This window comes from Canis lupus, chromosome 13, assembly GCF_011100685.1.
Source record: "Canis lupus familiaris isolate Mischka breed German Shepherd chromosome 13, alternate assembly UU_Cfam_GSD_1.0, whole genome shotgun sequence".
NCBI lineage: Eukaryota > Metazoa > Chordata > Mammalia > Carnivora > Canidae > Canis > Canis lupus.
The window spans coordinates 25,677,331-25,962,848 of NC_049234.1; the positions used below are offsets into that span (position 1 = coordinate 25,677,331).

The 285,518-nt window shown below is 50.6% G+C and overlaps 1 protein-coding gene and 3 long non-coding RNA genes across 42 annotated transcripts; 1 reads left to right on the forward strand and 3 right to left on the reverse strand.

The window, feature by feature from the left end:
• Positions 1-2,163: 2,163 nt before the first annotated feature.
• On the forward strand, positions 2,164-240,114 carry LOC102151812. Of its 39 annotated transcripts, XR_005368668.1 has the most exons (9): positions 2,164-2,285; positions 73,524-73,871; positions 89,963-90,107; positions 118,413-118,554; positions 129,713-129,964; positions 154,351-154,478; positions 162,297-162,418; positions 176,480-176,622; positions 180,537-182,987. It is a non-coding gene; the product is annotated as an uncharacterized LOC102151812 (long non-coding RNA). The 39 variants fall into 39 exon arrangements; XR_005368676.1 differs by lacking the exons at positions 89,963-90,107; positions 118,413-118,554; positions 129,713-129,964; positions 176,480-176,622; positions 180,537-182,987 and adding exons at positions 190,826-191,127; positions 210,817-210,966; positions 227,891-227,995; positions 238,841-240,114; XR_005368671.1 differs by lacking the exon at positions 129,713-129,964.
• On the reverse strand, positions 83,722-84,101 carry LOC100856037 (60S acidic ribosomal protein P1-like). Its single transcript, XM_038555516.1, is given in 1 exon segment — positions 83,722-84,101. A coding segment is annotated over 1 exon segment (345 nt). The 3' UTR covers positions 83,722-83,756.
• LOC119874434 lies at positions 164,444-168,160 on the reverse strand. Its single transcript, XR_005368694.1, has 3 exons — positions 168,003-168,160; positions 167,490-167,586; positions 164,444-166,811 (listed from the first exon to the last, which is right to left on the reverse strand). It is a non-coding gene; the product is annotated as an uncharacterized LOC119874434 (long non-coding RNA).
• LOC119876927 lies at positions 211,731-215,697 on the reverse strand. Its single transcript, XR_005368695.1, has 3 exons — positions 215,620-215,697; positions 212,318-212,431; positions 211,731-212,088 (listed from the first exon to the last, which is right to left on the reverse strand). It is a non-coding gene; the product is annotated as an uncharacterized LOC119876927 (long non-coding RNA).
• Positions 240,115-285,518: the final 45,404 nt, after the last annotated feature.

The window sequence follows — 285,518 nt, forward strand, 5'->3', positions numbered from 1 at the left end:
TGGGGTAAAGAAACATTTAAAATTTACCAATCAGCTTCATGTCAGCTTCCCTTTCTTCTATTATAAGAGAAAGTAAAATACCATAAATTTGAAAACAGCGACTTTAAGGTGTTAATATTTCAAAATACATTTATTGTTTGTCTATTCTGTCAGTCCCGCTTTTATCCATGTACACGGATATAAACATACAAAAGATGAATGTCTGGGATTTATCTAATATTCATGAAAGTTATTTCTAGCTGAAAAAACTTTGGTTTCTTTTTATTTTCTGTATTTTTCTGCATTACTTTAAAATTTTTACAGTGTACATGTTTTGTATCACTTTTGCAAAAAAAAACAAATGATTTGTTTTTTAAAAAAACAATTGGGAGCAAATATACCAAAATGTAAAAGACAGCTAATTTTGTGGGTGTGATATGCAACTGATGAATCACTAAATTCTACCTCTGAAGCTAATAATACAGAATATGTGAATTCAATTTAATTTACATATATATTTTTTAAAAAGATAGTTGATTTTGCAAGGTAAAGGCCGTTAAGATATTTTATATTTTTCAGGGAATTTTTTTTTTTTAATTTTAAAAAAGGAAAATTGTGAATCTAAGATCAGCGCAGTAGGGATCCAGAGAGGGCAAGCAGAGTCAAGGTCAAGGTTGAAGGAGTCCTAGGGCAGAGTGTCTTTTCAGCCAGGAAAGGCCCCAGTACAGGCAGCTAACAGGAAGCATCTGGTAGCCAGGGTCACGACCCTGGAGAGGGAGTTGAGGTTGGATTTGGAAGCAGGGCCTCCAGTGGCCTGGGGGCACCCCGCAGGCAGATACCGGCTTTCCCCCAGGTGATAACCTCGGTTCCTGGGAGCACGTTTGAGCAACCAGATCGCACACCTCCTACAGCCGGCTGGATGGGCTGGATGGATGCAGGCGGTTGGCTACCAAAGCGCAGACGCGTCCAGCCCCGCCAAGGAGCCAGGCACCGAATAACCGTTCTGGAATTATGAAAAAAGCATCAGTTGAAGATTTTTTTTTTTCTTTTTCAAGAGAGGGGAACGATTCACCTCGGGAAGAGGCTGTGGCAATGGGAGAAGCTGAATATGACCCAAGAGGGAGGGAGGAGTGGGAGAGTAGAAATGATAGGGCGGGTGTAGGCATTGGGTGGGGGAGACGGGGGATGGGGGGAAGCCTCTGCTTCCATAATACTGAAATCATCCATTTGCGTGTCCATCTTTTCACCAAACTGTGCCCTCCTTCCATGGTCTGTGCCCAGCTCGTCCTTGAGACCCTCCCCATCGCCTCGCAGGGCATCGGCTCCCCGTCGGTGCTCAAAAAATGCTCAAGTGCGTCGGTCGAGTGCAGGGCTTACGAGGAGAAAGCAAGGAGGCCGGCGCTCCGGAGTTGCTTCGGAGGGGCTCTCGGGCATTCAAGGAGGGGGTGCGGTGGGGGTGGGGGGACAGCCCTACTTTACAGCGGAGGGAGCGGTGCAGACAGCCGGCTGTCTACACGGGGCTTGCCGTCCTCAGCCCTCGGGGACGGACAGGGATGTCAGAGGAGGTGGGGAGCTGCGTGCGCCCTTGTCATCAGGCCCGCGGGTGCTGGGTGGTACCCACGGAGGCGCTCGGGTCACTAGGGACGGAGCTAAGCCTGGGGTCTTCCCTGCCATCTCGGGGCATCTGGCTCCTTCGGTTTCACCGACCTCGCCTTCCCCATCGGGCCGGTGCGAAGGCTCCCTGCCTCCAGGGCGCCGGGATGGGGGGAGGGCTGGGCTGGGAGAGGCAGCGCGCACAGCCCGGCGCTCGGCGTGCGGGCATCCCCGCAGGGTTCGCGGCGGCGGCACGCGGTGGGGCTGAGCTCCCGCCCGGTGCGCAGCGCTCCCCTCCCCTCCCCCCACCCCTGCTCCAACGGGGCCTCCCGGCCGCGGCGCCCCAGGCCCGCCCCGCCTCCCCCTGCAGCCCTGGGCGCCCCGCGCTGCCCCCGGCGGCGGGCGGAGGGGCGCGCGGTGCCCGAGGACGCACGCGTCCGCGGGGCGGCTCCTCGCTCCCCCCTCCCCTCCCCTCCCTCCCTCCCCTCCCCCCCCCCTCCGTCCACTGTCCTCCCTCCTCCCCCGGCTCGGTTGCTTCATCTTCTTTGTCCGTCCTATGCACATGTTCCCGCGGGCCGGCGCCTCGTGGTCGGTCGGGGGGCCGCGTCGCAGCCTCGGCCCCCGCGCCCCCCGCGCCCCCGGGCGCATTTCCACGCCGAGAGCGCGTCGGCAGCCCCGGCGACCTGCACACGCACGGCGGGACCCACCTTCCAGTAAGTTATAGGATTTTGCCCTCCGCGTTTCTGGGAACTCGCGAGCCCCGGCCTGGCGGGCTGGGCTGGGATGCGCCTGGAGCGGGGGGGACCTGGGCGCCGGGGGGGACCCGGGGGCGGGGGGGGGTCGGATCCCCGCGTGTGCGCCTTCACCGTGCACCGGCCTCATCCCCAGATTCGAGACTGGCAGTGAGTTTGGACGTCGGTGGGGGGGCGGAGGGGGGAGGCATCCCATGGCCCGTGCATGCCTAGAGAGAATTCGGGGTCCGTGCACTTGATGGAAGGCATGTTGTGACCCAGCAGAGCTAAAAATAGCCCCTCCTCCAATCAGTACCGACTTGGGGTCGCAGCTGCGGTTGGGAGGACCCTCGGTAAGAAGCGAGAGGTCCGTGCACCCCTGTGATGCTGCCTCCATCCTCTGACCACCGGGTGATTTTCACAAGCCCACCAACTTGTTTTTGGAAACTTTCTCTGCCTTTGCATTGCATTTACAGATTGCTGGTTGCCCCCCACACCCCACCCCTTTTCATGGCAGTCCTTTCTGGATGGCTTGTTGGCTCAACTGTTTCACCCTCCCTGGACTGCCGTGCTCTTAGTTTTGCCAGTGTTGGGGGTGGGTATTGACTTTCAGGAAGGGCAGCCATGAGGCTGCATGTGTCCGGTGCCCGGATACACTGTGAATTTTTCCTGATACTTTGTAAGCGTGGAATAGTCTTCTGCTCCCTGGAGCCCCTGACTTCAGGCTCTTCAAGGAGATGAGAGGCGAGGTTGGGAGGGGGGGAGGGCGCGGGAAATCACTCGTGGGGGTTTTTAGGGAGAGGAGGGTGAAGTTTTGGTTTTCCTTTCTGGTCTTGTGTTTTCCAAAGAGAGGCTGGCAACCCCCTCTGGCCCACTTCACCACCGTGAGTCCTGCCTCCTGGAGCTGTTTAGCTGCCCGGAGGAAGCAAACCCTGGAGAAACGTGTGTTTGTGTGTGGTGGGTGGGCGGGGGCCCCAGGACGTAGGGGCTGTATCTGCTCTGCTCTTAGTCATAGGATGTTGCAGACCTATTTTGCATACTGGCGTTGACAAGTTGAGGCTTGTTCATTTGACACAGTCCTGTGGTCACAGCAAATCTCTCTAAAACTCTAGCCAGTGGAAAAGGTGGTTATGTGGATCCTCTGAACCCTGAGCGTGGAACTTCCTGAAGGATTTATTAGGAGAAAAACCTTCCTGGAGGCAGCAAAAGGACAAACAGAACGGCTGGCCGGGCCGAGCCTCGTGGCCTGGTCTCCACGACTTGAGGGGACTTACATCTGAGAGGTGAGGACGGCCTCGTGGCCTCAGCCGTGGGCAGAGAGCCCGGCCGGAATTCCTCGTGTGGGTCTGGCGATGGAAAGGCTGGGTAGGTCCGGTGCCCACCCTAATGCTGTACCCGCTGAACTCCCAGAGGGGATTTATTGTGTGGTCACGTTGCTGTTCGGCCTGCTGAAGTGTGCTGTTTATTGTTGTTGCTGCTTCACCTACTTTGTGGGCAGAGTGCTGCATAAACCGGGCTTCTCTTGAAAAGTAGACGGAATCAGCTTCTTTTTCGGATTTTCCTCTCTCTTCCTGCCCTTCCCATGCTGTCCGGTGTGCTTTTTCTGTCCATGGCTGGAGCATTTTTTAGGCCTGGAAGGAGGGAGTTCTTTTTTCTCACTTCTGAGCTATCTGACCCGCACTGGTGGTGTCTGTGATTGCTGGTCTGAAAACCCGGATGAATTCTCACCGGCCACATCCAGTCTGTCCCCTGTGCCTCAGCTTTTTTCTTTTCTTTTTTTTCTTTCTTGGATGGCAGGCAGGCAGGCTGGCCGGGCTCGGGGCCTTCTGCCGGCTTGCGATGGACACTTTTCTGGGACAGCTCAGCTCAAGAGGCTCCTGGAGGATGAGACACCCCTACTTTCGTCTTCTTTGTGTCCCTGGATTTGGTCAGCTCAATGACAAATCAGCCCTCTCCTGAAGAAGCCATGGACCCTGGATGGTTGCCCCGTCCGTATTGCCTGGCGAGGTGGCCATGGGCCTGCTGCAGGCTGCTTCCACGGTGCTTGTGTGAAGTCACATGCCCTCCTGGATGGATGCTTGGGCTTTTTATTTTGTGTTCCTTTTCACCATTGGCCGTAGACACATCACTCTCCTTGTTTTTGTTTTTCTCCTTCCCTCCTATCGCTGGTTTATAATGTCTTTAAGAGACTAGGACTCCCTCGTTCTACATCTCGCCTTTGTAGGGAGACCGGGGTCCAAGGTGGGAACAGAGCATCATTTGATGAGCCCTGTTGATGGCGTGGCTTCCGTACTCTGCTTAGGAAACCTCAGAAATTCTGGGTTTTACTGGAGGATGCTGCTCAAGATGGTCCTTTGGTAGGTGCCTCCTTGATCTCTTCTGTTTTTCTAAGTAATCTAAGCAACTAATAACTGTAGTAATAATAATTGTAATAATAAAATGATAGTGGTTCCTGTAATAACAGGAAGTTGTATATCATGCCAAGTATGTTCTTTGCATTTTTATGCCCCTTACAACCTCACCAGGCAATTATTATAAAATGTCTAGCAATGATGAGGTTCTTACCATGGGCCAGTGTCAGTTTTAAATGCTTTAAATGTATCATCTTATTTAACCTCCCAATAATCATATAAAATAGAATTATTATTATTATTACTAATATTATCTTATTTAACCTCCCAATAATCATATAAAATAGGATTATTATTATTATTACTACCAGTATTTTGCAGATGAAGAACCCACAGCTCAGAGGGTTTGAAAATATCCCCTCAGGTCACACAGTTGGGGAGCAACACAACCATCACGATTTGGCCCAGGGCCTGCTCTCAGAAGTCAGAGAGCAGTGAAATTAAAAATAAGCAAGGGATGCTTGTTGGCCTGGAACAGGAGGACTCAGGCAGGATAGAAACCCTAACATCATGTACAAAGGCACCACTTGCTCGGGCTGCCTGCCTCTTCCGCCCTGGGGAAGCAGGCTGTACCTAGTGGGGCCAAGGAGTCTCAGAAAGACCTTCAGTGTCTGGAAAGCTCCGGGGAACAAAGCCCCTGGGGTCCGGGCAGGAGCCTCAGACATGGTTCAGAAACTCTCAGGATTTGTTAAGTGCCACATCCAGGCACCCTGCCTGACTTTGTGACCAGCATTTAATTACTATCAACTCCACAGCAGATGGGAGATGGAGCTCTTTTAGCAAATGATCACATCTTCCCTTCCCTCACATTCTTGCAACTACTCAGAGTCCCTGCCTTTATCCTGAGTGCGTGTAGCTCCTGTAGCTACTGAACCTACCCATAGAAGATTGTGGTGGCCCCTCTCTCAACCCCACCAGTAAAAACAGTAACAGTATGGGTCATAAAACACAAGCCTTACTTATATTCACGAGGCCAAAATGGTCTCAGTCATTTTTATTGGACGAATTCTGAGTTGTCTTTCCCTTGTTTTCTCTTCCTCTTTTTGGGGAGTAAAGGTAGAGTGTGTTGTTTTGCTGGTGTCTGGCGGGTCATCTGAGCCCCAGGATTACTTGTTCACCTGCCTCTTTTTCCCTTGCTGACCATGGGCTGCTTGAGAGCAGTGGAGGGCGGGGTGGGGAGGGGCAGGTGGGCATCTTCACCTGTCTGCTGGCTAACACAGCCCTGGTGCTTAGTTGAATTAGGCGGCTATTCAAGGAAACAAGCAGCCCCCAGTCTACAGTCGCTGTCTTAGAGATGATACACTCCAACGTGGTGGGAAGTGGAGGGTTTGCCCTGCTGGACACTGAAGAAAGAGAAGGAAACCAGCTAGCAGCAGGAGGCATCTGGGGACGGTTAAGACGTAGTAGTACAGATCAGGGTTATTTTGGGGCAAGTTACTTCACCTCTGTAAGCCTCAGTTTTGTTATCTATAAAATGGGGATGATACAACACCAGCTTCACAAGTTGCTGTGAGGAGGAAGTAGGGGATGAAGAGCAGGCATTCAGCAGAGTGCCTGGGCTCATAGTAAACCCTCAAAAAAAGTTAGCTAATATTACTGCTACAATTACTGGGTTTTATTACTTCCTGTGGCTGCTTGGAGTAGTGGTTTCTGAATACATTTTAATGTATTTAATGTTACAAAGAGATCAGCCATCAGGGAAGCTGCAGGGCAGTCTGTGAAAGGACAGGGATGGGAGGTGCCCCTCAGGCCTCAGCCTGTATTTGCAGGTTACTTAACCTCTCAGCTTGCTATGCAGGGAGAATGGTTTTTCCCTCTCAGGGATGGTGCAGAGCACTTAGCACAGAGGAAGTAAGCTCTCGAAGAAGACAGAAGAGCAGTTGTCATTATTTATTATTCTTTAGGACACCCTTTTCCTGGTAGCTTTGCTACTCTGCGCAAGATTGATTGATCCCATCCATTCATTCATTTGCTGAGCAGTGTGCCAGGCACTGTTCTAGCTGCCAGAGATCCAGCAGGGAAAGAAAGAGACAAAAATCTCTGCCTTTCTATAGTGTCCTTTCTAGTCCAAGCCATGCAGCGGGGGCAGGGTGGTCCTCAGAGGGCGATGTGGAATGGATGGAGGCAGTGCAGGCCGACACTGCACCCCCTCTGTGTGGAGTGGTCCTGGCCCCGCCGTGCCATTGGGCACAAGGTGCTTAGCACCAGGCCTGGCATGTGGTAGTTGTTATATAAGTTGTAGTTGCTATATTTGTATTATCCCATTTACCCTCCTGAGATTTTTCTCCGTGGCACTGGTTATGGGCTGAATGTGTCCTTCCAAAATTCATATGTTGAGATTCTGACCCCCAGTGTCATGGTGCTTGGAGGTAGGGCCTTTTGGAGGTGATTAGGGATAGATGAGGTAGGGTAGAGGGCCGGTCCTCATGATGGGGTTACTACATTCATAAGAAGCTACGCCAGAGAACTTTCTTCCTCTCTCTGTGTGAGGACACAGCGAGAGGGTGACTTTGTAAGCCAAGAAAAGAGCTCTCAGCAGAAGCCAGTTGTGTCAGAACCACGATCTTGGACTTCCTAGCTTCCAGAACTGTGAGAAATGAATTTCTATTGTTTAAGCTGCTCAGTCCATAGTGTTTTGTTATGGCAGACCAAGCAAACAAAGACAGTACCTCTCCTTGCCGAATATACCCTATAGGTGTCCTCTCTCAATAAATCATAAATTCTGTAAGGTTGAGGGCTTGTAGCCATTCATTTTCGTTAATCGAGCAAATAGTGACTGCATGCCTACTCTGTGCCAAGCAACTAGGTGGCAGAGATGCAGAAAGGGACAAAAAGAGGATTTCTGTGCATATATGGTGCTTGCATTACAGCTGAGAGAGACAGAGAAAGAACAATAGGTAGACGTAAGAACTAAGGATGTGGGATCCCTGGGTGGCGCAGCGGTTTGGCGCCTGCCTTTGGCCCAGGGCGCGATCCTGGAGACCCGGGATCGAATCCCACATCGGGCTTCCGGTGCATGGAGCCTGCTTCTCCCTCTGCTTATGTCTCTGCCTCTCTCTCTTTCTCTCTCTGTGACTATCATAAATAAATAAAATTAAAAAAAAAAAAGAACTAAGGATGTTACTAGTGTTTTAGAGGGTAACACGTTCTATAGGAGCTGGTCGAGCAGGTGAGTGTCTGGAGGGCTGGGGTGGGCTGCAGGGTTAAGTTGGCTGGTCAGGGCTGCTTCTGTTGAGAGGCAGACATTGGAGCAGCCTTGAAGGAAGTGAAGGAGGTTAGTCTAGAGGAGGCTGTTCCTGGCTTTGGGGAGAGCCGGGATAGAGGCTGGGAGCAGTGGTGAGTCTGTGAGATGGAGGAGCAGCACGAAGAATGAACTGGAGCAGTGGTGTGAGCAAGGCGGACAGAGGCAGGAGATGCCAGGGCAGCCTGCAGTGGATGTTCACATTCACAGGCCTTTCCTAAGATTGTGTGGGTTTTTTTTTTTTAATTATTATTTATTTATTTTTTAATTTAGGGGTAATTGACCTACAGCGTCCTTAGTTTCAGGTGTATATCACCCTGGGTTCTGTATTTGTAGGCACAGTGAGCTGAGCCCTGCAGCAAGTCGAGTTCACCTCTGTCACCTTACATAGTGATTTGTCTTCTATTCTGTAAAATGCGGAACTATTCTTTTTTTTTTTTTTTTTTTAAAGATTTTATTTATTTATTCATGAGATACACAGAGAGAAAGAGAGGCGGAGACAGAGGCAGAGGGAGAAGCAGGCTCTATGCGGGGAGCCCGATGTGGAACTTGATCCTGAGTGTCCAGGATCAGGCCCTGGGCTGAAGGCGGTGCTAAACCGCGGAGCCACCTACCTATTTGGGGTTTTATCGAAAACTGATTGGGTGTGATTTAGTGTTTGAAATGATCCGTCTGTCTGCTGTGGTGAAAAGGGCCTAAATCAGAGTCAGAAGCCAGGGCACCAGGTGCAAATGAGCAAGTATCACAGGCCCTTGGTCCAGGCTGTTGGTGATGGACATGCGTACAAGTGATGAGCTTCTGGACTGTTCACTGCTCTGTCCCAAGCACCTAAAACTGTACTGGCTCATGTCGTGGCCACCAGCCCTTACTTATATGGCCACTGAACACTTGAAAGTGGGGAGTCTGAATGGAGATGTCATGCATGTGGAAAATACACATCAATTTTAAAGACTTAGTACAAAAAAAGAATGTAAAGTATCTCACTAAAGAATTCTTGAAAGTTGACTGTATATTGAAATGATATTTTGGATATATTGGCTTAAATACATTATCGAAATTAATTTCTTCTGTTTCTTTAAACTTTTTAAAAACGTGGCTACTAGAAAATCTGAAAGTACACGTGGCTTGTGTTCTGTTCTGTTTGTGTGCAACAAGGCAGCTCTAAAACGGTGCCTGGGACGTGGTAGGCATTCAGGAATGGAATGAGCGAGTGGGTGAGTGAGCGAGCGCAGGCACAGGGGGTAGTGAATAAGAAACCACCCAGTCTGGAAGAAGTTCTCCATGTAGGAGAGAGGCAGATCTCTGATGATACCTGCTAGGAGGTTGAGGGCGACGTATTGAAATGGAGGCAGCTGGGTATGTGGCAGCTGAATCTTCCAGTCCCTACCTGAGCGGGAAGAGGGGTGAGGGGTCTCTGGTCTCAGCAAGGGCCTGGAAGACAGGGACCTGAGAGGGTAGGCTCCTGTGTGTCAGGAGGAATGATGGCAAGAAGCTGGGGCACTCTCAAAAGCCTTAAATGACCAGGCACAAGTGGATGTAAATGGGTCCTGCAAACTCTGGTTACTTTCCAAGGATTGCAACCGAGGAGTAGTTTTCCAGACTCCACATTTAAAGTGGTGACAAATGCACTTGGAGGGGGCGGTTTTAGAACAGAAGTACCTGAGTTGGAGATTACAGGCCCTTGGTGGACGGAACTGATGGAAAATTTAGCTTTCTTCATGTGAAAGGAATGGGAGCTTATCTTTGAAAATCTGGGAAAAAATCCATAAAAGTTAAATATGGTTTCTTGAGTTACATATGGTCACTGTTTTGTCTTTATTGCTGAGGTTGTCATTCGGTGTCTGTGGTCGCATCCTGACTTGTCTTGGTTACCATTAGGTAGTGGGCATTCCTGAATGTTCTTGTGTACTTTATTTTTATTGCATAGATAACATTTCTATTCAGTGACTGTTTCAATGCTCACTGAATCATTTGTCTCATTTGGATGCGCAGCTCCACAATAGACTGTTTTTTGTATATATCAAGTTTTTTATTTTTCAGTTAAAACTTTTTTTTTTGTAAATCCTCGGATTTAGGATTGTTACTTCATAGTGTCTCAATATTTAAAAATTTTTGAGTAACTTTCAGGGCTCATGAGATTGGCCCTGAAGCCACATTTGCCGTTTTCTGGTGAGAGGTGTGATGTGTGTTGCTGTCAGTGGTGCAGTGATACCTGATAGGTCATTAACATTTATGCATAATGTGTATTACATGCTAGACGCATGTTTATATGCATCATAGACACTTTTAAAAAAAAGATTTTATTTATTTATTCATGAGAGACAGACAGAGATGCAGAGACACAGGCAGAGGGAGAAGCAGGCTCCCTGTAGGGAGCCCAATTCGGGACTCGATCCCAGGACTCCATCTCAGGATCATGACCTGAGCCAAAGGCAGACGCTCAACCACTGAGCCACCCAGATGCCCTTGCATCATAGGCACTTGTATTAGATTTTTCTTTACTTTCATTTATTCAGCAGATGTTTGTGGAATGCCTTTTGTGTAGTGAGCATTGTTCTAGGCCTTGGGTATTCAGTAGTGATCAACAGATACGGTACCAGTTTTCACAGAGTTTATTATGTCATGGGGGACACACAGAAAGAAGCAAACGTACAAAAAAAGCCCATTATTGTAAGGAATATGAAAGACTATGAATAGAATAATGGGAGAGGATAGTTTATGCAGGATGAAAGGGTCAATACTGAAATCCCGCGTTGCAGTGAGACATGAAGACCCAGGACAAGTTCACCAGAGAAGGAGCAGAGCACACGTGAAAAGGGAAGAATTGACAAATGTGACTAGATATTAAAGAAGAAAGCACATCTGAGCACAAGAAGCTGTTATAATGAGGATAGAGAGTTCCCCCAAGTCAATAGCTAAAAGCCAAACAACCTCATAGTAAAGTAGGTAAAGGATAGGAACAAGCAGCTCTCAAAGGAAGAAAGAGTGAAGAGTATGAGTCCTGAAGCTCCCTGATAAGGTCGAGCCCTCCTCTCACTCAGGTCTGACGTCTATACAGCAGATCCCCTCTTTTTTCAGTGTACAACCCGAGGCATTTTCATCAACACACAACAGCTATGTAACACTGCTGTGTAAGCCTCACCATCAAGATACAGACCATTGCCATCGCCCCCAGACTTCCCTCCTGTCCCTTGTAGTCGGCCAGCTTCCCCAGGCCCCAGCTGCTGACAACCAGTCATTTGTTCCCTGACCTTACAGTTTTGCCTTTTTCATGTAAACGGCATTATCTAGCATGTAGCACCCGAGTCTGGTTTTTTTCTCACTTAGCCGAATGCATGGGAGATTGGTTCCCGATGCTTCGCTTCGTGGATCAGCGGTTCGGTTGAGGTTGCTGTTCTGTTCCATGGATATGCCACTGGTTCAGTTCACATCCTCCGGTTGAAGCGCATTTGTGTTGTGTCCAGGGGGTACATTTTTCATGTTTTAAAATGTGCCCAAGATAGGAAGTCTGACTCAGATCTTGGCGGGACAGTGTGGCACAGGATCCCCTGACTCGGCTAGCGACCGTGTGAAGTCACCTGCGAGACCTGTTGGCAGCGTGCGGTAAAATCGAAAAAGTGTGCAGCCCCACTCCTCCATCAGTCTGAGAATTCACAGCTCATGCTCTCTGTTACTCAAGGATACTTTAATTTAATTTTATTTTTTTAAGATTTTTATTTATTCACGAGACAGAGAGAGAGAGAGAGAGAGAGAGAGAGGCGTAGAGACACAGGCAGAGGGAGAGGGAGAAGCAGGCCTCATGCAGGGAGCCTGACATGGGACTCGATCCCGGGTCTCCAGGATCAGGCCCTGGGCTGAAGGCAGCACTAAACTGCTGAGCCACCTGGGCTGCTCTCAAGGATACTTTTAGAGATGGATGCTGAGTGTCTAAAGAATGGGTTAGAAGGATTTAGATCAAAGTCACTATTGTCATCTTAGGAGGAAGGAGGGGAGGGGGCTTTTGGTGAGGGTCAAAAGGCTACTTTAACTTTATTTTTAGTGCTTTCTGAAAGCATAAATAATATAGACTTGCAAAATGCTTCCTGGAGGAGGTGACCCTTAAAGCTGAGTCATAAAGCGTAAGTAGGAGTTAGTTCGGAGAGGAAGTGGGGAAAGGGAGCGACACCCGTCCCATGTCCCCAGCTGGCTGCTTCTCTCCCTGTTTGTGAGCCGTGACTGTTAGAAATGAATCTGCAGACGCCAATCCTCTGGAAGAATCCAATCATCGCTAACCCTTCAGGGATCTCTCAAGCCCCGTATCTACTAGCTGCCTCTGACCGGACAAGCCATGCTTCTGACCCATGCCCCTGGCGTCCTATGGAACAGACAGCATCAGCCTGTAGACTGGGGTTGGTGGGGGCTGCGTTCTTGCCCGGCCCCACCGTTCACATCCTCTGGGCTGTTCAGCGGCTACTCACTGCAGGCCTTTTATGCAGCAGGTACTCCAACCAAAAATGAGAAGGCGTTATGAACTTTCAGTCTTGGAGTTTCAGGATCTGGTTTGCCCGCTGAAATGCACGCTCTGGCCAGGGCAGGAGGAAGCACCCAGACAGGTAGGACAGGCTGCAGGAGGTGGGAGCTCCCAGGAGGCCGTTCTGGCGTTGTGATGTCAGCTGTTAGCGCTGGACCAGAGGCGAGATGGTTGCATAACCAGGGTCAAGGATTCAGGAATCCTTCGGGTATAAAACCTCATTGTACCGTCTGAGTTGTGTCTGCCCAGACACTCTCCGTGTGCTAGTTACTGAAGGAGTGATTTCCCCTTTCCTTCGTCATCCCTTGCTTGTTTAAAAACCCTTTGCTTTTCCTTTTCAACAAATGACTATGCAGGGAATGCCCTTCTGATTGAGAAAGCATGTATGGAATGTCCAGAGAGATGATAGGGAGAGGATAGTGCCTTTGGCTCTGGAAGGATGGAGGAGGCTCAGGCCAGGGGGCAGCCTCCAAGCTGCTCCTCCCAGGTGCTCTGGGGGAGAAGGTGGCCCTGTAATGGGGCAGGGGTGGCGGGGACAACGGGAAACACAGCCTGTGGGGGTGAGGCCCCAGGTCCCCACGCTGCTGTCCTCTGAGACAAATCTGGCCAGGACAGACTGGCCTTTGCCTCGTGGGTTTTTTATGGACCAGATGCACTGATGTGTTTTATAAGAAGCGATGCTCCACAAGGATAGGAGATCTCTTTGTCTCTAAGTGGGAAGATCCGCTGAAGTGATCCCAAGACTGCCTCCAGCCCTGGTTGGATGAATCATTACTTAAGTGTGACTATGGAATCACCCCCGTCAGAGTGAATGCCGCAAGGGGCCTCCATCTGCTCCAGCTGCTGTCCCATAAATTACTGGGGACTTTGCACACAGAGGACCTTTTGTTTTTTTCCTATTACCTTTTGAAAAATGGGAAAAGCCAATCATCCTGCAAGAGGGCACAGTCTCAGCTACATTAGCTGGAACGTTCTTCAGAGACTCCGCGCCCAGGACACCACGTGTGGACAGATCCCTCCGAAATGGCACGCTGATCTCATCCCTGCCCCTGTTCGAGACCGTCCATAGCTCCTTATCGCTGCGTGATAAAGTCCAAGTGCCTCAGCTTGTTTGGAAGGCCGCTGGCTGCCTCTTCAGTCCCACATGGAACCCTTCCAGCTCTGCTCTCCATGCAGAAGTCCTTTCTGTCTCCAAAATAAACACACACGTGGGGCAGATGTGGCCGGCAGTTTGCATTGGCCGCGGTGGCTCTCCCGTCGCACCAGCAGACGTGCTGTGCTTTCCTGTGCCCCTAGCGCCCAACGGGGACCTGGACGTGCCACTGTGGGTGCTCCCTGCTTAAATCCTTATGGACTCAAATGCCATAAGTGGGCCAGCCCTTTCCTGAAGATAAGGGATTCCCATTTCTTCCCATCGAACAGTTTGCCCGGGGTGTTCTGAATTGCTTCTTCAGACCCTTACGTACTTTTGTGATGGGCTGCGTGTGCCTGGAAAAGTAATTGCTCCTTAGATTCTAGACTGTGCCTTCCCTTTTCCTGTTCCCTCTCTGCCTCAACACATGTTGGCTTTGCTTCCCACCCCCCGAGGAAGCCAGTCCTTTTGTATCCTGCTGGATGGGAACTTGCGGTGGTGTTGTTGGGCTGTTCCTGGGCAGAGGTGTTGATGGGTTCCCGGCAGCTCCCGTGGGTGAGTCACCGCTGGTGGCCATCAGGGGAACACGCGTGGTTTTGGGATTCCTCTGCATTTGCAGTGAGCGATCATAGCAGAGTTGCTCAGAGAAACAAACAGCCACCACGGAGAGAAAAGCCCCACCCCACTTTGTACAGCTTTCCCTGTCTTATCTTCATGAGCTCGGTGCAGGAAAAATTCATTAAGGACCTGGTTGGAAACTACGCACACCTCCAGGAGGGGTCACAGAGGAAGAACCATGGATTTTACAGTGTGAAAGAGCCAGTCCTTGTCTTTGAGAGATCTCGACAGAGTGAGAGCAAAAGCGCTGTCACTATGATGCAGCATTAATTCCTTACGATGCAGCATCATGGTATTTATTTAGTATTATCCATCGCTCTATGGAAATGCCACGCAGCACGTAGCTCCTAAGCCCTGACTGAGTACCAGTGTTAACTTTTCAGGGCACCTGGGTGGCTCAGTTGGTTAAGCGTCTGACTTTGGCTCAGGTCATGATCCCAGTGTCCTGGGATCGAGCCCCGTGTCCGGCTGGGCTCCCTGCTCAGCAGGCAGTCTGCTTGTCCCTCCCCCTCTGCCTCTGCCTTCTGCTCATTCGCTCTCGCTCACTCACTCTCTCTTGCTCACTCTCTGAAATAAATAATTGAAATCTTAAAAAAAAAAAAAAAAGCACTTTTCCCACATGAATTCGTGGGAATTCATGTAGTAAGTGTAGTAAGTGTGAACTAATTCCGCGTGTAAATTGCACTTGAACAGCTGCACTCAGGCCCCCAGCGTTTGCCATGTCTCAGGTGCAGGTGCTGTGCTGGGTTTGCAGCTCTGCCATTGAAAAGGGCTTGGGGATCCCTCTGAGACCCTCCCCACGGAGTGAGTCCAGTGCAGGAAGACACACACATAGGATTTCGCACGTCGACAGCACCGTGGTGAGATAGTGGTTCTCAGGGGTGAAAATGAGGATGCTGGAGTCCAGGAAGCCAGGCACCTGAGCACAAAAGAAGGCTTAGGAGAGCAGGTGATGTAGGTGGGTCTCCAGGGATAGGATGGCTGAGATCTGGTTGGTTGGGAAGGCTGGGGTCAGGGACAGGGCTGGTGGGGTGGAGCGGAGTAGGTGGAGATGGGTTTGCCTGTGATAGGAGGGCCATGAAGAAAGAGTCTTTGTTTCTTATCTCTGAGTGGGAACATGAATTCCTTCCTCTGGCTGATGGTGAGGATCTGTAGTAATCATAGTATGTTACCCACAAGAGCTGGGCCCACTGTGTGAAGGGCACAGCGCCACCTACTTCACTTGCATGACCCCATGTATTATTCAGCATTACCTTGTATATGGCAACCATTATCAACCCCATTTTCCGGATGGGACAAACTGAGGCTCAGAGGAGTTAGCTGACTTGCCCAGGTTCACACAACTCTTAAAAGGTGGATTGGAATCCAGGTCAGAGTGTGGACGCTGGGTTTGGAATCAACCCGTTAACTCCAGATTCCCAGGAAATTAAAAAAAAAATGAATCTTTTTTCCCTAGATGGAAGTTTCTCGTTATTCCCATCCTTGTTTTCTGATCCCCTGTCTTCTGCAGTATTGCAAAAGGGCAGGATAGTTTTGGTTTCGGCTACATATTTTAGTTATCAGGACCCCAGGTCTCTGGTTCTGAATGAGACAATCTCTAGATAAAGATTGAGAGAGAAAAGGGAAGAATTGAAGTTGTAGCTGTCCTAGGTGATGTGGATTGCAGGCACAGGGCTTCCAGGTATTGTTTTTTCTGTGTCATAAACCTGTTTTAATTATAAATAAGACTTGGTGGCAGTGAGGGAGGGGGCTTGATGGGCACATTGATAAAGCACCAACGGAGAGGAAACTCTTGGGTGTCTGGCTCAGCCCTCTCCTCCCTCACTCTCCCTCTGATTTCTGAGCAAGAAAACAGGGTGCAACCTCCCATTGCCCTTCTGGTGACACTTGTAAGTGCCGCTCCATACCCAGCTCAGCTTCGGGCAGCATGGGGCAGCAGTGACAACATCCAGTGGGCCTTCCCTTTATGTTCCTGGCCTCGTGTCTGTCTCTGTTTCCCCAGATCCTAACTCTAGACTGTCTGGTTTGAACCTCAGCTCTGCCTCGAAGTAGCTGCGTGACCTTCACATCTCTGGGCTGAGTTTCTTTCTCTGTAAAAGGTGACACAGGAGGAAACTGAGTTCTGTTGAACAGATTTAGGGCGTGCCTCTTACCTTCCAGGCACCACATCTGAAGCTCTGGGAACTCACAGGCTCTCCCAGAGGTGGTGGGGGACCTGCCCTCCAGCTGGCACATCTGGGGGGTGGAGTGGGGAGGCAGAGAGGAAGTGGATGCAGGCCTGCTGCATATCTTACTTCTCACTCCTTAAACCCAATGTGAACAGGATGGGGAACGGACAGCAGGATTCTGAGCCCTGCAAAGAGGAAATGATTTTTGCACTGTCTCTTCTGCGTTGCTAGTTTTCCTGGTGGGAAGGGGACCTGGTAGTTGAGGGGAAGCTCTCTTGCTGATAAGACCTCCATGCCACCCTCTCCCCCCCCCAAAAAAAAAAGAGTTTCTGGTGTTTGATTGAGGGGGAGTCGGGGCTGAGCAGGTGAGGATGCCTGGGCCACCTCTGCACCTGTCTGGAATCCAAGAGTCTGCCCAGTTGTGTCAGTGGTGGTGGCGGTGGCTGTGGTGGTGGTGGGGTGTCGGGGTCACAGTGAGTGAGCTGTTCTTGTCTCCCGTCTCTGTTTCTTCCCCTTTTTGTGAGGGGCTGGATTGAGTCTTGAACATCTTTTGCAATGTGCTGGGCCCTCACTCTTCTGTTTTGAGCTCCTGCTGCATGATGTACTCTGCTCCACCCGTGAGCTTGGAGTTACTCAATCTTTGTAAGCAGACCCTCCGGTGAAGCTGAGGTGATCATCATCCTTGCTGACAAATGTGGGGGGATTGAGGCGTAGTTTAGTTTTAGGCTTTTAATTATTATTATTTTTTTAAATTTTTATTTACTTATGATAGTCACACAGAGAATGAGAGAGAGGCAGAGACATAGGCAGAGGGAGAAGCAGGCTCCATGCACCGGGAGCCTGACGTGGGATTTGATCCCGGGTATCCAGGATCGCGCCCTGGGCCAAAGGCAGGCCCTAAACCGCTGCGCCACCCAGGGATCCCTAGGCTTTTAATTATTAAATTAAAAAATTTTTTTATTGAGGTGAAATACTCATGATGAAATTTACCATTTTAATCATTTTTAAGAGTCCAATTCGGTGGCATTAGCACTTTTGCTTTGTTTTGCAGCCGTAAATCTCCGGAGCTGCTTCATCTTCCCAAACTGAAGCTCTGTCCCCATTAAACACTAACTCCTGATTGCTCCTCCCTCCAGCCCCTGGCAACCACTTTCTATCTCTGCAAATTTGACTAGTCCAGGTACCTCCCATCAGTGGAATCAGACAGTAGTTGCCCTTCGGTGACTGGCTTATCTCACTTGTCCTCCGTGTCCATCCCTGTTGGAGCACTGTTGGAATTCCCTTCTTTCTGAAGGCTGAATGATTTTCTGTTGTACGTGTACACCATGTTTTGTTTATCTGTTCGTCTGTTGATGGACATTTGGGTTGCTTCCACTGTTTGGCTATTGTGAATTATGCTTCTGTGGACGTGGATGTAGAGGTATTGCTGGGTCATGTGATGATTTCTGTGTTTAATTTACGGGGGAGACTGCTATGCTGTTTTCCATAGCTGCTCCATATCCTCACCAACAGATATTATATAAATACATATATATATACATACATGTATATACCATGTATATGTATACATAGTAGCCATCCTAGTCAGTATGAAATGATAGCTCACAGTGAGTTTGATTTGCATTTCACTAAATGACTGGTGGTGTTGAGCATCTTCTCATGTGCTTATTGACCACTTCTAGATCTGAGGAGAAATGTTTGTTGTTGCTGTTGAATTGTAGGAGTTCTTTTTTTTTAAAAAGTATTTGATTTATTTATTCATGAGAGACAGAGAGAGAGAGAGAGAGAGAGAGAGAGAGGCAGAGACACAGGCAGAGGGAGAAGCAGGCTCCACGCAGGGAGCCCGATGTGGGACTCGATCCTGGGACTCCAGGATCATGCCCTCAGCTGAAGGCAGACGCTAAACCGCTGAGCCACCCAGGTGTCCTGAATTGTAGGAGTTCTTTATATATTCTGGATATTAATCCCTTTTCAGGCATACAATTTACAAATACTTTCTCCCATTCTGTGAGTTGTTTCTTCACTCCCTTGAAAGCATCCTTGGATGCATAAGGGTTTTTAATTTTGACAAAGTCCAACTTAGCTGTTTTTTTTTTTTTTTTTCTTTTGTTGCCTATGGTTTTGGCATGAAATACAGAAATTGTACAAAATTCAGCCATGGTCATCCAGCCAGAAATGACAGAGTGCACATTTGCAGGTCAGGTCTTGTGCAGACAGGTCTTGCATATTTGCAGCACTGCCCTGAGTCTTCATCCTTTGGATTCCAGTGGTCAGTGTTTACCTCGTCGGTGTCTCAGTTCAGCCTTCTTGTGCGTTATCTTGGTCATGCCCTCAGAGTTCTAGCAGGTGGATGTTCTTACTGAACATCCCTCCAGAGTTGAGGGAAGCACCCAGGTTTCTGGTGAAGATTGGGTGAGGGCAGGTACTTGCTAATGTAGCAGTAATGGCCTAGCAGCAGTCATGGTTCATCTACCCTGGACCTATCAAAGTCCTGTCCAAGAGTTGTTTTTCTTGCAGAATAAATGACTAGCAAATGTTTTTGGTAACAAACATTTTTGGTGACAGAATGGATGAGCAGATTTCATGTAGCTTCTATAGTCTGTTATACTCTTTTGGTGTCTCCAAAAGAAATGGGGGTCATTTATAGGCCAGTCATGGGACATGGTAGTAACTGGACACCTGTGAACCGGCCCCTTGCTTAGGAGCAGAATATGACCAATGAGCACTGACTCTACCGGTGTCTTTTTTCTGGTCTCTTCTACCCCTACTCCTCAGTGCTCTCCTCTAGAAAGAACCATGATCTTGGATTTGGGAGTTTGTTATACCTTTGCTTAAACTGTTTTCACCGTATACAGGAGTATGCCTAAATACTATTTTCTTTCTTTTGAATTTAAATTCATTTAGCCAACATATAGTATATCCTTAGTTTCAGATGTAGAGTTGGGTGATTCATCAGTTGCATATATCACACCCAGTGCTCATCACATCATGTGCCCTCCTTGATGCCCATCACCCAGTTAACCCATCTCCCACCTCCTCCCCTCCAGCAACTCTCAGTTCGTTTCCTATGACTAAGAGTCCTCGTGGTTTATTCTCCCTCTCTGATGACTTCCTACACTATTTTCTTTTCTTCCTTTTGAGCTTTACAGAAGTTCCATGCTCTAGGCAGTGTACTTGGCCACCCAGTTTCACAGTGATAAGTCCATGTTGGTGCATATCATCATCGTGGTCTATTTCTCACCGTGGTAATCTCCTCCACTCTGTGAACAGACCACAGTTTATTTATTCATTCTCCAAGGGCATGTGAATTGTTGGCATTTGTTTTGTTTTGTTGTTGCTTTTTCCCCCACACACAAACTGTGCTGCTGGGCATCCTCTTGTATGCCTGCTTACGTAAGGCACAGGGTCAGAGTTTGTGTTTAGGGTGCTGGGACCCAGAGCTGCTTTGGGATTGTCCCAGGATCATACACTCTCAAAGTTGGAAGGGACTTCTTTGGCCAAGTAGTTCACCTTCACTGGTAATCTAAAAGTAAGTGTTCTTGGTGTGGTGGTTAAAGAGCTCAGTTCCTGGAATTGGGTGGCCACCGCTCCTCCCCTGCCTTTGCCTCGTTCTGTTACTTCATCCATTGTGCAGTGGCCTTAACTTTTCCCTGCCTCAGTTTCCTCCGCTGTGAACCGAGGGTCAAAGTCTGGGTCATGGCGAGGTTGAAATGTGATCATGCACGACGAACTCAGGGCTAGAGCGATAATAAGCACCGAGCAAGTGCGCCCACGGTTGCCGTTGGCTTTCGTTGGTGCTTAAAGATCCCTTGCAGCTGTCCCAGACTGATGTTGAGGCAGAAGCGGATGCCCAGAGAGAGGCGGTGACTCAGACAAGGTCACACAGTGGCAGCGGTGGGATTGGCATTCTGGAAACAGCCTCTGACCTGTATAATTTTCCTTCATCGTGGGTATGGGACTCCAGGCCCGTCCACAGTGCTGCTGGACCGCTGCTCTCTGCCGGGTTATCTTGACCTGCCCACGTGGGACTTACCCTCTTTCCAGACTTCCTGCGACCTCTGTGCTTGGAATGCAGAAATGCAGCAATGCAGCGTGACTCCTGCAGTGGAGCTGTGGTTCTGATGGCCCCAGGGGCTTCCATACCCCCAGCCAGGATAAGCCTTTCAGAAACTGATACACTGATTGCAGTCTAATAGAATGGGCTCCCCAGAGGCCCCACCCCACCCTGCTGGATGCCTCCCTGAAGAACAAATAGCCTCCTAATTCCTCTGCTCCTCCCTGCCTCACATTCCAGCCTTGAGGCCCAAATCCTGGGTGGAGGGCAGGAAGATCCCTCTTCTAGGAGAAGGAACCCGGTTGATCGACAAGATTGATTCATTCATTTATCCTGTCAGGCCCAGAGCCTGGGCTTCTTACTACTGGGGATTGGCCTGGCATTTTGAATTATTCTGTTACCTGGTGGCAGAAAAGGAAAAGCCATAATTGTTTCTATGTATTAGGAACATGGAAAAGCGTACAAAGCATAATGGATCAGAATGAGGACTTCTATTGGCTCAGTGGAGGTTTGAGCCCTGCCTCTGCCTTGGGAGGTCTCGGATCTCCTGGGGGAGGTTACCCTCTTGAGTCTATTTTTTCATCTGTAAAATCGGAAAGTAAATAGTACCTACTAGATACATTGTTGTGAAGATTGAATGAGATTTTGTGCTTGAAGAGCTTCCCCCAGAGCCAGCATGTAGTAGGTGCTCAATATGCGCTGGTTATTACTATCCAGCCAGCCTGCGAGCCCCACATATGCTGGAAGGGGGGGTGGCTGTCTGGCATATGGGCTGGGGTGGTCAGTAAACACATGATGAATGAATGAGGGTGTTCAGTACTTCCATTTTGAAAAACCTTTCTAAGTGGTGTTTCATTTTTTAAATTCCTAGTTTTGGAGTCTTGGGATCCATGCTTAAGCCCCGTCTCTGCAAAATGACATTAATTGCTGCCCTCGTTTTGGGCCTTGATTTTTCTCAGCTGTGGGCTCATGTTAGTGAACATGTTAGTCCCTCCGACTGTACACCAGCCTCCTTTCTGAGCACTCTGCGTTTACATTTAATCTATCTGTGCAGGCCTCACAAGAGTCTCTGTGGTCTGTCTTAATTTCAGGTTCACCATTGGGAAAACTGAGACAGTAAGTGACATTTCAAGGTCACCGTGAATAAGTCGTAGGGCCAGAGCTAAGACTTGAAGCCAAGCAGCTTAATTTTAGGATCTTTGTGTCTTAACTGATATGCTTTCCTGCCTTGAACTTATCTCTACTTCAAGGGGTGCAGGTAGTTGGTTGATGTTCAATGTGGAAGAACTTAGGGGCACTTGAGAGAAGTTTATATCAGTGGCACCCACTGCCCAGCTCTCAGGAGCACAGGGTGGGCCGGGGCAGCTGACATGGGGGCAGGGGTGGGATCAGAACCCAAATGTCCCTTTGTCCTTGTACCACAGATCATCTTTCCCATCTGGCAGCTCCAAGGATCACCCACATTCTTTTGTTCTTTGGGAATGTCAGTGGATGGAGTTTGGTTCTAAGGGTTTGGCCAAGCATTGGGAGCTTAGAACCCTTTGCCTTTTTCAGAGATGATTGTGGGTGGTAGTTCCCTTGGATTTTGCCCCAGTGCTCCCAGTTCAACCTGTTTGGGGATGAATCCCAGTGTAGACAATAAATGCAGGTTTGAGGCCAGTTACCCACCCCCCCTGCAGACCTGATTCACGCTGGGACTTAATCAGTGAGAGTGGATTAGTGGCAGGCCGGCTCCTTCCATTTGTTCTAGTAGCTCATGGGGCTCAGGGCACACACCTCCCTCCTGGCAAGAAACTGAGAGCTGCCACGTTGTTCCCCCTTCCCCCCAAATCGACAATGTGGTTTTCATTGTGGGAGTAACAAATGATGCTTTTTAAGGATATCTCCCAGCTGTTGAGTGGTTTAAACTTCCAGATAATCCTTTGCAGAGGAAGCAGAGAAGGGTGCATGATTGGATCTCTTTAAAAGTTGATGCAAAAATTTCAGTACACACCCCCCCCCCCCCCCCAGGGGCAGTGTAGTATTTCCTTCTAGGGAAAGGGGCACCCATTTGCTCGATTGGCCTGGGTGAAGCATTTAACAAGTTGTAAGTGAAGACAAATGACCTGGATTTGTAGGCAGGAGGCCTGAGGCATGGTTCATACTGGCTGTGTGACTCTGGCCTGGAACAGATGACCTCTCTAACCCACAGTTTCTGAAGCTTTCAGCTGGGGACACTTTTTAAGAACTACAGGAAGCATTGTCGGGTATAAGACAAAAAATTCTGTGCAAATGTTAGCTCTTACAATCAAAGGTTGTATTGTACCTGACAGAAAGGAGACAAAGTCTGTCCCGACCTTTGGGGGTGGGGTGAGGTGGGGGGCCCCTGAGAGGCCCAGAGAAGTTGGGCTTTTTAAGCTATAGCTGGATCTGTGCTGTCCGGTGTGGTGGTTAGTATGGGGCTGTTGAGAACTTGAAAGGTAGAAAAAGTCTGGGTTGAAATGTGCTAGAAGTATAAAATGTCCACTGGATTTCTAAGTCTTAGTACAAAAAAAGAGAATGTAAAATATCTTTAATAGTTATTCGTGTTGATGATGCGTTGAAATGATAAGATTTAGATAGTAATTTAAATAAAATACATATGGGAATGAATTTCACTTGTTTCTTATTATTTTTAATGTGGCTGCTAGAAAATTTTATTTTAGTTTTTTTAGAAAGATTTTATTTATTTATTCATGATAGAGAGAGAGAGAGAGAGAGGCAGAGACACAGGCAGAGGGTTCTCCCTCAGGCTGCATGCAGGGAACCCCACGTGGGACTCTATCCTGGGACTCCAGCATCACGCCCTGGGCCAAAGGCAGGCGCTAAACCGCTGAGCCACCCAGGAATCCCTAGAAAAATTTAAATCATATATGTGTCTGGCATCGTATTTTTGTTGGACACTGCCGAGCTAGACTGTGATAAGAACAGTGGGCTTCAGAGTTGTGTAGTGTGGCCTGGGCCAACTGCGGTGTGGTACCTAGCAAAGAGACCAGCTCCTGGAGATTCTCCAGGAAGAGCCAAGGTAGAATTTGGGGCCAAAGAGCGACTTGATGGGACTTGGGCATTAGACTGCTCCAGCTGCTCAGAGGAGGTGATATTGGACAGTGGGCATGGAGCCTGTGGGCAGAGACCAAGAGAAGGAAGTGTACTATCTCGAAAGCCCACATAGTGTGCCTTTTTTGTTAAGTGTCTTTACATTCCAGGTGGCATTTATAATATGATCCCATGTGTGTCATCCCTTCCCAGTTCATCTGCAAGAGAGAGATATTTGGGGCGGTTTGCATCTAAAAATGCCTTCAGCTTGTGGGGATTTGGGTTATTGTGCCAGGTAGTTGGGGGAGCTCATTATCAGGCTATTGGCCTGCCCCAGGAATAGCTGCTTCATACAGATGCAGAGCTCTTTGACCACATGCAAGCAGGAAAGAGGGATGGGAGCATTTAGGCAGGAAGCTCCTGCTCATAGTATGTTTGAACTCAGAGTTAAACACCTTTTTAAAATAATTTTTTTAAAAAGATTTTATTTGAGGGAGACAGTATGCATGAGTGGGGAGGTAGGGGCAGAGGGAGAGGGAGAGGTGAACTCCTAACTGAGCAGGGATCCCAGGACTCTGGGATCATGACCTGGGCTGAAGGCAGACACTTAACTGACTGAGCCACCCAGGCACCCCAAGAGTTTTTTTTTTTTTTTTTTTTTTAAGATTTATTTATTCATGAGAGACAGAGAGAGAGAGGCAGAGACACAGGCAGAGGGAGAAGCAAGCTCCATGCAGGGAGCCCGACGTGGGACTCCATCCTGGGTCTCCAGGATTACACCCTGGGCCGAAGGCAGGCGCCAAACCGCTGAGCCACCCAGTGATGCCCAAGAGTTGGGTTTTTAATCAAAATATTACATGCATGTATTTAAAGTCAAGTGGGAAAGGCTGATGTGGAAAAGGACAGAATCCCTGTTCTCCTGTCTTCTTGTCTGCCCTTAGTCCTTTTCCTAAGTGAATGGAGTGAATGGGGGTGGGGGGGTGGGTCAGTATCTCTAAATAATAAGGTTAAATTGCCTATCTCCACCACCTCCCACCCTCCCCACCCCCTACTTAGACCTTCTTTCCTCAGCCTCCCTGCTATCCCATGACTCACACGTGCTGAGCCTGTGATATCAGCAGGCCTTGCCCTTCCTTCTTCCACCTTCCTTCTTCTGACCTCTCTATTTCTTGTTAGCGAGGCAAGTAACATTCATATTCTCTCCCACATCCATAATTAAGACTTCTGTGTGTTATCCACAGGATTAATTCTAAAAGTTGAAACATTGGTAAACAGCGTTTATGAGATTATGCTCTAAATGATGTTCCCTGCACGTCCAAGCTGTGGATGCTGATCACGTGTCCTTTCTGGACGGCTCTCTGTTTGTCCTGGGATTTCTAGTCGCCCCTTCCTCTTTGAACTATGTAGCTTTTTATCCTGAAAGTAGCTGCTTTTTGGACTCCGCTCCATCAGACCCTAGTTCTTAGATCACTCACCTGGGGACGCCCCTGTTCCCCAGTGGACCTGCTATGGTGTAGATTGTTCTTGGGGCTTCCCTTCTCTGGTCTCCATGGTCCTGGGCCTGAGCCACTTTTTACTCAGTCTCTTTCTAAATCCATTGCCTTATTTTGCAGGATCGTGTAGCTTGTTGGAAGCATACTCTGGAAACGAATTAAATTCTTCTCGGTCTCATATTACACCTGTTGCTCACTTGATCCAGGAACATGGATCATAATTTCTTTCAAATAATGCTTATTTTTATTGTCCCTGTGGAAACTTGGGAAACGTTCAGAGCATAAACGAAGAAAATAGTGTTAACGTCTTTCTCGGCATATCCTTTCTTTTTTCTTTGCTTATCATTATTATTTTTTAATTTGAGTCACCTAATATCAATAATCTCATTGGATTTTGCTCTGAATGTAGTGGAAGTATTTCCACATGGAGTTAAAAGCTGGCTTTTAAGTATGATTTTTAATGCAACATAATGTTGTAATATCCCATCAATGATAATTTTGTCATTTTCCCAATTTTGTCTGTGATTTTGAGTATTAAGAATATATTTTATGTTTGTCTCTCATAACTCGTGCTGAGATGACTGTCTGTGCATGCATATGCAGACTGATAAACCTGTTTCTATCTTTCAGATTAGCCTTAGGTAAATTTTTGGTTGTAGAATGACCAAGTCAAAGGTTCTAGAGTTTTTTAAGGCTCTTGATGCATTTTGTAAAGTGTCTTCCCCATTTGGTTTTGCCAGATTTGCAGCCACAAGATTCTGTCACACATTTGCCCTGCATGGAGTTGCTTTCATGTTCAGTTGAGTTTCTGAGGCCAGGTTGATGTGGGTCTTTGGTGTTTGTCCCTGTTTCTCACGATGACTTGGGATTTCATTTATACACCACACTGGGGATAAATATCTGTGTCATATGGCTTGCAGTTCTTCCCTGTTACATTGTGTCACCCAATATGATGAACATCAGAGAAATGCATTTGCATCCTAGTGACCTTCCACTTACCAGCTATGTGACCTCAGGCAGGTTGCTTGCTTCTGGGACCTTGGTTTCCTTTCCTATAAAATGGGGAGAATGAGACCAGGCCTTAGCTCCTTAGGTGTTTAGGAAGGTTGGACGAGTAGGTGCCTATGACTTGCTTGGCCAGGAGCCTGGTCCTGGGGAGCGCTCAGCAAAGGTCAGCTGTTTAGCACTAGTACGCTCCAGCAGACCCGACACGTCCCCAGAGTGGAGTCAAATCAATGTGCAGGATAGCTTCTCAAGCTGCTTGCCTCTGGATTTTGGCAGGTAGGTCCATACTTTGGACTCTTCAAAGTCAGAAGGGACCTATCAGAGCTTGTCATTTGACAGATGACAAAATCAGGCTCCAGATGGTGAGTAGTTCTTTCGGAATTCTCTCATTGTTCGCATTTGCGTGTCAAGGAAATAACACACGTGTGCACGTGTGCGTGCACGCACGCGCACACACACACACACGCACACGACTAGCTCTGGAAGGGTGCACAAACAAGACTGTATTAGTGGCTGCTGCACAGGGGGCCCACAGGGCCTTCTGGAAGCAGGAGGGAAGCTCAGCATTGATTCTGGGACTCTATTCTATTGGAAATCTTTACCATCTGGATGTAGTTGTTCTTCAATCAATCAATAAAAAGCAAGTTCTTAAAAATCCACCAGGTAGTAAAGGGCCTTTGAATGCCATCATGCTTGCCTCCTGTTGCTCTAGGAGTATTCAGAAATCTGTTTGTTTCATAGCTGTTCACCTGAACCCACGTACCCGAGCCCCAGACTGGAGGGCTTTCTTCTAGTCCCGCAGACTGCTACCCCCTCGCTGGCCTTCCTTCCTGCCTTCCAGAGTCTGCCAAGCCGCGTCCTGAGCCTTAGACACCCATCCTTGTGTGCCATCCTCTGGGGTGGTCTGTGTGGGGGAGCCCTGGGCCTGGGGTTGGAGGCCTTGGCCTCCTCCCACCCAGCCCCCTTCCAGCCCAGGTGCCTCCCAGCTGCTGAAAGAAGAATCACTGCAGCCTGTTCCCTATCCTCCTGTGAACCAAGCCTCGTTCCAAGAATTTCAGGGCCGCTCTGCTTGTATGGCAAGGCTGAGCTTCTCCCCCAGGCCCCATGTGTGGAGTTGGCAGCTCCCCGGAAAAATTTCTGCTCCCCCCCTTTTTTATTTTGGCACGAAGGGTGGATTTCCTGCCTCACCCCAGACTGTGCATCTCAGGGGTCATTTGAGTTGAGTCCTGAAGGAGCATCTTGCTCTGTAGTCTCGGGGCGTGGGGGGTGGGGGAAGGAGCAGAGGCCTGAAACCCCTCTTCCACCCTCCCAGACACCTTTGATCTTCACCCTGCCCTGAAGCCCCCCATCTCCCCCAGGACATTGTCATGGCTCCCGGATGTTAGTGCTGAGTTAGCCCTCTTTGGAGGTCTCTTTCAACGGTGAACGATTTTTTTTCTACCCAGTGACCAATTTAGGACACCTGAAGGTGTTCATAGGCCCGCTTTTTGCGTACCCGTGCAAAATGAAAATAGCCATAGTGATCCCACGGTGGGGGTTGGTGTATCTTCTCACTGCTGGGACTGGGTGTTAAGAGGAGCCCGTGCTTTCTGGCCATTAAACCCCTGGGCACATTTCAGGAGAGCAGAGCCAACTTTCTCCCCTTTTCATTCGGAAAGTAGACCTCGGGCCGGAGAGGCGTCTTACCGTTTCTAGTTCCTTCTTGTACACATGAGGGAAACTGAGTCCCAGAGCGGCTGTGCCATTTCCGAGGGAGAGACCGTAAGGTTCTGGGCAGGTGAGACGTTATTTTTGGTGACAGGAGCAACCACCACAACAACCATAAGGATAACCAGAGTAAGGAGTGGCAACAGCAGCCCCAGAGTGTGGGCCTTTGATTTTAGGCCCGGATGATGAAGCCTGGTGGCTTCTCTCCTGAGCGCAGGCAGCACCAGCCCTGTGGTGTTTGTATTGCTCCTTGGCCAAGGATGGGTTTTGAAATTTAAATGATAAAGCAAACAAGCCCTGTTTTCATTGAAGCTTTAGAAAACTTGCGGGAAACCTCGCCTGGGTCTTGGGAGCCAAGATAGGCCAAGTTTCCCTTTCAACGTGGGCAGAGAGGGACATTGAGGACGGTCCATCCGTAGAGAGTGAATGACCGCATTCATCTTGATTAAGCCCAGCGAATTAACGAAAGGATGATGTATGTTCTAGCAAACTCACCCTTTTATGTATGTGCTTGTGGCCAATTTGTCTTTGCTGGAAATGGAAAGCTGACAAGATGGGCTATTTTTTCCTGTTAAAAATAATTACACGCCAGATGCCGTTCCAAGTTCTGCGCCTCAACCAGTTAAAGATTTTTGAATCTTTTGCCCAGAATGCCTCTTCAGAAGGTAAGCTTGTTAGCATCTGAGCCAAGTATAATAATAATGATTCAGGTCAGGAACTACAAAGGAATCTGTGATGAGCAAAAAAAAAAAAAAAAAAAAAAAAAAAAAAAAAAATTATTGCATATAATGGAATCTTTTAAATATATACAGAGAGGAGATGGGGTGGTCTTTGCAACAAAAATTTGTGTTATAGTCGTGGGGTTAAGCCTCCACCCGCCTTGGAGTTTGTTCTTAGAAGCAGTTCATAGCCAGTTCCTCACTCCCTGGTAACCAGAGCTTCCCAGAAACCCTGATAGAACAGCTGCCAGAGGGCTTTAAAGGAGCAGGTCTTCAGGTATTGCTTCCAAGGCTCTTTTTTTCCCCCCTTTGCCTGCATTGCCAAAAGAGGTTGGCTCTCAGCTCCGTGTGAAGAACCTGTTTTCTGGAGTCTAAGTTTGGATCTCAGCTCTGCCACTTACTTACTAGCTGTGTGAACCTCAGCAAGGGTCATCTCTTTTCCCACCTGTAGAGTGAGAACCAGAATTCTATCTTGGCAGGGTTGGGGCACGGACTGGAGAAAATATTTGTGAGGTGCTGCATTGGTCTCCTAGGGCTGCTGTAACCAGTTAACCACAAACAAGGTGGGTTATGACAGCAGATATTTATCCTCCCATGGTTTTGGAGGCTAGAAATCCAAAATCAAGGTGCCAGCAGGCCACGCTCTCATGAAAGGCTCTGAGGAAGAACCTTTTCTTGTCCCTTTTCTAGCATCTGGACTGGTGGGTGCTGGAAATTCATGGCATTCCCTGCCTTGTGTGGTACCATGATTCCAGTTCTGGCTTTCATGGTCCTGTGGCCTGCCCCTGCCCACCCCCCCACCCCGTGTGTGTGTGTGTGTGTGTGTGTGTGTGTGTGTGTGTATGTGTGTGTGTGTGTTTCTGCATGCCTCTTTATAAGGACACCAGTTAGTGGAGGAGGTAAGGCCAATCCCAACCTGGTGTGACATCATCTTAGCAAATGACTCTACAAAGACCCTATTTCCAAATAAGATCATGTTCTGAGGTCCTGGGGACACATGAATCTTGGGGAGACATTTTCAGCCCAGGAGACACGCCTAACATATTACTGCAGATATATCCAGGCAGATGACAGCATTTGGTATTTTTATGATTGTCACATATCAGAGGTAAGGATAGATATTTCTCAAATAAGAGGGGAGCAAGCCTGGTTATTTGAGGAACAGAAGGAGGGCCAGATGGCAGAAGCTGAGTGAGGGGGGTGGCTGGACCGACGGGTGGAGGGGTGGCCGTGGAGCTGGGGAAGCCGTATTGCTTTATTCCACACAAGAGCACTGGTCAGCTGGTCGGTTGGTGGCCAAGCAAGTGGACAGAAGAGGGTGCCTTCTAGATTCTGATCCCTTGTTTGTTCTCTTGCCACTGTGGGCTTTGGTCTCTGCCTTGCTGTGTCAACCCTGGGTGACGAGTGTCACTTGGGTTGAGAGGAATGAGAAGGTAAAATGCTTCCGAGTCTGAGAGCAAGTCTGAGCCCAAGGCCTGTGGAGTGAATTGTTTTTATGGCCTCTGTGCGTGTGAGTCTTGGCTCTTGTTACCTGCTGGTCGCACCAAATCCCCTGGGCCCTGCTGAGCCCCAGGGAGTCCTGGGGCCGGTACTGCAAGGGTTGTTGAGGGATTCGGGTCAGATTCCATAGGGCAGTTTTGGTCAATAAGCAGGCATTCCATAATCCTCTCTGCTTTCGGACAATCCTGCCTGCCCGAGGACTCAGAGGGATTGCCTGCATTCTTGTCCTGAAACTGGAATGCAGTGCAGTGACAGTGGCCCCAGGGGAGTGTGAGCCTCTGGCCATCCTGCTCCCTGCTGCAGCCCCACCCACCGGGAACTGCCAGTGCCCTTCTGCTTGCTGGGCCTGGTCCCCTCTCACAGTCTCTAGCCTTGGCCTGGGCTGGCCCCAGCTGGGGTAACTGGATGTCAGTGCCACCCATGGATGGAGCATATTCTAGAAGCTGTCTTGGATCCGGGATCACGTAGTTGCTAGGGCAGCAAGGGTTAGGGTTCAATCCACCCAGCCCCGGAGGGATACAAAGACACTCCCTGGGGGGCTGCACCCGTGTGTTGTCAATATTATTGGTCATTTAGTCCAGTGCTTCTCAGACACGAGTGGCCTTCAGAACCGTGTGGCGGGCTTGTTAAACTCCAGATGGCTGGGCCCCACACCTGGGGGATCAGAGTGAGGCTTGAGAATTGGGTCTCTAACAAGCTCACAGGTGGCACCCAGGTGGAAGGAACCTCTGTCTCATTCTGAGTACCAGAGTCTAGTCCAGTCTCCCTCCAGTGTCCCCTCCTCTCTGCTTCTGTGTCCATGTCGCCCTTACCTTTCACTGCCCGTAGGCAGTATCTGCCTCCCTGGGGCCCTGCTTCCACTGTGACCCTTACCCAGAACCAGAAGAGCCCTCCCCAGACTCCTCAGACCAACTCCCCACTCCTACGAGGGCCTGCCTGCCTCCCAGCCTCTTCTGGGTGCCCCCCAACCCAGCACACTGGGCTTTGTTAGTTCCCTTTCACCCTACTCTGCGTGCCACAGGACCTTTGTGTGCTTGCTGGTCCCTCCTCCTCCTAGAACATTCCTCCCCCAGCTCTTTGCAGGGCTGGCTTCTGCTCATCCCAACTCTGGTCACCTCCTCAGACCGCCCCTTCTGATAGACCTGTGCTCTCCAACCTCTGTTATTCTCAGCCACGGAGTGCTGCTGACTTCTGCTGTGGTGTCGATCATAGTCTGGAAAAAAATATTTCTTTTTTTTTTTTTTTTTAGCTCTTGAGTCTTTTTTTTTTTTTTTTGCACCCCAATTATGTATTAGTTTTTATTTTTTATTTTTTTTAATAAATTTATTTTTTATTGGTGTTCAATTTACCAACATACAGAATAACACGCAGTGGAAAAAAATATTTCTTTGATGTATTTCACTTCTGGGTTTTGGTATGGCTCCTCCACGAGAGAATGGGAGCTGTGACTTTGTCCTTGTTCTCTGGGCTGTTGGACACTTTGTGAATGAAAAGTGAGTGAGTCTGAGCAAGGCCGAACCACATAGATGGGACTTCTGACTGATTTCATTGTGGAGGAAAGTGGAATATCCCTGTTGGAGCTGACCAGAGCTCCGTAGTTCCGGAGGCTGGATATGATGGTAATATTGCTAACTGCCAGTAATGAAATAATAACTTATGGAGCTCTTGCTTTATGTGCATTAAGTCTCCATCTTACAGAGGAGGTGACCTCTTACTCCAGAGAGGTTAAGAGACTGCAAACAATGATCAGGGTCTGGATTTGAACCCGGGCCCCCACATCATCAAGCTGAACTCCTGCACTACGTTGAGGGAGGAGGCATTGTGGGGAAGGTCCCCTCACTTGCTCCCTTTCACAGAGTCCTCCATGTGGATGGGCAGTGGTCTTGGGTGGTTCTAGTTAGGATTAGTCTTCATTGGCCCGTCTCACACCAGAGAATGTGGACTCAAGTCCATGGGCCAGAAGCCAGGCCTCCTGAGGTGAGTTATTTGACCAGAGCTCGTTGGAGTCTTGTTCCATTTCACAGCTGACAGAGGCGGCCATCTGGTGCTCACAGAAGGGCCATGGATGGACAGGCTATGAGGATGGGCACTTGGTGGCTGGTTGGGGCCACCAGGTGGGGACAGAAGAGGCTGGAGGCCCGAGCCTTGCTGGCAAAGGACCATGGGCTTTGAGCAACACCTCTCCACCTTGGAAGAATAAAAAAACGGTTTGAGTGGACCTCAGCTGCCACATTCTGTCATTGAAACATAGATTATTTTGAATACTGGAGATTAAGGGGACATTGAGAAACTTCCACGTGGCTTCGTGAACCGTGGCTCTTGGAAAACAGACTTTTGAAAAATTCTTTTGATGTATTGTTTTTAGGAGGCTGTGAATAACTTTAATGCATGTTATTTCTGCATAATTTCCTTGGGGTTTCTGTGTCATTTGTTGTGTTTTATTGAAGAGGAAAAGAGAGCTGATACTGATTGAGCCCCTCCCGAGTGTGGACAGAATCCTGTTCCTTTAACTTTCGTCAGTCTGTGACCCAGTGATCCTACGGAGGCGGGGCAGGGGTGGTGGTGGAGGGGGTGTCCCTTCTTTACATGTGCCGGAGGCCTCGGGGAGGGGCCTGCTTGCCCACAGCCGGGACTGAGACGTCCCAGCATTCAAAACCTCCGGGCTGCCAGATGTGATGGGTCTGCGGACTGCTTCCTTGACTTCATTTGCTCTTTGGGTGGAGTCACGGAGATCAGATGTAATTCGAAAGGGGTGCGACCGTTCGTGAATGTAAAAAATATGTACGTGCATACGACCCGTATATAATTACATACACTGTCACAGTTTGCATGGAGAGTAAGGGTGGTCGTCTGCAAAGCAGTTGTCCTGGGAGGCGGTAGACGGATGCCAACTATGTGGCCTGTGCTCAGCAAGTGTTGGGAACAATGTAGCCTGAAGACGTGTCAACTGGAAGACTGTTGAGGAATTAAGGCAAGTGATGCAGGTCACACCACAGGGAGTCAGACCTTGTTTCTGCCTCTGCTTCTGTTAGTGAGCACTCATTACCTACCAGGCACTGTTCTAGGCACTTTCTTCCGCCGATTAGCTGATTTCATCTTCCTAACAGCTCAATGTTCCAAATGCTGTTAGCACTATTCCCGTTTTTCAGACAAAAAAGCTGAGGCACAGAGAGGTTGATTAACCTGGCCCACAGTCACCCAGGTCACAAAAGGCGGAGCTGGGATTTGAACCCAAGCAATGAGGCTCCACCAGCAAGGGGCTTACCTGCTTAGTTAATAGACCAAAGATGGGCCTGTTTTTCTTGAAGGTCTTATAAACAGGCTCTGAAGGTCAAGTGCAAAGAAGGGTTTGTTCATTTATTTAAGGAACATTCCTGAGTGTCTTGATGGTTTGTCCGACACTGTGCTGGGTGAGGGGGTTAGAAAGAAAAGAAAAAGAGATCATGGGCAGCATCTCTGTGCAATATCCCCTCCCCTCCCGTGCAAGGGGATGCTTTCCTCCTCCTTGAGGTGGGGCCAGACCATGTGATGTGCTCCAGCCAATGACATGTGAGCAGAAGTGTGTGGCTTCCAGGTGGCAGCATTAAGAGCCATGCATCCGGCAGGCAGGGGGTTGCAGATGTCCGCTGCTCTGGCGTCCTGGCCTCAGGATGAGGAGAACCTTACTGAGCGGAGCCCCCAGTGGCCCTGGGATGGACGAGCGTGTAGTGCAAGTCAGACCTTACCCTGGAACCTTGAGGCCACTGTGACCTTGGCTTGACGCAGTCCATTTCCTCTCTCAGAAATCACAGTCAAGTGAGGCGCTCCTTGCATGTTTTTATAGTGGGACCACAATTGGGACAAATGTTTAACTTCCTGAAGTGATGGCATTTATTTAAAACCACATGCACGTGCACACGCCTCGCTCGCCACCTTCACGTCCTACTCAGATTCCCTCCATCGTCATGCCCCCTCTGGACATAGTTGGGTGACACCTCCCAGTAGGGAAAAGTCATCTTTCCCTTAAAAGGCCAGTTTCTCAAACTCGTGAACTATCTGCCCAAAAGATTACAGAAATAGGTCCTTGGGAGTGACTAAATATATTTAGTGTTTTTCTAGCTTGGAACTTGATTCCCCCACTCCACCCCACATATGCATGCCATTAAAAATAATGCATTGGAAACTCACCCCAGCATTTACCCTTCAGAGACATAATGACAGCTTCCATTTTTTTCTGTGTCTTTTTGCTTTGTGCCAGGCCTTCCGCAGGCAGAGTATTGAATTTTCAAGGTAATCCTGGGAAAATTAAAGATGGTTCTCCCCGTTTTAAGGGTGAGGAAACTGAGTCCTCAGAGATGGGAAGTACCTTGCCTAAAGGTCATGCAGCTGGTGAGTGGCTTAGCAGGGATTTGAAACCATCATGCCTGATTCTAGTCCTCCTGTCAGGGCTCTGGTAGTCATTCAAAACCAGCACAAGGCCCAGAGGATTCTAAGCACCCACTTCAAATCAGATGGACACCCAGGCTCCCTGCAAGTCCTGCTGAGGTTGGCAGACATCTGAATTCCATTGGCTGGTGCTGATGGTCTGTGGGAGTAGTTTTGCGTATTCAGACCCCAGGAGGGATTTTACAGTCAGGCAGGCTGGAGTAGTTGTGGACAGCTAGCTGATTTACAAGGACATTCAGGGTCCTGAGTCCAAAGGCAGGGTCTAGGGTCTGTCTGAGCAGGCCAAAAGTGGAAGGTGCATTTTTTTTTTAAGATTTGTTTATTTATTTGACAGAGATAGGTAGATAGATTGTAGATAGATGATAGATAGAGAGCATCAAGTAGGTAGAGCTGCAGGCAGAGGGAGAGATAGCAGAGCAGACTCCCCACTGAGTAGAGAGCCCGATGCAGGGCTCAATCCCAGGACCCTGAGATCATGGCCCGGGCCGAAGGCAGACGCTCAACTGACTGAGCCACCCGGGTGCCCCAGACGATGTATTTTTGCGTGTGGGGACTGGTGTGTTGTTGTGTTGGCCAGCATCTAGAGCCCCAGCACCTAGGGCTGAACCTGGCATGCAGCACACACCCTGTAAATACGTGTTGATCCTCCGAAGGTCGTAGCTAATGAGCTTTGCCTTATACTTGTCTGTTAACAAATTCATTCAGCAGGTATTCAACACTCCTGTGGCTCTGCTATAGGCGCTGGGGAACATAAGAGCAAGCAAGACCAAGCTCCTGCTCTGAATGGAGCTTACATCTAGAGGGGGAAGGAATTAGAGTATATTAGGAAGTAATCTGCTAGGAGAAAAATAAAGCCAAGAGAGAGGGCTTATGGGGGCAGGTGTTCAGAGACATGGATGCAGATGACCTGGGAAAGCGGCTGCAGGGAGAGAGCAGATAGAGAGCGCTGGAAACACCCAGATCAGTCTTGAGGTGGTTGGATAAGTCAAGGTCCCAGTGGCTCCACCAAGGAGGGTTTAATGAGGGGGCTGTAGACAGGGCTATAGGAGGCATCACGCAGGTCCAGCCCTGGACGGTGGGGAGAGATTAGTATTGCCAGAGCTAAGTTGGAGGGACCGACCTCTCAGCAGACCACAGGCTGCAGTGTGGAGGGTTCCAGCCCCTGCTGCATGAAGGGTGTCCCACAGTGCCCAAACTTTCTCTTCTTCCGCCCTCTGACCCCTTGCTCGTGCCTCCCCTTGACTGAACTCAGCTAATAGCCACGTGCATCTGGGTGTTGTTGATGGCCCTGGGCATTCACTCCTTGGGTGCAGGGTTGAGTGCACAAGGGCAGACCCTGGATTGGAGTCGGGGGAGAGGACCACAGGACAGTAACCCGGGGGGTGAGGAGGTTCTGTGGCTGGAGGGGAGCGAGCAGATGAGGGGAGGATAGGGCGGAGGTCAGGGAGGCAAGGAGTCCACGCCGCATGGGGCTTTGGGGCTGTATTTGCAGAGAGGTGGGAAGGCAGCAGGGGGTTGGAGCAGATGCATTTAGTATCACTGATGCTGCCATGAGGATAACATTCTCTCTACCGTGCGTGTGGACAGGGGCCCCTTAGGATGAGAGCCAGGACCCCAGAACCAAACCCTGGGGGAGGAAAAGCTTCCCCCCCACCTCCCCTGGATGAGGCATTTGCCTGGTCTACGTGCTGCGTGCCTGCCAGCCCATAAACCACAGGAAAGACAAAGGAGCAGTGAGTCTCAAAAGAGGATATTCTGGAACTCTTGATAATCAGATCCCATTGTAAAGTCACGCTTTGAGTTACAGCGTTGTAATCTTTGTTCCAGTGGAAAACTTTTACAGACTGTCCCCGGCGAGCCCTGAATCCTGTTTGGTTCTCAGAAGGCCTTAAAATAGTGTGGAATGCTGGGAGACGGGCCCTGAGGGGGCAGAGGTCATGCTCACTGCGCTGGCCACACCTTGCGGGGGACAGCCCTGGCCGCGGGGCCTTTCTCCTAGTGGGGCGTTGCAGGGCAGGGCAGGGCACACGAAGGATTTTTGGTGTGCTTGAGTTCCCCCAAAGAGGCTTGTGTGGCGGGAGGCATCAACTGGCACTTCAGGCCACACTGCGCTGGGTCCCCCATGCTGAGCTGGTTCTCGAAGGATGCCCGGGGGCGGGAGGGCGCTCCCGGGGGTCCTGGGTCCATCTCAGGTGGGATCATGAGTAAGTAGAGAGGCCTAGGGCTCCAACTGCTTCTGGTTCTGTCCCCTTCTACCCCTGCCACCGAGCAGACCAGGACCCCTCTGCTGCCTGGAACTCTTCCCCAGAGCTTGCTCTGGAAATGGATGGTTTGGGGCAATATGTTTGAGCCTTAGTCTCCATCCCAGGAAAATGGGGACAATAAACATCAGAGGGCTGTTGGGAACATTCCTGGCACATAGTGCAGGCTCCGTAAATTCCCTTCCAGGTCAGAATTCAATCTTTATCTGACTCTCATTGCCTAGGAGGAGAGGAAGGCCCATACTACCGGCCCCATTTGATAGGCTTTCAGGTGTCTGATGTGGGATCTACTTGGAATCCTGGGTTTGGCCTCTCACCCTGTGTCACTCTGTATAATTTCATGCCCTATCATCTTTTTTCTTCTTTTCTTTTTTTTTTTTTTTAAGATTTTATTGATTTATTTGAGAGATAGCAAGAGAAAGCACAAGGTGGTGGGATGGGGGAGTGTATGGAGAGGGAGAAGTAGACCCCCCACCAAGCAGGGAGCCCGATTTGGGGCTCAATTCCAGCACCCCAGGATCATAACCTGAGCCGAAGATAGACGCTCAACCGACTGAGTCACCCAGGTGCCCCTTTCCATTTTAGATGTTTAAGACAAAGACTGGAATATGGTTTTGCCTTTTTATGGGACTCTGCACTGTATTTGTTAATGCTCCACTCTGGGGCAGCAATTCTGGAGTCTTTATGAACAGGCTTTGTCTCTCAGGCACAGAGTGTTGCTTCCGGGCCCAGCCCCAGCCCCTCTGAAGGTCATCTGTTCCCTCCTTTCAGAGAGGGCCAGACTTGGCATGTAGGCACGGGTGTGCACGAGCCATCTCTTTTGCTTTGGAAACGACCTGGTTTGTTCCCTAAGCTAAAAATCTTAGAACACGGACATCTTGATCCAGCCTGGTCACTATAGAAGGTCACGGAACTCCCCCAATCTTCTCTGGATACCAGGAGAAGTTGGAGGAGGTGGCATCCAGTGATCTGCCCAGTTCCAGACCTTCTAGGACTCACATGGCGGAGAGCAGGTGTCCCAGGGCGAGAGGACCATGTCGGAATCCTCTCTCTGGAACCTTCTGTGATAGGCCCCAGCAGGTCCCCTCTCCTCAGGGTGAGAGCCCAGCTTCCTGTGCAGAAGCAACAGATGGGACCCTGTGAGGACAGAAGAGGTGGGGAAATTGGAAGGAGTTTGTCACGGGCCAGATGTTTATAAATCAAACACTTTGTGAGCAGCACTTGCTTTTTTATAAGAAGTTGGAATCCCTTGTCTTCTTGGGCAGACTAGATGTGCTCACATGGTACTTGGTACAGATTCCCTGAGAGAAGCCCCTTTCTTTCCAAAGCATGGCCTCAAAGGACTCTGCTTCTGAAGCTGCTAAATCCTGGGCAGGGGATTCTTGATACGCCTCATCGTTCCTTTGGGGAGCCTCCTGGTTTCTGAATTATTGATGCACGTCTACATTATTAAAAGGCTCTATTTGCATTAGTTAGCTGAATTTGGTGCCCTTGTGAGTGGGAAAGCTGCTTGGGGAGGGCAGTCCTGATGCAGCCTCATGAAAAGTCTGAAATAGTAAGTGTGAAGCCCTCGGCAGAGCTGAGGCTATCATTATTCAAGTGTACTTTTTGGTACCCATGCTGCACACACAGCTCATTTCTCCCCCTTTCCCTTGCCTATGAGGCCTTCCGAACACAGCTCTCTTCCTCCCATGTTTCTACAAGCCACACAACACTCCTGCAACCTGTAATCCTCTTCGGTTCTTAGAGGTGTTACTCAGGTGCCACTTCCCCCAGGAAGTCCTCCCTGACTTCCAGGTTTAGGACAGGCTGCCTATGTTATTAACCCATGAACAGAGCTCTTCTCATGCATTAGCATCAGCATGTCTGTCTCATCCACTAGACTGAACTTCTCAGGGATGAACCTCTGTGCATGGGACAGTGCCTGCAACCTACCTAGCACGTACTCAGTGCGGGAGAAGGTTTCTTAAAGGAGATGGAATTGGAGTTGAGCCCTTTGGAGGGATGATGAGAGCAGGGGAGACAGTGTGTGTGTTGCAAGTAAGGTCTCTGGAGGCTGAAGCAAAGGTGCTTCATTATGGATCCTGATCTGGTTCCTTCCTTAGAGCTGATGGTCAGAGGGAGGGCTGGTGGACCTTACCTAAGCTTGGAGAGGGTGTTAGGCTGGCTTGCTGATGCACTCATAGCCTGAGTGGGGAGTGGTTTTGGGTCATCAGGGAGGAGGACTCCCAGGGCTTTTGAGCTGGTATTCATTCCCCAAAAATACTAAGATTGTGTCTTTGCTGCTATGGCTGGGTTGGAGGGGAGAGAATGAAGACGGGATGGGAGGAGGCTTAGAAGCCCTTGAGCGCCCAAGCCAGGTGCCAGGTGCATGCTGGAGGGAGAAGAAACGGATGGACAAAGATCTTATGGAGTATAGAAATTTAAGAGCACCAGCCCTTGACCCTAAGCATATATATATATATATATATATATATATATATATATATTTATATAGCTGACTCAACACCCTTTCTACTCACAGGATGAGGTTATGCAAGTGATATGACCCAGTGCACTCTAGAAGCTGCCAGGGACATAAATAATTCATAACATATGCAAATGAGCTGCCCAGGGTATCTCTGGTCTTGGGGAGAATTCTTAGCCGACCTGAGATATTTACAGAACAGAGTGTTCGTTTCCCAATCCGCAGCCTCCAGGCCTGGCGCAGATTTATGCGTGAGAGCAATTTCCAAAGTGGATGTTTCTCTGGCACCCGTGGTTTTCTCCCTTGAACAAAACTCGTAGAAAGGTCACTCCTGTTTATTGAAACTTCACCTCTCTACTCAACTTGAGTTTCTGAGAGCCTTGCTGCCCCCAGGGGCCCAGGCAGGGCTGCTCTGGTGCCTGTGGACCTTGGGGCCCCAGGGGTGGTCCTTTATCAGAGATGCCCAGGAGACTCACCCAGCGGGGAGCTCTTTCCAAGTGCACACCCCGGACTCCACTCAGGACTGGGGAACGTGCATTGTTAAGGTTCTTCAGGTGATGATGGTGTTAAGCTACTGAGCTAAATGGTCTAAAAACAGAGTACCTGGTCTCGAAAGGCCAGCAGAATGTAAAGAAAGAAAACGAGGTTGGGCCGTTCACCTCCACTTGCACTCTAAGAGCCAGCTCTGTGGCTTGGTTGGCGTTCATGCTGCCTTTGGTCCTGCCCACAGGTTCTTCAGGTCTCCTAGAGTCTCCTCTTGCATAAGGCTTCTTCCTGGCAAGGTCCTTCTTTCCTTTCTGCACGCCTCTGCAAGTAACACGTACATAATTCTTGGAGGTCTCGGCTGAGCCCCACCTTCCCTCCGGCCCTCGCCACAACCGAGCCCTGGTTCTTACCCCAGCATGCGTGCTGCTGGCTCCCTGGTCACAGCTGGAGCCCAGGCCATGTGTGTCCACGTAGCACCCACGAGTGCTGGTCACAGTTAAGGGGACAGTTGGTATGTGTGAGACACATAGCTCTTCGGGATGAAGACAGTTTCTGGAGGAGGGAGTCTTGAATGGCACTTACCCAGAAGATCTCCTCAATCATAGAAAGCAAAATGGATACCCAAAATACCACTTTCCCCTCTTAAAATCCTATAACACACAAGGCGATGATGTGCTCTGTTGTTGACAGAACCAGGAAGAAATGCACATTACTCGAGAGAATGCAAGATCTCGCATTGAGATACAGTGGTCCCCGCTTATCTGCTGGGGACACATTCTAAGATCCCCAGTGGATGCCTGAAACCTTAGTGCCAAACCTTTGTAGACTTTTTTTTTTTTTTTCTCCTACACATACTTACCTGTGATACAGTTTAACTTATAAATTAGGTACAGCTTGAGATTAACAGCAGTAAGTAGTAACACAGTGGAACGGTTATGGTAATAATACTGTAATAAGAGCCATGTGAATGGGATCTCTCTCTCTCTCAGAACATCGCGTTGCCCAGAACTCATCATTCTCCTTGCGACGATGTGGGATGATAAGACGCCTGTGTGTTGAGATGGAGTGAGGGCAACAGTGCAGGCATTCTGACATAGTGTGAGGCTACTTGACCTTGCGACGGTCCGTCAGCAGCAGGATCCTCTGCTTCTGGACCTCGGTTGACAGTGGGTCCCTGAAGCCCTGGGAGGCGAGGCCGTGAATAGGAGGACGACCGTATTTGCCCAGGAGATCCACCTAGAGATGTTGATGTGAAAGGAGCCATGCTCAGGAGTCTTCGTGTTTCTTCTGTAACAGCTTTAGAGTAGCAAGAGATAGAGCAGCTCAGATATGCATGAATTGGAGGCCGTTGCAGTAAATGATGGCTGGTCGTACAGTGGACTGGATGTGGGAAAGAGTAAAGAATGGCTTTGGACAGGACGTGGGCAGATCTTCGGGTATGTTGTTGCAAAAAAAACCCCCCAAAAAACCAAAAAAAAAACAACCAAAGTGCAGAATAGTGAGGACAGCTAGCCACCTTTTGTGGAAGAAGTGTATGTGTGCAGAAGGGATGTGTAAGGATTTATATGTGCCCAAATTCTGTAAGGATACAGAAACCAGCCTGCAGGTGGCAGGCAGTCTGGGCGTGTGGAGGAAGGGGTATGGGGTCGGGGGGACTTTCGATTATGTATCTTTGGGTGTTATTTGGATTTTGAACCATGTCGAATGTATTACCTATTTTTTTTAATTTTTATTTATTTATGATAGTTACATAGAGAGAGAGAGAGAGAGAGAGAGAGGCAGAGACACAGGCAGAGGGAGAAGCAGGCTCCATGCACCGGGAGCCCGGACGTGGGATTCGATCCCGGGTCTCCAGGATCACACCCTGGGCCAAAGGCAGGCGCCAAACCGCTGCGCCACCCAGGGATCCCTGTATTACCTATTATACATTTAATTAAAAAAATCCATGACCTTCTGGTGGTTAGGCTGGGATTGTCGGTTTGGGGGAGGAGAACCACAATGGCAGAGTGCCATTTCTTATCACATCGTTAGCATCAACAAGCCTTCTACCAATCCCAGTGGAGGGACATTTACAAAATACTTTGATCAGTAAGTACTCCTCAAAACTGGCAAGATCACCGAGAACAAGGAAAATCTGAGAAACTGCCACAGGCCAAGGAGAGCCTAAGGAGACATGAGGACTCAGTGTAATGTGAGATCCTGGGTGAGCTCCTGGAACAGAAGGGGGACATTAGGAAAAGACTCCGAAAATCTGAATCGTGTTAGACTTCAGCTCATAATAATATGTCAATATTGGTTTCTTATTTGGTAAGAAATCCTCATATTAAAGGATAAGAGTAGGGGAAACGGGGAGCAGAATATACGGGAACTTTCTGTACTAACAATTTCTCTGTAAAATCTTAAACTATTCTAAAAATTTGTTTGTTTAAAAGTAAGTGGTGGAGGAGCACCTGGGTGGCTCAGTCAGTTAAGCAAGCGTCTGCCTTCAGCTCAGGTCATGATCCCAGGGTCCTGGGATTAAGCCCCATGTGTTGGGCTCCCTGCGCAGGGAGGAGTCTGCTTCTCCCTCTGCTCCTCTCCTTGCTCATGCTCTCTCTCTCTCAAATGTATAAATAAAATCTTAAAAGTAAGTCACTGGCTGGCTCAGTTGGTAGAGCATGTGACTGGTGATCTCAGGGTCTCGAGCCCCACATTGGGCATAGAGATTATTTAATAAAAAATTAAAAGAAGTGGGAAAAAATTTATGGCCTCATTTGATTGTCTCAATAGCCTATGAGTTACTTCTGTCTACAGATGAGAGGCCTGAGGGTCAGAGAGGTTAGAGCTGTGCCCAGGTGCCCGCAGCTGGTACATGGTAGGACCCCACATGTGGCACAGCCCACAGGCAGGGGTGGTGCTGCACAGGCGTGGGAAGGATCTCTGGGATGTTGCTGGGCGCAAGAAATGGAGTGAAGTCCTAGCTCCATTTGTGTGGACGTGGGCTTTGAGGCGCTGGGATTGGAGACACAGCTGGAGGACAGAAGCCAGGGCACACCCCCCCCCCCCCCCCCCCCCCCCCCCGCAGATTCTGAGTTGCCAAGAAAGGGATGGCAAATGGTCTCATTCCTGGGCCGATCCTGATTGGCTGCGGAGAGCTGCCCTGGCTCAGCAGGAAGCATGTGTGATCTTTTATGAGGTTGTCAAGGACAAGGGAAGGGGGATGGAGAACAGACATCGGTAACTGCTGAGCCCGGGGCGGGGGGTGTGGTGGGGGGGTGGGACACCCTGGAGGGGTTCCTCCTGGCCCAGTAGGGCCAGTGCTGCAGCCAGACTACTTTCTGTTCCTTTCCTTAGACCTCCTCAGGGTCTCTGTGTGGTGCGGTCAGGGTGGTTTGAGGATGGAGCCGGGCTAAGCCAGGGGTGGGAAATCTTCTGGGTTCCTCCTAGGCTTGAATCCTTTGAGTCTCTGAGGGTAAAAGAACCTGCAGCCTGGCCACCTTTCGGAACAAGGTGTTCCCCAGGAGGTGGAAAGACTGGTTTTCAATCAGATTAAAGGTAGGATCCTGTGGAAGTTCTTGGGGCCCTATCCCAGGGCTCCGTTGTCATCATCCCCAAGAGGTATCTGTTGTCACACTCCTGGCTGGCTGGCAAGGTAAAAGGGGGTGGAAGAAGAACCAGGGACACTGGAAAATAAGAAAGGAGTAAGACTCTGTGTGCTTGTGTGTGCCTTCGCGTGGGTGCTTGTGTGTGTGTGCGCACGCGTGTATGTGGGAGTGTGGGCAAGAGGCTCGCGTGGCTGTGCGCAGGCTGTTGGGGACTAGAAACTTCTTTAAGGGGCAGTGAGGCAAAGGTGAGCCTCTCTTGTAGGCAGCTGCTGGTCAGACATCCAGTTTACAAAATAGGTCATTGAGGAGCAGCTCTTTGGCATTCACAAGGAACCTTTACTTTGTAAAAGATTTTTGTAAAAGATTTTGTAAGATTGTAAAAGATTTTTGATCTCTGGTTTCCCTGATACAGTGTTTGAGGCTTGACCTGGAACGCAGGCAGGCCACACGTACCTGTTGGGGCACACCTCTGTGCTTTTGTTGATGATGTCTTATTCCTGGCCAGGGACCCTAGAAAAGATATCTAGGGGTGCCTGGGCGGGCTTAGTCAGGAGAGCATACGACTCTTGATTTTGCGATTGTAAGTTTGAGCCCCGCAGTGGGTACAGAGATTACGTAAAAATAAAACCCCAAAAGAAAAAGAAAAAGAAAAAAAAGGATACCTGGTAATAAAAATAGCCGATTCATATAGATTACCAAGCACTGTGACTTGGCTCATAACCCGCGCAGCAATCATGGGGACCGGTGCAGAGTAGCCTTTGCAGATGTTAAGAATGGTCACTTTGCTTGATCTTTGCTGGAGCCCACGGCAGTTTTCAGAGGAGTGTCTGCACATGGGATTGAGCAGTGTAGGACTGGTATATGAATGTTTGTCCTTTAGTTCTTGGGCAGACTCAGTGATGGGTCAGAGTCCCTTTGTCTTAAGAAAACACTGTTACAGAAAAAATTCTAAACATTTTATTTTGAAACAAGACTACAGAAGGAATAAAAAAACAAAACAAAACTGAGGTAGGTGAGTGGAGAATCTCTCCTAAATTTTATTTTTATTTTTATTTATTTATTTATTTTAAATAAAGGGAATTTTTTTTAAAAGATTTTATTTATTTATTCATGAGAAACACAGAGGAGAGAGAGAGAGAGAGGCAGAGACACAGGCAGAGGGAGAAGCAAGCTCCTCGCAGGGAGCCCGATGCGGGACTCGATCCTGGATCCCGGGACCACAACCTGAGCTGAAGGCAGATAATCAACTGCTGAGCCACCCAGGCATCCCTCTCTCCTAAATTTTAAATATAAAACTTTTACTGGGGGGGTGAATAGGGTGTCGCGAATAACTTACTAACTTTTTAGGAGATTTTATTTGGCGGGGGGAGAGCATGTCTGTGAGCATGGGGAGGGGGTAGGCAGAGGGAGAAAGAGAAACTCCAGCAGACTCCTGGCTGAGCGTGTGGTCCCGATGCAGGGTTTGATCTCAAGACCCTGAGCTGAAACCTCAGGTCGGATGCCCAACCTGGGCCTTCCAGGCGCCCCTGACTTATTTTTCCATAGTAACCTCTTCTGTAAAGTGTTGGTCTAGGAGATACATTTGGGGGTGAATCTCCTTTCCTGGTGGTTTTTTTCTTTGGGACTCACTGTAGTTTTGTGGGAAGACAGGGCCATGTCTTTCGGCTACTCCTGAGTTCCTAATCTGAAATCCGTCCCACGCCGAGAGACCTGGTTACTTAACCTGAGAGGACATCCTCGTGGTCCTCATCTGCCCTCATCTGCCCGCTGCCGGTGATAGTATGCACCTTGCAGGCTTCTGGTCAGAAGGAAGATCCTTGGCCCAGGCACGTGATTGGTGTGCAGTCCCTGGGGCTCTAATCAGGAGCAGAGGGATTTCCTGGATGTGGCACTTTCGCCTCCAGTGGAGGGACGCAGGCCAGGTGTGGGGTGAGAGTCTCGGGACTCAGTAGCAGGAGTTGCTCAGTCTCAGCCTTTTGGCGAGTGAATTTGGAGCAAGGGTCTGGAGTCACAGGCGAGACTTGATTCACTAGGAGGGAGGTTAGGAGGCTCCCACCAGGTAAGCAGACCCTGGTTCTCCATGCAGAGGTGAGACTGGGATGAGGGGTCCCGTGAGCTCCTCATGTTCTGCCCCTGTTTTTCAGTGCGACTGGCTTCAGGGGAGGGACTGATTGTTTCTCTGGCCCAGTCTCTCAGGCTGTGACATGGTCTCTGCTCCTGCACTGAGGTTGGTGAAGTCACTTAGGTGAAGGCTCCTCCAGATTTCCTGGTGCTTAGAGCTCACTCTGCGCCTGACAAGGACGACCCGGAACCAGGCTGCCTGTGGGCCAACTCTTTGTGATTTGGGGTAACTGTACCTCCCAGGCTCAGAGGCACTGGGGAAGCTGCCTTGATCTCTGGTTTTAGGCTTCTTGGGGCTGAGTCGTAGCCGCAGGAATTGCCTTGATGAATTGTGTTGACTTTGTGTAGAGTCCCAAGTGAAGCAGCAGTATCTGCAGCTGGAACTGAGCAGGTCTGCAGGAACTAGGCAACTGGGAGGAGTCATGGAACCACGTGGTGCTGACTCTGTGGTCCGCTGCAAGGGGCTGTGAGCCCAGTGGGATGTTTGTGTGACACCTGGGCACTTGGGTGGGTCATCTAAATTAGGCTCAGCACATTCCCCCCTGCTTGGAAGCTTTGGAGCAAGAGGCAGTGAGGTGTATGATGGTTAGTGCACGGACCCTGGCGCTAGCCTGCCTCGGTTCGTATCTTGCTGTGTGATCTTCAGTATGACATTAATCTCTCTGGTCCTCAGCTTTCTCATCTGTGACATAACAGGATGTCTCCTAAAAGGGTTGGGGTTTTAAATGAATTAACAAAGGTAAAGTAGACAGTATGGTGCCTGAGGGTTAAGGGAGATAAAGCCCTTGGCACAAACTAAGGGCTCAATAAGTGTGAGCTGCTGTTGTCGGACCTTTATTCCTATTAGTGGAGCCTTGCCCTTCCCTTCTTTCTTCCCATCCCCATAGCAGGCTGGTGCCAGCCCTGTTCACAGCTCTTCCCACAGGGAACCTGGCTGCTCCCCTGTGGCAGTGGGGCCTCCTGAGGGCAGAGCCCCTGGGTCTGGTCCTTTCTGTTTCCATAGCGTCTAGTGCAGTGTCCAGCTAGCTGCGTGGAAGAGGTGCGTAGTAGACAGCAACTGAGTGTGACTTTGGCAGCTTAGGGTTGCTGGGAAAACACAGGGTTCTCTCTCATGCTGTCTAGACTTCAGATTAGAAAGAGTGGGTGGCACAAGGTTATGAGCATCGACCGTGCACAAGACCTTACGTAGGTCAGAGCCGAGAAGTGGATGTGGTGCATGGGCAGCAGGTCCTCCAGAACCTGGGCTCTGGGTGAGGAGGCAAGATACAATCTCTGGCAGCATCAATAGCAATAGAAACCCAGAGCAAGAGTGAAAGTGTGAGTAGGTGAGTCAGTGCCCCAGAAGGAGGCCAGGCAGGGGAAAGTGAAGGGCTGCCCTCAGGGTTCCTGGAGGGCTTCTTGGAAGAGGTGGCTGGTGAGTGACAGGAATTTTGAGAGGGGAAGTGGAGCAAGGGGTGGGGGTGGAGTGGGGGTGTTGGTTGGGGTGGAGGCGGAGTTGTGCTGGTAGAGGCTCAGGTTTTCTTAAGGGTGCTGCCTGCTGCTAGGGGCAGAGGCTTTCTGTAGGCGCGCTGTGTGACCTCAAATGCTGGGGAAGCAGTTGTGGCTGAACTCTGTAAAAGTGCATTGGGGCGGGGGAAGGGAAGAAGGGAGGGAGAGATTGTGGAGGAGGAGGAGGGGAGGAGGAAGAGAGGGATCCAGGGAGGGAGGGAGGGCGCCCGATGCTATTCAAACCTCTGAATGCTACCTAGAATCATCTACCCCACTGATTGTCACCGTCTCTCAGGGGCATGCTCCAGTGCTGCCCTTCATGGTCCTGCAAGCCTGTCATTTCTCTGCCTGGCTCTTGTCTGCCCAGCCCCACAGCCAGTGTGCCGGCATCCTGGCATCCCAGCCATTTCCTGCCCCGCGCTGCCCACCCTCCATCCTGGTCACCCTGTGCAGGCATGACCTCACCCCGCGGCCAGGAAGCCGGGCTCCTGTGCCCGCCTGTTTACCCTGGCATTGGGACAGGTGGATCACGTGCCGCCCCGGGATGCCAGCCTCGTGAGTCGACAGCAGTGGGCACAGGCGGGTGGGAGGAGAGGGCATTCCTCTGGGCTGACTCGCACCCCGCTGGGCTGGCACGGGACCCCTGCTTTGGAGGCAGCTCCGGGGCGCTGGGCCGGCCCAGCTCTGCACTGGGGTGCTGAGTCACTGCCCGGCAGTGTGGCCTCTGAGTCACGGGGGCAGCAACCCTGTCCGCAACAGCAAGTCCTTTGTGGGACCCTCCTGGGCCAAATGGGTGTTTGACCCTCTCTGCCTTTGGCCACCCTCAAGGTCTCTTGCATCCTGATCCCTTTACAGACCCCGCCCCCGTCAGCTGTGCTCCTTTGAGATCCAGAATCCAAGAGCTTGACTCAAGTCAGCAGCTGAGTTACGGGAAAGGGCAAGCCGTGGGCAGATGAAGCAAGCTCGGGCGGGAGCAGACCGGCGAGATCCGGCGAGATCGGGGCGATCGATGGGTGGCGGGTCTCACGCCCTGGCAGGCTCGGGAGGTGCACACAGGTCTCCCGTGTCTTGTGTATTTTGTGGGCCTCTTGGCAGTGACCTTGAAAACCCACCCCACTCTGTGGGAGCAGATACAATAATAACATCTGTGTGTTGACAACCTGCTGCCCTTTATTAATTCTGCTCTTGACCCATAGACGTCAGACACTGGCCTTCTACCTGTTTCATGGTTGATGAAACTGAGGGTTTAGGGGAGCAGACACTGGCTCAGAGTCACAGATCCACGGGCTGGCGTGTTAGGGTAGGGATTGGAGCCCAGACCTCCGTTCACTGTGAGACTGTCTGAGTTTGTTCTCTCTCTCTCTCTCTCTCTCTCTCTCTCTCTCTCCCTCTCCCTCCTTCCCTCTTTTTTCTTTGCCTCTTTGCCTCTTTGCCTCTTGGCTGCTGGGATCTTTCCTGAGGAAGGCAGCTGTCAACCTTGTAGGTAGCCCACTATTAAAAGGAAACAAAAGTGGGATCCCTGGGTGGCGCAGCGGTTTGGCGCCTGCCTTTGGCCCAGGGCGCGATCCTGGAGACCCGGGATCGAATCCCACATCGGGCTTCCGGTGCATGGAGCCTGCTTCTCCCTCTGCCTGTGTCTCTGCCTCTCTATCTCTCTGTGTGACTATCATAAATAAATAAATAAAATCTTTAAAAAAAAAAAAAGGAAACAAAAGTGTCATTGGGAGCCCTGCTGTCACTGTGGATTGAGCGGGCATGCTGAGCCCTGAGGGCAGACTGGGGAGGAGGATGGACCTCATCCATGGACTGAGAAAGCAGCAACCGAGACCCTGACCAAGGCCCTGACTGGGAGGGCCTCCCAGGGTGCCTCTGAGGGTGCCGGCTGGGAGCTGGGGTGGGGATGGGGCTTGCTCAGGAGAAACTGGGCAGCTCTCTGACCCAGAGGGGAAGTCTGTGTTGAGGCTGTAGGGTGCTGGGGAGGTATCTTGGGCCTAAGCTTCAGGTTTCAGAGGTACCCTCCTCTAGTCGGTGACTTTGGTGGGGGAGGGGGACACTTACTTTCTGCTGGTCTCAGCTGTCTCTTACAGAAGGGGAGAGGTGGTTGTCCTGGATCAGGGTTTCTAAAGCACAGCCCCCATGTCTCCTGGGGGCAGGGACACCCGCTGGGGGCTGAAGGCTTAGAACCTGCATTTGGAGTGAGCTTCCCAGGTGAGGCTGCAGAACCCCTTTGAGGTCAGACCCTGACTCTGTGGGTAAGGCCTCCAGGTGTTCCCACCCTCTGCCTCTGTGCTCTGAGCTGAGACCCTTACAGCTGCTGGCCTCAGCCTGAAATGTGGCTTAGGGCCAAATGGGCTCCACAGATAGGGTTTTGGTGGGCCTGCGGGTGAAATCCCTAAGGATACTCTCCATCCACTTTATGTAGAGAGTGGGATTTCTGGCCTGACTTGGGATGGGGAGGGATCCCATTGGCACGGCCGCCACCCTGGCTGCAGCTGAACAAGCTGCCTCTGACGATCGCCTCTGTCCAGCCCCCACCATCCGGCCCTTTCCCCGGCCTCCCCCATGGGAGCCACATGCCAGTTGTCACTTATAACCTTGCTCATCCTGTGAAATATTTTTTTTTCTTTCTGTGAAATATTTCTTAGGCCCACCTCTCTATCCAACGTAGTAGAGGCGAACAATGACTTCATGTTTCTAGAAAGATGAGAGTAGACACCTCTCTTCATGGAGGAATTTCTTGTATCTGCTGTCCACTCTGGACACAGGCCGGAGGACCAGGGAGGGCGTTGGTGGAGAAGGGGAGTGTGCAGGTCCCTGCTGGCGTGTCAGATTGACTTGGAAACACGGCAGCTGTCCTATAGTAGCCATCAATCGGGGTTTTCTGTGTGCCGGGCCTATGCCAAAGTACCTTTCTTTATTAACCTATCTAATTCTTAACAAAAAGCTAACGGGGAAGTGTACTGTCCTCATCTCTTTCGGAGATGAAGCAGCTCGTAAGCAGCTCGTAAGGGGCAGGGCCAGCCTGCAGTTAGGCCTGGAGGGTGGAGCCCAGGCCTGGTGCTCCTCACTGTGCCTTGGCCCCATGTCATAGGCCTCAGATAATCCACCAAGCTCTTGCTAAGAAGTGCTTACATGCACTGCCCCGTATTTCATTTCATGCAGACCTCCCGCCCTCGTGTTACCCCATTCAGTTGAGCACACACGGGGTTAGTGCTGAACTTCGATCCGGGAATCACTGCAAAGTCACACCTGGGGTTGATCTTGGGCAGGGTGTTAATCTATCCTGCCCTAGCCTCAGTTTCCTTATCCGTAAAATGGGTGTGATACCAACCAGGTCAAAGGTTGTCAAATGAGACTCTCATGTATGAAGTGCCTGGTACACAGGAGGCCCTCAGCAATGATCTGTTTCTTTGTCCCTACAAGTAGAGAAGCTGAGTCACGAGTCCTGAGGGGAGATCCCTTTTTCTTCTCTCCTTGAATGTGTCATCTCCCCATTCCTTAAGCTTGCGTTCCCTGGGTGTGGTGAGCCCCAGGCATGATGGCTGGTGACATACAAGCCGGTGGACACCTCCTTTCACGTGGGGCCCCGTGGGTGCAACAGTGCCCCAGGGACTGTGGCGAGTGGTCTGCGGGGAATCCGGGCGGGTGACCTCCCAGAGCCCCCAGCAGCTGGTTGCCCGGCGACCAGGAGAGGAGCAGGTTTTGGTGGTGGCTGGTGGTGCTGCGGGAAGTAGGGCTCCTGGCAACACGGGTTCCCAGTTGTGGGCGCTGGGGTGCGGTATGGGGCCAGGAACGGGCTGCTCCCCAAGGTGCCTTCTGAAGCCAGGGAGAGGGCGGGGAGGTGGGAACATTTAGAGAAAGGATTCCGGGGAGCTTAGGAGCTAGAGGAGCACCAGGGGGGACCCCCCGGGGAGACTGCCTGCCGGCAGGTAGTCTGCTCAACAAGAGGAATTGAGAGCCAGGTTCTAGCTCTGGAGCACTCGCCCTCCTGTGGGGTTGATCACTTTGCCATGTGGCTGTTTCTCCCCCTCCTGCTGCGTGACCTTCCGAAGGGCAGGGAAGCCTCCTTGCCCAGTGCCCTCCGCACGGAAACGTCAAGACATGAACTCTGGGATGTCACTGTGGACCTGTCACCAGCCTGCCTTCTCCTTGGTTTGCTGCTGTCATGTTGGTGAGGCACCCCCTCCTCACCTCTTCCCTAGGGATTTCACCTAGCGATTCCTTTCTTCTCCATGCTTCCATCCGTACTTCTCTGCTTCCTTCCACCCTTCTGTGTGCTTTTTCTTCCAGCCATCCCTCTCTATTTCATCCCACACAACTACCCTTTGACCCCGCTGAGCTGCCCCTCCGCCCAGCTGCCCTTCCACCCATATGACAGCCATCGACTCCCTACTGGGTACCAGCCCTGAGCCTGGCTCTGGAGGTGCACGGATGGGTAAGAGCCAGTAAGGTCGCTGCTCCGCATGCTAGTTCATATTCTGGGAGGAAGCTCAGCGCGTCATTAAGTCCTTTTCGTACACAGAGCATAGGAGGCACTAATGGAAGTATTAACTGGAGCACACTGGACCATGGAGGGGAGAGCGGGTTCAGCTTGGGGGGCCTCAGGCAGGTTCCACTGGAGAACTGTTTGAATTGACTCTTGGAGGGTGAATGACTTCTTGAGGCTGGCGGGAGCCTTCAGATCCACCATCACTCAGGCCTCTGCCACAGAAGTGGGGGGAACTTAACAGCCACCCCCCCCCCCAGCATGCTTATGTGTAAATACAGGCAGACGATAAAAACAGAAAAAAAAATAAAGCCAAAAGGCAGATCACCTATATTCCTCCTGATGCTGGGCAGTAGCCACTCCTGGCATCTTGCTTCCTGTTTCCATATGGTTCCGTGTTTTGACTTGGCTCACTTAACATTCTCTCATGACCATTTCCCCATGCCTTTCAAAGTTTTAAAAACTTGTTTTGAGCAGCTTTCCCCTCTGTGATCATGCACCTGTGCAAGAAAGATCTTCTAAGTTGTGCGTCCTTTCTCGTGGGGTCGAGCTTTCTCTGTGAGGGTGAAGTGAGGACTGTCTGTCAAGATGCCTCCCACCCCCTAGGGGCGCCTGGGTGGCTCAGTTGCTTAAGCAGCTGCCTTCTGCTTAGGTCATGATCTCCAGGTCCTGGGATCGAGCCCCATGAGCCCCATGAGCCCCATGTAGGGCTCCTTGCCCAGCAGGGAACCTGCTTCTCCCTCTCCCTTTCCCTCCTGCTCATGCACACTCTCTCTCAAATAAAATAAATACAATCTTAAAAAAAAAGTGCCTTGCCCACGATGACAGCGCAGAGCCCATGTGCGCGGGCTGTGGGGACATGACTGACGTCATGCTCACTAGCCAGGTCAGCACTGCCAGGCACTCACGTTTTCCTCTGTTTACTTGTTACAACACACACACCTTTTCATGCATCTCTGGCTGTTTCCTTGGCACAGCCGCCTGCCCCCTGCAAGGTATGAGGAGTTTTATGGAGTCTTCTTTTTTTAAGGTTTATTATTTTTAAAAAATATTTTATTTGACAGAGAGAGAGAGAGAGAGAGAGAGAGCAAGCGCACAAGCAAGGGGTGCGAGAGGGAGAGGGAGAAGCCGGCTCCCCACTGAGCAGGGAGCCCGATATGGGGCTTGATCCCAAAAACCTGGGATCCTCACCTGAGCTGGGGGCAGATGCTTAATCCACTGAGCCACCCAGGCGCCCCCATGGAGTCTTGATGTATTGTGTCAGTTTTCCTTTGAGGAATATTTCACTGGCCATCACTCCACAGACAGTGCTCAGAAGGGCTAGCGAGACTGTGCCCTAGGATTGGAACATTTCTGATGAATGCGACAAACCCTACCGTGGGAGTGAAGGGTGAAGGCCTGCGACGGGCACAAGCCTCCAAACAAAGAAAACGATGTCCTTGTAGATTTTCTTTGACCTCCCGGTGTGACTGACCAGCTTTTCATGTGTATTACCTGTTTGTGTTTGGTCAACTGGTCATTTCCTTTGGGGTGTTAGCAGTTTTTTTCTCATTGATTTGTAAGATCTGTTTTGAATAACCCGTGAATTTTGCAGATGGGAATGGGGAGCCCCACTAGACTCTTTGTTAGGCATGCCCTTCCAGGAAGGGGCTCCTCCATTTCCATGGGGTGCATTTCTTTACAAATCTGCATCTGATTGTGGTAGCAAAATCATGTTTTGCAAGTGAATGCAGGACCTATCTCATTAATCTGGGCAGTTGCCAATTTTAAAAGTTCTCAGGTAAGTGGTATTTCCCAAGGCAGCTTCTCTCTTCTCTCTTCCTTTCTTCATAAACAAATTATAAACCCTGCTAATTTCCCGGGTCCGTGTGTCACCTCTTCAGGACCTCCACCTGGAACCCACAGATTAACTACCCATGGGGGGTGGGCGGACTTCTCCAATCACAGCGTCTGCAGCAGTTTTTATTTTTAACTCCATGGATATTTGTGCCAACATTTGTTTGCTGTCTGCTTCTCAGTTCTTCTCAAGGGATGTGGATCTTCTTGAGGGCAGGAACCGAGCATCATAGGTGTTACCTAAGTCCCTTTGTAGTGCTTGGAAATGAATACCCAGAGTTGTAAAGTGACTTGCCTAAGGCCACCTAGTGTGGACGTGGTGTGGGTGCGGCTGGTTTGATTCTCCAGGAGGCTTTGCACCTATAGTCAGGGTTTGCTTTGGTACCTGGGTGAGCAGAGCAAAGGTTGGCTGGCCTGACAGGCCTTGTCCCCATGCCCCACTGGCATCGGTCATTCTGGGTTACTCTGGCTCAGTGAGGACAGAGTGAGATCTAGGGGAAAGGTTGGGACTGGTTTCTAGGTGAGTGCCAAGTGACAGCCAGCTGTGACCTCTGCTTGGCGGTACCCGTGCTGCACCCAGAATGGTGTCCCCCAGGACTGCTGTAGAAGGAAAAAGAAGCTTTCTTTGTCACAAGCTGGGGCATGAAACTCTCTGGGAATTCTGGTTGCATCATTCCAATGCGCATCCTGCTGGCAGCAGAAGCCACAGGTGGAGTGTGGGTTTGCACTGGGGGTGGGGAGAGAGAGAAAGTCTCTTCATGGTGGTCAGGTAACTTCCGTGTGGGTTGAGATGCTTGGTTCCTGGGTGGGCAGGGATGGGGGAGGCCTCATAGGGGAGAGGAGAGAGCCCACCTGCTGGAATTGGGTGTTCCCATTCCCTCTTGCGTGGGGGATGGATGGGTGGTTGGGACCATCCCAGAGCCTCTGGGATCAGATCAGGTTCAGACAGGCTTTTTCAGGGGGGTGGAGTGGTAGGTACTAATCTGGGGGTCTTCCTTCCTGGGGGCTTTGTGGGTCTTGAGCAGCAAGCACCCTGGGCTTTGGCACCAACATATGGGTGTGGCCAGCGGGATAACACCCACCTACCCCGCCCCCAGATGTTTGCATACTAATCCCTGCACCTGTGAATATGTGGTCAAGGGGAATTCAGGTTGTAGGTGGAATGAAGGCTGACCTTATATTAGGGAGATTATCTTGGCTTTTTGGATGGGTCTGAAGTCATCACAAGAGTCCCTAAAAGTGGAAGAGGAAGGCAGAAGAGGTCAGAGCGATATAAGAAGTAACACTGCTAGCGCTCTCTCTCTAGATGGCTCATTGCTGGCCATGAGCCAGGGTATACGAGCAGACTCTAGAAATTGAAAAGGCAAGGAATCCGGAATCCCCTCCAGAGCCTCCAGAAAGGAAATGTAGCTCTGCTGACCCTCAGCGAGACCCCCTTGGAACGTTTTCCCTCCAGAACTGTAAGATAGTCAATTTGTGTGCATTGAAGGCATGAGCTTGTGGTGGTTTGTTCTGGCAACCCGGGGAAGCTAATGCAGTGGGCACAGCATTTGATGGCCGCACTTGGTGTCCTGCACCATGAGGGAGTGGCAGCTGGAGACTGTCAGAAGGAAGTGTCCTTTCCGGTGTGGCACTGGCTGGCAACCTTGTATTTGTGTGTGATCGCCGTTGACTGAGACCAAAGCCTCCCTGGTGGCCTGGCAGGGACGGCTTGAGTAACCAGGTGGTCTGAGGTCCGTATGACAAAAGATATTGTGTAAATGCCAAACGCCCATTACCTCTCCCTCTGAAAGCCCAACCTTTGGCTCAGGGCAGCTTAAAGGTGCATTAGATGTTGGGACCTCTTCCTCTCTCACTCTGCTCTTTTAAGTTTTAATTTTTGGTCTGTTGGAGTTTGGTATTTCTTTAAGGTGCTTGGAAGCCATGGCTCTGCACCTGCTCAGGGCCCAGCACCTTCTCAGTCTTTCCTGGACGCACGTCCAAGGTCTGCTGATAAGGCCCTTGGAAGCTGCATGTGCAGGGAAACCCCCATTCTCTTTTGTGCTCCTGCCCCAGGGATAAGATATCAGCCAGGGGGCTGGATAGAGGTGACCCCGGTCCCAACCTGAGGCCCACTGCTTACCTGCTCAGGTCTTGGCCAGGCTGATCCACGCTTGGAAAGCAGGCACTGCCCACCCCTGCAGCCTGCTAGGAGCCTGCTAGGAGCCTAGGAGATGAACAGGGGCGTGAAGTAGGTGGCTGCCTGGAGGAGGAGGCTGGCCTAATACAGAGAGGGTGGACCAGGAGAACCCTGTAGCGTCTGGGCGAACTTGCACTGAGAGCATGGAGCTAGGAGTCCTGCTGTTGCTGAGGGGCTGGGGTGCAGTGTCAGAAGCCCCCTCAGAGACCTTAGCTTGTGCCGGAAGCTTGGCTATCTGCTTGTGAGCACAGGCATTTATGGAGGGCATTGGCATTGTTATATTCTATATGGACAGCCTCCTGTACTGTCACCAGCAAGGAAACCCAGGCCCAAAGAGGCAAGCGTCTTGCCTCCTGTCTGGAGTCCTGTACAGGTATTTCACACTGTTCGAGGGACATGGGGAGCCTTGAAGTTTATCTTTTAGAAGTCTGGGCCATTTTAGCAGAAGGTACACTGTGTCTGTAAGGGTGTGTGTGTGTGAGTGTGTGTGTGTGAGGTTTGAGTTCACTGTGTAGGATGACTTGCCTCCTTAAACCCAACCTTGGACAGCTCCCGTCTTCTTCATCACCTGGGCCGAGTGTGGGCTGCTCACCTGGATGGTGAGGCTCCGAGCAATAACTTGTGTGCAGGGCCTGGCTCCTCTGGCCTCAGATGCCCTGCGCCGTCCTCCTCGGGCTCCATCACACAAAATGTGAGGAATGGCTGGGGACGCTGCCTGGGCTTGCGTTTGGCCTCTGTCGGGGTGTCGTTGTCAGAAAGGATGCAGAGGCAGAGGGAGAAGCAGGCTCCATGCAGGGAGCCTGACGTGGGACTCGATCCCGGGTCTCCAGGATCAGGCCCTGGGCCGAAGGCAGACGCTAAACCGCTGAGCCACCCGGGGATTCCCCCTGCCAGCCCTTTTATGTGCAAACCCGACCATCCACTCCTACACCTGGAACACCCCCAAGCACTCCCTCCTCCAGCGAGAGGGGTGAGAGGTGAGGAATTTCGTGGGGAGCATTATCTGATCGTGAGGTGCACATTCCACCGAACTGTCCTGGGGTCCAGGCTGGAATAACAATGAGGGATGCTGGCAGATGTCTGCCTCCTAGTGCTCCTGGAGGATGCTCTGTTCTGGAAGGGCTCTGCTGAACCAGCTCTTGTTTTCCTGCATTTCCGCTGCCCTCCTTCTTCCTCTGACAAAGGAGAGCCATTGGGATGGTAATGCTCTTCCTGCTGGCCTTGGATCCAGGTGAAAAATGGATTTGGAGGACAGGGGGAGGCTGTGCAGTCTCGCTTTTTGTGGAGGTGTGCTGGGGGCCCGCAGGCTGATGGGGGTGATGAGATGGGACCTGATAGAAACCCAAGTCTTCTGAGTCGTCACCCCTTAAGGGGCATCTCTTTTAATATAGATATGCCAGAGGCTCTAGGTCACCCATCCCCTAATAAAATGTGCTGCTCCTGGTGAATCTAAACTGCATCTTCACGGAGGGTGGGAAGCCCCCCAGAAATCATTATGAAAGGAACAGATAAGAAAAGGGAACCACTTAGCCATGGGGGCATTATAACTGGACTTTGTGATCTTCCTTCTGTCCTCATCCACTAGTAGTTTTAACTTGACTTTCTCAATAATTTGTTTTTTCTTACTATAAAATAAATATTTTGTTTTGCAAAAAATTACGGCGCACTTCTTATGAACTAGGCAGCTGTTCTAAGTCCTTTGCAAATAGTTATTCATTTAATTTGATCCGATAGCCGTCCTATGAGGTGGTGCTAGGGCAGAGGTTAGGTGCCGGGGACAGAGTGTGGGTTGTAAGGTAAAGACCTGGCAGTGTGGCCCGAGGGCCTGAGGCCTTCTCCACTCTGAGAAGGAGAAAATGAAAAATGTTAGTTGCACCACCCAGAAATAAACACCCTGAAGTACATCTCTAACATGGGGCATAGTTCTGGGGTTTTATAGAACACTTCATTGTATAGAAGCATCAAAAAGTTCGTTGAACCAGTTTCCCATCATTTGAATTAGTAACATGTTTTTTAATGGTCCTGCATATGTACTTCTGCACTCTGAGCCTCTATCCTCTACACATATTTCTTATTTTTAGTGTCATCTCTTTACTTTTGAAAAGTTTATGAGGCCTTAAGAATGACTTAAAATTCCCCTAGACGCACCCACGGGCACCGCTCTGCCCTCAGTGCCTACTTCGGGGTTAGGGAGTTGCTTCTGGTGGGCTGAGGTCAGTAATTAGCAGCTTAGGGCAGTGTTGGTGGCAGAGATGCCAGTGACCAGAGGTCTAGGGGCCAGGTTCAGGATGGGGTCCAGGGAAGGATCCAACAGTGTGCCTATTACGTATTACAATCAATTATTTAAGCTGTCATTAGTAAGTCATGAAGCTGACATTATTCTTTATTATTAAACACCAGAATGATGCTAATGCTACCATGTATTAATTATTTAAGTTTCATTACTTAGTATTAAGCTTTGTAGTGCTTGACTAACATCGAAAGTCAGAGGACCAAAGATGTTAGACCGTGCCAACCGTTTTCCATCACGATTTTCTTCTTCCTGTTTTCCTGAGAGCTTGAGGATCTGTTTGTGGGTACCATTCCCTGCAACTCTGTAACCTGACGTTTGAGAATGTCTGTCAAGCTTTCCTTTGTAATAGAAGGCCACAGTGGACAGCCGTGGTGGGTGGAATAACCTCTCCTCCTCCCCCATTCTGTGTTGCTGGGACCTCAGAATGTGGCTTTGTTTGGACATAGGGTCTTTGCAGATGCAGTTGGTTCTCCTGAGTGGGATGTGCTTAGAGGAGAGGCAGGAGCACAGAGGGAAATGCTCTGGAGAGACACGGAGAGGAGGCCGTGTGACATGGGGGCAGAGGCTCCAGAGGTGCAGCTGCGAGCCAAGGAAGGCCAGGCGTGGCGGGGAGCCTCTGGGGCCAGGGTGATGCAAAGTAGGATTCCTGAGATGGTCACCCATGCAGAGCCATCCTCCCTCGGAGGGGAAAAGGTGGGCAGAAGAAGGAGCCCCCTCCCTCGCCCTTTACGAAGTGCCAGGTGAAGGAAGATGACGTGTGCTGTGAACCCGGCCCAGGCAAGCATCCTCCTCAGCCAGAGGAACCTCTCTCCCTTATGAGCAGTGCAACCTTGAGAAAGAAGCGTAAAAGTCCCTGGACCTCAGTGATGTCCTTACTTGGAACAGGTGAACCTGTCTTGGGGTGGTGGCCAGGATTAAAGGTGATAGTGCGTCCAGAACCCCAGTGCGTGTTGCTGCCCCAGAATGTTAGCAACTTACTGTGTGCAGAAGAGAGAACTAGGGTTGCTGAATATTTGCCATTTCTGTTAACACATGTCACCTCCATCCAGTGACAGGGAAGGGCGAGAACCCCACAGGGTGAAGCTGAATCCATTCCTGTCCTCTTGGACTCTCTCCACATCCCCATGTAGGTGGGTTGAGTAACCAGGCTTGGTCTACCCCCCTCTACAGGGGAAAAAAGGTCAGGGAGAGAATGGAGAAATATGACATGCTGAGGAGTGGTGGTGGTTGCTGGATGGGGGCTTGTCCAGGCCACACCAGGAGGTGTGTGTTGGAGATTGACACTTGGAGCAGGTGACACACATCTACATTGCGGCCTAGTGTTAATGGCTAATCCGATGCCCAGGAACGTTCCCGAAGATGGAAGACCTCAGGAGGAGCCTGGGGTTCGTTCATGGGGGGTGGGAGCAGCGATATGAAAACCTGTATGATGAAATAAACATCAAGGCGGAACGGGAACCCCACTCCCAGTGTCACACCACCCCCTGGGTTTGGTCATGCAGATCATGGGAGTGGAAGGGTTTTGAGGAAGCATTGAATTTTAGCCTTTGCCATCTGCACATCTGTTTTCACAGCTTAGGAAATTTGGTGTCAGAGAGGTTATTTGGGTTCCATGGCCCTTTCCCAGAACTGGGGAAGAGTGTGCATTTTCCCGTGTCCCTTTGTGTGTGTCACCTCCCAGCCCTGGCTCTTGAGTTCACAGGGGCAGGGGCAGGGCCAGGGCCAGGTACATTGGGGTGAGCAGTGCCCAGGCTGCCTACCGCTTTGCTCCATAGGTTGGGGTTTTGCAAGTCCTGTTGCAGCAGCCGGATGTGCGGGACTCCTGGTGCCCAGGGTCCCCGACCTTATCTGGCCCTAGGCAGGAGTCCGTTAGAAACAGGTGCCGTGTGTGACTGCAGTGTGGGCAGGATATCTTTCATGCAAAGAGATGATTAGGATATAGCTCTTTGGTGCTTTTGGACCTACAGCCAGGAACTGTTCTGGCACCCGGAGAAGAATATCCACAAATTCTAGTGCCAGATGCGGATTCAAAACCAAGCAAAATACCTGTATTTTTTTTCCTGCTAATATGCTTATTGGGGGAAAAAAAAAAAAAGCCTCAACCACAGCAGAAATGTAAAAGTAGGAAGTGACCTTTTCGTAGAATGTCATCACTGTCCTTTGGCAGTGAATGTGAATGCACGGAGTCAGAAAACCCTGGCTTGGAATCCCAGCTTGACTCTTGCAGTTTCTAAAGGTCTCCCGTGAGGGAACAGTCCTGCCACCCCTGAGCGCCATCGGAGGAGCTTGCGGAGATGTTTGATGAAATTACGTCCGGGGCTGTCCCTGGTCCTACGTGGCTTGTTACATTCTTTGTCGCCATTCCCACCCCTTTGCTTCTGATCTTCTAGTAATCCGGACCCGGGAGAGCAAGAGTGGCTAGGAAAGCCCTGTGCATTCTCCGTTCTGTTGCTGGCTGCACGGGCGAGCTGCTGTCTCCGCCCCAGCTCTGCTCTCTTCTTCCCTTGCTGGTGTTGGGCCAGCTCCAGGCTCTCCTGGCCAGGCTGGGCAAGCACATGGAGCAGCAGGCACCCAGCTGGAAGCATCTGTCCCGCGACCTGGGCCTGCCTCTGGCCTTGGGAGTGTCCTCCCAGGGGTCCTAGAGAAAGGCAGGCGAGTTGAGACAGAGTTCATGTTCCTCCTTGCAGACTCTCGAAATGCCCGTGACACGTGTCGTCTTTCCCCTTCCATTCATTTTCCTGCACTACCTGGGTGTGCTTGGCGCACTGAACTACATGAAGAACGACACTGTCTCATCCTTAACTAATTTGGAAAATGAATAGAAAAGGAGACCCCTTTTAATTTCTGGAAGCATAGGGACCATGTTCATCATTCCGGAACATTCTTGGCTGCTAAGAAATGACGGTGGTTAATGTTCACGCACTGAGCTGCCGGGGAGGCATTTGGGGGGTGGGGTGGGGGAGTAGTAATATTGGCTAATATTTGTTGAGTGAGGGACCGCCGTGCACTTTGCACGGATTATCTCATTTTATCCTCCCCAGCAGTCCTGAGAAGTAAGGGCAAGTTGTTAATTTCTGAGGAGGAAGACAGACCATCCGAATGCTAACTACGCCTCCTGGGGTACACAGTGAATAGTGGAAGCCGAATGCAAACCGAGCCTGGGTCTCCAGAGGGGATATTTCCCTCCCAGAATCTTCGTGCAACTCTCTGCTCCGCTGCCTCTGGGATGCGGTGGTTCGGCATCGTCCACTTTTCTTTTGGAATCTTTTTGCCGTCTCTCCATTAGAAACAGATGCATTCTGGCCAAGCACTGTCACTAACACAGTGACTGATTAGCCAGTGTGAACGTTAGTTGAGCATCTGCAGTGTTAGGTTCTGGGAGACACAGAATTTAAGGATGGTTACAGTTGCTGTCCTCGGGCTGCTTACTTGCAGGTTGTAATGGAGGAAGCTCAGGCTGCATATAAATGTTGGCAGTTCAATGTGGGGCCAGGGATATGGAGAGAGTAAGGCCTACGTGCTTTTCGAACATACTAGTGTCGATTATTGGGTTGCCAGGTAGAGCCATTGGAGCAGAGGAGATGACAGGTCTGGAATTTAAAATCCCTGTGGTGTCTGTCACTATGCTGTGGGAGCTCTGGGGGAGGGACAGTGGCAGATCCAGCTGTGAGTCACAAAGGGATGATGAGAGAATTGAGAAGGCTGCACAGAGGAGGGCTTTGCAGGATGAGTAGGAGTTCACCTAGAGGGCTGACCAGTTGGAGGCACAGCAGGAGCAGAGGCCCAGAGGAAGGTCAGCAAGGGGCATGTCCAGTGTGGCCCGAGTGCAGAGGTGGCTGTAGCTGAGGCTGAAAGTTTAAGAGCTCGGACCATGGGATCTTAGACCCAGTTCATCTTATTACCCCTTTGTTACTGGTACCGTGGTTCTGTCACCCTCATGCCAGCATGGGACTGGTACCTGTAGGGGCCCCAAGCCATTGAGGTGCATGCTGCCTCTGACCTAGAAGGCGCTCCTACTGTTAGCTGTGGGCATCAAGTCAGGCCTGATTGTGAGGCTGTTGACTAATCTGCAGATCTGAGAGAGGGAAGTGAGGTGATTTGATATGTCAGGTGACCCCCTTCCTCCCAAAAGCAAGGCTGTTGTCGTCGTCGTCTTCTTCTTCTTCTTCTTCTTCTTCTTCTTCTTCTTCTTCAAAGATTTTATTTATTTATTTGACAGAAAGAGAGTGAGAGAGCACAAGCAAGGGAGCAAGGAGGTAGAGGGAGAAGCAGACCCCCCTCTGAGCAGGGAGCCTAATGCAGGAGCTCGATCCCAGGACCCTGAGGTCATAACCTGGGCCTAAGGCAGATGCTTATTAACTGACTGAGCCACCCAGGCGCCCCTGGAAAGGAAGGGCTTCTGCTCCCAGTATGTGCCCAGATGCTGGGGTGCCCTCACTGCGAGGGTCTCTTTGGATATGAACCCCCTAGTGCCTGTGTCCCTGCAGGAGAGGGAGCGGGAGCATGGAGCTGTGCCAAGTCCGCCGAGTGCCCTGTGGTGACAGTGAAGTCAGAGTAGTGGGTTCCGGTCAAGTCTTTCATCAGTTGCCATGCGACTGTGGATAGTCCTTGTGGTTCCCTCGTTTGCATCTGAATCTGTTTCTCCTCCAGGGGTATATTCATGGCAGCCGAGGCTGCGTGCTCCCTGGAGCTGGTCTGAAGGGGTACAAGAAGTGTGGCCAAGAGTGGCAAGGCATGAGTGCTCAGGACTCTGTTCCTTTCTGGTCTCCTCTTCCATTTCCTTTTTTTTTTTTTAAAGATTTTATTTATTCATGAGACACACACACCCACACACACACAGAGGCCGAGGCACAGGCAGAGGGGGAAGCAGGCTCCATGCAATACTCAGTCCCGGGACCCCAGGATCATGCCCTGGGCCGAAGGCAGGCGCTAAACTGCTGAGCCACCCAGGCGTCCCCTTTTCCTTCCTGTCCTTTAAACCTCCCTATATTCTCAGGATTTAGAATGCATGTTTTCCTCTTCTTTTTTCTTCTTCTCTGAGAAAAAGGAAGTTCAGGATTTTGCTGGTCTTAGTTTAGTGACCTTGGACGAGCCCCCCTGGTGGGCCCTAACTGCTCATCTGCAAAATACACCCTGGAACATCTTCTGAGGGCTGGGTGGGGACAGCCTGAGACCCTGGGCGTCAGGAGCCCTGCACGGGCTGGGCTGGCACAGAGGGTGTCAGTGAGGATGGGTCCCCGCCCCCCACCCAGCAGCAGGTGCACACACCCTCACTCATCTCTGGCTGCAGGCTCACTCCCGGACTTCTCCAGTGAGTTCTGCGGTCCCCCTGTGTCCCTACTACCCAGGGGACCTGTGGAGTGGACCCCAGCCCAGGCCTCCTGACCAGCATTGCTGTGCGTGGATCCTGGGGGTCTGTACTGGAACAAACCCCCAGGTGATCATTAGGGCCACTCAGGTGTGAGGCCCAAGGCCCAGAGGAGCCTTTGGTGTGCCTGCTGCCCTGAAGGCACTTAGTAGGTATGAGTGATTCACATGCTCACACACACACCACCATGAATGCTGTAATGCCACCCAGTTCCCACGGAGCTCTGGACACCTGTGCTCCCTGACAGTTTTCTTTTCTGGACTACTATTCCAACATGTTTTTTTTTTTTTTTTTAAAGATTTTATTTATTTATTCATGAGAGATACACACAGAGAGAGGCAGACACGGGCAGAGGGAGGAGCAGGCTCCACGCAGGGAGCCCGACATGGGACTCGATCCCAGGTCTCCAGGATCAATCCTTGGGCCAAAGGCAGCACGCTAAACCGCTGAGCCACCTGGGCTGCCCTCCAACATGTTTTTGGTGAATTTTTATTTCTGCTGCTTATTTATTGCATTTGTTCCCTTTCTTCCCTACCCTTCCTCTTCTCCTGTTTTTCCTTAGTGTTTCCTGGACACTCTTGGCAGCTCCTGTCCCCCTAATGCTGGTGAGATGGGACCTAGTGGGGCACATGTTCTGCGTCAGGGGCGGGAAGAGGGGGCGAGAGTGTGAACCCCTAAGGTTCCCCACAGGGCTCGCTGGCGGACAGGACACAGCTCCCTTCCTGCCTGGCACCCTAGGGTGACAGCACGGCAGCCTGGACTTCCTCTGCCTCGCGCCCAGCCTGTGGGATTTATGGGATTTCTGGGATTTCAGTTCTGTTGTCTCTTCCTCTTGCCCTCCTCTTTGGGTTTCATCCACGTCCTGGGGGCGAAGTAGATGGCCCGAGTTTACTTAGTGACATGTGCCTGTGTGGCTTGAAGGAAGACTGGTTTCCGTGAAAGTCAGAAGTGCATTCCAGAGGCACAGCGTGACCTCCGGAAGCCCAGCTAATCCAGGTTTAAAGAGGAGTTGGAACAAAGGTGGTGATTATGAGATGTGTGAGCTTTGGGGTGTGGGAAAGGGCAGGTGGAGCAGGGGCGCCCGGTGGGAAGCTCTGTGTCGAGGAATCGAGGAATCGAGAGTATGGCCCCAGAATGTGATCCAGATGCTGAAGGGAGGCGGGGGCTTGGTGCAAGTGAAGGCCCCAGGGGGACGCGTGTGGCAGATGGTGCCGGGCTCCATTCCACCCCTGGCCAGCTGTGTGACATTGGGCCAGGGCCTGCTCTCCCCACGCTGCCATTTCTGTGATTTTGAGAAAGGAGTCTTGTCCCTTGGCTTGTGATCATTACTGGGGGTTAAGTGGGGGAATTAAAAAGGATTGCCTTTTTTTTTTTTTTTTTTTAAGATTTTTATGTATTCATGAGAGACACACAGAGAGGCAGAGACACAGGCAGAGGGAGAAGCAGGCTCCCTGCAGGGAGCCTGATGCGGGACTCGATCCTGGAACTCCAGGATCACGACCTGAGCCAAAGGCAGATGCTCAATCGCTGAGCCACCCAGGCGTCCCATGGGATTGCTTTTGTGATTGGCAATTAGTAAGTGCTCTTTCTCATTTCCTCGTGTTTTTGAGCATTACCCCCTTGGTCCTACCTGAGCATCTTTTTTCTTCTTCCCAACTGACAGGCCTCTCAGGGCCCATGTGCTCGGCCATGCAAACAGCAGCAGTCCCGTGTGGAGCTCCCTGAGGTTCCAGGGCACGTGGACGACCATATGTTGGTGTAGTCCTTAAGTGGATGGGTCCTCATTGACCTGTTTCTTTAATGAGATGTGAAGCTCTTTGTAGGCAGGGGCCCACGTGAGATCTTGAGCCTCCTTCGAAGTTACTTTCGTGGAGAACCTGCACGCTCTAGAACTTCTGTGCTCTGAGTCTTCAAGGGTCGGTCCTGCTGTTCTGTGAAGCGCTGCCTCCTTGAGTCATTGTTTTTGAGTCATGTTTGGTGGCTGTGTGCCAGGGTACTTCACCCCCTTTGTTCAAGGGGATCTGATGAACATTTAGGTCTTTTTAAAAAAATATTTATTTATTCATTCATTCATTTATTTATTATAGTCACACACACACACACACACACACACACACACACACACATGGGCGGGGGGGTGCAGAGACACAGGCAGAGGGAGAAGCAGGCTCCATGCCCGGAGCCTGACGTGGGACTCAATCCCGGGACTCCAGGATCACGCCCTGGGCCAAAGGCAGGTGCCAAACCGCTGCGCCACCCAGGGATCCCGAACATTTAGGTCTTTGCTGATCTTTCCCAAAGGGATTTTGTGGGTAAAGGCAAACAAAAGGAAGTGGGGAAAAAAAATACTACTAAATCTTGAAGGTTTGTCATTTGTTAAAGGAAAGCATTCATGACTATTCACAGCCCATTTCAGTATCTGAATCATCTTCAAGCTCTAGAGGAGATGGAGGGGAGCTGAGTAGGCTCAGCTTTCTTTTACTGAGGACCTACTATGTGAAAGGGCTTTGCACAGGACAACTCCGATTCTCGCCCCCCACCCCCCAACTCTGGGAGGCAGGATCCATTCTGCAGATACGGATGCGGGTTCATGAAGGGAAGCTCCAGGTTTCACAGCTGCATAGTGAGCATTAGGTCTGTGTGTCCAGAGAGCGTTGGCCCTCGCTTGGCATAGCCTCCCTTCCCTGCCACCTGCCTGTCAGCCTGTCTCCCTGTCTGCTTGTCTGCCTCTTTCTCTCTTAAAGTTGCTGTTGTTACTCGTCTCTGGTCTGTTCTAGCTAATGATGCAGATGTTACTGTGAGGGAACCCAGGCACCTGTTACCAGGATTAGGACAGTGCGTATCCTGAACCTGTTGGGGGCTTCAGACCTCGTGGGTATGTAGGACAATTCGTGAGAAGTGCCACGTCACCCTGGTGGCCCCGCTCACAGGTTGCAGGAGTGTTTTCCTCTCACCTGCAGGTGGGGAGAGGCAGGCAGTCAGGGCTCAGCTGATTTTCGGGGAGACTACCTCCCCATTGCTGTCACAGCAACCCTGAGGTTGGTGGGGACGGTGTCATGACTCCAGGCCACAGCTGGACCCTGCACCACTCGGACGAGGAGCCACCAGGGGAGGTGTGTCGTAGGTGATGTGAGGCACTTCCTGCCAGAAAAATAGCAAGAACTGGAACCTACTGACAGGTCACGGGCTTGGGATCTTGCTGGTCAGACTCTGGCCGTGAATGTTGTTGATGCCTGGGGCGTCTCTGTTCATTGACCTTCCAAGCGTCTAGCTCTTGCTTCCCCATCTCTGTCTTCTGGAACCTTCTTATCCTGTCACCCTGCCCCCAAGTCTTTTCCGGCACATAACCCTTCTGTGGCAGGACAGCCTAGTGGTTAAGCAAAAAGGCTCTGGAGGCAGAGTGTGTGGGCTCATATCTCAGCCTTATCTCTGACACTCGTCCTCATTTGAAAATGGGTTCATACCTCACAGCGTTGCTGAGGTTACGTGACTTACAACAGCCAGTGCTCTTGAACGAGCACTCGGGAGCTGTGGTTCTTACCTGCTCTGCCAAGCCTCTGGTCCTGCTGCCTTCTGCTGACAGCACCCTGCATCTGCCCAGTTCAGGAGGGACTCCTGTCCCCGGCACTGTGTGTCCAGCCCATCTTCTCACTTGAGATTTGCTTCCCATTTTGCATCCCACAGATCCCGGCTGGGTGGCCCTGGGCAAATCCTGTCACCTCTCTGAGCCTCATGTCGCAGCCGCTCAGTGGGGGACTTGAACCAGATTATTCCAAGGTTACTTGTGCTCTGACGTGCGGGGACCTCTCACATTCAGTATGTTGCAGCCTCTTCTCCCCTGCCCTGGGTGGCTCCTGCCACGCCACCATCACAGCCTGGACACTGCCTGGTGCTTTCAATTATGGACATGCATTGTCCGCATGTTCACGTCCCTGCATCTCTTGGTATAGCCTGGAAGCTCCCTGAAGGCAGGGGTCCTGTCAGTCTTGATTGACTTGATTTCCAGCTCCCAGCATGATTCCAGCCAACACTTCCTTGAGCATGTATTGAGTTCCCAAGTGCTATACAAGACTTCTGGAGCCTGGCTGAACCCGAATGCCAGTATTTTTAAAGACTGGCTCCAACCAGTGTCCGTCAGAGCTGTGAGCAGAGGTCTCCCTTACATAATGCAGGTGACGTTACCTGGCCATAGAAGGGCTCATGCTGTGCGGGCTCCCTTGGCCCTCCTGTGTAAGCCCACGGTGTCGGCAGAGCCCAGAGGACCATCCTCAGACTCTTACTGACATTAGTGAGTGGGACTGGGTTCACTTTGCATCTCTTAAGCCTAAGTGGTGGGGGATAGCAGTAATACTGGTGGATCGAGCCATCAAGGGTAGAGCTGATGCTCCATGTGAGTTGTGAGCCCACTTCGGGCAGGTGTATTTGCTGAGTGCCTCGTAGAACAATCTCTCATCCATGTATGAACCCCAGAGGACATGCATTTTAATTATTTATTTTTTAGAGGATTTTAATTTATTCATGAGAGACACACAGAGAGAGGCAGAGACACAGGCAGGGGGAGAAGCAGGGATGATGCGGAGACCCCATCCCAGGACTACAGGATCACGCCCTGAGCCAAAGGCAGACGCTCAACCGCTGAGCCACCCAGGTGTCCCTAATTCTTTATTTTTATTAAATAGATGAGCAAACACTTTCACAGAGCTTAAGGGGTGTGCCCACGGCTAGTGACTGACCTGGGCATTGCCATTCACGCCAGGTTTATTTTGCCTCCAAGCCCTACCTCATCCCCTCCCCCACCCATCCCCTGATTGATGAATCAGGTGAGTGCAAGGGGGAGCGTGAGTGCAAGGGGGGAGCAAGGGGGGAGCGTGTGCTGGAAGGCTTGGGAATTCCAGGGCAGCTGATCCGTGTCTTCCCAGCACACGTTGGGGAGAAACTGAAATGAAGCAAAAATAGAGTCTGTCAGCGGGAGGACAGCTGCCGCTTTCTCTGGGAACAAATCTCCTTGATTTATCTTCCCAGGTTAGACAGGCCCCGGCTCTCGGGGTACCACAGAGAAATAATGTGAATACGGCCAGAGGAACCGCTGCTGCCTCTCCCTTCATCAGAAAAAGATAAAGCAGACACCTCTTCTGTGGCATCAGCGTCGAGGGAATCCTGAGATTCCTCACAGACCCAGGGGGAGCAAGCGGGGCACGCACAGAGCGGGAGGGCCTTCTCGCCTGGGCCCCCGCACCCGAGAACAGCTCTGTCCGCCTCGATGGCCCAGGCCGTGCCCCGCGTCCAGCGTCCAGGGGCGCTGTGCTCACCATGTGCTGACGCTTGTCCACAGTGAAATTAACAGTGGGACTGATCGCTGTGGCAAGAGCAGAAAGGCTGGGGGGGTGGGGAGAGCACCCCCGCAGAGTCCAGGACACCTAGCAGCAGAGAAGGGACCGCACACAGCCAGGCACACCGGGGAGATGCTCACCCTGGCTCCCGCTGCGAACCGTGCTTTTCTCACACGTGGGTGCCAGGGCCTACCTGACCCGGCTCTGCGCAGTACGTGCCCTGTACCCCCGTTCACCACTCTGGGCCATCCCAGGACACCTGGAATCTTCCGGTTACCAGAGCATCCCTCCGTGCATCCCGTATTTAAGGGTTACTGCTGTACCAACGTGCTGTCTCAGTGTTGGGTAGGAATTAGAGGCTGGCCTGTGTTCTGTTTTTCTTCAAAATGCCCACTGCAGGGGGCCAGCTGGTGGACCTAGGGAGGGTCAAGAAGGAAATGACCTATTTGGGCCAGACATCCTGGGAGGCCGAGAAGGGAGAGAGACTCAGCCAAGAGAATGGGGCTGGGGACTGGATTTTCTTGCAAGGCAATTCCAAGCGGGATTCCTCGCCACCAGGCCAGAACACGTTTATTTGCAGAGTGTTTCCCTCTGTGCCCTCTGGGGGCAGGGTCAGCTGGGAGGCGGCAGGCCGTGAAGGTACGGAGGAGAAGGGAAAGCTGGCAGGTGCCGATTCCCAGGCCTTGAGGGGTGTTCCCGAGGCAGCAGCGTGCCAGCGGCATACTTTCACAGGAGTGATTAAAAAAGGTTAACCAACCTTCCATTGAGGTGTGACAGGCACTAGAAAATCCGTATATATTTTTTTTAAGATTTTATTTATTTATTAGAGACAGAGAGAGAGAGAGAGGGAGGGAGGGAGGGAGGGAGGGAGAAGCAGGCTCCATGCAGGGAGCCCGACGTGGGACTCGATCCTGGGTCTCCAGGATCACGCCCTGAACTGATGGCGGCGCTAAACTGCTGAGCCACCTGGGCTGCCCGAAAATCTGTATATTCTACGTACATGGACAGCTTGGTAAGACTTCACAAACAGCACATGGGTGTGTAGCCAGCACCTGGATGAACGGAAGGTCACGCACATCTCAGGGGCCGCACCTGATGCCTTCCGGTCACTAACTGTCCCTTCCCCCTCACTCAGGATCACCTTGTCCTGATTCCTCACAGCATAGTTTAACCTTCTTATGTGTTTACTTTTTTTTAAAAGATTTTATTTTATTTATTCATGAGAGACAGAGGGACAGAGAGAGAGAGAGAGAGGCAGAGAGACAGAGAGAGAGAGAGAGAGAGGCAGAGCCACAGGCAGAGGGAGAAGCAGGCCTCATGCAGGGACCCCGATGTGGGACTCGATCCCGGGTCTCCAGGATCAGGCCCTGAGCCAAAAGCGGTGCTAAACTACTGAGCCACCCGGGCTGCCCCTACTTTTTATTTTTTTAAGATTTATTTATTTATTTGAGGGAGAAAGTGCAAGCAGAGGGAGAGGGGGAGAGACACAAATTCCCTGCTGAGTGGGGCTCCATCCCAGAGCCCCGAGATCATGACCTGAGCCTAAGTCAGGAGTCAGATGCCCAACTGACTGAGCCACCAGACGCCCCTTTATGTGTTTAATATAAATAACACCATCATGTGCTCCCTTGTGTCTGGCTTCTTTCACTCAAACTTATGATCATGAGTCGTGTTCCTGTGTTGTGCGTGGTTGTGGCTTGTTTTCATCCCTCTGTATTGTTCTGCTGCATGTGTGTGTGCTTTAAGGTTTCCTTCCTTCCTTCCTTCCTTCCTTCCTTCCTTCCTCCTAAGGATTCTTGTCGGCGGGAGGGGTGGAGGGCGGGAGGAAGGGAGGGAGGCGGTGGAGGGGGGGAGAGGGCTGGAGGGAGGATTTGGGTGCTTTCTTTCGTCTCTCTTTCTTGATTTAGTCTGCTATTTCTTTCTTCTATTTCTTTACTGTTATTCTTTCGGTCTTCTTTCTTTACTTCTTCCGTAATTCCTTCCTTCCTTCCTTCCTTCCTTCCTTCCTTCCTTCCTTCCTTCTTTTTCTTTTCCTTCCTTCCTTCCTTCCTTCCTTCCTTCCTTCCTTCCTTCCTTCCTTCCTTCCTTCCGAGCACAGGTGTGGGCAGAGGCAGAGGGAGAGGGAGAGAATCTCCAGCAGACACTTTGCTGAGCACAGAGCCCGACGCGGGGCTCCATCCCAGGATCCAGAGATCATGACCTGGGCTGAAACCAAGAGTCGGGTGCTCAACTGACTGAACCACGTAGGCGCCTCTGCACGTGTGTTTTTAAAGTCCCTTCTACTGTTGATGGGCATTTCAGTCGTTTGCAGGTGCTGGGTTGTTATGGATAGGGCTGCCGTGCACATCCCAAGACCTACCTTTTGGTGAACAGGTAACACATTTTTGGGGAGCTTATATGTAGGCGTGGAACCACTGGGTCCCAGGGTGCATATCTATTCAGTGTTAGTGGATAACGCCAAACCATTTCTCAGAGTGGTTGCCGGTGTTTCTTCAGATCGTCCATCCACCAGCTTGGAGGAGAATTCTGGTGCCACTGGATGGTATTGACCATCTTTTTCATTTTGGCCAATTTGTTAGGAGAAGCACATGCCTAGAAAGGGAATCACATAGCAGAGAAAGTAAAGATGCTCCCCAAGAGAGAGTGTTACTGTGGGATGACAGGACAGATGTGCCGTGCTGCTCCTGGAGTTCTTTTCTTTTCTTTCTTTTTTTTTTTTAAGATTTTATTTATTTATTCATGTGAGACGGAGAGGCAGAGACACAGGCAGAGGGAGAAGCAGGCTCTCTGTAGGGAGTCCAATGCAGAACTCGATCCCAGGACCCTGGCATCATGCCCCGAGCCAAACCATACCTTGAGTTCTTGCAGGTGAAGCCCACGGTGGGGCTGTTGCCTTGGGGCGGGTCTGCGGCTCGGCTGCAGTGACACCCAGCAGACCGAGGAATAATTCTTCCTCGGGTGACAGAGCTTTAATGTACCTGACCCCAACAAAACAGACTTGGCTTCAGCCTTGCCCGTGGGCCTCTGTGAATATTTAACAGACCGCGGCCCTCCTCCTCTCCCCTACCATCGAGTGGGGCTGGCACCCCAAGTCCCCACCCCCTCCTGCTGCTGGAAGCAGCCCCTCTCAGTGCCTGGGACTCGGGGCCTGGCCTCCTGGTGCCCTGCCGCTCCTGGCTGCTGCCCTGGGCCATCAGCTCTCCGTGGCGATTGCTGTCAGAGCTGAGGAGCGTGAGGAACCCCAGGATGGGCTGTGCTTGACTGACGAGGGGCCTCCTCCATTTGCTGCATGAAATACTGGCTTCCTGAGCTCTGAATAGGTGCCCAGTGACATGCGGAGGGCTTTTTCTGGTGATCACTTCACACCAGCCTCCTAGTTCTAAGAAGTAGGTGGGAGTGATTCACCCCCATTTTATAGATGAGAAAAGCAAGGGTGAAAATCATTTTTTCCCGAGTAACATAGTGAATTTGTTTGTTTGACTTTATTTCATTTTTAAAAAATATTTATTTATTCTTGAGAGACAGAGAGAAAGAGAGACAGGCAGAGACATAGGCAGAGGGAGAAGCAGGCTCCATGCCCGGAGCCTGATGTGGGACTCAGTCCCGGGTCTCCAGGATCACGCCCTAGGCCAAAGGCAGGTGCTAAACCTCTGAGCCATCCAGGCATCCCTGTTAGTTTGACTTTAAACATTGATGCTTTCACCACTATCTTGCCTTTCTCTCTCAGGGGCTGATATTTAGATACTTAAATTTCCTTTTTAATCCACCTTTCTCTTGGACCTAAAAGCTATGTCAAGTGGGTTTAAATGAGACAAGGGAAGCTCACCCTGTGACCCGTGGCCACTGAAGGATGCTCACAGCAGAGGATGGATGCCTGTTGGCGTGGTTGCTCTGAATAATGGCCCTCCAAAAGATGTCCATGCCCTGCTTCCCAGGACCTGTGAATATGTTACCTTACATGTCAAGAGGGACTTTGTAGATAGGATTGAAGTTCAGGACCATTATTGGAACATAAGATGATGGATTTGTGTTGTTTTACGTCACTAAGTATTTGAAAATTTGTTCCTGCAGGAGCAGAACACTTGATGTTGATGGCCGTTGCTATAATGGTCAAGCTCACAGGCTTCGGAGCCAAGCTATCTAATTTCAAATTTCTGTGGTGTGGTTTTCCAGCTGTGTGACCATGGGCAAGTTGCTTAACCTTTCTGGGCCTCAGATTTCTCATCTCTCAAATTGGATAAGAATAGTCTATAACGTGTAAGGTCGTTAGAGGATTAAATGGGGAATTTATGCCCATGAAATGCCCGGTAGTAAGTTTTAGGTACAGTCACTCCAGGTCTTCATCCTCGCTGGTCACACAGAGCAGAGCAGTGGATCAGGGCACAGAATTGGGAGACACACTGGCTGCAGATTCAGGCTCTACTCTCATTGGTTTGGAGCAAGGTAGTTGTCTGTGCCTCGTTTCCTTATCTGGAAAATAGAGGCAGGAGTCCCAAAGTGGTTGGGGGCCTGTATCCGGTGGTGGGCCAGAGGTTTCAGCAGGGTGAGCGATAGGCACTCCATACGGGGCCGTCCTTGTTATCTTTGGGTGGGTGGTGACTGTTGGGCCTCAGGCCCTCCGCACCGCATTCTCTGTTATCTGGAGAACAATTGAAGAACGCTTTGCTGGGGAGGCCGAAGGATCCCCATCTAGCTAGAACAGTACTGGGTACCTAGCAGGTGCTCCGCAACCCCTGCATGCATGAATCCGAAAAGGAAAGAGCCCCAGGCCCTGCCCTGAAGAAGCTCGCTGTGCAGGATGGGCCCTGGAGTGATGCCAGAGCTTTGTGGTTGTCTTTAAAAAGAAACAAAAAAACCCCAAAGAACTACTTCCTACCAGCTGACCCCAAACCCCCTCAGCTCACTGCAGGGGAACTCAGGGCTGTGTGCCAGGCCTGGCCCAGCTACAGACTCCCGAAGCTAGCCACCTACCCCTTCTTGAACCTTTCCCCCTCCTCTTTATGACAGATATCGCTCTCAGGGGTAGTTGTAAGAACCCCCAAGGAGTAGAAAGTTCGCAATCGGAGAGGTCTTTGGTGCCTGTGCGAGGTGACACTCCCCTGAAGGCCTCCTGACCTCCTACCTCACCTCTGTTTGGGTTATCAGAGCTACAGGGCATTATTTTTAGTGAGTTCCTCAAGAAGTGTATTGGGGTCCAATATAAGGAAGGAATAATAACGTGATTACTCCTCTAGGTCCATGGTTCTAACAAGATTGATTTTATTTTTCTTCTTTCCATCCTCAGGCCTGATCTTTTGACCAGAAAGGGATTAAAAAGTTGCCCATCCTGATGGCTGTGCCTGCCGGTTGCATGGAGCCTCATTCAGGATTTCCTGAGCCTCTTGGATTTACAGTGATACTCAGCTGCGGGGAGTGGAGGAAGCATTCTCTGGAATCACAGACGGCACACGTCTGGATGCTAATGATGGTTTTACGGATGGCCCCGGCTGAGTGCTTGGCAGATCCCTGCAGCCTGGATGCCTGTGGGGTCAGAGGACCGCGGCTTCCTGGGACGGCGGAGGTCTCTGCCCTTATCTTCATGCAAATGTTCAGTTGGGTTGCTGCTAGCCTCACTGAGGGCGCCCCGTGAAACGTAAGGCCCGTCCCTTTCGTGTGCATGCAGCTCCCGCATGTTCTGTTGGGTGCTCGCTTGGGCTTTCGGGGACCCTGGCCCGGCCGGTGGGAGAGAAGTCACTGTGACGGAGCCGGGTCTCAATGGGAAGAGGCATTTACTGAGCTCACTCTGTGTGTCTGCTTGGGTGCTGGGCACGTGGAGATTTCAGGTGGCATTTGGAAGTTGCTCCCCAGGAGCCACCACGGTCCCCTGTGCTGATGCGTGTCGTCATGCCCGTCCGGTGTCTTTGATTCCCTGGTTGGCGTGCCTGTCTCCGTCCACTAGACCCCAAGTGCCCTGAAGGCCGGCGCCTCTTCCTCGTGGAGTGTGCTGTGAGGACATAGCACAGTGCCTGACACACAATGTCTCCTGCTGCAGAAAGGGCTTTAAGGCCTGCGAATGAATGAAGATATCCAGAGTAAATAGGGAAAGTACGTGTGACTCTGTGCTTAGAGCCATTGTTGCAAGTCCGCAGGATGCCTGTGGAGCCGGAAGGGCCTGGGTTGGCGTCTCTGACCAGTACCTGCTGGGTGACTCAGGCCAAGTGATAGCTGGATGGATGGATGCCTTTCCCTTTCTGTGTTCAACAGAGGGGATGTGTCATCATCCTTCGCAGGGTCGGTGCCAAGGATCAAGGAATAAATGCTCATGCTTGGTCACTGGGTTGGGGGAAGGCTTCTGGGGAGGGTGCGTGTGGTTTGGGCTTTGAACCCGAGCCAGGTGGGCTGTGCTGGGCTTCAAACCCGGTACTGCTTGGTTGGCATGGACAGTTGATCGGGGATCACAGTCCCCGGGGTCTGTGGGAAGGCCGAGTGGCAAAGAGCTAGCAGGCAAGGGAAAGGAGCCTTGTGTCTGCGTGAGGGAGGGAACAGCCAGACTTGGACTTGGCACGAAGGCCGGTGGCACTTCTGTGGTTGACAAGCAGAAGGACTGGCCTCCCCACGTCCTGATAGGCAGCTCTGACGTTGGTGACTCTGGGAGGGGAATGTTGCCTTGGTGTTCGGTTCCTGGTTGCAGGTCACCTGGGGCCACTTGGCTCTTGGACACCAAGACTGCAGTGAGGTAGGGCCTGGGGTTTGATTTTGATTGAGTCCCCGGTTCCACTCAGGCCCAGTGGCATCTCTCAGCGAGGCTTTCCCGACCTTCTAATGGAAACGATGCCCCTCTGGTCATCCCCCACAGTCCTGAGTCAGAGTGCCTAGATGGTTGTAATTCGGTGTTCACTTACACAGGTCCTCCCGCCTTGGAAAGCGTTTTCTCTGAGGTCAGGAGACAGGTTTGTCTTGCACTGTAGGCATCTTATTTATTCTGTCTCACCTCATCAGATCACATGGTGACTCTTGGTGGTTGTATTTCGGTGTTCCCGGAAAGGACAGACAAAAGGGAAGCGCTCTCTTTCTGAGCATCTATATAATGTAAGCAGCCCACGGTCCCACGAGGTGGGCAGCGGCGTGCCCATTGTACAGCTGAGAACTGCGAGGTTTCACGGGGTCACATGACTCACCTGAGGTTCCTTATCCGAGAGGACACTAAGCGGGAAGCCAGGAGCTGCCTGGTGTTTTATGCTGAATCAAGCCAATTCAAGCTGAAGGGTAAAGGTTTCCCTTGAGGTCTTTAGAAGAGTGTGTGTGTGTGTGTGTGTGTGTGTGTGTGTGTGTAAAACACTGCCTGCTGTGGAATGCTCTTGGGCTCCTCAGAACTGGGTGCCCTCTTTGTCCTCTGGGAGAGACAGGCTTTCATAAGAACTCCCTCCCGTGTGGAGGAAGCAGGTGCCACGCTGGGTCCCAGGATGAAGTGAGGCTAGGATCGCGGTCCAGCTCCTGGAGGCTCACGGCCTGCAGGGAACCTGTGCCCTTGGGTAAGTGGGGATTTGCAGCCCCGTGATGGGCGTTGTGCTTCCGAACCTCCCAGGCAGGGCAGGGAGAGGAGTCATCCGGGGAGGAGGCTTTTGTGCTTCTGGGAGGACTCTGAGGACGGGAAAGTTTGGCTGGGCTGGCAGTGGTCAGCAGAACTGTCCTGGGGGCCCGAGGGCCTCAGCTAGAACAGCGAGTTGGGAAGGCCAAGGCGCAGCACTGCCCCCAGGCCTCCTGCACCTCTTCTTGCTATTTTTCCCTCCCCTCCTGCCGTGGCAGCTGTGCTCCCACTTATCACCTGACCCAGAGCCCCGGCTTCTCTTTTTATCGGTCGTTCCCTAGAACAAACCCATTGTGGTGGTCTGGGTTATCTCCTGCTCCTCCCCGGGGGACAGGGGTGGGCTCTGCATCAGAAGACACGGGATGGTCGTGGTGAGAGAGGGCTCCGCTGGGCCCCTCCTCTCTGGCCGCCGAGTCCCTGCCCCACATCTGCAAGGTCGGTGCCCTGTGGACGCTGACAGAGAAATGATCACCATTGCTGAAGGCACGCTCTGTGCAGGGCACTCGGCACATCCTATTCCATTCCAACCCCAGAGCAGACCGGTGGGGGAAGCACGGTTCGTATGAGGTTTTTGCTCGTGGAGTAACTGGAGCACAGAAAGGCAAAGCATGTTTCCCCAGAGAACAGGGCCAGGGTTTGAATAGTTCGCTCTGAAGCCAAAGCCGCTGGACCTGGAGCTGAGGGGGACCCATTTCTGCTTCCTTCCTGGCCCCTGGTGACTGTGATCTGGGGCAGGCTACCTCGCTTCTCTTGGCCGTCAGACCCCTCACTGGCAGGGAAACTGTCTACTTTCTCTTCTAAACCCGGACACTTGAGAGTGAAAGCAGCACACTAACACTTGTTCTGGGATGACAGGTGGAAACCAGGTTGTTGCTGGGCAGACTTGACCCAGGGACCCCTGGACTTACCCGTTGGATGGTGGACGGTGCTGCTGGTGAGGCCTGTCCTGCTGCTGGAACTGCTGGGGGCCTCTCCAGGGGCCCCTCCAGGTCCCCCCGCCCCGCACCCCGTGCAGCCGTGTGGGCAGTTTGCGTGTCTGCGTATTGCACGTGTGCTTGGCCTCCTCTCCTTATCCCACAAGTCCATCTTTAGCTGCTTGGAGGAACCCGTTTGTCTTTGAACCCTGTTACCCCAGACTGCTGCTAGACCAGGTCTGACCCTCTAGCTATTTATTCACGTGTTTTCACTGGGGCCCTGTGGTGATGGACAGCACATACACTCATCCTGGGGCTTGGGGTGCAGTGCTGCCCTCCGACCTACACAGACCCCCAAGCCAGCACAGCTAGAGATGGCTTATTGCCCTGGACCTGTTCCCCAGCAGGGGTGCCTGGCCTGGGTCCCCCTGGGTGTACACAGTTCAGCTAAGGCAAGGGCTGAGGTCTGGAGTCCAGGCTTCTCAATGAACAGCCATGAAACTACTTAATGGCTGGTGTTTTTTAATGCCTGGAATATGCCTGGTTAACCTTCCAATCCGGTGAGGTGGGTGTGGTGGTGCCCCTTTTATCTATAAACTGAGGCTCAGAGAGATCCACAAAGCTTCCAGACTTATCACTTATCTCTGGAGAGAGCAGAGGAGCTGGTACTTGGACTCCAGTCTATCAGCCTTTGGCCTCCCCTCTGCTAGGCCGGTGGTTCTCAGCGTATGTGGGGAGGTGTGCACAATGACTTTAGGTTATCGAGGGGCAGGCTGATTTAAAAAAAAAATACTCTTTTTATATTTACCTTCTCTTGAAATAGGAAAAGATCACAGTTGACACGGGAGACCTGTTATTTTGCAGCTTAGGGCGTAGATATTTGAGTTTAAAAAAAAAAAAAAAGCCAATTTTGCAAAAACTACTAAGGTAACAGCAAGTAAACACAGCTGCTTTGAATAGGGCCGAATCTGAAATGCAGTCCTCACTGCAGTTTGTGCTCTTTTGGAGGCACAGCTCTGACCGCAACCCGGGAGAGACAGTGTCTCTCTACTCCGCAGCTGAGCAAGTCTGTGTTCTGCTTCATGTCAGCTGCGCCGGCTGGTTCACTGATCCTCCCTAAATCCAGAAGATTCATGATGAAGGGACTGCACAGCTCAGTCTGAAGCGAGATTGAAAACCGAAAGAATCTCAGAACGATTGCACTTTATAATCCTGTGATTCTGCTTGGATTGACTGCGGCCACTGCTCTCGGCACGGCCAACTCATTATGTGTATTGAGCACCCAGAGTTTTCCAATCAGATCCTCTATTACTGTCTGAGGTTGAATTATGAAATAGTAAATATCCCGCCTGTGAAGTCAAATGATGACTCATTCCCTTGTTTTTTATTTTTTTTATTCATTTCTCCTCGGTAAATAGGGGGTAATATTATCTACCTCATGGGCTTGTCGTGAGAGTTACATAAGAGAACAGATTGAAGGACTTCATTCGGTGCCTGACGTATAATAAACACTTAGGGAATACCGGCTATTTTTAAGTAAAATGTTGAAATGGAATTAGAAGAATCAAAACCTGTAGGCACGTAGAAATAAAGAGCATTGAGGATGAGTGATTAGATTTTGCTCTGACTTCCAAGTTAGCACAACACACAGGGTAGATTATATTTGTCTACGTACGTCAAGGGTTGGCAGACTTTTCTATCAAGGGCTGGGTAGTAGTAAATGTTTTTGGCTTTGTAGGACACACAGTTTTGTCACCAGTCATCAGTTCTGCCTCTGTGTCCGGGAAGCAGACATAGCCAGTATTGTATATGAATGGGCATGGCTGAGTTCCAATAAAACTTTATTTGTAAGAACTGGCCGGAGGCCCGTAGGCTGTAGTTTGCTCCTTGGTCTAAATGAGGGAGAGAGACCTGTTTGTCATTGAAGAAGAAAAACTTCTGGATTATAAACACTGAGAAAATTTGTTACAAGATGTACTTTTTTTTTTTAAGATTTTCTTTTTTTTTTTTTTTAATTTTTTATTTATTTATGATAGTCACAGAGAGAGAGAGAGGCAGAGACACAGGCAGAGGGAGAAGCAGGCTCCATGCACTGGGAGCCCGATGTGGGATTCGATCCCGGGTCTCCAGGATCGCGCCCTAGGCCGAAGGCAGGCGCCAAACCGCTGCGCCACCTAGGGATCCCATAAGATTTTCTTTTTAAGCTATCTCTACGCTTAACTCTGTGGGACTTAAAACCTCGAGATCAAGAGTTGCATGCTCTACCGACTGAGCCAGCCAGCCAGACGCCCCAAGACATGGTCTTTAGATGAAGCTTGTTAAGCAGTGTACGGACAGTGCTTTTGTTGGGATTTTATGGAAAATTCGGAAGACCTTGACTCTGCTAGTTCTTTTACCATGTATCTAGGAAACGTTTATTGAGGCCTTGCTGTGTCTCGGCCTGTGATGTTGACCCGTAACGGAACCTAAAGGCACGTGCATTTTGGCAGGTGATTCCCAAGGAGTCACTCAGCAACAGTGTAGGGAGGTGAGCTTAGAGTGTTTTCTGTGTCGGATGCACTGCTCAATTCCCGAATTACACACAGGCCTTCATGCTAACTTAAGCGGCAGGCCTGAGCTCCAGGCCTCACCCCGCGGCATCCTACCTCGCAGGATGGGTGGGAGTGTCACATGAGATCCTGTCTCTTAGACTGATAGCTGCAATTATTGGAACATTGTGGTCCTTGGGGCAGAACACAACCAGGTTTTGAAGCTTTGCTGTTCCACGGCTGTGTGACCTTGCTGTAGTTCCTAAGCCTCTCTGAACCTCACTGTCTATCTGCAAAGTTGGAACCTAGACACTGGTGAATCTCTGGTTCTTACCTCAGTGTGGTCAGCTGGTGTTTACTCTCTAAATGTGAGTTCCTCCCCCTGGGAAGGGGCGGGGGGAGCTCACCTCTCCTTTATCCCAGGAAACCGGGTCCTGACTTTTCCAGTTGGAGCCTGTGGTTGTGAGGATTTCAGCCCCCTTCTCCCTGGAGAATGCTCCGGGTAAGAAGGCTTGAGAAAACACTAGCTTGCGGAATTCCGAAGTTAATGAAGGGAACAGATTCCAGAAGGGTCTCTGCTTGACCTCCCACCCTTTTTCCAGCCCCCCGTCATCCCTGAGCGAGTTTGAAGCCAATCAAAGGATTATAGTCACTGCATAAAACAAGCCTCACACAGTGGGGCAGGACCATAGCCTTGGCCTCTGAAATCTGGGCCAGGGTGAGTGACTTTGAGTCTCTTTCTGTGGTCCCTGGTTAACCTGAGAAGGGCACTGGGAGCAACCAGGGCGGGCAGGGCAGGCCCTCCTGGGAGAGGGAGAGCGTATTTGAAAAATGGGGGGATAATTGTCAGCTATAAAGGTGGGAGGGGGCTAAGGAACTGTGTGAGAAATTTGAAAGAAGACCCAGGTGCCTTAAAAAAAAAAAAAAAAAAAAAAAAAGGAAATTTTTTCCCATTATTCTGACTTGAGGACCCAAGAGGTGTATTCAGTTAGGACTCGTGGGGTAGGATAAAGAGGACAGGCTCGCGTTGACTGATGCAGTTTCCAGATGTGTTCTCTGCTTTTGGCTAATGGAAATTTCGGGGAAAAGTCTTTGGAGCCTGGAGCTGGGCAGTGAAGTGCCAGCACTGGGCTGGGAAATTGCTGTCATCATCGTCGTTGTCGATGAGCCACATTGGCCTGGGCTCAACCCGGGGCAGATGTGCCGATCGCTGTCCGTGTCCGTAGCCCTGGGACTGGGGTGCCCGGGGTGGACCTGCCAGGCGCTACATGGCGTTGGCTGCGAGCCGGTGCTCCAGTGTGCTCTGGTTGCTCTCTGGGAAGTGGATTATTTCTTCTGGTAGGTGTGGGCTGGGAGGCTTTGTCCCCTTTCTTTGTCTCGTCAAATTTCTGGCCATGCTGATAGTTGGTTCTGCAGGACATTGCTGGGGGTGGGGGTGGGGGTCTTTCCCTCCCATCCATCTATCTGCCAACGGGATCTATGACTCCACATGGGGTGGGGGTTCTGGGGAGGAGAGGGGATACCTGATTACCAGGAACTGCCCTGACCCTTCCCTCCCCCATGGAGGCTTATCTGGCTCCAACCAGAGCAGCTGCTCTGGTGAGCTCTCTGAGTCACTCCGAAATAGGGACTGGGGTTTAGAAGGACACATAAACAAATAAACATTAGCCAGGACAAGCTCTCAGCTTTCTGCTCACCCAGGGGCCCCGGAAAGTCTGTTGTTGCATTTTCAGAAAAGGTGATGATGCTCATCATAAAGAGTTTCCTGATGGAGAAATGCTCATGGGAGGTTGTCAGGGAACGTTAGGAGATGAGGGTGAGGGGCCATGTATATCCAGGGGTTTGCTGGCTGTGTGACCTCGGGTGGGACACTCTTCCTGGACCTTAGTCTCCTCCTACAGGGAGCTGGTTATTGTAGAAATTACATGACCTGAGCTGTAAAGTCTGGCCAGTTAAGAGTCCCCGCCTCTGAGGCTGACACATGGTAAACACCGAACTTAAGTCAGGTTTGGGAGTTAGGTTTGTGACTGTCTTGTCTTCCATTTGTTGAGTCAGCGCAGGCACTTCCTGGGGCTTCTCTGGGGCTCCAGCTCCTCATCTTTTGATGAGGTGGTGGTCCAGGCCTCCTGTCCCTCATGTGCTTGTTGAAAGGACCAAAGGAGACACCTCTGGGAAAGTACCTGAGAGCCAGACAGCATGGCTCTGTTAGATTGTGTGATGGCTGAGACTGACCTCCTGGCAGTGGGGTCTGGAGGTGGCCCAGGTGTGGGTTCAGGCACATTCCTCAAGGTGAAGGCCAGGCAGCTCTAGGGGTGTGTTCAAGGGTTGGGCAGCCCTGCCTCCCTCCGAAGCCACGCTGGGTGCTGGGCACACCGTGACGGCCACCAGCTCTCGGCTTTCCTCTCCCTCCCGCATCCTTCACACTGACTTGCCAGGCTCTCGAACCTGCTCAGTTTTGGGATGGTTTCTTTGCTTGATGTCCAGATCCGGGACACACAAACCAGAAGCCACAGAAGGTCATTTAACACCCCCCCCCCATACCTGTCACAGGATGAACAGGTGTTCACTGATGAGGCGGATGTGCTTTGGATCACTGCTTCTAAAGAAATAGTGGCCTAGAGATGCACTGGAAGTCTGGGGGCTCTCTTCTCCCGTTCCATTTCCCTCACATCCCAGCAGTAACCCCCTCCTGAACGTACGATGCAGCAGGTCACGGCTTACCCTTTCCTTACAAATCTATTTGGATACCTTTTCTAACACCGTTTCATGCGTTTACAGATTCTTATGGTGGTGGCGTCACGTAGGTATGTGTCGACTGCAGTTTGATCTTTTCACTCTGTTCTGCTTGTAAGCTGCTGCTGCTTGTTCCTTCATGCTCCTCCTGGTGGATTTTGAGTTGTTTCCAGGTTTTTGCTACTGTAAACAGCACTGGGGGAAGCTTCCTTGCACACGCCTTCAGGTGCACGTGTGGGTGTCTCCAGGGGCATGATGCACGGGGACGCACACCATCCACCTTGTTGGGGTAGCCATGCTGCTGTCCACTTGGGGCCCTCTGTTTGCTGGGGGTCTCCCTGCGAGCTGAGGAAGCTCTTTGAGTGATGCTTGCCACTGGATCCCTATGTCTGGTCAGCAGTGCTTGGTACTGGCACCAGCCCATTACTTGTTGGATGGGGTGAATCCTGGGAGGAGATGAGGCCAGCATGGAGGGCAGGACCAGAGGCAGGGCGTAGAAGAAGCAGTGCCACGGCTGCCCCCTGCCGAAGCTTGGGCAGCAGAGAGAAAAGAATTGGGGATGGGGGCGGGGGGAATTGGCACTGAGCCAGGTGGAGGTGGCTGAGCCAGGATGGATGTCGCCAGGAAGGATGTCACCAGGCTGGGAACCCCTGGCGGCTGGCTCCTGGGGGGCTGTACGAGGCCACGTCTTTGCAAGAGTGGATAGCTGAGGATGAGCTGGGATCCCCATCGTGGGGAACAGGGTGTCACCATAACCACTGTGGGATCCACTCTCAGCCAGGAATGGGGTTGCCAGCAACGCATACATCTCAGGAGCGGTAAAGGAGAGTAGGAGGCCAGGCTGCAGCAGGGCCATTTGTGGATGGTGTGGAGAAGAAATTGCTAGAAGGAAGATCCATGCTGTGGGAAAGCTGAGACAAACGAAGAGTGAGAAAGGATTAAACACAAAGTTTGAGAGCTTCCTGCCCTTCCTCCCCCTTTTTTGCATCATTAGAAATGGAAAGTTTGAGTTTGGTAATGGGTAAATAATATGTATGACTATGAAATAACCTGCTTTGTAGTTGGGTGCCCACGCCTCCTGCCTGCAGACCTCGCTGGTGTGCCCAGCATCACTGTATCTGCTGGGGACGGGTTGGTTTCAGGGTACAGGGCTCTACGTGATACTGGGTAGGGGGGATGTCCAGGGGGAGCCTCACCTGGAGGAGAGAGCTCCTCCAGGGTATGCATTACTTAAGTGTCTGGAGGGTTGGCGGTTCTTAACAGCCCTGTACGGCCTTCACGTTCCATTCTTTGTCGAGCACCTACTACGTGCCAGGCCCCGTGCTGAGAAAGCCAGGCCCTGTGGCTTTGCCGGGTATGCATTTGCTTTCTTTTGGTATTTTTTCATGGCTTCACCTTACTTAATCACTGTAGCAACAACCTCCCTGTCATGGAGGTGAGGAGCCAAAGGGCAGGTTAGGCTCCCACCCTGGGTTTATGATAGTCTGAGTCTTTTGTGTTACTTTTATGCAGCGGGAGTGTGGTGGCTTCAAGGGGCCTGGAGCTAGTCTAGGCCTTTTCATTTGCTAGATGAGTGGCCTTGGGCAAATTCCTTAACTTCTCTTGGCCTCAGCTTTCCCATCTGTTAAGTAGGGTCATGATAGTTTTTCTGTTGAGGTTGAGTGTTTGTGTCTTCCCCACATTTTTATGTTGAAGCCCTAAGCCCCAGTGATGGTATTCCATGGTATTTTTTTTTTGTTGGGAGTTCAGCTTTTTATTGAACAGCTTATAAAAGTTTAGTCAAAGAGACCAAAGCTCATGTCATCATCAGACTCCTCAGATTCTTCTTTCTTTGCTTCCACTTTTTTCTCCTCAGCTGGGGCAGCAATGGTGGAAGGAGCAGGACCTCCCGCTGGCACAGCGCCAGCTGCTGGGACAGGTCCACCAGCTCCTACATTGCAGATGAGGCTCCCAATATTCACGTTGGCGAGGGCCTTTGCAAACAAACCCGGCCAGAAAGGCTCAACATTCACACCCGCTGCTTTAATGAGGGCATTGATCTTATCCTCCATGACCGTCTACTCGTCGTCGTGCAAGATGAGGGCTGAGTAGATGCAGGCGAGCTCCGAGACGGAGGCCATGGTGAGGGCGTGTGCCGAGCGTGGTGCTAGTCGCTGGCTGAAGTGAGGGCCTCACCCCAACGCGGCCTTAGCTTCCTCGAAGGACCGAGCACCTTAGCGGCAGCTGGGGAAAGGAGTGGTTTTGTTTTTTTTTTTTTAAAGGATTCCACCCCTTTACTCTGCCTTGTAGGTATGACTCCATGCAGGCCACGCATGGGGCAGCAGGGGGCTACAGCTGCCCAGGAGAAGCTTCCACTACGTGACACTTTTTAGACTTTTTAAAACATGTGGCCCAACCGTTTGCCATTTGAGAATTAACAGCAAATGATTCTATTTGTAATTTCTAACCCTCCCACTGCCTCCCCCCCCAAAAAACTGTACATGAGTTTACAAACATATTAACATATAAATAATGAGAAGGGATGGTATCCTGGGGCTTTGGGAGGTGCTAAGGCTCAGATGAGGTCCTGAGGGTGTCCCCCACCCTCCTGCCCACAGTGAGACGAGTGTCTTTGTAAAGAGGAAGACAGAGGGATCTGTGTCTCTCCTTGTATGCTTACACACCAAGGGGAGCCCCCTTGAGCAGTGAGAAGGTGGCTTTCCACAAGCCAAGAAGCAGGCCCCCACCAAGGATAGAACCTGCTGGTGCTCCAAGCCTACAGAACTGTGAGAAATAAATGTTGGTTGTTGAAGCCACTGTCTGTGGCATTTCGTTGCAGCAGCCTCACCGATTTAAGACAGCCTCCATGTGAGAAGGGGTCCAGGTTTAAATGAGATACTACGTGAAGGCTTTAGCACAGCACCCAACACATGCTCAGTGTTAGATGAAGCCTGGCAGGCATTCTCACTATTTTATTTACAAGTGACCCCACGGTGGTTCAGAGCCAGTCACATAGTCACTTTGTGGCAGCTCCTGGGATGAGCTGGGTCCTTCTTCCTCCGTCAGGGAGTGCCTGTCTTGCCCTGCCTTCGTGGACAGGCCATGTGTTCCCAGCATTCTTACAAAAAGCCTTGAGAGCCAGAGCAAGGCAGGGAAAAAAGCTGCCTGGATGCTGCCTGCGGGCTGAGTGAAGCCATTCCTGGGGTTTTGTTAGCTTTCTGGTTAGCACCAAAATAAACACCTCCAAATGGCTTTGAGGTTCCCAGTTGACATTGCATTTTGGATTCAGGCAGCCCTGGCATTTTGCATCTTATGAGGATGTAAAATGTTTAGAGAGCAACAAAAGTAATGGTGAAAGGGGGAAATTCAGGCTTGGGCAGAGCAGGCTGTACCCCCGTTGGTGTGATGAATGGGTGAGAAATGGCTTAGGGACGCTTGTGACGTCCTGTGTTCCCAGGTGTTGGGATGAGAGGGGCATAAGCAGGTAAGGAGAAACTGCTTTGCTGTCTAGAGAAGCCCGCGCTCTCCTGATGCTTCCATGGTATAACGTTGAGTCTCATTCCCATCCGCTCTGTCCGATGTTGAGGTGTTGGGTGTAGTGTCGTGGAGGGTGTGGCGTGGGTCGGCATTGGTGGCACCGTGCTTGTATATTAGTTACCCTTTAATGAATGGCTCTGACGGGCCAAGATTTGAATAAACCTTTCAGCAACCCCAAGAGGTGAATGCTGTGTGACTCTCATCTCACTGGTGTGAAAACAGAGGCTCAGACTGGTCCAGATACCCAGCTGGTGAGGCTGAAGCCGGGGTCCCAAGCTTCCCTGGGGCTCCTGACCACGTTCCCCAGGCTGCCTGCACCCTACCCCAGACGTGTTACAACCTATCACGGGAGATGCCAGGACTCTGGTCCCAGGCGGACAGAGGGGACCCTATGGGAGGCTGGATCTTCTCACCTGTTGGAATGGGCACTAGCCTGCTATATTTGCAGTCTCCCCTGAAGTGACTCCAGAAGTCAACCCTTGTTGGGGTGGTGGGTGGTGGTGACAGGGGGTTACATCCCAGCTCTGTTGGTTTGCTGGGTGGACATGGGCCTGGTGGCCATCAGGGAGAAAGGGGGGCAGGGGTGGCAGGCAGGAAAAAACCTCCTGCAGACCATCCACACCCCACTGTGGATGGACTCCTGGATTTTACTCAGAGGCTCCAATGACCAGACTTGGGTCAGTAAGCCCGGGCTGCAGAGAGAGAGATGCGAAGTCTTTTTTTTTCCCACGAAGTTCTCACCATTTTAAAGGGCCCTGTTTCCTTAGTTACCTCTCTAGGGATGGTGGATGTGGGGTCTTCCCAGCCCGACATCTGTGGGGGATGCGAGGAGGGGGTGGCAGGGCCTGGGTGGGGAGGGGTGAGGGCGGAGGGAAAGGAAGAGCAGGACAGGGGTGCGCGTTCCACACCCGGCTTCTTCCTCGTTTAACTTTAGCTTCTTCCTCGTTTAACTTTCTCCCCGACGGAGAACAAGGGGCCAATTCACGGGCATGAGAGGCCTCCCTTGCCTGGAGTCGGGTTCCTGCGCCTTCCAGTGACTAAGGAGGAAATTCCATCACGCATCATTCATGCCGTTCTCTATCTTCATCTTGTGGCTGCCTCATCTTTCTGGAATTTGCCTTTTTCCTTTCTTTTTTTCTGGGTAGTACGTGGAGGCGACATGTGGTATGGCCCCGGAAAACACAGCCCGGCTTCGGTCTTGACACGTGGTCGTCTGCAGGCGTCACGTGCTGGGCACGGTGGGCATTCGGAGCGCCGGTGCTTCCTCTGGTCTTGGGGGCTCCGCGCCCACTTCTCAGCCCCCGGTGGGACCTCTGGTTAAACGCTCACATCACCTGGGACCTTGAGATTGGATCTCTCAGGACTGCCAGCTTTCTGGCATGCTTCCCTAGATGGAAGGGTCACCCCAGGTGTCTGTACCGGCGTGGCACTGGGGCCACGGTCACGAGGAGGTGAAGCACGCCGCCATCACCGGTGGGGACAGATGGGGACAGGGGACATACTGCACATTCTGACGGGCGCTTCCCACCTCTCCCGGGCCCCACCGACCTTGGCTTTAGAACCTGCCTCCTCTGGCTCCTGCGCAGGGCTGGTTGTCCTGTGCCCCTTGCTCATAGGCACTTACCTGCTGTTGGCTCCCGCCGTGTGGGTCTGTCTCTCCTATGAGCCTGGGAGCTTGTCCAGTGGGAGGAACAGGTTTGGGCTCACAGTGTATTTCAAAACCCCTTTTTTTAAAAAAAATTTTTTTTGTTTATTTATTCATGAGAGACGGAGGTGGGGGGCGGGTGCAGAGACACAGGCAGAGGGAGAAGCAGGCTCCATGCAGGGAGCCCGATGTGGGACTCGATCCGGGGACCCCAGGACCACACCCTGGGCCAAAGGCAGGAGTTAATCCGCTGAGCCACCCAGGGATCCCCTCAAAGCCCTTTTTATGGGGCCAGCTCACGTTTGCTGCTGGATGAACTCTCAGGAGACTGGTTGAGATGCTTCTGGATTAAAGGGGGTGGGGTCACACAGGCCACTTTCCCCCTTTATGGATCAGCTGCTATTTATCATTCAGATAATCAATGAGCACATGTGTCTGCTGGGTTCTCAGGGTGGTTACTAGAAAGACAACACTTGCCCCTCCCCGAGTGGGGAAAACAGCAGGAAAACAGTACAGCCGAGTGTTCGAAGTGATGTGTCTCTGAGTGAGAAGGCCTGAGTTTGAATCTTGGCTTTGTTACTTATTAGCATGTGACCCTGGACCACACACTTCCTTCAGCCTCAGTTTCCCTAGCTGCAGAATGGGAGCAACGCTGGTGTTCATGCCTGGAGATTATTTTAATGAACTAGTACATGCATAATGTTTAGTATATGTGGGAAGCTTCCTGGAGAGAGACCCAGGGACAACCGTTTTTTTATTAAAAGGTAAGTGGACAGGACGCACCTTTATTTTTTTACTTTTTATTTTTTTATAAGATTTTTATTTATTTATTCATGAGAGACACAGAGACACAGGCAGAGGGAGAAGCAGGCTCCTTGCAGGGAGCCCGATGTGGGACTTGATCCCAGGACCCCGGGATCACAACCTGAGCCAAAGGTGGATGCTCAACCACTGAACCACTCAGGTGCCCCAGGATGCACCTTTAAGAACTGGTACAGCTCTGCTGGGGGTGGCCAGTGTGGTCCTGAGTGGGCATGGTGGTGCAGGGCAGCGTGTGGGGTCCTGGAATGACGAGGCCTGTGGGTTGGGAAGCTGGGCTGTGGCAGCCCCTGCAGAGACACTGGGACTGGAGTGGGAACCAGAACTCCCTCTGGGAGGCAGTGATCAGCCTCCAGGAGCCGAGGGTCAGGAGGAAAATGGTGGGCCAAAGGCTTTTGGAACCAGGCAGAAGCAAGGCACTCATGCTCCTGTTCTTTTAGGACTGTCTGTACGTCAGACCTGTAGGTCCCACAAGGATCACCGTGGCCAAGATTTGGCAAGTGGGAGGTAGTTTTTCTGATGAGGCCAAGTGGAGAGGCTGTGCATGTAACGGGTAAGCCCCAGGGAGTGGGGTGCAGGGGAGAGCCCCAGCACATCATGTTGACCCTCACCCTTGCCACATTAGGGCTGGAGGGACAGTTGCTTAATTAAGCCGGTCCACCCTCGACTCAGGAGAGGACGATTGGAGGGGTGGGGTGGACTTGGGGTGCGGTGATGAAAATATGCATCAGGAGGGGATGCTTAAAGCTTGTTTTTGTTCCTGAAAGAATTTACTCACCCTCTGTTTCCTGGGCAACTGAGCTTTGGTGTCCACGTCTGTAGACTGGGGGTAAGAAAGAACCTCTGTTCTGTGGGGCAGGTGTGATACCCCGAGCTGACATGGCCAAGCTTGTAGGAATCTGACCGAGAACGCTCATGCCTCCCTCTTAACTGTCTTCATTTGCTGGGAAATCTCTTATCAGATGGACAACTGCAAAGCCCACTCTAGTTGGATCAGTGCAATTAAATGACTTCCTGATGGTAATAATTAAATGAGTAGCTAATTATCAGAGCCGACGTTCATCTCGTGGTTAAGTCCTGGCCATCTGTTACATAACTTAGTCCCTGCAGTCATCCTAGGAGAGGCAGTGCTGTCACTAGCCCCATTTCTACAAACAAAGAAAACCGAGGATCAGAGAGGTTGAGTATAATGTCTCATGTCACAGAGCTAAACGTGGCTGCTCTGGTGTCCCAGCCCCAGCAGTCTGACTCCAGAGCCTGTGCTGTTAAGCACTGAGGATTTGGGGAAGGAGTAGGAATGCAGACTTTTTCCTTCCCAGCCTCCCACAGATAGTCACTCCGACGGGCTTGTGCTCAGAGTCTGAGATAGGCCGAACCCTAGACACCCATCTCTTTGTCCACCTGCTCTGAACCATCGGTGACACAAGGGAGGCTGAACAGAAAGGACTCCCTTTTACTTCCAGCCTCTTCCTAGCTCCTCTTGGAAACTTTTCCATTTGCCGATAGCCGTGTCCCTTTGTTCTGGACATTGCTTTCTTGGCCTGTGTCATTTGAGTAGATGCAGGCACGTCTGTGTCGGGAACTCTCACCAGGAATGCTGCAGCCAGGAGTGCTCCCGAGCGTGGTTTCTGTGACCCACACAACAGAGCCCGGTGGCCGTGGGTCCCCACTCCCAGCACTTAACATTCTGGCTTTGCAGAGGCTCCATAGGGGTTCATGCTGGGCCATGTGTGACTGTGGCCAGTCCCACCTCTTTGGTGAAGATGGTGTTTCACTGAGTGATGGCAGCTGTTAAGTATGAGGCCCCATCGAGGCATTGCTTGCCATGGGGGTGGGGTGCCCCCCCCCCCAGTAGCCCTGGAGCAGGAGTTAGTGAGAGCGATCAGTCCAGCAGCTATAAAGTGTGGGACTGGGGTCTGTAAAGAGACTGAGTGCCAGGCGCCCTCTGGGGCTCCTTACTTCTTACCATCACCACAACCCTGTGTATTCCCTCATTTGCAGGTGAGGAAACTGAGACCCACGGAGTAAAGACACAGCGCGCAGACCTAGAGCTTAACACCGGCTGTGTCTGAGAGCATGCTTGTCCTCCTCTGCCGTGCTCGGGGACGCTGACAGTGCCTCTAGGGACCAGGAGTCAGTGCTGCAGGTGACATTGTGGCTCCTTTCCGGTCTCTGACTACTCTTATCTTAGGCAAAGACAGAAGGAACAGTCTTCCTTTCCATAAACTGTTTTAACCGAACCTCACCACAGGTTTATGGGTGGTGCTTGTCTCATAATGGATAAAGGACGGGTGAGGCTTGGTGTGGGCAGTCGGGGGATGGGGCTGGGGGCAGGGGCGGAACTGGCTTTTAGAGGAGACCTGGCTCTGAGTGCCCCTCGTTAGGTGAGCCTTCGGGCTGTCTCTTCTTCCTCAAGAGGAGTGAGCAGATCCCCCTGTTTAAAAATTCTGTGATCCTGGGACACCTGGGTGGTTCAGCAGTTGAGCGTCTGCCTTTGGCTCAGGGTAATCCTGGGGTCTGGGATCGAGGCCCACGTCAGGCTCCCCGCTTGGAGTCTGCTTCTCCCTCTGCCTGTGTCTCTGCCTCCCCCCCCCGCCCCGTCTCTCTCATGAATGAATAAATTAAAAAAAAATCTTAAAAAGAAATTCTGTGATCCTGCAGCTGGAGCATTTGGAGCTGGCATTGGGTTCACTGCAGTATCTATACTCACACACGGATCGGTTGAGCGGGGAGGACTGCTTGGTTTTCCTGAAGGTTGTCTAATCATGCTAGCTGGCTAAATTTTGGAGATACTTCCTGGGCATCTTGAATGGTCGACATGTGTTAACTCATGTAACCCATACGATTGCCCTACGTGATAGGTACTGTTATCACCACTCTGATTTTAAAGATGAACAAACTCGGACTCAAAGGAGTCGAGTGACCTGCCAAAGATCTCTCTGAGGGTAAGTGGCCATGAAGGGATTTGGACAAGGAGAAGCTGCCGAGGTCACGCAGGTGGGCCCTCTGCAGGGTGACGGCTCCGTGAGGCTGGAGCCCACTCTTCCCCCATGTAATCCCACAACCATCCTAGTGGAGAAGTTTGATGCATTGTGATGCACGAAGGAGGAAAGGCTTGTGCGTGGTTAAGGAATTTGCCTGAATGCTGCAGGTTGTACATGGTGGCATTAGGATTGAACTCAGGTCTGCCAACTCCAAATACAGGGTCACTGTTCCATCTTCTCCTCCCTTTCTTGCTAACTTCTGGGCTCAGCTCACGTCCCCCTGTCCAGCTGGCCTTTCTCTGCAGGTGTCCCCATCGTGCCTGTGCTTTCTTCTGGTTTGGAGAGTGTGCCTTACCCCTCAGCTCCGGCATGGCTTCCTCTTCACATCTGCTCCCAGTGCCTGGCATTCAAACCAGGATTCCCTCTGTAGCTCGGTGATCAGAAGATTCATCCACTGAGCCTGACCTGGCATGTGTCCTTTGGCACTGGGAAGCCATGGACCATCACAGTTCATGCTGGGCCATGTGTGACTGTGGCCAGTCCCACCTCTTTGGTGAAGATGGTGTTTCACTGAGTGATGGCAGCTGTTAAGTGTGAGGCCCCATCAAGGCCTTGCTCGCCATGGGGGTGGGGGTGGGGTGCCACCCCTCCCCCAGTAGTCTATGCTCTGTGCCAGTTGTTGGGAGTTTCAGCCAGGTTCAGGGCCTCTGGAAGCTCTCCAGGCTGGAAGTGCTTCCTTCCGCTCACCCACTGTGCATGCTTCCTCCCCTTTCTGCTGTGGGAATGGAAGCCAGGTGACCACTGACTCCCCAGATCACCTGCTCAGCCACTCCAGGCCAGTGGAAGGTGTTGTCTTCCTGGGTGTTTCCCTCTTTTCAGCCTCCCTCAGACTTCTGCTCAGCTCCCACTTCCCAGCCCAGTTGAGTTGTATCTTTGTTCTCTCTAGAGCCTCGGCCGGCCTGTCCCAGTGAAGGGCTGGGCCTTGCCCACAGGGCTGCCCTGCTGTGTCTGTGTGAGGTGCCTGTCTGACCACCAGATCGTTCACCTTGAGGCAGCAGGGCGGTTTGCCACACAACCTTGCCCCCAAACCTCCCAACACTCGACAACAAAAAGACAAACAATCCGATACAAAAATGAGCAAAAGACCTCAATATCCCTTTCTCCAGAGGAAATATGCAAATGGCCCGCGAATGAAAAGATGCCTAACTTCATTAGTCATTAGGGAAATGTAAATCAAAGCCATGAGATATCCCTTTATACCTGCTAGGATGGTTATAATCATAATTACAAAAGAGCAGAAAATAACCAGTGTTGGCCAGGATGTAGGGAAATTGGAGCCCTTGTGCCCCACTGATGGGAATGTAACAGGGTTAAGCCACTGGGGAATACAGCTTGGTGGTTTCTCACAGTTAGGTATAGAATCCTTCTATGACCTAGCGATTACACTCTATAGAAGCATTGATTTGATCAAATACTGATTTTATTTATAAAAAGGAAGTATTGATAATCTGCTACAACATGGATGAACCTCAAGAACATTGAAAAAAGCTAGGCACAAAAGGTCATTTTGTAGGATTCCTACATTTCTACAAAATGTAGGAATTCCATTTTCAGGACATGTTCAGAATTAAGCCAGAATGCAGATCCTTGGTTGCTGGGGGTGGGAGGCAATGGGGCATAACTGCTTAATGGGGATGAGGTGTTATTTTGGGATGATGGAAATGGTTTGGAAGTAGAAGTGTTGTCCTCATTGCAGATGTACTAAATGCCGCTGAATTGTGTATATTAAAATGGTTACTTTTAGTTTTTGTTAGTTTCACTTCAACTAAAACACACATGCACAGCAGGTCCCCCTGAGGTAAAAAAGAGGAAATGTGGGGCACATGCTTTACACACTTTACGTCTGACTTTTGACCCCAGTGAATTCTATAGATGGAGTGGGCCCCATTATGTCCATTTTACAGGTGAGAAAGTAGAGGCTCAGTTAGGGCACACAGTTTAGAGAGGCACCCACAGATGTGGAACATGGGCTTATGTGAGCCTGACATGATCACTTTACTCTTCTTCGTGGGCAACACAAAAGGCTTTTGTTTTGCTTTGCTTTGCATCAGAGTGAACTCAACACTGTGCAGTCAAGAACTGTGCTCACTCAGCTCATGGATGCATGGCCTTGACTCCAAGCAGCTCAGCTTCGTATCCTTTGTGAGACACCTGCCCCTTACCTTCCACACATCCAAGTCCTTTGAAACCTGATGCACTCCGGCCGCCTGCCTACAGGATCTGTTTCCAACACACACTGCTCACCTCCTTCCCGAGGAGGCAAAGATCTATAGCTGAAAGAAAACAGAAGATGAAGGTTTGAGTCCCTGTCCTGCTGCGTGATTGTGGATGAATCTCATAAACCCACAGCACCTCAGTTTTTCCTAAATGTGTAGTGGGGGAGCAGGAGAACACTTAGGCATCTTCTCTGGGGTGGTTATGAGGACCAACTGTATCTGTGTCTGGGCTTTAAAGACGGAAAAGCACCATATGGACATGAAGGATGGGCAGGATCACTCCTTGAATCAAGGTCAACTTTCTTGCATACTCAGCATAGAACAGACCCAAGCGACAAAATCTAGCTCAGGGGCATGTGACTGGTGCTTAGTCTTGATTTGCTGCCTGGACAAGAGCATGAAAGAGCAGGAGGCAGTCCATGACCCGAATTGTGCACTTGGCCTAGGATTTAGACTTCTCGTTGTCCTTTGTGTGTGCTCAGCCCTGGACCAAACATATTGTGGGTGGTCAGGAAGCACTTGTGGGTTGACTTGCCTCTCTTCTCCATAACCAAGCTGGAGATGGACAATTTCATTCTGATCTTTGGCTTTTGGCTGCTTTTTTTCTTTCATTGTGGAAATTCTTGCAGGAAGACATGGGGAAGGAAGATGCAGATGCTCTGCTTTGTTCCCCCCTTCACCCTGCAGAGGTGTGTGATCTAGGGAGAGACAGGAGAACTGGCTTTCCCAATGGGAAGTTGTTTGGCTGTCGCCTTCACCTGGCCTTGTCAAGGTGGAAGACCTGCATTCTTTCTTCCCTGTGTCCTCTTCTTCTTGATTCTGTCACTTTTTTAGGAGCACTTAACTGAAGCTTTACAAGTGGGAGGTAAGAGGCGGTGCCTCTCCGTACAGGTCACCCTTGTGAGTATCATTTTGGTTCTGACAGCAGGTTGGATTGCCTTTTATTCTTCTGATTGAGGTGGCCAACAGCTGTAGGTGTTGCTATGGATTCCCTCACTCTCAGTCAGTAACCTTGGACAAGGCAACCTGTATTAGGAGTCTCAGTTTTTACATCTGCAAAATGAGGGGAGAATGACACTTGGGGTCCCTCAAGTTCCTCTTGGCCCCAAAATGTCAAGATTCTGACAGTCTACAGTGGGTATGTTTGATAGCCACTAATTGCAAACATCTTTTGTCTTTCCTTTTTCTGCCTGAACTTTCATCCTGTGGGTACTCACCTATGTACCCACCCAGCCACCCATCCACCCATCTGCCTACCCACCATCCATTGACCCACCCACCCATCCATCTACCCACTCCATCCACCCACCCACTCACTCACCCACCCACTCACCCATCTACCCACCCACCCGTCCATTGACCCACCCACTCACCCCTCTACCCACCTACTCACCCATCTACCCACCCATCCATTGACCTACCCACTCACCCATCTATCTACCCATCAACCCACTCACTCACCCACCCACCCATCTGTTGACCCACCTACTCATCCATCTACGCACCCACCCACCCACCCATCCATTGACCCACCCACTCACCCCTCTACCCACCTATTCACCCATCTACCCACCCATCCATTGACCTACCCACTCACCCATCTATCCACCCGTCGACCCACTCACTCACCCACCCATCTGTTAACCCACCTACTCTCCCATCTATGCACCTACCCACCCACCCATCCATTGACCCACCTACCCACCTGCCCACGCATAACCTGCATTTACTGGGTAGCCCCTCTGGATCAGGCAGTATGCTAAGTCCTGAGGACACAGGAGGTCTTAAGAGCTCACAGCCATAAGTGAGACATAGATGTTGGAATAAAATAGGAAAATCAAATGTTATGGGTGTTACGATTCAGAAGGGCATAGACCGTGCTCGTAGCAACAAGGCAGGCCAGCAACCTCTCCTTAAGATGCCTTTAATGAGGACTATGGCTTGCCTTCTGCGACAGCTTCAGGACAGGCTTGTCTTGATGTGGGCGAGTGGTGTTGATGACCTCAAGAGGCCCCTTGTAGCCACAGGAATCTGTGATGTGGAGTTCTCAATTGCCGGCTTTGCTGGAGAAGAGAGAGAAAAGGAAAGAGGGAAGAAATAGTGGGGCCGGTCAGTCCTCCTGAACATTTATGTTTGTGGTCCCAAACCTCCGTTTCCTGGGGCTGCAGGCTGTGTGTGTGGGAGGCACACAGCAGCGGCCTGGCGGGCACCGCGCTCCTGCAGCCGCTCTGGGGACGCTGTCTGACGGCAGTGCCCTCCCTCTGCAGCGGTGGCGCCCGGCCGGGACAGGACTGCTCTGTGTCGGGTCAGTCAGCGTCCTGCGGCAAAGGGCAGAGCGGGGCCCGTGTTTCCGACAGCCCCGCCGCCCCTCAGAGCGCGCCAGTGCAGCAGTTCCGAGGGGGACGCTGGCATTTGCCCCACAAGGGAGATTGTGGACAAGGCAGCTTTTCTAATGAGCAGCCTCCGCTTGCCCCGTCGGAGATGAAAGGCTGTGTCTAGGAGCGGGTAATTTGGGGTTTTCCTGATGAAAGCAGTTGACGTTTGTTCGGACCTCATGCACACTGCAGCGCTGCCTTTCATCTCTGCTATCAGAGCATGGCCCGTCTTTGGCCTGCATCCGGGGCGGGCACTGCCACCGGAATTGGATTGGGCCAGTGGTAAAGCATAAAGGAAGCCGTAGAATGACCTTGAGGGTGAAGCGTGGAGGAGTGGAGACAGCAGAGGCCGGTTCTGACTTTCCCGGTGGAGGAGGCTTCCCGTTGGTACCAGAATGTGCATCATTGCACCTGGCAGTGCCGTGGAGAGAGGGTGCCCTTTGCAGCTGGACGGGGCTGGCTGAATGTGAAGGCGGGCTCTCCGCTCACTGAGTGGACACAGGGAGCCATTTATCCTCTCTGGCCTATGTCCTCCTTTGTCAGTGGGCCTGATATTACCATAACTCTTGTGGCCTCCAGAACCGCTCTAATGCACTGTCCGGAATCCACAAGGCCCTCAGGAATGTTCGTCTGTTTCTGCTATCATTGATGAACTTGACCCAGCGCGCTGTGGGCCCTAGAAGACAGGAACTGGAGACTTGCATTATTCATCCACATTTCCCACACAGCACCTGGCACATAGTACATCCTCCGTAAACGGCTGGGTGATAGCTCAGTGGAGAAAGGAGACTTTGCTGATGCCACCCATATGGGTCATCCACCTTTTCTGGGGGTTGCAGGGATGAACAAAGGTTAAATAACTTGAATCTGAAACGTGCTAGTTATATAAACTTTTTTGTGTGCACGCATAACACAGCAAGCAAATGCTTAAGACTTGATTCATTCATGGAATCCCTGCCCAGTCCAGGCTAAACGCCCAAGAGATAAGTTGATTGTCCACTTGTAGCAACCCGGCCACTTGTCTGTCCAGTGTGGCCCTGAGTACCTCCGCTGATGCGGCACTTACTACCACCAGAAAGGTGGCATTGACGGTTCTAATGTACTTCCTTCCGCCGAGGCGTGGGCTGTCTCTCCCAGCCGTGTGGATTCTGATCCTTGCGACCTTCCCGATGAAACAAACTCTTCCAGGTGACAGCTTCCCGGTTGATGGAGGCAGATGCCATGTCCCTTCTGAGTTGTCATCTCTTTGGGTTAACCACTTACCTAGCTGGGTGGCATTGGTTATGCCTCTTAATAATCTCCCTGAGCCTGTTTCCCCAGCTCTGGAGCACCATTTGAGGGTGAAGTTAAAGGAATAATGTGCAGGACATCTTGAGTGTGTATAGGCATCCACAGCCTCACGATATGATTGCATGTGAAGATCAGGACTGTGACCAACTCCCCATATAAACGGGAGCAGTAAAGTCTAAGGTAGTATTTTTGTGTGTGCTTATTATTATTATTTTTAAAGATCTATTTCTTCTAGAGATAGGAGAGCGTGGGGGCTGAGCAGAGGGAGAGAGAGAGAATTCTCAAGCAGACTCCATGCTGAGCACTAAGCCTGACACTGGGCTTGATCTCACCATCCCGAGATCATGACCTGAGCCTAAACCAAGAGTCGGACGCCTAACCAACGGTGCCTGCCAGGCGCCCCCCGTGTGCTTATATTTTAAAGCCACCTGCCACCACACTTCAGGTAGCACTTGGGCCGCTGTAGAGTGTGCATTTTCTAGTGTGGCACCCTTTCAAAGCTGAGAAACTGAGTTCCTTGAGCTCCTCTTTGACGCTTTTTATTTCAAGAAATAGTGAGGTGACCTCTTCTACCCCATGGAAGTGATTCAGGTAGCAAATCCATTTCCTTTTCTAGTCTGGAGAGTTATTTAATTAGTGACACGGTTCTCAGTGTGTCTGGGTTTCAGGAGAGGGGGGCCTTTGGAGACTATTTGTTCCTCCTTCTGTGAAATGGGAGGGAGTTGTCCCCCACTCTGCCAAGCAGGTACCGCCCACGGGGACTGAGGCTCAGGGCAGTGAATGAGACACGATACTGAGAGGCCGTGTCAGGTGCTTTACCTCTCTGCCTGGCTTCTGCCCATCTGGTTAAGGTGTAGGTGGGTCTGTCCAGGCCAAGCAGTGTGGGCATCGTGGGCATCTCTATGCAGTGTGGAAGGAAAGTCTTCACCTGTAAACCCTCCATCTCATCCTCAGGCCTCCCTCCTGCACTGCCATGCACACCAGCAGGCGAGGGGTTCAGCATCTCATGCTGCCCGCTGGGAGAAGCAGCAGGCTGATAGCACTGCTGGCCTGACGCTGGACATGGAGCACCCTGTGTAGGCAGTGCTACCTCCAAACCCCCTGGCCCCATACATCCGCCCAGAACTCGGCTCAGCTCTGAAGCCACCTCATTTCTTGGTGTGCCCCCAACTAGTAGTTCATGCCTCAGCCACATAGGAATTGAGGGAGTCCTCTGTGTCTGTGTTCCTACAGACAGCTTGCGCAGGGAGACAGAAGTCATGTAACATGAAAATATGCACTAATAAACTCACTGGTAGTGTCCAGCCCACCCACATCTGACGATGATCAGTCATTTGCTGATGGCCAGACGTTGTGAACATTTGTCAGTCCAGGGCAAGAGTAGCAGAAACTCTTCACTGACCTCTGTTTGGTTCCCTCGCCCATTTTTGTGCAGCAAACTGCTGAGGCCCCAGGGTCACTGAAGGCGCAGGGCTGGTGGGCTACTCACAAGTCCATTTGTCCAGATGAAGACGTCTGTTCTGCTCCTGACTAGCTGTTGACCTTGCACAGGTTAAGTAACCTCTCTGTGCCTGGTTGCTTCATCTCCAAAACCGGACTCCCCTACCTTCTAGGGTGTTTATGAGCATCAAATGAGTTAATATATGTAAGGCTTAGAACAATGCTTCCTGGCATGTGGCAAACACCCGTTAAATGTCCGCTGTTGGTACTGGTGTGCCAAAAGGCTTTTACCACTCTTTGATTTCTCTGCCGGCCAAAAGTTAGTTGTGTCGGTAATTAAATATTGCATAACCTGAAGAAATTTGAGTATACAGAGAGTCGCTGCATGAAAACTAAGTTTGGGACTTTGGAAAGAACGGATAACCTTGATTTGCTAAAAAGTTGTCACCGAACCACTTAGGGGGCAGAACAGCTGTAAAATAATAGAGGGGAAAAAACATAGTCAAATTATAAGAAGTCTGTATTCCATGTGCTTTGCAGAGGACGAACTTTTGCACTATTTTAAAGCAGTAGAAATCAGAAATCGTAGATACTGCACAGCGAGTGTGTATTTTTGCAAGAAAGACGAGTTGCATCTCCAGTCGGTGGTCCAAAGACAGATCCGGCAGAAATCAGAAATCGTAGATACTGCACAGTGAGTGTGTATTTTTGCAAGAAAGACGAGTTGCATCTCCAGTCGGTGGTCCAAAGACAGATCCGGCAGAAATCAGAAATCGTAGATACTGCACAGTGAGTGTGTATTTTTGCAAGAAAGACGAGTTGCATCTCCAGTCAGTGGCCCAAAGACAGACCCTGCCTTTCGATTGGCGGATACACGTGCGGCTATAGTATGTATGTAAGTATCTGTCCTGTTCACGGTTGTCTCCCTGGTTAGTGAGGTGACTTTGGGGGAGTTGGGTAATGGGGCTTTTTCTCCCTAAGGCAGAGCAGTGGCCAGAAACAGCACGTTTGCCTAGACTGCAGGGTCTCCCAGTGCAAGTACAGGTACTGTGGGCAGGCTTCTGGAGTTGCTCACACTGGCCTAGCACCTTCTGTGTGCCAGACACTGGTGCAGTGCCTGATACTCTAGGGCTAATACAGCTAACAGCCTGAGAAATGGACGTAGATCCCTGCCGTCCGGGGCCTCCCTGGCCAGGGAAGCAACTACAAAGGGAACCAGAGGGTAGATGTAGGGTACTGGTACTTACTACACTGTGGGGAGAGAGAAGCGGGTAGGGGCCCTGAGTACTGTGGTCAGGGAGGCCTCGGGGCTCTGGGGCAATCAGACCAGTTAACATGGAGGAAAGAACACAAAGATGATTCCATGCAAATCAAAAGAAAGTGATTTAGAAATAAAAGAATATAAAAAGGGACGGCTGGGTGGGTCAGTGGTTAAGCGTCTGCCTTCGGCTCAGGGTGTCATCCTGGAGTCCTGGGATCGAATCCCACATTGGGATCCCTGCATGGAGCCGCTTGTGTCTCTGCCTCTTTCTCTGTGTCTCTCATGGATAAATAAATAAAATCTTTTTAAAAATTTTAAAAGAATTAAGAGGCCTTCGGAAGATTAAGAAAGAAGTCCGGGAAGGTCTTATGTAAAATGATCCTTTTAATGATGAGGAGTGAAGGGAGCTTATATTTTGTGACAAAATATGTGGTAAGAAAAGCTTTGGCATTGGATTCGTTTTTTGTGTGACTAATACTTAGGGCAAGGGTTTTTTTTAAATTTTTATTTATTTTTAAAGATTTTATTTATTTATTCATGAGAGACACAGTGGCAGAGACACAGGCAGAGGGAGAAGCAGGCTCCATGCAGGGAGCCCGACGTGGGACTCGATCTTGGGTTTCCAGGATCACACCCTGGGCTGAAGGCGGCGCTAAACCGTTGAGCCACCTGGGCTGCCCTTTATTTTTATTTTTAAAAAAGATTTCATATATTTGTTTGACAGCGTAAGCAGAGGGAGCAGGAGAGGGAGGAGCAGGGAGCCCGATGTGAGGCTAGATCCCAGGACCCCAAGATCCTGACCTAAGCCAAAGGCAGACACTTACCGACTGAGCCACCCAGGTGCCCCTAGAGCAGAGTTTAAAGTGACAACTTCGACGTGAGGTATAAGACAGACCTTATTTGTATTTATGATCATTTGTAATTAATGCATTAGGCATTTGTAATATATAAATGCTAAATCATTAAGTTCTGATTGTAAAATGTTTGATATTTATAGTTCTTTGTTTCTTGTAAAGTACCCACCCCCAGGAAAGGGGCTGGGACAAGTGACACGAGTGGCCCAAGATCACAGCCAAATGAGAGGTAGAGCTGAGGATCAAAAGCAGGTGCTGGCAGTTTGTCTTTTCAGGAGAAAGTCCCTCTTTCTCCAGGACACAGACCTGCCCCACTTACTGTAAATATCTGGACCTTATTTTAAGTGGCTTCGGGTCAAGTAGCTCTTCTCTGGGTCCTCTTCTCCACACCGTTCCTTTGGCTCAGGTCTTGCCCCTGCTCTTCCCTGCCTGGCCTGCGTCTCCCTGAGCCCTCTTATTCCCTTCGTGCCTGTGCTTATCTTAGTCCTTTATGCATCTGGCTCCCGGAACAAGGGACAATCCCTGCAGAAAGGGACTTTGCCTGTTGATATGGTGCGGGCCCCCCCCCCCCCACCAGCTCAGCGCTACCTGCACAGCAGGAAGAGGGAGGAGGCCAGTGGGCTTCTACAAGGCCTCCCCTCTCTCCTTCCCTCAAGACCTGGGGATAGAGCCAGTGGGATTCCAAGGGTGGATGGGGGCAGGCCAGGTGCACATGTTGGCAGAGCTGTTCCCCAGTGCAGCAGACAATCCAGCCCCTGTGCATTAGCCACGGGGTGCCCAGGCCTCAAAAGGAGTCCTAGGAGTGACAGGGATAGCAGACGCGGACACCTCCCCACCTTGCAGTTTATCAGCAACACGGATGGCCCCTAATGTGTGTGGGAAGCTGTGGAGGGCAGGGACAGGCAACCAGAGTGGCCCAAGGTCACAGCCGAGTGAGGATGGAGCCGGGAAGGAGAAGCAGGTAGTGGTGGTCGAGAAGCAGGAAGCAGGTCGGTGGTCGGAGAAGCAGCGGGCGGCATGAGATGCTGAACCCCTCGCCTGCTGGTGTGCATGGCAGTGCAGGAGGGAGGCCTGAGGATGAGATGGAGGGTTTACAGGTGAAGACTTTCCTTCCACTCTCTGATCTGCATAGAGATGCCCACAATGCCCACACTGCTTGGCCTGGACAGACCCACCTACACCTTAACCAGATGGGCAGAAGCCAGGCAGAGAGGTAAAGCACCTGACACGGCCTCTCAGTATCGTGTCTCATTCATTCACCTTCATGTCACAAGAAAAATAGCTACATCTGCTCCATGCCTCTAAGTTCCATCTTATTTCATGCTCAGAAGTGACTGTAAATCAGCTGGACCTTCCAGGCCGCTTTTACAGCTGGGGAAACTGAGGCAGGAAAGATTAAAGCTGGGATGTGAAGTCTGGGAATTGGTTTTGGTGTTCACTGAAGCTGGGATGTGAGGTCTGGGAGTTGGTTTTGGTGTTCACTTTCCATGCCGTGTTCAGACTGGGGCCTGGCACGGAGGATGGTTTTCGGGAGTCCTCAGAAGGCAATCCCGGTCCACGCCTGTGCCTCTGGCTGCCCCGGTTTGCAGGCCCTCCTGTTCTGTGCGCTGCTTCCCTGCAGGAAGACCTCGCCCCCACAGCACTCCACTTACTCAGGAACTGCTCAGAGCAACTCATCAGGAGCCCTGAGACCTGCAGCTTTTGGCCCAAAGGGCTATTTCCTCTGGTTCGATGGGCGGGAGGGAGGAGGGGGGGAGGAGGAGGAGGAGGAGGGTAGCATTGGAGGGCTCCCTGAGGAGGAAGACAGCTCTGCTGGAAACAACAGGCGGGAAGGTGAGGCCAGAGTCCTGGGGACTGTCAGGCGCCCCGGCGCGCGGGCTTCCCCTGGGTTGTATAATCAGCTGTCACTTCAGCATTTCCCTGCGTCAGGCTTCGCAAGTACAGATGGAACATTAAACAGTGACTTCTTTATAAATATTTAACTCCCACTGTTTAGGAACTGCTCGGGGCGGGAGACAAAATAAGATCTGCAGGCCGTCCGCTGTGTGGCCCTTGTGGCATTGGATCGCGAGGGTCAGAGTTTTGGGGGGCGGGTGGCAGCAGCTCTTCTAAAAGCCCTTTGGCTCTCAGCTGGCAGGGTCGTGCCCTCTGTTGAGGGGTGCATTCGGGGACACATGTCTGCATGTTCATGGAGTTGTTCAGACCTAGCGCATACTGTTCTGGAAGCCACAGCTAACATGTCTGCACAGTGGCTGGGATTGGCATTGGTGGTATTACTGGCACGGCTCCATATAGAAGCCTTATTGAGATATAATTCACATACCCTACAAGTTACTGGCTTGAAGTGTACAATTCAGTGGTTTTAATAGGTCGGTGGAGTTGTGCAACCGTCCCACAATCTATTTTAGAACATTTTTATTACCCCAAAAAGAAACCTCGTATCCTTTAGCAGTCATCCCCCCCCCCCCCATTTCTGCCAGTGTCTCTGGATTTGTCTGTCTCATGTATGTATTCTTGTTTTATATATGGGTCTTTTGTGTTGGCTGATTTCACTTGGCATAATATTTCCAAGTCTCTTCCATGAAACTTCTTGCATATATCAATGCTTCATTCTTTTTTTTTTTTTTAAACAGCCGAATACTATGTCGCTGTATGAATCCACCACACTTTGTGTCTCCATTCATTTGTTGACTCGGAGGCGGCCGACTCATTCAGAAACGAGTCTCTGCTGTTCTGGGAAGAGGTCTGGGAGGTTAACGTGAAGCCGGTGGTGGAGGTGGAGGTTGACATGTGCTCAGCTGGCGAGCCGCGAGCCGCTCAGCTTTTACTTAGCACTGAATGTACATGCCAGACACCGTAGGAGGCTTATCTGGTAGTTCCGACCGACAGTATCAGATTGTGGTATAATCTCTCGAAGAGATCTACACACGTCTCCTAGGCCGTCCTGCTGGGGGTTTTCTGGATAGGAGGACAGAAGGCTGAGTTTGTGTCCTAGGTCCGTTTCATGTGACATCACGGGGTGACTGTCCTTAGGAGAGAGAAGCAGGGAAGAGACGCACGCTCGGGCGATACGCCCTTTCTGCTGTCCCGCGTCTCTGCAGACACCTGTCCCCGTGGCACCCCTCCGCGTTCCTCGTCCCTGGCCGTCCCCGCTGCTTCAGCACTCATCTCAGCGGCTGACTCAGCGCGGGCCCGGTATCTGGCTTAGGCAGGAAACGTTAAAAAATGGGCACTCTTATCATTGCTGGTCATTTCCCGGTCATCTAGGGATGACTAATTGTAGTGGATGCTGCTGGTGTTCTTTCCCCGGTCCCCTTGACGGGACGGCACACTCACCTCCCAGCTGCTGAAGTTCACGCTGCCCCCTTCTCTGGAGATTTGTTGCCTTATCCAGGAAGTTGCTCACCCCCCCAGACCCCCCCCCCCCCACCGTTCCCCAGCTGCTGCTGACTTGGGTACAGCAGGCCAGCCACCCTCCCATGCCCCCCCCATGCTTCCAGGTGGGGTGAACTTTGTGGTGCCATTCATGCTCCAGAACTCCCGTGGGCTAGGGCTGAGGCTGGTGTCCCGCTGAGACCCCCTCCTTGCTGAGCCCCCTCTCAAGCTGGCCTGCGCCCCCCACTCCCTTTGTCCCGTGCACTCTCTCCAGCAGACAGGCCAACAAGAGTTCTCATCTCAAGGTCCTCTTTCTGGGGAGTGCACCCTCAGACCCTATCTGGTAACAGCGTCCCTTCCTGGGTCCCCTCTGATGACGCCGAATCTTGGAGATTGCCTGCTTGAGCTTCCTTCCTGGCTTGGCCCACTAAGTGTTGTGTTTTGTTGGATTTGGTTTCAAAGTCTTTTCAAACTAATCAGACCCTAGAAAAGGTCTGCACTGAATCACAGTCCTGGCACTGTCCCTCCTTTCCTCGCTCCCTCCCTCCTTCCTCTCTCTCCTCCTCCCTCCCCCCAATCCCATTCCCCTTCAGCGGCATCCTTTCCTGTGTCAGCAGTGACCTCAGCAGAAAAAGGCCTTGGGAAGGCACATGGGAGGTGCAGCAGGCTTGGTGCCGGACAGCCCAGCATCAAGGGCAAGCCCTACCACCAGCAACCGGGTGGTCAGTAGTATTTCTTCTCCAGGCCTTGCACTTTCTCATCTGAACCCTGGCCTGGTAATTTCTCTTACCCGCCACGGTTGTGAGGACTCAGATGACATGAATGGGTGTCCCGGGATAGTGACTGGTCTCAAGTCAGTGCTTGGTTCACAGGAGCTGCAAAAATGTCCCAAAGGACTTCATGCATTTGGGTCTTCAGCTTGCCAGCCCGCTGTCATCCATCCAGGCCCTATTCGGGTCTCATCGCTTTTGCTCACATTGTACCTTCTTCCTGGATTCCTCTTCCTTTTTTCTCTGAGCCCACTAAAGGCAGCCCTACAGATGCCATCTCCTGTAAAGCACCCTCGAGTACCTGACAGGTGGGATCATTCTTCCCAGCATGGCCATCCTTGCCAGGTAGTGGAGGATCTATAGGATTTCTCTGCTTCACGACTTCACTGCCTTCACGAGCGTGGTAGGCATGTGGAGGGCGTGTGTGTTCTAGCCGCATCCCTCACCAGCTGGGCGGCTGGGGCTGGGAAGCTGTGCCAGCTGCTTACCCATAGGACTCGGAACACGTTTTAGGTGCACTATCAGCGATGGTTTCCTGATAACCTGGCAGTTCTGAATTGGCCAGCAGTTGGAAGAATAAACAAGTACCAAACAAGCAGAGGAAATTCCATAAATGCAGAGCTGTTTGAGTTAACATCAAGCTAAGGGCTAGGGCGCCTGGGTGGCTCAGTGGTTGAGTGCCTGCCTTCGGCTCAGGGTGTGATCCCAGGGCTGGGGATCGAGTCCCACATCAGGCTCCCTTGCAGGGGGGCTGCTTCTCTCTCTGCCTGTGTCTATGCCTCTCTCTCTGTGTCTCTCATGAAAAAATAAATAAAAAAGCTAAGGGCTAAGTACTTTTAAGAGATTTTATATGTGGTCAGTGGGTGAACTAGACTGTTGCCCCTCTGGTCAACTTTCAAAAGGGGTCCAGGGGCCATCGGCTCCTGCCAGAGCTTGGACCCACAGAGCTGAGTTACAAGGGGGACATGAGGACCATCAAATTCCAGAAAATTGGGACTCTTCTTGATTCTGAGTTGTGGTTGTTGCTTGCAAGGATCCGCTGTGACGGAGTTCGCTCTATTACGTCCAGCACCGATGACTGCCACCGCCCCTTGGAGGCGACTCATCACTGCATCTCCCTTGTCTCCCTGGCCCTGCCTCCGACTCCGGCACTCTGTCCCCTCCCTTTGAAGGGACACAGTGCTACTCACAGCCTGGCCCTCTGCGGTGGCTGCGGACAGGGGCTGAGAATAAGCTTGTGCCCGCGGCCGCCCTCCAAATACAGCAGGGCTGGGTTGACCTTTAAATAGACGGGCCCTGGGCCACTCAGTTCCTGGAAGTTTGAAGAAAGTCAGCCTTTCAAGTGATGTGACTTCCAACCTCAGGAAAGATCCCTGTGTTTGCGAAAGCCATAATTGACTGCTGCTTTTGCACTTCATTATAGTATGTGGCTGTACAGCCAGTCGGAGCCAGCATGCCAGGGTTAGGAGGGGAACATCCTCAAGTATTTTAATATACCCCTTCTTAGAAGCAAGATAAACATATGTATTGTACTTTGCAACAGAGGCGGGGAGGGGGGGGAAGGGGGAGGCCTGGCACCGCATGAAAGGTCTTTTTAAACTCAATTCTGAGGTTTTTCTTTTTCTTTTTCCTTTTCTTTTTAAATTTTTATTTGTAAGCAAAGCTGGCATGAGAGAACGATGCCAGCATCTTTTGAGCTGCGTGGAAACCGAGTCCCTCCCCAGACTACAGTCTGCTCCTCCTGTGAGTCATAAACTACCACAGCCTTCGCGCGCCTGATGAAAAAGGCCTGGCTGAAGGTTGTCATCACAGTTGACTTAGATGATTTACTCTTGTCCAGGAAGCCTTTCCTCCAGCTCTGGCTTTGCAATTATGCAAAAAAAAAAAAAAAAAAAAAAAAAAAGGGAAAAGTTAATGAAGATGCATAATGGGAATCTAATCATGAGAAAATATTACACACATCCAAACTGTGGGACCTGGTTCAAAATAATTGCCCTATAACCTTGAGAAGCAACAAGGTCATTCGAGTTAAGGAAAGCCAGAGGACCTGTTCCCAGATGGGAGAAGAGTGACGAGATGTGACAACTCGGTGTAGCGCTGATTGTGGACGCTCCGCTGATGTGCATGGGCTAGGATGTGATGTTACTACGTGTCTGTGTCACCTGCCTGCTGGTGCTGGTGGGCTATAGATCTGGGGAGAAGGTCCTAGCTTTTGGAAGTACCCCCGCAGAGTATTCTGGGGCGCTGGGCTGGCCACTTGCTCCAACATGTTGTAAGGAAAAAGAATTTGCACTGTGCTCTCAGCCTTTGTCAAAGTTGGTGATCATTAAACAAAAAAAAAAACCAAAAAAAACAACAACAACAACAAAAAAAACAAAAAACAAAAACAGGGGCGCCTGGCTGCCTCAGTCCGTAGAGCACATGGCTCTTGATTGCAGGGTCATGAGTTTGAGCCCTATATTGGGTGTAGAGCTTACTTTAAAAAGTAGAGAAAGAAATAAAAAATCAGATAACCAATGGAAGGGGAGAAATCCCTTTTGTGGAAAGTAAAACAGATCTAGGGTTTTAAATTCTGACCCAAGGGGCACCTGGGTGGCTCAGGTCATGATCCCGCGGTCCTGGAATCGAGTTCCACATCGGGCTCCCTACAGGGAGCCTGCTTCTCCTTCTGCCTATGTCTCTTTGTGTGTCTCTCATGAATAAATAAATCAAATCTTAAAAAAAATACATAAATTCTGACCCAACGTTTCACATTAACCGGAGAACTTAATCTCTCTGTGCCTATTTTCTTGGCTTTTAAAACAAAGGATGTGCATCTGTGCGTGCGTGAGTGCACGTGTGTACATGTGTGTGATAATTTCTTTCCGGGTGGGTTGTTCTTGAGTAGGAAGTGACAACAGTGAATGTAGGGCCCTAGCAGGCCGCCCCAAGGGACCAGATTGGAGCATCGTGGGTTTTTCTTGCCCTCGTACCCGGACTCTGTACCTTCATGTGAGCAGCAGGTGGATTTGCAGACTGCTGAGAACTGAGTCCTTGGTGGCATTATCTCTCTGCCTTGCTGATGGCACTGTGATCCATGACTCTGTCACTTGAGTTGACGTGCATTTTAAGATTTTGTTAAACTCCCCTAGCATCCTCCTACGACTCCAGCAAGAACTTGACGTTCCTCATTTCCATGCCCCTCTCCTCTGCTGGCTGCCTCCTGGGAGGGCTTTGTCCATTTTCACTACACAGTGTTGGGGATCGGGGTGTGTGTGGGGGGTGGAGGCTGGCAGCTTGGCCCCCCCCATACCCAGAGCCCGGCTTAACCACTGAGCCGCCCGGCCACCCAGCGGGTGCACGCTGCCTAAGGAGGGCCCCAGAGACGCTGAGTCAGATTCGCAGCGGGCCCGAGCCAAGCAGGCCTGCGAGCCAGACCTCTCTCTACCACCCTAATAAAGCCAGTGTTTACACAGGGTAGAGGTGCTCATCAGATGTTTTTGCCAATCCCCAAATACGGCCATGGCCAGAATGCGGGGGGGGGGGGGGGGGCGGAGGGGGAGGCGGGAGGCGGGGGGGGGGGGGTGCTTGTTATGTAAGGCCCATGGCCGGTCCCCAGACAATGCCACTTCCTCGCTTGGCGAGGCGTCACTGCCTGACATCGGGTTACTCATTTCCTCTGGAAAACTTGGCAGGTCGCTCTGCCCCGCTTCCTCCTCCCGCCACATCCCTGGGCTTCCTCTACTGAATGTTCTCCAGGTTCCCAGGAACACCACCACCCGGGGCCCGGCCTTCGGCGGTGGATGGAAAGGGCTGTTGGGCCCAGGGTCCATGTCACAGCCGGGAATGGCCTGCATCTACAGCCCACCTGCCGAAAACCCAGCGCTTGCAGCAGAAAGGGGTCCCAGTCACAGGTGTGGGGAGGCCCTGGGGTGCAGGTGGGGCTCAGGTGGGCAGCTCAGGCCGTCAGGTCACACTTGGCTCCTTCCCCATTCGTGGCAGGTGTCTACCTGAGTTGCCTCTCCTGTGTAGCTTTTAGCTCCTGCTTTTCTGACCCTTCTCCTGGCAGAGGGAATGGATGAAGGGATGATAAAGGGAAGACTGAGATGGATTTCCCTAAGTGGGCGTGAATAGTGTGTGGCATGCAGAATTTGGGGGATGCATGAGCTTTCTTTCTTTCCTGCCTACAATACTTGGAACGTGAACACTTGGAAACCAGCCCTGTTTACTCCCTTCCAAGCACCAGCTTTATCATACTCCCCCCAGACGTGGCTGAGTCCCAGCCTTCTATGGGCACATCACTGGACTCCAGTTAACTGGGCAGGCTTGCTCTTTGTGAGCATTTTACCTGATGGATCCAAGCTACAGCCTCGCAAGCTGCTCTCAAGGCTGATTCTCCATTGCCAATTCAAAGATAACTGCATACACACATTTCTGTTTTGGTAAGTGCACGAACACATGTGCACACACATAAACACCCCCCCCCACCCCAACACATGCACATACACACATGTATGGATGTATATGTGCCCCCAGTGCATGTGGGGCATCGTGCAAAGTTACTGGCATATTTTTTCTATTTACCAACTGTAAAAGTTTAGGAATTACGGATACATTTATCAGAACCCAAACCCTAGTTCTGTGGGTTATCGTACCCTGCCAACAGCCCTGGAGGTGACAGTTTTATTCCTGTTTTATAGATGGGTATTGATCCACTGTGCAACTCAATGACACTGATACTCATTAAGTGCCTTTGTGTGCTGGATTTAGACAGAAGACTCAGCCCTGCTCCCCACTTTTCCCATGGAGAGAGGCACTGACCCCACGAGCGTGGTTCCCTTGGAGGTACACTGGTGGAGCGGAGACCCTGTGTGTATGCAGGTGGATTGGACAGGGAGGCAAGTGGCGGGGCAGAGAGAGGTCTTCTTGGATTTGGCAGGGACAGACCCTAGAGACATTTGCTTAGTGTGTGGCTACCCTGAGATAGAAGTTCAGGGGTTCTGTTTTGATTTGCTTCCTGCATTCTCTGGGCTTGACCATGCTTAAGAGCCTGGGCTCGTAAGAGCCTGGGAGATTGACAGAGCTGAGTGCAAATCCTGCCGCTGCCGCCGCTTTCTAGATGAGTGACCCATAGCCACGTTTGCTTGGTATCTTGAGTCCTGGGTTCTTCATCCATGAAATGTGAATGGTCGTCACCTGTGTCTCGTAAAGCAAGAGGGTCAGATGAGATGGACATGTGATGTCTGGAGAAAGCTGTCGGCTGTGGGTGTTAATGGAGCTGTGTGCTGCCTGTAAGTCGGCATTTGTCATCACAAGACTGAGATCCAGCTGCAGGCTGTGGCACCCAGCGCCTGTCTGCGCATCGTGGCAGGTCTCCTTTGCCCCATGTTGGCTGTCTGCTGAACGAAACTGAGAAGGTGACCTTCATATTTGCAGGGGGCAGGAGCTTCAGTCTCTCGTCGAGCATTTCACTGAATGATGGTGACTGCATGAAATTGTTTTGTGGGGCACGATCCTGCTCATTCAGTCCTTGGAGAAAAATTTATCGAATACCTCCTTTGCCCCAGGTCCCTGTCCCTGCAAAGACCGCCCTGCAGTCTTCATCTCCGTCAAGCCACCAGCCTGGTGGTGGTGTGGGGGTGGCGCCCGCAAGGAGTTTGGGCTGCTTGAACCCTTCACTCTGTGCTTTCTCTTCCCCAGAAAAGTCTGGGCTCTGGAGGATTCCAGACCACTTCCTTCATTTAGCACAGCTTCCCTTATGCCTGCAGTGTTTGTTTACAAGTTCCCTCGATAGCTTCCAACGGGACTGAGACTCCGTTCCTGGGATACAGAGCCACGCGGAGGTGTTGGGAAGGTGATGGAGTCACGTTCTTGATGTTGGCTTGTCAGCGATTTACCGGAGCACCTGGAGCCGGGGCGGGATTGACATGCTGGTGATTGCTCATCCCTTCTCCGCTTTGGTCGCCCTGGGGCCGGGTGAGCTTGGGCGAAAACTGACACGGGGCGGTTTTGTTTCGTCATCATTGCTGCCCGTGGGTGCTCCGGTGTCCACCCAGGCCCTCTTAGGTTTTCTCTTCTTTCTTAAGATCTCCCTTCCCTCAGGAAGGAGGTAAAAGACAACATCTGTGTGCTGGCTGGTGTCTTCCCTGGTCTCTGGTTTGCTGTTTGTTTCTGGAGGTTATTTTATTGCTTTTTTAGAGAAGTTGAGTCCGTCTATGTTTCTTGTGCATGTGTGTACGTGTGAGTGTGTGCATGAGCGCGTGTGTGTTTGTGTTTGCGCATCTGCACGCGTGTGTGTCTTCTCTGTGTGCCCCTGGAGCAGTTGCCGTATCTAGTACCTGCTGTGTGTTGGGCCATGGGGTGGGGGTTGTCGTTCACCAACACTGAGACAGCCACTGGGAGGACAGGTGTTGTTAACATCCCCTGTTGCAGAGGAGGAAGTGAAGCTTCAGAGCCGGGAGATCCAGGGCCTCACCCAAGGTAAATGTCACTAATGTCAGAGTCACAACTGAACCCGGGGTTCTGAGTGCACAGAGTAGGGGAAGGTGAGGTGTGCATGGCCTGGTGGCACAGAAGATGGGCTCTGGGTGCACAGCAAGGGGGAGCTTACTTAACATTGCTGAACCTTTGTTTTCTCACCTGTAGAATGAGGTAGTAATAGTAATAGGCTCTTACGCCTAAGAGCCACTGAGAATATCTAACAAAGTCAAATCTTCCATAGGGGACACAGAGCAGGGTCCAGCGTGCAGAATGCACTCTGACACCCTTGGGTTGTTGGGATCCTCCTGGTTCAGGTGGATTTGACAAGAGCTGGTGACTCACCTGAAGACGAATGATTCTGGAAGGTGTTGGTGGGAACTGTGGGCTCAGGAGGAGACTCTTGGCAGGGCTGGACACATGGCTCAGTGATGGTAGAGAGGAGGGTCCGAGCGAGCAGTGGTCTTGGGATGAACGTTGTTGGGCAGACAGTGCTTTCTCTAAGCAGGACGGAAGCCCTGAAGTGGCCAGGCTGGAACACTTGTTTGTGATGAGGAGTTCCCCACCCTGTCAGCCACCTTTGTTTTGCTTTGATGGTCTTTCTCAGAAAGGAGGAAGGCTGTGTTGGGTGTGGCCTCTGACTTCCTATGGCTGCCCTGATGCTGGCTGTGCTCTGAGCTTGGCGGACTGTTAGATCCGCACCTCCTTCCGTCCTTTGGCACGGGCCAGGCCTCCGGGCTCCGGCCTTGGGGACATTCCTCCACCCCCACCCCCACCCCCTGCAAATGTCCATCCTCAAAGGCTGCAGGGGGCAGTGAGCACTGCTGAGTGCTGGCGGCCTGCAGGCCAAGACAGCTTCCTCTCCTGCTCCCGTGTGAGTGGGGGGCTTTTGGGCGCCTCACCTTGAAGGTGGCCTGAGCTGCTCTGCTCCATAGCCTTGCCTGGGGACATGCCCTTCTTAGTGACCTAGCCCAGCTCCCCCTCTGCAGACCACATACCCCACAGAGTAGCGCCTTCCTCCTAGACGCCCTGCTCGCCCTTGTTTGGATTCTCCGTGTGCATTCTTTCGTACGCCTTGGCAGAGTTTTGCACAGGAAAGAATTTGCAGATCAGGAAAATGACCACTGTTGTCCCACTTCCTGTCCTCGTTTTCAGTCCAGGCTGAGTCACCAGCCCACGTGGGCTTGCAGTCTGCATCGCTCACTTGGTGGTAATCTTATCTGGTTCAGTGACTTTGTTACGGGCACCCACTTGGCCTCTACAAGTAAACGGTAAGCACGGTGACAGCAAGGACAAGGAGCTGAAAGGTCTTGAGCGCACGTCTTGAGATGTTTAGCGGCCTTATCCCGTGTAATCTTTCTGAGCATCACCCAAGCATGCTATTACTTAGGGTTCAAACCTGAAGCTCAGAAAGGTAAAACATTTCTAAGTATCACTTGCTGTGAAAGGGACAGAACTGGAATTTGACCCCCGCTGTCTCTGTCGCCCCAAATCATGACCTTTTATGTGCTCTGTCCTCGTCAAAGCCTGTTTGAGGATGGATGCTGTGATGCCAGCCTCTCTCTGTTCTTCCCCTCCTGGCACTTATCTGGGATCTTCCAAGACCTGCCTTTTTTACAGCAGACTGAAGCCACTAGAAATCCCTGGCTTTGCAGCCTCTTCAGGCAACCGGGGGGGGGGGGGGGGGGGGGGGGGGGTGGGTGGGGGGGGTGGGGTTGTTTACAAGGAGCAGAGCCATTCAGCGAATGAGGTGTCTTTGCACAGCGAGTGTGGGCTCCCGCGTTCTGATTGCCCCCCAGACCCCTCCCATTCCAGAATTGGTGCCCCCCTTGGGCTGTCTGCAGAGGCCAAGAGGAGTCGACAGTGCTCAAATGTGAGTGAAGTTAAAAATCCCAGCACTCTCCAGGAGAAGCCAGTGACTACGCACGGCTTTAGGCCCCTGAGCGGGTCCCATTCTGGGACGGAGAAGCCCAGCGCATCCAGTTTCTTCTTGGCCAAAGATGAGACTTTGACTCCTGTCAAACGCTGTATCCATGGCACTCTGTTCCAGGTGAACAAGAGATGCCCCAGAGTTTTGAAGGCTTGTGACAGGAGCTCAAGGCCTTACCCTGTGCTTATGCAGATCGCATAGACAGGTCACCTGTAAGATTCCTTCGGGGGTTCTGACATATTTTCTTGCCCCTTAAAGTATTTAAAGAAAAATGACACCTTGAATCAGCAAGGCCATTTGTTCTCAAAGCTGCAAAACGAGAAAAGGTGTCAGCTTCCCTGGAAATGAATGAAAATCGCAGGCTCTTTTTACAAATAGGTGATACCTTGGGTTGCACTTTGTTATTTCCTCTTGGAGTCTGTGTATGGCGGCAGCGTGGGCTCTGTTAGCGCTGCTGTCGTCACGCGGCACAATGCACCACATGCCCTCAGAGAACGTTCCCATTGCCTGTCTCCCTTGAGCGGTGCTCCTTGCGGTGAGGTGGACAGAGCAGACCTCACACCCATGTGACAGGTGAAGAGACAGAGGGCTGGGTCGGTGGAAGGATGTGGGGCTGTGAGCTGTCATAGAAGCCTCTTCCCTTTTCTGATGTTTGGTTTCTCCGTCGGTTGGTGAGAATTGGCCCTGGGGCTTGTACTAGGGGTCTTCCTGCTTCATCTTTGTCTCTGCTGTGCTTCACGGTTATCGAGGAGGAGAGAGCTGGGTCTGTTTCAGCTGCTCAGTGTGATTTTTCCTCCGACCTTACTCCGTGTGGGGGTTCGGCTCTTGCCCTTCCCTGCCAGTACCATGGCCCCACACCCTGATCTGGGAAGGGGACATATCCCAGCAGAAGGCACCTGTGCATTGTGGACAGAGGAGACTGGATGGGGTGGCCTGGCGGGGTAAGTCGACTAGAGAAAGACCGTGTTGGGAGACATCAGGCTGAGCCAAGTGGGGGTTTCTCGAAGCCCCCAGGTCCCTGGGAATGCTATGCTCTGAAGAGCCTCCCTTTGGTTCCCAGGGCACTTACAGTCCCAGCTGACCACACTCCACCGGGCCTTGTTCCGAGGTACCTGGGTGTCTTTGGCACACACCAGTCATCATGATGGTTCTTGGTAAGGGGGGGCTGGGCTCCCAGGTTCTCTCCTTTGAGGGGCCAGTTGGCAGCCCTTTTGGTGTTTGCAGTTTGCCATGAGGGACACTGAGAGTTGAAGATATAAAGTGGCTTGCTTAAGGCCACGGGCTGGGAAGAGATGACAGACACACGGACTTAAGGCCAGGAAGGGTCTGTGGATTTCCTGTGTCATGCCCAGAGCTGCAGAGCCTGGAAGAAGGAAAGCTTTTCCTTTCCTCTAGGTAAGTCCATGGTCATCTACCTGCTGGAATCCCTGTTTTTCATCTTTCCCTGGGTCTCCGCACCAGGGAAGATACTGCTTGAGTAATTGAGGTACATGGTGCCAAGGTCTGGGATCCTGCTGCTGTGCCGGGCCTGAACTCTCTCCATTTTGTGAGGTCTCGAGGGGGGCCAGAGGCAGGCCCAAACAGTGGGACAAGAATCATCCACTGGGGGAAGAAGCAGCTCCTCAGGAACTGCTCTGGAGGCATTTCAGCATTGTAACACTGTGGCAGATGGGTGGACGCCTGCTGAGCACGGGCCTGGTCTCTCCACCATCCAGGCCCTGGCTGGATGGAACTTTCCCCTTAGTTTTTCTGAGACAAGTTGGTACTATCTTATGTTTTTATTCTTTTTCTCAATTTCAGTTTAAAATAAGTGCATGAAAAGAGAAACTCCAGTTAGAGTATAAGTCCACATGTAACCTCTGCTTTGTCCTCTAGAAACTTGATTTGAAACCATTCTTCCAAGAGGCTGTAGCGCAAGGTGGCAGGGCCAGGGGTTCCTGGAGTCCTGCTGCCGCCAGGTCCTGGTCGGCCCCCTTGCTGGCTCTGTGGCTTGGGGTATCCTGATTTGTCTTTGTGTATCTTCCATGTGGCTGTGAATGCTTTTTACCTAGTGTATTTGTTTTTTCTATGGCTGCTGTAACAGCCCAGGGTTAGCGCCCATTCAGCCTCATTTATTACGTACTTCTATGGATTAGAAGTCCGACAGGGGTCTCACTGGGCTAGGACCAGGGGATCAGGGTGTCCTCGAGCTGCATCCACTTCTGCAGACTCTAGGGGAGGGTCCATCTCCCTGCTCATGCCAGTTGTTGGCAGAGTTCTGGTTCTGGCACATGTAGGATGGAGATCCCTGTTTTCTTGCTGGCTGTCAGCTGGGAGCTGTATCCGGCTTCCAGAGGTGGCCCACATCGTTGACTTGTGGCTTCCTCCCTCCATGGTCAAATCCAGCAACCGAGCTTCTCACGCTTCCGCTTCCTCCTTCTCATCTCTTTGATCCCAGGGCACAAAGTTCCCCTGATTTCAAGGATGCATATGATTAGATTAGCACACACTCATAATCCAGAATAATCCCCAGCTCAAGACCCTTCTTAACCTGAATCATATCTGCAAAGTTCCCTGTCAGGGGGGTAATATAACATAGTCACGGGCTCTGGCAATTAGGATGCAGACGTGTCTTTTTGGGGTGGAGGGATTCTTCTGCTCACTGTGCCATAGGGGAAGTTAACTGATACACGCAAAGTGCTTACAATGATAGGTTGAAGCCCCTGAAGTTGCCAGCATTCCACTGTTGACCTACAAAAAAGGCAACCTGATTATATCTGGTCTGTAGTAAATCCTCCATTAAATTTTGCTTTTGTAATTACAGTGGTGGAAACTTCATGCCTTATTTAGCTGGTTTGCTATTGTTCTAGTTTCCTATTACTGGGTATTACTTTTTTAAAGTTGTTATTACTATTATTTTCCTATTTTAATGCCGACGGTGAACATCCCGATACACTTTGCAATCATCGAGTCTTCAACAAACTGTGGACTGCTGGTTTGGGGGCCTGTGTTTTCCCTCTTTACTCTCTCTCTTCCCGCACCCAGCCTCTGGCAGTCCTAGAAGTGCCCCCCTTCTATTGTCAGCCCCCTTCTGGAAGGTACGTGTGGAGTGGGACTTTAACCCTTTGGGACATGGCAGTCCCTCTCTGTCTTCCAGGGAGTGTCTTGATTTTCTTGGGCTTCTTGTTCTTTGAAGCAAGCATGGAAGGCGCTGTCCCCTTCGGCCCCTGCTTGGGGGTCAGTGACACTACAACGCCCTCCCCCCAGGCAGCCTGAGCTCCAGGCCCCCCCAGCTGCAGACTTGAGGCTGCCCTCGGAGTGTGGTTCTGTGTGCCCAGCTGCGAACCACTCGCTGCGTATGGTTCTTCATATGGCTGCGTGTAGGCTGGATACTCACACTGGTCAGCCCCTACCAATCTCCGCTCATGGAAGTGGGTGGGCTCTCTGAGAATTTGCTCGACTTGCTTCAAATCGGTGAGCTGACCTCTCAGCCCGGGTTTGTCTGCCTGTGACCCCAGGAGAGGATTTAGACCCAGGTCTCTGTGTATTACCCCACAGCCGTTCTCAGGAACACTTCTTGGTTGTGTGTGACCGCTCAGCAAGCAGGGAAGGTGCCTAATTTATATCTTCGTGCATGGACACTGATGTCACCCACCTTCTCCCCTTTGACCCAACAGCAGCCGTCATCCATTCTACAGGTAGTGAAACTGAGGCCCAGGAAGGTACAGGGCTTTCTTGCAGTCACACCATGTACTAGTTGACCAGAATTAGCAATAGTAACCTGGTGAGGTGGAGCAGAGTGAGCTGGGTTCAAATTCTGACTTGGCTTACCAGGTAAAGTAACAGTTCAGTTCAAGTACTGCAGCCTCGAGCTTTGCTGACTTTCAGTGGAGAGAAGGGCCATTGGGGTCAAATCCTGCTTTGAAGTTGGGCATTGGTTCTCCCCACCCAGCTGCTGGTTGGGGTGGCCCTTGGGGTGGCCCTTGAGGAACCCAGCAGGGAGGTTCCACAAGCTATTCTTGGGACTCTGAGGGATAAAGCACAGGCCAGGAGCCGGCCCTGACTCAAGGCCTCCTTGGCAAGCTCAATGACCTGTCTTTCCAGCTCTCTTTTTATTATGTCTGGAGCCTTTCTCCTGAAGTCCTAAAAGAAGAGAAAGTGCTATTGTGGGGACTTTGGGCCTCAGGGCCTGGAAATGTCCCCGGAATAAAAGGTAATGTAATGGCCTTACGAGCCCATCTGGTGGCTCTGTGAGATGACCCGCATCTCCCTGGGGAGAAGACACTCAAGTCCTATATTTCACAGTGTTCTTGCCCGTTGGCACCACCCCCAGATCCAGCCCAGGGTCTGACACACAATAGGCTCTCAGCAGCAGCATTCAGGGAGAGGGTGGCTTTCTCGGGAGGTCCTGGCATCATTACTTCCTGCGTTGAATCAGCTCAGGTCGTATTTCTGGCCGAACCATTCTAAGGCTTCTGTGGGTATGTTAGTCCCAGAATGATTTTTGTTAACATTTCAATGCAAAATAATAAGTACTGTTTTGTTGTATTGAGAAATACAGAAGCTCTCCTTGTAGGACATCCAGACCATGAAGATGCTGAAGACGTGTGGGAGGTCTAGAGTACCCTCAGCACTCTTGACATTTTGAACCAGAGAACTCATTGTAGGGCTGTCCTGTGCATTGTAAGATGTTGAGCAACATCCCTGGTCTCTATTCACTAGATGCCAGTAGGTAGGACTGTCTTCTCAAAGCCCAGCCCCCCAATTGTGATAATCCAAAATGTTTTCAGACATTGCTAAACATTCCCTTGGGGAATGGGGCCAAAAATCACATTTTGTTGAGAACCAGTGGTCTGGATGTGTCGTGTCTCCCCAGCTGGTAGAGTTGACATAGACTTCCACAGAGCCTGAAGACAGGCTGACAGGTAGCTTGATCCAGGGAAAAGAACCCTGAGTTAGGTGTTTAAAGTGAATTTCAGGGGCGCCTGGGTGGCTCAGTCAGTTAAGCATCTGCCTTTGCCTCAGGTCATGATCCCAGGGTTCTGGGATCGAGTCCGTGTTGGGCTTCACACTTAGTGGGGGGGGTCTGCTTCCCCCTCCCCCTGCTCATGTGCACCCTCTCTCTCTCTCTCTCTCAAATAAGTAAATAAAATCTTAATAAAGTGAATTTCATGTTAAACACATAGGACAGGCGTCCTTCTGTTTCCTAGCTGTGTCACATCGAGCATATCACTCAACATCTCAGAGCTGCTTGCTCTCCTCATCTGTAAGAGAAGAATAATCCCGTGCCCTTAAGGACTCTTTGTGTGATTAAAGATAAGGTGGTCAAGGACTTCACATTCCATGAGCTACTCAAGAAAAAGTAGGTGCTGATTTAGGATTAGTAATGGAAGGCATCTTGGGGAAAGCATATTTGGCTCTTGCGCAAGCTTCGTTGGACTATTTTTATGTTTAATTACAGAGATGGGAATGTGAGTGATCAAGATCTCCACTCCGAAGCCGGTGTGACTGAGGGGCTGAACACGGACTGCGTTTGAAGAGGCCGCTGCGGGTTGGGTTGCTGCTGCAGCCACGTGCTGGCCGCGTGACCCTGCACCGATTCCGTAATCTCAGTTTCTTCGTCCGTGAAATGGGTGGGGGGTGGTGGGGGGGCAATAAGACTCCTGACCTCCCAGGGCACTGTGAGGCTTCAGCGAGATCACAGATAGCATCTGCCCACCACTGTCCTTGTGTGGGGATGACCTCCGAGGTGCTGTTGTCCGGTGCTCTGCAGCACACCGGGCTGGGCCCGGCACCAGCTCAGGGCGGCTTGTTTGGGAACCTTCCCAGGGAGCTGGGTGCAGTCGAGTGTGGGGATTTCTTCTTTCTCCTCTGCCTTTGGGTCCTCCTTGAGTTTGGATCTCTCTGCCACAACTGTGTCCTGTTTTTCTGTGGTACCCTGGGTTCCACCCCAGGGGATCAGGCTTTGGAGGGAGGGGATGGGGCGCCCCGAAACACAGACAAAGGCGCCAGCTAGCTAGCTCCCCCCTGCCACCGGTGCTGAGCCAGGATGCCCCCGGCAGGAACCGTGGCCATATGGCCAGCAGGATGCCTCGTTGGGAACAGTCAGCCTGGCCCCTTTGAAGCAGTTTTAAGACCAATTTGGTAACTTGATTTGGAAAGTGGTATCGATGACTCCGAGGGTGCAGGCTGCTCATTAGCTGCCTTCTGGGCCCAGCAAATTGGGTTAAGTGGAATGAAATCGCTTCTCCCCTCCCTAGGCTCATGGCTGAGGTCCAGGCCCCATTGTAATGAGAACCTCTCCTGGGCAAAGGACATTGAAAAGCTTTCCGGGGAGTCTGGCACTCTGTTTTCATCTGTGAATTCTGCTTTCCCCTGGAGGGCAAGGCAGGAGGCTGATAAGACTTAAAAATGAAGTGGGTGAGCGAGTGCAGAGTGAGGGGACGTCGGGTCAGAGGAGAACGAACAATGAACAGTTGTGAAGTGTTTTTCAAGGGCTGGCTCTCCTTCCCCTCTTGAGACCTACTGTGCTTGATGCCTTTCCTTTCTTCCTTCCGTCCTCCCCCCCCCCCACCGCCCCCCCCCCATATTACAAACAGTGCTTCGAGGAACATCCTCCTGCCCTCCTGGGCACACAGTGTGAGCGCTCCTCTGGGGTTTATCCCCCAAGGTGACATTGCCGCCTCCTGATGAACATTCTCCGTTTTATAGATGCTACTGAAACTCTTTCCAGAACAACAGCACTGATTCACACTCCTACCCTCTGTATGCAGGAGCCCCGGTTTCCCCACCGGGTCACCCACATTCCACACGTGCAGATTTTCACTATTGCTAATCCGTCCAGTGAGATGAAATTTCTGGTCATTTCCCTGATGGCGAGCGAGAGAAGGCTGAGGCCCCTGTCTGTGTGCACGCACCTGTCCTGGGAGGAAGGACCCTGAAGGCGGCCCCACAATCCTCCCGGCTCCCTGCACCTGTCCTGGGAGGAAGACCCTCGAAGGTAGCCCGAAATCCTCCTGGCCCCCTGCACCTGTCCTGGGAGGAAGGACCCTGAAGGCAGCCTGAAATCACCAGGGCCTCCTGCTCTTCCTCGACTCCCAGGAAGACTGATGGATCCATCCATCCTTACCTGAGCACACGAGGTGTGCACCTGAGGTGATTCACTGCCCAGTTCAAGTTTGGTGCTGAAGGGGTGTCTGTTTTAAATCCTTCACCAAGCTGTTTTCTCTACCATTTAACTGCAGAGGGTTCTGAGTTCTTTGGGAAACAATCACACCACTGAGCCCATTTGTACATCTCCACCCCCCCCACCCTCACCCTCCACCCCCTGCATTTCAACTAACCAACATGTACTGAGCATATTATTCAGCACAGGATATAGAAGTGAAAGTCTTAGGGCCTGGGCTGGCTGCTAGAATTGTTGCCGCCCTACCCTTTATCAGCCCCATACTCCGGGGAGAGACCCATGAGCTTTCTGGGCCTTGGAACTAAATGACCGAAGCTGCCATCCTCACAAGTTGGTTGTGTGCAAGGGTGTTTAGAGACAAGCCAGGCACTGCCTGGAAGCCACGCCGGCTAGGATGCCCGTGCAGACCCCTGTGGACTGAACTGCTGCTGGTCTGTCTGGGTGCAGTCCACCCTTGCTTGACTTTGGAGGCCAGATGGATATGGATGGAGCTTATGGTGGGTGGCCTTCATGCTCATGGTTATTCATTCAGAGCTGCCAAGCGATTATTATGCACCAGCCATTCCATCAATTCTATGGAGTGCTCTGTATGGCTAGGGATGGGATGATAAGCAAAAACAGAGACACATTCTGCCCTTGGGTGGCCTCTAGTCTAGTGGGGGAAAGAGCAAAGCATTAAGGCTTTGTAGCAAGGAGAATTCAGTGCTAAGAAAGCATCTTCACATCTCCCAGATGTTTCCAGGTGCCCTTGTCACTCACAAGAGGAAGGAAGCAATACTGATCTTTATTGCTTTGGTAAGTGTGGTTTGCCTCTGAGAGAGTGCTGATCCCCAAGGAGAGGAAAGAGAAGAGACCATGGCAATAATATTACCTGGGAATAAAAAGGATGGCTCACGTTTATGAAGCATTTACTGGGTGTGTCAGACCTTCCTGTAAGTGCTTGGCACAAATAAGGCAGGGAATATTATTATCCCACTTTTACGGATAAGCAAACTGAGCGCACAGTGGCTGTCTGTCCACAGAGCCGACACTCAGGGGTCAAAGTTCGGGAACAGGAAGTACCTCTTATCTGAAAGTGTCTGGAGTGTCTTTCCCCCATTTCCTCCCAAGTAGCAAGCTCTAGGAATGATTCTATTCATTTATGTAACATTATTATTAATTAAAATGAAGATTTCGTTTCCGTAGTGCCTTTGCAAGGTTAAAACCCATGGTCACCCTTTCATGATGTGCCTCTTATTTATGACAAGGGGTGATCCGTTGTTGAAGGCCTGTCACCTGGCCATCTTTTCTCACCTTATAACGACTAGATGGGTGTGTTACTCAATTTGCACGACAAGACGGAGGCTCAGAGGGGTTCTGTAGCTCACCCGAAGTCACATAGCTGGGTTGAATGGATGGGAGACCACAGATGTCTGCCTTTTGATGTCCGTATTTTTATTCTCTTACTGGATGGCAAATGAGGTTGGTCGATATGAAGAGACAGTTCCTGTTCCCCGAAAGCTGATCGAGACAGTCTGGATAAAATACAACTATGAACAAGCCCTTTTAAAATTTATTTTGTCCTGGAAGCCTATACTGCTTTCTGATCTCTCTGCTACGTCTCCTCAGTCTCCCCTGCTCAGGCCATGGCCAGGCAGGCACAGCGAGCCTGCGGGTCTGTGGGTCTCAGTTTGCCTACCTCTGAGGTGGGCACAGCTGTGACCACCTGTTTTACATTTGGGAGAACGGGGAAGTTTGGTAGAGTCTCACCCAGCCTTACCTCTTAGTAGGTTTGATACCTGGGGCAGGTTTTTGGATCAATGTGGACCTCATCATGTGTGTATTGAGTGGCTGCCAGATGCTGAGTCTGGTGGCAGAAATCAGAAAAGAAACTTTCATAGTCAGTGATTTTTTAATTTTTTTTCCCAAGTGCCAAAGTGACCTTTCCCTGATGGTTTCTCATCCCTAGCAAAGTACCTGTGCTTTGTTTGTTAGTTTGTTTATTTATTTATTTGTTCGTTTTTTTAATTTTAATTTTTAAATATTTTATTTGAGAGAGAGAGCATGAGCAGTGGGGAGGGGTAGAGGGAGAGGGAGAAGCAGACTCCCTGCTGAGTAAGGGAGCCTGTCACGGGCCTGGGTTCATGACCTGAGCCGAAGGAGGACACTTAATCAAACTGAGCCCCCCAAGGTGCCCTGAGCCTGTGCTTTAAATGGTGGTGGACATTGCATGTGGTAGCGACTGCATTCTCTGGGGCAGCAGAGAGTGATGATGCTCTTTCTCTCAAGCTAGAAAACGTGCAGATCTCTTCCTTGTGCCCCAGTTCCTTCAGATTTTGATCTTTGTTCATTCCGGTTTCTTCATCTCCTCCCCGGAGAGCTTGATAGCCAGTATGAGCTATGAATTGTGTCCCCTTTAAAATCTATATTTTGAAGTCCCAAACTCCCCCCACCTCCCCCCCAAGGCCTCAGAATATGACTGTTTCAGACACAGGGTCTTAAAAGAAGTAACGGAGTTAAATGAGATCATTAGGGTGCATCCTAATCCAGGGTGACTGCTGTCGTTACAAGAAGAGGAGAATAGGACCCAGGCACACACCCAGGGAAGGCACGGGGAGAGACTGCCATCTGCAAACCCCAACCTCCCCAGAACCTTGGTCGCTCAGTCTCTAGAATTGTGAGAAAGGAAATTTCTGGCGTACAAGCTACCCATCCAGTGGTGACTTGCTGTGGTCGCCTGAGCTGACCAGCCTGCACGACCACGAGTGGCTCGCCCACTCTGAGCCCCGTTTGCCTTGGCCGTAAGAAGGGGGGGGTTCAGATTTCCACCTGATGGGCTAGGTCGGGGTGAGACAGAGTAGCTTACAGGCATTGAGAGCTCATGGTTGGTCAGGCCCTGACAACACACATCATGCTCACGGGTCCCCTCTTGGTGGGGGGGTATTACTGTTCCATGGCACAGATGAAGGAAGTGGGGCGCAGGACTGTTCCCTAACTTCCCTGATGTGACTCAGACAGCAGAGGGGAGCCAGCCTTGGGCTCCTGTGCTTGGCCTCTGGAGCCTGCATAGGGGATCGCTCTGTCGTCCTGGGTCTTCCTGCAAGGAGACGGTGTGTGTCAAGGACTCAGTATGACAGCGCCTGGCCCAGCTGCCGCGTGGAAGGTAGACCCCCTGTGACTGGAACTTCTGTTTTCTGTGTTGAGTTTAGGTTGTATGGATCTCACGAGCTGTGTGTCCACTGTGTGTGTCTGTCTGTCTTCTCCTCTCCCTTTTTGGGTCCCAGCACTTCCTTTCCTGTTACCCCATGAGCCTCCTCTCACTCTATTTGTCCTCCTCCCTCATCATCCCCGATCTTAATTGACTCTGGCTTCTGTCCCAGAACAGCCGGGCCCCCGGACCTGCCGTGCTTCGGTAACACCTCAGATGGTTAAGCAGAGGGTGGCTTTTATTAAACAACACGTGCCCATGAATCTGTCCTTTCCTCCCCGGCCTCGTCCCTGTCTTTGTCATCATTCGTAGTTTTGAGGGCTTTGGAGTCTCTGCCTCCTTTACAGAGCATCTCTCCTGGCTCATCAGTGAGTGTCAGGCCCCCGGGGCCGGGGAGGCCAGTGCTGGCCTCAGAGTTACTCAGGCCTTACGGTAACAACACATCACCCTGAACGCGTTCCAGCCGGGGCGCCGACCCAAGCCTGCCCTGCCCGCGCCGCTGGGTCTTGTAGCCAGGCCTTAGTCACTGGCCAGAGACTCTTCTTGTTCAGGCTCAGGCCAACCCCTCCTTGGACGGCCCTGGTTCCTGGCAGAGCTTTGTGCTGTAGGACCTGGATTCCTCCTCCTACTTAACGCCAATGGAGCGCTCGTTTGTTGAGCACGTACTTGGTGTCTGATGCTGCGCCGAACACTTTACAAACATCTTCTCATTCACTTCTCTCAATAAACTTCTGGGGCAGGTGCTCTTCTAACCTCCCTTTCACGGAAGAGGATGCTGGCTCAGCCGCATGAAGGCTAACAAGAGAAAGTAGCTCACCTGGCTCGGGTGACACCTGCATACACCTGCTGCTGTCATGATGCCTGGTTCATGGCCGGAGAGATGAGCCCCGGGTGTCTCTGGGTCCCCTCGCTCGCACAGGCTTGTGGTCTGCCTGTCTAGCCTGAGCCACAGAGCTGTGCTGTAAGGCGAGGAAGCATCAGCAGAGGTTTCTAGGTGGGCGTCAGTGGCCCCCAGACTCTAGAGCATGAACTTTCCCCCTGCTCCGTGGGGCTTGTGTGGGATGGGCGGGTGGAGCTTCCACTTTCTCCAGCGGGCACCAGGGAGAGGGCTACACGGTCACCAAGCACAGGTGGCCAATTTGCTTAAGGGACTGTGGGAAGAAGAGGTGGCCGAAGGGTGAGGAGACAACTGGGAGTCACATATGGGAGAGATGGGCCTGGCAGGACTGACTTGTATTCCGAGGGCCCGGGCCCCTCTTTCCTGACCCTTGGCACCTGCCCCAGGCCCAGGCTGCAGTCCCGAGACCAGGCCCCTCAGCGTGCACCCTGGATCCACAGTCCCTCCTCCCCACCTTTCCTCCATAGCCACCAAGAGGTGCCTCCCCTCTCGAAGAGGTGGGGGCGACAGTGGAACACAGCACCGGCCTCCTCAGCACTTTCACACTTTAGGAAACATTTCACAGACATGATCTCATTCCATTGAGCCATCACATGGGGATTCAGGCCCCCGTTTCAGTGAAGGGGGAGGTATCTGGCTGGGAGCTGGCCCCCACTCTCCCAGAGCTCCGTCATACAGAAGCTGAGGGCTCCTTATACAGAGAAGTGTCCAGGCTCCTGTCCATCCTTCTACTCGAGCCGCAGCTGTGAGGGAAAGCTCAGGCTTGGCCCCCGGATGCAGGACTTAGAATCATCAAGAGGAAGAGAGCCTCACAGTGTGGCTCTGAGTAAGCTCAGGAGATCACGGAATGGTCTGGAGATGAGAGCGGAAGGGAGCTCCTGGCGGGAGAGATGACAAGCGTGTACCAGAGGGGAACGGGGACAGCAACAGCAACCATCCCTGGGAAGTCTTGTGCCTCAATGGCGCCAGAACCTCACCATCCTCACGGTGCTGGTCCTTGGCGCAGCCCTTGGAGGAGAAAGGCGTTTGCCCCATTTTGCAGACCGAGCACCACATCCGGGATTCAGCCCGGGGCTGACCCCAGACCTCCCTTCTCCCCTCCTTGCTCTTGCTCCTTACAGAAACAAAGCCAGAATCTTTTGAATGTTGCTCTAGGAAAGTTTTATTTTTTAAAAAATTAATTTCCTCCTGCGACGCCTGGCTTGTGACAGATTGTAGGTCGAGAGCCAGATCTTGGGGCTTTGCCGTGCAGGTAGGCCCAGAAAGGCTGCTCCCCTGGCAGGAGAGGCCGGGGCAGCCTGCAGTTTCACTGTCTCAGCGGGGATGGGGGAACCTGTTAACCTGCCTGAGAAGCTAATAAAACAATCCCAGTGAGATCATGTCTGTTAAAGCCCTTTGAGCTCCCTGAGCGCCGAGGCTGTATTAACACGCACCCTTATTACTGCTTACTCGGCAAAAATGTCCCCAGGGCCGCAAAGCCCGTTCCCTCCTTCCAGCCCCCTCGGTTCCTTAGGCGTTTTATATGATGCTTCCTTTGCATCTTGAATATCGGCCAATTTTTTTGTAACCTGCTATCCTAGAAGGCACGAGCATATGTTGGCACTTATGTTGTGCAGAGCTTTGTGTATCCGTTGACTCCTTTAGACCTTACAGCCACCCTGGGAAGCGAGATGCCTGTACGTCCCCTTTTCAGGCGAGGCATCTGAGGCCCAGGCTGGGAAGGTCAGCAAGGTCACAGCTCAGAGCAGTGGGCAGGCCTGCTTCCGAGGTGTGTTTACAGGTCATGCCTTGCCACAATCATGTCTGCGTTTTCCAAATCATTCTCTCCAGCAAACAGAAGCTGCTCTGCCCTTCTTTACCTGGAGGAGGGGAATTTGGCCCCTGAGATGAAGGCGATAGTGTGTTGTTACTCATTTTGCTGCAAAGCCAGGGCTGGGCCATCTCTGTCCTTTGGAGTAGTTCTGGATAATCGGTGGCCCCGATCTGCAAGGCGGGGGGGGGGGGGGGGGGGGGGGGTGTGTCACCCTACCACAGCCTCCCTGTGCAGGAGGGCCTCTCCTTGGCTCTTTGCATGTGGTGCCTGGGCAGGTGGGCTCTGAGGTTGCCCTGAGGACCTGACCCGATGCCAGCACTGTCGCCTTCATTGATAAAATCTGGTTCTTCGGAATCCCTTTATCAGGAGGGCTGTAGAGAAAGATGGAGGAATAGTTCATCATAGCTAACATCTTTTGAGTGTTTAGTATGAGCCAGCTAATTTTCTGGAAGTGTCTAGTGTTGGGTCTGGCAGGAACAACACTGCCCATGCTCCTTTCAGGCTCACCATGGGATCAGTTGAGCAGATAATTTGCTCCCATTTTACAGACAAAGAAGCTGAGGCTGAAGCTCAGAGTTAACCGATTTGGGGCTGAACCCAGATCTCCTGACTCAGAGGATTAAATATTCCCCTTCTAATACTTAAAAAAAAAAAAATCTGTTGTGAGCCCATTTCCATGTGGATTTCCTAGATGACTGGCTTTTTTTTTGACTGGAGCCCAGTTAGATGGGTCAGAAGCAAGCTTGACACACCCTTTCCCTTTCCCAATGGAATTCCAGCTGCAGAAGACACACACAGAAAACCAGTGTGTGGCCAAGGGACGTGGCTGCAGGACTTTGGAGAAAACCCCCACCAAACTTCAAATAGAACAATCTCAAATACTTCTTAGTTTGTTACTAGAAAACAGACCACGAACAGAGGCAGAAATGAAAACAGACACTGGGCTTTTGTCATTCCTTGGCAAGGACCCCGAAGAAGACTTGCCCTTGGAGGGCACGCTGGCCCTGTCGCCAGCTCTGCCTGCCGTGTAGGTCTCGGCATATTGAGAATCATTCTTGGAGGTGAGAGAGGCCTGGCAAAGCCTGTGTGGTGACTGGTAGAGGCGTTTCTCGAAGAAGCAGCATCTAGTGTGGTTGCACGTCCTCTACCTAGACCCACCCAGCAAGCGCTGCTTGTGACCATGTCATGTCCTCATGTCCCACGGAGACCCTCCCGGTGGGAAGTGCAGGGCGTGGGCCAGTGCTTTATGCGTGTTTGTGCGTGCACTCCCCCGTGTGACCCCTGGAGACTATTCCCCAGCACCTCCGAAGGGGACTGTTTGGAGGTAGGGCCTAAAGAGGTGGTTCAGTTAAATAAGGCTATTGGGTTGGGGGGGAGGTCTCATCTCAAGTCCCCCGGGAAATCTGGACTCGCAAAGAGGGACACTGGGGATGTGAGCGCCCGCAGGAAAGACCATGTGAGGACATAGAGAGGAAGGTGACCTGTGTGCAGGCAAGGAGAGAGAGAGCTGAGGAGGAACCAAACCTGCCAACACCTTCGTCTTGGACTTTGAGGCCCCAGAATTAGGAGAAAATAAACTTCTGTTATTAAAGCCACTCCGTCTGTGGCATTTTGGTACAGTAGCCCTAGCAGAGTAATAGACCGTGTGTCTGGGGGCAGTGCCATCAACTAACTAAGCTCTGTGGGGAAAATATTAATTTTCACACCAAGTGGGACAAATAAAACCAACAGGTAGCCTCATGTTGGTTGAAGTCAAGCTTGAAAATTACCAAAAATTGTTGACCTGGCGAGCTGCTTAGATTTTGGAATTGTGCGCAACAGTGTTAATCGTTTCCGTCTTGTAAGTGAAAATCCAAGCGCAAGGAAACTTAGTAACGTGCCCAAGGGGCTGTTAGTCTGGGCGGGGGGCTGAATTCGAACTCAGGACTCAAACCTGGCCTCCTGAGCGGTGAATTTACACACCGCCCCGCACCACCACTTCTTGACAGAGATTGCCTGGGACGGTGTCTTCAAACACTTCTGGTGTCGTAGACACACAAGTCGACGACTACAGTATGTTGACCTGGAATATGAGAAGGATGTGTGGGACCCACACTCAAGTGGGGAGCACCCTGGCTCTGGCGGCAGCGCTCAGCTGCTCCAGGGAGAGCCCGAGCGCTCCTCCTCCAGGAAGGACGGAGCTGAGCCAGGCTGGCGGGCCGGGCCGGTGGCTGTGGCCTCGAGTGGGCCGCCCTCCCCTGTCCAGCACCATCAAAGGCGGTCTCCTGGCCGGCGGGCTGGGAGCAGCAGGCCACCGTGCTTGCTCCGGGACAGAGCCTGGTCTGTCTTTCCAGACGGTGCAGGGACAGGCAGGGAGCTACGGCGAGGGCGGGGGCTGGAGGCCGGGGACTGCTGCCTCTTTTCCATCTTGCCTGGCAAAGGAAAGACACAGCCCCAGCTTAATTTTTTTTCTTGAAGTCTCACAAACCCCTGCTAACGCTGAAAACAGGGTCTGCTTTGAACCTGAGCTGGAACGTGCCTTTTTTTGTAGCAGCTCCTTGGTGTTATTCTGTTGACTTTTTAAGAGAATAGTCATAGGCTACATTCTCATGATAGAATCTTTTTTTTTTAAAGAGTATTTATTATTTATTTATTTATTTATTTTAAGATTTATTTATTTATTTATGATACAGGCAGAGACACAGGAGGAGGGAGAAGCAGGCTCCATGCCGGGAGCCCGACATGGGACTCGATCCCGGGACTCCAGGATCACGCCCTGGGCCAAAGGCAGGCGCCAAACCGCTGAGCCACTCAGGGATCCCAGATTTTTCATTTATTTATTCTTGAGAGACACAGAGAGAGAGAGAGAGGCAGAGACACAGGCAGAGGGAGAAGCAGGCTCCACGCAGGGAGCCTGACATGGGACTCGATTCCCTGGGCTGAAGGCAGGCGCTCAACCACTGAGCCGCCCAGGCGTCCGTCATCACCAACGTTACTATTTTTTATCCCTCTCTGTAGAAGTTAACCAGTATTACGGGCCTTGGTGTTTTACTCGTATTACTTGCATGGTGTTTCAGTGCTTTTCTCAAAGAGATTTTCCAACCACTGTTTCCTTGATCTTAGCTATTGTTACTCCATTTTGCACGTATGGAAGCTCAGGTTCAGAGACGTCGAGTAACTTGCCCGATGTTGCGCAGCCCGTGGAGTGGCAGGATCCACACTCTGCTCCTGAGTTCCAGGTGTTGATCACACGAACCTCTCCTCACACTCAGGTTTTAAGCGGAGCTTCTGCTGGAAAGGGGGGGGGGGTACAGGGTCCGTGTTATAGGCAGAGGGCCCCCACACTCTGCAACAGTGACTTCTCAAGGGTCACACAGCTCATTTCTTCACAGCCCCCTTGCCCTGTCAGAGGACAGAGTGCTTGGGGCAAGTTGTTCAGCCCCCGGGAACCTCATCTACAAAACGGAGTCAATAAGCTGTCCTATTTTTATAGTGGGGTGATGCTGGGAGCGATGCCCATGACAGAGGCCTTGTGAGTCTGCCTCCCCTCCTCCTCCTCTGCCTGGTGTTTCCGCTGCTCCTCCCCAGTGAGACCCCACAGCTCCCTTTCCAGAGCTGGAGACCTGGGGAATGACGGCGCCCTGGGAACACCGAGCCACATAGCACTGTTGCCTCTGCTTTCCCCATCTTGTCCACAGATGCTCCTCTTCATCTGAGTGTACGCGTAGCTCACTGTGACAACAGCTCAGCTGCCCCCTGCGTGGCCCTCGCTGACTGCCAGCGCTGCCCACAGATGGACCAACTTTCACAGCAGTGGTCAGAGGCAAAGGCGATTTTGGATCCCCCTGCTATAGCTAAGGAGGCACAGAGAGGTCGATCCGTTCGCCCGAAGTCACACAGCTCTTACACGGCAGCCTGGCTTCGTCGCCCGAGCTCTGGTCGGTAGGCAGGTAAGCCGAGGGTGGCAGCATACGTTGTACAGCTCATGCCACTGTGATTCCCCAGAACTGCACACAGGCAGGCGGTGTGGGGGGCAGCAAGGGAAATGTGAGCTGTGGGGTGTAGTTTCCAGTGTTGCTCTTGTTCCACCAGGTGAAGCCACTGGGTGGGTGCCGGAGCTGCTGTGTGATCCGTGGGTGCTGGCATTCCGCACTGTGTGGCTGCAGTTCCTAATTCCCCCGGCCCCCGAAAGCCCAGCTGGGCGGTCACGGCAGAGGGCACCTTACAGGAGAGGGGGTGGGGAACGAATGGAAAGGACCTGCGGAGGGCATGGGCGAGGAATCGCACAGAAATGGGCAGAGGGGTTGGTGGGCCGGTGGACCTAAGGGTGGGAGACCGTGTAATTCGTTCATTTAAATGAATCTAATTATTCAGCACCTCTGGTACCCACTGCGGAAAGCCTTCTGCTCCTGCAATTGGATCTTCCCCTCGGGGAAGACAGAGCAGGCTTGGAGATCTGTTTCTCGGGAGGCCACTTGCAGGAGAGCCAAGATTTGTCTGAAGGATTTAGGATTCCAGGTCCAGAGGTCAAGTGTGTCTTGACCTCTGTGATCTGGAATTGGGGATGTACATCTCCCGCTCTGAGTACGGGGATGAGAATGGTGATCCCATAGCTCCGGGCTTGGGTACCAAGGTGCTAGACACACCTCTGAGCACCTTCGACCTCTTAGCTCACGGAGTCCTCATGACTCCCTACAAGGCAGGTGCTATGGAAACAGGGCCGGTGAGGGCTCAGGAGGTGGTTTGTGCTCACACAGCTTGTCCTTGGTGGTACGAAGGTTGGGGCCTGTAGTCGGTCTGGGTCCTTCCGTGTTGTCATCGCCCTGCACTGCTCTCGGTGGGGTGGGGGGGGTGGGCAACTCCGCAGCTATCAGGGAGGAATCCAGGGGGCCATGGGGGGCAGCTCCCGAGTGCTCAGGCGTTTTAGTGCATTTCACATCCATCCGTCCTCAGATGGCTTCCTGCCTTATGTTTTCATCTGCATGCATTTGCTGAACATTTATTAAGCAACTACTGTCTTCCAAGTCTTGCTAGATTCTGGAGATACAGAAGCAAAAAGCTCCAGTGTCGTGGCTGAGCGTTGCTCAGCTCATGGCAGACTCCCTAAGGAGAGGAGGCAGGAAGGGGACATCCGTTCTGTGCCAGGCGCTGCTGCGGACTGTTGCAGGCGTTCTCTGTGAAGCTGCTCAGTGTCTGAGGTTCAAGGAGGCTGAGGGCCAGCCAGGTGTACAATGCCAGGAGCCGATTAGGACTGAGGTGGACAGCCCCTCAGGAGGTCCAGACGCCTGCTTCTCTTCCAGGCTCTCACCCCTCCCCTGTTGCCCCCAAACCAACACAGAAGAGGCCCCAATAGAATTCTTTCTAGCGTAACCTTAGTTCCTGGAAGCAGGGAACTGGCATTCACTTAACTGTCCCTAATGTTCTCTTTCTTGGGTGTGTCTCCTCCCTCTCTGGTCTTCCCCAGATGCAGAAGCCATTCTGGGAAGAGCTCTCCGGCACACGGCAATTTTGTCATCTGCAGCAAAAGGCGGATAACAGAATTACTGGAAATATCCCTGATTTCTTTCTGCTTACCAGTTCCCTTTGTTTGCCAGAAGGGATTAACACAGGCAGTCATGGTATCAATTCTGCTTATCTGGCCCAGCCCCTGAAACTATTATTGTTATTGCATTTTCCAAGCTGGAGGAGCCTTGAGCCTCTCATCCTCTCCTTATACAGGGAGGGTGGGGGAAAGAGCCCCTGAGAGATGGGCTGCCTGGTCCCAGGTCACCCAGCTAGAAGGTGGCAGGCCTGCAGCATGGACCAGGATTGGGCCTTGGTGGCTCTCACTTCCGTTCACCTCCTGGAGGTCTGTTGATAGGAGACACCCTTCCTGGAAAGACAACAGCTTTGGGGTGTTGCTGATAAAGCTAGATGGGTGTGCCCGGCAGGCCTAGAATAAAAGGATTACCAAGAGGAGCTAGGAATCAACCTTCCTTGAGGTGGGTTCTGCAGATAAAGATGCTTTTGAAGTTCAGTTGGTGGGAGATAGGATCTCTGTGGCAGAGCCTGTCACCCCTGAGCCTTCTGGATGGATGCATTCTGATAGGGAAATCAGCAAGCTGAAGATAGGAAAAGAGAACACTTATCACTGGAGGCCTCTGTGGGGCTTGCTTTGAGTACTTCCTTCCTGTCCACCCTGTTCTGGAGTCTGTCTCCACTTTGCAGATACAATAACTGAGGCATAGATAATCCTTTTCTGTTTTTGTTTTTTTTAAATCCTGATATGCATATTTTCTTTCAACTTCCTGGGACACTTCAAAATGCAGGACATGCCTCACTATGCAACAGTTTTAATTGAGCGTGTACTATAGTCCAGGTGTGGTGCTGGCTCCTGGGAGCACCGAACTAAGCAGGATGCTCTCTTCCCTCGGAGAGCTGTTGGCCTCCAGGCAGGGGAGAGTGGGAGGAAAGATTGGGTATCACAGTAGTGGGTCTTAATGCTATGCTGGAGACACAGGTTGCCGTTAGCACACACAACGTCCCACAGTGTGGACTTGACTAGGAAGGAAGAAGTTGAGGTGGAGAAGAGGCAGGCAGGGTTGCTGTGTGTTGGAGGAGGGTGGGGAGGGGGAAGCCGAGACCAGACCCTTGGAAAGACCATGTGACTTTGTCCTGAGGACAGTGGAGAATCTTAAGTGCGGGAATCTTAAGCAAAGGTGTGAGAGCGTGAGGTTGGCACTTCAGATAGTTTGCCCTTGCTGCATTTACAGACAAAAGATAAGGAAAGTGGCAGAGAGGTGACAGGGCCTGACCTGGGAGTGGGGTTCTGCTGGAGAAACTCCTGAACAAGGTGTGTGATATGCTTGAGGGTTAATAGGTGGTTAAGGATCCGACATGCTGTTGGCATCTATAGGCCCCTGCATGGATTCGGTGCCTTGTACTGTGCTAGGAAATACTGGGGTGCGTGTGTGTGCGCGCACACGCAAGGGTCGTGGGGGGATGATCTGGTGGCTCCGGAGCTGGGGCAGGGGTGAGTCTGGGCTGGAGCTCCTCCACTATAGCCGTGGGCGAGACCTGCGTCCAGGGCCCCGTAGCACCAACAATTCCAGGTTGTCCCTCTGGGCAGCTGCCTTGAGGGCTCCCAAGATTGACGACCACAGCCCTGTCTTTACCGCCTTGGCGGAGCCTCGTGCCCCTGACACCCTGCACGCATTTCTCTTCTCAAAACCATCCAGTGGCACGGGTTGTGTTTGCAAAACTAAAAAGCGAAGAATGTTCGTTCCTCTTTCTTTGCACACCCTTAGGATTCACCTTCCAGTCCTTGTAGGACGAGTGGTAGTGATCTGTGGGTCTCTGGGGTCCCTCCTCCTGGGTCTGACTCCTGGCTTCAACAGTGGCTGACAGTATATCACTTATTTCAGTCTGTGAAATGGGTATAATGGGAGCACGTCTGTGTATTACCAGTTTGTTGTGAGACCAGGAGGCGATGGGCGTAGAACTCTGAGCAGGGAGCTGGACGCATTGGGAGAGTCTCATCCGTTTAGGAGGCTGTTGCTCTACACATTATCCTCCTGTGCACTGCTTTACAGGTTTTTAATAAAGAGGGGTTTTGATATATTGCTTCTTCATCTGAAGACCAGAACCTTGAGATGGGTGTCATCTACTCACTGAGTTTATTTTAGTTTAGCTGTAACATGAACAATGGTTTGGTTTAGCTGTGATCTTATTTTGTAGGCGGAGGGGCTCCGAGTGGTTAGGACCTGGGTCTCATTCCTAAATTCCAGGCTTGGGCTTTTTTTTTTTTTTTTTTTTTTTTTTGTCTGATGGGTTTCTTCTCCATTTTACTTTATTTTTAAAGATTTATTTATTTATTCATGAGAGACAGAGAGAGAGAGAGAGAGGGAGGGAGAGAGAGAGAGAGGCAGAGACACAGGCAGAGGGAGAAGCAGGCTCCCTGCAGGAAGCCCGATTCAGGACTCGATCCCAGAACCCTGGGATCATGCCCTGAGCCAAAGGCAGATGCTCAAGCGCTGAGCCACCCAGGCGCCCCGGTTGTTCTCCATTTTAATGTTCCCTTTAACAGAGGAGCAGACTGAGACCTACATCTGTGTGATTGCTGTTAGGTCCCCACTGAGGTGGTGGCCTGGCCTGGCTTGTGGCTCCTCTCTTTCCCCTGCAGAATCGGGGTCTCATCTGGCCCAGCAATCTCTTCCTCCTGGAAGTGTCCACGGGGTGTGTTTCAAGTTCTAGGGTCTGTCACTCCCCCTCCCCCCCAGGCAGCCTTCCTGCCCCTGCCCCTGCCCCTGCCCCAGGCTGACCGCAGCCTCCCCCTCTCCCCCCCGACTGCCCCCTGCTGTCTGGGTTGGGCTAGAAGCAGAGGCCCAGCGGGGTCTTTGGTCTGGGCACCTGGGGATCCATCCTGGCAGCTCACCCCACTCCTGGGGCCTGGACTTTGCACGTCGGTCGACTGAGCAGTTCGGCTCTTTTTCCAGGTCTGGGATTATTTCTTCTTCCTGAGACCCTTGTGAAGGGCCCGGTGGCCAGAGGGGAAAGGATGTGTCCCGCTGTTGAGGGCTCACAGCCAGAGGAGGGAGGGGGTGATGCCCCGCCCGGATACACACAGGCAGCCTGCAGTGTGAGGATGAGGAGGGGTGTGCTGAGCAGGGTGCATCCAGGGCAGCTCTGGGGGGGCCCGTCTGTCAGGAGCCTTCTTCTGGCCCATGGCGGGCCTGCTCCTCCTCTCAGAGCAGGAGGCCAGGAGTTCATCCATCCATCAGAAATATTTTTTGGTCCTTCCTCCACGTGCTGGCCCCTTTCTCAGCTCATGGCAAACAGCAGCCCACAGCTCAGTGGGCCCTATGGGACCAGTACCTGATGGGTAGAGGCCCTCAGGGGGCACCCTGATGTTAATGCAGAGGTCGGGCTGGAAAACTAGTCAAAGAGAATTTCATAATAAATTGACTAATTGCAATTCCAGTTCTAAAAGTTTTGAAGGGGGTGTGCTGAGAGGGTCATTTACTTGTTTGCATTAAGTTAAACTTCATTACTAAGCGGCCCGTTAAATTCTGGTGGATCTGTATAGCTGGTGTTTGCATAACGAGAAGAGAAAGGTACTAATAACATCTCACAGATCCCAAACTTTAGCAGTAGCATTATTTTCAATATTACCACATTACGGTGTGGGGCCCAGTGAGGCCCTGGAGTCACTCAGCAGTGCAAAAAGCTATAGGAAGGGGCCTAAGGGGCCGGGAGCTTATCTCCACTCCCATTATATGGATGGTGCAACTGAGGTGCTCACAGGTGACCCTGGTTGCTTTGGGTCGCTCACCTGGTAAGTGGCAGAGCTGCAGGCAGGACTCAAGTTCTGGGACTGTGACCTGCTGTTGTTCATTTCTGAGCCATGACCCACTTCCTCTCCCTGTGACCGGGTGGAAAGGGGGGGCGCAGAGTGATGCTGGGTCTTGTTCCGCTTTCAGGCACCCAGAGGAAACCTCTGGAGCAGTGAGAAGCCTCGTGTGGCATGGAAGTGTCCTGTGGCTGGCACTGGCTGATACGGGAGCCCCTGGCCATGTGTGGCTGTTGAGCACTTGAAATGGGGCCGTGGGGTCTGACAAACAGCAGTTTTAATGTGGATTCACTTTTTTTACAAAAAGATTGTATTGATTTATTCATGAGAGACACACAGAGAGAGGCAGGGACAGACATAGATGGAAGGAAAAGCAGGCTCCCTGTGGGAAGCCCGATGCAGGACTCGATCCTAGGACCCTGGGATCATAACCTGAGCCAAAGGCAGACACTCAACCACTGAGCCACCCCGGTGCCCCTGGATTCACCTTTTTTGGGGGGCAGTGCAGGTTCAGAGTCCTGGGGGGCACCTGACTCCTTTGGTTCTCTCGAGAGTTTCCTGATTGTCAGCTCAGTGCTCCTACTTAAGGGCTGGCTGGCGACACAGTCCCCAGGTGGAGCTCCGGATAGTCCCTGCTTGTGGTCCCTTCCTGGGCTCTGGCCTCTGGTTCAGCTAGGATGTGAGAGCCAAGTTCGGGCCACAGAGGGGCGTGGGAAAGACTTTGTGCAAGCCCCACGTGCATTGGGTTGGACCTTGCCTCTTTTAGGTTCACAGCAAGGAGTGTCTGCTGGCAGAGACATCAGAATGTCTTCCTCCTTCCCCTCCGGCCCCTGCACCCCCAGCAGGGGAACCCCGTAGGCTGCTGCCCCCAGCTCGGGAAGACTGATTGGAGGGTGGGTCCCCTGACAGCTCCTCCAGTAATGAGTGTTTGCTTCTGGAGGCTCCTGAGATGTCACCCCAGGCTGATTGTAGGTTGCATGCTTTGGGCAGGAATGAGTATCCACCCGCCGGGACAGAGAGAGGTCAAGAGGAGGGCAGGGCCTTTCTTTGAATGGAAAACTAGACTAGGGGGCCTCTTGTGGACGATGAGGGGTGAGTGAATCCAGAAGAGGGGAGCCACACCTGGGGGGCTTGGAGGAGGGGGAGTGGGAGGAGGGGCGACCTAGGATTAGTCCCATGAAGTCTGGGTCTTTGTCCCTTGGCTTATCACCTTATCCCCCAGATCCCAGTATGTGGCAGAGAGTAGGATTGCAATATAATATTGGGGGAAAGGAAGATAAATGGCAGGCATTGGGGCTGACACTGGGGCCACCTTCAGAAGGGGGGATGTTCTTCATCCGGGATGTGTTCTGGGCAGGACCACGGGGTGTGCACCTGCCGCTGCCCAGCCCCCAGCACAAGGCACAGTCCAGCTGGGCCCAGGGTATGCGCGTGGCCCTGCGAGAATGAGGCCACTTCAGGGAAGTCCACACTGTTTTCACGGGCTGCTTTGAGACCTCTCTGAAGAAGGGACCGCACACCTGGTCAGTCCTCCTGCCATAAAGACAGAAAGGAAAAGTATGCCAAGTACTCCAAGACTCCTTTTAATCTCAGAGTCATACATCTAGATAAGGAGCTGAGCTCACTCATGGGGTTCTGTAACTGGCCCAAGGTCACACAGCAGGTCACTGAAAAATATTTGCACACACACAGGCCTCATTTATGGGCTGGAAAAGTCTGTCTGGTCAGTTTACCGCAACTAACGTTTGTTGATGCCTGTGGTATGCTTGGGTGCTTCCTTGGGAGGGCACTTTGGGGTTCGAAGGCCCTGGAATCCTATGACCTGGGAGTGCCAATTCCTGTTCTTTGCCATCCTTTTCTGTTTGTGGGTGTGCCCAGCTAACGATCTTGGGCCGCAGAGTGAAGCCTGAGGAATGTTTGTGGAAGGACTGTCTGGCTGATTGGACAGATAGATTGCACAGGGTTTTCCACATGGCAGTGAGGGAGAAGCTCAGGATCTATCCAAATGGTGTGGAGGGACCTGCTGCACCCAGGAGTGTGTATGCCCCCTTTTCAGTGACTCCCACCTGCCTGGCTTTTTAGGGAGCAGGATCTGTGCTTTGCGTCCCTTCTAGCAAGTACAGGTCTGGGAACCCCTGTTGTCCAGACACCCTGGACCTGGGTGCCTCTTGAGCGCAGAGCTCTGGGTCAGTTGTGGGGTGGGGTGGGGGTGGCCCCCTTTCAAAAACACCACCAGGAAGAAACCAAGGTGGTACCGATGTAAACGCAGCAGCTAGGAGTTCCTGAGGTTGAGGGCCAGGTGGGCAGGTGCAGCCTCTCTGCTTTGACACCCATGCTGTGCCCAGACTCTGCCGGGGATTTGTGGAAGGGGCCCTGTGAGTCCCCGCTACCTGAAGATGCTGAGAGGGCACAGCTGACCTGGACACTGGCTTAGGTGAAAGCTGGCCAGCGCAACATATCTGAGAGGTGGTGGTAAGAGTGGCAGGGCGGGCAGGGGGTAGTGGGTTGAATCGTGTACCCTGAAAAGGTATTTTTGTCTAAGTCTTAATCCTTAATACCTGTGAATGGGATCTTATCTGGAAGTAGAGTCTGTGCAGATGTCATGGGGTTACGATGAGGTCACATTGGAGTAGGCCAGGCTCTAAATCCAGTGGCTGGTGTTTTTGCAAGAGGATGGATGGACAGAGGTGCGCACACAGGGACAAAGGCCATGTGGAGACGGGGGCAGAGATTAGACTCCTGCATCTGCAAACCAAGGGGTGCCAAGGACGGCCGGCAGCCAGAAGCCAGGAGAGAGGCAAGCAAGGATTCTTTCTAGGGCCTTCCGCGAGAGCAGGGCCCTGTGACCCCTTCATTTTGGACTCCCAGCCTCCAGGACCGTGTGAGAATAGCTTTCTGCTGTTCAGGCCAGCTGGTTTGTGGTCATTTGTGCGTACGGCAGCCCTGAGAGACCAGCGCAGAGGAGAATCCCATCCGGTCCCGAGGTGAGGGCTTTCCTGACTCCATTTAGAGCCTAGAATTGTGAGTTTATAAATGCACTTTGCTATTTGCCTCTGCTGATAGGATTTGGCAGTCTCTCCCTCCTTCATTCATTCACCGTTGGCATTTATAATGTCTTAGGATCTGTCATTAGCTCTGCTGAAATCTGTCTTCCCTGTCCTGGTCACCCAGGACACCCCCGGGGTTCGCTTCAACCAGTAGTAACCCCACCCTGTGGCTATCCTGTCTCCTTTCTTCCTGGCCTAGGAGCATCTCTGACCTACCTAAAACCTACCCAGTCCATCTCAGACCCTGCCCCTTCTAGGATACTTCTGGGGACCCCTCCCGGGCTCCTCACCCCTGCTCGTTCCCAGTTGCATACTATGAGTGTTTTGGAGACAATTTCTTGTTTGCATCCAGAGCACCTCTGAGAGTGCTCCTGTTACCTCCGCTGTATGGGGGGAGAGGGGCAGAACGGGCATCCCTACGTCGCCCAGCACGTCGGTGGGCAGCTGGCCTTCACACCCAGGTCTGCCCAACCCCAAGGTCTGTACCCTGGAGCCCGGTGCCCCACTGCTCCCACCCTGTGCCCAGCCTCTGCAGGAGGTGGCTGAGGTCCCCGCTGCTTAGAGGGCTTTTCACAAGTGCTTGATCTGTCCGGGATTGCCTGTGAGGGCCTCGGGAATATCTGGGTTGGGCAGCCCTGGTGGCGCAGCAGTTTAGCGCTGCCTGCAGCCCAGGGCCTGATCCTGGAGACCCAGGATCGAGTCCCATGTCAGGCTCTCTGCATGGAGCCTGCTTCTCCCTCTGCCTGTGTCTCTGCCTCTCTCTCTCTCTCTCTGTGTGTCTCTGTGAATAAAAAAAAAAAAAAGGAATTATCAGGGTTAGGAAGTTCTTGAGAGGACTGATTGTGTCTCCAGCCCCCGGTCCTGGGCTGGCATACAGCAGGAGCCTAATAATGTGTTTCTGCCAAAGGGAGGAATCAGAGAGGCCCAGCCCCTGAGCCAGGGCACTGTGGGGCAGCAGTGGGGGGAGAGCCCGCCCTTTGGAACCCACCGGGCTCCAAGATCCAGCCTTGCTGTGTGGCCTTGGCCAGGTGGCAGACCTCCGTGCCTCACTCTCCTTATCTGTAAAATGGGGATAAGAAATAGCATTGACCCCCAAAAGCTTACCGTGAGGGTTTCTGGAGTTCATGTGGGTGACGTGCCTGGAGCTTCTTGGCCACTTGTCAATGTGACAGAAACATGGCCTCTGGCTTTAGAGGTCCAGGAAGCGTTTGTCGTGGTTTTTTTGGGAGCGGGGGAGGGAAGAGCAGAGTCCTGGCCTTTGAGCGCCCCTTCTACTCTGCCGAGAGCGGCTGGGCTGGTCGCTTCACGGGGGCGATGGGGGACAGCCTGCTCCTGGGAAGAAGCCAGCACTGCTGTTGCTGCAACCCCAGGGCTGAGGGTTAACCTTCACCCAGAAAGAATGTCCCCACGTCTCCCTTCAGCAGCACTTCACACCAAGGCAGCTCCTGCCACCACACTTCAGCGACTTTTCTGGGCCTGGCACGGGACGGGGCACATGGCATCTCCCCACCCCCCACCCCCGCCCCTAGCAGCGCACAGGGAAGGTTATGCCCACTTGACAGATGAGGGATCTTCCTGCACTTTCCACCTGCCCCCTCCAGAGGTGCTGGGCTGGCTGCCTCTGACAACAGTGCACCCAGGAGGCCTGCCCATGCCCATGTGTGCCAGGGACTCACGGGGTCCGCCCAGGATGGGCCCCAGGAACTTGTGTTCACCCCTGGCTGGTTGCTGCCCGTGCTGGTCAGGTGCTTCCCAGTGGCGTCCGCGAGCCAGGTGGCTCCAGCTGGCCCGCTCCGCGGCTTTGCAGGAAATCCCTGGGCTGAGCAGGAGGCAGGGAGCGGGGGAACCCCTTGCCATGTGCCAGTCACTCAGAGTGTTCCAAAAGGAGCTGTTGAACCGTGGCCTACATAAATTAAGAAAGACTCCCTCCTCGTGCAGGCGTGGGCTTGGGGCTTTGGAGGAGAAGTCACTGGTGGCTCTCATCTGCATTAGGTGCGCCCTAGCCCCATGGCACCAAGGGCTCAGCTCTCAGCAGCCGAGCTGGGGCCCCACCTCCTAGACTCTGATGTCGTGCTGGGAGGGCCCAGAGCATCTGTGCTTTCTGAAGCCACCAGGTGACCCTGCTGGCAGCCAGGGCTGAGCCACACTTGGTCATTTGCATGTGTGCCCTCCCTCCCCACACGTGGCACATGCAGTCCTGGGAGACCAATCAGTCAGACGAGGAAATGAGAGTGATGCAGTGAGCCACCAGTTTGTGAGCACCCGCCACTGCCAGGCTCAGGGCACAGTGTATGCGGCTCCCCTACTCCTCACCCCACCCCCCTGAGGAAGGTTCTCAAAGATGCCCGCAGGATGGAGGCAGATCTGAGGTCACAGGGTGAGAGAACAGATCCAGCGGCGGAGGCCTGGAGGGGTCGGCGTCGGGGCTGGGTTCAGGTCACCTGTGACTCCCTAGCGCTGTCCCCCCGACTTGAGCGCCCCTGCCCGGCCCTCCGGTGGGGACAGCTGTCTGTTGAGATTGCTGTTCACCCCAGAAATCCCACCGGTGTCCTCTGCTATAGAAAATTAAAGTCCCGCACGACCTCGAGCTCCATGTCTAGAAACCGGTGCCTTCTTGTAAAAGACTGGTTTTGGGAAATGTGGTATATAAATTATTTTTAGGCTTCTCAGCAGAGTTTTGTTTTAGGAGGATGGGGCATTTAAATATATACAGATCTGGGCTCTTCTATTCCTGTTTGAGCACCGTGGGCGTGGTAGAGAGGAGGAAGACTGATCTCATAGAAGCTGAGATGATCAGATACTGCCGGAAGCACCACGGGGCCTGGGAGACTCCCGTTGCTAATATGTGACCCCTCCCTTAGGTGCCTACATTTTCCATTCTCTGATTAGAGATCGTGTTTCTTTGCCTTGATCCTCAGATGCCTCATCTCCTGAATTCTGTTTCTAGTGCCCCTGTATTCCACCCATTTCTTTCCTATACATTATTGAAGTCCCCCCCCCCCCCCCCCCCCCGCCAAAGAAAAATCATCAGGGATACCTGAGTAGCTCGGTTGGTTGGGTGTCTGACTCTGAATTTCAGCTCAGGACATGATCTCAGGGTGCTGAGATCGAGCCCCACGTCAGGCTCCGTGGTGGATGTAGAGCCTGCTTAAGATTCTCTCTCTGTACCTTCTTCTGCCTCTCCACCCCCCTCTTCCTCTTTTTCTCTCTTAAAAAAAATCAACATCAATGTCGTTGTCATTTATTACCCACAGAATGGAAGTGCATGGGTGGCTCAGTTGGTTGAGCATCCAACTCTTGATTTCAGCCTGAGTTGTGATCTTGGGGTCTTTGGATTGAGCCTTGCGCTGGGTTCCGTGCTCAGCAGGGGTTCTGCTTGTCTCCCTCTGCCTCTCTTCCTGGCTCATGCTCTCTCTCTCTCAAATAAATAAATAAATCTCAAAAAAAAAAAAAAAAGAATGGAAATGGATAAGAAACAAAATCAGTAACACTACCCCCCGCCCCCCAATCAGATTGCTTTCAGATGTGTGGTATGTCTGTCCATACTTTTTTCTTTTCTAGAAGATCTTATCCATTTATTTAAGAGAGCGAGAAGAGAGAGAGAGAACAAGCGGGGAGAGGGACAGAGGGAGGAGAAGCGACTCCCTACTGTACAGGGAGCTCCACAGGAGGCTCAATCCCAGGACCCTGGGATCATGACCTGAGCCAAAGGCAGATGCTTAACTGACTGAGCCACCCAGGCGCCCACGTCTGTCCACATCTTAACTTACAATTTCATTTGGGCATAGGGGTAGGAAATATTTCATCATGTTTTTTATCTGACATTAGGTCATAGGTATTGTTCCATTTTGTTGAAGCGCCTTGCGAACGATCATTTTCAAAGAGCGTGTAATGGCTCATCAAGTCAATAAATTATATTCTAACCCAGTTCTCTGCTGTTGAAAATTAAAGTTCCCAGTGGTTTGCTGTACTACTTAAGGGTGCGGTGAAGAGCTTTGTACATGGAACTCTTCCCTTCTTGGAAAATCCTTTGGGCACATTCTCAGCAGGAGGATTATTGAGTCAGAAGGCACAGTTTTATGGCTCTCGACCCGTATTGCCAAATTACTTTCAAATAAGGTTGTTGGCGTTGCTACCATCAACATGTGGATATGCCAGTTCCACCACAACCTCATCAACACCGGGTATTATTAGCTTAAAAAATGATAATTCAATAGATGCAAAACGGTTTCTTGTTAAATTTGTACTTTCTTATCCTTAATGAGGCCAACTTTTTTTTCCCCCTCTGCTTGTTTACCAACTCTCTTTGGGAATGCTGATTTTGGCCGTTCCTCCTGCCAACTTCGTTACTTTCCATGCGGACGCCTTCAAGTAGAGCCAGTTGCAGCGCAGCCTTTGCTTAAAATGAGCGAGCTTCAAAATTGAGCCTTTGTGTGAAGTGCTGATCAGCACACTGGCTCCTGCGTGTGAAGGCTGGGGTTGAGACTCGCATCGTGGGGTTCTGTTTGCAACCTCAGCTGGCCCTTGTAGTCTTCCTGACTCCAGACTCCACACTTGTGCCCCTAGATTCGTCTTAGGAACAAGACGTGGCTTTTCTTCAGAAAGCTTTGAGACACAACTCTTTCAACTATTTTGGGCTTCCTAGCTTTAAAAAAAAAAAAAAAAGAAAAAGAAAAAAGAAAAAAAAAAGAAGAAGAAGAAAAAGAAGAAGAAAAGCCCCTGTTAAAGCTCATTCCTGTTAAAGCTCTCTATAGGCTGTTTGTATTTCTCGATAGCTTTCTCTGATTTTTGTCTCACTGCTTTACCTCACCACATCCTGTGGGGTCAGGAGGCTCCTCTAGTCCTGTTTATCTCTGCCTGGCTGTCATGCTCGCCTGGCTCCCCAGCTGAAACCTCCTTCCCCAGGAAGGCTGGGGCTAGCCTTGGGAGAAGCCAGGATGGATTTCAAAGAGCCTTGTTGTCCATAAGAAGAGTGAGGTTTACATCTCTGGACTTGAAAAAAAAATGCCTGCATTCAGCCCAGGGGGAGTAATTACATAGGAATGGAAATTTCAGTTTGAAAACTCACAGACTCTCAGGGTATAAAGAACTCTCAGGGGTCATCTCTCCCAATCTTTGTCTGGAATAGGAGTCCCCTCTATAGCATGTGTGATGTTGGCCTCACTGTTGCTAGCATCCCTCCTGTGCTGTGCAATCTGCATCTTGTTGAATAAAATCAGCCTCATATAGATTTAATGCCCTTAAAACAAGGACTTCCAATGGGAAGGGTGGGAGGAAAAGCAACAGGACTTGAGAAAGGGCTTTATGACACAGGTCTTGTTATTAGCACAGGTCACTCGGCACAGTATGCCTTCGAATCTGGCTGTGTCTTGAGGAAGCTCTTTGAGCCTCGTTTTACCCATCTATGACTTGAGGACAATATGCCTGGCTTTCAGTGTTAAGGATCACATGGGAAGCCCATTAGGGCCCAGCACTGGGAAGGCTGGAGATGAGTGGCGTTACCCATGATTGCTGTAGGAATTAATGGATTCTTCCACGCCAAGCTGATTCTTGGGTTGACAGTTGACTTGTGGTCACTTGAAATCATTTTCACTTATGAGAAGTCTTGTTCTGTCCTCCCTGCCAAGGGAGAAGTTGCATAGCCCCTTGAGTGGGTCTGCATTATGGGCCGATCGAGACCATACACGACTGGGTAAGACTTGCCAAGAGTATCTGGGAGTAGTGATTTCTTAACAAGGAAGGAACTGGTTTCTCCTCCTTAGTCCCTTACTTCTCTCATTCCTCCCATTTATGAACTGAGTCCCCTTGGTCCTGTCCCCGCTCAGCTCTGGGGAGGGATCTAGGGTTGACCTTCCCTCTTTTGAGAAGTAGAGGGAGATATCTCTCTCTCTCTGCCTCGAATTTCATTCTCCACTTGCTTCTCCTTCAGCTCTTTTCACCTGGCTGTGAGAGTGGGGGCTGTGGACTTGCTCGTGAGGTGCCAAGACACCGGGGCCCCTTGCACAGTTGACCTTGGGGGTGCGCATCCAGGTTTCCCAGCCTTTGAACCAGCTGCCTGAGAGTCAGGATCTCCAGCTGCACCATTTCTTCCCCACCGCTGATTTGCTGTGTGTGTTTAGATGAGACCCTTGGCTCTGTGAAGCCTCATTTCTTTCTGTAGGAAAGTTAAGTGGATGCTTTCTCAAAGCCCTCAAACCCCTTTTCCAACTGAAATCTATGTGTTTGGGTTAAATCAGGTTGTGGTCCCTGTGCTGTCCTCCCCTCCTCCCCCCTTGATCAAGCCCCCTGGAGGGCCCTCACAGGAGACTCTGGAACCCCTCGGGATTTGCCAAGTACTATTGGAAGGGGTGTAGCACAGGATGGTTCCTAGATAGGCCTGTGATCTGTTATCGGGCCTCCACTTGTGTCGCCTCCACTTGTGTCGTGCTTTGCATAGGCGCGGTTCAGGTCTGCAGGCCCCCTGCTAGGTTGTAACACAGATAAGGTCAGGGAGGTGGGCCCTACGGGAGCCAGGTCTTGCAGGAAGGAAGTGGTGGAGCCTCACCTCCAGCCCAGGTCGCTCGGCAGCAGAGCGTCTGCTTCAGCGGTGAGCTTTACTGCCTCCCTGTGACTTTCCCCTTCAACTTGACACCTGGCTGGTACTGAGGTCAGTTCTCTGAATTGTCACCCCTGCCTGCCACCTCTGATGGCCTCAGCATTTTTAGCCTTTGAGATGCTCCCAGCTTAGGAACGCATAGCAATGGGCCAAAAGCTTCTGGGTGCTACTAGTCTGTTACGTCACTTGTTTCACAATTTCCCCAGGTAAACTTTCTCCCTTCCTGCTGTCCTCATCACAGACTCTTGCTCGCACGGACACCAGGCTCCTAGTTACTCCCCTCTGTCCCAGGGGGGCTGTCTGTTTCCCCAGGATCACCCTCAAAAGTGAGGACACTTCAGTGGGTTGGGGTGAGTGCCTGACGAGGATGGTCCTAGGGTCCATATGCTTCTCAGGGGGACTGAGCCTGGGGCCTGGGGCTCTTCTGTGTTGATTCTGCCCCGAGGAGGCTGCCTTCTCAGAATGGAGGCTCTGGGCACCCCACGTCTCCATCTGCCCCAGGAGCACGGCAGACGAGGGGTTCGACTCACCTGCCAGCCACCTGAGGGACGGATGATACAAGAAAGCTTGCATCAGTTCTGTCGCCTAGCGCCTCTGTTCCTCAACCTCAATGGCTTCCTATCTCTCTAGGATTAAGTTTTCAAACCACACACTATTTTCAAGTCCCCCATCAGTGCTGCCTCCACTAGTGATGGGAACGTCCGAGCCCACGTTCATAGTGATGGATGTTATCGTTGTGGAAGGCGTCCCCCACTTTCCATCACTGGGAGGTCACGGCGACTCTGTGAAGGGTGTTGTTTTTTAGTCGGTGTCTGGTGAGCAGTGTCGGGACTCAGTTTGCTAATAATGCTAACGTCTCGCTTCTCTTACTTCATTTACCTTCCTCTCTTCTCTCACTTTCAGGCTGCTCATCACAGGTCACCACCTCCAGGAAGGTCTCCATGAGTGGCTTAGTTGTCATCTTCATCATTAGTGCTTCTTGAGAACTGTGATACACACTTTACGTGAATCTCATGATTTAACCTAATGAAATCATCGTTACCTTTCATTTGGTGTTTAGCTGCTCAAGGCATGACTTCCTAGTTCAACAAGCTCTGTCCATCTATCCATCCATTTTTGCCCATCTGGTCATCATCTAACCATTCAAATAGACATTTTACCAAGCTTCTTTCCTGCACTGGGTACCAAGGGGAAGAAGGACCAAGAAAATGAGTCTCCACCTGAAGGACATGGGACTCATCCACACATTACAGCCACTACAGGTGTTCACCCCCAAACAGCTCTCTCACTGCTTGGAGCTGCTCGCTTAGCCTTCAGCATTCCGTCCAATAGGGCCCTCTGAGGAAGCAGCTCCCATCTGCTGACTGGGATGTTTGTTTATCCTGCTCCTGGAGGCTTCCTCCTGATGCCAAAGGGCCTGAGCATCTATCCTCAGAATCTTCTTGATGCAGGTTGGGTTCCTTGGAAAGCAGATGCTAAGCTGATAGTAAGCTGGATATTTATTATGGCATGCCTTTGGGAACAACAGCTATGCAGCTGAGGGAGACGAACTCAAGACTGGGCAGAGGGAGAAGTCAAGCTGTACCAGTGTCCCAACAAAGACTTCAGTTGACCCCACCGGAGTCTTAGAGGTGGAATGGTCTGGAATTGAAATGAGGGGTCGACCAGTCATTGTATGTGGGCTCTGTTGAGGAAGGGTACACAACCTTGCGCAAGGTCATCGTCTTCGGCCAAGGCAGTTGCCAAAGAGGGCTGACAGCTGGAGGTCATCTTGTGCCAGCACTTGTCAACAGCTGCTTTGGATGAGGGCTGCGTGGGTAAATGTCTGCTTTGTTCACCGTTTCATCCCCAGTGCGTCGCACACAACAGGCACCCAGTATTTTGGGGCATAGAATGACCTCAGCTTTATGGAAGCCTTGGGATTAATTCATTCAGGAAGTATTTACTAATTTGGCAGTGATCTTTGGAGGTCCTGCATGTCAGGCACCATTGCTGTTCTTACGGAGTTTATAATCAGGGGGTTTAGGGTGGGTGGTGGTTCCACATTGGCTTCCTGGAAGAGATAGTCTGCACGCTGGGGGTGCGACTTCCTGGACGGTGGGCCCCGGGCCAACATTAAGCCCGGCGTTTCCTTGCCCCCCCTAAGGAATATAGACTTACTAAGAGGGAGAATGAATGGGTAAGGGGTGTTTTACTCGAGGAGGGGACTCTCCTGCCAGCCCACCTATCAGCGCACCTGTCGGCGCACCTGTCAGCCATGGGAAATTCCCTGCTTAACTTCGGCTCACTGACGTTTGAGCTCCCAATAGCCTGGAACTTCCCCGGGGTCCCATTGGCCCAGGACTTACATCATCTGAGCAGTGGGAGAAAGGAGGGACCACTCTTTTGAGCAGAGTGGAAAAATGTATTTTCTCCTCTGAGTCACCAAAAACTACAGCTCAGGTTATAAGCAACTACGTAGTCTTTTTTTCCCCCCCTGTATGTAAATGAGCTGTCACTACAGTTCAGGAAGTACCCACTGAGCAGGGAGGGCAGGGAGGATTAGATGAAATCAGTGAATTTTAGATCTGAAAGACCTCAAGGTTGCTTGGCTCCCCCGCCAAACTGCGAGAAGCCTGGAGCAGGGAAGGGACTTGGGCAAGGTCACCAGACGGACGTGGACTGGGGCAGAGGGGCCCGCGTTTGGCTCCTTGCAGTTCTCAGTTTCTCCCCAGCCCACTCACCGCCCCATGGGTGGGGTGGGGGGGGGGCCAACTTGGCATGTGGTGGGTTGTTTTTATCTGCACGCGTCACCTGATGATCCGAGAGGCTTTTACCGAAAGCAATGTCTTTGATGTTCTGGGTGACAAGACCTGAGCGCATTGGCAGGAAGGGAGGTTTTTGGGGTTGGAGAAATGAAAACTATTTACCTTTGGGGTTGATTGAATAGCTTGACACCTCTGGGGTCGGGGGGAGAGCGGGGAGGGTGTTTGTGAGGGAAAGTTGAGTGTGAGCGTGCATCCACAGAGGAGCGTTGGGGTGGAAAGCGTCCACGGTTCCTGGGAGGCCGCCCTGCAGAGGCCTTCCTCCTCCCGCCACTGCCGTCGCCCCCTCTGGTTCCAGGGGATGATGTGTGCACGCTTTACACCTTCACCGCCCTGGTCCCCTTCTGGCCTCACGTGAGGCTGGCTGCCCGATGCCGTGACTCCTGCAGGCGTGCAGCCTGTGGGCTCTGGCCCCAGGTCCTTTTCTCCCAGGGACAGCCGTGGGTCCTCACCCCCCTCTGTGGGGAAGTGGAAGGGCTGAGAGCCCAGTTTCTGGAGCGAGACTTCTGTGTCCTCCCTGAAGAGCTTGGGCACCTTCGCTCACTGTTTCGTGCCTCTCTTTTTTTGAGCTGTAAGGCAGGGAAGGTGTGAGTCGCACCCACCCCCTGGGTTGCTGTGCCAAGGGCACGGCACGGTTGGACAGGTGCGATAGGGTTAGGTGTTAGGTGGCTTTCCCACATTGCCTTAACAGCACCTCTGGGCTTTCAGCACCCCTGGGCTGGTTCTCTTGGCGAGCAGATCTATTTATGTTATGTATAATGCTGTTGTGTCTTCTGGGTCCCCAATCATGGCTGTCCCTGGCCTCTGAAAGCAGGGGTGGGTGTGGTGAGTGACAGCTGGACACCAGGGACTCGGTGGGGTGCGGCCCGGAATGGCTCCCTGCTTCGTCTTCACAGCAAGCTCATGCAGTAACCGGGTCAATTTCTTTTTCCTCCTTTGTATTCGTTCACACCATAACAATCCCAAACCTTCTTGAGTAAGTAAAACATTCACAAGATAAAACTGAGAAGGAATAAAAAGGTTTTCAATGAAGCCCCAGACCCATCCAGTGTCCCCAGACCCCCGTCTCTCCTCTTGGAGGACACCCAGGTCCCCAGCTTGTTGGGTCTTCTCCCAGAGATCTTGTGCGCGTTGTTGGACTCCGTAAGAGAAGACGTATGTCGGTGAGTCTATCTGCAAGCCGGTGCTGGGCTCTTACAGTGCTGGGGCAGCACCAGGGTCTCCACCCATGCATCTTCCCACTGCCTTGAGACCCCAGCATTGCCAGGCAGGAGGCTTCGGCTGCAGGGGAAAGGCAGGGCTTGGTGCTGGCTGCTGCTTTGGCCCATGGGGCCTGCCTCCCTGCTGCCTGTGGAAATCCTGTGAAGGCAGCGGGGGCTCAAATCCCAACTCCCCGGACGCTCCAGATTAAACCCTGTGGGAGCCTCCTTCCAATCTCATTTTCCTGCAGCATGAGATAGGAATAATGATAGCATTTGCCTCAAGGGGTCTGAGGAGGATCAGGGTGCAGAGAGCTTTCATAAGACCGCCTGGCACCCAGTGAACATCAGCCTCGGCCTCCCTGCCCCCCTCCAGGGGCACTTGCAGCCCCCCTGGCGCCCCGCTTGATGGCTCAGATGCCGGCCGCAGAGCCGGGCCCTGGGGCGTAGTTATACAGGAGGCACCCATTTGTCTTTCTTTTCCTTGGCAGGAGGGGGTGGTGGTGCAAATTGAATTTCAGCTTTATCCTTTGTAGTTTTCTGCACAATCCATCATAACATTTATCCCGCAGGTGACATGGTTTTTGTGGGAACGGCCTGTGCTTTACCCGCCTGGATGGCTGAGGCCAGCCGGTCAGGTCTGTTTTTCTGTTGTCCCGCGCCTGGGCTCTCAGTCATCTTTCATTTGGACACCATTTCAAACTGGCAGAAAACATTGCAAGGGTGATACAAAGAACTGGCGTAGACACGGAGTCACTCACTGTTAGTTCACTGTCACCCCAACCCCTTCACACATGCACACGCACGCATGCGTGCACACACACAATTTTTTTTCTGAACCATCTGCAAGTAAGTTGTAGACATGCCCTTTTATCCCGAAATACTCGGCGTGCATTTCCTAAGAACGAGGACATTGTCTTATATAAGCACCATGTACCGATCAACCTCAGGAAATTCAGCATGGCTGTAATCGTATCATCTCATGCACAGGCCGCATGCAATTTTGTCAGCGGCCCCAATAACGTCCTTTGGGACTATTTTTTCCTGATTCCAGATCATTCCTGCATTTAGTGGCCATGTCTCCTTAGTACCCCCGCTTATCATACACTATTTCCTTGGCTGTTCTTGACCTTGATGTTTTTGAAGAGTCCTTGCCAAGTTTTGCTTTGTAGAACGTCCTTCAGTTTGGGCCGGGGCCCTCATTCCGGAAAGTTCATGCCGTACCGCCTGCTTTACTTCGTGCTCTGTAGTCCTTGGTGGTCCCGCATGGCTCGTTGGTAATGAGCAAACTAAGGTATAGGGAGGTCAAGTGAGTGGTCCATGGTCACGTCATGTTCTTAGGAAGTGGCAGCCCCAGGATTGAAATCAGAGACTGTGTGACCTGCTGGCCCAGCAACGTGGATTATAACAGCATGTAAGACCCTGGAAATAACCCAGTGTTATTCAAGCACTTACCCAGAGTCGGGCATCATACTCAGCCCTCTGTGCACCCTGCATGCATCCTTGCCCCTGGTCCAGGAAAGTAACTGTTCTTAGGAGCCCTGATGTACACCTGATGATCAGAGAGGTTAAGTAGACTGCCCAGGCTGCACAGCTCTTAGCCAGTAGGGACTAGTTCTGACCCCAGCAGCCTGTGACCTGGGCGCACTCCCTGCCTCTGGGTTCAGCCCTGCTGGATCTCATTGCATTGAGGGCAGTACTGACAGTACTTGCAGGAGGTCACTTGGGATCACTGCAGGGGTCCAGCGCTGAGCCAGGCCTGGAGGTTTTCACCGGCTTTGCTGACCTCACTGGATTTGCTGACGTGCCTGTATTTATGTCCTTCCTCCAGGTCTTCTCCAAAGGGAGCAAACACATCCCAAGGCCAGGGCCTGCTCTCAGCGGCTTCTTGGGGGGGCAGGGGCAGCTGTCCTGTCCTCTGCTCCTGTAGGTGCCATAATCCATCTCTGTGGTCTCTTTGCAGTGAATGGATGGCGTTTTGATGATTTCCAGGTCAGGAATCCCTGTGTAGTCTCTCATTTCACGGCCTACTCACTCTCCTGCCGAGTGGCCCGGGTCCCCCACCTACAAGGCGGCTGGTCCTGGCTGCCATCAGTGTGCCCACTTGGCCCCACTGCCCAGGCAGCGCCCAGGTGGCGTTCAAGACCAGCTGCCCCGGTGGTGTGGGGGCCACGTTCACAGGAGAGCTGGTGATTAAAGTATTCAGGGATGTATGTCACACTCCTGCCCCTCACCTTCATGCTGGAGACAGGAAGGTGATATGGCCCTGCCTTCGAGTTGTACAGAGGACACTTGGGGACAGGACACACTTGGAATTCCACTGGCAGAGCAAGGGCAGGGGGTCCCTAAGCACAACAGCAGAGGGCCCGTCTCTGGGTCCCAGTCTGCCTCTTACCTCCTAGGGACCTCGGGGTCCCGAGTCTGCCTGTCACGGGCCCTCCAATCCCTTATTCATCTGAACATAGCACAGGGCCCCAGCAGTGATCCCGAGCGACATCAGGGAAGCATTGTCAGCATCCTGAGAATGTCTGTGGCCACCTAGTTCAGGTGCAGGGTATCTCTGGCAACCGCAGAGCAGGTGAAATCTGTCCTTGGGGCAGAGTCAGGCAGGAGGTTCTGGGAGTAGTAACCACATCAGCCTTTAGGCCTAGGCTCCAAGCACCTGCTACATGTCGGGCCTCCCTCTGCACCCAGCTCCCTCCTCTGCTGGGATTGATGGATTCCTGAGGAGTGGCCAAGAGAGTCCTGTCGCCCTGTGCTAGGCCGGTCTCCTTTATCCCTGGCTCACCTCCGTGAGTAGGAAGTGATTGTACTGCCTGCCAGGCTCCGTGCATTGAGGCAGGGCTGTGACCTTCCCGCTCTGACCACCCTGGCCGGCCCAGGGCTCCTCCTCCCATGCCCTGGCAGCGACCACCTGGCTGGACTGGCTCCTGGGAAAAACTTGGAAGTTGTAGTTCCTCATCTTCCATGTAACATTGCTCCGTGTGTGTGTGGTTGAAAACATTAATTAAAAACATTAATCAATTTGGCTGCCTTGGAAAGAGGTTCTTTTTCTGCAGGAGCTGATGTTGTGTGTTACTGCTGTCCCCGTTTCAAGGAGAGGGAGTGAGCTTGCAAGCCAGTGATTCAGCTGCATATTCCTTGTTTGGTGCCAGCAGCCTCCTTAGTGCCTCTGAGCTTTAGTTTCCATGTCTGTAAAATGGGGATGAGGTTCATGCTGTGACCTGACCTCCTGGGGTCACTGTGGGTGCTCAGTGTGGTCCCATGGGGATGTGCCTCAGCAAAGTGCTCTGTACAGACGGTGCGTGTTAATTTGATTCATTACGGTTCTCCAGTACCTTGTCATTCATAGAGCACCTCTTGTGTGCACTATTTTGTTTAATGCCGTGGCACAGCTGGGAGGTGGGTGAGTGTTGTGATCCACTGCATGGGTTCTGATGGGCTTCGCTTGTTCACTGGGTCCCAAGTACCGAGCCCTTATGTCGAATAAGCTGTCACACTGAGATAGGAAGAGGGGAGGCCTGTTCTCCCTTATTGGGAGGAGACTAAGGAGTTAGGCCTGAGCATTCGTTTAAGTGGTATTACTAATAGCTGACATTTCTAAGCATTCACAACCTGCCAGACCCAGTGCTAAGCTCTGCAAAGATTCTCACTTAACACTGAGAACAATCCTTTAAGACGAGAAACTGAGGTTTGGAGAGTAACTTGCGCAAGACTCTTGTAGACCTGGAATGCCGATCCGGGCTGTTTAACGACCAGAGAGCGGGGCTGCTGCCTTTTTCAGGCAATAAGGCAGATGCATTTTGACAACAAGGCAAAAAAAAGTAACTTTAAAAATGCCTGAGAAGTATGGGAGGCTGCCCATGGCTGGAGTGTGGATGTGCCGAGGAGGACAGACATCCTTCTGAGCTCATGGCCAGTCAAAGGACTTCCCTGAGTGAGCCTCTTCTGCTGGGAACTGGGGCAAGGCGAAGCGGTGCGACTGGTGCCTGGTAGGAGGAGACAGGCACTCCCAGGCTTGCAGAGCTGCTGTGGGTCCATCCGTGATGCTAACACCTCCCGGGGAGGCGTGTGATAACCAGAGGGCCTCCAAGAAGCTAGTTGTGACCACATTCTTCCTGGAGGAGGGAGAAGGAATTGGTGGTAGGAAATCCAAGCCACCTGGCCTCTGCTCTTGGCTGTGGGATGAGGGTATTTCTCCAGCTGTTCCTACACTTGAGAACGAGAACAGATTGCTTCTCAGAATTCGTCAGTCTTAGGGATTCTGAGTCCATGTTCACCGAGCTCCGTCTTCTTGATGATTTGATGGCTAAGATGCTGGGGATTTTGAGGGGGTGCAAGAGGGAGGCCTGGAATGGTGAGGATCACCCCCATTGTCAGTGTAACAGTGTGGCTTGCTTTCTCATGCACAAGTGAGGGTTGGGGGCATGGAGGGATGGCGGAGGGAGAGGGAAAAACAGACTCCTCGCCAAGCAGGGAGCCCAACGCAGGGCTCGATCCCAGGACCCCAAGATCATGACCTGAGCCAAAGGCAGGTGCTTCACCGACTGACCACCCCGGCGCCCCAATAGTGTGGCTTTTTTCGTACCATACCACTCCTTGAAGGAGATGAGTCGGTGTCCGAGCCCACCCAGCTGAGCATTCGGCTCTGCTTCAAGTATCCTAGAAGGTCCTCCCAGAGCTGAGAAGACCAACAGCGGCCCCCTTGCTCCCTTTCCCCCCATCTCCCTTTTGGCCACCTCATGTAGCCATCTTGATTATCAGTTAGGATAACAATCCTGGCGAAGCAACATTTTTTTGTTCCCTGAGTAATGCCTGATGTCCACCGATCACATGTTACCAGATGACAATGTGGAGCTCAGATAAAAGCTTACAACCTAGTTAATCTGACACAGCATCCGTGGCTCACATTATCCCCACTGGCTGTGGAGTGGGTTGGGCATCCAGGGACAGCACATTCTCAAAATGCAGTTAGTTACTGAGTATGTTTCTCGTTTCCCTCTACCTGGAGTTCCTGGGCTCAGATGAATGGAAAAGCTTTAGTGCAGAAGGAGAACGTACATGATCAGTGTGCAGGGGCTTGGGAGGCAGGAAGACGTGACTCTCAGGTCTGGCCTGGCCTTTTATGTGACTTCTGAAATGTGGAGCCCTCAAAACCGGTCTCAGAGGATTAAATGGCTTAACACAGGGCTTGACCCCATAATAATTGCTCAGTAAATAAATGCCTACTCTTCTGAAGCTTCTCCTCTAGCATATAGTAAATAGGCACTTTGTATTTTTCAAACGGATGGAAGGTCTCATCAAATTCGCTTAGTGTGAGTGTTGATACTAATACTTCTCTGTCCTTTTCTGGCATATTATAGAATCCTGTCATACCTCGGATTTTGGTGCCTTCAGTCTGAAAAATACACACATCCATTTGGTACCCTAGAGGAACTGGAGAATTGTCTTCCCCTGAATGAAGCTGGACCATTCTGGGATTTGGAGAAAGGTAAGAGATTTCTCCTCTTGAACTTTATGAAGCAAAACGTAGCCTTTGGAATCGGTGATCTCCTGCAACGCAAGTAGGGTCGTGGTCTTGACTTTTTGGCCTGACTTCCTGTGCTGGTCTGAGAAGCTGGCTTCCCGTAACCTCACTCTGACACCTGGGACCTGGCTCCTGGCATTCAGTGGACTCAGTCTTGTGCTTTGGGAGCTCTCCCTCTGAACCTAGCCAAGTATGGAGCCCACCACCTCCCATGTGGACACCCCGCAACTTTCCTCCTGGCAGAGGTAGCAGATGCTCCAGCTGTCCTGCCGAGATGTGTGGGGACTGCCCTGGGGGAAGACGAGAAGGTGCATTGGGAGCAGAACACCTTTTTAGGGTACATAGACTGGGATCCTCTGTCTCCCTCCCACCCTCTTGCACTGCATGGTCAGTCCCACCAAGTCAGAGGCTCCTTGGGGTAAAGGAAGAGGTGAAAACCCGGGGTTTTGGGCAGACCTGGGTTTTCCTAGTTTTGCCACCTTGGGTGGCTCACTCAGCTGTTCCAAGCCTCGGTTTCCTCATTTGTAAGATAGGGATCATATTAGCTCTTGCCTCAAGAGGATGTCGTGGGTATTGAATGAGATAGTGGAGATAGCTTAGCATGCTGCCTGACATGAAGGAGGAAATGCTCCAAAACAGGAGGGTTTGTGTGTGTGTGTGTTTTTTTTTTTTTTTTTTTTTTTTTAAGATTTATTTATTTATTTGAGAGAGCGCGTGCGCACATGAGTGGGAGGGGTGGAGGGAGAGAGAACATCTCAAGCAGACTGCTGAGTGCAGAGCCTGATGTGGGGCTCGATCTCACGACCCTGAGATCACGATCTGAGCTGAAACCACGAGTGAGACACTTAACTAACAGCACCACCCAGACACCCTGGGGTTTCATTTTTTTTAACTTCTTGACTACACCATGTTCAGTTCCTTTCATGCAGCAGGCTCTTTCCATGTCTTTGGTCTGCTCTTTTATTTGACTTTCAGCTACCACCAGGTCTTTCTGGGAAACGATGTGTGCATGGTGCACAGACCTCCTTACCCCTAGCAGAGTGCATTACTTCCTCCGGCGGACTGCAGCCGGCGATCTAGGGCATGCCTCCCTCAGACTGTCAGGTGTCTCCCCCACCCACTCCCATGCCCCCAGTCACTTATGAGCTTGTTTAGAGCAAAAGACTGTCCTCCACATCCTGACACCCCACCCAACACGCCACCTGATACTACTGTGGATATTGCAAGAACAAAGGAATGAACAATTAAAAAGGAGGAAGCAGAAAGTGAGAGAGAAAGAGAGAGAGAGAACCAAAAGAAGAAAGTCTTTAAAGACTTAGAGCAAAGAATGAGGTCAGTTGCAATTTTTGTTTTTTCTTAAAAAAACAAGACATTGAAAAGAATCAATCACAATGGAATAAGGAAACATGGTTCACATGGGGACCAGTGAGCAGACAGGAGAGGAAGAGTGAGAGGGCAGCAGAGAATGGAATTCATGTGCCCCTTTGCCTTTTCCCTTTTGCCTTAAATGTGTCCGAGTGCATTTCTGTGTTTCATCTCCTGTGTCCCCAGCAGTCCTGTGACACATGTAGGGTTCTCCAGACTCTCCCGCCCCTCCCCCCTGGCAGGGGAGGGCCGCAGGGGTTTTGTAGAGCTGGGCGGTGGGGGGAGGCTCTTGGGAGTTGCATGTGAGTGAGACGTAGTAGGAGCTGAGATGATTTGCGGCTGGTGGGGGGTGGGGGGGGCTTGTGCACCCTATGCCTAGCGGCCCGGAGCCCTTGTGTCCCCCCACTGCCATGTCAGGACTGATTTCCCACCTCAGGGACACAACTCGTCTACGCTGAGTGCAGCTGCCAGGCCCGCTGTGGATGTTGCCATGAGCCTATCGGCTCCCAGGCACTCGGCCAGGGCTCACGTTTTGTTTCAGGAGCCCGCGCTCCTGGTCCAGGTAGGTGACTTGGGAAGCAGGAGTCCAGCGGGAGGGCCGCAGCCTCTTCTGTGATCCCCCTTTTCCCTGAAGCTCCCTTTTCGCTGGAATTAGGGCTGGACCAAGCTGTTCCCATTGCAGAGGGGTGCAAGGGCAGATGGGACCCTGGAGGCACTGGGGCGAGGAGCTCCGCAGCAGGGGGCCCTTGCTGCTGGCTTCTCCACCTCCTTACCTGTCTAGCCGCTGACAGGTGATTCTCTCATCCCCGCCCCTCCTTGGGCAGGCACACAGGCTTGCCATCTTCCCTTTGCCCCTCACCTTGCTCGTTTGGGCTTTCCTGGCACCATCTCCCCCAGGGAGCATCTCTCGGCTCCTGCCTGATATTCTCAAGCTGCCCCCAGCCCTGACCTTTGGGGGCAGGGCATCCGAGAGCTCCTGCCTGCCCGCCTGTGGACAGGAGCCAGCCCTGGTCCTTAGCCACAGCTGTGCGGTTGCCTCCTATACTCACCGTCTGTGGCACTGAAAGAACTCCCTGCCCACTCGGGACTCGAGGCTTGAAACAGAAAAAGCTTTTCCACCAACACACCTCTGCTATTAGGCCCATTTTGCTATTTACTCTATTTCTTGTGGTTTCATGTTGAGGTTTTTGGCTCGTTGCATTTGACCTGGAGTTTATTTTTAGTAGTAAAGACAGAGTTCAATTAATGTCAGAATGTGAGGGCAAATGCAGAAGAGGGAATCGTAAGTCTAGAGGAAAATGCGCCTACTTTTGTGTCTTTCTGATCATACCTGCCATGCCACCAGACGACGAGCTTCCTCAGCAGTGGCACCGTGGGCTTACATGGAGGCAGGGCACCGTGTCCCGGCCGGTCCCAGAAAACAAAAGTGTTTCTGGGGCTCTGTTGGTCCCAGCGATCCAGCAGCTGGCCACACAGATGGACAGCCACTGCAGTTGTCATTATGCATGATAATTATTCTAATTATTATTAGGGTAAAGGCCAGGCTTTGTCACTTCGGCTCTTATTATGGCCCCAGGGGGCTTCGTCGTCTCCAGAAGCAGCATACGACTTTCTGAAATATCAGCTCTTTCCCCTGCACTGTAAATATTTTGAGAGAAGGCTGTGGGTCTTGCTGTCTCTCCAGTCCTGGCTTTTGGCATCATGACAGGCACACAGGACACGCTTGGGGAATGTTTTCTTGGACTGACCGACTTTGAGGACACTGAGTTTGGACTAAAAAGTTGGAAACAAAGCAGAAAGTACTCCTCTTTCAAGGGCTCCCCAGTCTCCTTGAGGAAACAACATAAGCACTGCCGTCTGCTTAAGGACTTTCATTTTATAAAGTTCTCCGCCCTCCTTTCTCCTGTCTTTTCCTCCACGAGCATTTACTGAGAACCCGCAGGGGGCCTGCAGTGAAGGAGGGAAGAGCCACCGTTCTTGCTCCGAAAGCAACCTGGCAATGGAGACTGGCTTTATGCATCCCTGTGGTCTCGGGCTGCATGTTTGTGCCACTCGAAAATGAGTACGTTCAAACCCCAATCTGGAATGCAGATGGTCTGGGGAGGCCGGGCCTCTGGAGGTGATGAGGTCATGAAGGCGGAGCCCTCAGTATGGGATTAATGATCTTATAAAAGGGACAGGAGAGAGCCTCTCTGCTCTCCACAGTGTGAGGACAAACCCAGAAGAGTAGTGTCTTTTGCAAACCAGGACCTGAAATCTGCCAGCATCTAGGTCTGGAATGTCCAGCCTCCAGGACCGAGAGAGATGAATGTCTGCCATTTAAGCCACTCCGTTGGTGGCATCTTGTGGCATCTGTAGGGAGGTTGGATTGCTTTGACCCTGAGACTCCTCTTTAGATGTTGGGTCCTGACTGACACCTGAACCGTCACAGCCCCATCTTTAAAATGAAGTGCCTGCTGGAGTGACCATACGAGCGACTCTTGCTGTTGTGTCTGTGTCCTGTGCTGAGGGTTTCCCGGAGCCGGGCCCAGCTCGTGTTGCCCCTCTTCCTCAATTCCTTGCTCACACAGAATCCGGTATTTACTGAATGCTCACGTGGTCATGGCATTAGGCTCCTGGACGTAGAGGCGGCTCTGGACCTCAGGCCTGGCTCTCGGTGACCCACTGGGCTGCCTTTCTTCTCAGAGGCACTCCTTGTGTCCCGGGGAGCTGCACAGTTTGGTCGTGTGTGCTTTCTCTCAGCCAGCCAGCCTATTTCCTCCTGAAGTGGCTGAGCACTGGGAGGGCTAGCAGCCGCGTGAGTCACCACTAACAAGACGCTGCCTTGATGGGGGTAGAAGTGGAGTTGGGGCACAGTACTCATGTGATCGTGAAAAGAGCAATACCAATACTACCAATAATATGAATCCTGCATTTAATAATTTCCATAAATACTTTTTAGAAAGCGCAATACTTTCCATATATATGTATCTCTTTGTTAAGGTTTTTTTTAAAAGATTTTATTCATTCATTCATTCATAAGAGACACAGAGAGGGAGACAGAGACATACGCAGAGGGAGAAGCAGGCTCCTTGTAGGGAGCCCGATGCAGGACTGGATCCTAGGGCCCCAGGATCGTGACTTGAGCCAAAGGCAGACGCTCAACCACTGAGCGACCCCAAAGATTTAGGTGCCCCTAAAGATTTTATTTATTTTAGAGAGAAATATGTGAGAAAAGAGTGTGCACGAGCAGAGGAAGGGGCAGAGGAAGACGGAGACTCTCCAGGCCCAGAGCACAGCCCAACATAGGGCTTGATCGCATAACCCCATGATCATGGCCTAAGTTGACATCAAGAGTCAGACGCATCACTGACCCAGCCACCCAGGCGCCCCCAACACTTTCCATTTCCATTTCCATCATCTCGTTTCTTTCTAGAACGTGTGAGGGGTTGGAGGTTAAGTAACACAGCCAAGGTGGTAAATGAAGGCGTCTTCCTGTGGAATGTGCGTGACACACAGATTAGTACTGTGTGCTTTTGCATAATTTCATGTTCCTTTTATTTTGTAACCTGAGGCTGACATTTAGAAGCTTTTACTAACGAGAGAACTATTTGCTAAATTGAAGTAAGTGCTCCGTATCCTGGGTCAGTCCCTCCCAAGGTGTCTCTTGGTACCTCTTACCCCAGGCGCCCCCAAGTCCCCTGCAAGCAGCTTCCCAGCTTGGGCACCAAAGTCTCTCCAGTGAAAAACCCTTCCCGTCCTGCCCCTCTGGGATCTAGGTTTGTCTGGGTTGCTGGCTCCAGTGGGTTTTATCCTTGGTTTATAATGAGCTAAGTGACAGAGCCCCATGTGGCTCCTCTGGGACGTGGGCAGCTTCCAGAAGCCCCATGCTGCTGCATTCTCGGTCCCCATTGTCACTCTGAGTAATGACCAGCTTGCTGGGAATTCACATTCTTCTGCTCCACGCCATTTTCTCTCTAGTTTAGTCACTCTGGCTGAGCTAGATATGGTGGGTGCCTTAGGAAGAAAACACCCATCAGTGGGATGGATGCAAGCTGGCCTGTGGGTTTTGTTTTTGTTTCTGGTTTGTGGTTTTTTAATTTTTTTTAACCTCCCTGCAAAGATGAAACCTTTATTAAAACTAAGGAATTGACCTGTTCCAGCATCATACAGGGTTCAGCCTCAAGGACCCATATGGCCGTCTTTCTGCTCTTGTGTACCAGAGGCACTCTGGTGTAAGGCCTGTGAGAAATCAGGTGGAGAAGGGGACCTTTAAAAATGTTGGACTAAGGAAAAGTTTCATAAAAATAAGAGGAAATGAGGGGCAGCCCTGGGCGCTCAGCGATTTAGCACTGCCTTCAGCCCAGGGTGTGATCCCAGAGACCCGGGATCGAATCCCACGTCAGGCTCCCTGCATGGAGTCTGTTTCTCCCTCTCCTTCTGTCTTTGCCTCTCTTTCTGTGTCTCTCATAAGTAAATAAAATCTTAAAAAAAAATAAATAAATAAAAGGAAAAAGAAAACAGAAAAACCCATTGAGGGGCATCCTCCCAGAGCTTGCCCCTGTCCTGAGATCAGCCCCTGCCTCTGCTGGAGTGGGAGAGAATTGGGATGGTGACCGGCCATGGCAGGGGAGGTGCATTGAAAGGGACCCCGAAGGGAGACCTGAGCCCTGGTCTCTGCTTTGCCGCCTGCCAGCTCTCACCTGGGAGGGAGGTGCTTGGTGCTTCTGAGCCTCCGCTGTTCTGGGGACCAAATGACATTGTTGTCCAACTCCTCAGGAGACCCCTTAGAGTGGCCGCTGAGCTGACGTGTTCATTGGCCATTTGCTTTGGGTCTTTGAACCCGACTATCTGCAGTGATGACTCTAGGCAGAGGCTGAATCGCTGCCAGGGTTCCCCCCAGCTCACACATTTCACAGTCACACTGCTTTCTTTTCAGCCTATTAATGCTTTTAGGAATTTAATGGGAACATGTCAGTCATCACAGGTGCAGAAATCGAAACAAATATTCCAGGTGGCATAATTCTTACGTGAACACCCTGTGCTTCCGCTTATATATGTATATATATATATGGCATCATGGATATTAATTATATGCTTTGGATCAAAGTCCAGTGTGACTTTATTTATTGGCGCATGTTTTTCCAGCTTTGGCCATTGGGAGCCCTTTCCATTGGCTCCTATGCCCTTTGGACATAACCTTCTCTCCCTACCCCCATTATTATGACATACCTTCCACTACTGTGAGAGTTTTTGTGTGCTTGCTTGTTTTTGAGCATTTCCTTACTTTCTGGCTCTACTTGTGTATTTCCTACCCCAGACCTAGAATCGGCCATTTCCCAAGGAGCCCAGTTTGTTTTATCAGAGACTGATAGTAGAAACCAAGCTGCGGGTCCTAGATGTGCTCACTGCTCCCGGGATGTCATTGCTCCTAGGCCTTCTCAGTGACGGTGATGAAGTATACGTGTGTGTAAATACTAACCCGCAGAGACCCACACGTGTATAAATATTTGCATAGATATCCATCCGGGCCTATATTAAGCTAACTGTGAATTTAGACTGATGTCCCAGCTGTAACCCATTACCACACTCACCCTATTGAACAGACTTATTTTTTTCAGCCACATTGATTGGCAAGAGGAGGGGATGAATGACGAGGTCCAAAAGTCCATGTCGGTAGAGAGCTGTGGGCTGAGAACACTGGACTTTTCCCTGTGGGCAGTGTGGTCTCACGAGCCAAAGCGACGTGAGGTGGACACAGGTGGACAGAGACTCAGAGATGTGGACTACCCAGAGTGCTTGTGGACCATGACACTGTCACATGCATGTCAGCCTTTGCCCATCTCTCCCTGGGCCTACGTGTCCTTCCTGGTCTCTTGGCTTCCCTGTCCTCCTACAGGAAGCTTTTCCCATGTCACCCCTACTGTGTGCCTTTTCCTCCCACACTCCTGAGCCCCCTGGGTTTATCACATCAGAACGTGCCCATCCCTCCCTCCCTCCCTCCCTTCCTTCCTTCCTTCCTTCCTTCCTTCCTTCCTTCCTTCCTTCCTTCCTTCCTCTCTCTCTCTCTCTTTCTTTTTCTTTCTTTCTTTCTTTCTTTCTTTCTTTCTTTCTTTCTTTCTTTCTTTCTTTCTTTCTTTCTTTCAAATTTGACTCTTGCTTATCTGCCCCTCATAAGTAGACCAAACCCTTGAGGGAAGTCCCATGTCACCTCAACAGTGACTCACACAACCCCCGAAACCAAAGAAGGGTTACGTCCATTCAGTTTCTGAGTTTGTCGGGAAAAATCAAGCGGTGGGCAAGACCCATGCCCTGCTTTCTTAGAATTTGATGCACACTGAATGGGAACGAAGGTGTTCACATACAGTGTGGGGGACCCTGTTGGCTTTCTTTTTCTGCAGGAAAACTCATTTGTGTCTCAAACTCGTTTGTCTCCAGGGCCAGGCAGGCAACTCGTGAGCGAGTGATGTGGATCTGGTGGGCAGACCGCAGAGGTTGGTGGGGAACTCGAAGGAACCAGGACGCCCGCTGTGATGTACTGGCCTGGGTGCCCCGCTCAGGTCGGTATCCTATCTGATTGCCCAGGGTCCGTGACTGACTCATTGTTGTAAACGTTTGGCTCTTGACCCTGTGTAGGCCGAGTATAAAGGCAGCAGTGGCCAGTCCACCGCTTCTGATTCTAGCGCCAAAGGACTGCAAGCACATCATGGCCAGATCTGATTGCTCCAAGGGAGACTGGAAGCCCGGGGGTGAGGGGGAGGAGGGTCTTTTCCCTTGCCATCGGCCCCCTGTTCCTGACATTGTCACTGTGGCAACACTTCCTCCCCTGGCAGCAGCGCTTGGTTCCCGGAGCAACAGTGGCTTCCAGCTTGCACTGGCTATTCTCAGAAGTGACACCCCCAGCCAAGACCCCACAGGGCCCACCTGGCTTCCCATAATCCCACTCTTGCCCTCCATCCCTAAGGGGGAGAATGTGCTGTTCTGAGCAGCCACTACTTCTCGGAGGCCTCAGGACCCCCTTTTGCCCTTTCAGTAAATGGTTCTTTATCTGAAATTCTGCTTATTGAAATCACTGATATGCTTCCTCTTCCCAGGTTGAACCCTAAAGAATACACAGGGGTGTATTTTTGTATTTCCCACCCCTGTCTCCTTCGCTCAAGTGAGCTCGAAGCAGGTTTCCAAACTTGTGACTCGGAGGCCCAGAGCGGGCCGCCCCACCGCCCACCTGCGGCCCTGTGCCCGGAAGGGCCACCGGCCTGCATCTGACACTCGCTGCTGGCTTGTCTTCACCTCCTCCTGCCACCGCCCACAACCATGGGCACCCCGGGGGGCTCGCCGGCAGCCCGTTTCCACGGCCTGCTGAGCAGGAGGGGGTGACGCTTTGGGTTTTCCGCACTGAGCGCCGGTCCCCAGGGTGTGCTGGGCTCCTCTGTGTCTGCAGGGGCGTGTGCCTGTGTGGGGTGGAAACAGCCTTGTCAAAATAGACGGGGAAGTGAGGCTAGCCTGGGGAGAAAACATGGGCCGGGGCTTCTTGGGGGGTTTCCTCTGTGCCATTACCCCACAGGAGTTACGTTTGGCATGCTTCCTGCGACCCTTCACACTCCCCCCTTCCTGGCCATTCGCTGTTTTGCCCTTTGCCACAGTATCAATGTCTAAAATTCACCTTTCTGACAGGGCGTGGTGACAGTCCTTTTGTCACTCCCATTGCAGAACCTGTATGTGTCTGTGGGTGCAATGTGATTGATTATAAATCGTGACAGTCCATCATGCTTATTGAATATGGTCATTATGATGGTGAGCTGTCGCAGAAATGGTACATGCATCCCATTCTCCTTACAGTGCTTTCCACTTTACCTTCCTTATTCAGAGCATTGCAGGATGGGCTGCGTGGATTTATTGGCGGTGTGTATTAGTTCGTCAGGGCTGCTGTAACAAAGGACCACCGCCTAAGTGGCTACAGACCAGAAATTCATTCTCTCACAGTTCTTCAGGTTGGAAGCCTGAAATCAAGGGGTCAGCAGGACCAAGTTCCCTCTGAAGGTTCTAGGGAAGAGTCCTTCTTCTTCTCCCAGCCTCTGGTGGCATCTGGCAGTCCTTGGCCTATGTTGGCTTGTGGCTGCAGCTCTCCTGTCTCCACCTCCAGCCTCACATGGGCTTCTCTCTGGTGTGTCTATGTTCAGACTTCCCTTTTCTTACAAGGATTAGGTTTATCCTAGTCAGGATGACTTCATCTTAACTTGACTACTGCAAAGACCCCATTACCAAATACGGTCACGTTCACAGGTACTGGGGGGGGGGGGTTTAGGACTGCAATGTACCTGAACTGGGGACACAGTTCAACTCAAAACGGGATGTAAGAAGAAAATGTTCCAGCTTCAATGTTTTGTTTATTTTATTCCCTTCTGAGAAAATGGGTTCGTTTATGAAGGTTTTATAGGAATACAGGCATTTATGGGTATAATTTTTTTTATAAGATCTTATTTATTTATTTGGGAGAGAGAGAGATAGTGACAGAAATCATGAGGAGGGTGAGGAGCAGAGGGAGAAGCAGAGTCCCTGCCACGCTGGGACCCTCACATGGGGCTCGATCCCCAGACACTGGGATCATGATCTGAGCCGAAGGCAAATAGATGCCCAACCGACTGAGCCACCCAGGCGCCCCTGTGTATAAATTACACACAGAATTTAAATATTTAAGCAAAATTTGGGGGCTATACTCAAACACAAGTGATGAGGGCATACTCAAAGAACACAGTCATCAGGCCACTGGTCTTATTTATAGACTGGCCAAGTTGTAGTCACCTTGGGCGGCCATAACAAAACACCACAGGTAGGGTGGTGTAAACAGCAGGAAATTCATTTTCTCACGGTTCCGAGATGGGAGAGTCCAAGATCGACGTGTAGCTGATTCAATTTCTGGTGAAGAATCTGTTCCTGTCATGCAGATGGGCCCCTTCTTGCTTCCTCACAGAGCGAGAGTGAGAGAGACAATACCCAGGCTCTGTGGTGTCTCTCTTGTAAGTATACTAGGCCTCTGGGCTCCAGGCTCCACCTTTATGACCTCTCTTATCCCTCATTTCCTCCACAAAGGTCTTGTCTCCAAATACAATCCCACTGGGGACTGGGACTTCAGTATAGCATTTCTGGGGAGACACAATTCAGTCCTTATCAGGTTCCATCTTCTGGATTTATTATACAGTCCGATGCCCTTGGCTCTCGTGAATTGCAGCAAAAACCTGGTGCCCGGTAGGGGGGATCCATGGACCCTGACTTCAGTTCCAGCTACAGCTGGTTTTTATCCTGGTATTTTTATCACTTTGTATTTCATTCTGTTTTATCCTCGGTACCTGGGTGCCTTAGGCAAGTTAACTACCCTCTCTGAGCCGTACTTTCCAAATACCAGATGCCTCTCTTCATTTCTTGCTGTCCACATGGGGATAATGCCTACCATGGGGGTTGTTAGAGAAAGGTAAGTGAGGTCACTAAGTAGGTGCTTAGTAGCTGCTGGCAGTTTTCCCTTCTGCCTTCCTCTTCCTCCCCTCTGCCCTCGACGGCTCCTTCGCCCCTGCCTCAGTGGCAGGGGAGCTGTGAGGGGCAGATACTTAGTTCTGACAGTCACTGTCTTTCTCAGCCCCGTTATTTATCGTCCAGCTGTGTCTTGTCTCCATCGCTGACGTCATCATCGGGTATTGAGCTATCACTTTGGTTTTTATTCATGGATTGTCTTGCTCCAAACCAGCTCATAAAGCAGGTCTATAGGGTCTAGCCAGCTTGTATACAGCAGGTGATCGTGACTGAGAATTTATTGGGTTGATCGTGTAGGGGAGAAGGGAGGGCTTTGGCCCTGGTGCCAGTGCTTCACCTTTCTTCATCTCAGAGGAGGCACCAGGCAGCATGAACAAGCTAGCTCTCTTCCCCCTCCTCCCTGCCCACTGCCCAGGGCACAGTCAGCACGAAACAAGGTCTTTATGGTCATAGATAAGAGCCCCAGTGGTACCGTCACAAGGGCATGGGCCTAGAAGTCACATAAACCAGTGGGAGTCCTTAGCCTGGCCCTTAACTGCTGGCAAGGACTTTGGTGGCAAAAATCCCAGTTTTTTTTTTTTTTTTTTTTTTTTCAAAATGAAACTAATATTGGTACCAGTCTCAGCAGGTAGCTGTGGAGAGGAAATGAGGGAATGCCTCTGTGCCTCTAGTTTTATAATAGCCCAGGTCTGGAGAACCGCTGCTCTCCAGATGAACTCTGACCTAGGCTTCCAAACCCCAGATGCCTCTCTCATTGCCTAGTTGTTGGACCGTGGCCGAGTTACGTCCTCTCACTGAGTGTCTGCTCTTTGTTACCTGTAAAGGGTAGTAATGCTTTTCTCACAGTTGTTACGAAATGTCCATAAAGTGATGCGAAGCTGGTTATAAAACACAACACAAAGGTTGGGAGTTATCATTAGCAAGTTTGATTGGGAAACTTTCATTACTACATGACTATTGTTTTAGGCTTGTTATTTTGAAGTCTGGAGCTGAGGCCCAGTGGGGATTGGTGCAAATTCAAACTCTTGACTCATTCCCAAATAGCAAATGAGTATGGCATCCTGCAGATACGTTAGAGTCGTTTCTCTGGTATTTTTTGTACATGTGCATGCACTTGGGTCCTTTTTGGCCCAGAGCCCCGCCCTTGTTAAGCCTCAGAAAATACCTCCATGTCCAGATGTCGCTGTGTCCCTTGTTCTCCTGGATCCTGCTCACAGTACCTTGCCCCTGTGCTGGCACAGCCATAGCTGCTTTCCTTTGCTCGTGCATTAGGTATTCTAGCAAGTTGTAGCGATGAACTTGGCAAGGGAAAATGGGTATTCTCCTGCACTGCTGGGGGGCCAGGGTGGTGATGAATCAGACCAACTTTGTTGAAGGAAGGTTTGGCAGGACTTCTAAAAGTTGATAGTGTGTGCGCTCCTGATGAGTCTGTCCTCGAGAAACCATAAAACAAGTTACAAAAGACACTCGCTGTACAACGTTGATGTAATAGCAAGACCTGGAAGATAGCCTCGCTGCTGGACAACCTCCCACTCAGCAGTCACTAGAAAGGGTGCATCAGATCAGGAGGTCCATGGCCTTGGTTTGTCCCATAACTGGTGATAATGACCTTGATCACTCGATGAAGGTCAACCTGGTGTTCTCATCAACTTAGTGTTCGCCAGGTCTCTCCACTGTAAAGTTACTGTTTTTCCCTTTATTATTAATCAGTATCTTGTCGGGAGGTATTTTGAAACTATGTAAATACTGGGTTTCTCATCTTACTTGTACCTGACTAATTTTAGCACCATCCTTGATTATTTGCTTGAAACTGTTTAACTCTTGGTGTTTGCACAACAGTGGTTGTCCATCTCATCATTATTTCTATATTTATCAGTTGGAATCCAAATGGAAGGAAGAGCTTTCTTTTCTTTTCCATTAAAAAAAATTAATTATTCGCATTGGTATAAACGCAGGCGTTTTTATTATATGTAGATCAATAACTACAATTATTATTATTTTTTTTTTTTTGCTCAGTTTTGTCTGGATTTGGCCACTGGGGTGTCCTTCATGTTGAGCTCTATGTCCTTTCAACATTTACTCATCATTTTTTGAGCATTGCCTTACCTCTTGGCACCACGGGATGTTCTCATCGTGTGCTATCTCTACTCCAGCCCTGGAGTCATCCACTGCTTCAATGGAGTTCTTGCCAGAAGCCCATACACTGAAATTAATAATGAGAAAATAGCAGACAGAACCAAATTGAGGCACCTTCTACAAAAGAACTGGTCAGTACTCTTCAAAAATGAAAGACAAAGCAAGACTGAGGAATGATTCCAGATTGCAGGAGACAAAGGGACATGGCAGGTGATTGCCATATGTGGCATATCCGATCCTGGATTGGATTCTGGATTGGATAGAATCTGAATAAAGTCTCTGGATTAAGCAATAGTATTGTGTTATTTTCCTGACACAACTTGGTGATTGTACTGTGGTTACACAAGACATCAATCCTGAGAAATTGCAAGGCTGTGCAAATTCACTGTACTTGTAAACTCTTTTTGGAAGTATGGAATTATTTTAAAGTGAAAAGTTAAAAAACCCAATTTAAATACAAAAAAAAGATAAATTCATATATACCAATATGAAAAGCTGTCCACAATTGGTCCGTTGAAGAATAGTCATCATACTCTTGGTATAGAGTTAGCCCGCTTCTGTAAAACAAGACAACAATATGGTACCTACAGATATTTATCAACACATGGGAGAAATTCTGAGAAGGATACATACTTCTTGTTAACAGACATTTCTGGGAAATGTAATTGGAAGGTGTGAGAAAGTAGGAGCTTTTACTTTTACTTTTTTTTTTTTTTAATAAAGAACATGTTTTGATATGAGTGGAAAGGTATTAAGCACATGAGTTGGGTGTGGATGTACTTCTTCTGCACATGTGTGTTCAGTTTTCATGACCTCCATCCAACTAAGTCTCCATGGCATGTTCCTGCGCACAGGTGGTGCCGCCCAAAAAAGTCTTACCCAGTAAACACTTACCCATTTTTTATATCTACTCTTGGCTTTCCAACGTCTGATCCTTAACAAAGCTATTGGTTGGAGATGCATAGGGGCGCCTGCAGTCCATGCCGGCTAACAGTAAAACCAGCTGACTCATCTTCCCTTTATCCAAGGAAGCTGGTAATTGTTCATCCTTGGAAACTTTAGGGAGAACGTGATTCCTGAGTGTGCATTTCTTCTGATCTTCCCAGAGGAGTATAAATTAGAAATTTGCCAAGTGACAGTCATCATATTTGCTCCTCTAAGGAGCAATGATTAGTTAAGTGATGCTTGATCTCTGTAAACCCAATTAATTAGCAAACCACGATCAGTTCCTCCCAGGGACTTTTAATGATCACTAGGCTTTTGTAGTTGATGTAAAATTTCATGTGCTTGGATTTATGTTTATGTATAGGTTAGTTTTCCCATTTTAGAGCCAATGCTCCTTGATTCAAGAAGGGAGAAGCAAGAACAAAACTAACATCTCTGGAAGCTCTGCTGTGTGCTACTGGCTATTAGAAGTTGATTAGTGTAATCACCCCACTACCAGGTAACATTCCAATTTATCAGGGAGGAAATTGATGCAAAAAGGGGTGCCCTGGAATCTCCAGTGTGTTCACTGGTTTAGCTCCTGCAAGAACTGTCCCATGCCCCTTGCCTGCCTCTTACTCCTCTTGGGTTCATTCTCCAGAATGGTTTTCTGTTTGTTTCCTTCTGCTCACTGGGCTGTCCCATGACTTCTTGCAGCTTTTAAATGTGAGCCTCACTTTTGTGCTCCAGGTTCTTTGCTTTGTTCTGACATAGCGTTTCCGTGGATGGTTCTCTCGGTAATTATTATAATGATGGTGATATTAGTAAATATAGAATATATAGGTGCCTTATCCAGCCCTCACTGTGCTGGGCAAAATGCTGAGCACTCTCTCACACTTTATGCTGTTGCTCCTTCTAGCTACCCAGTGAAGTTTAGGAGCTCACTGTGGGATGGGGGCGTGAAACCCACAGGTTTGTCTAGAAGCCAGAAGCTAAGTCCACTCTGTATGTTCTTTTCATTTCAATATGCACTTAGATAGTTAAGCTCTTGCACTAGGTTTTTGCAAGCAAGTGAACACTGCCAAATAATTTCTCCCACAGCCATTATAGCCACATATTCCCAGACATTATAAATATATGGTTGAACTAATATTCATACACATCACCACTTTATCAATGACATAAGCTAATAATGAAGTATCCCAATATTAAATTACACAGCTGAAAAGCATATAAAATATTAGAGGTCTGCTTACTTCATTAGTAGAAACTTTTTTTTTTTCAACCAAAAGCTATGGAAAAGAAGGGGAAAAGTTCAGTCTTTCAACAAAAAGAATAATCCTCTTCCAGCAAATATGGTAAAAAAAAGAGACAATTTTCAGAAATTCTGTGATCAGAAATGGTTTTAGTTACAATAAAACCATCACATAACAAAGTATCTCAGTCTTTTAAAACGTGTGTGTGTGTGTGTGTGTGTGTGTGTGTGTGTGTGTGTAAGTTCAGGGTAAGATACAGGTACCATTCTCCCAGAAATTCTTAATAGTCCCCTTTAATTGTTTTTTTAGGTCCTCCCTATCACATTGTACTCAAAGGGCAAATGTTAATTGAACTGTGAGACTTTTTTTGTCTGAAGACATTAAGACTTTAACCAGAGCTCTGGGATGTTTTCAAAATAGATGTGTGTATGTGTGTATACAGCTCTGTCTCGACTTAGGTTTGGCTTATATCCGCATAAAACTATCACGAAGTTGAGGGCGCTTGGGTGGTTCAGTTGGCTAAGTAGCTGCCTTCGGCTCAGGTCATGTTCTCAGGTTCTAGGATCGAGTCCCACATCGGGCTCCCTGCTCAGTGGAGAGTCTGCTTCTCCCTCTACCCATCCCCTCCCCGCTTGTGATCTCTCTCTCTCTCACGCTCAAATAAATAAAATCTTAAATAAAATGATGTTAAATTGAAATACCTTAAGTCAAAAATGTCTGCAATATACCTAACCTACCTCCTGAATACCGTAGCTTAGGTTAGCCTGCCTTAAACGTCCTCAGAACACTTCCAATATTAGCCTCTAGTTGGGCAAAATCATCTGATGGACAGCCTGTTTGATAATAAAGTGTTGGATATCTCATGTAATTTATTGACTGCTCTACTGAAAGTGACAAACAGAATGGTTGTCAGTGTATCAGTTGTCGACCGTTGACCTTTGTGATTGCTAGCTGACTGGGAGCTGTGGCTGCTGCCCAACGCCACAAGAGAGGCTCATGCCGTATGTCCCTAGCCTGGGAAAAGATCCAAGTGCAAAATTACAAGTACGCTTTCTAGTCTACGCATTTCACTTTCACACCATCCGTAAAGTTGAAAAATCGTTAAGTCAAACCATCGTTAAGTTGGGGACTGCCTCCGTGTGTGTGTGTGTGTATGTGTGTGTGTGTGTGTGTGTGTTTAAAACAATATAAGATGATGTTTTAAGAAATACATTTTAAAAAATCTAACACTTGGCAAATCTGACAAAAGCAATGGTTGTGCCCATTCTGATGAATTGTGTATGGATGTGAGCAGTGTAAGCATAAATATGCAGACAAATGTCTTCAGTGTTTGAAATGACCAAGGGGAAGCCACACTATAGCATCCTACTTTTTTTTTAAGAGCATTTATTTATTTATTTATTTATTTATTTATTTATTTATTTATTTATGAGAGACACAGAGGCATAGGCATAAGGAGAAGCAGGCTGAGCCTGATGTGGGACTTGATCCCAGGACCCCAGGATCACGACCTGAGCCAAAGGCAGACGTTCAACCACTGAGCCACCCAGGTGCCCCAGCATCCTACTTTTATGTGAACTAAAAATATGCAATATTTTAGTATAAAATATTTTATTATTAAATTAATGTTAGGATAAATATTAGTATAAAATGTTTTAGGTTACTGAAAATAAAAACAAGTGTTGCACTGCGTATTCTGGCACCCAGTTCCTTTTAAATTTCTTGTCAATAAGATTCTGGCACAGGAAGTAGAGTTGGGTAAGAACCATAGCTCAGTAAGGCATGATTTCAGGAAAGTCCACTGAAAAGGGGAAAGTGCTTTCAAGGCTGAATAGCAACAATCTCTCACTAAATGTTGAGAGAGATTGACAGGAACCCAGAAGTAGATGTTACACTTTGTTCAAGCTGGCGCCCTGTACAACTGCTTTTCTCGACTCTGGTGGAAGCTTCTTTGGATATTCTGCTCATCAAGGATCCACAGAGCAGAGACGTACCTTAAACTGTGTCCTGACTCAAATCCCACTTGAGGTAGCTGAGGGCAGCCTCCTTTTACTGAATGCAACAGCTGTTTCTATGACCTTGCATTGTTGCCTTGGCCTTGTCAGCTATGAGAGACCTTCCACCATGGCACTCACAATTGATGGGGGGTGGCAGTCACCAGCCCTTCCCCAAGACCTGTAGCACCGTGGGCAGCAACACAGCTTTTTCACCAGATTCAATTTTTACAGGATTGAACCTGTCATCAAGACCTGGGATTTGGGTGATGAGTCGTCATCAAAAGGCCAGGCCAGTCCTGTTTGCCCTCTGTTGGCACAAGAACGGCGTCATGTTGCTTCGATGGCTCAGCTCTCTGGGACCCCTGGGGCCCCTGGTTCTCCTTAATCATCCGTGAGTGAGCCTCTGGCATTTAGAGAGACACCATCTTGGCCATCCTTTAGGGAATACAAATTAATTAATTCTGAGGATAAAAGCTGACTTTGGAGAGGTCTTTTTTGCTTGTTATTTGACAAGCTATGTCATTAAGCCTCTACTTAATGTCCTCGGGATGAGGTATTGTGCTCGGGATGAGGGGTGCTGAGAAGTGTGGCATGATCCGTCCACCTTGAAGGATCCCACACCTACAGCAGGAACCAAAATTCAGTTCTGTAGAGGCTGCTGGTTTATCTGTTCCATTCCTGGCTACATCTGCAGCTTATAGCGTGGAGCCTTGTAAGCAAGAGAAGGTGGTCAGTCAGTGGTGAATGGAAGAGAGTCTTCTGATTTCAGCTCAGGCATCACCACCTCTATAATAAAAGCTAATCAAAGGGCACAGCTGTGTTTTCTTGTGACCTCTTTGACTCTCTTGTGAACTTCCTGTCCCTTGCTTATGGCCCATTCTTTCTTATGGGTGCAGGGGCCTCTTATGTGTAGAGACCCTCCTTAGACCAGAAGTGCCTTGAGAGCAGGTAATTCTTATTTGTTTTCTCCACATAAAAAACTAATGCTTTGTAGGCATTGGAGGTACTCAGTGTCTGGATAAGATTTGCTTCTGCTTAGCAAGAGAACCTTTTGGAGGGTTGTCTTATGGACTGAATTGTGTCCCCCTCCCCCAAAATTCATACGGTGAAGCCCTAACCCCCAAAGTGACAGCACTTGGAGATGGGCTCTTTGGGAGGTGTTTTGGTTTAGATGGGGTTGTGAGTGTGGGGCCCCATGATACGATTAGAGTCCTGTATAAGGAGAGAGATCAGAGTACTTAATCTCTCTCTCCCTCCTGCTAATCAGAGGACGTGGCAGGAAGGTAGCCACATGCAACCTAAAGAAAGAGGCCTCAACAGAGCTTAAGCCTGTCAACACCTTGATCTTGGACTTCTGTTTCCAGAACACACAGGAAGGATTGACAGTAGATCCGATGTGTCTTATAAGGACGGCCCCAAGGATCAGAACAAGATGGAGAAGTGAAGAGAACAGGGAGACAGCGGAGTGCAAGGAAATGGAGCCCTTACGGGTGGACTGAGTGGGTCTCAGACAGTGGCCGGGGTCTCATCGCTGGAGAGACCCACGTAGAGGTCACACTGGACAGAGAGGGAATGGGGTGGGAGGAATTGGAGCATCACACTGTGATGCGCCCCTGTGAGGTCCTTGTAGACCCTGGAAACCCGTGGTTAATCATTACACGCACAAGAACAATAGCCTCTCCTTTCTAGGGCATATTACAATTTCCAAAGCATGTTCATATGTATTATGTCACTTGATTGAGCCAACAACCTCGGGGTGGATGCCCAGTGCAAGCTTGATGAAGGAGAGGATGAGTACACGAGCCATTGCTCTGCTGTGGACCACAGAAAAGAACCTGTACGTTAAGTGGTTTCTTGACTCCATAATAAAGGCCAAGCCAGGCTTGAACCCAGATCCCTGCCCTACCCACCACTCTGCCCAACGTCCTCCAAGTTGGCAGCGGTAACACCTTCTCTTTAAATGGTCTTTGTCCGGTGGTGTTTGTTTTCCATCCTAGTGAATTCTTCAGCGTCCAGGTCCCCTCTCATCCTCACAACATGGTTATTCTCATTTTGCAGATGAGAAAACACACTCAGAGAGTCGAGTGACTTACAAGGTCCCCAGCTCCTGCAGGACAGAGCGTTAGGTTTGCAGGCGGTGGGCATCCGTCCTAAGCAGCTGTGAGCCTACTGCTTTGGCGCTGCTGGGCACGCAGTTCTTGGCCACGGGCAGAGTTGACAGGGACCCTGTTTCAGGATACATTCGCAACTCATCCAGGCTAACAGTGGTCCAACAGTCAACCCATTCTTTCTTGTACTCCCATCGGATTTCCAGCAACCTCTTGGCTGGTGTGGGAAGGTAGCAGGTTTGCAGACATCTCCTCAGCCCCATCTGCATCCCATAGTCACCCAGGAGCTTGCAAAGAATATGAGTATCCCAATTCCTGCGTTCCCCACTCCCCCATCTTCTCAACTAGATTTTAGGGGTGCCTGGGTAGCTCAGTTGGTTAAGCGTCTGCCTTTTGCTCAGGTCATGATCACAGGGCTCGGGGTCGAGCTGCACAGGGGCTCCCTGCTCAACGGGGAGTCTGCTTCTCCGTCTCCTCTGCCCTTCCCCCTTGCTCATGTGCTCTCTGTCTGTCTCTCACTCTTCTGTCTCAAATACATAGATAAAATCTTAAAAAAAATAAACTAGGCTTTAACTGGCTGGGGAGGGATCTAGGCTTCGGTGAAGTATCTTCAGGTGGTTTAGCATCACCCAACTAGTGTTGCTGTGGGGCTCCTTTGATGAGACAGGTTCACAGGTAATTGTGATGAGGCATGAAGGCTGGGGTCTGCTCTGTTCCCAGGGCCTGCCTAGCCCCGTGCTGGTGGCTGGCTGCTTTGCCGGAGTGATTCCATTCCTCCTTCCCTCGGACTCTCCTGATTTGAGGCCATGCTCTAGCAAGACACCTTGTGAAGTCACACAACTCTGGTCTTTACCAACTCTGTGCCTCTACCTCTCTCTCTCCTCTGTGAGATAATGATGCTGACTTCCTCATGAGGCCTTGTGCGCATTCACTCTGGGGACCACAACTGGTGAATAGCCAGGGCTCCATGGGACGAGTTGCTATCATTGTGGTAGCTGCGAGTTGTGTGTGTGTGTGTGTGTGTGTGTGTGTGTATCACGTTCTTGCTGTTTCCTTCGCGGCAGTTAGCCGCTTTGTCCTGTGTGTAAGCCTAGCACCACGTAGCTATATCTGTATCTATTATGGGATTAGAACCTGTATGTGGCTCCGACCTGATCTGTCTGAAATGATTATCGAGCACTTCTGGGTGCTGGGCAATGGACAAGAGAAAAGCAGTCTCTGCTCCTTGGGGAATTTTGTCTTTGAAGGGGACAGATGATGAACAAAGCTTATAAGAATGTGCAGGGGGTGCTATGGTGAGGCGGGCCAGGTTGCTGTGGAATGTGGAATGAATCAGATGGTCCGAATTCATGCCTGCTCGTTGCGGGGAGACTGCTCCTGCCAGAGCTAATGGCTTCTCCATTATTTCTTTATTTTACACATCTGATGTCCTCAGACTCACTGTGATTACTTATCTGTCCACCCTCAATATTAATCTACAATCATGGCCTTGGGCTTTTAGGAAAAGCATTTTGTTCATTTTTGTATTCCAGTATCCTACCTCCCTTCCTTCCTTCCTTCACTTGGTTCAATTCAGTTCAAGCAACACATCCTGAGAACCTGTGCAAAATCTGGGGTCGCACAGATTCAAAGACCTTTACCTTCTTGTGGGAAAGACGGACATACAGATGCACATGGTTTGGACTATCACAGCTGCTCTGAAGAATGGGAACTGGCGGGATGGTAGGCCCTTGAAAATGTGTGGGTTGGAAGTATATGTGTGTCACCACCTGGTGCACATAGTAGGTATACTTCGAATGCAAGGGGAGTAGCTGGACAGACTAGGTTTCTTTTCTCTGGGAACTGTCCTCAGCTCTGAGCAGAAGGTTAGCTAGTGTTTTGAATCCATGAGCACCTTGTAGGGTTCTGTGCTGGTGCAGAAGCAGCCCTTCCTCATTGGAGCTGCCAGAGAAGGTCCCTAGTCTGTGATAGCCTCAGCTTCTCATCTCTGCTAGAAGTTGACTAATTGTGAGCAGGGAAATGAGGACCTTGAAATGCCCCTGTCTGCACATCTGGCTTCCCTGTCACATCTAGTACTCATTTCTGATAATTGCTTTGGCTTCTGTGAAGCACCACTTCTGGCCATGGGCAGTGCTCATAATAAACTGAACCCAGGACATGGGGGTGGAGAGGTGCGGACCGGGTGGGTGGAAGGGATAGACTTTTTTTTTTTTTTTTTTTTTTTAGCCCATTTCAAAGTTATAAGGCTTTGAGAGTCATTAGCTGTGTCTGTGACCACGTTTGCTTTCTCTGCTTCCACTGGAAATGAAATTCTAGAAGGACTGAACCTGGCTAGGCAAAGGGAATGTGGACAGGGAAGCTGATGACAAATGCAACTTGGTTATTTCTAGAGTGCTTTGTGTTTTTCAGAGTATTTTCCTTGAACCCTTCTTCATCCGGACTCTCAGAGCACTTAGAGAGCTCTTAGCACGTCAGCATCTGGGTCTTAAGCTTCAGAAACTTTCTAAGCACCTAGTGGGAATAACACCTTACTAGCAGTGTAGCCTTGTCAAGGTTTTTTTTTTGTTTTAAATGGGTGAGACTGTTCCTTTCAAGTAAATCTAGATCCTGTAACAAACCTAGATCCTTAGGATTTTAGTAGCTCAGTGCAAAAGATGCCTATTTCTTATTCACAGAACAGCCCCCGGGGGATGTGCCTGGTCAGTGGGTGGCATCTCCTCTGCAGCGATTGGAAGACTCAAGTGTGTTCCATGCTCGTCGTCTGCCATCCTTTCAACGACCTTGAAGTCTACCCAGCTGGCAGAGGAGGGACAAGGAGGTACAGAGGGACACCTACTTCCTAAACACCTCGTCCTGGAAGTGGCATATAGTCACTTCCCTTGCATGCTTTTGATGAGAACTGGGCACATCGTCCCTCCTCGGAAGCGAACAGGTGTGAGATGTGGTCCCTGTCTGGGTGACTGCTCCCCAGGTGTACATGAGTTCTAGAAGGGGCACCATAAACTTGGTGAGCCCTTCTGCCATAAATACCTTGCTTTAGTGTTGCATAAGGGTAAGTTTGGGTTTATGAACACACTATAGAATTATATTTCCCCCTACTCTTTTCTAAGTATCTTCACCTTACAGGGTAATTGGATCTTTTCTGTATATTTGTCTTCAAAGGCTACATGTTTGATATTTGGGGATGGGATTAGGGAGAGGTCTGTCTCTTTCTGCGTCTGTCGCAGTGCTTTGCCCAAAAGTGTTGATGGATTGACAAGTTCATGATGGTTCCTACTGGACTGTGTGGCTACTTGCTTTTCCTTTTTAGAGGTTTCTACCGAGAACTCAACAGAATCTACAAGAAGGCTTGGGTTCAATGTGTGCAAAGGGGTTTTTCGGTAGAATGTGGTCAAGCATAGTGACAGTTTCCTGAGAAAGAAAAAGGGACTCCTGAAGTTTCTCCAGTAATAAGAGCTCACTGGCTGCTCACAGGGGCCCAGGAGCCAAGTGCTCACGTGTGCTGGCTCACTGAGTCCCCTCAACAAACCAAGGCAGGTGCCATACGATCCCCATTCTCTAAAAGAGGATTGTGAGGCTCAACAGCCACTCTGTGCTGTCACCTGGTGGAGTGGAGGCTGGAGATGTGGGGAGCATGCAGGGGAGCATAAGTCCTTTCTATTCTGCACTGCTCCTGGCCTCACCATGGGGTAGGTGAAAGGGTGCCTGGCATATCCTGTCATGGTGTCCCAGATACAGATAGGAGCAAGTCACAGTCCCTGGCCCCAAGGAACTCACAGTTTGGTGGGAATTAAGGTGGTGGTGATAGGATAAATTGTGAAAGCAAGTATAATTGATTCTCATTAGTTGCCGTAGTTATGTTGTATAAAGTAGAGGCAGACACTGAATTAGTGAATTCTGAATCATCACTCCAGGGGGAAGTAGAGGGTTAGGGTCTGGGGGCCTCTGGCCACAACATTTTCACTGACCAATCAATATATAACATTGTGGGGTTTTTTGTTTTTGTTTTTGTTTTTAGATTTTATTTATTTATTCATGAATGAGACGGGGAGGCGGGGTGCAGGGAGGGGCGCAGAGACACAGGCAGAGGGAGAAGCAGGCTCCATGCAGGGAGCCTGACGTGGGACTCGATCCCGGGTCTCCAGGATCATGCCCTGAACTGAAGGCAGTGTTAAACCGCTGAGCCACCTGGGCTGCCCCATTAACTGTTTTATGTGCGTTTCTGATCAAAGGCACTGTCTTTGATACATATTGTTGATTTGTGAGCATTGAACTAACTCACGGCCAAAAGCAGTGTAAGTCATAGTCTGAATGAAGCTTATCTCATACACATCTTTCCTCCAGGAGGCACATCATTGTCTCTGCTCAGGAACACAGTAGTAAGGCTCTGGGCTTAGAGGCCCTTTTCAACAGCGAAACCACCCAGAAAAGAAGTGAAAATGAGGAAAACGTGGCACCACATCGACCTCAGAAAAGAGACTTCTTTATAATACGAGAGCTGAGACAGGAGTAGAGTGTCACCTTGTCCAACCTCAGCGGAGAACATGCAAGTCGGACAGCTCAATTTTTTTTTTTTTTTTTTTTGCCGCCCTGGGAATATCTGAAAATGACTGGGAAAGAGCCATGTACTTAGGGTTACAGAGAAATTTTAGCAAGTAGGCAAATTCACAATTCAGAATCCTGATAGTAGTGAGGATTGACTCTGTATGGCAGTCAAGTGTGAGCCACAGAAACGTGGGGAGCTGCCATTCTGGGGCAGGGTTCTTGCACAGGGTTCCAGAGCTGGTGAGGTCTTACACCAGGGTCTCCAGATTGCTTGTGCAAAGGACCAGAGAGCAAATATTTAAGGCCATGGGGCCTGTGTGGTCTCTGTGGCAGCCGCGCTGTGCCATTATAACACAAAAACAGCCATGGACAATATATAGCAACTGGTCATGACTGTGCTTCAATAAAGCCTCATTTTTGCACACTGAAATCTTCAGATTTTTTTTTCCCCAGCCACTAAAAAATCTCCAAAGCATTCTTACTTCATGGGCCCAACAAACGCAGGTGATGGGGAGATTTGGCCCAAAGGCTGTGGTTTGCCATTCCCTACCTTAGATACTACTAGGTAGGAATGCTTATTAATAATGAAAAAAAAAAAAAAAAACTAAGTAAGTCAGGAAAGGACAAAGGGTAAAGTTTAAAAGTTCACCTAATTCCCAAGACCCAGAGGTTTCCAAAGACAGCACATATATATATACCCCTCATGGGCATGCTTGGCCACACACATCCATCCGTGTGGTCCTGTAATTAATTTACCCCAGGAGAATATGTGGTGGACATCTCTCTATGTTATTAAGGACAGCTCTCGGTCATAAGCATAATGGCTCACTGTCACTTTTCATAGCTGGGTCATGATTTATGTTAACTTGCCCTTTGCTGGTATCTTTTAGATCACGTTCAATTTTGTTTGTTTGTTTGCTGTCACAAAGGATACAGAATGAATTCTCCTACCTAACTCACCACATCACTGGTGTAAGGGAGATGAAGAGGAGTCCTACCATGCCCTGCCCTCAGGACACTTATAATTCAACAAGCCACACAGGTGTCACGAAGCTGCTGTCCTGGCCCAGACCATGGTAGCTTCCAGAATCAGAGCTCTAGTGCTATGGGGCCTTGCATCCAAAGGGTCCAGCTTCCTGGTCCAGGTGAGACCACCAGGCTCCTGCCTATCTTAGGTTGGCAGCTCCCTTCTGCTTGGGTTCTAGAGCCTCAGAGAACATCAGAAAGGGGACCCCAGAGATCTTCTGGTCATCACCCTACTGCCTCTAGGTGGAAAAACAGAGACTCAGACAGGTCGAAGGAATTTTGGAGAGTCTGAAACAAACTTGGCAAATCTCAAATCCAGATGTCCCTGTCCTGAGTTAAGGCCTCTTGACCCTATTATATCAAGCTCTCAGAGTGCTGTTTCCAAACTTCGTGTGTGGATTTCTCCCAGGCCATGCCAAAGAGACCTTTCAGTGTTCTGGGGCTGTGGTGATGGTGGTGGGTAGGAGAGGTGGTGGGAGGGTTCACGAGACACCTGAATTCCAGCCATCTCGTTCATAATATAGTAAGAATGTGTCAGCCGCCTTCTCCTTCACTTTTTAGCATGAGTGGCTAAAACCTGGACCCCGACTCCCTCGTTTATGTTGGCAGCCAGCCTTGGCCTGTCACCCGGCAGACAGGAGCTGGGGCACGAGTGTTCTCATTTCTCCATGTGTCAGGGATGATGCCACACCTGACCAAGCCGCGGGTTAACTGTCGTATGAGATTAACATAACGATAAAAAATAGGTAGATTTTTTTTTCAGTTACTTTTCAGAATCCCATTGTGCTTATGCACAAAGATGTTGGCCGTCGTATTTGTAAGAGCGAAAAACCAGAAATGGCTTTAATGTCGCAGAGCGTGGGAGTGGCTGGAGGAACTGTAGCACGTGCAGAGAATTCATGAGCCCGCTGCTTGAGCATCCCAGTGATGTGGAGAAAGGGCTACCTTCTGGGAAACAGGGGCAGGATGGAGATTGTTTCCAGGGCAGGGGGCTATGATAAGGAAAGATATAAGTGCCATAAACATTCAGATAAAACGGCCCACGGATCCGCAGTCACATCACGATCAGCTGCTCTATGCCAGGCACCTGGCTGGGGGTGGGCAGAGGCTCTCCCGTGGAAAGGAGCAGCTGTCCATCTGTGCTTCTGTCTCCACCATTAGGCTCCCCGAAGCCCCCAGGAACCCCCGCAGCCTGGCTCTCGGCCGACCCTCTTCGGGACACCGTGTCATGTTGCGTTCACTGATCCGTATGATGGCATGTCCGGCACCACCAGTGACGGCAGGTTCGCTGCTCCGTGTGATGACGCCTTCCCCGCTCCACGGAGTGCTAGCCTGCGTGTTCGTCGTGCTGAGAGGTCACAGAGGGAAAGGGAGCCTTGGAGCAATGCCCCGGGGGATAGAGGCCAGAATGTTCCAGGTGGAAAAAATCTGTGCTCCAGGTGGTGACAGCAGTGAAATCTGGCCACACCAGGGAGTGTCTGCTGCGGGGAGCCTCGGCCAGGCCACCGTCGGGCCTCCCTCCAGCCTGCTGGGCAGTAGCCCCCCTTCCCACGTCCACGCTCCGTGGGCCGCGGTGAGTGTGTTAGCCAGGACGTTACACATGAGAAAGCTTGACGTCGGCTGGGCGACGAGTTGGTGTTGCTGCCTGCAGTTCAGCCCCCCACCCCCACCCCTCCGCCCCCTGAACATTCTCTGGCTGTGACGGCACAGGGGGAAGGGCCGGCGGGCCCTGGAGACGCTCTCCTAGTTGCCTGACATTCCGAGTATGATTCATAATGATTGTAGCAGATGAGGCATGAGGGCCGAGGCTCAGACTGCAGCTGATGGAGGTCTTCTCCCAAGGAAGCGTGCCCAGCCTCCCCGGGGGCCTCCGCCGTCTGGCTGGCCTGGGCCGCCCGGTGCCCAGCAGCGTGGTCAGTGATGAGCGGCCCGTTATGGGGGGGCCACTGTGCGTAGGGGATGATGCTGCAGCCGCGAGAGAGCCCTGAGAATGGGGATCCCAGCAAGCTGGGGTGCGTTTTACGTTCATTACTTTTTAAATATCTGGAAAATAATGAAGAACTATGAAAAAGGCTGTAATTGCACCAATTTTAAAAATTAACAAACGGGGGAGTGAAAAGTGGCCAACCCCACTGTCAAACACCTCCCACCTCTTCCTGAGATAATCCCTATTATCAGTTCGGTCATTTATGCAAACCCAGTGGTGGGCTGTTCAGACTCTTATGAAGGAAAGAAAGCCCCGGATTGTAGGTTTGCCGACATCTGAGGGGTGAGATCCCACCATGGCGATTAAAGATTTAAAATCCATTTTGCACAATTCTTGAATATTTACCAGTTGGCTTCTGTTAAACCCCTGCACTGTCACAAGCAATCACTTTCTTTTTGGCGGCACGAGGGGCGGAAATTGGAAACCCATTACGCATAGTGGTCTGCTTGTCATTTTCATTTCCTGTGTCGCATACCTCTTCCTCAACCAGCGCATGCAGATTCACTTAGCTCATTTCCCTTGCATGGTGGGGTTTCTTCCCTGAAGGTGCACTTTGTTGCTCTTGGAAGGTTCTTGCAGAATCGTCCCACCGGGGGAAGGGAGGGTGACAGCGGATCTTCGCGTTCAGGGAGGCTGGCTCCTGCTGCCCACATCTTAGACCAACTTCGTTGGAGTTCATTGTAGCTCCTGGCCTCTCCTGAACGTGTCATTCTGAGTCTGGAGGCTAAGCACCTCTGATGGTGACACTTGCATTCACTTTCACTCATCTTTAGGTTCCATTGGATAATCTCATTTTTCTTCTGGGGAGTCTTTCCTGATATTCCTCTCTTTCCCCACACCTGCTCTCTGAGGCTGGGCAGTGGGCCTCTTCCCGGTTTCTTAGAACCCAGGGCTCCCATCTATGATGATGGTCCCCACACTTTATTATTTATTTTACAGGTTTCCTGTAGAGAAGCAGAGAAGCTCTGCCAGCCAGAATAGTACACTCCCCACCCCCCAATGCCTACACCCAAATCTCTGGGGCTGTGCCTATGAAATCGTTACTTTACCTGACAGAGGGGCCTTTGCAGATGGCATTAAGGTGACTAAGCAGTGGGCCCATGCGGAGATTATTCTGGATGATGCAGACAACTTTCTTTGATTGGGATCAGAGAGATCGGCTCCTCCCTTCCCCCAAGAGGAATCAGCCTCCAGTGTGAGAAGGGTTTAGTGTGCTGCTGGTTCCCACATGTAGGGACCCAGGCATGAGGACCGGAGGCAGAAAGGTGGCCCCTGCTGACTGCCAGCAAGGAAAAGGACCCTCAATCCTCAACCACAGGAGACCAAATTCATCCGAGGGCGTGGATGAGTGAACTTGGAAGATGGTCCCTCCCCACAGCCTCCCAGTTAAGAGCCAACACCTTGAATCCAGCCCACAGAAGCTGGGATGGAGGCCCCGGCTGTGGCACGTCTGACCTGGAGACTGAGACTGTGCATGTGTGCTATTTGGAGCCACCGTGTTGGGGCATCTGGGTGGCTCAGTGGCTGAGCGTCTGCCCTCCGCTCAGGGCGTGATCCCGGGGTCCTGGGATCGAGCCCCACATCGGGTTCCCCACGGGAAGGCTGCTTCTCCCTCTGCCTATGTCTCTGCCTCTCTCTGTGTGTCTCTCATGAATAAATAAATAAAATCTTAAAAAAAGAAATGAAGCCACCGTGTCTGTAGTGATTTGTTTGTACAGTTGTAGAAAGCTCATGCAGACACAGTGCTTGGGGAGCACAGGTTCCAGACCCTTCTGTTCTAACTTCCAGAATGTGGGCTTCTCCCCAGGAAACCCTCAAGTCTCAGATGTGTGTCTTTCTCCAGCTCAGCTCCCCTGGACTCTGCCCCTTCACCTCTCCTGTGGCCGCCTCCACAAGTCGCCACTTGGTGGATTTTCCACCACAATGTGTGGTTTGGCTCCCGATGTCAGACCCCATGATGCTGTTTCTAAACCTCCTAGGGGGTCTCCCCAACTCCAGGCGTGCCGCTGCCCACCCGTCCTCCCGTCCTCCACAGTGCTGTCCAATGTCCTTTCTGGAGCTCGGCTTTGTCTGTGTCACCCACTTCCCGGTGACAGGCCTCTCTGGGGGTCCTGTTCCCACCGAGTCAGAGGCAGACTCCTCAGCCAGGAACGCCCATGTGTCTCCAGGCTGTGCACCTGCCTCCTGCTCTTGCCCCTTGCGTGCCCCAAGTGTCCCAGTGCTGCAGGGAGGGCCGGGCTCATGTGCAGCCTCCATGGAATCCCCGGAGGCCCCGCCGCTGAGCACTGTATTGCACAGGGCCTGCCCCCCACCAGACCGTAAGTGCGGTAGTCTCACCTTTCCCCCTGCTCCTCATGCGGGGCCGTGGACACGACACCCAGCACCCATGCTTGCCATCTAGTCATGGGACGTCCAGAAGGAAGGAGGAGGGTGACAGGGCATGAGGGCCTGCCCACCATATTAGGCATGGTGCCTGCGGTGCTCATTAAAATACCTCTTCAGTGAGTATTCAGTGGACTCGTTTTTGCACTATTTTAAAATCAATGTCTCTAAGATTGTAAAGCATCTCGAAAGTATTTTTACCACATTTTTTCCAAATATAAAACAGCATTTATATTTGCAGGAGCTACACAGAATGAGTTTGAAGGTGGCCCAAACTGGTGAATAATATTTTACTATGTATAACGTAGTATCGCTGTCGCTAATTTTATAATAGCTAACACATACGGGCTTTGTTTTGATCATCACAGATCAGATTATTTAATAATCGCAACAAGGCTTGGAGTTGGGAGTATGAGTATTCTCATATTTTATGGGTGAAGGGAAAGGCACAGACAAAGCAAGTGACTTGCCCAAGGTCACAAGCTAGTTAGTAGCAGAGCCCGATTTCCCACTCCCGCAGTTGGGTGCTGGAGCCCACAGCATCGTGTCCCCTAAGCTGTGCCCCCTCTTTCTAGAGCTGCCATTGTGCTCCACTCATCAGAGGGACATTTCACACGTGCAGCAGGACTTTACCATGTTCAAGGCTTTCCTCCTCATTCTCACACTGAATAATCACAGGGACATGGGGCTGGTGGCCGTGGTAAGAGCGACGTCCCAGGTGAAATGACCAGGGGTGGAGTCGTTATCGCAGGGAACCCCACTGCATGCCCTTGGGTGCAGATTCCCCAGGACTCCTCATCCTCAGTCTGGTATCCCTTCCCTCACAAGGACGACCCCTCTAAATGCTGCCATCCCCACACCAGGTGGGCAGTTGTTCTAGGCCACTGGAGGTCCTTGCACAGGCCCAGATGGGAAATGATATTTTCTTTAGAATTTCATTTTCAGTCTGTTAGGTTTTCCACTTCTAAGTTCTTCTTTGCAAGGAGAAGGAGGCTCAGTTTGTTCTTTCTTCGAATTTTTTCCCCCAAGCTGGAGAAACATGGAGTAGGAAGGAAAAAAAAAAAAAAAACGAAAAACAAAACTTCCTTATCCCATCTTAGGGAAGCTTGCCAGAGAGTGTGTCCTGTCAGCTGCTGGCAGGACGCCCATCCTCATCCTCAAAAGCCACGTCCGCAGAGAACATTCTGTAGAGGCAGAGCCAGAGCCAGCACGCAGCCCGGAGGCCTCCCTAGCAGCCCCGGGCATGGACTGCAGGCAGCCGACCCCTCCTTGGAACGTGCCTTCCAAACAGCATCTCCTTGGCTCCAGAATGCCCCTCTGCTGGGAAGCAGCATATTTCCTATTCCCACTTCGAGCACCCTCCCCTCCACCCCCCGCATTAAGTTCCTTTCCCTTCAGTAAAGATGGTCATCACGTTTTTCACACTGGGTGTTGACATTTTGTTCAGTCCCCAAAGGCCTTGACACAGGCACGTGAATCACGCTTCGGAGAAGGTGAGAGATCAAGCTCTAGACTAGGCCAGAATGACGTTCAAATACAGGGCTGGCCCTCGGGCTGGCTGTGGGGCCATGGGCCAGTTGCCTAACCTCTCTGAGGCTCCTTCAGTTCCTTGTCTGCAAAAATGGGGTGGGGGGCATGCGTAGCTCTAGCAAGGCTGTGGAGACCGAAGGCTGGCATGTTCCTTGCCTGGTGCACACCGTAGGTCCCAGGGTAGCCGCCTTCTTCATGGCACCCCGTGTTAGGTGGGAAGCTGGCACGAGGAGGTGGGCGGAAAAATGGGAGTTGATGTGACGAAGCCATTTCCCGGCACAAAGGCATCCGAGAGAGGACTTCATGATCTTAATGGCTTTGCTCTAAGGTGCTGGGGCGACAGGGCAAGTTCAAGAACTTTGCTCCCGTCGTTACAGGGGCGCTCAGAGGGTGGGCTGGAGCATCTGGTGGCAAGCAGCACCTCCAGGCAGGATTAATGCTGCTGCGGGTCCGCAGCCGGTGGGCGAGAACATGGGCCCTGGAGTCGCAGTGTCTGCTGACACATCTGGACTCCGCAGCGTGCTAGCCCTGGGACTTGGACACTTCAACGTCTCTGGGCCTTATTTTTCTCACCTGAAAATGATAAGCGATAAAAATACCCCCTGCCTCCGATTATGGGGAGGCGGAGATGCGGTGCTGTCTGTGTGCAGAGCCTGGAGACAGTGCTAGCTGTGTGGGGTGTGAAGCACTGTCAGCTGCTCTAACTACGGATCCACCCCCCACTCTTGCTCGGGCTCACGTGCATGTGATGAGTACATGGGGGGTATATGCGTGCGTGCACGCGTGTTGCACATAATCCTATGTCTCCCCACTGGAGCCTGAGTGCCCTGTAGCCTGGGGCGCACGTGGGCTCCGAAGGGCATGGGGTGATTTGACAGCCACACTCCTTCATCTGTCTTGGGGAGAAGGGTTCGAAGTATGATCCAAGGAGTAACCGTATCAGAGTCTCCTGGGGGCGTTTATGACAAATCTCAGCTCCAGGGCTCCCCGCCCAGAACCACTGAACCTGATGTTGGATACCCATTCCGATCCCTGTTTGGCCTTTTCTTTCTGGTCTCAACCCAGCAGGGACAGCAGAGCTGCAGGCCCTGTGCAGGGGTTGGTTTATTGTTGCATGTCCTCATCCCCAGTAAAATGAAGACGTTTGGGGGTGGGGAGCGGGGGAGGACAATTATTTTTTTAGTATATGTGCTGCCGAAAAGAGCATGAGGACAACTAATATGGAACCTTTGCTTGACCTTTATCCCAGGGTTTAGGGAGCTTGGAAGATTGCGTTCCTTTCTGTGCGACTGCGTAATTCTCTCTTTCCCCCAAATAGGGCTGCCAGTTGATTCCAGCTCTTTTAACTCCTTGCTGGTTTTTTTTTTGTTTTTTGTTTTTGTTTTTTTAATATTTATTCATGAGAAACTCAAAAAGAGAGAGAAAAGCAGAGACACAGGCAGAGGGAGAAGCAGGCTCCATCCAAGGAGCCCGATGTGGGACTCGATCCCAGGACTCCAGGATCACGCCCTGGGCCGAAGGCAGTGCTAAACCCCTGAGCCACCCAGGGATCCCCCTAACTCCCTGCTGTTTGCCCTCATTCCGTATTGGGTAAAGAAGAGAGTTTGGTCACCAGACCTGTGTTAGTTCTCGGCCTGTGAGTCTGTTCTTGGGCAAGGTAGGTGTTCTGTGCGCTCACCAGGGCCATCCATATCTAAGATCCACTGAAGTATCCCTGCCAGGGCTCAGTTGTGGCATCAGGGTCGCTCTCTTGGTGTTGCAAATGGTCCCTGCCTCGCTTCTGTGTCTGTGCCCTAGTGGCAGTGGTGTGGGGCTTAGCACAATCCCAAGTGACCTGAGTTCAAATCCTAACTGGGGCACTTCACTCAGTAACTGTATAAGTGATGTAATTATATGTCTCCTCCTTTTAATGATGTGGTGAATTGACTGCATGAATGGCCCCAGCTCTTCACCCATCCCCTATATCTCTGATGCCAGGCTCGATTTTGTGACTTGCCTTACCCGACGCAAGCAGATACAGATATACTGCAGAGAAAGCTCTGAAGGAGAGTTTCCGTTTACACTGTTGGACCTCCGTCCCCACCAAGGAAGAACATTTCTGGTCCATCTTTCTGATTCCAGGGGGAGGAGGAGAGACACAGAAAACATAACCGAGGTGCTCTGGTGCAACTCTTAGACGACTGGCGAACTCCCAGATCCCTGAGTGAGCCCCACCAAGATCATCAGAGCCACCTGCCTGGCCACCCAGATGCACAGATACTTCGTGTCTATGCCACTGAACTTCTGTTGTTACACAGCATATTTTTGGTGGTAGATACAGTGAGAATATCAATAATAACTGTTAGGTGACTTGCAACCTGCTAGGGCAGGGGTTGCCATAGTATTGCTTACATTCCTTGGCACATCTGATCCTTGTTGAGTGTACAATCTGATAGGGAGAAACCATTAGGAAAGCCCCCTGTGAACCTCCAGCTTACTGCTAGCTCTTCCCAGAATCTGTGTGATGGACTGGGATCAATACTATTCCCCCATTTGTTTGGTTTCCTGTAGGAGCAGAGGTGCTTTTTGCTGGATATGCATAGAGAGATCGAGACAGTGAATCAGAGAGAGAGAGAATATGAGTGTGTTGGGGGTGGAGTAGCTAAGGTCCTAGTTTTATGTAAGAAGATGAGGAATCAGTGAGTCTCTGTTGATCCAGCGAGTCTTTTGGGTCCCAAGCCCCAAAGCCAGCCTATTGTATTCCTCAGAAGGAAAATGATTTAACACAGATTATCCTTTTAAGAACTTACCATGGGTGAGAAGCGTCTTGCAGTCCCACTGTTTGGGGCGCTTGCTCCGCACTTGGCACTTCTTGGCCATTCTCACTTGATTCTCACTGCAAGGCTCTGCAAGGAAAAATTGCCCTCCCCACCTTGAAGATGAAGAAACTGCTCAAAGAGTTACCAGAACCCCACAGCCAAGAAGGTAGCAGCACGAATGGCAATATCCAGGGCCATCTGACAGCAAAGACCACCTTTCAACCCCATCACAGTCCGCAGGGATCTCAACAGGCCCCTGGCCCAAGCCCTTCACCCAGTCCATGAGGAAATCTGCCCCCCCGGGGTCCTCCAAGAGCAGAGACCTGGCTCACACATTGTGAGCAGGTTATCCGACACCCCCTCTAGGGCCTGTGGTGTGTCTGGATGAGACCTTATGGGCCAGTGGCCTCACTGGAATGTCTTGGTGGGTTTCCACTGAAGGCGTTAGCTGTTTGCAGGTATCCACCTCAGGTATCCACCTCAGCTCCCCGAAATATGTACAAAGACCTGCAGGTTGCAGGTATCCACCTCAGCTCCCTGAAATATGTACAAAGACCTGCAGGTTGCCAGAGCCGCTGGGCGTGTGGGGTTTTCACCCCACCAGGAGGCCACAGAGGGAAGCCCCCACTCCCGGCCTACGGTGCCCATCCCCTGCCCACCGCTCGGGCAGTGAGAGCAGGACCAGGGCCAGGCTGGCCTGGCAGGAGGAGGAGGGGGCGCAGCGGGCAGAAGCACGGCTTGGCCCGCCGCCCCGGGCACCTGCTACCCTCCTGTGTTTGCTCAGCGAGTCAGGAGAGGAAGCAGGATGCTTTCCGTTGGGCCCTGGGCGTTCCGGACCTCGGGGGCCAGCTGCTGGGGCTGGCAGCTTCTCCGAGGACCTGTCTCTTGGCCTCTCTGTACCTCCCGCTCTCAGCTACCTGACAGGCAGGTAATAATCCCAGCACCCCCTAACGTGACCCTGGGAGGAGGCAGGAGGCCCTGCTGGTGTGCGCAGAACAAACACTGGCAAGGGGCCCAGGAGCGCTGCATCAGGCACCTTCAGCCCCCGGAGGGAGCCGGGCCCCCGCTGGCAGCATCCCAGCACCTGCAAACGTCCTGCCTCGCACCATCCCGGCCCCTTTGCCGCGTCAAAAAGTATTTGCTGGAGTTCTGGCAAGGAAAGCACCTCCGGTGGCACACTGGCTGCCTTGGATTAGGCATTCGCGATGATTTAAATTCATCTGGGGTTTCAGGACAGCTCCCTTCCTGTCAGGACCATGTGAGAAACTGGTTCTGAGGCCAGTTCTTACGCAGCGTCGCCGTACGCAGCACGTGGAGAGCTTTCTGGTTCGCGGAGACCCGCGTGTCCAGTCTCCCACGCCCCGGGAAGGAAGCATTGCCAGCCGCGTTTTACAGGTGAGGTGTCAGAGGCCCGGAGACCGTGTACCTCGCCCTGCCCTTACAGGTAGAAAAGGGCCGGAAGCCAGGTCTTCCCCCTGCAAGATCCAGACTTCTTTCGTATTCACTCTTTGGTATTTGGGGTACATTTAAAGAACCCGTGGGTTTTCTCTCCAGGAGGTTTGCACTCCAATAAGATCAGAGTAGAAAGAAAGGAAAGAAGATTTCTCTGGGCTACTTCTTGTCTAGACTCTACTGTGTGGTGTTTCATTTACTTTACTCACGCAGGCTTTGTTCGCCCCCATAACACTCCCAAGACAGCGGGGCTTCCAGAGGCGAAATGTCTTTCCCCACAGTTAAGTAGAGGCAGAAGGTGGAGGCTGACCTCTCTGCCTCCAGAGGCTCTCCTTATCTCCCAGTGTGCCTTGTTGCCTCCTGCAGAGAGCCAGGGTGCTAGTGCTGGCTGGGGGGTGGGGTGGGGGTGATGAGGAAGCTGGTACACCTGGGAAGGCTGAGCAGCAGCCAGAGCTGTGCATGCTCTGCTGGCTTCTTCTCCCTCGAAAGGACTTCTCCTGGGGATCCCTGGGTGGCTCAGCAGTTTAGCGCCTGCCTTTGGCCCAGGGCATGATCCTTGGAGTCTTGGGATCGAATCCTACATCGGGCCCCCTGCATGGAGCCTGCTTCTCCCTCTGCCTGTGTCTCTGCCTCTCTTTCTCTGTGTGTCTCTCATGAATAAATAAATAAAATCTTAAAAAAAAAAAAAAAAGAAAGAAAGAAAAGAAAGAAAGGACGGACTTCTTCCAGCCTCTCCACTCCCCAGTCCAGAATCCGGGGTCTGTGGTATGGAACGATAGACCTGGTGGTTCCTCGGTTCTAGTACCCTCGCTTACCCACCGCGGAGATGCTCTGGGGGGAATGCGACAGGCCCCTCCCGTGGAAGGGGCAGCGGAACCTGGGGTAGGCTCCAGGCCCCTGCCTCTGCTCTTGTCCTGTCGGGCCACTCCTGGTCTCTCCCTCGGTTTCCCTTGATCACCCTGAGCCCTCCTCCACGCTGCGGTGGGCCACCTCTGGTGACACCATTGAGCACAAGCTGCTGTGCATGGTACCTCCAGGCCCCTTTACGTGTGGCTGTCCTCTCCAGGAAGAACATGAGGACCTCTCCGGCGGGGACCAGCTGTGTCCGTGTCTTTGGAACTGGCTGGAAGCTGGGGCTCTGAAGTGGCGGGATCCCAGTTCCCTGCCTGTGGCTGAAGGCAAGCTGTGACTCGTCTCCCCAGTTACACGACCACTTCCTTGCCCCCGTGTCCTCTTGGGACAGTCACGGTGGATCCAGGAGTTGGGGCGCCCTGACTATGCCAGCCTTTCTCACTCCACAGGGCACTGGCACCCTGGGAGCTGGAGAGATGCAGCTGGAAGAGCCCGCGCCCGGGGCACGAGGGGTCCCATGCCATGTCACGGGCTTGTCCCCAGCTGCCACCGTGCTGATGGCTTGGCCGCCACTGCTGCTTACTGAGCACACCCGCGTGGGCCCTCGCTGCTGTGCCTTCCGTCGAGGCTCCGGCTGTCTCATCCCTGAGGGACCCCGGCATCCCACCTACCCAGGCTCACCAAGACAGGGCCCATCACCGGTCCTCCGCACTCCTGAGTGTCGCACAGAGCGGGGGTCAGGCCACCTTAGGTAAGTAAGGAAACGAGTGAATGAATTCTCCAGGTGCAGAGACGCCGCCCTGAGTCCTGTGGATTCCTAACAGGTGCAAGCGGCTGCTCCGAGCTGGCCACCACCTGCCACGACCCAGCTTCCCCATCCTTAGGTTCCTCCTTGCACAGGGGCCACACCTGGGACACTCTGGGGACAGCGCAGTGCTCACCGCAGGCCTCCACCCCCCCAGCCCAGCCCACGTGGCCTCCTTTTGTTCTCTCATCTCCGTTTCAGACAAGCCAGCCAGGCCTGGCCCCCCAGCTTGCTTTGCACACCCCCTGGAAGGTTTGACGGTCAGCCAACCTCGAGCTGGCCCGAGCACACATGGGCCAGGGCTGGTGCCAGGGCCCCAGCCGCCACTGCCCACCTCGCTGGCTCCGGGGCCCATGCATGCAGGCACAGCTGTGCCCGGACATTTGCCCCGACTGGCATGACCTTCGTCCGGAGTCCTTCCCCAGGCCTGTCATGTAGTAAAGCCCCCGGATAGCCCCCGGCCTCTAGTCCCCGCACGGCAGGGCCTTCAGCAGGAGCAGCCTGGCCGGGCCCTGGGCTCTGAGGAGAAGCAGGACGAGGGGTGGCAGGGAGTAGAAGCAGAGGGCTTGGCTACAGACCTGCATGGAGCGCCCCACTCTGCCGGCTGTGGGACTTACCTGCATCGCGCCTCAGTTTCTCTCATAAGCGGCAAGAGTAGAACAAACACCTGGTTCACGGACGTCCAGTGAGGAGGAACGAAGTGCTGTGTGTTAGCACATGTAAGCCTGAGATCAACGCTTGCCGGAACACCTTAATATTGGTGAGGTTGCTGAGCCTTTGAGCACCAGGCAGAGCAGGAGGCAGTATGTGAGCCCAGCTTGGCCTCCGGAGGCCTGGACTGGTTCCCTGCACCATTAGGCACCGGCCGCTGTCCCCCTGAGACCACCCAGGTGCTTGGGGGGACAGCTGCCACCTGGACACTTGCCAGGTCTTTGTGGTTCCCTGAGGCACTTAGCAAGCAGGTGCATCCCCCGAGAACAGGGACCGTGCCTGCCCACCTCACTCTTGTCTCCTCAGTACCCGCCGTACGTGTACCCTGTTCAGTCATTGAGTAAATGAACCAAGTTAGGTCCGCTTCCCTCTTGATTGCGTCTTCCCCGCTCACTCCTCCTCCTAGCACTATCTTGTGTGCTCCTGAGGCCAGGACTACATTGGATTAGCTTTGACTCCCTCAGCCTAGGTGCAAGATGTGGCCCAGAGCCGGTGCTCGGTACGGAAATACTGAATTATGGGTGCAGGGATCTCTCCACTCTGGGTGTCAGGCAGTGCCCTTGCCACAAAGCTTTCCTGAACCCTTTCATCACGTGCAGCAGAGGTCAGTTCCCCGGCCCCGTCCAGTTGCCAGGGAGCTGCCTGCATCACTGGTCCAGGAGCAATTGGACATCAGCCACTGCCTGGCACACCTGCGTTGGCACACCTGGGCTGTTCCAGAACAGACCTCATGGCTGAGGGTTAAGTAACACCAGGAGTGGGTATAAGGCCAGGCACCTCCTCTTTGTGGCTCTCCCGTGCAGCTTGGCGGGTGGCTGGTGGCTGGCAGGGGAGGGACCCTGGCACTGCTGCTCCCTGTATCTGCCGCCAGCAGAGCCTTAGACACCACAGGGATGCCTGCCCAGCTGATTGCACCGCAGAAGACAAAAGCTGCAGAGAGCAGCACAAGGAAAATGCAGACGACCCAGGAACTGGCAGAGAGCTTATCAGCCTGTTTCCTGCTTGTCAGTACGGGTGGGGGAGCGTTCTGGGGCCTGGCCATGGCCTGCACGTGGCACGAGTCCCTGGGGGAGTGGACACGGCACTGCCCTCCGAGTGAGGCAGGTCCCTTTACCTTTCTCAGAGCCCTTCTGAGGATTAGATGAGTTGAGACACTTAATGTGCCTGCAGTGTGGTGGCCTCACTATGGTAACAGCAACGGCCCCGAGAGGGGCACTGAACACGTACTGAGCATCTACTATGTGCTAAACTCCCTTTTAGTTGCTTTGTGTGTATTAACTCATGTAATCTTCATAATGACGCTGCGAGGTCGGTAGTACTATTATCTCCATTTTATAGATGAGAAAACTGAAGCTCAGAGATGTGGGGTTATTTCCCCAAGGTCACACAGCTACCAAGAAGCCAATCTGAAATTCAAACCAGGCCCTCTGGCTGCAGAGCACATGCATATAACCACCTCCCTACATGTTTTTTCCTTCTGCTCTTGAGTCCTACGCTTCGATGTGGTTGATGATGGTGGTGACAACCATTAGGATGCTGGTGGTTGTGCTGGGGGTGGAGGGGACAGTGACGATGGTAGAGCACATGGCCTCGTTTTGTTCATGACTTGCTTCTTCCTGGAATTCCAAACTTATTTGCATATCCGGTCCTCAGAGCAAGCCCGGGAAGGGGAGTAATTTTGAGATCTGAGGAAACTGAGCCTTACAAGGTGGCCAGGATGGACACAACTATGCGGTGACCTCTCTAAGGCCTAGAGCTGGGGGGAGACAGATTGGGGTGGACCCAGAGCTCCCAACCCTGACTTCAAGGGTGGGCACAGGGCTGCGGGAGGCTCTGCTTCACTGTGCCAGGGCCTGGCAGGAAGGGAGATCTGGGGCTATACTGCAGCACAGATAGGGTGGAAAGGTCACCCCCACCCATGTCACCTCTTTGGACGTTCGCTTACTCCCTCAGGATGATAGACTGAGGCTCTACAGTCAATCTGGTGGCAATTGTAGACCCTCTCGTGAAGGTGGTGGGATCATAGCTCTCATTCACAGAGAGCAAGCGCTTGTTTGTCTCATTTAATCTCCACAGTGGCCCTGAGAGGTCATTACTATCATTACTATCATCGTACAGATTGAATTTAAGATTTATTGCCCCAGTAATACCACGTAACAAACAACAGCATCTCACTGGTTCTGATAATAAGGATTTCTTGTTTGCGCATCTGGGCTTTTTGGCCAAGTGGCTCTGCTGATCTTGGCTGGACACCCCCATGTCTGGGCTTGGCTGTGGTTGGTTCGTCTAGTCTATCTGGGGTGTTTGGGGGTGTCTCAGCTCGACTCTGTGTGTCTTTCAACTCCTGGGCCCAGCCTGGGAATGTCCTTCTGAATGCTGGCACTTCCCTTAAGGGGGTCAGTACTATGACTCCTGAGGCTTCATGGAGCTGGGGCACTTTCTCGAGGCTGCCCAAGCCAAGAAGTGGCTCCGCCACAATTGGAATGTCCACGGCCTCTTTCCTGGGTGCATGTGCAAAAGAGCCCATACCTGTGCCCAGGTGCCATTTGGGGAGGAACGTGCAGCCCGTTCTCAGACACAATGTTTCTTAGAAGCTGGAAGCCAGGAGGAAAAGAAGCTGCAGGACAGCCAAACAGTGCCCTTCCAAGAGGTGAGGCGAGCCCCTTGTTTCCCACAAGCTTCCCTCTGGGTGGCCACCCCAGAGGCTAGACCACAGGGGGCGATTCCTCTTGAGACCCCAGAGCCTCTGGACAAGTCGTAGAGAAGCGAGGCCCTTCAGCCATGAAACAGCCACCAGGCTGGGGGCCTCACCGGTGGAATCTCCAGCCTCAAGGATCAAAACCAAGTCAGGGCTCGGATTTTGAAAATGGCTTCAAAGTACCAGATTCCTCATTCAATGGGTAGAGCTGTTGCTCCTCCTCCTTTGCCCCCACTACACCGGCCCAGGGAGTGCTGGCAACACGTTCAGGTTAGCTGTGTGTGTGTGCGTGTGTGTCCACCCAGCCCTCTGACGACAGTGACTGTGGCTCCATCATGTCTCTGTCCTAGTGTCCACCTACGTGCCCGGCACACGTGGAAGTCAACTTGGTAGGCAGAGCGGCTATGTGAATGTCCCTGGATGTGGGATACGCTCAGGTCCTCCGGGGGCTTGGGCTCCAGACCCCCCTGCTCTGGGTGGGACGCTGGAAAGCCCTCCTGTCGCGCCATCTACAGACAAAGCCTGTGGCTCCGGGAGACTCGGTTTGACCCTCCCATTTGGCAGATTTGTGCCCACATGGAAAGAGCCCAGCCTTAGAATTTGACAGACTCGGGAGTCCTTTCTCTGGCTTTTCCCAGCTGGTGGTGACTTTTGCCTCGTGCCTCTATTTCCCCACCTGTAAGATGAACACAGAAACCCACATTTCCTGTTGCCCGATTGGCTGAAAAGAATAGAGATGATTGTTTGCAAAGCTCAGGCACCAGCAGTAGCTATGGTTGTGATGGTCTTTTCTCTGAGAAGGAACCACTCCTGTGGTGTCTTGCCAGGGGAGGGGGGCCGGGGGTTGGCAGCCAAAGCTTTCAGTGGCGAAGGTGCAGTTACCTGGAGGCTTCTCTGGTGGTGCCTTTTCTCTTGCAGTAAAAGTGCCGTCATTAGAACACAGCAGTAAGCCAGCTGGCTACTCCAGCCCTGCCTGGATTCCCAGGAAATCCACTGGAAAGGAGCTGCCTGCTGCCCACTGGCCCGCTGTGCAGGCACCAGTGGCCGTGAGAACACACGGAGACAGGAGAACAAACCCATTGCGCACTGGGGATTTTATCCTCGAGCCCATAAGGTGCGGATACCTTGCAGTTTATAAGTGTTCCCAGGAGGTGCATGCCTGCTAGTTAAGCCTTCTATCACTCCCGCCCTTTGGGGACAGGGGGGCAGCTCAGGCATGATGTAAGACTTTAGGATTGTGTTCCCACCTGGGCCCTTCCTTTTTCTTCCCTGGTTTCTTTTATTCTGCATTTACTGGGCACTTAGTGTCCGATGGGCACCATGCTGTGTGCTGGGGATATGAGGAGGACTAACAATGTGGTGCGGTAGAAGGACAAGTCAACACATGGGTTTGGCTCCATTACAGACCCCCAAAGATCTCCACGTCCTGATCTCCAACACCCGTGACTGTCACCCTGCGTGGAAGAAGGACTTTGCAGAAGCGATTAAGTTAAGGATCTTGAGATGAGGGACGCCTGGGTGGCTCAGCAGTTGAGCATCCGCCTTTGGCTCAGGGCATGATCTCAGAGTCCCGGGATCTAGTCCCACATCGGGCTTCCTGTGTGAAGCCTGCTTCTCCCTCTGCCTGTGTCTCTGCCTCTCTCTCAGTGTCTCTCATGAATAAATAAAAATCTTTTAAAATTTTTTTAAAATTTACAAAAATTAAAAAATAAAAGGACCTTGAGATGAGGGGATTATCCTGGTGCATCCAAGAGGATCTAATGTAATCTTAAGTGTCTTTAGGAAAGGGATCAGGAGGGAGATGAGACCTGTGACTGTGGAAACAGAACGAAGTGATGCAGCCAGGACCCCAGGACCGCCTACAGCCTCTAGAAATGGAAGACGTAAGGAGCCTACTTTCCCTTGGAGCCTCCAGAAAGAACCAGTTTTGCCGGCACCTTGATTTTAGCCCCTTTAACTTATTTTGGTCTCCCGACCTTCAGACCCGTAAGAGAATGAATTTGTGCTGTTTTTGGTGGTTGATGGTTATGGCAGCAACGGGAAAACTAATATAACATTCATTGCCATATTGAGTGATGAGTGTTAACACTGCTGTTCTTCGGCAACCCCACGTGGCTCAATGGTTCAGAGCAAGATCCCTGGAGTCCCAATGCCCTGGTTCAAGTCTGTTTCCACCTTTCATTGGTTGAGGGGCCTTTTGGCACATCGCCCCTGCCCCGTGCCTCCTCCTCCATCAGGGGACACTGGGTGGTGGGGAGGCACTCAGCAGGGCTGCCCAAGTGCTGGGCAACGGTTGGAGAGGCTTCTGGGCTGAGCCTTTTGATAGCAGATGGTAGGACCAGTAGGAGTCGTGGCTTTTATTGGACCAGTCACTGGCCCCTGATCCTCCTTGGGGTAATGCAATTCACAGAAAGCCCCAGTTTTTCCTTTAAGCTACTCTTGAATACAGTAAGCTCCTTTATGGAGTAAAAGTGGCCCCTGCCATGTGCCCATCTTCATAGGATGGAGCAGAGTGTGTGGAGCCCTGCAGGTTTTCCAGGAATCCTGGGTTTAGGCTCCTTTCTTGGGACATTTGGCTTTGATGCTGCTCTGGTTTGTCAGCTGCAGACCCCCTGTCGGGATTCTCACTTGACAACGGGCTGCCTGGACCCCTTTTCTTACAGCTGGATCTGCTCCACCATTACCAGGGGCACAGGGATTGAGGAACTCTAGGCCGTGGGAGGATCTAAGGCTGCTAAGAACCAAGCACTTCTGGGGGCCCTGTGGCAGCCACACTCGAGAAGTTGATGCCCTTGTGCCCATTTTGCAGATTGTGCTCTGCAGATTGTGACTGGGTAACACCATTCTCTCCTCTAATCTAAATGTAGGTTCAGGAGGTGAGAGGTCATTCTTGCTGCTATGATTTACTATAGGGTATCATCCCCCACCCACCCACCCCCGAGATAATTTGCCTTTGTTTCTGTGTCATTAACAGTCTGTTTGTGTTCTTGATGCCATGTCAGCAGACGGGGTGGAGAGAGAACCTGGAAGCATCTGGGCCATAAGATGAGTCCATCCGGAGGGTAGACCTCAATGCAGTTTTAGCAGAAGTACCAGCTGGGCTGAGAAACCCCGGCCCCTCATTTGTGCCTCACATGACACTCTCCGGGAGGTGACGACAAGCAGCACCTATGTTCACGCTGGAGCATGAGATCAGGGGCTGCAGGGAGGTTCCGGTGGCAGGTGGAAGAGGGGTGTGCAGTCTGCTCCAGGGCAGAGAGGGCCCCGGGTGGTTCCGTGAACACTCACTGTGTCCCGAGGCTGTCTCAGGGGGTTCCCCGTAGCCTGTCCATGAAACCTGCCTCTTCCTCTGGGGCGGATGCTTCACCCCTATTTCTGAGATGAAGCAACCCCAGGCCTGGAAACTTAAATATCTGCCAAAGCATTTACCCTACCAAAGGGCAAAGGAGCGAGGGTTCCGCTCGGGTCCTCCTGTCCCTCTGACCCTTCCTTTTAGCACACTCCCACCTTGGGTGAGTGGCTCGCTGATATTGTAAAAGGCAGTTCAGATGCTTAACTGGAAAGTGGGAGAAATGTAAAATACAATGGACCTTGCCTATTTACCCTAATTAAATGAGGAAACAATTTAAACATTGTCATCCATTGCCGTAATGAGGCCAGAGGACAGCAGGTGCGAGTTTGCGCTGCCTGTGGCAATTGGTAGGATGTGTGGAATGGGTTTTGTTAGCATAGTTTGCAAAAATAGCCTTGATGGAGTCTGCGCATTTTCACTCATTTCTCAGTTGTATCCTAAGGGGATAATTCAAAGGAATAGAAAAACCCTATTTTGTGCAAATGCCTATGAAATCATGTTTTTTTTTTTTTTAACCTTTGATTATGGAACATTTCAAACATCTAAGAAAGTGGAGAGGATAGTATAATGCACACCTATACACACCCCTTGCCTCGTTTTAACAGTTACAAACCTTTGCTTTATTTACTTCATGATTTTGTTTCTAAAATATTTTCAAGTCAATGATAGCGTGATAGTTCATTTCCAGATATTTCAGAGGGACTTTAGTTATGAGAATAAAAAGTTGAAACTAGGGATCCCTGGGTGGTGCAGCAGTTTGGCGCCTGCCTTTGGCCCAGGGCGCGATCCTGGAGACCCTGGGATCGAATCCCACATCGGGCTCCCGGTGCATGGAGCCTGCTTCTCCCTCTGCCTGTGTCTCTGCCTCTCTCTCTCTCTCTCTCTGTGACTATAATAAATAAATAAAAAATTAAAAAAAAAAAGTTGAAACTAAACTGGATTAAGTGGAGAATGGTTAAGTAAATGTGATGATCCATCTGTGGTCCAATATTATGAGACCCTTAAAATTATCATTTTGAAATTCCTATTATAAGATTTCTTGGAGCTCGACGCTTTGCCTTTTTATACAGTTTATCATAGTTTCTAATGATTTCATTGTTGGGTTGTTTGATTAAGGTCTATTTCCCCTACTTACCTGGCAGGGACAGTGTCCTTTCTGCTCACCATTTTTTGTCCCGACTGCCCAGGACGGTGCCTGGGAGACAGCAGGTGTAAAATAAAATTGGTTGAATGAATGCCAAATGAGCATTCTTGAGATCCCTGAAATAACATGCTGAGTGATGCAATCAAAAGCACATAATCTCATATGAGGACAATGTGGAAATACATATGCATACAGATGACTTCTGGAAGGCCGCTTCAGGGAATCTCAAGTTTTTATGCTCGCATCATGGGAAATATGGGTCAGATTTGCTCTCCTGCTGTTATTTCCCTTATGTTGTGGTCATGCGGTGGTAGCGGCGCAGAGGCTGCCACTGCCACCACGCATCCGGCTTGCTCTGCGCGATGTCAGAGAATAGGAACATCAGCCCGCGTTGGGAAGACTTGGTTTTGAAGTCTCCGCTGTCCTGACAGTCTCTGAACCCCGCAGAGCTTAGTTCGTTCCTTCAGCTTGCCACTGTGGTAGAGGTACCTGCCCCTCTGCATTTCTGTAACTGGATGGTGCAGTGATGAATGGATCACAGATGAGAGCACAGTGTAAAATGTCTCCTGAGCGGGCTGCTCCCCAGCTGTCTCCACCGTGACACGCCACCCCACAGAGCTGCCCTGATGCCCGCCTTCCAGCAGAGTCCGCGAGCAGATCCACAGAGTGTGCTGTAGTTAGGGTCTTCTTAGGTGTCCATCTGAAAATCCCTGCTGATAGTAAACGGGAAGGTGATGGCTAATTAACTCCGAGAGCTTCCTCCATGTGCACCCATCTCACTAATTGATGGGTCCATCAGTCATCCAGCGATATTTATTGCACTGGGGCTGTGTGTTCATTAGCCCTTGGCAGCTGCCCACCCTGCCCTGACTCTGGATTTTTTTAAGTGGCAGTAGAGTCTGTGGGCATCTGGCCCTTGGGGTCACCAGGAAGGATGAAGGTGGTTCAGCCAGGGGATGAGGGCCAGGATCATTACCTTATAAGAAGGACTTTTAGTAGAGGAATCCTGGCTGACTCTCCCCTTTTTTCTAGAGGACCCAGGCAAGGTGTTAGAGCCTGTATGAGTTTCCCAGGGTTGCCATAACAAAGTACCACAAACGAGGTGGCTTACACAACAGAAATTTACTCCTTCACAGTTTTGGAGGCCAGAAGGCCAAAGTCAAGGTTTAGTGAGATGCCATGCTCCATCTGAAGGCTCTAGTGGAGGATCCTTCTTGCCTCTTCCTAGTGTCTGGTGTAGCTAGGAATCCTGTAGCTTAGGCTCCTTGGCTTGTGGCCTCCACCCTGGATTTCTTCCCTGTGTGTGTCACCTGCCCCTCTTCCTCCTTATGAGAGCACCAATCATTGGATTTAGGGCCACGCTAATCTGCTATGATCTTATCTCAACTCGATTGCATCTGCAAAGAGCCTATTTCAATAGAAGACCTCATTCATAAGTACTTGGGGTTAGGATTTCAGCATATCCTTTTGGGGGGATCCAGTTCAACCCCTAACAGAATCCAAAGCCAAAGCAATTCCTTTTTCTCTTGAGCAGCAGCCCTGTTCCCCTAAGGACCACTGCTTAGCATGTGTGTAGATGGACCACTTATTTTTCACATGGGCCCTGGATGGGTCCCCTCCTGCTCATTATCCCTTTTGATTCTATAATAACCCTGTCATGCATGTATTCAGGCATGCACAGCATACTTTTTGGCCACCTGGTATGAGCCCAGGCCTATGCCTGGTTCTGGTATACAAGGATATAAAAGGCCAGGGATTTTCAGTTGGTCGAAAACTCCGCGAGAAACTCTACCTTCCTTTCCAGTCTGTACATGCCGAGCAGCAGTCCTTCCTCCTGACCATCAAAACTGCCTTGAGCCATTGCCAAATGTTCCCTGGGGGTGGAGGGTCGGGGGGTGAAAACATCCTCCATTAAGAACCACTGGTTTAGCCTAGCAAGGCCCCACATGTGCAACTCCAGAAATCCCCTTTACTGATTCTCCCTCCTTGCAAGAGAATTGTTTCGAATAAACAAACTTCACTTGTTAGGTAATTGTTTGCCCACCTTTTTACCTAAAAACCCACTTTCTTCCCTAAAAATAAAACTCCACCCATTGGGGTTTCTTTCTTTTCTTTTTTTTTAAGATTATTTATTTATTTATTCATGAGAGACACACAGAGAGAGGCAGAGACCCAGGCAGAGGGAGAAGCAAGGCTCCATGCAGGGAGCCCGATGGGGGACTTGATCCCAGGATTCCACGACCACGCCCTGGGCCTCGGGCAGGCGCTAAACCACTGAGCACCCAGGGATCCCCATTGGGGTTTCTGATCCTTGTCACCAGACTGAGTTGATGCCATTCTGGCTAGTATCAAGCAAAGAAGCTTGACATTTTAGGGCCTGTCTGTGGCCTTATTGAAAAGAAGGTACAGGGGCACTTGGGTGGCTCAGCGGTTGAGCATCTGCCTTAGGCTCAGAATATGATTCCAGGATTCTGGGATCGAGTCCTCCATCAGGCTCCCTGTAGTGGAGTCTGCTTCTCCTTCTGCCTGTGTCTCTGCCTCTCTCTCTGTGTCTCTCATGAATAAATAAATAAAATATTAAAAAAAAAAAAGAAGGTACAGTTGCTGGTAATTTTTCTGACCAGTTGAAAAAAAAATAGCCCAAATACACCCATTGAGGAATCACTGCTATAAATTTCCATTCACTGTCTGAAATCACGTTTTGAATCAAATGTCTGTGGATGGTTCCTCAGAGCTCCAGATTTCTCCCCTTCCTCCTCCGCCCACCTCTCCTTACCTGGCAGCCGCCTGATTCTTCTTTTAAATTGCAATTCAGAGAACAGTGCACACCAGCTGCCTTTGGAAGTCTTTCAAAGACATGAAGACTGTCCCCTCCTCTCCGTGCATTCCTCCCACCCACACTGTCCTCAGATTACTGCCCTAATGCCTTCATGGTCATCGCTTGGGTTATAAGGCCTAGTGGTGCTAGCTAGGCTTTAGGAAATGCCCCCACGTGAGCACTGCAAGATGGGCAGGTGTCCCCTCGGGGAAAAGGCAGGTTGGCCTCAAAAAGGAGAAGAACTTAGGGATGCAGTGGTTCAGAGGGGATTGTGGCCGGGATGTTGGCTCTTCTCTGTTGAGTTGGGGCTTTTGGAGGCTTCTGAGCAGACCTGACTTGCCTTTCAACTGCTCTGTTGAAAATCAACCGAAGGTGACCAAGGTAGGAATAGGTAGACCATGAGGAGGCTCTGGAAGAAATCCTGGGAAGTGATGACAAGGGGGTGTCCACATGGTAGCAGAGGAAATCTCAAGAAAGGATCAGATATGAATGCATCCTGCAGGCAGCAGTTGCTGATGTCTTGGATACAGAGTGTCAGAGGGTGATCCTACAGTTTTACCTTGAGCAACTGGAGAGTGAAGTTTCCATTTATTCATATAAGGGGATCAGTGAGGGGAGCGGGTGGTGGAGATGTTTGATTCATTTGTTTTGCAGGTAGGATTCCACTCGTTATTTTTGAGATGTCCATCAGACATACAAAGATAATGAGGAAGTAGCTGGATGTATGCATCTGAAATATAAAGATTAACTTTGTATGTCAAGAGGTGCCTGGCTGACTCCGTCAGTTAAGCATTCGACTCTTGATTTCAGCTCAGGTCATGATCTCAGGGTCCTAGGATTGAGCCCCCGCAGCAGGGAGTCTGCTTGAAGATTCTCTCTCTCTGCCCCTCCCACTCATTCTCTCTCTCTCTTCTCTCTCTCTCAAATAAGTAAATAAATCTTTTAAAAAAAATGTGTGTCAAGTTGGCTGGGCCATGGGATCAGGAATTTGGTCAAACAACAGTTCAGATGTAACTGTGAAGGTATTTTTTTGGATGAGATTAACACTGACATCAGAAGACTTGGAATAGAACACCTTACCCTCCATAACGTGGGTGCATCTCATCCAATCAGTTGGATGAGCCCTTAAGGAAAAAAACAAAACAAAACAAAACAAAAAAACGGAAGGTCTAAGGAAGTGGGAATTGTGCCTTGAACCAAGATGGTCTCAAGACTCCAGCAATAACATGAGCTCTTCCCTGAGTCTCCGGTCTGCTCGCTGGTCTACCCTGCAGATTTTGGACTTGCCAGCCTCTATAACTTTGTGAGCCAGTTCCTTTTATATATTTCTCTTGCTCTGAAGAACCCTGACTAATGTGCATGGAGTAAACGGATAATATTTGGATACATATTTTAGAGTCATATTACTTAAGCCTTGAGACTGGTGTGATCCCCAAGAGGGCAAGCGTGAGCAGAGAGGAGCAGACCATTGGGCTCTCCACCACAAGTCAGGAGATTTAGAAACTCTGTGTAACGTGTGATGTTTACTAAGCACTTACTATGTGTCGGCATCCCCCAGGACTGGTTGCTGATGTCTATCTCATTTGTTCTGGAAGCTTGGGAAATGATCCCGATTGGGCCACCTACTTATGACTGCTATGTTGTGACGTGTCAGCATCTCCAGAGTTCTGGCAGCAGCATGGCACCCGGCTGTTCCTCCTCCTGTCAGAAATTGATTATTCTGGCATCTTCCTTCCGGGACATTTTCAGTTCCCCTGACCTCCAGCCTCCTGAAACCATTTTGTGTCTCCTGATACTGAGTAATTCTATTTATTAAAACATGTGGAGCCTCCTTACTGGCAAGTGTTGGTAAAAATAGTTCTGCAGCCCCAAGGGACAGGGCCATTTGAACTTGGTGACTTGAAAAACGTTTGGTGTGAATAATGAAAAGTGCAGGACCATGGTGATGGTCCCTCAGCCTCTTTGTTCCTTGTTTTCTTTGTGTGGCAAAACGTTTAACCCATATTTTCCAAGAACTGTGTAGGTGGGTTCCTGGGGACAATTAATTTTTGGGGAAGTATTGTTCCTCTGGATGTGGAAATGATGAAGCAAAGAGTAACATTGAGCAAGAATCGTCCCGATGCCGGGCCTAGGCTGGTTATGGTACCGTGTGCTTGGGGCGTAGGAGGCATCGCTTCTGCTTGACTTGGATTTTGGCCTGGCCTCAGGGTGATGACCCTAGAAACCTTGTTCCAGCCAGATGTCAAATGGATCATCTAATGTTTAAGGCTGCAATTGGTTCAAACTGAGAACAGGTGCAGCCTGGCAGCTAGAAGAGACACAAGTCTTTGTGTGAGCAATACCGGGCTCTGGTTTCCAGCCTGCTCCTGGCTTGCTGTGTGACCTTGGGTAAGTGTCCTCACCTCTCTCTGAGCAGCAGTTCTTTGTCTGTGATGAGTTTGGGCTTGGTGATCTCTGGAGGATGAGACGGTGGCCAGTGGGAGGGTACGTGACCCAAATAAAGCCCCCCACCCCACCCTCCTCAAGCACCCAGCCAGCTATTGTAGTGTGGGACCAGGGCTGCTGAGTTAATTTTTGGACCATGGGGTGTAATGAAATTTCCTGAATTTTAGATGTGCACAAGGAATTCAGAAATATTTACAACATCCTGTGGGTGAAACCTGTAGCCGGATAGAGCCCCTAGGTCTTTGGTTTACAGCTGAGTGTGAGTGCGTTGTCCTTCGGGAGTTATCACAGGCTGGGGGCCCGGAGGTGAGGGAAGCTCCTTGGAGTTATTTTGTCTTGAAATCTGTACAAGTAATTTCAAGGAACTGGGGGAGCAAAGCCAGACTGGATGCCGGGTCACGAGATTGCTGTTGCCTAGAGCCCTGGAGGGAGGGCGTGGCCTTCCTTTCATCCTGGGTGGAAATGTCAGCCCGAGGCAGGGGTTGGGTCAGATGATCTCCTTAGGATTTATCGCCAGGTCGCCAGGTCGGGCCTGCAGCCCAGGGACTGGCTCTGCGGACTGCATGGCATTCCGAGCTGCAGAGAATCGAATATTTCAATGTATTCATTTTCCACTGAACAGTATCTCTGATAGATCTTTTGTGGGTATAAGTGCGCACACACACACACACACACACACCGACACACACACTCCGTGTTCTTTTTTTAACTGCTGCATGATATTCCGTAGTTTTCCCCCCAGTGGTTTCGTGGTCATTTTGCGTTTATCCACTTCTCCCTTTAATGTGTACTTCCCATGATTTCATGTCATAGACATTTTCTTTAACCTACACTTCACCTTTTTCCCTCCCCGTCTCCCTTCTTCCTTTTCTCTTTCCCTTGTATCCATCCACGTATAGATCCCTTTATCAGACATGCAGGGCCCACAGGAGCTAGATGTAGGGACAGCGTCTTGAGGCCTTCCCTTCAGGAGCTCTGATCCAATGGGGAGCCAGAGAAGAAGCCCATCATGGTGAATCCCTGGAAGCAAGTTCTTCAGTGTTTTGTTTTTGTTTTGTTTTTTTAAGGATTTTATTTATTTATTCACGAGAGACACAGAGAGAGGCAGAGACACAGGCAGAAAGAGAAGCAGGCTCCATACAGGGAGCCTGATGGAAGATTCGATCCCAGGATCCCAGGGTCACGCCCTGAGCCACAAGCAGATAGATGCTCAACCACTGAGCCACCCAGCTGCCCCTTCAGTGGTCCTTTTAAAGAAGCTTTTCTTGGCCTTCTGGAGTTTGAGAATCTGAGGTAGAAGGTGATCTTTCAAAGGAGTAGTCCGCCTTTGAAGCAATATTAGCATGTCTGCATCTTTGGAATCTTTCAGGACCCTCGTCAGCTGCCCGCCCTCCCCTTTATCCCATTGCTCAGGCAGTGGCTTGAGCAGAATAACACCCAGGCTGGCTCTGGAATGGTGGCCATGGGAAAGGGCAGGGTGCTGTCCTGGCCTGGAGAGGGTGGCTCTTTCCTTTGCGATGGGAGAGAGCAGATCCTGGAACAGTGCTGCACATCAGAAGTCAGTCTAAAATGGACACGGGGCCCCAGGTCTTCTTCCTTGAGGAGATTAAGATGGATACAAAGAGAAGGCAATGTGTTTACAGACACAGAGAAAAGCTGAAAATCAATTTCCTTATTTTCGGGGCATGTAGGTGGCTCAGTGGTTGAGCGTTTGCCTCTGGCTCAGGGCGTGATCTCAGGGTCCTGGGATAGAGTCCCACCTCGGGCTCCCTGCAGGGAGCCTGCTTCTCCCTCTGCCTGTGTCTCTGCTTCTCTGTGTCTCTCCTGAATAAATAAATAAAATCTTTAAAATAAATAAATAAAAATAAATAATTCCTTATTTTCCAAATAGACATAGTTACGTATGTTTTGGGCCAGGAGCCGTGTCTTGGCTTTTCCTTTCATCCTCTATACCTTCAGCTTCTTTTTATTGTGACATCTTGAAGGTGGTCACAGGGGTCACTTGCAGAGCAGCAGTCGCCAGCAATTGGAGCTCTAGGAATGGAAGAATTTGCGTACAGCGCTTTGGAGCTTGGGCGTCAGAGTTGGGTTCAGGTACCCACTGAACCCCAGTCCCGTTGAGCGAGTCATGGTAGGTACCTCTGTGTCTCAGCTTGGTCCCATGTAAAATGCGGAAAGGGTCACTGTCTTCCTTCTGGGGGCGCTGGATGGGCTGAGTGAGCCATTCCGCGTGAAACACCTGCCCTCACCCTGGAACCGTGCCCGGTACATGGTACGCACACGCGCGGCTCAAAAGCCTCCTTATCACAGACGCCCTTTCCTGGCCGTTCTGGGTAAACAGCACCCACCTCGGACCCGTCTCCCGTCCCCATTCTTTCTTTATGGATCTCTGGAGCACTCAGCACCATCTGACCTGTTTGCTTATTTGTTTGTGGACTCTCTGCCCCCAACCCCCGTTGAGCCCCACAAATGCAGGGATTCCTATTGTTTCTGTCTAATGATTGTGTCCCTAGGGCACAGGGAGGGACCTGGTGGAATAGATGAGTATCTATTTTCAGAGATAACCTCCAGGCCCAGACTCAGGCACAGAGAGGGAACGTAACCTGCTGAAGACCAGCCGGCTACTGGCCGTTGGTGAATCTGGACCCTGGACCAGTCTGTTTTGTTTTTTTGTTTTAAAGACTTTATTTATTTATTCATGAAAGACACAGAGAGGCAGAGACACAGGCAGAGGGAGAAGCAGGCTCCCTGTAGGGAACCCGATGAGGGGACTCCATCCCAGGACCCCAGGATCACTATCTGAGCTGAAGGCAGAGGCTTAACCGCTGAACCACAGGCATCCCCAGAGTCTGTTTTGTATTTCAGACCATGATGCCTCCCTGCTGGCAAAACAACCAAAACCCAAAAGTAGCTGTTGCCTATAGGACAGTGAGGACGCGGTCAAGGTTAAGTAAAAGCTGCCTGGGGTAGCTGTTCCCTGAACCTGCCCCCAGGCCCCCGTTTGGTTGTACCCCAGCCTCTCTTGAGTAATATTCATCAGGGAGTATTAACTTGCCAAGAGAAGAAACCAGCCTAAGAGGGTTACACAGGCATGGTGGCCAGGCCTGTGCGTAGTGGCCGTGCTCAGAGTGAACACGAGTTCGTGCCCCTTCCTAGAGGGCCGGCAGTCCACGTGAAGGCTCCGGCTTGTGAGCTTGTGTAGAAGACATCGGGCACCTCGTGGAAGGCCCATTTCCAGACTCAGTGCGAGCTTCTAAAACATGCCAGACGCTTCTGGTTGTTCAGATGCTTGCTATTACATTTCCCCCAAGCCCGAGGTGGGGCTGCAGGGGTCTTGAGGGTAGAAAATTGTCCCTATTATCTAGACCTCACTCCGGTCGGCCTCTGGTAGGTGTTACTGTTCCCAATTTTTTTTTCAAAGACTTTATTTATTTATTCATAGAGACACAGAGGGAGACAGAGGCAGAGGGAGAAGCAGGCTCCATGCAGGGAGCCTGACGTGCGACTCGATCTCAGGACTCCAGGATCATGCCCTGGACTGAAGGTAGTGCTAAACCACTGAGCCACCGGGGCTGCCCTATTCCCATTTTTAAGATGAGTAACTGAAGTTCAGGGAGGTGTGAATCCTGAGGCTGAGATTCCGGCCTGGCTCTGCAAGGTCCCAAGCGTCTCACGCCTCTGCTCTGCTCCTCTGATGGTATTATATTTGGATTCAGGTTCCTGTTGTATTTATTGAGCAATAGCCTAGGCCGGGTGCCGTGCCTAATTTTGTTTCTCATTTGCTCCTTTTGGCATTTAAACCTTCTCCAGGTGCGGTCACTGTGGCTGTAAGAAGTGCGTGAGAGAGGTTACTCTGTCTCACTGCCTTTTGACTCTCTGGGCTGTCCCCCTGAGCTGTGGGCAAGGAGCCCAAGTGTTGGAGTAGCACTGTTCTGGATCCGGACCTGAGCCGGCCTCTTATACTGTGTGATCGCCATCCAGTACTCAGCCTCTCGGAGCCTCAGTTTCCATATTTGTAGAATGGAGCTAGTCCACTTACTTGGAGAGGACACCAAGGATTTGAGATATTAAATATAAAATACAAAGCATGCTGCCTGATGCACAATTGGCCATCAGGAGTGGTGGCGATTTTGTCGTTGTATTTTAGTACAGGGTTGTACCTAAATGCTACTTCTTTGTATGCCTTGTCTTTGTCCCTCCGGAGGGTGATGACCAGGCCTTATCCATCTTGGCATCCCCACCTTCTAACACCGTTCTCGGCACATGGCTGATTTATGCCCATTGCAGCGTGCACACATGCATGGATGCAAAACCCACCTAACGGGGCCATTCTGGCCGGTTGTCGAGGGACATATTTCCTGTAGTCTTATCCCCGCTTGTCAGATCCAGGCCAGAACAACGGTAGGGTGGTTCCATTGTTCCCAGATAACATTTCCTATCTTAACGTCCCCCTGGGGCCGCCCCTGGCCCCACCCTGCTCTCCTGTCCTATCACTGATCCCCACTTGGACCCTGACAGGTTCCATTCCAGCCTGGCGTGAGGACAGCTTTCATGTGGCAGGCACTGCTCCTTGCCTCCTCCCTACCCTAGGTTACAACAGTTGTGGAAGGGAGACATCTCTCTCTCCAGAACTTTCCATTGTTGCGGGGAGGACCCAGAAAACGTTAAATAAAAATGCTTTATGTTAGCCCGACTCTTCATAATGTGACTTCTGCCTTCCTGCTTGCGCTGCCCAAGACGCCTTGTCTGATTGGCAAATCACTTCTTATCCCTGATCTACCATTGAGAAAGCTGAAGCAGAAAGGGCTGGGGTTCTTAGCATCACTGGTTAGCTAGAGCCTAACCAGTTGCCGGCTCTGTGCACCCAACCAATGCTTTTTCCCCTGCATATGCCTACATGGTGTGTCTGTTGGTATTCTATGGCCTTGTCTGTTTCCAGAAAAGTTTGGATGGCTCTGTCACAATCCTAATGATCCAGAGCACTTTCAGGTTTGCTGGCTCAGTGTGACAGCCTGGGAAGATGTGAGGTGCCCGGGCATCACCCTGTGGGTAAGGAAGCAGAAATCCAGGGAGCCAGGTGCCTTCTGGAGACGACCCAACTCAAGGTGGCGGCACATGCCCCTCTACTGTATTTCCCTTCTTTATTCAGTTTGTCCCTTAGATCAGTTGTTCTCAAACTGGCTATAATGCTGGACTCACCTGAGGAATTTAAAAATCTTGCTGCAGGAATTCCCCATGCCCCCCATCCCCCCAAAGATTCCGACTTGGAGTGGGGCCTGGGCATGGAGGTTATTATCTCCCCCCAGGTGATTCTCTGGTGCAGCAGTGTTGGGAGCCACTGTCTTAGATGGCACCTGCTATGGGGGTGCCGGGAAGCTTGTGAGAAGCTGGCGGTGCTCGAATTCTAGTTCAGACGACAGCTCCAGCCCTCCTAAAGCAACCCTTGACTTAAACCTGCTCACCTTTGCCCAGATTCAGGGCAGCTCTTGTCTCAGAAGAAATGACAGTGCTGAAGGAAGAAACCGGGAGAAGAAGTGAGATTGGGCACAGTCCCCAGAGCTGTCCTGTGCTGTGCCCCTGTCCTGTGCCAGACACAGGTCTGAGCACCGTACACACAGATCAGCTTATCCAATTCACAGTTCACCCAGTAGCACCAAGAGCAGCCTCTGCTGTTATTACCCCCATTTCACAGATGAGAAGACGGGAATAGATAAGCAACTTGCTCAACCTGGTAGTGGCAGAGCTGGGATTTGAAGACAGATTGCAGGCTCTGGAGGCTATTGTTTTAACCACTCTGTCTGTTGCTTCACGGGCTGACCTGGGAACCATGTATACGCAGTCCCGTGTGGCCGAGGGTCCCTTCATGGTGGTGGTAAGGCATAGAGGTAATCTATCACTCTGTTGTTCAAGAGTCTCTAAGACTCCCTATTGTATCCGCAGAGGAAAGCTAAACTCAGCATAGCATGAGGCCTTTCCTTTCCAGCCTGACCACTGGCCACTCCTTCATACTCCCTGTCCCACATGATGTCAAGACATCTGAAAGCCCCTCCCCTCTCTCTGCCCGGTGACCCCCTACTCTTCAATACCTAGCTCAAATATCCTCTTCTCTAACTTGTGCAGTGAGAGTCCATGCCTCCTTCCTCTTTATTCCCAAAGCTCTTGGCCCCTTCATCTATGACCACATGGATCACAGCCTTTCTTTCAAGGCCCTCCAGCAGGTCATGAATCCTTTAGGATGGGGGGGGTCTTCTCTACTCATATTTGTGTGCCCCTCCATGTCCACCGTGGTCTTCAGTGGATACCAGCCTCTCCCAGGTAGGATGACCTCCTTTACCTTAGGTTCTTCTTCATTTCAGCTAGGGAGATAAGTGTTCTTTATCAGAGGATTTTCTGTTTGTAATGGATGCTTCTCTTCGAGATGCCTCGGGCTCCAAATTGCATAATTGATATTTACTGTGTTTTCCCAGGTTGTTGGGCTATGGTTTTTGCAGAGTCCTGAGCTCCTGTGAAGATCTGCTTCTCTCCAGCCTTGGGCTATCTGCATTCTTGAACATCTCCGGGCCCAGAAGGAAAAGAAGAATGCTGAGCAGCTCAGGGAATGGCTTGAATGAAAAGAGGTTGGTACCATGGTTCGTGTGTTCAGCTTGATCCCAGAATGAAACCACTGGGGACCAGAGGAGGAAGGGGCACGATGAGTGGAGGTTTTGGCGACCAGAAGTAAAATATGTTTGTTTCCTCATGTGCTTTTGTGGAACTGGCAGGAGTTGCTCACTAAGGAGCAGGAAGGTCCTTTTAGCAGAGCTCACCAAGGCCTGAGGAGGGTGGGCACACAGGGAGCCACCAGCTTGTCGAGACTTGGCTGCATGAGAAGGATAGAAAAAATCGAGTTTATAAGGCACTGGGCGAATTCTAGGAATTTCTCCTTGAGAAACACAGGCACAGATTCAGATGGTGTGAATAACATCTTCATCTCAATATTGTTGGAAACGTCAAACGATGAGACATGATTTATCAGTATCCAATGTTTCTTTTGTAATCAGATTACTGGATATGTACAGAAACAGGAGAATATGACCCAAACTCAGGAGAAAAAATAGTCAATAGAAAACGGAATAGGGGCACCTGGTGGCTCAGTGGTTGAGTGTCTGCCTTCGGCTCAGGTTGTGATCCCACGGTCCTGGGATCGAGTTCCTCATTGGGCTCCCTGCAGGGAGCTGCCTCTCCCTCTGCCTATGTCTCTGCCTCTCTCTGTGTTTTTTGTGAATAAATAAATAAAATCTTAGAAAAAAAGAAAAAGAAAATGGAATAGAATTGAGCCAGGGTTAAAGTCACACTTGTGTGATCGATTGGTTTTTATTATCATTAAATAGACTATTTTTTGGAGCAGTTTTAGGGTCTCAGAAAAATTAAGTAGAACACACAGAGAGCCCTCACATACCCCTGTTCCCACGTACGCACTCTCAGCATCTCCCACACCAGAGTGGGACACTTGTTACAATTGTCAAATCCACACCGACACCTCATTATCACCCGGACTCCATAGTTCACGTTAGGATTCACTCCTGGTCTTGTAGGTTCCATGACAAATGTGCGACATATACCCACCATTGTACTATCGTGTGCAAGTTTCACTGCTCCACCTGTTCTTGTGTCTTTGTGAGGCACAATCTTTAGAAGCTCCTCAGTTCGGGATTGGTTGATCAAGTCATGGGGTATCCATACAATCGTATACAATGCAGCTGTTAAAAAGAATTTCTGGCTTTATGGAGTAATGTGGAATGATCTTGAAGCGATGTTCACTTTCAAAAAGTATTATCAACCTTAATAATGTTGATTATGAAAGGAGGGCATAGAAGAGCGTAGAGTGTGCGAACAGCTCGTCTAACACACAGCCACCTCTCCCTCGTGAGCATCTCTACTTCTTGCACCTACACTTAACACCTTGTGCGTTCTCACCTCTACGCTCACCTGTACGGCCCAGGAACCAGGCCGCTCCGTGAGGGCAGGACGGCTCTGTCCATTGGTAGTACTGTTGCCCAGGCCAGTCCCAGGGCCAGATACCTGGTCGCCATCTGTCAGTATCTGTGAATACACGAAGCCATGAACAGAGTGGGGGGGAGAGGGGGGTTCTTTCTACAACTTCCTTCTACCGGCGGTGCTTCACGCACACAGGTGGCTGAGGGGAAAGCCCCAGACGACCCCTCTGTCTCTCCTGCATTCTGGCCCGGCCTCCCCTCCTCTCTCTCTTAAATCTCTGTGCTCTGCAAAGCTTCCTCGTTATTCCAGGTTGTAGAGACACACAACCTGGGGCGAGGCTGGAAGGGGACCTTGGAGACAGTAATGTGTAGTGACACCGTCAGTGTAAGTTGGGCACGTTTGACCTCGCTGGCGAATTTGGTCCTAGGAGCCAGGTGCCCCAGCAGCACGCTGGCGAGTCAGACCTGATGGGCTCCGCATCCCGAGCTCTTGCTTGGCTGCCTCTATGACCTTGGCCGTGTCACTTAACCTTGCTGGATCTCGATTTCCTGATCTGTAAAAGGAAGCTAAAAGTGCTTCTCTCGAGGTTGATCTCGAGGATTCGCTCAGATGGCTAGCGCAAGTGAAAGTGCCCTTTGAGGGAAGACCAGGGGAAAGTGTTTGTCCTGTAGGGAGGAAAGCCAGGAGGGCCCCGTGTTGTCCTCAGGTGCCTCAGCCTTCCCGGGGGGTGCAGGGGGTGGAGTGGGGGGAATCCCCACTGCAAGTCAGGGAAGTTATAATTTGGCTCTTCCTCTTTTATTCATTGCACTTCTCTCGGCCGCCCAGGGCTTTCAGCTTAAGCAAATAAATTATCCTGCTCTGCTGGGCTCTGTGTTCTGTAGCCAGCCATATGTTTGAGCTTGATAGAGATTCTTATCGGGCGGGTAATATTACCCAGCAAGGGATGACATTTCTTATCGGAGGCCCTGAGGAATCAGAGATAGGAGCCCTTTCTTTTTACCGGCAGCCAGGCCTCAATGTGCAGGGCTGGCAGGCAGGGTGGGGGCCGGCCAGGGCGCCAGTGGGCTTGTTGCTCTGCGCCGGGCATCAGCTGGGCCCTCACATCCTCCACATGACAACCGCCGCTCCAGCAGCCTGCCTTGTCATTGGAAGTGGGCCGGTGAGATTTTTGCATATGATAGAGGCAGGGCAGGGCAGGGGGTGTGAATGAGGAAGGAAGGAGGGGATGTGAAGATGCTGGATCAGTTGGGGGTAGAGGCCGGGCGCTGACACGTGTGCGGCCTTACCCCTTGAGCGAGGGCCAGGTGGCCTCCTGCTGCAGAGCCCAGGCCTGGGGCCTCTTCCCCAGGCTTCCGCAGAGCGGAGGCAGCCCAGGCCCAAGTACCCACCACGGTGTTGGCTGTGGGAGTAGCGAGGGGCTGGGTCATGCCCCCCGTCCTCCGCCCTGCTCCGTGATGAGGAGGCTGTCCTGTGTGGGTGCAGTGGGGTGGAGGCCACAAGGGGCTCCTGGGCCCTCTGGCTTCTGTTTGGGAGGGAGGGCGGCAGGGGTGGGCAGGGAGGGAGTAAGGTCAGGATATTCATTGTCCTCCTCCTGCTGGGTCCCAGACTGATACAGGCCAGGTCTACGCTGAGGCCTCCCCATCTGATTCCCGATTCTGGCAAGTACTCACTGTGCCCTATCAGACAAGTTCTTAACCTCTCGTGCCTTGGTTTCTCTATCCAGGGTGACACCGCTTTTCTTGGTGTCTCCAGCCCCTTGTCTTTGGATCTCAGTGACTTCTGTGTCTCTCTTTTGCCCTGGTACTGGAGGAAGGGGCACTTCCGGGTCCCCGAGGGCCTGAGGCCAGAGCTCCCTGCAGCTGAAGCTCCAGGGTGGGTAGAGGAGGTCAGAGTTGAACACGTGATTTGGGGACCGCAGCCTCTGTTGGGGACACATGCTCAAGGCTCTTCCCCTCCTGATTTTTGGGAAGTCCTGCCCTGTGCAGCCCTGCTCTGCAGTCATAATCTTGCTATCTTCTGAAAGGAAAGGAGAAGTGGTTTCTCCCTCTCCCGGGAGCCTTTCCAACCAGCAGTCCTGCCTCTGCTTCCTTCCTGTTGGCTCCAGGTCCGGCTTCTTTCCATCACTGCCCTGCCCCTCCAGTCCCGCCCCTCGTGGGGTGAGCTGAGCTTCTCAGTCTCGCACCTCAACCCCTGATGGCCAGGTCCAGATTCTGAAAGCACAGCTCTGACCTCATCCCTCCCTGATCAAAAGCAGTCAGACCTCCTAGCGTCCATTAAAGCCCCCCTCAGCGTCACCCCACCCTGTGATCCCATGCTGGGCACCTCTATGACAACTCCTCGCCTACAGGGTTCACTCCTGTCTTTTGAACCGGCCACTATCTTTTCTTTGACTTTTGTACCCGATCCTGTCGTTTCTCTGCCTGAGGGGACCACAGACAGGGCTGGGCTGCCCCCCACCCCCCAGCTCTTCCAGTTCCTGGCTCCATGACGGTGGGCAAGTCACTAAACCAGTCTGAACTTCAGTGTCCTCGACTGTGACATGGGCCGCCAGCTCTGGCGCCAGGGTTCTTCAGAGAAGAGGCTGTCTGAAGGCCCTTGCAGGGGCTTGCCCGATGACAGATGTCCAGGGCGTGAGGGGCTCCCCTCGCCCTAAGTGGCCACCTCTCAGATTACCCAAACCCGGCCTCTACTCAAATTCCATTGCATCATTTGCTTTCCCTCTAGGCTCTTCTGCCTGGAAGTCAAATTCCTCCGTTGGAAAGACTCCATTTGAGCGTCTCATGTCTGGACAGCCGGGATAGACCTTGTCTCCTTGAGCCTGTGTCTGACTTCCCAGCAGGATGGAGATTTCCTGAAGGGCATTGACCACAGTGCGTGGTTCTCAGCTTGGCCATTGATTTGGTGATTGAGCAGTGGACTCCAGGCACTGGAGAGTCATTTGTTCTTTTGTTGAACCACATGTGATTGAATGCACATCTTGTAGTAGGTCTGTGCCTGGCACTGGAACTGGAAGGGAGGCATCCTACGGAGCCCGTCCTCCGGAGAGAAGGTCGCCCTACCAAGAGTGTGCCAGGCATGGACTGCAGATCTGGAGGGATGTGGTCCCTCCCCATAGGTAGCTCAGAACCTGGTGTGGGTTGGGGGGTGTGGGAGGAGTTCCCTGCCCAAGGAGAGGATGCTGCCCTTCAGGTGGATACTCCCATCCCCTCAGATCAGAGCATGGGGTCCCCTCTCGAGATGCTACTAGTGGTCTTGTCAAGGTGTAGTATATCCAATCTGCAGATGCTTCCCACCTTGGCCTCCCCTTCCCACAGAGGGGGTCAGCTCTGAGGTCAGCAGCACCTTTCATCATGGACCTGGCGCCTTGTTAGGTAAGCTCCTCTAAGAGGGGTGTTCTAGAACGTTCCAGTCTGGCTGATTGTGATGGTGCCTTGAGGGCTCAGGGCAGCTTGTCCCTGAATTGGCCTGGATGTCTCTCCTTACTCACTACTCTTCAGCCACAACAACCTCTGCTGAGTGATACACCCCATTCCTACCCACCTCAGGGCCTTTGCACATGCTACTTCTCTGCTGGGAATGTTCATTCCCTCCATTTTTGCATGGTGAGCGCTTTCTCACTTTTCACCTCTCCTGTTATTTCCTCCTGCTGTTCTTAGCTTTTCCTTCCTAGCATGATCTATCAGGATACATTTATTTGTATTATTTTACCTGCCTTCCTTCATGAGCCTGCACTCCTGTAAGGGCAAAGACGAGGTCCGTTTCATCTACCGTGGGAAGAACGACAAAAGCCAGTGCTTTGATCAGACTGACCGCGTGCTGGGCACGGTTCTACATGTGAAGTTTGCCCAACACTTAACCCTCATAAGACCCTATTGAGATGTAGATGCTGCCATTGCTTTCATTTTGCAAATGAGTAAACTGAGGCTCAGAGAAGTCAAGCAATATGGCCCAGCTGTCCCATCTAGCAGATAGTAAAGCCAGAATTCAAAACCACACAGTGGCTCCAGGGGCCATGCTCTTAACCCCTGTGGGAGGGGCTACTAATGCTTCTCAGGGGGATGCTCGGTGAGTGGGTGGTACGTGAATCAGAGGGCCACCATCCCCACCTCTCAGGGGGGTCCTCACTGCAGCTTCTTGCGCTGGATCCTGGCTGGCAGCACCGTAAGGGGGCAGGCACCCAGAACGAGCCTGGCAGACCCGGATTGAGTCAGGATCCCCCTGTATTAACTAACCGGTGGCTGTGGAAAGCCCTCACCTTACTAGCTGCGATGTTCTTGGCTCCCGTGGGAGCAGTGCTGTTCCCCTGGCGCAGTGGTACAGGAGAAGCCGGGAGGTGAGCAGAGGGCTCATGGCACCTACCTGCAAAGTGTCCACTGCCCTTGCCCTCTGAAGGGGCTTCTCATCTCTGGGGAGAGTGCCTCATACCCCCTTTAAGGGGAAAGTAGCTGGGAGGGAGGAGACGCCCCCCCCTCCAGCAGGGGCTGGCCTGAGCTGGGTGACACAGTTCCTGTAGGACATGGAGAGTGGTCCCCATGCCTCCTCTCATCCTTAGCATGCCCTTGCCATAAATTGGAGCGTTTACTGACTTCCAGTTGCAGGGCCAAGTGTGAGGGCCTTCTGGTGACCCCCCTGCCCATTGCTACAGAGTTGAAGGGCCCCCAGGAGCATCCTGAGTCTCTGGACATAACCATGAAGAGCCGCCACCTCCACTCCAAGGCCTCTCTAAGGAGGCCACAGATGCCCAGAATCGTCGGTGTGACCTTCTGACCCTTTCCAGGAAATGCCTGCCTGGTGCCTTCAAATAAAATTTCTCTATAATGTTGAGTTCTGAGCATCACTTTCCTCTTTTCCTCTCTCCTGATCCCTCCTCCTTCCTGTGTCCTCTCTCCAGGCTCATGAATAGTCCTACCTTACTCCCTGCATCCCCCCGTCCCACATCATGTGGGTATCCCTTTCTCGCTGCATCTCTCACTGCCCCTTTTCCTTACTCTGGCCTTCAGATACACAGCTTTCAAAGGAACCCACATGCTGGCTTCTTGCAAACTGGCCCGCCTCGCTGCAGATCCAGCCCCACCAAGGCAGGAGGAGGGCATTCAGTCCTATGACAGCCATGGACAGCTGACTTACCCTGGGTCATCTGACAGCAGGGCCACGCTGAGAGCCGCAGCTCAGCCTGGCTGCACTTTTGATTGGAAACCTCTCTCAGTGTCTTCCTCTTACTTTTGGAGATCACTGCAGCTCCCGGATGCCACGCCCTCCTGCTCTAGAGACGGTGACCTTTAGAGCCATGGTGTCCCAGCTCCACCACTTAGTAGGTGGAGGTCCTTGACCCGTGTTTTGAAGTTAGACTGGATTTTGATCCTGGCTCCATTATTGACTAGCAGTGGGATCCTGGATGAGACTCTGCCTTGGTTTCTCATTTGCAAAATGGAACCCTTGACAGTAGTGCCTTTCTGTGGTCGATGGAACTGTGGGTCCCAGTTCTTCACTGCCCCATTATCAGATTACCACGTGCATACCATTGCCGGGGCCTCCAGGTGGGCAAACGTACTTCTCCCCGCCATGGCACATTTTGGCCATGTGGCTTGTTTTGGACCAAGGAGTTTGAGCAGCATAACGGGAGTGGAAGATGCAAGTTGGATGAGGTTGGGCTTCTTTTCTTACGTACCTTTCATTGTGACAACCTGCCTCTGGTAGATAGCCTCCAGGCCACAGAGGATGAGAGACATGGAGCAGATTTGAAATGCACACCTCGTGTGGAGCCGAGCTCAGACAAGCCCTCCTGGGAACCAGCCGACCCCGAGCTGACTAGCAGACGTGTGAAGGAAATAAATGCTTGTTGTCATTTGCCCTGACTTGGGATGTCTTGTTACATGACGTTCTTGCAGCCTTAGCGGATACTACTACATCACCTCTTAGGGTTATTGTAAGAACTTTAATTAACTGACTGGGTTGGTTCATGTATTCGGCTTCTATTGCTGCTATCTAATAAATTACCACCAACTCAGAGTCCTAAAGCAACGCGGTGTATTATCTTACAATCCCATAGGTTACAAGTCCAACGTGGGTCTCACTGGGTTAAAATCAGTGAACACAGGGCTGCCTCCTTCTGGCGGCTCCAGGGGAGAAGTGTTTTCTTGCCATTCCCGGTTTCTAGAAGCTTCCACATTCATTCCCTGGCTAGCGGCTTCTTCCTCCATCTTCAAAGCCAGCAGGCTAATGCCTGTCTATGCCTTTCTTCCATAGTCCCATCTAACTTTGACTGATTCTTTCTTCTGCCTCCCCCTCCCAGTTTTGGATGCTTCTGGTTATATTAGGCCCACAGAAATAATCCAGGATAATCTATTTTAACACGAGCACATTAACTTTCTTTTCATCTGCCACTTGAATTTACCTTTGCCATGCAACCTAAATAGTCACAGGCTTCAGGGATTAGGGTGTGGGCCTCTACAGGTGGTTGTTACTCTGCAGGCAACTGGATGTTGGGCATTTAGAATGGGGCTTCGAGTGTGCCAAGTACTCATATCGACTGGTATGATTATTAGCCTCAGCATTCCCATGCATGAGATGAGATGAGATGAGATGAGATGAGATGAGATGAGAGGTGGTCCCATCTGATGTCCACACAGCCTCCTTAGATAGGCTCTGTTGTGCTGGACATGGAGAAATATTCCATCCCTTGGTCCTAGATGGACTGGAGACAGTGGGTTTATGAGGCAGGAAGGGGGTGAGGTCAGTTTCCTAATTGGCTTTGGAGCAACCCAGAGGTTCTTTGGGATGATGATAATGCTCCTGATTAATTATCATGGCAAGGCTCCTATCGTCCTTACTGTCAGTCAGCATAGCCCCACCAGCACGGGACAGGAGGGCCGGGGGAAGCCAGCCAGGGCCAGCCTGTATCTCCATGTGCCCAGCTGGTTCCGTCCTTGCACTTGACACGTCCTTCTGATCTTCCCACATACAATGGATTTCAGGGAAAAAAAAACTTCCTGGCCTGCCTGATACCAACTTGAAGGAAGTAGCTGGCTTTGGTGGGGACAAGGGAACAAAACGCAATGACAGCGATAACCTCTCGCCAGACTTCTGTGTTAATTGAGGAACTGCTGGGTGGCTGCAGGACACGTTCAGAGGTGTGGGTTGAGTGTGAGTTCCTACAGAAGGGGAGTTAGAATTCAGTGTGTGGGAACAGAGTGGGAACAGTGTGGGACTAACCAGTAGGGGAGGAGACCAGCTTTGGGGGTTCCTGGGTTTTAGAGGTTCCATCAGTGACTTACTTGTATTGCCACTGGAAAGTAGATGATGAGCTCCCACAGCATCTTTATGGTGGCAAAGTGGTGATCACTGGACATCCTCCACCCCCACGTCAAAAGTAGATGCTATACAATGACCCATGCTGGATCTGAAGCCACAGAGAGTCATGGAAAGAACTTGACCATTCTTTGGACATCACCAAGCTTGCATGGGGACATGAAGCTCGGAGAGATGACAAATGACCCAAGGTCACTGTTTGGAAGTAAAGCCAGTTCCTAGAACCAACCTCAGTTCCTCCCCTCCTTTTCCAGTTGGCATTCCATGGCGCCATCTTGGTTCCTGTCACCTGTTGATGGAAGCACCTCTGGTCTATTTTAGCCATGCCAGGTGCCTTCTCTAAGCTAATTCCTTGGTGGCTTCGATGTGGTCAGTAGTCTCTCTCACCACATACTTGAGGCACCCCACCTTTTAATGTGACAGGCTCTGATTGCATGTCTCATTTATTTTGCCAATTGTGTGCTCCATGATGGTAAATCATGACTCTGGGCCGGGAATGTGGGGTCCAGTTTTGCAGGGGTAGGAGGCACAGAGTTGGGGAGATGCAGTGTGATGCTTACTTTCATGTGTCAACTTGTCTGGGCCACGGTCTCTAACCATTGTGGATGTGTACACACACGCTATTGGTTCCTTTCTTTGGAGAAATCTGATTGGTACATGCAGTTAGAATGAGTCAGATTTAGGTCCACATCTAAGAACTGCCACCGCCTAGGGAAGGCTATTTGTTTATTTCACTGGGCTTCAGCTTCTTTGTGGGTAAAATGGAAATAATATTAAAATGTGCTATGTGAGTGGTGATAAAGAGTAAATAGGACAGTAAATGTAAAGCACTTAATATGCTGCCCAGCATAGCACTCAACAAATAATGTTGGTTATTGTATTGCAAGCCACATAGTTGCATGAACCAATTGTCTGTGTAACAAACTGCCTGAAAATTTAGTGGCTTAAGACAAGGACCGTTTATTTTTCTCAGTCTTGTAGAGTGGCTGAGCCCTGCCAGGTGGTTCTTCTGCTATACTTGGAGTCCATGTGGCTGCATTCCTGGGGGAGCTCTGTGAGGCTGCATGGGGCCTCAGCTGGGATGATGGGGGCAGCAACTGGGGCCTCTCACTGTCTCTAAGATTTCGCCATCATATCCAGCCTGACCTTCTTTCTCTGTGCGGCCAGATCCTCAAGTGCCTGGTGTGCATGCTGCCCAGCCTCCTGGGGGCAAGGCGCGGAAGCAACACGACATCAGCTCCTTCCCATTCTCCTGCTCAAGGAGTCACAGGTCAGCCCAGATTCAGGGGCAGGAGAAGTGAACCCTAACTCTGGACGGGAGAAACAAGAAACATGCAAACATGCATGTACAGAAATGGGAGGAATTCTTGGCCAGCCTCACTGGACACAGTCAACCCCAGGGCACAAGTTGCTTTCAGAGTTGATGCCTCTCGGCTTCTGCTGTTTAACCCTTGGGTTATCTGTTGTCATCTAATGAGTACCAGCAGGGACTCTGGAGCCAGCCCGTCTTGTTTCGAACCCTGCCTCTGCAGCAGACTCTGTGTGACCTTAGGCAAATTTCTTGTTTCCATGACTCAGGTTCCTCTTTAGGAAAATGGGGACAATATTATTACTTAAGTGGAGCTTGTGTGAGGATATACCTATACGTATATATGCGGGTGTACCTATACACATGTGCACCTGTGTGTGCATGAATCTGCTGGGTGGTTCAGTGGTTGAGCATCTGCCTCTGGCTCAGGGCGTGATCCTGGGGTCCCGGGATTGAGTCCCACATCCGCCTCCCCTCAGGGAGCCTGCTTCTCCCTCTGCCTATGTCTCTGCCTCTCTCATGAATAAATAAATAAAATCTTTTTTTAAAAAAGGAAGAATGTACTTGTATCTGTGCATATACATATGCACACCTAAATGTCTGTCTGTATTTGTGTGTATACATGTACACATACCTGTGAATGCACACATCTGTGTGTTGTGTACTGTGTGTATGAAATTTAGTACATCGCTTTTTTAAAAAGACTATTTATTTATTCATTTGAGAAAGTGAGAGAGTGCAGGGGAAGGAGCAGAGGGAGAGGGACAATCAGACTCCATGCCGAGCGTGGAGCCTGATGCAAGGCTTGATCCCATGATCTTGAGGTCATGACCTGAGCCAAAATCAGGGTTCGGACACTTAACCAACTGAGCCACCCACGTGCCCCTAGTGTAATACCCTTGTTCCTTGTACATTGCTTTTAAGGCTATTTCCCCATATGTACATGTTTGCAGCCTGCCTTGCCCTGGGCCCAGGTCGCGTTCTCCAGAAAATTTCAAAGTTGGGCGTGAAAGCTGGTGCCCAGCTGGAATTGGGAGTGAGCCCTTCCCAGGCCAACACCTGGTGCCCTCACTGCAGGAGCAATTCCCTCACCCGTCCTTGAGAAGTTGCAGAGAGACACACATGCAGTCAGGATCTTAGAGGAGTGCAGAGCACAGGGCTGGTTTCAAATTTGAAGTTTCGGTCTAATTTAACATTTCCACCTCACAGAGAAAGATATGACCTCCTTGCTTCACCTTCTCCAGGCTGAGCCAAGGTCAGGGTTAGCTCTGCGTGGTCAGACCACCCCGGGCCTCCATCCCTTGCTTCATTATGAGCTGATTTCCCCCAGGGTACAGCTTCTGAGCCCTGTGACCCTGCTGCTTTGTTCCCTGGGTCTTCCCACCAGAGGAAAAAAGAAAACAAAACAGCACTGTCATTTATTGAACATCTATGCTTTATACATATGTTGCTCTAATTATTACCCTGCAGGAAAGATATTATTATCCTGAAGCTAGGATATAATAATCAATGCACGAAAAGAGCCAGCATTTAAACCTTTGTCCACCTAACTGGAGAGCCTTTTCTCTTTACTATACCCGACATGAGATACGTAGGGTTTCTTTTCAAGGCCATAGGTCCTAAATACTTCCGTTGAACGTCTGTCAACAAAATCTTGCAGAGAAAGTGTTTCAATTTAAAAATGTACAGACTGTCCTTAGGGTTACAAACAGGTTCCAGAGAAGTCGGGAGCTGCCCTGGTGCTGGCCGAGTTGGAAGCCACAGAAGGCGTGGGGCCGGCCAGGGTGCGGTGACAGGGAATCACACTGCCCACTGCCTTTCTCAGTGGAGTCTTTCAGTGGTAAACATGTTTACTTCTCCATCCTTGGCACCCATCATGATTTAAATTCCAGGTTGTCAACCCTTGTAGAAAGGGGTTCAGATCTTGGCGTTCAATCACTCCTGTCGTGTGCACAGGGCTTGGCCATTGCGGAGTGCCTCGCCAACCTCAGTGGCTCCACACAGCTGCCCGGGGAGGGTCTCAGCCTGGAAAATGAGAAAGATGAAGGCTCGGGGCCTCACACTGAGCCCGAACACGAGGCTGCTCCCGGCTCCCAGGAGCCCTCTGATCAGTAGGTCATTAGCTGAGACTATGTCAAGTCATGGAGGCTGCCTCCAAGGTCTAGGACAAGGTGTCTCCCTTCCCCGTGATCTGGTGTTCCCTCTGCAAACCCCATGGAACTGCAAACCCTCCTGAGCGCACTGATGTCTTCCCCTGACCAGCCGCCCACGAAACGAGGAGCTCCATGTGCCTCGTCTCTCTCCGTCTTCAGCGCATCCCCCAGTCCCCGCTCGCGGCGGACCCTTCGGAGGCCCTGGGTGAATGAATCGGTAGCACTTTGCTTTAGCGATCAGGTTGCTTTGGAGACTTGAACTCCTCTCCGGCCACCAGCTGTCCTTCATTTCTTCTCACAAAGCACCGAGGATCTGTTCCAGAAACCCCTCCAAATGCAGACACACAAAAGGAGGAGGCTAAAAACGCATCTGTCATCATCCTTCAGGGGTGACTGAGTAAGAGGACCGATGTATATGCATGAGCCCATGTGTACGCTTGTGACAATGGGAGTGCACCTGTTGGCTTGCACAGGGCTCTGTCCCTGAATCCATGCTCCACGTCCCTCCACATCAGCATGCACACTCCTGCTCCTTCACCACCTGATTGCTCGGACACACGGCTTTGCCACTGTTCAGACCAAGTGCCAGAGGCCTTCCAGTTTTTCTGGAGCGTCTGGCCACTTGCGAATTCAGCCCTCGCACTACCACAAACCGCGCTTCCGTGAATATTCTTCTAGTTACATCTTTGCGACTGTATTTTCCTATTTTATGAGGATAGATTCCCATAAAACAGAAGAGGCTGTTCAGCTTGCTGCGTGGCCTTCGGGAGGTTTCTCCCTCCACCACCGTATCTGACACTGTCACGTCCCTGAACCCTCCGCAACAGGGAGCCGGGGCGGACGTGCTTTTTCTAGTCTCTTCTCTTTGACGCTTGGCACAGCACCAGACACATGGCCACTGTTCCCAACTGCCATGTCCCCCTTCATCGGAGGACCTCCCTCACCGTGAGCTGTGTAATACCCTTGTTCCTCCTTCCAGGCCTTGCTTTCTGTAAAAAATGTCTCAAATTAATTAAATCATGATTTGTGGTGTTTGGAGCGGAGCCTGAGTGGGTCTGGTTCCCTGTTGTGTCCTGGCAGCCGGCACAGCATTCTGTAACGGTCAGAAGCAAGAGCTCACGACAGAAAGACCTGGATTTACCATCACCCCGTCCCTTTGCTGACCTGGGTCTTGGTTTTCTCATCTGAGCGATCACGTTACCTGCCTACAAGCAAGGGGAGATTTAAATGAGATACGGCGCATGGAGAGCGCAACGCACAGTGTTAACACGTGGCAGAGGCTTGGCTCTCGTTGCCTGGGGTGTGGTTCGTGGGTGCTGGGTGCCTACTACGTGCCAGGCGGTGTTCCAAGTGCTTTACATCAGAGGCTGGCAAACCGCCGCTCACAGGCCAGGTCAGGCCCACCGCCTTTTTTTGGTCCAATGCATTCCCAAAGAGTTGGGAAAAATAATCAAAAGAAGGATCTTATTTTCAGACCCATGAAAATTGCCTGCAATCGGGTTTCATTGTCCATAAATAAAGTTTTATTGGAACACAGCATGTCCTTTCTTTTAGGTGTTGTCTGTGCTGGCTTTGATGCTCTGATCGAAGATGAGCAGCTGGTGCTCTGATTGTGAAGATGGCATGGTCCACAGTGCCCCAGAATATTCTCTGTCTGGCTCCTCGTAGGCCGAGTCTCGTGTGAACCCACCTAATCCTGCATTGGGCAGGCTGTGACTGCCACCAGTCCTCACCGTGCACATGGGGAGTGAGGTTAAGAAACTGCCCGAAGTCATACACAGCTTGTAGGTGGTAGAGTGTGGGTTTGGTTTCCCGAGCTGGGGCTCCTAATGGTTCCACCGTAGGGCAGGTTATTGGTCTTTGCAGGGGAGGGACATGAGGCAGGAAGAGGCAAAGGCATGCATCTGTGAGTAGTAGAATCCATTGGATTGAGAACCAGAGTTCTTGACCTTTCTCTCATAAGGAGCTCTTACCCTCCCCACCCACCACCGTCTCCTGGGGTCACCTCCTAAACACACAACCAAACATGCAGAGGCATTTACTCTGCCCCCCAAAATGTAATCATATGAGGTCACAGAGATAATACAGCAAGACTAGTTATGATTTGTGCTTTCTACTAATACCAACTTAGTAATTGTTGGTGGAATGAGTGAATAAATAAAGTGAATCGCTCCTGGACTCTTCAGAATTTAGATTCTGGAGATATAGGACAGGGGCTCCTGGGAAAAGCAGTAAACTCCAGGACATTCTCGTGGGAAGGAGACCATCCTGGACCATAGTCACGTTCCCCCTAGATGGCACAGGGTTCTTGGGCTGCAGTGCCAAAACACTTCTGTTAAAATCCCACTGAAGAAGAAGAAAGATTCTCTTTCCCGTGAAGAAAGATTCTCTTTCCCGTGTATCATAACTGGCTCCGCTTTGGGTGATTCTGAATGTTTGGTTTCTTTAAACAGCTTTGCTGAGATGCAGTTCATGTATCATACAATTTACCAATCCTAGAACATTTGACTACCTCAGAAAGAAAATCTGTCCCCACTAGCTATCACCTCCTCCCAATCCTCTTCCCCCTGCTCCCCAGGGGGAACCTAGAATTTCTGTCTTGATGGATTTGCCTATTCTGAAGTCTCACACAGATGAAATCCTACACTACATGGACTTCTGGGACTGGCTTCTTTCACTTCACATGATGTTTTCAGGGTCCATCCACGTTGTATTGTGCGTCTGAGCTTCATGCCTTTCTATGTCTTAGTAATATTCCATTGTTCGAATGGACCGCATTTCATTTTGTTCTTTCATCGGTAGATGGACGTTGGGTTGTTTCCAGTTTGGAGTTATTATGAATCATGAATGCTTCTCTGAAGATTCATGTACAAGGTTTTGAGTGGATGTGCATTTACATTTCCTTGAGTATATATACCTAGGAGTGGAATCGCTGGGTCATGTGGTAGCTCTCTCTGTAACCTTTTGAGGAACTACCAGACTGTTTTCCAAAGCTCCTACGCTGGTTTTCGTGCCCACTAAGACCTGCGTGTTCTTGCTCATCATTCATGCTCATCTTCACAAATCACAAGATTCCGTTTATGTGAACTTTTGGAGCACACAAAATTTATGAATGGTGCTGGAAATCAGCACAGTGGTTTCAAACGCCTGGAGGAGGACAGAGACGATTGGAAAACTCACAGGGACCTTTCTGGGTGAGGGGAATGTTTTGTATCTTGGTGATTTGGTGTTTTTGGTACATGCATTTGTCAAAACTCATCAAACTGTTCACTACAGATCTGGATGTCTCACTGTTAATTGAGCCTGAATTTAAAAAAAAAATGAAAAAAAAAAGAAAAAAGCATAAGTGGAGAAGAAAAACAAAAATAATGTAAGTTATCTCCAGCCATGACTTATCTTGCCCACCTTCCCCTGGACAGAGGGCCTGTACCTGGCAGGCAAGGCCAAGTGTGAGAGGTTTTTAATTGATGTGATTAACTGCGTCTCAATAGGGAGCCTCGTTAACACCAAAAGGGAGGAAAGGAAGTTATTTTTCACTCTCCTAACTAGGAGAAGGCTGGAAGGGAGTTGTAGGGGGTGCTTGGAGGGCTGGTCCCTGCAATGGGGGAGGGGCATTGGGAGATCTTGTGCCAGGTCCCTCTGACTAGTAGAACTGCATTTCCCTTGGCATTAAGATACTTTTTGCATGGGGGGTGGGGACGGGCAACATTTTCTCTGTTGTTGCAAAATCTAGTCTCCATTTTCATCTATGGAAAGGAGGAAACCAACCCTGATTTTTTTTTGGAGGGTGGGGTATGTTTTTCAAAGCTGCATCATTCACCAGAACACACTTCTGTCTAGAGAGAACACTCTTTAACCCTTCCTTAATGCATTAGTGGCTGATGAACAGACAATAACAGGAAATACACACAAAAAAAGAAGTGAAAGGTTTTATCTCCCCCTTGGACTCTGCAGAGAAATTTATGGATGGATATAAACTCACAGAAGATCAGGAGTGGACCAACATTGTTAATTGCCGGGAAAAATGTTTTATAAAATTGCAAAAATCGTATCATTTTATTTGTGGGCTAGAACAACAGCCTAGGAGTATAAATGCCATTATTTTTTGGAGGATGAGATTATACTGTGATTTTTTTTTCCTATTGCTAATCTGTGATTTGTTTTTTTCCAATGACGTTTATTGCTTGTGAGTCCAATTGTTTGTTAAGGAGTTATTTTGGTTTCCATAGGCTTGCTCGGCCCTCCCCACCATGCTCCCAGGTTATGAACTTTAAGACAGCACTGACTAAGGATCAAACACGAACTTCGGGGTTAGCCAGATCAGGGTTCAATCTTGTAGGATCATAAGCAAGTCTGTGTGTCTTGGTTTCCCCCTCAGAAGAATGGAACTGGTCACGCTCTCGCTGATCGAGATGGGAACACTCCAGCGCAGTACTTGGCCCCTCCTGTCCACTCACTACTTTTCCACCCCCCTCTCAGCATGATCCCTTCCTGGTACCTTGGAACCTAGCAGTCAGCATTGTGGTCCAGGCGACTCCTGATTGCCGAGCTGCAGCTCTCAGATCATTGCAGAAACTTATATACACCTGCGCACCATGTGTGGCATCTGTGTGTGTGTGCGTGTGTGTGCATCAAGCACTTCGGTGTGTGTAGTGCGACGTTAAACAAAACCTCCCTCCCTGTGGATCAATTAGGACAGCTCGCTGCAGGGGCTGGTATCTGTCACAAACCAAAGGTGGAAACTAATTGCAGGAAACCTCTGGGTGACTGCGCTGTTTATGTTCCTTCTGGCAGCACGTTCCTGGCGGTGGTGACATCGGTCTGCAAGCAGTCAGCCCGATAGGTTGGAAATGTTCTCTTCCCGCAGCTCAGGATAGAGAATGCCGTCCCGGGCTGAGTGTGAGTATCATTTTTCCAGTCCTGGGGGAAGGGCTCAGCACAGGGTGAGTCAGGGTTTTGCAAATTTATGTTTACGCTAGTGGAACACGCAGGGCACACATGGGCAAAAGCGATTTGCACTCATGCAAAACAGGAGCCACGTGCTGTCATCTGCTTCCCCTCCTCACCTTTGCAGCCCTCCTTCTGGCTCCAGAATGCCTGCCCCAGCCCCTTTTCTCGGCTTCTTTTTATGGCAGTGGTTTTCAAACTTCAGTTTGCAAATGACCACCTGGGAAACTTGGTAAAATGCAGATCCCTGGGCTTCCCCCACCAGATTTTTTAACTCAGTGGCTCCGGGGTGGGGCCTGGGAAATGGGATTTTCACCAAACATCTCAGATAGGTCCGTTTGACCAGGAAGGTACTCTCTGTATTAGTTTCAACATATGAAGACCGAGCTGCAAGATGGAAATGGTGATACATTTTTTTTAAGATTTTATTTATTTATTTATGAGAGAGAGAGAGAGGCAGAGACACAGGCAGAGGGAGAAGCAGGCTCCATGCAGGGAGCCTGACTTGGGACTCGATCCCGGGACTCCAGGATCACACCCTGGGCTGAAGGCGGCGCCAAACCGCTGAGCCACCAGGGCTGCCCTGGTGATACTTTTTTAATATAACTTTATAACAGTTTGTCAAATGCAGCTCCACGGTTTGCAGTTATGTGGGAATTATTTTTTTACGTAGGAGCCAGGTAGGGTTAACATATTTGGTAGCTTTCTGCAAGGCCTACGAAAGCCTTTAGAGAAGCTCTAACACCACAAACCAGGTTCTGAGGAGTGAAGCCTAGATGATGTTGTGTTCCTAGCATTTTCGATCCGGAAGGACCTTTTGAAATGTTCTTCTTCAGTGCCCAGATTTGACTATCAGAGAACCCGAGTCCTAGAGGGAGAGTGACTCGTCCACGGCCACACAGCAGGTTCCAGAAGAGGCCACATTAAAGGACAGCATTTACAGCTTTGTGCGTGTGCACAAGTGTTCAAGGGTGTGCGACTTCGCCCCCTGCCGTCTCTCCTCGCATCTCTCTTTCACTCTGGCTTTTCTCCCCTTCGTCCCTGTGTTCTCAGGTGGTTTGGATGCCCAACCTGGAGCCTTGAGTAGGGGCAGCGGGGAAGGCGAGGGGGGGAGGGCGGTACTCTGTGTGGAAACCACTAACCTGGGATGCCTGGGTGGCTCAGCGGTTGAGCGTCTGCCTTCAGCTCAGGGCATAATCCTGGGTCCTGGGATCGAATCCCGCATTGGGCTCCCCACGGGAAGCCTGCTTCTCCCTCTGCCTGTGTCTCTGCCTCTCTCTCTGTGTCTCTCATGAATAAATAAATAAAATCTTAAAAACAAAAAAAAGGAAGCCGTTAACCAACAGGCATCACACATGACGAGGCCAGGCTTTAGCATAATCCTCTGCAGAGAAAGAAGGGCCGAGTCCCTCACTGAGCACGAGGCTTTAGACAGCTGGCAGACGTCTCAGCACATATTGTACACCGTGTGCTAGGCGTTGTGCAATGAAGGCAGCAGCAAATAAAACTGGACAAAGCCCCTGTCCCTCAGAGAACTTCCACATCTTCACCCACCCATTTATTATCTGCCGAGCCCCCTACCATGCACCCGGCCCCCCGACGATTGCACACCTGAAGCTGAGGTTTCAGTCGGGGAGACAGACAGGAAGCAGGATGACAGATCCATACACAAGTAGGGCATTTCAGAGAGTTCCAAGTGCCAGGAAGAAAGTAAAACAAGATAAGGGGAAGGCGAGCCGTGGGGTGCAGGTCACCCTGTGGCTTTTCTCCTTGCTTGCATGGTCTTGGCAGCCCACCTGACCTAGGGGCCTAGGGCTATATTGGGAAGTAGATGGTCTCTGGGTTAGGGGGCCCACAGCCTGTGTGAACTCTAACATCCTCATAACAAGATGGTCATATTGATTTCAGACCGTACCTGTCATTTCTTGACCCCTGATTCTATGCTAGGGGCGCTGCGAGGGCTTTCCATGCATTTCCTCCCTCAGCTGTCACAGCACTGCTATGAGGTTGGGGGTGTTATTAGTACCATGACGGTTTGTGGATGGGAACCTGAGACATAGGAAGGTAAGGAACTTGCTCATGATCACATGGCTAAGGAAGGTGCCCCCGGGATGCACACCCAGCAGCTCATCTCTAGAACACCCAAGCTTAACCACTATGCCTTAAGGCCCCTGGAACCACTGCCTTACTCTCCTATAGCAGGAAGTCCTTGTGATGTTGGAAGAAAGCCTGGGCTATGGAGTCAGGCCCATTCCTGTCTGGGCACCTCATCCTCTCTCAGCCCTAAATGCTGATTGGTAAAGTGGAAATGGGGATACCTACTACCTCACAGCATTGATAAAAGGGCCAAAAGAAATGGAAATATTTTAAGATGTTGGGCACTCAATGTATTTTCAGTTCTCGCTGATTGGATGAACAAGTGATAAATTACATGTGCCCTGAGAAGTAACATGCCTGGGCTGTTCATTTTCCCTGACTCCCCATCTTCTGAAGATTTCGGTTGCCCTTCCTTTACCTGCTGTGATAGCTCTGGCTGACAAGTAGCGAGCAGAGGGGACGTGTAATTTCTGTCCTTCACATGGAAATGCTAGTGGGAGACCGTCCAGAGGTCCCTCTCTCTTCTGGCCTAGTGGCCTGCAAGTGCCCTGCGTAGGCCTGCTTTGCTTGGAGCGAGCCCTGAGTGCAATCTCCGGTTGACCTGTGTGGGATTTAGAGCCCGAATGAACAATTAGCTTTTGCTGTTTTAAGCCTCTGAACGTTGAGGATACGGGTTAGTGCAGCAGAGCATTGATGCTCCTGAGTGATGCAGCCTGCAAGGCAAACATTTGAATCACACCCCGGGTTGATTGGGAGGGTCTGCCTGGAGCCTTGAGGGGCCCCACATTCCTGAGGTCCCATCTGGGCTCCTGAGGAAAGTGTGCTCTGATGGATCGGTGATGTCGGCCACGCTGGCAGGTGGGACGTGGGTGCTCTGGGACCATGTGCCTCCTTCCTGACCGGGTTCTTCCTCCGGCCCATCCTGAGGGCTGCCCCCAGACGGAACTCCTCCTAAACTTCTCCCCTCAGCTGCGCCGCTTTATGCAGCTGTAGTTTCTCTTTCATGGCTTAGACTCCTCTATCTGGCTTTTAGGGTCCTCAAAATTCAGGTGCTAACTCACCCTCCCAGGATTTCCAGATGTTTTCTTTCTGTTCTAGACTCAAGGAGCTCCTCATTGCCCCGGAGTGAGCCGCCCAGTTTCCCTGCTCCTGGCCAGGATCACAGGCCTCCCCCTCTTCCTTCTCCTCCCCCTCCTTCCCCACCCCCCACCCTGTGGTCATCCCTCAGGTTGGGCTCTCAGAGCACTTCCTTCTCAGCCCACAGGGACCTGCCTCCTGGACCCAGACCACCCAGTGCCCACAAGCGATCAATCTTTCGATTGTCTGGTTTTGGTATCTTTGACTTCATTCCTCCCTGCTATCTAACATTCCTCGTGTTGGAGTCTTGACTCCCAAATTCAGTTCGACAGTCGAGGAATGGCCTTGGTGTTGCAATTCCTCACCCTGGCGTCTACGCGATAACAGGCATTTGAGAAAGAAGTTGTCATAGAACTGGTTGGATCCCTGGTGCTGGGCTAGGGAGTGGAAGGCGACAACCAGAGCAAAGTCTCTGAGGACCTCTCTGTCCCTGGCTCCCACAGCCCAGTGCACCTGCCTCTCCCCCTCCCAGGCCGGACTTTCCACCCACAGCTAGCACAGTCCAGGCACACGTCCAGTCCCCAAAGTGTCACACTTTTGAATCCAAAGATAGCAGCTGAAGCAGTCCAGCTCCGGGCACTGTTGTGATCAACTCTGGAGGAAGAGAAGGACAAGATGTCCAGGCAGTGCGCCTGCTTTGGGAGCCACGCTTCCCAGGTGAAGTGAGGTTTCAGCTGATCTGGAAGGAAGCGTGCCAGGAATGAGCCTGGTGGGCAGAGGAGTGCGCTGTGGAAGCCCCAGCCTACATAGAGCCCCAGCCCCTGGAGACTTCACCAGGTGTGAGCAGGAGCACCGGAGAAGGTTTAAGACCTCCACACCCGCCCCCCCTCCAGGGCAGGTGGCTCAAGAGGTTTAGTGCTGCCTTCAACCCAGGGTGTGATCCTGGAGACCCAGGGTCGAGTCCCGCGTTGGGCTCCCTGCATGGAGCCTGCTTCTCCCTATGCCTGTGTCTCTGCCTCTCTCTCTCTCTCTCTCTCTGTCTCTGTCTCTCACAAATAAGTAAAATCTTAAAAAAAATGACCCCCCCCAAAAGAAACCCCAAAACTCTAAAAATATCCAAATCCAGAACCATAATCCACTAGCTACAACTGTTCCTGTGTGTGAGCCTACATCCCAAGGAGACGCCTTTGCAGGGCACGTAGGATTTTTCAACTGCAGTTTTTCCCAGTGCTTATTGCTCTGTTTCTTCTTCTCTCCTGGAGGCCTTAGGCTGATACCGTCCCCCACCCTCTCACTGTCGCATTCACCACCTCCGCTCCCCAAGCTGGCCTGAGTGAAGGAGATCGTTTTGTACACAGAAACCCTCTGTAAAAAGTTGTGAGCGCTCCTGAACAGACAGATCCTGCAACAGGCAAGTAGAGCCTCAGTGACCTGAGGCGGGTGGGGGAGTCTCCCTTCCCCAAGGCTCCCAGTGTGACTGGCCTCCCGCTCCCCGCAGGTACCAGACGTGAGAATAACAGGCTTGGGAGTTTACTCTAAGAGTTTGTAGGCAGCCTGGCACATGCCTCCATCACAGGTGGCAGCATAAATTGGCCTTTCGGGAAAAACTCTGTCAGGAGTCATGAAAGCCTCACGGTGACCTTGTGTCCCTATTTAAGGAATGTATTGAAAAGACATGCACCAGGAGGGAAGGCACTGGTTTGCAGGGAGGCGGGTTTTTGAAGCCGGGCACCTTTAGGAGCGAAATTGCAAACAAAGTGGCGCCCAGGGATACATGGTATTTGGGCACCACTGAGTCTTTTCCCAGGCATCTGAGGGATCAGAAGAGGTGTTCACTTTAAAGAGAGCATGACAGTCACATATGGCATAGTGTCCTTCCTGGATTATGGGAAGTTACAGGAAGAGAGCAGCAACTTTGTTGGAAAAAGGAAGATTTGCCCTCTTGGTGGCATAACAGGCAAGTTAGGATGGTTTCCTCCTCTTGCCTCTTCTTTTTTGGTGACTTACCTTATCTAGCTAAAAATGCATTCCTTGCCACGACAGAAAAGAAAAAAAAATAGACATGTGGATTTGGAGGGCCCAGGAGCGGACTCGCAAACACAGCCTGGACTGCTGTCTGTCTCAGGCTCGTGCTGGGACATCTCGGGCACCTGCGGGGAGGGGTGGGTGCTGCTCCCAGGTCTGAAGCCCCGTGCTGCACCCAACGAGGTGAGGTGCACCCAGCGAGGCTGAGGTGCCCTGTGGAGCTCCTGGTCCAGCGTCGGGCCTGAGCCTGAGCTCCCTGGAGGATATGCTCCCAACCGCCCAAGTGGGTCAAGCAGCGTCACTCATCATTGTGCTTTTTGTCCTGCCTGCGTCCTGTCTCTTCTACACCTTGTCAGAAGGGTGCCAGCTGGGTAAGGTCCTAATCCCCATTTTACAGGCGAGAAAGCCGAGTCCTTGGTTGCCATCCAGTTGCTGCATTCCAGACCTCGGCTCCGCCCATGTCTCCTCTGTAGGGCATTTTTTTGGTATCTAATTTTGCAATGGGGAAACTGAGGCCGTAAGTTACTTGCCAGTAGGCCCACAGCTGGTAACAATCAATCACGGGAACATTTATAGCTGGGTTTTCTGACTCCAGATGGGTTGCAATTTTTTTCGTTTGAGTTGTTATGAAAGCCTCCTCTGCTGGCCTCTGCAAGACCCCTGTCTTTCTTCCTGTCGGGTTTTGCCCTGTTCCATTCCCTTTGCTCCTCACAGGCATCCAATCTGGTGGGTTTGCTGTGTGCCACCCATGGGGACCTACTGTAGGGCTGTGATTGGGTATCTTTTCACTTGGACGAACAGGGTTCTGCTAGAGAACTCTGCTCCCTGTCCCTTTACTCGGTTCTATCTTCTTTAGATCCAGTCTTGGTGCACAACGTACGGGTAGCTCACCGGAGGGGCCGCATCTGGCCTTCCCTTGCCTCGGGTCTTGCCCTCTCCGCTTCTCTGGTCCCTGGAGGTGGACACTAGGGAAGCCCAGCCAAGTTCTGTGAAGACACCTCACACCTGTGCCCGTGGGGTCTGTGGGAGAGTTTCTCTGGTATGGACTCAGGGCGGCGATGGATGGATGAGTCATTAGGTGTGCTCATATTTAATTTCACAAGTACTGCCAGATTGTTTTCCAGAATGACTGGACCAGTTTACACTTCCACCGGTGCAGTGTTCAGGGGTTTCTGTTTCCCATGTCCTCCCCAGCACCTGCTATTGTCAGATGTCTCGGAAAGCAACCATTTGGTAGCTTGGGCACGTCAGCACAGCGGATCCGCAGCTCTGTGAAGCTCTTTCCTGCTACAGACTTCACCTTATCACAGCAGCATTCCAAGGGGGAAGAATGTCCAATGGGAAAAGGGGTTCCTTCTTACCGCACCTCTCTTATCTTCTATTAGGGAATAAAATTTCTTCCAGTAATCCCCAGTAGACTTCCCCTCATGTCCCACTGGCCCGATGGGGCCAGGAGTCATCCCTAAGCCACTCCCTGACAGAGACAGCAGGATCGCAGTGGCCTCCACGTGCCTCTTCTGAGTGCCTGAACAGAACTGGGAAGAGGGGCTCCTGGGTGGCTCAGATGGTTAAGTGTCTGGGCTCAGGTCATGATCTCCGGGTCCTGGGATCGAGCTCCGCATCGGGCTCCCGGCTCACTGGGGAGTCTGCTCCTCCCTCTCCCTCTGCCTCTCCCCTGCTTATGCACTCTCTCCCTCTCTGTATCTCTTGGTCTCAAATGAATAAATAAAATCTTAAAAAAAAAAAAAAAAGAACTGGGAATAGCTGAATAAGGAGGGAGAGACGTGGCTGACTGTTGTTCAGCCAGCAGTGGACTCTCCTTCCACACCAGACCTTTAATTTTGCCAATTTTTTGAGTCATGCTGCCTCTTCCATACATTCTGTTCACCCCCACCCCCCAATTCTTTGCAGTTAGCCAATTGCAGAGGATTTCTAAAGCAACGAGTCGACCAGCACATGGCCATTGCCTTGGGGATTTGATTGGTCCAGCTCCTTTTTATTTTTTAAGGATTTATTTATTTATTTATTTATTTATTTATTTATGAGAGAGAGAGAGAGAGAGAGAGGCGGAGACACAGGCAGAGGGAGAAGCAGGCTCCATGCAGGGAGCCCGACGTGGGACTCGATCCCGGGTCTCCAGGATCACACCCCGGGCGGCCAAAGGCAGGTGCCAAACCGCTGAGCCACCCAGGGATCCCCTCAGCTCCTTTTGGAATCTACCGTTCTTCTGGCCAGGCAGTGTCAGACCTCCTGTCCCAGCTGCCCTAATTTAGGTCTCGGTGTGGGCTCCCCAGGGAAGAGGTCACTATGGAGATTCCAGGGCGGAGCACCCAAGTTGCTGCCTCTGCTGTGCTTCCAAGGCACAATGCCAGCTGAGGGCAGGTGGGGAAGAGCACCTGTCAGGGAGCAGTGCTCCTGTAGGCAGCAGCTTCTCATGAGCCACACGCAGACTATAGTAACCCTTGTGGTTCCACCTAACCAAAGAAATTAATCTCTAAGTGATACCTAATGGTACGATTTAGTGAGTACACATTCTGTGTCAGATGACCCAATGAGCACTTTTTTTTTTTCCCAATGAGCACTTTAATCTCACGATCTCACATAGCACTGCAGTCAGACCACCTGTAGCATGCCTGTTCTGACATTGGTTAGCTGTGTGGCCTTCAGCAAGTTACTTCACCTCTCTGTGTCTCCATTTTTGCATTTGTACACGGAGAATAACAATAGTATGTTACAAGCACTCGATGAGTCAAGAAATACACCACGCTGACTTAGAATGACACTGGCTTGGACATATAGTTCACATGTGATAAATATTAGCTGGTGCCTTTGCCATTTCTAAAAGTGAAGAAACATTCAGGCAAAAAGTGAAAAAAAAAAAATAAATAAAAGTGAAGAAACCAGAGGCTCAGAGAGATCAACTTTCCAAATGTCAGACAGCTATGAGTAACAAGGACAGAATTTTTCTTTCTTTCTTTTTTTTTTTTTTTAAGGACACAATTTGACCCGAGTTTCTGACTTAAAAGCTGGCTTTTTATGCATCCAACTATACATCATCCCTAGTAGCTTCATGGTCAAAGGAACATTGCCATTATTCTCCTTATCAGTAGAATATAAAGTTTTAGCCGAAGACGCAGTGATGTTTTTTTTTGTAAAGAAACGGTCTCAAAAGAAAAAAAAAAAAGGAAGAAAAGAAACAATGTCTAACCACCAACCTTAAAGATAGAGTGTAATGATTCCAGCACCTGGTGGATGTGCAGGCCATTGCTGGAAGGTGGCTGGGGAGACAGGGACGCTGGGACATGAAAGAAGCCTGTGCCCTGGGACAGGAAAGGTACATCATTTTATTCCTGGTTCTGCCACAAAACCTTACTGGGCCTCAGTCTCTTCATATTTATTTATTTATTTATTTATTTATTCATTTATTTATGATTTTATTTATTTATTCATGAGAGACACACAGAGAGAGAGAGAGAGGCAGAGACACAGACAGAGGAAGAAGCAGGCTCCACGCAGGGAGCCTGATGTGGGATTTGATCCTGGGACTCCAGGATCACGCCCAGGGCTGAAGGCAGCGCTAAGCTGCTGAGCTACCCAGGGATCCCCTCTTCATCTTTAAATCAGGTTTCTATTATATTTCCTCCCAGTAGGGATTTAGGAAGCAGTTTATAAATTGAGCGTAGTCAGTGCTGCTAATTCCAGAATTAGGATTTGAACATGTCACCTCATATTTTGTCTCTTATCTCAATTCTCACGTACCCACACTCACACAAAATGTTAAGCGTTGTGCCCCCCAACTCCATGTAGTCATGGAAAGTCCCTGGAAACCAGGGCTTTAGAATCTTCTAGAAGAAATTTTTTTTCCTTGCCTGACTAAGCCAAATGACCTGGAAGTCAGGAGCCACTGGGATTTGGGGGAGGGTGGGATAGCTCTAGTGTCTTGTCAGGTCTGGGCAGGGGGGCAAATAAATAAGGTAGCTCTCTGCCACGGGAGATGTACCCTTGCCAGATTTCTCCATGAGAACATTTTCAGGGTATAGGTGTGCTGGGTGCGAGGGACCAAGCACTTGGTCTGAATAAAGGATCATAGGCTCAGGAGTGTGGCTTTTTAAGCAAAAATGATGGCTTCATGGCCTGAATATCCCAGGAGGACTTTTAAGCCTAACCCTGCATAGGAAGAGGCTCAACTCTCTTTTATTTTTATTTATTTTATTCCAATGTCCCTTCCTCTCTTTCCTTCTTTCTTTGTCATCGTCCTTCTCTTCCTACTTCAATTTCCAGTTCCGGGGATCCCTGGGTGGCTCAGCGGTTTAGCGCCTGCCTTCGGCCCAGGGTGTGATCCTGGAGTCCTGGGATCAAGTCCCACGTCGGGCTCCCTGCATGGAGCCTGCTTATCCCTCTTCCTGTGTCTCTGCCTCTCTCTCTCTCTCTATGTCTATCATAAATAAATAAGTAAATCTTTAAAAAAAAAATTTCCAGTTCCCCAGCCGATAGGTTTCCCTTCGGGGGAGTCAGTCTACATCAGAAGAGTCTTACCTGTGATTCCAGATGGTCTACGCGTAACCCACAAAATCCCTGCATGTGTATGACATTTCTTTCCCTGTCGTGTGAGGTTGTTGTGTCTTAGAGCACACGAGCACCGTGATTTAAGCCACAGTCAAGAAGGTGCTTTGTTTCTGACCCGCTTCTCCTGAGTTTCCAGGTCACGATTTCCACTTGCCACTTACTAGCTGTTGCCCTTGTCTCCTCTGCACTGAGGGCCTATTCTTGGACACACGTGATGACATGGGGTTTTGTGATGACACAGCTGTGGATCCCAGGGTGGTCCAGCCCCGTTGGTGGAGAATCCTTCATTTCAGGAGGCCCTGGGCTCTGCCTTGATTTCCCTTTCTGCAGACAGGAAGCAGGATGGTCTCCAGAAATGTGCCTACCACACGTGGCTCTCTGGGGCCCTCTGCTTCTCTCCCAAGGGCAGCTTTTAGATCACATTCTGTTGACTCGGTCACCTGGTGCAGAACCACACACCTGAAAGATGGCCAAAGCCATTGCTCCTCAAATTTGAGCCACACACAGATCTCCAAGGAACCCTTGTTCAGTTGACCTGTGTGGGGCTGAGATCCTGCATGAATGGTGAGCTCCCAGGTGCTGCTGATGCCGCTGGCCCACACAGTGACCCATTTGGAATAGCAGGGAAACACCAAGTCCTCCTTCGACCCCTGTTCAGACCCCATGCAGTACCAGGTACTATCTAGAGCACCACATCGCGTGGACTCCAGCTCTGTCATCACTGGTTAGCTGTTCAGTAGACATTATTGCCTTTCATCTTTCTGACTATCCAGAGCGTATGGGAATATATATATTTTAGGTGAGACAACTGCTCAGAGATGTTAAATAACTCAGCAGAGGTCACACAGCTAAGTGACAGAGAGGAACGACCCAAGTGGTGAAGGTCATCTTCCATCACTGCTGTCCTCCATGAGCCTGTGTCTGGAATGGGATGCGTCTTTGCGTTAAAAAACGGGTTGGATGGTGAGTGTCATTTTCTCTTCTCTCCCTGCCTTTATCTCTGATATTTTACGCCTGGCTTCTTATTTTCAGGAGACTAGAAGACACTTGACAGAGGTAACACTGACCCAGAGAGAATTGAACTTGTGCCCAGTGACTAGAAGACACATGAAGCTGGAAAAAGGAGCCTAGAAGACCGCCATGTTTCCCCCCTAGAGGGGAACGCCCACCCACTCCCACCCCTCGCCCGTAACACATGATACATTTAGCAGCGATTTGGTCACTGCTGAGCTATCTTCATTTAATGTGGTTTTGACAGAATAGTTGGCCTGGAAATTTTATTTTCAATTAAACTTCCTTGTTGAACTGCTTTGGTTTTGAAAGGATTCCATTAGGATGGATAATTATATAGCAGTTGCTTCAAGGAGATATTTGCACTCAATTTCCGCTCGTAGGTGATTCAAATCAAATGCTTTTTCTTTTCCTCCCCAGAGCTGTTTCTGACCATCTTCCCCATACTACAGGCTTCTCATGAGGTATTTTTGGAAATCCAAATCAAAACAGCAATTTTGGCGGAGGCCATTTCTAGCTTAGCAGAGAAGCCGTATGTACCGATAAAAACAGCCAAAGAATTGGTACCTTTAAAAAGCACCAAAATCATCTCCCTTCCTGGGGGCTAAATTTGGGGAACCACAGACTATCCTTTGTGCTATCATATATTTCTTTGTGAACTCTAAAGTCAAAGACATGAAATTCCTTTAAAGTTACCAAAGTTTTGGGGGGTCCGGGTAGCTCAGTCAGTTGAGCGTCTGACTCTTGGTTTTGGCTCAGGGCATGATCTCAGGGTCATGGGATCAAGCCCTGCCTTCAGCTCCACACTCAGCGTGGAGTCTGCTTGGAAAGCTCCCTCTCCCTCTGCCCCTCCCCCCGCTCATGTACTCTCTCTCTTAAATAAAAATAAAGTCTTTTTTAAAAATTTAAAAATTTAAAAAATCAAAGTTTTGTCCAATTGCAAACTATTGTCATCATCCTTTTGTTCAAGATGGCAGGCCTTGACAGAATTTTACCAAGGAATGTTTTGGCCTCTGGATCTCCCATGAAACACAGAAATCCCTTTACTTTCCCACACTGTACTGTTTCCTTCCTTCCCCAGAGCACATGTGACCTACCTGATTATATGACCCAAGCAGACAAACCTTCCTCTCACTCTTTAGCAGTACATGCAAATAGTAGGACGGACACATAGATAAATGAATAAAATCCTATTTTGCTCTTTTTTGAAAAAAAAATCATTTATTACATAACTAGTAAATATTTTCACCTTGAAAAAAAGAAAACTTTCCAAATAAAGCTCAAGTTCTTTTCAACCACTGGGTCCCTATCCTTGTTTCTTCAACTCTACTTGGGTTATTACTTTAGAACCCATCCTTGAAGACCTTTCTAATGTAAGTATGTGCGTGACATAGTAACACACGTGGTACTGTTCTTGGAGACCTTTGATATACCCTGGAGTGCTATCCAGGTCAGCTGCCTTACTCTTTGTAACTACCACCTAGCTTTATTACACTGTGTGGAAATACCTTTTATTTGGATCAAATACATGAATTCTGTATCTGTGTTCGTTCTCCTAGTAGTCCAGGATCCCTTCTCATGCATATGTTGAGAAATTAGCCATGTCCAAGACTATCTTTTGGTAGCTACGATGCATTTCATGAAAATCAGCCAGCTGCCTTGGAGATTATCCCAAACCAGTAGACAGAATCACGTGAAATGCTAAGGATTGCCAGAGGGACTTGAATGCCCTTGTCTGCAGAAGCTAGGGAAGTGCACTGTGTGTGGGGAATTCCACGGGTCTGCATAGTGAGTGATGTTAGACACAGTGTTGGCTCTGTTCATAGCCAGTTGAATTTCCTTGGGCAGGTCATTTCCTCTCTGGGGACCTTTTTTCCTCATCCACACAATGGACTCAGGGTGCCTTTTCTAGCTATTAGACTCTGAATAATAATAGGGTTTATGCAATGCCCCAGGATCATATACAGAATGTATTAGCTTACTCTTCACAATGTGTCCAGATGGGAGGGGGCAGTTTTAGAAGATGTTTTAACTTTAGCTGTAATTAAAATACATTTAACAATTTTTAAATAGAGATATAACCCAAAGAGTTCCTCGGAATAGAAGTCACAAAGTCCAGAATGTACCACCTTTTTTTTTCTTACTCTTCTTTCTTATTACTTTATTATCAAATTAAAAGGTATTATTTTTTTAATTTTTTATTTTTTTTGCTTTGCTTTGCTTTATGCAATCTTTTTGTTCTAAGTAAGGCAGTGTGGTGTTGGAGAAAGAGGCTATGGACCTCTGAGCTCTGCTTGCAGGCTTCTCTAGTTCCAGCTATGTGATCTTAGATAAGTCACTAACCTTCTCTGGATTCCCATCTGTTAATATTATGATTTCAAATTACCCAAACGTCCTCTAAAAAAAAATATTTTATAAAAACCAAAACAGTTGAAAACCACACACACTTGTGTTTCATCTGGCATTTCTGAACCTTGTCACCTGCACATAGTTCATCTTGTGAATTGATGGGACACCCTAAAAGGCCGCCAAAACCCTGAAATCACCTTTCACATGAGAAGAGTGCAGCTGGTGAAGACCTTCAGTGGCTTCCTAGGGAGGCCCAGAGAAGGTTCTGTGCAACCATGATTCATAGAGAGACTTTCCCCCCTGAACCCTGAAACTCGTGTTGCTTTGAGATGCAGGACCACAAGTGTCACAGGGTCTGATTCACACATAGGCGGGTTTTCCTGGAGGTCCCAGTCAGGTTTCCCCACACGGGGCGAGAATTCTGGCCCCTGGCCTTGGCATTACACGGTGGTCTGAGATAGTGTGATTGTGCAGGTGAAAGGTCATGGTAAGTGGCTGTGAAAACCGGGTGGGTGTTGTAGCCCTACAGGGTTCCTGTGGCATTTGGCTACGCTGCGCCCCACACTTTTTCGTCCTCCTGTGGTGCTGCTGTTTCTGACATCTCTTGGGGTCTGTGTCCCCAGGATAAGCAGGTCTCTATGGGCTGAAGCCGGTCTGGGTGCTCTCCCACCATGAGCTCCCAGGGCTGAGAACTTCACCTCTCCCCACATTGGCTTCCTGCCCTGCTCCAGCTTTAAGAGATGAAAGGAGACGCAGCAGCAGGTGCTCAGTGGAGCTACCTTCCATCCCCTATCCCTGGAAAACAATTTATATTACAGGCTCTGAATTTGTAACAGTTTCCAAAAGCCTACCATAAACATTATTCCCTTTAACCAAAATGAAACAAAAAGGCAGCCCAGTGAAGGAAGAGAACACCATTGGCCTGATACATACCTGCAATTAGTGGGGACAGGGACTGATGGGTGCTCTCCATTTACCACCCTCACTCACTTCAGCAGGTATCTGCCCCATCACACCCCTACCCCCATTTCAGCAAAATGCTTACAAACCTGCTTAGCGTTGTTACAGATAAATGCAGAGCAAGCCACACTGTCTCTCCCCTATATTTGACTCTCTTCCAAGTGATCAATATAGTTTTAATTCATAGCCTGGAAACTTTAAGAATGAGTCAACCTGACCTATGATTCACAGATGCTTGATCTGAAATGCTTGATGTTGTGGGGGTGGGGTGGGAGGTAGAATCAGAAATAAATTTCCTGACCCTAAAAGTCAGCATAAGTGAAGAAGCATGGAGTGGAGGGAGTGGTGGTGGAGGAGGGTGGGCTGCAGAGGGAATAGTTAACATCTTGTCCTTTGGAGGGATGGTTCCTGCCCTGGGTGAGATGTACTGTATTGGGAGAGCTTAGGGTGACCACATATTCGGGTGCTGAAAGAGTTCCAGTTTGTGCCTGTTTTTATATAGTCAGTGTGCTTTCCCACCATTAAAGGCATCATAGTGTGGAAATACGGGATTCTGGGGAGACAAGAAGTTTTTAAAGGTCAGAGGTCTTATTTTATTTATATGCGTATCCCCAACTGCCTGGCCACTAGTAAACAGTTAGTAAATATAGGCTTGCTGGGTAGGTGAGTGAGAGAGTGAGTAAGATTCTTAACCTTCTCTCTTTTTAACCTTCTCTGTATTTCTGTTTCCCATACATCTTTATGTTTTCTGCCTCCCTTGGGTGACTAGACTGTGTTCTCAGTAGTATCTTTCTGACTCAGCAGGAGCTTCAGATGGCAGTTACTTTGGTTGAATGTATGCAAGGGGAGCTGTGTAGCCTTGTGACTTTAAATGAGTTACCCCAATGATTTACAATTTGTCCAAGTACTAAGAACACCGACTTCCCTGCAGTAAGCTGCTAAGAAATTGTAGCCAAACTGGAGCTGGTGCTATTGTTATTAGCTGTCTGGCTTTGCTACCATTCTTGTCATTTCCCCCCCTTAGCTAGAGGATTCACAGACCTTTAAAACACATATATTATACATATATATTTAATATATTATGAGAAATTGGGAAAAAAATTAAAAACTATCTTATGACCTCATGACCCTCGATAGCATCAGAGCAACTACATTATCAAGGTGCAATAAGCCATTTGTGTTGTTTTACACCAAGTTTTCACATAGTTATCTTAAGAAGCTCTTCATTTTCTCCCCATTGTCATTTTTCTGGAAGCATTGTCCATGTTTAGAACATTTCAACCACTATCATTTAATAATTTGCTTTTATTCATGTGTTTGCTAGTGAGCAACTCTGGGTTGCTTAGTCTTTTCCCTTCTATAAATGAGCTTTACCTTCTAGTATGTGCTGTATCTTAAGAGAATCTCAGAAGTGGAATCCTAAGATCAAGATATATGAAAGTTCTTAACCTCTGTCTATCTACCTAGCAATATCAAGAGAGATATTTAAAATAATAGACTTTGGGTTTTCTTTTTAAGATTTTGTTTATTTATTCATGAGATAGAGAGAGAGAGAGAGAGAGAGGCAGAGACAGAGGGAGAAGCAGGCTCCATGCAGGGAGCCTGATGTGGGACTCGATCCCGGGTCCTCAGGATCATGCCTTGGGCCAAAGGCAGGCCTCAAACCACTGAGTCACCCAGGGATCCCCTAGACTTTGCTTTTTAGGGAAATTTTAGGTTCATTTAAAAAAAGGAGAAGAAAATAGAGAGCTCCTATATACAAACCCCCTTCCCAACTATTTCCCATATTGTAAACATCTTGCATTTGTGTGATGCATTAGTTATAAGTTATGAAACAATATTAATAATACATTTTGCTTTTTAAAAAGATTTTATTTATTCATGAGAGACACACAGAGAGAGGCAGAGACACAGGCAGAGGGAGAAGCAGGCTCCCTGTGGGGAGCCCTATGTAGGACTTGATTCCAGGACCCTGAGATCACGACCTAAGCCAAAGGCAGACGCTCAACCACTGAGCCGCCCCAGTGCCCCAATAATACATTATGATTAACTAAAGTCCATACTCTGTATTCAGGGTTCACTCCTTCTGTTGTATAGTTCTGTGGATTTTTGACAAGGGCAAAATGTCCTTTACCCACCATTACATTATCACACAGAAGAGTTACACCATCCTAAACATCCTCTGTATGCCACCTATTCATTGGTCCCTCCTACTTCCCAAACCCCTGGCAACTTCACTGATCTTTTACTGTCACCGTAGTTTCCCCTTTTCCAGAATGTCGTACGTTAGAATCACACAGTATGTAGTCCTTTCTGTGTGGCTTCTTTCACTTAGTTATATGCATTTAAGGCCTCCATGTCTTTGTAGGACTTGATAATTCATTACTTTGTAGTGCTGAATAATATTCCGTTGTCTGGATGTACCACAGTTTACTTATCTATTCACCTACTGAAGGACATCCATGTTTTAGCAACTAGAAATAAAGCCGGTGTCAACTTGTGTGCAGGTTTTTGAGTGGAAAGATTTCAACTCATTTGGGTAGACACCAGGAGTGTGACTGCTGCATCACATGGTAAGACTATTTTTGCCTTGTAAGAAACTGCCAAAGCTTTATATTTTTTTTACACTTATTCAGCTCTTTTAGTTATAATACCACTAACACATTAATACTCAAAATAACCCCTGAGTTGGAAGCTATTAGCTTCACCTTCTGGTTAACATCATCAAATTTTATTGCTGAAAGGAACTTTGAAGATCTCCGAACCCCTACACTTCCTGAGAGCAACAGGAAGTTGCTTCCTGCCTCCTCGTCACTGTACCTCTGGGGCCTCCATGGCACAATGTATGTAGTAGGTGCTCACTTAGTGCACAATCACTACACATTGACTACTGGTAAAGGAAGAACCACGTCACTGTACAGATAAGAACATGGAAGTGCAGAAAGGAGAAGCAGGTTGCTTCCAACTGATCAGCATTTTACTGATGGCAGAACCAAGGCTAGAAGCTAACTACTGTGCTTTGCCGATGGTGGACCCGTATTTTGGGTGGTCAGGCCCTGGATCACTAAATTCAAGCAAGGCAAGCTTCCGGGCTCTTGAAACCGTACTTAGTGTTATAATGAACACCTCCCTCCTCACTTTCAAGCCCACCCATTAGTCTGCACCACTACCATGCCACCCAGAGATGCCGAAAAAGTGTTTCATATGGGTACAGGTGCATTGCGACTACAAAGCCTTATGGCATTAAAATAGCACAGCAGCAATCAGTGACAATAATAATAAAGCCAAGAATTATTGATCGCTTACTATTGTCAGGCTCCTTACATACATTATTTCATTTACTCTCACAAGCACCTTTTGGTCAGGTAGGTATCATTGCTAGCCACAATTTCGAGATAAGAAGTTTGAGGCTTAGGGAGGCTGAGTAAATTTCCCACACCTCCACAACTATTAGTGATAAAGCCAAATGTGTGCCCATCCATTCTGGGCTCCACTCAACAATGTACTATGCCATAGTTAAGAGCATGTGATTTAGAGTCAGGCAGACCTGGGTTAATATTCTGGGGCTACCATTTTACCAGCCATGAGATCTCGACCTTGTGACTTCTAGCTGTGATGTGCCTATGTAAAATGGGGGTAGTAACACCTACTGTGGCAAATGCTATCTGTTGTTCCCTCAATGGCCATTGTCTCCCCACTGCATAGAACCATGATAGGTTCAGGTAGTATGGAAAAGGCCCCAGATCTCAGGGAAGACAGGCTCCAATTCCAGCCTCATGAGATTAATCAAGATTGGTTCAAACCAGGTATGAAAATGACAGGCATGTTATCTAGTTTTGTTAGGGAGCGGTCCTCTTTCCAAATAAAAAGGCAAAGTACCCCACAGGGGAAGCTTATTCTTATCTTCTTTTTCCTGCCAGGACCTAGGGTAAGATACCTGGAGGTATAGCAGCCATTTTGCAAACATGAGGTGACACGTCAACAGATTGAAATGCTGAAGCAGAAAAGATAGGAAAAGCCTAGATCTTTGATAGCACTGGTAGGCTGTCCCATCAGCCCAGGAGAGAAGACTATCTCCAGGCTTTCTGTTACTGAAATAATGCCTAATTCTTTAGGCCACTCTGAGTTGTCTTTTATTTGTAGCCGAAAACATTACCAGCAAAGTACAGTCAGTGTTGGGCAGCTTAGTATGATCATTAAGAGCCCATTTTCCAGAGCCAGAAGTCCCAGGTTCTAATCTCGGCTCTATTCCTTACTAGCTATAGGACCTGGGCAAGTCACTTAGCTGCTCTGTGACTCACTGTGCTCATTGGCAAAAAGTTCAATAAATGTGTATTCAGAAATGAATGAAGGATCTAACAATTCTTACTATTACTATTATTATGAGCATTAAATGACTAAATGTTTCACACAATGATGAGAACACTGCCTGATACATAGTAAGTAGCTATGTACCTGTTGCAAAAAAAAAAAAAAAAAAAAAAAAGATGAAAGAAAGAAAAAGAAAGAAAGAAGAAAGAAAGAATGAAAGAAAGAATGAATGAATGAAAGAAAGAAAGAAAGAAAGAAAGAAAGAAAGAAAGAAAGAAAGAAGAAAGAAAATTAAAAGATAAGTAGCCACTATTATAGGCGTGGATTTGCACCTTGATCTAATCATTTGGCCACTTGTGGTATTTAAAGAGCATCTTGACCCTTTCACCACTGAGACTCATGGAGCATGAAACTCCCCCTAAAGTCTGTCTCAAAGCAGCCACAGCAGTGGTTTCTTTTTGACAGAAAAGGCTGCTTAGAGAACCGGCTTGTGCAGGAGGAGGGGCTGTGGCTACCAAGTCGTGTCATGGAGTGACCAAAATACCCCAATACTTGCCCATGCAAATGGGTGTGCGTCTCCCTGATGGCCCTTTTAGAAGGATCTAGACTTTCTCAAACACCTTTCTAAAAGGGTCTTTCCAGACAGTGGCTTATTCTCTTGAATCGCAAACCTTTCTTTCATGGGGCAGAGGGGGTGAGGTGGGGAGGGAGAGGCAATGCTTGCTTTCTGGGCCCTTCTCTGCCATGAGGACAAGACCCCTGGCCCAGTGCATGGATTCACTTGCCTCTCTCTCACTCCTCACTATGCATATTGCCACCCTCTCTGTAGGGATCAGATTTGAATTTGGGCAAGGGCTAAACATTTTTCGGAGACATATCGCTTGTGAAATTAGAAGATCAACTGGTAGATGCATCCATTAGCAAGTCCTGTGGTATCTTCCTTCCAGTGTATGCCCATTTCACCCCCTCCACCAGTGACAGTGCAGACAAGCCACCTCCACCTTCTGCCTGGACCACCTCAGGAGCCTGCCTCCTAACGGGCCTGGCTTCCGCCGTGCCCTCCCTTCTCTCTCAGCAGCCAGGGAGCTCTTTTCAAAATGTAAACCAGATCCTGGGATTCACCTGCTCAAAACTCTTTAGGGGAGTTCCACCTCACCTGGAATTAAATCCAAAGTTCCTCTTGGGCCCTCCCTTCCTTCGTTCTCTTCTTGCTCACCCTACTTTCCACACTGGCCTTCTTGCTAAAGACCAAACATACCTAAGCGCACGCTGGCCTCAGGGCCTTAGCACGGAATGTTCCCCTTTTCTGGAACACTCTTTCCCCTGCATACCTGGCTCATTTCCTTACTGCATTCAGATCTCTGTTCTGATGTCAACTCCCTGAGATACTGTCTCTGATCACCCTCCCCCAACACAGTCCCCTCCCCAACTTTCTGTCATTATCCACAATTCTTACATCTTACTAATATTGTTACAGATTTGGTGACTTTTTGCATCCCCCACCAGAATATAAGCCCTGTGAGGAAGGTGGCATTGTGTTGTTCATTCAGATATCCACAGACCCCAGAATTTTCTGCAACTTGTGCTCAGTGAATATTAAACTAGATAAAGCCTCTTTTGGGGTAGAAACAAGGTTTGTCTGACAAAGTCTTAAGCCCAATGTCTCTTGTGAACCTGCTAAACTGGCCCTGAATCTACATCTCGGGAAGCTACTGACAGGTTCTGAGCAAGAGGAGCAACATCGGATCAGTGTTTAATACCCCAAAGCGAGTACTTTGAAAGTGAACGCACAGGTGACTGGATGATTCCACCTGCTTTTGGCTAAAAACCCTCTTCATGATGTTTAGTTCTTGCTCTCCTTCCTGTGCTTCTGGGCACCAGACAAGCAGCCTCACATATGGTATCTTTGCACCAGGCAGATAGATGATGGTTCTCATCTGTGATGATCTAAAAACAAAGTGGCCCCGGTTCTTTGACATTCTTTCCACTGAACGATGGGATTGATGTCCTTTCCTTGAGTCTTGGTGATGGTTTCAAGCGGTGGAGTCACAGAAGGTCACGTGGCTCCCTACAGATTGCTTTGGGGTACTCTTGCTGAGGGAAGCACAGAGACCACAGTACGCACTCTGGCCTGTGGTCTCAGCCAGCATCCCCACGGCACCCAGCGCTGTCCCACAGCCTCGCAAAGTGCCATGTTGGATGTTCAGCTTGTTTGCACTTTCAAATGACCGCAGCCCAGCTGACATCTGACTACAAGGGCATGAGAAACCCCAAGTGAGAACGGCCCAGCCCAGCCCTTCCCAAATTCCTGACCAAAAACTCATGAGTAACATAAAACGATTGTTGTTTTACGATGCTAAGTTTTGCAGTAATTCATCCTCAGCAATAGTAGCCAGAACCCCACCCTCACTCTTCCTCCTACGTACTAAGCAATCTTAGCACATTTTTCTTTCACACCCTGGGCATCAGATTTCTCATGTGTAAGTTAGGAGTGACGATCTATATTTATGTCGTCGCTGTTTAGAGCAGAAGCAAGTTTTATTTCAAACCTAGCATGGTTCCCAGCATAGACTGCATTTCCTCAAATCTGAGATGCTATCACACGACTCATTGTTATTGATGTGCCATTAAGAAGGGAACAAATGCCTTAATTAAACTACTGAACGCCACTCATAAGATGCATATGTATTTGGAGATGGTGAATTTCAAAAGATCTATTTCTTAGGGCCTTTGATTTAAAGAATCACAATCATGGTACAGAGTTCGTGTGGAATGAGGGGAAGGTGTGAAGCCAATGTGCCTTTTTCTAAAAGTCTCCAATCTGCTGTCCTATTTTACACAATACAACACAAAGACCCATAGAGACAACTCTATGGTCCAGGCAGAAAGTACCTTCCCCGGACTGCTGTCAAATGGTGAGAATTCAGATGATATCACACCACAGTTATTTAGCAAAAATGTATTTTGCAAGAGGAATGAAGTCAGATCCCCAGTTCTGGCTATAAGAGGGCAAGTTGTTTGTCATGGAAACTCATCTCTAGTAATAGTAATAGACCAGGCCCCATTGCTCTTTAGTTTTTGAATCTTTTCTTTTTTTTAGGACATTAAGTAGTAGTTCCTGTGAGAGGTCATCTCCAGTGAGCAAAAGGGGTCTGATGGCAGAGGAGATGCAGGCTACATACATCTAGTGGAGGAGAGACATAAAGAGGCATCAGAATGCCAGCAGGTTTGCGGCTAAGCCTTTATATGGAATGCCCCATGTAGTCAGTACAGCCCCCCAAAGCTTAATATGATGGCTCTCGTTTGAAAGGTGATCCCCCTTCAGGACCAGACGTTAAGTCTTTTGCTCAAAATCACACAGTTTTATTAGGTCAACGATCCATCAGACACAGAGCTTGTGCTCCTAGCCACAGTGCTTTGCCTGAACCAGGAGTGTGCAGACACAGAAATGAGTTCATATGAGACTCCAGCCAGCCCCGTGCTCAGCTCAGCCGTCATTCCAGTCTCACTTAACAGGGAACTCCTTCTCATACCTTCTTGCTTTTGCCAGTGTGAAGTTTCCACTAATAAGGTTCTTCTTACCTTCTCCTCTGCTTGGTGAAAACCAATATGTCAGGGGTACCTGGGTATCTCAGTGGGTTAAGCATCCGGCTCTTGGTTTCGGCTCAGGACATGATCTCTGGGTCCTGGGATCGAGCCCCGTGTTGAGGTCTACACTCAGCGGGGAGTCTCCTTGAGATTCTCTCCCTCTGCGCCACCCCTTCACTCACTGTTTCTCTCAAATAAATACACACATCTTTAAAAAAGAAAAAAGAAAACCAAAATGTCCTTCTAGGTCCAGCTGAAATGGGGCACCTTAACCCTTGTTCCTACAGGGCAATTCCAGTGTGTTGTCCCTGGGGCAGTTTGGCTGGACCTCCTGGTGGTGTTAGCGGGTCACTCCTATTTGACTGGAAGTTTCCCGAGGCTCTGGAGTTAGACTTGAGTTTGAATCCCACCTCTATGACTTACAGCTAGTGTCCTTGGACAAGTTTCTTGGCTTACCTGGGCTTTAATGTTCATATCTACAAAATGAGAAGAGCCTACTTCCCGGGATTGTCCTGAACATTAAGTGTGTTTGCTTAGATGGCATGATAAGAGTTCTAGACTATCATGATGCGTGAACTACTTGCTTACTACCTTCATGCATCATTGCTACCACCTTCTGGGGTGGGTTCTTTTGTCCCTCATCCCCACTGTACAGATGAGGAAGCTGAGGTGAAGCCCTGTCCCCCTGGCCTCATGGCTAGAAAGTGACAAAACTTGGCTTGAAGCTTGCCTCTATAAACTTCCTCTCCTGATGGGACCCCACTGGAAGCTTTTCTTGGACTGAATTCTGAGGAAGGTCTGTCATGTACCAGCTCGTCCAGATGTCCTGGAGGAGGTCCTAATTTCCCACTCATTCCCATCTTGGAGATCTTTATCCTGACTTGTAGGAAAAGGATGCTCTGACCAGCTTTGTCTCAGTGACATGTTGTTTATACCCTGCCCACTCCTGCCAATAATAGTTTCCCCTACCTTCTGACTCTTAGGGGTGCTGGATTACCAGAAACACAGACATTGGTCTTCATTGGTCTTCAAAAGCTCAAGCAAACCCTTAAGTAGAAGTCAGATCCCACTTCATTCTCCAGGCCAACAATGCCAGGGTCTTTGTCACTGTTGACCTCAAATGACTTGGCCAGTTGAGTTTCTGGTTGACTGATCTCATTGGCCTCCCCTAAAATGGCGGGCAAAGGAAAGCAGGCATTGATGTCTACCTTCCTCTTTTCCTCAAGGAGTATCAGTTAAAGACCTTAGGCAAAATTAACTTCATTTTATTTGCCAGAGAATATTCCAAGCGAATAGAGCAAGATGCATCACCTGGTGGGGCCTGACACAGGCCAGGCCCTTGAGAAGGCTGGGTTCCTTAGAGTAGAGAGTGGGAAGGGGACCCTATTTGGCAGCATGGCAAGGACCTTTCCGTGTTCATGTGATCTGGTGAAAGCCAAGGGGCTCAGAGGGGCCTCCTATGTTGACTCAAGGTCCCAGCTCACCATGGAGACTGGGCAGCCAAGGCTGCACAGCCATGACAGTGTCTTCCCTTTAATAGCAGCAGAAGGACAGTAACTACAGTGGAGAAAGATACTGGGGCAGAAATTATTGAGGACCTACCCCATGTCAAACACTGAGAGAATTTTTTCAACTATTTGGGGATTTTCCATGTATCGACTCTTGCTGACTTCTAATTTATTCCCATTGTCCTCAGAGAGGATGTACTGTGCGACTTCACTCCTTTGAGATGTTTAGAGACTTATTTTATGGCTCAGCGTAAGGTCTGTAGTAGGGAGTGCTGCGTGTGCACTTGCAAGGAGTGTGTACTCTACAGGTTTGGGGGGACTGCTCCACTGATGTCATTTGTGAAAGCCCGAGACTCGGCCAGGGCGCATGGACGGTGTCCATGCTGCAACACTCCCAGGGAAAAGGCAGGGGCAAAAATCCATGTGGCTGAGAGGGCATAGCCAGGCTCTGACCCCAGGAGACAGACGCCATGCCGACTTGTTCTCCGTGTGGCCCAAATAAGAAAAGGCCAAGAACTCTAAATGGACCTCTGAGGTCAGGAGACAATGTCTAAAGATTTGCTTAAAGGAGGGAAATTTACCCACGGAAGTGAGCAGTGAAGCCATGTGCCCTCGAAACTCTCTCTCCCACACTGCTCCTCATGAGTTCAGCATCCATCCATCCATCCATCCATCCATCCAACCATCCGAGACTTGCTCCTTGTAGCTGCTGTTCAGAGCTGTGGGATAAAGGATTCAACATTGCCCTGCCCTCCCAGAATTTGCAGGGTGCTAGGGGTACAGATAATTGAATAGGCAGTTTTGTCAAGCCGGGTAGGGGTCATAGCCGGAAAAGTGCATATATACCAGAAAAATAGTCATTTTTAAAAAGATTTTATTTATTTATTCATAAGAGACACACAGAGAGAGGCAGACACATAGGCAGAGGGAGCCCGATGTGGGACTCAATCCCAGGACCCCAGGATCACGACCTGAGCCAAAGGCAGACGCTCAACCAATGAGCCACCCAGGCGTCCCTGGGATAGAGTCATTCTTGCTTAGCTTCTCCTTCTGACTTTCTCAATGACGCAGATTTGCAGATAAAAGAGAATTTCCACATGGAAAGTGAAAGATGGAGGCAACCTAGTCCTATCTGTAAACCCATTTAGGAAATAATTTCGTGAAGGGCAAGGAACTTGTGAGTTTGTAGGGCAAAGAGAGAGCTTTAAGACTTGTGTGTGTGTGTGTGTGTGTGTGTGTGTGTGTACACACTCCGGTGCGCCCTGGACCCTTTTTACAAACTGGGGAAGCTCTGGATGCCTTTTGAGAATAATGCTTTTAAAATGCATATGGTACAGCACTCAGGATCACAAAGGAAAACAGGTCCCTGCATAGAGCAGGGAGAGGGGGCTGCCTGGAGGTTTCTGGAGTGGAAGAGAGATGTTTTGTGGGCAAGAAAGAAAATTCTTCCCATAGGTTGGTGATTCTACATTTATGGAACTAGTTACCTCCAAGACTCTGCTGATTTTCTCACCTTTTACATTTCTCTTGTTCCCTGGGTGGAGGGAGTATAATAAACTGGCAAGGCAAGGTGGTGGAGAGTTTAAGGCTGACTTTACTGGGAGGGAGGAGGGGAAGGGAGGATCTCCTAGGGCTAGGAGATCAGAGAATGTTTCTTTGGTAGCCTTTGGGATCACTTGTTAGGCTTCTCTATCCTAGTTGGGAGTTTACTGAATACAGAGTACAGCCCAGGAGGGCAGGGTGACTCTTCCTGGGAGGTGATGAGGATCCTGAGGTTCAGGGAAGCCCCGTGCTTTATTCTGGCAGAGGCCATGGGCCCCATGAGACCAGACACATTACAGAGGAACTACTGGCAGCCACTTTGCTTAAATCCCCCGTTCTCAGGATCCCTGGGTGGCGCAGCGGTTTGGCGCCTGCCTTTGGCCTAGGGCGCGATCCTGGAGACCCAGGATCGATTCCCACGTCGGGCTCCCGGTGCATGGAGCCTGCTTCTCCTTCTGCCTGTGTCTCTGCCTCTCTTTCTCTCTCTGTGACTATCATAAATAAATAAAAATTAAAAAAAAATTTTAAAAATCCCCTGTTCTCATTACCACCCCTGGATCCGCATCTAACCCAGGAGGCAAAGGATACTGAGCAGAATTAATCCCAAATCACCCAGCTTGAGCTAGAAGGGGGCGGAACTAAGATCTGATCCCGCATAACCTCAGGCTCTGAGGTCTCTGCCCAGCTGCCTGCCTACAGCATGGAGGCCGCGGGCGCAGCTCTAGGAATCAGGTTGCCTGGGTTCCAATCCCAGCTCAACTATCAAATGGCATGATGATCCAAGGGGATTTCCTGACCCTGAGACTCCTCATCTCTGAAATGGGATGGCTTCTTTCACCTTCCTCCAACTCTTTTCTTGATGACTTAAGACATAGTGCGTTTAAAGCCTTGAGCACACGCGCCTGCCATGCACGTGCTCCATGGGAGGAGGTTGCTGTGGTTATTATCAGCCCAGCGGGACCAGGAGCAATGTTCGGGGCGGGGGGTCCCTGGTGTACGATCACTCTCCTCTGTTTACTCCTCTGACTGGCAGGCGGTCAGGAGTTTGTTTTTCTGGTGCAAAGGTTGCCCTGGTGTTCTGGAGTGACCCGGCCGGGCCGAGATGATTATACAACCCGGCTGGCCAAGCTCAGCGCTCCTTGGCAGCCTGCTGCGCCTGTGCTGCTGGCCTGAGGGAGCCACCACCCTTCACCTGCCGTCTCCCTACGGAGAGGCCTGACCTTCGATCGGAAGGATCTTCCAGGCCCAGGCAAATCGGTGCGCTCACCCACCTGCTCACTCCCAGTGCGACCTTTGTCTGAGGCTGTGGCGCTCAAGACCCTGGTTTGTCCTTCATCTCTGTCTTGCCCCACCAACTGTGTCCCCCACTGGCACCTCTTAGACAGGGGAGGGGCACAGCGGGGCTTGGGTTTGGGGGTGGTGGTGCTGAGACACCCGGGCTGCAGGCTCCACTGCTCCCTGCCGGGCCTGCAGTCCTTGTTGGCAAAGTACATCAGATGTGCTTTCTAGATAGAAACTTTGTATTATTTTAAAAAAATATTTATTTATTTATGTATTTTAGGGAGCAGGCAGGAGCAGGAGGGGGGAGAGGGAGAGAATCTCAAGCTGACTCCACCCTGATTGTGGATCCCAAGACGTGGGGCTCGATCCACAACCCTGAGATCACGACCTGAGCTGAAACCAAGAGTCGGGCCCTTAACCAACCGCGCTCCTGTATATAAACTGTTAAAGATATAGGTATAGACATAGATCTGTCTATATTTACATATAAAGCTTTTTTTTCTTTTTCTTTCTTTTTTTTTTTTTTTTTTTTTTAATCAGTGAGCCTTAAATGCTTCACTAGGAAAACCCACGGAAAGATCCTGAGCACTCAGTGTTCATCATTATCGATCGGCGTGGTCCGTCTTCACAGTCCGAGGAAAAGTCAGGATGTGGCCTCCACTGAGGCTTGTGGCCTCGGAGCATCAGCTTCCTGATGCCAAGTAGGGTGGCTGACAGCTGCCCCAGTGAGGTGGTGAGGAGCAGATGGAGGAGGGCTTTGAGAAGGCTGGACCCAGAGGGTCCAGTATGGATGGAGCTCTCCTCTTGTTCAGCCTGTGCCTGCCCTCAAGCCTGGGGGGTGTCACCTACTGCCCCTGCCACCTCTCCCACTGGGGCTGCAGGGAGGCCTCCGCTGTCCCTCCCAGCACCCTGGGGGGGGTGGGGGCTGCAGGCTCAAAAGCTGAGAATTTCCAGCCGGCAGGCATCCCCTCTGCTCGGTTGAATTTTCTTTTTTCCCCCACTTTTCAATATCCGTTTCCAGCACCTTCTGAAACTCCCTCATCTTGTGCTCCTCACCTCAGGCACTGGCCATTGCTTCTTTGTCACAGCACAGCAGAGGGCCCCCGGGAGTCCCTGGAGCCCCGAAGCTCATCTCATCCCCTAGGCAGGGCCTCAGGCCCACCTCTGGCCAGCCCAGCCCTCCTGCCCGGGGATCTGTGGTGGCTGTTGCACAGCCGGGAAGTCCCCTGCCCTCCACACAGTCTTCCATCCCCTCTTTGGACTTATTCTTTCTGCTTCTTGCTGTCTGGGGTTCCCGTCTCTGATGGCTGTAATGTAGCTCAGCCCAAATGCCCCTGCCCCAAGCTTTGCCCATTGGCCTCAGATCTCACCCCCACCTTGCCTAGGCAGCTGAGAAAATGGGATGAACGTGGGGCTCTCTCCAGACCTCTGTTCTCCCACCTGTGAAATGGGGATAACCATCGCAAGTTGCCAGCCCTCTTATGAATTGTCGGAAGGCTTAAAAGAGACTCTTGACCCCAGTACCTCCCACCTCAGGGCCTTGTACATTTTGAAAGATGAGTGAACGAATGATTGATTGAAGAATCGAATGATCCAATGAATGAATGAATGAATGAGAGCCTTTACTGTTCTATTTGCAATTGTCAAAAACAGGTAGGCTTTTGCTATCCTCCACACTGCCCTTAGGAATTCTACGCTGGTAGCTTGCAAACCTAGGTTCTGGGTTAGACTCCTGGGTCAACCATTGAAGTCTGTGATCCAGGCATGGGCTGAACCCTCCCGGACTGCAGGGACGTCATCTAGGACAGGGGTCAGCAAACTCTGACCTCTGGGTGGCCTCCAACCCACTGCAGCTTTTGTACAGCCCACCAACTAAAAATGGTTGTTATATTCCCAAATGTTGATTACATGTGAAATTTTACATTTTTATTTTATTTATTTTTTTAAAGGGTCTTTCTTGTTCTAGTTCTTTTTCTTTCCTTTCTTTTTTTTTTTTAAAGTAATCTCTATGCCCAACGTGGGACTCGAACTCACAACCCCAAAATCAAGCATCGTACTCTCCTCCTCCCGAGCCAGCCAGGTGCCCCTGCACACACATTTTAAACATAAATGTAAATTAAATTGACATACATATTTTTACATTTTTATTTTTCATGTTTACATTTTAAAAATAAAAACTCAGAAGAAGAATAGTGTTTCCTAACACATGAGAATTAGAGGAAATTCAGAGTGTCTATAAACAGTTTTATTGCCATGCAGCCATGCTCATTTCATCTACAAATTGTCTATATGGCGATAGAGGATGTGCACAGAGCTTACGCTCTCCGAGGCACAGATGACTGGTTGTGACAGAGACTGTATGGCTCACAAAATCCAAAATATTTACTACCCGGCCCTTTATAGAAAAACCTGCCAATCCCTGGTCTATGTAACAGGAGCAACAGTGTATACCCACCCCACTGTGTGTGGATGAAATGTTCAATTCAAGGGCCTAGCACCAAGCAGAAACTCTAGAAAATTCCGCTCCTGCAGTCTTTCCCTTTCCCATCTATATCCCCTTCCACAGAGAGCTCTTTTATTTCAGGGTCCAAGCCACATAAAACCATAAAAAGAGGACGACAGGCTGACTCTCACCAGTGCCCTGCAGACGGGCCCTCAGACAGCAGGACTGTGTTTGTGGGCTCCATCCTCTGGCCCTCAGCCTCTCTGGCCAGTCTGTGCGGCTGCTGCGGATGTGTGTGTGGGGGGCAGGTCGGAGCCCTTTGTGTCCTCGGGGACGTCTGGGTCCCAGACACATCGGTGGGGGGGGGGGGTCCTGCAGGGGTGCCCTACAGAGCAGCTTCTCTTGCATTTATCAGAGGTTGCTGGTTTCATTGCATCGTTTCTGGCTTTGGGCATTTCTGGAAGCTGGGCCGGCACTGCCCAAGAGGTGGCCACAGCCACACTTTAGCTCAACTCAGGATGACTGCTTGGTGGAGGCAGCCTCTGGGCTGGAATCCAGGGGCCTGATTGTGATTTGAGGGATGGCACGGAGTCGTGGCGAGACCCGAGATGTGGGCTCGGGTCTGGAATCCCAGCTCTGCCGCTCACTCACAAGCTCTAGGATGCCCCTCTGAGCTTCTTGTCTTCATCTGGGGAGCTGGGGTGATGCTTCCTCTTGGGGAGGGGTGTACACAGGGATGTGGTCAAGTAAGCAGCGTTTTGTCTTTTCCTGCTCTAAAGCCCCCCACCAAGAACAGTGCCTGGCAGGTGGTAAGCACACGGCAAACACGTGTTATTGAAGAGAAATAAACCCAAAAGAGATAAAATATGTGGAGTGCCTGCTGCACCGTTGCTTCCCATTAAATAGTCGTATTGCTGCGTCTGTTCTAAACCACGAATCAGCAAACTAGAGCCCACACGCCGAGCCTGGCCCGCTGCCTGATTTTGTAAACAAAGTTTTATTGGAACACGGCTTTACCCATTCATTTACCTACTGTCTGACTTTGCTGCCACAGCCATGGAGTAGAATAGTTGTGAGAGAAATGTACGGTCTTGCAGAGGCTAAAATATATACAATCCGGCTTTTTATAGCAAATCTTTGTGGTCCCCGCTCTGAATGTCAAGGCCACCCTGTCCATGAGTGACCACAGATTTCATTTCCCCCTGATTGCAGGTGTGCGGGCAGTTACGAGGTGACAAGCAGCTGCTAGCTTGAAATACGCATGCTCGATGCCCTCTGTGAAATGCTTAGTTTTTCCTTTGGCACCCTAATTCCGCCACACGATTCCAGCGTGCTCAGAACAGATTTCGAGATGCCCCGCTGTTCTCATGGGTGAGGTGGTGTTACTTTCATTTCTGTGTAAGAAGAAACTCAAGCCACCTGTCGATTGCTGGCATGTTCATGAGGGATTGGCCATGTACCCTGCGACAGGTCTCGGCCTAGGGAACAGCGCCTCATAGGAGGTGAGTCAAAATAAAAAAGAGGATGACCCTCTCGATACAACTTACTCTTTGATATCCAGGAATAGGAAGCTGACTGGTGCTCCTGTGTCTGGGGCACCAAGTGCATAGGTCTCTTTCATTGCTATGGATGGGATAACCTTGGACACCTCAGTTACCTTATTCGGCCTCAATTTTCCCATCTGTAAAATGGCCACAATGATCCCACATGGGGTTGTTGTGAAAATTACATAAGATCAAGTGACTGAAGCATAGTAACTAGTCAGCTCTTTATTATAATAAGATAAATCCTTCATTTCTCAGTTTGGGAGAGAGAGAGTTAACAATTTTTGCCTCACGTTGACCCTCCCTTAGATGGTCAGGGCCCACCATGAGGATCCTCTTGCAACCCTGGTTTTGGGGGAGATGGATGAGCTCTTCCTGGACAGCATTTATCCAGGGCTCCATGTCCGCCTTGCCGGCCGAGCAATGCTGGGTCATCATCCTGTTAACCGTTTCCTGGTCAGCGGATGGCTTGCTTCCTTTCCCTCTACAAGGATAGACTCACAGGCTTCCAGGTCCCCAAGCCCCAATGAAGACATGGCCCAGGAACCAGCGAAGGCCGAGTTCAATGAAGCAAGTGCATTCTTGCAATAAAGGGGCGAGCTGCCGGCCGGGATTTCCAGCCTAGTCGCTTCTGTCTTGTTCATCGCTTAGAACAGTACCTGGAACATAGTAAATGTTTCACAAATGTTCATTGGGAGGATAAATGGTCACCCCTCGTGAATGTCACACTGCCTGCTGCCCTCATGTGACTCTTGGACTGCAATGCCGTGATGCCAACGGGGGAGGTCCAGGCTCAGAGAGAGAGCACACACGGCAGCCCCGCCCGGCCCTCCCCAGGCCCTCGGTCCTGCCACATCTCCTCTGCACCACTTGTCCCGGGTGCAGAGTCGACTGTTCCCCTGTGCCCAGGGCTCTTCCCAACCCTGGAAGGTACAGGAAGCCAGCCACCACGACCCTGCCCCCAGCCACATCTGGATCTCCAGCTCAATCTTGGTCCACATCAGGGGTTGTTAACTTACAGCCCACAGGCCGGATCTGGTCAAGAGTCTGTTTTTTTTTTTTTTTTTTTTTTTAATTTTATTTATGATAGTCACAGAGAGAGAGAGAGAGAGGCAGAGACATAGGCAGAGGGAGAAGCAGGCTCCATGCACCGGGAGCCCGACGTGGGATTCGATCCTGGGTCTCCAGGATCGCGCCCTGGGCCAAAGGCAGGCGCCAAACCGCTGCGCCACCCAGGGATCCCTCAAGGGTCTGTTTTTGTAAGGACCTTGGCTTAAGAATGGCTTCTACATTTCCAAAAGGTTGAAACTTTTAAGAATACAATACAACAGAGACCACAGGGCCAATAACGCCTGAAACATTGACTCTCTGGCCCTTTATAGAAGAGGCTTGCTGCCTCCTGGCCCAGCGAGTCCTCCGATATACCAGCCCATAGGGCCAACTATGTGAGCCAAGCTCCATTTCAAGGCTTTGTTTCCTTCCTCTTATTAACACTGAGGCAGGTAGGATTATCATCCCTTGTAAAGATGGGGAAACTGAGGCATAGAAGGGTTAATTTACTCAGCCGAGAATCTAATAGATGGCAAAGCCACGATTCAAACCCAAGCAAGCTAGCTCCAGAGTCCATGCTCTAACCGTGGTACCATTTTGCCTGTGGACGCAGCCAAGCCCAAGCTTTAGGCCTTGCCCACACTCTGTCCCATTTTGAGTCCCCTATTGCAGAGATGAGCTTCAGAAACTACCACCCTCTCCAGATGTTTCGACCCCAGTCTCCCCTCCCTCCCCAAGATAGCTCATCTCCTGTGGCGCTGACAGGTCTCCCTTTCTGCCCCACGCTGTGGCCTATTCCATCCTGCTCCCCGAGGTTGGACACCTCTCCCTGAGCCAGGCCTGAAGTTCGTCCCACTGAGCCTCCCTTCCCGAGGCATTCCCTGTGTCCCCCTTCCATTCTGTCTTTCCTACCCCATCCCATCCCTCCAATATGGAATTGGATTCTTGGTGCATGGCCTCGGAGTAATGGTGCTGCAGTGAGAGGTACGGTCAACTCCTGGTCCTAAGCCTTGGTAGCCCCAGGACCTTGGCTGAGGCCCCTCCCCCGCCCCCACACACACCAGCTCCTGGGAGGCAGGGGAGAAGCTTCTGGCTCTCCAGCATCACGGAGAACAGCCCAGAGGTGGAGGTGTCGCAAACGCTGCACTTCAAGTCTGAGCAGGAGGGGCGGTGCCCTTGCGATCAAGAGTCTGGGTGCAGGGGCTCAGGAGTGGTGAGAATGGAAAGACAGCTGCCAAGAGGAACAGAGAGTGTCTCAAGTCACCCCCTCTCCGTGCCCTCCCCACCGCACCAGCCCAGCTTCAGCAGAAGCCGCCCTTCTGGTGGTGGCCCCTCCACCTGGGCTGGAAATCACTGTGTGGAGCATGAAGACAGAGGCCGTGTTCTAGCTGTGTGACCGTGGACAGGTCACTGCGCGCTCCGTACCTCGTATTCCTCTTTTTTCACACGGTGATGGTGAGGGTCTGGGAGGTGATGGTGAGGGATAACACATTCCTGGCGAGCCGTAGGCAGGTGCTCAGCGTGAGAATGAACTCTTCGTGGCTCGCCTTCCCCAGCTGACCCCTTAGCTATACACGTTTCTGGCAAACTGGTGGCACCTAACATCCTGCTGCGTGCACCTTTGTGGCTGTTATCTCCATTGCCAGGAGCCCAGACCACCGCATCCCCAGAGATCAGAGCCCATAACGGGCAGGGACTTTGTTGGACCTTCCTTCTGGGCTGATGGGTGGTGGGAGTGCCCCGTTGCACCCCCCGCCCCATTGCACCCCCTAGGGCCGCCTCACTCCCACAGAGGCTCTCCAGGATGCTGCAGAAGGCCCCACTTTGTTTCCTCTCCCTCTTGCTTCCCCGGGGGAGGCCGACTTATGAGCTCTTCCCAGGTCTTCTGGGGAAGGATGCTCTCAAGGACACTTTGGGGTTGAGTGTGTGAAGGAGGCCTCTAGGCTAAGGCTGGCAGGAGAGGTCTCCCAAGGGCCTGGCCGGCAGGTTGTGTTTCTCCTTCTGAGGCCTGGAGGGGTTGAGCACAGCAAGGGCCCAGGGGCTGCTGCACCCGGCCTCCAGACTGGCACCTTTTCCTGCCTCTAAAGGGTCACTGCTTGGGGATCCCACCGGCATCACAGACTTCTGGTTCCCCCATATTGTGTTGGCCTCTGTGTGATCTTCTCCATCTTTGATCTTTGATCTTTGTAAATGGCAATGCCAACTTCTTAGTTGCTCAGGCCACAGCCTTGGAGTCTGTTTACCTTGGGCCCTGCTTGCTCACCTGTCACATCCAGACCATCAGCAAACCATGTCCAGAACATCACATCCTCTCACCCACCCCACTGCCTCTACGTGGGCCCAGCCCCCATCATTTCTTGCCTGCGTTAGTATAACAGCCCTTGACTGGTCTCTGCGTCTGCCCTTGCCTCTCTACAATCTATTCTCAAAGCAACAGCCAGGGGCACCCTTTGAAACCAAGCCAAAGCACATGACCTTTCTGCTTCAAAGCCCCCACAGGCTGGCCTTTCCTATTCAGAATAAAAGCTATGGGCCTTGCAGTGGTCTGGGAGGCCCATGTGACCCAGATCTGCTGTCCTGACCTCGCCCAAGCTCTTCCATCCCATTCATTCCACCTGCCATCCTGCCCCGTGGCCTCAGACACTCCAGGCAGCTCGGCTCAAGGTTCTGTGCTCCCTGGACTCTATCCTCACTGCTCACTCCCTCGCCCCTTCCCAACCCTTGTTCAGAGGTTACGAGTGACCATCTCACCCAGGCCTCCCCTGGCCACTGTAGTTCACATTCAGCACCCCCTCCCCTTCTGCAACTCTCATTCTTCTGCTTCCTCCCTTTATTTTCCTCCGTTTTTCTTGGCACCTTTTCGAGTGCCTTACAATTGTGTGAATTGATCCATTAGTTCCCCCCATCCCACTGGAGATTAAACTCCAGGGGCAGGGGGCAGGATGTGATTTTCATCGTAGCCCCTGCCAAAAACCGCACCTGTGACATGGTAACAGTCTGGAAATATTTGTGGCACGAGTGAATGAATGACCTAAGACCAAAGACAGCCGGGCATAGAAAATAAACCCTTATTTTAAGCATAAGCCTTATGATTTTGTGTGTGTGTGTGTGTGTATAAAGTGATAAAATATATGTTTTATATATTTATATATGGTTGAAAGTTTCAAGCATATATATCATCTATATACATAGCATGTATATCAGGATAGATATAAAGGGAATGTGTGTATATATATCTCTCAAAGACCAAAATATATTTTATATATAGAGCCAAGGTGCCGTATTTTTTGCAAAGGAGGACACTTTCTGGTTTCCCTGGCTGCCTGCCAGGATGCACTCAGGAAGCGATGTACAGTAAACAGGGCACTTTCAGCCTCTGGTTTTCCAGAGCAGAGAGCATGTCATTGCCAGAAAGCCTGTGCCTCCCTCTCGTTCTCTGGAGCGCAGGGCCACTCAGAGGCGGGCTGCCCCAGCTTGTGAGGATGCGGTGGCCGTGACTCCCTGCCTCTCCGACAAGATCCGTGAGGACCACCTGGGCGTGAGCTGGAAAAGGCGTGCCCGTCAGAGAGTGTGAAGAGCTGGTGAAGTCCTTGTGGTGACCCTCCGTCTCCTGGGCCCACTGCCCCCTCCCTTCCCTAGGGTCCAGACACACTGGCTTGCCCGTGTCCCCACAGGGGCCGTCTCCTGCTCATCCAGCTCCAGGCCCAGCTCACGGCTCTGCGGGCTGCTCCCCTACCTGTGTGGATCTGTGCACTGCGAACATCTGGGTCCTCCAGAGAGACATGCTTGGTGTCCCAACCCGCGGCACCTCTGAGTATGACCTCGTTTGGAAATAGGGTTTTTGCAGACGCAATCCAGCCTCAATGAAGTCATTCTGGATGCGGGTGGCCTCCAATCCGGTGATGGTGTCCTTAGAAGAGAGGCACCCGTGCAGGGGCCAGGCCGTGTGAAGGCGGAGGCAGGGATGGGGGTGCATGCGTCTGCAAGGCGTGTGATGCTTACGATTGCTGGCCAACCACCGGGGCTGGAGGAGGCCCGCAAAGACCTCACCCTTCAGGTGTCACAGGGAGCACGACCCTGCGGACACCTGGATTTCAAGAGCTCTGTCCTCCAGAACCCCGAGAGAATAAATTTCTATGGTTTTAAGCCCCTCAGCCTGCAGAACTTTGGCCACCCCAGGATGCTCACGCACTCCCCTCTGATCCCTCAGTCCTGCTCCTAAACGCCACCTCCTTGAGGGCTTTCCTGGCCTCCCAATCGTAACTCAGTCCCGAGTTTCACACCTGTAGCACAGTTTACTATTCCTCCACTGGGTGCTTATTACCGTGTGTGATACGGTTTTGAAAGCCTCCCCCAGTGCCTGTCAGCTCTCTGCGAGGTCCCTGTGGCCGCCTACGTGTCCTCAGGTCTCTAGCGGAGCGCCTGCACACAGTAGGTGTGCAAGAAGTATTTGTTGGGTGCATGCATTACAGTCGGGGTTGCAGGGGGGAATCTTCCGGACTTACAGAGTCAGTTTGTGTCATAGAAGCCCCGGTTGTAAGATTACTCTGGGTGCTTCCCCTGGAAATCCTCAAAGTGCAATTATTCAAATTGAGTTGTTCGACCCAAGTCAGTTGCAGTAAAACAAGAGACACTGAGGGCCTGTGAGGACTTTCCACACGGGGGTCTGTTCTTACTTTTTGGCTTGAATGTGTTTTCCTGCCAAGAGTCAAAACTGACTTTTACCAAGTGGTTAGCAACACCTTAAAAAGAAAAAAAAAAGGAAAGAAGAAGAAAGAAAGAAAAAGAAAGAAAGAAAGAAAGAAAGAAAGAAAGAAAGAAGAAAAAAAAGAAAGAAAAAAGAAAAGAAAAGAAAAGAAAGAAAAGTAAAGAAAGAAAGACCCCCCAAAATGATGTAGGTTCTTTCACACTTACCCTCCTCCTCAGCCTGCCTCCCGCTACCCGACCCTAGGACCTGGTCCCATGAATGGTGGCCCTACTTTGGACCTGTCTAAATTCTGCTTTGTTTTCCCTCCTAGGGCTTTCAATGGAGATGTCTGGTAGGTGTTTTTAGGTGATTCTAGAATTGACATCTCCTCTGAGACTCATCTGTCCCACAGCGTGTAGGTTTGGCCTCAGACGGATTCAGCATGGTCTTTATTGAGCACCACCAGTGTGCCAGTCACACCCAGGGCAGCTTTACAGCTTGTCACTTCCTTTCCATTTAATGTGTTCCAGAATCTATGTTCACCACGAAGCGAGCTCACTTCAGAGCTATTTTACTGATGAGGAAACCAAAACTCAGAAAGGTTAAGTAATTTGCCTAAGATCACACAGCCAATAAGTGGTAGGGCCCTTTTCAAATCTAGATCTGTCCGACTTCAAAGATAGTGGGTGTTTTTCCTCTAAATTTACAAATGATAAAAGCATCCCTAAACAGAAATTGCCTTATGAATCGCAAGAAGCTTTATTTTATAAGGATTTGGCTGTGCCTGAGGGTGCCGTGTCACTGGTTCCCCAGGAGCCTGTTGGGAAGGGGTTTGGTATTGGATCTATGGCCCCAGGGGCCCTGGGATGTGCTCAGGACACTCCGCAAGCCTGGTGAGCACTCTGGTTTGGGAGGGAGGCCATCTGCTCCTAGGACCGTGCTTCCTGATTTTGGGCATTAGGTTAGCCACTCCTGTCATCTAGCCTCGGTTTCCCCAGCCATAAAATTAAAACTCAGATTCAAGGATCTCTGAGCTACTGTCCTACCCTGATAATCTAGGACTTCAGCACATCCTGGGGCTGCCACCAGCATTCTTCTATGCCCCTCAAACTCAAGCTTTCTAAGTCTATCTGGGGCCCAGAGCCTACATGGAAAATTCTTTTTTTTTTTTAATTTTATTTATTTATTCATGAGACACACACACACACACACACACACACACACACACACACACACAGAGGCAGAGACACAGACAGAGGGAGAAGCAGGCTCCATGCAGGGAGCCCGACTCAGAACTTGATCCCGGGTCTCCAGGATCAGGCCTTGAGCTGAAGGCGGTGCTAAACCACTGGGCCACACGGAAAATTCTAATGAAATCCAAGCTGCCAGAGGCTCCTCCTCCCCATGTCTCCTCATCCTTCTCAGTTCACATCCTCTCCTTTTCTGGAGCCAGTCCTGCTGGGGGCCCTCAGGCACATTTCTTTACCTCTCTGAGCTTTCGTGTTCTCCTCTCAAAAGAGATCTCAAATGAGGGTAAAACCCACCTCCTTGGCTCATTGTGAGGACGACACGAAATGAAGCAGTAGCCATCCTTCCTGACTTTCTATGGGCCTGAGCTGTGCGGGGTGGGCCCAGAAGCAAACTCTGGTGCTAAGCGGGCGTGTTTGAATCTTGGCCACGATGCCTCCCCGCTTACCAGCTGTGTGGGTTTGGGCAAGTTGCTTTACTTGTCTGTGCCTGAGTGTTTTCTCTTGTACAATGGAAACCCCCCTACGAGTTCATATTTGTTTTTTTTTTTTTTAAAGATTTTATTTATTTATTCATGAGACGAGTTCTTATTTGTAAAGCACATAAAAGAGTGTGGGGCACGTAGCCAGCGCTATTTCAGACTCAGCAATCATTACTAGATCATCTGATTCTCAAACCAGCCTGGTGCAGGGATGCCGTTCTGATCCTCATTTTACGAGTGGGGAAGGTTGGCCTGCAGGGTCATAACCTTCGGCAGCTGCCTTCTGCTCCTGGTGGGGACCAGGGCACAGGCCTGGGGAGGGACAAGGTGGTGGGGCAGGGCTGTGGGTGTCTGTCAGAGGCTGCACGCATCCTGCATGTATCCCCGAACGGGGACATTAAGCAGCAAACAAACCGCTTACAACTGATCAAGACAGAGATTGCAGAATAAAGTAGAAAGCTTTGCCTCTTCCTCTTTGAACAAGAGGCCCTGCATTTTCATTTTGCACCGGGTAGGCCTGGTAACTGTGTAGCCAGCCCTGGGCCCCTAGCATGTCATAGGTGGAAATGGTAGTTGCCTTCCCCTTCAACAAAAGCCCCCAAATGCTTGCTCTGAGTTCAGTAATTCAGTGTGGTTTGTCCTGGCTCTTGATTTACCGGCAGAAACAGTCTCTTGATGAAAGCCTGGGTGGTGGCACTTTTGCAGCCTTCCACAAAGATGACTTCCCCAGAACCCCCTAAGGCCTTCGTATGATTTGCACCCCAATCATGGGCCATTTCCCAACCGGCAGCCCTGTTTCGTAGCAGGTGATAGGGAGATCTTATTCTTTTTCCTTTTTCTGTCGCTGTAATCTTCAGAGGCGAAGAGTTCTCCTTAAAAGACACCGTGGGCAATTACTTTATGCAAATGCAGCATCTCTGAGGCTGGCAGGCCCGGGGTTGGCCATGGAGGAATGCAAGGTGGACCGCATGGGCTGGGCAGGGCGCCACTGGGGAGGCCCCGCCAGTACGTCTTGGCATCTCTGCGCTGCTGCCCCCGTGACTTCTGGGAGGAGACTCAGGCCACAGTGGGAGAAGTGGGAGGCTGACAGCCACGCAGCAGGAACCCCAGAGCCACGGGGTGGGAGAGCTGCTCCTCTGGCCCGTGTCCCACGTAACAGATGAGACTCCTTAGGGAAGAATAAGCAGCAACCCCAGGCTGATCCCAGGGACCAGTGCAGATCCGTGTGCAGCGAGAGACCTCAGATAGAGTGGAATGGACAATGAGCGCTGCTGAGAGCAATGTCTACTTGCTTTGGTGCAAGCCAAGACACATCATGCAGCTGGAACATTCCAGAAAAAGTGAAGGATACGGGAGGAACCCTCTAGGGAAGCTCAATAAGGGGGAAAGGTGGCCTGCGATTAGATAGGAGTTTGGGGACAGTGGGGCCTCAGCCAATTCCCTTACCTGGGAATCTCCCGTCTTCCAGAGCCTTCTGCCCAAGCAGCTGGGTTGCCACATTCAGGGGTTTCAAAGATGTCCAAGGCAACGGTGAAAAAGAGACTGGCCCGGCTCCTCCCTCCTTCCCTCCTTTCTTTCTTTCTATAAGCTCTAGGCCTGGTGTGAGGCTTGAACTCACAATCCCCAGATCGAGAGTCACAGGCTCTACCTACTAGCCAGGCCCCTCTTTGATCTTTTCTATTGAAATATCATTTACATACAACAAAATGCAAAGAATTTAAGTACTGAGTTTGGAGAGGTTTTTTTTTTTTAAGTTTTTATTTATTTGACAGAGAGAGAGAGAGAGAGAGCATGAGAGGGGGTGGTGCAGAGGGAGAAGTAGGCTCCCACCAAACAGGGAGCCCGACATGGGGCTCCATCCGAAGACCCTAAGACCAAGACCTGATCCCGAGACCCTGGGATCATGACCTGAGCTGAAGGCAGATGCTTCACTGACTGAGCCGCCCAGATGCCCTGAATTTGGAGAGTTTTGACAATTATATACGCTTATGTACCCATCCAGCACCCCAAAGTACACATGTATCACCCCCAAATACAAATATAGGACATTTCCTTCCCTCCAGAAATGTCCTTGAGCTTCTTCCCACTACTGTCCTACCACACTCACTTGAAGGTGACCACTGCTCTGACTTCCATCACCACGGAGGCTACGGGTTCGTTTCTCTGCTGGAGAACCTATGAATGAAATCCTGCTCTTTCAGGTCCAGGCTTCCTTCTCTCACCGAGTATTTATACTCATCCAGGGCCCCCAGTCGCCGTCCCTTCCCCCTGCTGCCCACTATTCCATTGGCTGCATACATGCACTCTGGTTATCCCTGCATCTACTGATGGACATTTGAGTTGTTTTCAACTCTTGGTGATTATGAGGAAGGCGGCTAGAGGCTTTCATGCACACGCCTTTTGGTAGACATATGTCCTGGGGAAATACCTAGGAGTGGAATCGTTGGGTCATATGTTAAGTGTATTTTTAGTTTTATAAGCAGCTGCCAAACTGTTTTTCCAAGGGGTTGTATCATTCTTGTACTCCTGCCATGAGTGTATGAGAGTTCCAGTTGCTTCACATCCTCACCAACACTTCGTATTGATGGTCTTTTTCATTTTGGCCACTCTGGTTGGTGGGTGGAAATGGTATCTCGTTGCTGTTAATTTGCATTTCCCTGATGACTAATGACATCGAGCACTTTGTTATGTACTTATTATAGATGACTCCTTTTGTGACATTTGTGAGCCTTTTTTGCACTTGGGGAAGGAGTTCGCTTGTCTTATTACTGAGTTGTAAGAGATCTTAGTATGTTCTGGATTACCAGTCCTTTGTCAGATACGTGTACTGCGGTCTGTGTCCGCACGATCCTCTTAATCCTCCCAGGGGCCCTGTAAAGTGAATGTTACTATCCCCACTTTGTTTTAGAGAGGCAGGAAACTGAAGCACAGAGAGGGTAAGCGAAATGCCCGAGGTCACACAGCTACTCAGTAGCAGAGCGGGGACGCACACCCATCCACGTGTGACTCAGAGCGCTGACTTCCAGAACATTCCAAAAAGCGTCTCTCCACACACAGATCCTTGTGTCTCCCTGGCAGCCTGAAATGTGCGGTCCTCAAGCTAGTGCCCAGCTGGGTTATTTCAGTTCACACTTGCTCCCTCTGCTTCGCACATACCAGACCATCCTGGGAAGTAGCCGGCTCCCAGAACCCAGTTGGGGCACCGTCTCCTCTGGAGGATGCCACAGGGCTTTGAGCTGCTCCGGTGAAAGACAATTTTATGGGCCTCTGAGGATGCTGGCAGGGTTAGCTCGTGCCAGGAATAACAATGAGGGCCCCAGGCAGGCTTACTGCCAGCCCTGCTCTGGGAGGTGTCCCTGGAGGAGGTGAGTAGGGAGGGGAAAGTGAGGAGGGAAGAGGGCCCGTGGGCAGGGGGACAGGGCTGGCATATGTGTCCACGGCTGTCTCAAAGAAGGGCTTCTGCGGGGAAGGGGCCCCCGTGGCAGTAACAGCAAATGGCTGGGAGGTTTTGTAAGAGTGGGAACCACGGCAGCTGCAATCATCAACATGCTAGTCAGAGTCATGAGCCCGTACTGAGCACTCCCTGGGAGCCTGGTGCTGTGTCTGCACTTTGCATCCCTCTTAGGTGCCAGGTGTAGCTGCTTTGCACTTACCAGCTTAATGCTCATAATAATCCCACGAGATAGGTATTATTAAAACGTCCACAGGAGGGAACTGAAGTTCAGAGGGGTTAAATAATTTGCCTAACGTCACATCGTTTGTAAGTGGTTGAGGTGTAGCTAATTCTAAAGCCCGGGCACTTAGATGCTATGCTCTGATGCCTTTCTGCTCAACAAAATGATGTCAAATTTCTGCTTTTGGTCAAGCACAACATGAGTTGTCTTGGCCAGGGGGGATGTAATGTTGAACAAGACCCATCCCTGACTTTGCACTGCATGGTGGGTTGAATGTTGGGTTCCAAAAAGGTATGTCCACATCCCAGCATCTATGAATGTGAGCTCATTTGGAAAAGGGGTTCCTGCAGATGGGGATTAAGTGAAAGATCTAGAGATGAGATCATCTTGGATCACCTGAGGGGCCCTAAATCCCATGACAAAGGAGAAGAAGATAGAGAAGAGGAGGAGGCCAGGTGAAGATAGAGGTGGACACTGGAGTGAAGCAGAGACAAGCTGAGGAATGTCTGGAGCCACCAGAGGCTCCAAGGAGCAAAGACTTCTGCCCTGGAGGCTTGAAGGGAGCATGGCTCCAGCTATTCTCTTCATTAGTTGGGAGTCACTAGGTCCAGCCCATACATACCAAAGAGGATTACACAGGGCTTGAACACGGGGAGGCAGGATCACTGGAGGCCAGACTGGAGGGGGTTCCACCTCCCCCCACCCTCATGCCTGAAGGCAGGAATCCTACTTTCTATTTCTCTGGCTCTCCCAAGGCATCAGGCTTCACACAAGAAGGAAGAGCGAGAGCAATGCACGTTGACTGTGTGGGTCACTGAGCTGGATTCTCTATACACATCCCATCCCATGAACCCAGCAAGGGGAGGTGTTTTTACTCCCACTTGATAGAAGGGGTAACAGCCTGGAAAGAGGAAGGCCACACAGTAGCATATTAGAGTGACTTAATGGTCTGCAAATTTTAGCTGCATCACAATCACCTGAAGACAATTTCCGGGCCCATGCGCAGAGTTCCTGATTCATCAGTCTCAGGTAAGGCTAGCGAATGTGCGTCTCAGACACGTTCTCAGGTGAAGCTGACTTCACACGTGAGAACCACTGGGGGATCAGTGTTGCAGCCATGGGGGCCCCTGACCTGTTAGTGGATTAACGAATGAAATGTATTTCTTGCTCAAGTCACAGTCCTACCAGGGCGAGTTGACTCTCCCATCCACACACCGTTTGGAGCATGTAGTCCCCTCAAGTCACCTTGGAAGGGAAAAGAGAGCAGAGGGTCATGTGGGATGTTTTAAAGGGGTAGGCCTAGAGGGGGCTTTCCTACCTTTCACTCATTCTCCCTTGGCCAAAACTCAGTCACATGGCCCCAAACAACTGCAAGGGCAGCTGGGAAATACAGTCTTCCCCAGAGGAAGCGATGGTGTGCCTAGCACGCAGCTGGTGGAGGGGCAGGCTGGGACCCCATCTCAGGTGTTTTCCCCCTTCATCTCTTGCCTTCTTCCTGGTTCAGGTGCTTTCAGTGGGCTTTCCCATATGAACCAGTGTCAAGGGATTTTTTTTTTTCCATAAAAACTGAAAAAAGAAAAGAGGAAAAAGACACTTCTTGGCTCCATCTGCACATTCTGCGGCCATCAGCCTTCAGCCTTGTAGAGGTCCAGGTGCTCAGCGGAGCAGCTGTCAAGTGCGTCTTGACAGCTCCCAGTGTGTCTTCAGGGGTTTCTTGTGTGAATTTCACTTCTACCACCTGAAGCAATCAATGCAGGGCCACCATCTCCAGCATTCGGGGCCCCACTGGCTACTGTGTCATCAATGCTGAAATCCCGGAGTCAGGGCCACAGATAAGCTCCATCCAAGTGGAAAACATGACACTCCTGCCACTCCTTCCCCAATGCTCTGGAATGCTCCAAATGCAGTTGCCTCAAACATCTGCAAGTTCCAGCTTTCGTGCTTTTGTATGCGCTGTGACATCTGCCTGAGTTCCCTGTCTTCCCTCCAGACTCAGCTCCAATGAAGCTCCATGAAGCCTTTATCCATCAGGCCAACTTGCTGTCATTCTGGAGCAGAGGCATAGACATGCCTCTTCATCTGTGCCTATGCTGCAGCGCCGGTCATGGCCTGTGTAGACTCTGAAGGCCTCTGCCAGGCCCGTCTTTCCTGGTGGGACATGCGGTGTTTGAGAGCAAGGACCATGTGGCATCCATTATCCTGCAAGACTGAGTCTAGAAACCTTCCCATGACACGTGAGTTCTCCCCAAGGTCCAGAGGCAAAGAAGGAAGACTCTGGCATTGGTTCAAGTCTCAGTTCCACCACCTGTGGATTGTGTGACTTTGGGCAATTTGTTAGCTTCACAATACCTCAGGGATTGTGCAGTGGGGCTAATAGAACTGTGCCTATTCAGTGAAATAGTGCACCTAAGGCCCTTTGAACAGGCCAAGTGCATGGAAAACTCAAGAAATGCCAACCACCTTTCTGTTACCATCATTACTCTTGTTACTACTTTGTAACCTTCGCACACACGCCTACCACACTTACTTGCTGACAATTTTGATGGTCCAGCATGCCCCCTTGCTTTTGCACAGAATGTTCCTTCTGCCTAGAGGTCCCTATCTTTCACCTATTTATTCATTTGTTCATACATACGCATTCATTCATTTATTTAACAAAGTCTTTGCTGAGCTCACAACTACTCTCACTATAGACAGCTCCTTCTTGACATTTCCATTGAATTTACCACTCCTGTTTTGAAGCTGTTTATTTTCCCTGTATCTCTGTGAATAACTCAAGAGCAGAAAAAAATGTCCCTTTCCTTACTGGATTTACTGCTCTGAACCCAGTTCCTAATATCATGGCTGCCATATAGAAGAAGCTTAAAAATATTATGGAATATGAATACTTGAATGCTGCTCATCTCTGAACTGTCCCCAGTGTCTAGGATTTTGTAGGTACTCACCTAGGACCCTTATTTCTCTTGTATAAAACCAAATCACTCTGCATTCATATCACCTAGAGGTTGTGGTTGGGGAAGAGCCACTTTTAATCAGCATATTTGAATTTTTGCCACCTTCTGAACCAGAAAACTTTCCCTAGTTCTGCTTGACCAAGTTAAAGGTGACCAGTGGGATTGTCTTCTGAAAAGTGGAAGAGGATGCTATTTGCACCTGTGTCCCTTGGACCAGTCCTAGAATCATCAAAGACTTGTAATCGCCATGCTTGCTGACCTGCTTCAGAGTGTATGTTCCAAGGTCTCCTGGAACTCCAGTTCCTAGATCAGTGCCTGGAAACCAAGGAGGGAGGGAGAGAGAAGGAGAGGAAGGGAAGAAGTGGGGAAGGCTGGAGAAAGGAAGAGGCCTTTCTCCACCAGCCAACATCTTAGAGAAGAAGACTTGGAGTTAAAATGATTGCCCCACTAAGCCAATGCTGTGGGTGGCAACCTTCAGCCAAAACAGTCCCTCTTCTTTCATGAATTTGACAGTTGACGTCTGGTCTTGCTTGCAAGGTGGCTCTAGGATTTAATCTGTCTCCTTTCTATCCTTTCTATCTCATCTTCTGCTTCTTTGGCCATTGGGGGGTGGCAAGGTGGGAAGTCTGCTGTCTCCAGGGCAGGCCAGGATAGCGCTCTGTGTGCTGGCGGTAGCCCCACTGCAACAGGCAGTGCAGATGTTGGGGTTTGGAAGGGCTGAATCTGGCATCCATCCCATGGGACCTTCTTAGAGGGACACATGGGCTGTCGCCTGTTTATGTCATGCAGGAACTACAAATCTTGTCATGAACATTCTCATTCTTTTCTAATACTATTTATAGAAGTTACTCTGACATTGTCCTAACTTCTACTTCTCAACAATTGTCATACCTACGGCCACACGCACATAGCCTAGGTATCCACCTTTCTTTTCCCCTTGTGAAGCAAACATAATTTTAATTGAGATTTCAATATGTGGCAGAGACTTTGCATGATGTTTTCCCACCTGCTGACTCTTTATTCTTTACAATAATTCTGCAAGGTAGGTGTTAATAGCTGTACATTAGGGATCAGGGAATTGTGACCCAGAGATTTTAATTTCACATGGCTACTAAGTGTCTTTTCATTACCTATATAATCTGTCTGCCCCTTTAATGGCTCTCCCTGCATCACTTGCAGGTTGTTTCTCAGGTACTTTGGCAATTGGCTTCTTCTGCATCACACTTTACACGCCTGGACTGCTGTGCTGTATTTTCTGGTCTCTTGTAACATGGACTCAAATGCTAATTTGTTTGTAGTTATCAGTTCCCAAAAGTATATATATATATATAAAAAGTCCACTTATGTTCCTCTTCTTTTATCTTTCCAGACCCTGAGGGGCTGATTCTCTGTGGCTCTTCTGGGGTATATGTGACCAAGAAATCAATACAGCCATTAGATTAATCCGTGGCAACCATAATGTCATTGCATCTCCTACTCCATGATGTTGACAGAGATGTCATAGCCAGGAGGAGGGGAGACACTTAAAAGAAGGAACGGGGCTTCTGAAGTGAAGGGGAAAATTAAAACCCCATAGAACCTCACCTAATGGACAGAAAATTGTGGGTGGCTGCCTCTGGCACCATCAGTTCTTCCTTCAGAGAATGTAGTGCATGGAAGCAGGCATGCAGGGCGGATCTGTAAAGCTCTAGCATTGGGGGGTCCCTCAGGAGGGTGAAATCAGCAGCAGAGGAGTAGCAGCCTGAGCTGGAGTCCCTTTTCTTTAGTTCCAGATTCTCAGCCCCTCCAGAGGTAGGTGGAGGTAGGGAGACCCCAGGGGATTTCCTTCTTCTAGTGGATCTGGCCTTTAAAAATTATTATCCTCATTATTATTAATATTTCCTGACACAAGGAGAGAAGGCATGTTCCACAAGCACAGCACTTGGTTCTTGGAAAGCACTCAAGTTTGAATGATGAATGTTGGTCCTGTCCACAGAGCACATTCACTTGTTTGGTAGCTGGGTGTGGAAGGCCTGCTAGGGACCAGGCACTGCTCTGGGTGCAGAGGAGGGGTGGGGGTGGGGGAGTCCTGCAGCAAACAAAATATACGAGACCCCTATCTTCAAGGAGCTCATATTCTAGTGGAGACTAAGAATTAAGCTAAGCTATTAGCTTGTGTTTCCCCTCCTGCAGAGGTGGCCAACTGCCCCGTAGATTCCCTTCTCCCCTTCCCTCCTAGGACCATGGTTCTTACCCAGGAGCAATTTTGCCAACCCCCTCCATTCCCCCTGAAGATAGTGGGCAATGCCTGGAGACATGTGTGGCTGTCATGACCCGTGTGGATATGTGTATGTGACTAGTGTCTGGTATGTAGAAGCCAGGAATGCCACCCAACCTCCCACCTTGCACAGGACAGCCCCACAGCAAAGACTTATCCAGCCTGCAGGGCCAACTGACAGTGAGTGCTAAGGCCAAGGAGCTCTGATGGAGAGAGAGGACTACATTTCCCAGCATCTCATGGAACTAGATGTGGCCATGTGACTGGTTCTCACCGTGGAGTGTAAACAGTGCTGTGTCCACACCCAGGTGTGTGTGTAGGAGGGCAGGGGGCTCTTAATAAGTACATGAGACTCTTTCCCCTTCCTCAGACTGGATGAAGAAAATAGGGAGGTGACTTTTTCTGGTGATTTGTTTATTCCTCACGAACACTTGTTTCTACAGCCCGACTCAGAGAATCAACAGAGGTGCACGTAATTTCCACCACAATCTGCCCTTGGGGAGGCATTCAGTGTGAGAATAAGGGGCTGGGAGTGGGGTGGAGTTTGTTTGGGTCACAGGATAACTGGAGGCCTCCATGATGAACTATGCAGGGATCCTATTAATCAAGATCTGACCCCCCCAGGCCTGATGGCGACAGTGGAGCCATTGGGGACCCTAAGTCATTATGTGGTAAGAACTGTCTGCCAACCAGAAGCATTCCCCTTGGATTTCCATGGGAATAAGTGCATTTGGAGATCTCTTGGTTTTAGCAACTTAATGGTTGGCAGCAACTGGTTTTAGCAACTGCTATAGTCACTAAGTCTTGTCAATAATTCTTGAACGATAAGAATAGCTAACATTTATTGAGCACACACAAGAGCCAGACACTAAGCTCTTTAAATATAAGTTCTCATTTTATCTTCATACCAACCCCATGAAATAGGTACTATTATTATTCTTGTTTTACAGATAATGAAACAAATATTCAAGGAAGTTAGCAGGGCAGGTGAGTACTGTATGGAAGTTTTAGGCCAAATGTTAGCCTCCACCACTTTGAGCAAATTTCTTTATCTGTCAAAAGCTCATCATTTGTGACATTTGGGAGTCATAGTAACTGTTTCCTCTTTGGTCCATCTGCCTTCAGTTTAGATACTGCAGATAGAATGACTTTTTAAAAACCAAATCTGGGAATGCCTTCGGTGGCTCAGTTGGTTAAGCATCGACTTTTTTTTTTTAAGATTTTATTTATTTATTTATTCATGAGAGCCACACACACAGAGAGGCAGAGACACAGGCAGAGGGAGAAGCAGGCTCCATGCAGGGAGCCTGATGTGGGACTCGATCCTGGGTCCCAGGATCACACCCGGAGCCGAAGGCAGACACTCAACCACTGAGCCACCCAGGCGTCCCAGCATCTGGCTCTTGATTTAGGCTCAGGTCATGATCTCAGGGGTGTGGGATCGGGCTCTATGCTCAGCGAGGAGTTTGCTTGAGATGCTCTCTCTCCCTCACCCTGTACCCCTCTCCCTGCTCACACACACACACACACACACACACACACACACATTCCCTCTATCTCTCTCAAATAAATAAATTAAAAAAAAGAAAAATCCAAATCTGAACCTGCTTCTTTTCTGCGCATCTTCCTTCCCTGACTCCCCATTATGTCAGGATAAAGTGAATATTTGGCTGGGACAGATGGGTCCCTCTGTGGCCTATCCTAGCTTGCTCTACTACCTTCATAGTCTCTTGCTCTTTCTTCCAATGGCCACACACGCCGGCCTTCAGCCACACTGCAAGGGGGAAAGGAATATTCTTTTTCCAAAATTATTCTTGCTCTGCAAAGGGAATCACAGTTAAAGTAACAAGCTTCCCCCTGTGTATTTCCAAGAGTTCAAGCAAGGATTGTTTGACCACCTCCTGGGAACACCATTGAAAGGATTCTTATATTGGGTGGGAGGTTCACTCCAACCAGACGTCGCTGTAGTTTTTCAAAACACAGCTAATTGCATAACGTAAGGTGAACCCAGTTTTTCATCTTTGTTCGGCTCTCAAATTCTATTTGTTCTATTAAAAACCATATTGGCTTTGGAGAGTAATTTGGCAGTGTTACACTACAGCAACTTTACTCCTAATTATACTCCCCAGAGAACTCTCATGTGCAAAGAAGAAATGTAGTATTGGTAATAGCAAAAAACTGCTAAGCCAAATGTCCATCCACAGGAGAATGGACAAAATGAACTCATACAAAGACCATAAATGAAATATAAATAAATGAATTAGAGCTACAGGTACTAAATACAAATGAATCTCAGAAACAATGTGAAGCAAAACAGCCGTCTCAAGAAGGAGAGGTATAGAGTGTGATGTCACAAGTAACGCTGTATGTTGTGCCAGTCAGGGTACCGGGAGGAAACAAAGGCAGGCTGGGAATACTGGAGAGAAGAAAAGGAAGGGGGACCCTTTACAGGGCTGTCAGGTATGGTTGATTGTTTTGTGCCCACAAATTCCCACATTGTTCCTTCTTTCCAGAGGTGGCATCTATTTTTCCATCCCTATTAATCTGGGCTGGTTCTGTGACTTGTCTTGATGAGACACTATGGTGAAAGTAACTTGGGGTAGGTTCCAAGGTCTTGCAATTTCTCCCTTTACACTTTTGAAATGCTGCTGGCATGATGTACAGGGGCGGCACCGGCCTACCCGAGGCCTCATGGACAGAAAGACCCAACTGCCAGCCAGCACCCACCACCAGACTTGTGAGCGAGGCCACCCAGGACTAGCTGGCCCCTAACTGACCACAAGTGGGCTACAAATGTATGAGGAGCCAGCCAGAACCACTCTGAGCAGAACTTCCCAGCTGAGCCCCACTCAGATTACCAACCCACAGAGTTATGAGTCAAAAACTGGTTAATATTCTCAGCCATTAAGTTTTGGGGTGTTTTGCTGGGAGTATGTAATCAACTTAGGAGAGGTAAGGGACTTGGAAGGGGGTACTCAGGCCTCCAGGAATGAGCAAAGCAGGAATTCCTGACAGTGCAGCAATGTTATGGGAACCCAGCAGGGGCTGCAGCCTAAGGGGGCTCTTGGTAGAACCCCAGAACCATGGAACTGTGGCCAGGATGGAGTGGGGGAAGAGAGACCCTGATTGGGATCTCTCCTCCTCCCACTGGTTTCTCACCAGGCCCTCCTATTAGCTGAGCCCAACCAGAAACCAGAAGGTAAGGGGGTTTGGGAGACCCCCAAGACCCAAACTCTTGGGGCCAGTTTTCCTAGGCACAGAAAATGGATTTGGGTGGAGCTGGGGGCAAATGGAGAGTAGCTAGGGCCTAGTGTTTCCTGAACAGCAGGCTGTAAGAACATATAAGGGAATGAGAAATTACAAATCAGGATAGGTGTTACCTCTGAGGAAGGAGGGATTTCTCCCTTAGTGGAGGGTGATTTCATATGCATGTGTTTGTAGATGCCCCACAGGAGAAGGAAGAAGATGAGTTTATGCAGCCTCACTCAGCACCTGACCTTCCACCATGTTCTTTCACAGCCATATTTAAATCTACAATCACCATGAGAGCATGGGATAAATCACCACTCCTTCCCAGAGAGGAAGGTCATACATAGGCTGAGGTGCTTTCTCAGACCCCATTGCATGGCCTAGGGCTGCTGAGTTTCACATTTAAGTCCATCTGTCCATCTCTAACACCTTTGTCCAGGTAAAAGACCCTTCCTGGCATTTGCCCAAATTTCCCTGTTTGTTAGTGCTTCCCTGTCTTGCTCTCTCCCTCCTGCCCTCCCTCCCCTTCTCCCTCCTTTTCTTTGCAACTGAGAAAGAGATAAAATGATCCCTGGATATTATTCGTCTAAAAGGAATGTTTACAATAAAATAGGGTGTGTGGGGCCTGCCTTTTTAAAAACAGCCCCCATAGCACCTGGGGTGATAGATAGGAATGTTTTTCAAATTCAGCTGTCAAAGCCAGGGCAATCATGCCTGCCTCCTGGGTGGAAAGTGATTTACAATTTTCCTCTTTAGTGCCATCTTAAGACAAACAGGCACTTTTGTTTCCATGGAGAACCCACTCTTCCTTCCAAGGTAAATGCCCGCTTGCCTGTCCTCTCCCGCCCTCCTGCTTCCTTTCCTTCCTCCTCTCTCTTTCTCCTTCTTTGTTTCTCCCTTTTCCCCTTCATTTACTGCCCAGTTTCTCCTGTTTTCCCTCCTCCCTCACCAGCTGTCTGTCAGCAGCAGGGCAAAAGGCTAGCCTGAGTCTCACTCCAAAGAAGGGTAATGCTTGTTGCTCCCTCCCCTGTGGAGAGGTTCTTAGAATCCTCTGGGGGCTGAGAAGTTGCACCCTAGATCTTTGAACTGTTGTCTTCCTAACAGCCTATTTTGCAAAGAGCTTAGAGCGCTGGGGCAAGCCTGGGCCCTGGGGCCATGGCGGCTGTGGTATGATCTTGGTTCCGGTTCTATGGCCACAGCTCTGTGTGGCCTTAGGTGGCTCATTTCACCTCTCAGTTACTTCACTTGGAAAGTGAGAATCACCCTCCAAAGAGCTATCATAAGAAAATGCTGGGAAGCGTAGTGCCTAGATCCCTTCCTGTGGGTCCTACAGGTCATCAGCTAATGCCTCTGACTTTGATTCTACAGGATATTAACAGCTGTCAGGGAGACTGGGAGGCTCCTTGTGGCAGACCCATAAGAGGCCAGACCAGAACTGAGGCCCTGCCGTGGCACGGGCAGGCTGAGCCCCTAGGGCTGCCTTGATGCTTTCTGTTTGTGGAGTTTCAGTGTGCCCAAACCAATTGAGAGCAGTGTCTGGGTGTGGGTGTTTAGAACAAAAGAGGAAGATGACACTAACATCAGAGTGTGTGTTTGCTGCCTATGAGTAGTCAAATGTGTGCCCTAAGTGTGTTTGCATAATGGGAAGGCAGGTCTGTGTACACTCAGGAGCATGCCTATGTGTGCATGTGGTAGTGTGTGCACGTGTGTGTAGTCTGAAGACATGCCTGCGTGTACATGTGAGGATTTCCATGTGCATGTGTGCATGTATAAGAAGTATGGAGCTAGTTCTGTGCACACACTTGAGAATGCCTAACGAGTGCATATGGCAGGGTGTGTGTGTGTGTGTGTATGCGCGTGTATGTGTGTATGCACCCCCCCCAAGGGTGGGGGCAGGCAGTTTGAACAACAGCCACCTATTTATTCTGCATCAGGCTGGAGGCTCCAGTAACAGAATAGGAATCCTCAACATATGGTCAGAATATTCAGATGTTCGGCTCTGAGTGCATGAGGCTGGGAGGGAGATGTGGTGCCCTAAACAGGAGCCCCTCTATCCTAGTTCTACCCACCTGAGAGAAAGGTCTCTGCCCGCCTGGGAGCCAATCTGTGTCCTCGTGGCTTCATTCTGCTCTGAGGTGGGACTTGGTGTCAGGGACTGAAGCTCAGGTGTTTATGCCTTTCCAGGATTTGTCTGATGTTAATCAGGGTTTTGTTGTTGGTAACTGGGTGTATGTATGTACTTGGTTCCAGCTAATGAGGTGATGATGATTCTTTCCTTATCCTGCCTCCTTCCCTCCCTCCCTTCCTCCCTCCCTTCTTACCTCCCTTTCTCTCTCGCCCTTCCTCCCACCTTCCCTCCCTGCCTCCCACACATACTGAGCACCTTCTCTGTACCAGGCTGTGTTCCATCGGCTAAGGACAGAGATGATTCAGAAATGGTCCCTGTCCAGGGGTGCCTGGGTGGCTCAGTTGGTTAAGCATCTGACTCTTGATTTTGGCTCAGGTCATGATCTCAGAGTTTTGAGATAGAGCCCCATGTCCAGCTCCATGCTAGGTGTGGAGTCTGCTTATGATTCCTTTGCCCTCTCTTAGAAAAAAGGAAGAAATATTCCCTGTTGATGTATTTAGGAAGGAAGCTACAGGAAGAGAGCACAGCCATGAATGGGGCCACACAGCATCTGGGAGCACAGAAGGGAGCCCCTACTTTCTCTGGGGCTCCTTGAAAGGCTTTCAGGATACAGTGTACTTGAACTGAACATGGAAAGTGGAGGAACTCACCAGCTTGGGGAAGGGTGGATGATAGAAGAAACTTTGTAAGGATAGCTATTTTTTTAGCAGGTGGTACTTTGGGGAGCATGACTGACTCATCTGCTCACTTGTGGTGGATTCTAAGAGATCACATAGTTTTTTGTAAAAAATGATTGAGGGGCACCTGGGTGGCTCAGCTGGTGAAGCATCTGCCTTCAGCTCAGGTCATGATCTCAAGGTCCTGGGATCCAGCCCCACATTGGGCTCTCTGCTCAGCAGGGAGTCTGCTTCTCCCTCTCCTTCTGCTCCACGCCCTCTCCCTCCCTCTGCTCATGCTCTTGATTTCTCTCAAATAAATTTTAAAAAATCTTTAAAAAACTGATTCAACTGTGATACAGCTTTGTACTTGAGGAGATGCATTAACTGCAATGGCAAGCAATGCAAAGCAAGAGAGGATTAAGAGATGAGCCCCCTCTACATCTTTCATCTGTCCCTTTAGACGGTCAAAGGAGTGAGTGAGGAAAAGGGAATCAACACTTACTCAGTGCCTATTGTATGTCAGGTGACTTTCAACGTTACCTCGTTTAGTTCTCACCCACAGCTCTGTCATGGGTTGGTTGACCCCATTTTATAGCTGGGGGCACTGAGACTCAGATTAAGGTGCTTGCCCAGGCAAAGAGCAGGACTTTGAACCACAGTCTGTATGGCTCAGTTCCCGAGCCTGTCCTTTGTAGGCATTGTCTACAAGAATCTTCCACTGAGAACATAGCTGGATGGCTAACAGACTTCTTGTCAAGGATCATAAACTTGGAATTCAATATAAAGTCACCATTATTCCAGAAAAAAGAACCTGGATGCCTGCCCCTTTTGAAAAAATAGCCTGCCTTCGTGAGATAGACTATTAATATACATTATCATGACATCAGTACTGCAGGATCCTTCTTTTGGAGAGCCAGGATGTTGCTGATTTGCATACTGCTTTGCATTCATTTGCATCCACTCTCCATATGCAAAATCAAATGCAGCTAATTAGTGCAACCTTGTTACAATGAGAAGCAGGCCCAGCCTTCTGTGCCAGGGCATACAGAGCCCAGAACAGGGACCGAAACGACCCAAAGCCAGTCACATCCCAGGTCGGACATGCTGGAGAGTGGGAAAAAGGACACATGCCCTGAATGAAAAGTAAGGTAGCTGAGTATCTTTATTTTTCAAACATTATCCCTTTGAAGTAACTATTGCAGAGAGGGAGAAGGAGAGAGAGATGAAAGAATGTATCCAGAACTCTGTTTCAGATTGAATTCCATGGGAGAAAGAGCGCAGGATTTGGAGCCCAAAGGCCTCAGGTGAAGTCAGCATTGGATACTGGCTTTCCCACTTATCAATTGTAGGACCTTGCATCGGTGACAATGTGGTTGGACCTAGAGGGTATTTTGCTGAGTGAAATAAGCCGGACAGAGAAAGGCAGATACCATACGATTTTGCTTACATGTGGAATTAAAAAAAAGAACAAAACAAATGAATAAACAAACAAAGCAGAAACGGACCCATAAGCACAGAGAACAATCTGGTGGTTGCTAGAAGGGAGGGGGTGGGGGGATGGGCAAAAGGGCTGAAGGGGAGTAGGAGGTACAGGCTTCCAGTTAAGGAAAGAGTAAGTCAGGGGCATGAAAGGTAGAGTGTGAGGAATAAAGTCACTGGTATAATAGCGCTGTATGGGGACAGATGGTGGCCACACGGTGGTGAGCATAGCATAACTTACAGAGTTGTCCAATCACCATGTGGTACACCTGAAATCAATGTAACATGTGTGTCAGCTATGTGGCAATAAAAACAAACAAACCAACAACAACGGACAAAAGCAAAACTCTGGGACCCGGCCCACAAAAGCAAAACTCTGGGACCCGGCCCCTCATGGACTGGCAGGGATTAAATGGGAAAAAGTGGATAAGAATGCACTTTGCGAGCATGAAAACGCAATATGGATCCGAGGTCTCTGGGCTATGCTTCGTTATGATGCAGGGTAGTGCCAGGTCCAGGCAGTGTCTGAGGCTCACAGCCGTGCAGGGTGTGATGGGAAATATATCAGTATCTGTGACTGTGTCTGTGCCCATGTCTGCATCTATATCGATACAAGCTGGCATTTAATGAGCACAGAATATGGACCAAGCACTGTGCCTGGCACATCATCCTCATTATAAAAGCTCTCATGACCACCTTGAGAGGTATGTATTTTTATGACCCCATCTTACAGACATCTCCGCCTCAAAACCATGCTTGCTGGGGTGCCAGGATGCTCTCGCCAATTGATTAGAACCCTCTTTTTCCTGAGCAGTGATGGTGACATTTATGGTTTATTTCCCCCCAGATCTCCACTTTCCAGCCTCCACGTAGATGGTCTTTTTATTCAGCTACTTCTTTCAGATTTGCCTAGTTGGGATCATTTTGATTTGGTCTTGGCTTTTGCTCTATGTCATAGGAGGGCTCTTTCTTCAACCGGTCATTTTGATGGGACTTGAGTATTTTCAGCGCCATAATTACATTTCATCACTTAGGATGGTCCATTCTGCAAAGAGTATCTCCCATTTATGAAGGCAGATTGCATTATCATTCACAAATATTCATTACATCTCATGGGCATGGAATTATGCCTCCCTACCTCATGGAGATATGGCCTGGCCATGTGGCTTTGCTCTGGCCAATGACATATAGGTGGAAGTGATATGCATTGCCATTAAGCAAAAGACAGCATGTGGTTTGTCCTATTCCCCCCACCCCCCACCCCCTTCTGACCTGATGCTGAGCCATGTTCCAAATAGTCTGCTCCATAACCGGGTGGTGGAATCGAGGCAAGGTGGAACCAGTAGTGGGTAAGTCATGTGGCTAAGAAATGTATCTTTATTGTTGTAAGCCTTTGAGAGACTTGGAGGATTATTTGTTACAGACTAATAACAGCCCATTCTGATGAAGCATTCCCTTTCTTTTGTATATTTTGAGTTTAACTCTCATAGGATGGCCTTTCTCCTGTTAGCGCCCCCATGAATGGGCTGCAGTCATTACTGCAGAAAGCCAGACACTTACCCCAAATTGCTGCCACTCAAAATATTTCATACGTTCATTTTGCAAACTGCTTTAAGGTTTTAAAGGTCCAACTACTACTGATAACAGCTAATGCTTCACAAGCATTATCTTATTTAATCTTGGCAACAGCCCTGGGAAGTCGGTACTACTTCATTTTCCAGACAAGAGAAATAGGAGCTCAGAAATGCTCAGTAATGACTCAAGATCACACAGCTAAGAGCGGAGCCGAGATTTAAGTCTGCGTTGGTCTCAGACACAAGCTCTAATGTCATGGTTTCTGCTCCTACTGCATCCCACCAAAGTGGATATTAGCTAGCTGAGTCACATACCTTGTTCATGAGAGGTGGCAACAAATATTTTGGGTGCTACTGAAGATCACTGGACTTGATACTAAGAGTTAGGGGGTCAGTGTGCAGCTGTTTCTTATTAATAACCCTACTATGTGACCTTGGGCTATATTCTCCGCACCCTGGTATTTTCATCTGCAAATGGAGCACTTTGTCTCAGATTGCACAGTCGATGGGATCCTTTCATGCCCTGAAAGTATCTGCAAAATGTTGTCTGTCTGTGTATTTTTTTTGGGGGGGAGCAGAGGGTCCATAATATTTGTCAGATCCTAGAAGAGGTCTGTGGTCCCAAAGAGAAGCAGGACTCTAATCCTCTCATTTGTTAAGTGTGATTTTTTTCCTTTTCCTGAGAAGTGGGGGTAGAGGCAGGAATTTTGTCTGACTAAATCGTAGTGGAGTTGTGTGAGTGTCAGATTTATCAAAGAATAACTGGAAGGCAAGCCACATCATTTCATTAGAAATAATCCTTAAAAAATGTTTCTGTCTCACATTCCTGTGGCTCTTTGCTGCTCTCTGCACAGAGCTCTTCTTTCGTCTCCCAGGCCAGGCGCTGTGTCATTAGTTGTGGCTATTGGTCATTTCCTGTCTCCCTCAGCCAAATAATCATGTTATTTTGACTGGGATGAGAACGCGTCCAGAGCCGAGAGCTGAGTCCCTTGGTAACTGGCAGATGTATTTCCTTGAATGTGGGAGGAAAGGAAAACAGTGCTCACTGAACCTCTATGCCCTGCCAGGCTCTCCGCTGGCAATCCGCGCATTGATTTAGTCATGCGTGTCTGTTTCCAACCAATATTTGCTGGGTACCTATCACACATTGGCCACCGTTCTTGGTGCTGGGGGTAGAGAAGTGAGCGATCAGACAAGAAAAGTCCTCGCCTTCCTGGAATTTATATTCCGGTGGGAGAGATAATATACATTAGTGAAAAAGATATGCTCCTCATATGCCACTTTGGGATGGGAGAGCGAGATGCCCTGCGTGGTGTACATCCCATATTGCAGATGAGGAAACTGAGCATTCGAGGCTTTGAAATAAATAGCCAGTGTCACATGGCAGGTACAGAGTGGACCTAAGCTTTCACATTAAGTCTTTTTCTGACTTCTGCGTTGCTTCCCCCACAGAAAGCGGTGGCCACCACCTAAATGTTTTAGCTGTGACCCTTGGGCCAAATATTCCTGGGGCCAATTCTGTCCTGATGCAGATCTGAGTTTATGTGAAGAAGACCGACTCCCTCACCCTCTTTACAGCCAGTTTGGGAAGTCTGGGGCCATTTTATATTCAAATAACTGTTCTACCTCCTTCTACCTCTCTACTGCTCCTTGGATTCTGATTCGTCGCATGCTAGATCATGCTCGATATTTTCCTTTAATACTTTTAATCTCTTTTGTTTAGACTGGATAGT